The sequence below is a fragment of the Scleropages formosus genome, chromosome 20, assembly GCF_900964775.1.
Source record: "Scleropages formosus chromosome 20, fSclFor1.1, whole genome shotgun sequence".
NCBI lineage: Eukaryota > Metazoa > Chordata > Actinopteri > Osteoglossiformes > Osteoglossidae > Scleropages > Scleropages formosus.
Window position 1 is genome coordinate 21,768,711 of NC_041825.1, and position 271,192 is coordinate 22,039,902.

At 44.8% G+C, this 271,192-nt stretch overlaps 11 protein-coding genes and 1 long non-coding RNA gene across 29 annotated transcripts; 6 read left to right on the top strand and 6 right to left on the bottom strand.

The window, feature by feature from the left end:
- Positions 1-4,468: 4,468 nt before the first annotated feature.
- LOC108940023 (nuclear factor 1 X-type-like) lies at positions 4,469-136,330 on the top strand. 13 transcript variants are annotated; one of them, XM_029246662.1, is made up of 14 exons: positions 4,470-6,590; positions 13,882-13,965; positions 49,086-49,617; positions 106,254-106,316; positions 107,352-107,426; positions 107,902-108,022; positions 108,653-108,688; positions 110,180-110,307; positions 115,936-116,010; positions 122,036-122,164; positions 125,301-125,476; positions 126,835-126,982; positions 128,841-128,932; positions 131,064-136,330. In XM_029246662.1, exons 1-14 carry the CDS (start codon positions 6,588-6,590, stop codon positions 131,076-131,078), a joined length of 1,677 nt encoding a protein of 558 aa, XP_029102495.1. In that variant the 5' UTR covers positions 4,470-6,587; the 3' UTR covers positions 131,079-136,330. The 13 variants fall into 13 exon arrangements, with proteins under 13 accessions (XP_029102502.1, XP_029102495.1, XP_029102498.1 ...); XM_029246669.1 differs by lacking the exon at positions 122,036-122,164 and having other exon boundaries at positions 4,469-6,590; XM_029246665.1 differs by lacking the exon at positions 115,936-116,010.
- Positions 136,331-138,955: 2,625 nt separating this feature from the next.
- On the bottom strand, positions 138,956-142,888 carry rad23aa (RAD23 homolog A, nucleotide excision repair protein a). 2 transcript variants are annotated; one of them, XM_018761423.1, is made up of 9 exons: positions 142,642-142,888; positions 141,964-142,125; positions 141,651-141,820; positions 141,499-141,548; positions 141,233-141,360; positions 141,049-141,127; positions 140,748-140,803; positions 140,455-140,592; positions 138,956-140,244 (listed from the first exon to the last, which is right to left on the bottom strand). In XM_018761423.1, exons 1-9 carry the CDS (start codon positions 142,714-142,716, stop codon positions 140,131-140,133), a joined length of 972 nt encoding a protein of 323 aa, XP_018616939.1. In that variant the 5' UTR covers positions 142,717-142,888; the 3' UTR covers positions 138,956-140,130. The 2 variants fall into 2 exon arrangements, with proteins under 2 accessions (XP_018616939.1, XP_018616938.1); XM_018761422.1 differs by having other exon boundaries at positions 140,673-140,803; positions 142,642-142,887.
- Positions 142,889-145,314: 2,426 nt separating this feature from the next.
- rnf11a (ring finger protein 11a) lies at positions 145,315-148,415 on the top strand. The gene is made up of 3 exons (XM_018762166.2): positions 145,315-145,693; positions 146,897-147,066; positions 147,775-148,415. Exons 1-3 carry the CDS (start codon positions 145,595-145,597, stop codon positions 147,944-147,946), a joined length of 441 nt encoding a protein of 146 aa, XP_018617682.1. The 5' UTR covers positions 145,315-145,594; the 3' UTR covers positions 147,947-148,415.
- A 1,829-nt stretch (positions 148,416-150,244) lies between these two features.
- On the bottom strand, positions 150,245-152,143 carry LOC108940184 (telomerase RNA component interacting RNase-like). 2 transcript variants are annotated; one of them, XM_018762165.2, is made up of 3 exons: positions 151,295-152,135; positions 150,930-151,007; positions 150,245-150,508 (listed from the first exon to the last, which is right to left on the bottom strand). In XM_018762165.2, exons 1-3 carry the CDS (start codon positions 151,583-151,585, stop codon positions 150,401-150,403), a joined length of 477 nt encoding a protein of 158 aa, XP_018617681.1. In that variant the 5' UTR covers positions 151,586-152,135; the 3' UTR covers positions 150,245-150,400. The 2 variants fall into 2 exon arrangements, with proteins under 2 accessions (XP_018617681.1, XP_018617680.1); XM_018762164.2 differs by having other exon boundaries at positions 150,426-151,007; positions 151,295-152,143.
- Positions 152,144-154,410: 2,267 nt separating this feature from the next.
- Positions 154,411-159,935, top strand: get3 (guided entry of tail-anchored proteins factor 3, ATPase). Its single transcript, XM_018762090.1, has 7 exons — positions 154,411-154,595; positions 154,965-155,112; positions 156,183-156,331; positions 156,708-156,858; positions 157,009-157,116; positions 157,363-157,560; positions 157,799-159,935. The coding sequence occupies exons 1-7, from the start codon at positions 154,453-154,455 to the stop codon at positions 157,925-157,927; spliced, it is 1,026 nt and encodes a 341-aa protein (XP_018617606.1). The 5' UTR covers positions 154,411-154,452; the 3' UTR covers positions 157,928-159,935.
- A 1,428-nt stretch (positions 159,936-161,363) lies between these two features.
- On the top strand, positions 161,364-167,924 carry best2 (bestrophin 2). Its single transcript, XM_018762091.1, has 9 exons — positions 161,364-162,756; positions 163,031-163,125; positions 163,277-163,510; positions 164,871-165,025; positions 165,200-165,277; positions 165,644-165,796; positions 165,889-165,969; positions 166,110-166,264; positions 166,464-167,924. Exons 1-9 carry the CDS (start codon positions 162,605-162,607, stop codon positions 167,257-167,259), a joined length of 1,899 nt encoding a protein of 632 aa, XP_018617607.1. The 5' UTR covers positions 161,364-162,604; the 3' UTR covers positions 167,260-167,924.
- A 793-nt stretch (positions 167,925-168,717) lies between these two features.
- Positions 168,718-185,556, bottom strand: LOC108940172 (protein Hook homolog 2-like). Of its 3 annotated transcripts, XM_018762145.1 has the most exons (23): positions 185,394-185,556; positions 184,676-184,758; positions 181,794-181,866; positions 181,084-181,134; positions 179,621-179,753; positions 177,305-177,372; positions 176,944-177,006; positions 176,579-176,659; positions 175,488-175,651; positions 174,441-174,581; positions 174,038-174,239; positions 173,497-173,607; positions 173,298-173,385; positions 173,157-173,208; positions 172,543-172,680; positions 171,969-172,056; positions 171,522-171,527; positions 171,342-171,376; positions 171,146-171,228; positions 170,930-171,033; positions 170,284-170,388; positions 170,103-170,174; positions 168,718-169,936 (listed from the first exon to the last, which is right to left on the bottom strand). In XM_018762145.1, the coding sequence occupies exons 1-23, from the start codon at positions 185,436-185,438 to the stop codon at positions 169,802-169,804; spliced, it is 2,121 nt and encodes a 706-aa protein (XP_018617661.1). In that variant the 5' UTR covers positions 185,439-185,556; the 3' UTR covers positions 168,718-169,801. The 3 variants fall into 3 exon arrangements, with proteins under 3 accessions (XP_018617661.1, XP_018617662.1, XP_018617663.1); XM_018762146.1 differs by lacking the exon at positions 171,522-171,527; XM_018762147.1 differs by lacking the exons at positions 179,621-179,753; positions 181,084-181,134; positions 181,794-181,866; positions 184,676-184,758; positions 185,394-185,556 and adding an exon at positions 178,731-178,809.
- Positions 185,557-217,682: 32,126 nt separating this feature from the next.
- On the bottom strand, positions 217,683-226,112 carry LOC108940070 (uncharacterized). The gene is made up of 3 exons (XR_001966547.2): positions 225,673-226,112; positions 220,759-220,846; positions 217,683-217,788 (listed from the first exon to the last, which is right to left on the bottom strand). It is a non-coding gene; the product is annotated as an uncharacterized LOC108940070 (long non-coding RNA).
- A 2,110-nt stretch (positions 226,113-228,222) lies between these two features.
- On the top strand, positions 228,223-230,213 carry junba (JunB proto-oncogene, AP-1 transcription factor subunit a). The gene has a single exon (XM_018761903.2). It carries the CDS (start codon positions 228,735-228,737, stop codon positions 229,722-229,724), a length of 990 nt encoding a protein of 329 aa, XP_018617419.1. The 5' UTR covers positions 228,223-228,734; the 3' UTR covers positions 229,725-230,213.
- A 4,435-nt stretch (positions 230,214-234,648) lies between these two features.
- LOC108939766 (peroxiredoxin-1-like) lies at positions 234,649-237,759 on the bottom strand. Its single transcript, XM_018761365.2, has 6 exons — positions 237,616-237,759; positions 236,718-236,833; positions 236,431-236,584; positions 235,713-235,835; positions 235,450-235,580; positions 234,649-234,998 (listed from the first exon to the last, which is right to left on the bottom strand). Exons 2-6 carry the CDS (start codon positions 236,818-236,820, stop codon positions 234,913-234,915), a joined length of 597 nt encoding a protein of 198 aa, XP_018616881.1. The 5' UTR covers positions 236,821-236,833; positions 237,616-237,759; the 3' UTR covers positions 234,649-234,912.
- Positions 237,760-237,787: 28 nt separating this feature from the next.
- rnaseh2a (ribonuclease H2, subunit A) lies at positions 237,788-243,848 on the top strand. Of its 2 annotated transcripts, XM_018761683.2 has the most exons (10): positions 237,788-237,852; positions 238,337-238,400; positions 238,964-239,110; positions 239,710-239,781; positions 240,715-240,841; positions 241,268-241,355; positions 241,463-241,600; positions 242,242-242,329; positions 242,473-242,596; positions 243,319-243,848. In XM_018761683.2, the coding sequence occupies exons 3-10, from the start codon at positions 238,984-238,986 to the stop codon at positions 243,470-243,472; spliced, it is 918 nt and encodes a 305-aa protein (XP_018617199.1). In that variant the 5' UTR covers positions 237,788-237,852; positions 238,337-238,400; positions 238,964-238,983; the 3' UTR covers positions 243,473-243,848. The 2 variants fall into 2 exon arrangements, with proteins under 2 accessions (XP_018617199.1, XP_018617200.1); XM_018761684.2 differs by lacking the exons at positions 237,788-237,852; positions 238,337-238,400 and adding an exon at positions 238,415-238,684.
- A 2,445-nt stretch (positions 243,849-246,293) lies between these two features.
- On the bottom strand, positions 246,294-254,021 carry LOC108939963 (riboflavin-binding protein-like). Its single transcript, XM_029246906.1, has 6 exons — positions 253,809-254,021; positions 252,349-252,529; positions 251,990-252,089; positions 250,635-250,763; positions 250,429-250,537; positions 246,294-247,252 (listed from the first exon to the last, which is right to left on the bottom strand). Exons 2-6 carry the CDS (start codon positions 252,518-252,520, stop codon positions 246,911-246,913), a joined length of 852 nt encoding a protein of 283 aa, XP_029102739.1. The 5' UTR covers positions 252,521-252,529; positions 253,809-254,021; the 3' UTR covers positions 246,294-246,910.
- Between the last annotated feature and the right edge of the window lie 17,171 nt (positions 254,022-271,192).

The following is a 271,192-nucleotide window of genomic DNA, read 5'->3' on the forward strand; positions in this document are numbered from 1 at the left end:
TCGCGCGCGTTTCCATTTCCTAACCCCTCGAAACGCCATAACCGCCATTAGCGACAGCGGTCAACTGAGGGCTCCACGGAGGCTCCACGGAGATTCCACGGAGGTGTGTCGCTCTGTGGCACTTGTGGGACGCAACACACAACACGGTAAAGGACTGTACTCAAGTTACCATAACACGTATACGTGTCTTTTATTTCACTAAACAAGCCAAGGAAGGAGGACGGTTAAACTGTTTCTCGAAGGCCTTGCTTTTTTGTGCGGTGACCCGCCTTATATTATAATTTATTAATATTCTTCGTTCCAGCACGACTTTATTTTCACTTCCTCATTTTCATCATTTAATTTATTTACCATGTGCTCTTTTCCCGCTTTATGTTTAAATAAGTGACAGGATAGTAGTTATTGGTTGTCATTTATTTGTCCCCGATGTACACTTGGGCCTTACCTCAAGGTTAAATAAATAAAGAAATAAATGTAGTCTTTCCTCCCTTACACTACATTTTTCATTAAATTTCTAAAGCATTGGACAAATGACAATTATATGTAATGAAATATGTACTTTAAATTCTTTAGTGCAGGTGTATGAATTTCTTAGTCAATACTGTGAATAGAAACAGGTAATTGGGTTTCACTGTGGCCCTGTGTTAACTTCAAACATTTAATTAAACCCATTTTCATCGATATTTTTCATTCTCAAAATATATGTTTAGAACAAGGTGGGGGGGCACATCAGAATCTGAAAAAAGTAGATCTTGTTTTAAACCAGGCCCCTTTTTGTTTCTCATTTTAACTGCAGCGCTAAGATAAAAAGCTACGAAGAAGCTCCTGTAAATAACCAGTTAATAAAGATGACTTTCGGGCCTTTAGAGGGGTTTAACCCTCATGGCGGTGATTATAGTTTTCCATATGGTCACATACTCACCTGCACATTGCTTAATGTATTTAAACTAACAGTAGCAATATGAAACCAATGTCAGACCACACTATATATAGATATATAAATTATGTATAAGATTATATATAGATTATATATAGGTATATAAATGTATACACACACAAACACTAAGGTATATTGTATTTTACAACTGAAATATGCCTTAAACAGAGAAAAGGGAATGCTATTTTTCAGTCACTAACGCAAATTAAATATTGAGTTTTGTTTTGTCATCCTATCATCCTATTTAAGTCAACTTGAGAACTTTCATCACTGGTTTTCATCATATTGTGGCGTTGTTTCTGTCTGAGGTATGCTCCTTTTAAGAATAAAAATATTTATATATTTATTAGAAATAAAGAAATGTATGTTTAATGATGAGAACAATTTTGGATTTAAGACAAACGATTACTTGCAATTTATAAATGAAACATCTCAGAAAATATATTATATTTTTCATAAACATATCTGAAAATGTAAGAATTTTTTTTTTTTCTAGTGAAGACAATTTAGCCTGATTGTTGCATACACAAAAAATTCTTAAAAATTGTATTTCAACTCACTTTCAACTCCAGTATCCAAGATCTCACAATAATACTAAATAAATTGGATCTTTAGTTTTACTTTGCTACTTAACACCACCAAGTTTTGAAAAATACATGCAACTTTACCTTTATTAATTAGGCCCAAATGTTTTTTATTCAGAACTCATTAAGAAAATACACCATGTAGACTTAATAGATTTGATATGTTTATAGTGACTTGTTGCAAATATTTGCTGAACATGTAAATTTAGTGTAATCACAAAGATACAAAATAATTATTTTGACACATCCCCAAATTTCCCTTTAACAATGTTAACAGCACCTCTAGACCTCTGGGCATTCTGTTAGTGTTCTGGAAGTTGTGCAAAATAAAACGGTTAAAGGAGAACAGTAAGAAGTGGTGGAAAACATTATATAAGAATTACTTTATGGAAATAATAACGTTAAAATGCCACAATTGTAACTGGATTAAGTATTTGTTTACATTGACTGCTGTCATTAATTTTGAGGCAACAAATTCCTGCAATTTTCACTTCTTGTTGCTTTTGTTTTCATGCATTCCGTATAATTATACATAAAATTTTATGTGCTTTATTTATTCTTTAGTTAGTTCTTTTGTATTGTACTAGTTTTACAAGGACGTTTTTAAAATACACACATTAGTAAAACGTAAAGTTAAAAAAATAAATTTGATCGTAAGCAAAATGTGATCACATTAATGAACGACTTTTTAAAATTCCTCCCTATATTTATTTTTAAAACATAGTACACATCTTGCAGACTATGAAACAAGAACGTAACCTAGATGGTCGCCTAAAGTTTGCACTTACAGGTCTTAATCTTTCGTTCTATTAAAAAACCAAGGCTATTTAATCACATAAGCAAATTAAATTAATTCCATTTCAGGTTATTCGGAGTTCAAAGAGAGTTTAATCTCAGTCCGACAGATCGGTCACGCACTGAGTGTGTCAGGAGCGTCAGGTATGTCAGATGTTTGCTTCCTCTCATTTTAATTCACACACAGAAATATCTGAAATTTGATATTAAAAATGAGACAAAATTACTTAATTTTCGTGGCCAACACCTTAATAAATAATCAAATTAAGTGAAGAAAAAATCCCTCTCATTTTTATTCACACATTACAAGAAAATAAATAATCCAGGCAATAATAACTGATACTAGTTTCAACTGAAGTGTTAAAGAGCAACAAAAACGAAATACCTGTTGAAGATTTGCATTTCATTTGCGTAATAAGAAAGATGCTCTTCCTTGGGAACACTTAAGAGAGCTAAAAAGGGGTTAGATAATTTCGATTACGCATGTTTATAATACATTTGTTTGCATATAACATAAAATACAAAATTGAAATTACTGAATTACTGAAAGAAAATATGTACATTTGTTAAATATGTACAAATTCATATAGGACACAGTCTCATAAAATAGTAAATTATGCTGAAGACTTTTCCTTTTACAATAATAATAATAATAATAATAATAATAATAAATTGAAGATTAGCTAATGCAATAAATTTAAGAATTATTTTAAAAGCAGGCCAACAGGTCAAAGGGTTAAATGTCCTCATGGTTTAATTATTCATGATGAGAAGAAATAAAATCAAAACACAAATACTCTACTGAGACGGTTTAAGTAATTCAATATATGCATACAGTTTCACGGAATAATACAAGTATATAAAAATTAAAAACAGGACTAAAAATTACAAATTATGTACAAGCCAAGTTGCAACTATAACAATTATATAACTCTTTAAGTTTATTTTTAACATAAATATCTTTTATAAAAGACTAAATTTTGAAAAAGAATATATTAATGTTAATAAATTGTAAATCTCTTCAGTAATCATATCTTAGGCATGTTGTTTTTGTTCTTGAGGTACCTTTATATAGAAAGTTTGAAATTAGTATTTTTTTATTAAAAATGCATAAAAGAAATGAAAATTACATGTATTCATTTAAGTATTCTGCCAGAAGAATAAAAACAATTTCGTGATAAGTTGCCTTCAAACAGGTCGCGCATTCCTCGTGGCGTCTTTGCATTGCGAAGAAAATAATTAAATATGCCATATTTAACAATTATTAAGTTATTATTATTATTATTTGGATCACAAATGATTAGAAAGGGTGTTAAGCACTAATAACCTGATCACATGATTGATTATCTTCACCCTACTCAGCATCTTAATACTTCAGGTCGCATGCAAAAAAGATGGGCTTCTGTCTGTCCCAGTGAGGATGATTACATGTTTTTTACACTCTTTAATGCGTGTGTGTCATGTACTACAGGAGTGGTGTCATATTCTCAAACTGGTGTTGTCCTTTGATTATCTCAACCTGTAAAAAGAGCCTCCTCCAGATGTGTAAAATGACTTACCCTTTACTCAGCTCGGTTCTCTTACTGTACTGTACTGCGCAACACCAGGCGGTACTATTGAAACAGCACACAAATGAATCTCTCATTGACTTTGAGGTACCATCTTTCCTGTAAAGAAACTGATATGATCTACTTTGACAGCACCTCTGCATGCTGTCCAAATCCAAAAGCCTTAAAAAGAAATTATAAGGAACTAAGGAGCAGAAGATATAGCGAGAGGAGCACGGAAAATGCCGAAAAGTGTTTAGAAGAAGTAATCTGGTTCTGTGAACATTATAAAGTCATTGCTATAGATATGGACTCTCAGTTTCTGCTGTTGACGTCAACTGATGCAACGCAATAAGTCATTCAACTGACATAATTCTCAATCTATAAAAGTTCAGCACTTTTGACTGACAGTAAATTTAAACCGACTTTACTGTTTACAACACAAACTTTGCGCAAAGGTCAATTTTGTGTCTGCATCTCGGAATAACTCGGAATTGTTGATTTGATTTATGACGTCTTCTTTAAATGATGCTGTAGACCAAGCAGTAATAGTAATTAATAATAGTAATTTTATTTTTAAAATTCAACCAGGAATTGTGCGCATTTATATGAATAACCGCGTGAGAATGAAAGTGCGGGACATTTTTGGAAACATACCAGGTATTTACTCTCTGGAAATAGTATATATTTTGTGCACTTGGATTTCAGAAACAGTTTTCATGCATCTGTATGTATTTTTAATCGACCGTTTATATGATGACGTAGCCGTGATTTGCAGTTGCATATGAATGACCATCTTTGGCCAATGTGTAGGGGACTGCACGAGCTCACCGGTTGTTCTCCACGCCGACGGCTGATGACTGTTGGACAGGGGTTCGAAGGGGCTTATGAGAAACCACACAAACAAACCTGTCCACTTTAGTGAACATAATATTTTTAAATTAGGTGCTGTGGCTTCAAAATCCAGACATTTTACAGGCGCAGGGGGACATGGGCAAATGTATTAATAAAGCATGTGGCTCGCGCGCGAAACTGACAAACGGCGCACTGCCTCGGTGTGAGAGCACACATGGATGGTACATACGTGTTTACATGTTTATATATACTATAGGTTTACACACGAACACGCTGTGGTGTTTACACTGAGCATTGCGTAATGTACACTCATGCAGGTAGCGGACAGTTTGTGCATTACAGTTCTTTCTCATAGTCGAGGTAAAGAAAATATATGATGTTAAAGGCTTTTTCTAGAAGGGTGTGTATATTCCAGGTGGCTGTAGTGTAGAACGCTGTGGAGAACGAGTGAAAACAGTGTCTGGGAAATAATGTTGTTTACTAGAAGACAGGTGTACTCCGGTGTACCACACACTCGATTTCTGTTACAGAAAATAAGATAATGAAGATTATGACTGGACGCGTTTATTTAACTTTTAAATAGGTTGCCACGTGTCAGTCATCTCTTTACTACATGATTATTGTAATGTATGGCTCTTAGTGAAATGGACAGGAGTGTGGAGCGCTCATCCCACAGAAGGACATCTTCACCCTTCTTCGTTTTCTCTCTCTCTGACAGTGATAAACTTTGACACGGGTCTTATTTTTCCCCATAACTAAACATGTTATATATTAATCTGAGTATGCGTTTGTGTTTGTGTGTGTGCGCGTGTCCCTCCGCGTCCCGCCCTCGCAGTGACACGGTGTAATCCCCGCCGCTCGTGATCCACCCCGAGCCCGTCTAATGCCCCTAAACCCTCCCAGATGCTGCCCTGGACACGGGTTCAGCGCTCTTCTCCATATTCTCCATTTTCATAAGTGCCTGCCCGCTTCTCCCAACGTGCGTGGAGGACATCCATTTACACTCACTGTGCCATAATACAGTAATATAGATTCATATGCATCCGCCCTGCGTGACCTGCTCATAATTTATCGCTCCTCCAGTCCTTTGGTGCAATTAAAAGAGAACCGTTTGGTCTTATCGCAGAGTGTGGAGGAGGTGGTGCGCTGGAATCGGAGGGGATCCCTCTCTACTGACACGGGAGGAGTGGAGGGGGACAGAGGAGAGTGAGAGAGGCGGAGGGGGAGGGAGAGAGAGGGGGTGATGCAGCCTTAAATTCTAAAAAAGAGCAACAGCTGAATTGAAGGCATATATACACATACAGAGCAACTTACTGTCCGTCTATTTCACTCAACCCTCTCCCTCATTTCACACTTTTCTGTTTTTTTGTCCCGCTGTTGCTGCTGTTGAGTGCCGTCGCGAGCGCGCGCGGGGAGACACTCGCTCGGGACTCCCGGTGGAACGCAGAGAGCGCGCGCCGCTTCCACGCCGACTGCGCGAGCGGCGCTCCCGAGGGGGAGGGGGGGCCTCCGACGCCGACGCTCGTCTGACATGGAGGTCCGCCGCGCGCGAAGCCAACAGAAGCGTCCCGAATGAAGCTGAAAAGCAGCGGCCTCGGATAATAACAGTAATCCTTCTCCTCCTGTCTCTTTCTGCCTTCCGCCGACGACAAGACCGCACTTTGAGAAGAAGAGTGCTCGCCGGGCCACGCGCCGTCCCGCTTCGACGCTCTTTTTTCGCTTCCGGTGTCGGTGGAGGAGCGCGGTGGCGCGCGCTCTGCCCCTCGCCCGCTCGCGCTCTCTCTCACTCAGACCTTTTTGGAAGCGCAACTTTTTTTTTCCAAGGAAAAATGGGTCTTTGAGACTGTTGGCAAAATTCCCCGCACCACAATGGTACGTGCTGTGTAAATCAATAATTTGCTCTCTTTTTAATACGTTTGAAAGGCGGTAAACTAGCTATTTTTTTCTGTCTGAATAAGAAAACAAAGCGCAAAGAAAACGTTGCTGGGCAGTGCCTTTTCATACCCAAAGCTTGTAGAACTTTAGCTCTTAAGTTCCACGGTTTCTGGGGGATATAACAGTTTCTACTGGGCACAATACCCCTGCAGTGTAGAACTTAAATATCCTGCAGGGCTTATATTTTCATGACATGCTTACATATGTTCTGTATTCAGGTGCGTGTAGATACATTACGTATAATCATGTATATGAGTATATAATAATACAGTGTGTGTGTGTGCGCGCGCGCGCATGTGTCTGTATGATGGAGAGAACGCTAGTGCCTGCGTGTGTGTTATGCCGCCTTGGGGCTCGCGTCTACCGGACGAACGGATTTTAATTTACTTTCCACAAAATGTCCATTTTTTTTGTTGCGGTTACGGAGGTGTCCCTTTGCAATAGGAGTAGGAAAAGTGCCCCCTGGTCAGTGAGTGTCGCCGGGCGGACGGAGTGTCGCTGCCCCGTCTCTCCCGTCCAGCTCTCCTCTTCTCCACAGACACACAGCGAGTGTTGCCGTCGCTCCTTAGTCCCAATATTTGAACACACGCGTGTGCTGCGGTGCGTGGCGAAAGTCCCCGAAGAGCTAGAAAAACGGAATCGAGATGACGGAATAATAAATATCCACCACCACGCAGAAAATTCAACGTGCTAAACATGACTGGATTTTTTCTCAGTTTTCGCACCTTCATGACAGAAGGAATATTTAACCGTAACCCCTGTAAAATCGTATTATTATTATTATTATTATTATTTCAAATTGTAGTATTGTAATAACACAGTCATCAGTTTGTAATCAGAAGACTGAAGAGGAACTAACTACTAACTAAGCGACCAGCTGTGTAGGCTTTTGAACAAAGATAAATATTGCACACGGTACTTGAGAGTTGATGAGAAAAGAGAGGCGCTACATTTTGGTGAAATACTCCGGGAAACGTGTGGCGTTAAAATGCGCGCCTCCAACGCCTTGTTGTGTCACGGAGACGTTTAGAAACGCGCGTCGGGAAGGTGCAGCTGTCAGATGTGTTGCGCGCGGGATTGAAAGGAGCCCGCTGCTGCACCCCCAAGCCCCAGTGCTCGGGAACCTCACAGAATATGCCATATGCCACATCATGCCACATCATGCCACATCATGCCATTCCACCACAGCGTGCTTCATCATAGTTACATGCAGACGAACATTTTAGCGGGGGCTGCGGGTGTGTATTTCTTGTAGGCGTGTTTGTCCTTACGGTGTTTATGGAAAACGATGCACCTCCATACATGTGTCCATTTGATTTGCTCAATGCCTTTCATTCCCGCACTGGAGCCTCAGCTACACCCGCCTTGTGTCAATGAGCGCTTCCCTGGTCCGCTCCGTGGCAGGGGAAGGAGGATCGAACCTTGTATTTCCACTCAATAAAAAGTTACACAAGTATTTCTTTTCCCCATAGTCCCCTTAACAAGGGAAACGTGCATTTCAGTGATTTGAGTAAATATCACTGCCATAGACACTACTCTCAATACTTCCCTTAATAACGAGGAGGAACACAAAATAAGTAATGACCTTTTTTTTCCTCTTAGTGCATGGTTTTTCAATATTAACCTCAAAAGTCAAGCTATCATTGACAAAAAAATGTTGACCTCAAAAATGGAGCCTGAATGGTATATATTTTAAAAGATAAATAACAAATGCAGGAAAACTACATTTGCTTCCATTGAACTTAGTAGATTGTTTTAGTTCATGTTGGTGTGTGTGTGTGTTTAATATATATTTCTGTTTTTCATTTTTGTCCCATATAGTTTACATTTTGGTGCATTTAGCTGCCATATAGAGACCTTCCAGATCTCTCTCTTACCTGCACACGTGATTGCACCTCAGGTCAAGTGACTCAGCTTGATAGGACTGTGGAACTATCACGAGCCTCACAGGCCTTTCCATATTGACATTTGGGAATGGAACAGTCATTTTCTAACCCATAATTAAATCAAGTGTGCTAGGAATTAAGTGGGCCAATCTGATAGCAGCCGGATCTGGGCCGCATCTGAAACGTCTTTGTGGTTTCACTGAGCCAAATCTATGCGTGCAGAAGATTTTTTTTTTTCAGCAGAATCTGGTGCTTTTAGTTCTTTGTGTGGCGGTGCGGAAAGCCGATTGGTGTACCTTTTCATTCATTCTCTGAAAAAAAAGGGGCTGCGGTCTTGGTGCCAGAGCAGGCCCTCGTTTCGTCCCGCTTTGCATGCTGTCCAGGAAAGCCCTGCTTGTGTTGGGTCTGAGGTTGAAATAATAACTGTAGTTGTGTTTTGGGTGCTGTGTAAATTGTAAATAATTACGTCCCAATGATGAGATGTCGATGCCCGGTGGGCAGAGTGGGAGCGGCTGGCCACAGGATGATGAAAGGCCCGTTCAGAGCCCCTGTGTTGCAGTCTGCGATTTAGCCCTTTATTTTATTTATTTTCTGCTCAACTCTTGTGTAGTCCTAGAGACTCAGCTTATGAGACTCAGCCTATCACCCCTGGATTGCCCACATACAACTCTGGTGTAAACCTGCTGAGATGCAAGAAATCTGGTTTCGTGGTCTGCCAAATTTTTTGGTGTAATGAGTACATAGCATCAATCTTTAAAGTTAGATTCAAAATAAACAAATTACTGCGCGCAGAGGGCTATGCTCTGCAGTTATTTCAAAAGCTGTAGTTCGATTTGATCCTCTCACGTTATTTTAACATCATAATATTCCAGTTATGCTATAATAAAATATTGAAATTGCAATTCTGTTAACTGAAGTGGAAGCCTACTGAAAAAACTTACATAAGAAAGTGTGCATTAACAAGTCTTTTAAACGAGGCATGCAGTTTTTTTTTTTTGAAAATAACCGGTTACAAAGAGACATTACATAATTATTTTAGGGCTGTTCAATATAATATAAATAAACACTTTATGAATCATATTTTTTGACATACATCTCTTGCCTATGTGCATTCATTTGCACTGGTTATTTTACAGTTAGCTCTTACAATTGTTATGTTTTACATTGAAGTCATCATTATCATTCAGAAGATTCATTGTTTCAAATCATCAGCAACTTCCAGTGAAACTGTGCTGTAAATAGGTGTGGTAGTTATCCGCTCTGTTGCCGGGATGTTTCAGGATCAGTGATAGCTAGACAGAATCCATATGGTAGGCTGGCAGCAGGTCCAGCCAAAGGTGCCAGGCTGTGCATCTTTGTGCGCTGCTTTGATGCCCTGTCTGCAGCCCTGAACAATCACGGTCTATATTTTTGTTCTGGTTTTGGGAAAATTTAAATTTTTGGCAAGGAGTTTCTTTATTACTGTGGTTGTGAGTGGTTAAAAAAGCAGATTTGTAACTGCAAGGTTGCAGGTTCAACCCTCCGTGTACATAATGTGCTGTAGTAGCCTTGAGCGAGGTAATCAACCTGAAATCTCTTAATAAAATAAATTCTAAAAAATTAAATCTGTTTAGATAAAAGTGCAACAACAAGAACATCAACAACAACAAAAACAACAACAATAATAATAATAATAATAATAATAATAATAATAATAATCTTTCCTGACATAGAAATAGCTAAGTGTGCTACTGTGGCCACACTTGCTAAATGACAGCATGCACACTACCACACACGGTCATCTGAAATGCAGTGACGGTTTAATTTTGTTGAAATGTTGCAGCAAGTAGTGAAGAGAGCCATAAAGTGTATGCTCTAAGATGGGCATCACCTAATATTCATTTGCACTGAAAATATATCATTAAGTGTAAAGACACAGTTTACACTGTTATGCATCAGAAGAACAATGGCAACATCACTAAACATTAGATATAATTTCATAATTCTCAACAGCATCCTGTTAACTCCTGTCTGTAGCTTCCCTTGGTCTCTGTATTTTCCTCTCTCTGTCATGTCGCTCACCTCTGTGATGCTGTTTTTCCAGAATTTCTCCCTGTCATGGCTTTGGCATTGACTCACACCCTGTTTCTCTTTCATATGCATGCATATTTTCACATTTCAACAAACAAGTCTCCCCTCCACCATTGATGTGGTTGCCATCACACACAGGTTGGTTTATCTGTTTTCTGGCAGTAAATTCCCAGCCACCGAATCATAATGATAAATAAAAACAGTGGCACTAGTATTTATTAAAGAGGCATTAAAACAACAGAATTAAACATGCTATTTGTTGTTCAGCCAGAAAGGCTGTTTTTTTCTAAATGGAAACAAAATCAGGTGTGTATGAGCTGTGTGGCTTTTCATTTGTTTGTAGGTGTATGTATGTGTGTGTGTGTGTGTGTGTGTGTGTGTGTGTGTGTGTGTGTGTGTGTGTGTGTGTCTCAGTTTGCCTGTGCTAATGTATTGACCAATTCAGACCCACAGAACAAGCACCAAATCTCCCCCTTGTCTGAACCATCTGAGAGTCATTTGTACTTGAGGGACTGGAGAGGGCGTAAACAGATTTTGGGGATCACACCGCTAAAATATGCTCCATAACCGCAGAAACTGTTAAGAGCGGTATGGCTGTGTTTTGTAGGATTTTGGATTGTTTTAACAGATATACATGGTGATTAATCTTTGCCAATGGAATGAGAATAAATCCTGGCTTGATCGTGTTTCACCCTAAAGAGAGTTTTTACTTTTCAGATACTAAGAGAAAGGCATACGTTGTTCTTTTTGTATCCTTTTACAGCCAAGTTCTAATGGCTTTTATGCAACAAAAAATTGTACAAGTTCGCATATTAAAACATTTTTTATTCTAAAGAGGTCATAAACTGATTTTCCGGCTTTCAAATAATTGCCTCTTGTCCTTCTAAAATGTTAATTGAGGGTAGCCGTAAGATGTTTTCTCAAGGCTGGCCATATGGATTGAGCATATGCTCTGTATATATAGAAAATTATGTGATATATAATTAATACTGTGCCCTATAAAAGCATATAAGCTATGGGATGGGAAATGGAGGTCATGACAAAATGAGCTGTGGTCAGTTTGCAGCCTTCACATGAAGAAGAGGAGCAACTAACCAACCACAATGCGGTTTTTGATGCTCTTTTATATTTCAGTAGCTAAGTGTGCTAAATTATGAAGCGTGATTTTTTTTGTGTTTTTAGGATGTATTTTAACTTTCAATAAACACCATATTTTTAGTGTATAAAGATAAGGCTAAATCTTGCTGAATTTTACTTTCAGTGATTACCCTTCAGATTTAATCATAAATCCTATTTAAAACAGGGCCACAAAATTCAAGTAGTGCTGCACTGATCATTACAACTCTGGGTGTAAAATGTTTTTTTTGTATATTTGCTGTCTGTCTCCGTATTCAGTCAGTTCTTTTCCCCTATCTTTGATGTCTCCTTCGCTCTCTATTTCATTTTTGTCTCATCTTCTTTAACTTGTTGTGGAAGAGTGGTCAGTGACCTCGCTATGAAAGTCCACAGATAAGAGAAAATGTCCTGAAACAGCCGCTCTGGTGGCAACGCACCGGGACACCGTTTGTAGCCGAACGGCCGCTCACTTAGAGCTATGCCACCGAAAGGGCATTTAAGCAGAACAGGTCCGATTAAGAGTGTTTGTATTCTGCAGGCGGGGGGATAGAGAACCAAAGCATCAAGTCAGGAAAAGTAATGATATTAAAGCGGTTCACCAGATCATCCGCGCACATTGGCTTGTTTTTGCTTATATGCGCTTTATCTGCTCTGAAGAATCCCTGGCCTTTGCCTAATGTTTATGAGAGAGCTTGATAAAGAAACAGTGTACTAATATTAAAACTGGACTTTAAGAGTAAAAGAATTTATATGCGTATAAAGATCATTAGAGAAACCCCAATGAAAAGGCTCTGGAAAGAAAGGGAAAGGCACAAACCCCTCATTGGGAGCGATATGAATAGCCTGTGTTCTTACCACAACTCTGGGCTGTGTGGTTGGCGAGCGTCTGGGACTTATTACGGCTCCGTGTCTCTGTGTGTGTGTGTGAGTTTGTGGTTTGCGTGAGCATGTTTAAATGTTGGAAGATTTGTTTGCACGTGTGTGTCTGTTTGTGTTTGTGTGCGCGCATGTTTCAGCTTAAATTCGTGTGTGTATGCATGAGGGTGTGTGCATGCTTTAATTTTAGTGTGTGCATGGGAAAAGTTCATTCGTATTCACTCCGCATGTGTTTTTACGTGCACACATTTTTCGCATGTGCATGTGTGGGTGTGTATGTGTGCGCGCATATATTTAAATCAGCCGAGACTGCATCAGGTAGTTTTTGGGCTGCTATAATTGGTATGTTTCAGCTGTTGAGTTTGGTCTGCTATAATTGCTGTTTTTCTGCAGCGAAAGTTGAGAAATTAAATAGGATTTCACAGGATTTTGTAGCTCCGGGATTTTGGTTCCTTTTCAGCTAAGCAGTGTGTGTCTGCCTGATCCAATCGACAGGAGAACTGGAATGGTGTTTTTATTCACTGCTCAAGGCCTTACTGGTGTGTTCCTTAGCATACAAATGAACTGTTTTGCATAGAGACGACTCTTAAAAGAGTACTTTTCATCAGTGATAACAGAGGCCGACCTTTGTAACTATATCTTGCTGCTGTTGTCACTGAAATACAGTATGACTCAATCAAAAAAAAATCCAAAATTGATGTGCAAAGTTAATAAAAAACAGGGCGTGCATTTATCAGAGGATTTTTACTCCTAATTGTTTAATTGTTGGCTCGTTTGCACCGTTCAGAATTCACTGTGACAATTGAGATTTGGTACTTGGACTCAAGTGCATAGGGTGCATCTTCTTGTCTCAAGGTCATTTCATTGCAGAATGAATGCCACGGGTACCTGGTCTGTCTTTGTGTGTATGTATGTGTGTATGCGTGTAGGGTATTTGTGAATATGCTTGTCCTTCCTCGTAAAATTTTTAATCAAATCAATTTCATCACATTCTTTTTGTAATTAATTTGTAATTATATCAAATATCCACTCAAGGCACCCAAGTAGGCACAGACACCATATGTAAGCACATCTTGTGACAGTATTTGTGTGTGAGCAGCTGGCAATAGGCAGCAATGATGCAAAAATGACGATTGATATTCTAACGGGAGTTATTTTGGGGTGCTCAGTCATGCCTGCACTCTGTGACTTTTCCTGGCCAGTCTAATAGATGAAGTAACTGAAGGAAATTAGAGGACCAATGAGATGCTTCAGTGAGTGACTGTTATGTTGCATTTCAGGCAACCGAAACTTTTCTGGTGAACGAAGATCCTTCCAGAGGTCCGGGACTCCCAGAATGCTTTGTAGTATCTGATTCGTACAGGGTATGCATAACTTCTTATTACTATTTTACTTATTGCTAATTTTTTACTAGAAACAAATATGCATATTTAATTATGTTATACAGAGCTACAACAACAAGGTCATAACTGGAAGTTTGTCACTGGTACCTGTATTTAAGGACCATCAACTCCCTGTTTTCATACCAAAAAGTACCAGCAGCCTTGAAAAAAACTGGTGTAATACTGTGCAAAATATGTAATGTGAAAGAGTAAATGTTTATTTAGTGTTTTGGATTACATACGTAGAGAGATTAAATATTTGAGAATATCCACTGCTCAGCAGGCAGGCCAGTGTGGGTGAACATGAGGTCCACGGACTACATGTAGACCACTTGGAGGTTCATGTGAAAAGTGCGGTACAGCCCATTTTGTCCACAAGAAGCCATGCCTGTATCCTACCTTTGCTCCATCATTATTCCTCGTGTAGGTATACACATGCAAGGCTGAAATGGCAACTTGTGGCTAAAGTTGGTTGGCCCTAGTTGGACTGCCTATTTGTAACCCACGTGGGTCCAACATGTTAATATTGGCTCAGCTGGGACTCGTCTTATTTGGTGTGTTTCCATTTCTCTTGAAAGCAATGATTCTTTGCACTGATTTGTGAAAGCTTCATGGGCACATAAGGCCAAGAAAAGACCGTTCCTGTTCTGACTTCATCAGTTAATAACTGCGGTCGTCCTCAGAGGGACGAAGCCCTCGTGGTGCCATGGTAGTGGAGGCGAACGCCCTGAAGAGGCACAGCAGCGGAGAAGGTGTCAGACAGCTCAGAGCACTGACATCCTCTGGTTTGCCAGGCAGCTATTTAAAACCTTTTCCTTTTTCCTCACTTGTGTAATGGCTTAATACAGAAATTTCCCCTCTTACTTGATCTGTAGTAGTCTGACCAAAAAAAAAAAAAAAAAAAAAAAAACTCTTAATCCTTTTTCTCAAAATGTAGTCATCCGCAAATCCACAGCCTTGTGAAATCATGGGTGCTTTTCCCCAAGCCGGCTAAATCCCAGTGTTCGGTAATAATTCAGTCTCAGCATAGAAAATTAAAATAAACCCTAAACATCTAATTGTAGTCAGGAAACATGTTTCTCCCATGTTTTTGTATGAGGAGATTTACTGCGGAACCTCGCAAAAACACAAGACTCATTGGTTTCATGTTAGAAGAAGGAAATTTAATTTGTAAAAGTACACTCCGCGGCCAAGATACTGTGTGCTTTCCGGGTTGCTGGAGTCGCACTGAATAAAGAGAGACATGAGAACAATGTCGATACTGCACTGCAGCACTCTCGCTTGTGTTTCTCGCCGGGGTTTGTGTGCTACGGAGTGGTAAGGGCAGGGGAGCTGGGAATGTGATCTGTATGATTTGTGGCACCAGCTCCAACCACCAAACCATACTCGCACACACTGCACTCGGAGAGACACATGTGCGCACACGCGGTCACACACACCATAGCTGCCTTGGCCCTCCTGGCTGGATGTAGCAATTGGGCACAGCGTGCTGAGCGCAGTGTTTCTCCTGCAGTGTCTTGGGTTGCTAACGAACAGGCCTCATAAATCCACGCGACTCCACGGCCAGCCCGCCGAATAACTTGGCTCGGCGGCGCCATGATGACTTCACCCCCCGAAGCACGCTCCGAGACGTTTTAAGTTTTTTCTTCAGTTTAGTTTTCTGAAAGGCCGAAAGGACACAAAGTGCGGCACTTGCCGTGGTCCCTCCATCTTTGAATCATTTGACTTATTAGTCCTTCCAAATGCGTACGGGACTTCTGGGTGCAAAGAATGTTTAATCACGAATGCACTCGCCTTCCTTATGCCTCCTGGTGTTCAGAGGCTAATAGTGGAAAACAGTGTCCTGCTCCAGCATTGGCACTGTGCTCACTTCTCTGTGAGTCTAATGGTAGACCCCCGCACCCCCACCCCCATCCCTCGATTCTTTTTGCAGCCCATAGGTGAACTCTCATCTTACAGGAGAACTTCAGTTCGTCCAGCTGGCTCCAAAACATAATCCAGTGAATAGGGGTATATAGAGTTGTGGTCGGGAGTACATGGGAGGCAGTTCAGTGCGGTGCCAGGCCGAGTAGGAAGCTGGAACACGATTGGCGGCTTGGAGCAGAAAAGACAGGACTGGATACGAAAGTGCATTAAAGCACAAGGGTCCTGCATGATTCAGGGCAGTTATAAGGCCATCAGCACCCCTTTAATCGAGATGTTGCTGTGCAGCAGGCCAAGACACGGGGTGTTTAACTTTTGCTGGACCCTTAACCATAACACCCAGTGTATGAGATACATATAAGACCATTTCTTTGGACATCTTTCTTCGGTCACTATGATTTGCTGCGTCCAAGTCGAAAGCAGTCATTGTTACAAATGTGCATATATTGAATGGCAGATCACAGAGGATACAAGGTGCTTTATTTATGTATGCAGTGTGAGTGTATACACACGTCACAGCTGCATTCTTTGATGAGTCCTCTAAAAGCAGTGAAGGAACACTGTAAAACCCTCCCAATGATCGTGCAATTAAAGGGCCAGAAACGTAGTGGTGGTGATGGCGAAGACGACGGACCTCTGAAAATGCATCGGGAAATCGGGGCTTCATCTTACTTTGACACTGCAGCAAGTTCACGTGCTGAGTGGCGCAGGGGCATGTTATTAAAGGGTAAAAAATTAATATAGCCCGGGGCTTTCACACAGAGCCATCGAGAGAGGGGGGCAAAACGAGAGAGAGAGGAGAATGACGACGGAGAAGCGAGAAAGAGAGAGGATGGGGGGCACAGAGGAGATGGAGAGAGGGGAGAATGAGGAAGAGGAGAGATAGAGACAGAGTAGGGAGAGAGAGAGAGGAGAGAGGACGAGACACGGTTGCAGAAAGGAGGGAGGGAGAGAAAGAGAGCGAGAGAGAGAGAGAGAGAGAGAGAGAGAGAGAGAGAGAGAGAGAGAGGGGGAGGGAGCGGGGACGAAACTTTTTTCCGAAGTTTGCGAGCGCTTTCACTTCGCTCCTCCGAGGCGGGGTTACTCTGCACCATGGAGTGAGTGAGAGGGACGGCGAGCGAATGCAATGCGGCACCGCAGCGATTCGAACTTCCATCCAAGTCAAATAATCTCTCCAGTTTTTATTTCTAAAAAAAAACCATGTACTCCCCGTACTGCCTGACTCAGGTAAAACCACCCTGATCGATTACCGCTTTTGCCTTGCCTTACCTGCCGGACGATCGCTCCTGTTGAATGACTACTTCTGAGCTCCCTTTCAGTGTCCGTCTCCCCCCGCGCGCGCGCGCTCTCTCTCTCTCTCTCTCCTCTCGCGCTCTCCGCTCCGATGGCATCTTTCCAGGCTGCTTTCTCGTGCCTCTCGGTGCACATGGTTCGAGCAGAAAATGGCGCTTCTCCCCGATCTATTTTATATAAAACAGAAGGGGCGAAGAGGTGGGAGAGCAGTGGGCAGCGGGGATTACTTCTGGTCTCGTGCGTCGGGGGCTGCAAGTCTGGGTTCGGGGTTTTTCGAACAAGTCTTGGCGGGATTCGAGCTGAAACGCGCCGATCGCAGAGGGCAGAGTAACTTTTCCGCGCAGTTGTGTTGGCGTAGTTGCGGGTCTTGGGTGGCCTGTCAGTCGAGGTAGCCGCCACCCTGCCCGCGCGCGCATTAAAAAAAAAGAAAGGGTCAGTGCGGAGCCGCGTCGAGCCGCGCTGGAAAAAGGCGTCGTTTTCTGTGCGCTTCCTCCCGCGCTTCGCGCGCTCCGCCGTCTCCGGACAGGGCCGGCGCCCCCGACACCGTACCGCACCACAGCACTCCACTCCACTCCACTCCACTCTCGCTTATTTCGTATTTGCTCGATCGCGCGACTCCACGTGCAAGTCGGTGTGTAACTTTCGGATTTTAGGTTTGCTTCAGGGGATTGCTGGAAAACTAGCCGTGTCACGTTATGAAGGATCTGTTTATTCCTGTCCTTTTCGCACTTGATGATCTTTAGAAGACGCCGGTTTGTGTCTTCCCAAACAACCTACACCGAGTGACTGGCGCAGAAACGACACTATTATTCCGCTGTGTTAAATAGCAACGCAACTTTTCGTATGTATCATGTCTATATTTCTCAGAGAGAGCACTGACTTATCAGTACAGCTCATACATACAAACACACATACATTTAGTTCAATACGAGCGTATGATGTCTTTTATACACAGTGTTCGGGAAACTTCTGCTCGAGCAATATCGGTACTGTCGCCGTGCTCTGCATTTATTTATTGCCTTATTAGCGATGTTCGCTCCATTATTAGCGAGTTTTCCATTATTTGGGAGGAATTTCCCCGCAGTGCCTGCATTGATTGTTCTGCACGTTCGCTTTTTGTGCGGCAGTCAGCGTTTGGCAGTGATATTTTCAGATATTTTCAGTTTTGTTCTATGATTTCAGTTGTAGCTACAGCCCTGGGCCACTTTCTGTGTTTTGGGTAGAAGAAGGGCATGTGTGAGGGGGAAGCTGCTGGGGTTCGGATCCATGGATGTGACACCAGTGTGTGTGTGTGTGTGTGTGTGTCCTCATACACAGTCCCTCCTTGTGTCACACTTGTGTGTGCAGGTGATCACTGCAGCCCTGTTTGTCAAAATGTCAAAATGTGATGGCGATTATCAGTTGGTTTTGGAGCATATTCTGTGCAGAAAAAAAGCACCGAGTGTGTGATTGCCTTGTGGGTGAAAGAAAGATCATTGCTGAGGCCACATCGCTTCAAATGTTCTCCACTGCTCTCTTCTGTAGGGATAAACTGAACAGCCAGCCGTTCCCTTTCCAACATTTCACTCTTCGCTGTGTTTCGCTCGCTTTGGAAATGTTTAACAAGCAGTGATTTTTCTTGCCTCGTTTGCTGTGTTCTTTGTGCAGACCTGGTTTTAGACGATCGTAGGTTTCCGTCACAGGAACTCAAGTTAGAAGTGTACCAAAAGCAAGGCATATTATTCAGGTAACTACAGTACATGCAGTATAATGTGCCTACTGCACCGAAACATGATCAGGTTTTTTTTTTAATGTAGCTTTATTCTGTTTATGATTTTATCATTGCAGTTATCCAGTTATATTTCACATGTTTACTCTCAAACAGGGCCTCGCTCCAATTACGGCATCATTTTTAAATTTGTCCTCCTTAGTTTTTTGTTGTGTATTTGTTAGTGATGTGTTTGTTGCAGCTTGCTTTTGTTTCTCTAGCAATGTATCTGCTAAGAGCAATTCAAGTTTTGTTGTTATCGATATCAAGAAATTTAAGAGGGCCTGCATTTGTTACAGGCCACATAATTTAAGGAAAGGTGGAAGTCTTTTCTTCTGAATTTTTTTTTTTTTTTTACATTTCATATTTTAAGTTTTTCTAATGTGGTTACATGATTCATTCTTAGTTTCAATTTAGTTGGTTTATTATAAAAAGCAATCAATGAAACAAATTCTAGTTTGTCAGAATCATTCTAAAATATTTAAAATGCTTACATGTGAAAACATATATTATATTATATTATATTATATTATATTATATTATATTATATCTGGCTTTTTAATTTTGTTTGAATGTCTGTACTTCAATGTACAGTGATCAAAAATCAGTGAAGGTGTTGCTCAAATTAAATTAAATTGTTAAATTGTTCATGTTTAAATTGTATTATCTGGAAATCTTTTAAAGATGACATGCTGTGTATATACTTCTCCAAATAAGGGAGGAAGAGCTGGATTTGGTGAAAAATTGAAATTGTATTTGTGTCAGCTACGTGCAGGACTTACTGATAATTAAATACGTTACAAATATAACATAATAATGTATATTTTTTACTAAAAGTCAGTGCACGTGTATTTGGAGAATGAGTATAAATTAGAGAACTGATGGACTGGAGCTTTGATGGAATAAAAACTTGTAGAGAGTTCAGTGCTAAAAAAGCCTAAAGCTTCAAAGAGGATTTCACGAAGGAGCAGAAGAAATGTGCAAAGGTTCGCGTTTTCAGCCCTTCTCGGACTCCTCTCCGCACTCCTTTTTTTATTTACAGCCTTCACATTTTTTTGCGCAATATGAAAAACAGATCTGCGACATTCTGGAATTAATAAGTGTGTTGAAAACGGTTGCACAGTAGTCTCAGAACTGCATGAAAGGAGGCGTACATGTAGTGCACAGCTTTCCCCCCATTAATTAAAATGAATTAGCCACAAAAAGATGAGTGTGTTGAGTGTGTGCAACACAATTACGTACTTAGTGGGACGGACGCTAAGAGCACATATTTAACCAACGGTGTATTTTTATGCACCACACGTATATATATAATTAATATATATATATATATATATGCATCATTTTTATTACATTTATTTTTCTGCGTTGTTTTTCCTCACTTCCTTCACACACACTGAGTTCATTAGGTGACTATTAGTTGCATCGAAGGTCATTTTTAATGAAATTTTCGGATTTCTCCTAACTGCCTGCCCGCTCTGACTTGTTTAGTTGTAGGCTGGTAACAGACACTAAATAAAACAGCTTTTTTTTTTTCTTCTTCTTCTTCTCTCTCTCCTGTTATGTTGCAGTATTTTAATTTGGCAGTGTATGCTGTGTTTAAATTACATCATTAAATATACATTATAAATAAGTAAATAGTGGCCCGGCTGTTTTGCATACTGCGCGCGGGATGTGCGCGGCTTTGTGCGCTTTGTGCGCGCGGCGCGCTCTCCATTGGCGCAGCTTCGCGCTCCTGCGTGTGCGCGGGACCCCTGGCGATGTTCAGATTACTGTACTTTTTACTTTTCCCTTCATTTCATTGCGCTTAATAATTTAAATCAGTCGTGGGACCTGTGAGATTCTTACAAATGTAAACAATTGGCCAGGATGAATTATTGATAGCGATAAAAGCTTTGCTGGAATGAAAAGTACAGGTCGGGCGGGAATACGGGGCTGTATGGACGTATGAAAAGGCAAAACGTGTAAAATGTCGTCCTGCGTTCGGGGGCTTCCTTTTAGTGCTAACTCATTTGCATGCACATTTAATGAAGTTTGTGTTTCCTGTTGAAGGCAACATAAGAACTGCACTGTTGCAGTGGAGCTTTGTTTAAATGGTCGACAAGACGCCTGTAGCTTTTTATTATATTGAAGTAAGAGGACCCAGAGACTCTTTAAATGTTTCATTGTTTAAATCATTTGTCATACCCCCCACATAACTAGTTCATACTCAAAATGCCTGGCATTGTGATTGTTTGCACTAGTTGTCCTGTTTTTTTTTTTTTTTTTTTCCTCCCACTTTTATTAATGTCAGTCTTCATTGCAAGAGAACAAGTGGACACTTTGATCACTAGGTTACTAACAGATTCTGAAGAAAAGGCCCAGAGAAAGTCCTTCCAAACTCATCAAGGTCAAAGCTCCAGTTTCTGTTCAAGACTGAAGATCTCTTTTACGACGTTTCACACCTCTGAACAAATGGACAATGATGTTTAATTGTTACCGTGAGATTCCTGGCGCATGAATTTGCGTTTCAGTAAGAGGACTGTGAGTATCCCTCGAGTAAACCATGTGAAAACTGTTTGGGTTACACACTACAGCGGTGCGGCAAGTGGCAGTGACAGAACATCATTTCAAAGCTTGTTATTAGTGTTCAGTATGAAGTCACACAGCATGCAGTTGGGCCAAAAATTAGTACGAAACCCAGTAGTAAAACCATTACTACAGAACCACGTGGTGGAACCCTTAGGACGCAGTCTAGTTGCGGAGTTGTGGCACTCTGTTACTAGATGGTACTGCTGCTGCTTTCTCCACTAATGAGATTTGTACAGAACCCAGCGACAGAACCATTAGTACAGGACAATGAGGCAGAACCATTAGTACGGATCGAGGAGTACAACCACTGGCACTGAACAATTCCATTCAATTCCGTTCACAAAGAACAAACAAACAAAACAAAACAAAGTAGTAAGCAAAGTGAAACCATTGGTTCAGAACCCAGCTGTAGAACCATCAGTTCAGGCCTCGGTACCCTGCAAAACGCTGTTTTGGAGGAAAGAAAAACTGTTTTTAGGAATGGCCTGTCTCACGTTAACCATTGGCAATAACAATAACAGCAGCTCTGTTTACTGAAGCAAACTCTGGTGAAACTTTTAGTTCTTTTCCTTGAAAATGATGCCCGTAGCGGGACATCACAAGAACAAGGAGCGCATGCAGAAGATTCGAAGGCGACCTTCGTATATTTAACCCTTTCACTGACCAACTGTAAAACCGAACAAGTGGGAAAAAAAACCCGATCACATTAAACTATTTGTTATGGAATTATGGATTTGCAATACAGCACACTAACATCCATGCTGCTGCCTACTATCTACTATAGATGCATTAGAAATACGAATTTATCAGTTTTTGTCGTGTGACGTGCAGTGTTATATTGTGCCATGACAATTGCACCATCCTAGCGAACTCCTGGATCACTTCCAGACCACGGGGGACAATGAAGGTGCAAATAAACCAGTTCTTGTGGCTGAGCAGCTGCTGCTCTGGGGAAATACTACCCCCCAAACCTCCCCCATTACTCACTGTGTGTTCAGTCCATTTCATGGGCTGCTTCTGTGGGGAGGAGGCAACCTGTGTGGCCTTTTTGCGTTACACCCCACCTGGGCTTCTCTGTGCTGCCCAGTACCTCTGACAAATGGTCGAGGAGCTGTCAGGGGCTATGGTGTAATGCACAGATGTAACAAGTGGGGGCTAGCGGGGAAGTGCCCCCAGTTATATGTGTACGAGTTCCATTGAGGACTACCTCTAATATGTTTTCCTTCCCTCTAATATTAATTCTTATTTGCCCAGTTGCCTTTGCCCCTGTGGACTTATGATGCTAAATGTACCGTATTAAGCTGTTTACAAAGTATCTGCACATCCGTAAAACAGAGCAACGTTAACACAGGCACACACACTAAGCGCAATTTAGATTCACCAGTTCACCTCAGATACATGTCTTTGGACAGTGGGAGGAAACCCACACGAGCGAGGGAGGAACACGCAAACTACAAAGAGACCGAGCCGGAGTCAAACTCACATTAAAATCAAAGCCGCTATCCACCTCGCCACCTCGCTGCCCAAATTCCTGATAATTTCTTACCCTGCTGCTGTATTGACAGTGTGAATAAACAGGCTCCGTACTACAACTTGTGGGAAGAAAGAGAGGCAAAAAAAAAAACATCAAGAGCAGCGGTCCTCCAGACACCCCTCGGACCTGGTTCCTCTTTAAGCTTTTTGTTAGAGCAGGGCCAGTGTGGGGACGTAGCTGCTTAGCACACTGTGAAATTAGTTACAGTGTTCCCTTTGTCAGTGCCAGGTAAATATTACTGACCTAGGGCTCTATGTCTTCTGCTCCTATTATTATTATTATTATTATTATTATTATTATTATTATTATTAGTTGCTTGGTACATGTTTATATAGCAGAGCTCTAAAGGTTAAAATATTTGCCCACTGTGTATGCAGATACACACACACACACACACACACAGAGTACATTTACGGCTGTGTGTGCAAGCTCTTCCAGTGAATTCTTCGGCACTTTTCCCTTGTGAGCTGATTGCAGTCCATTACAGTCATTAACATAGGCAAACAGATCTTTTTCTCCACTTTAAAGGACTGGGGAGGGTGGTGGGAGAGTGGCCGACGTGCTAGCTGGTTGGACTCCTACACTGGCATCTCATTTCAAGTGGATGAAAGGATGACACTAGGTGGAGATCTGGGAAGGTGATACAGGACAGGTAACATCTAACAATGCCACCGTGTGCAGGTATGCTGAGATCTCATTACTCATACATTACCTTCAGGTACCGTAGCTGGCATTTTCCTCTCCTAGGAGTTGTGGCTTTTCATTTTAGCCTGTGACCTGATGGTTTTCTGTTATCGTTTATTGCTCCCACCCTATCCTTTGGCCCAACGCAGGACATAGGCATCTAGAATCCCTGTAGTAGGGCAGTCATAGCCCAGGCGATCCATATCAGAGTATCTGCTGATATGTCCTCTTGCTGGAGTCTCCTGTGGTGCTCTGTGTCCTTAAACAAGGACTGGAGGTTTTACTTTTTTGTCGTGGCTCAACAAGCCTAAAGACTGCAGAACAATGAGTAATATGGAATTTTTTTGCTCTTTACGAAAAATCATAGCCACATCCTTCCACTTCTGTATCTCTGCACTGTTGTCCATGGAAAAATCTGTCATTGGATGCTCACATCTGAATGGGAATGGGAACTTGCTCAGCTGTGTGTGCGCTCCCCCTGCGTCAGGGCTCTAGTCTCCACCTCCTCCGCAAAACCCACCTTCTCAACTCTCCCTCGGCACAGATTACATTTTGGTGGAGGCCTGGGCTGCGGTGGTGGCCTCATTGTGGTCTCATGGTGGCCAACATGTTGTGCTGTTGCTGTGGCTACGGAACACACACACATGCACACGCATAGATAAACACATGCATGAAAAAACTACACACGCGAACACATTGCAGGAGGGGAGAGGAGGGGGATGCTAATCAAATCAGTGTGTCAAATGGTCCAGACCCTGAGAAAGTAGCTTTGGAAATGACATGCTTTCCCCACCATGAAGAAAAAAAGAAAAAAAAAAAAACATGTTACAAATTTATTCCAGTTTGGGATTTAACTAGGAGGTGGCCCTGAATAACTACTGTATCCCTCCAGGAGATGTGGCTGCTTTTTGATGGTGTTTGTAAAGAGGGGTGGACTGGAGCCCGTTCTCGTTTTCATTAACGGTCTTTTTAAATGGAGCTCTATGTGGAGAGGCAGCCTTTGCTTCACCGGTAAGCCCTCAGAAGTGCTCATCTGATATGGTGTGGGTCCAGTGGTGCTGTGTGAGAGGTGCTGCAGATGATACACATAGGTGGACATTAGGCCCTTGTCACCCTCTTGTCACACTGCATTATTTTTTGAAACAAAACGGTGTTTTTTTTCTCTGATCTTCATTTTTGGCACAAATGGATGATGTCAAATAAAAATACTGAAGTGCGATCTGGTTTCATTCCCCATGCGTACATAGAACATCAACGTTATCAGCACAACCCTCAGCTGGGTGAGCAGGTTGGAAAATGGATGGATGGATACGAAGGTGAGTAAAGTGGAACAGATTAGTTGCTACTTTGCAGATTTTCTGGTTCATGCTTCTTGGGGTTTTCTTTGTGAGGGCTTTGCAAAGTGCGGGATAGACGGCCGACGTGGCGACTCCTGCCGTTCCTCCATTGCTGGAACTGGCTTCCACCCAACAGGCCCACAGCCGAAGCACTTGGGGTTGCAGCCCAGTTTATCAAACTGCAGTGTGACCATGAATTATTGCAGTGTCGCAGGGTGTCGCTTTTCTAGCAGTGACACGGTTAGAAAAGAGCATTTTTATTACTGGAAGATGAGTTTTTCCTTGCAACTTTTTATTTTAGTTCATTGCGGGTTTTGCACTCCAAAGAGTGGGACTGTGCAGTTGGGCATAAAATTTGAAGTTGTACTTGTTTAAAAATCTAAAAATGGATACTTTTATTTGCATATATTTATATATCCCCACAAACAGTGCATGTATCTTTAATTAAGAGAAGTAAGCCTTATGGCTTTCATGATGTGCCAATTAAAAATTTAAGGGAGAATTCCAACCTAATTAAAGCCATATCAGTGGAAAGATAATGTCTAATTTTCTTCAGTCTTTTGGGAAATTATTTTTTTTCTGCAAGTACCACATTAAGATGCATAATCTGTTTGGTCTTCAGTCACTTCCAAAGTACAAATATCACAAAGCACAAATCTGGTGGTCTGCACTCCAGTTGCACAACACAAGTCAGGCTATGGTTCCTCAGGAACAAGTGAAGCTCTGTAGGCCTCAGTACTGCCCAGGGAGCTACATGTACCATGCTTGGACATTCTCTTGGGGTGGTATCAACAGCTGGAGGAGGTCAGCAGACCAGGGGGTCAGGGGTGGGGGGTGAGTGGGGGCACAAAGGGGTACTTGGAGATGTGGAGATACAGACAGCCACCTCCGTCTTGATTTCTTGGCTTGCGGTTAGTGTGATGACACAGTTATAAAAGTAATCATACTTTTGCCAAGCATTTGTTATTCAACAGTTATACATTCAGATCAGCAAAAAAAAAAAAATAGAACCGCGACAAATAACAAGCGAATTCAGCATCAAGTCGGGTTTCCCTAAGATGTGTGTGAACGGTTTCCTCCCGAACACCCACACACGTACACGCAGCGTATATGTATGCGCACACCTGCAGGCACTTAATGCACGTGCGACCCAGGTGCGCTAGCTACCCCCTCCAGTGCTGATGAGCCCTAGACGAGCATTAAACAGCACTAACATGGGGGGTAGGAGTAGGAGTAGGGGGTGGGAGAAGTTGCGACAGAAGCTTGTAGCGCTGCCAATATGCCACATGTGCCAGTTCCATATTTGACTCTTAACCCTGATGGCACTCACAGCACCCTGCCTCCCCTCCGCACACACACACACACACACACACACACACACACACACACACACACACACACACACATATATAGACACATACAGACACACAATTCCACACACACCGCCGTAAGAGCACAGCGCATTAACACATGCCAGTGCACCTGGATGGACAATTACATACATTAGCAGGCCACTGCAAAGGACCTCATTTCTTCATGGACCTTTTGGACGTCCAGGGGGGAGAAGGGGAATATTTTCCATTAGGGGGATTTCAAGGGTTTTACCGTCTGGACAGCTGGAAACAAGCGCTGCACACTGAAGAGCTTGTTCTATGGACCGTCTATTTGAGACAGAAAGAGCGGCACTGACTCTTAGCACAGTTCCAGAGTTTATGTTTTTCGAGAACTCTCATTGAAGCGGTGAGCTAGATTAGATTATGACGTATTAAAATCACCTACTAGCTGTAAAGATAAGCTTTTACGGGTAGCCTTTTCATCACATGTCCTCATTGAGCATCCTTAAAGAGGGAGTTCAGGAATTCAGTGGGTTAAGGGCAGCAGGACATGTTCCTGACTTAGAGGAAAAAGTGAAAAGGAAAATATGCCATATGGTTGTAATGATGGCCGTCACCTGGTTCGAAGATGCTTTAATATGGGGCGAGAGGCTAAAAAAATAAAAGTAAAGGAAGCATGTGTTGGTGGGTATATGTGGTGGCACTGCGGGGTGGTTTGTCTCCATTTTGGAGCAGGAGAGCTCTGCCCAGGGGGCTCGGCTATTACCCCCAGGAACAAAGCGCCGGAGCTGGCTCCTCGCAGGAGGTTGCTGGCCTTCTGCCAGCAGTGGAAAAACCTATACGTCATTGCGTAATATACTGTATCTTTACCTTGTGTGAACCCTGGGTAAGACCTGCAGCTGCGAGCGCACACACACACACACACTGAGAAAGAGACAGAGAGAGGGATTGTGTGTGTGTGTGTGTGTGTGTGTGTGTGTGTGTGTGTGTGTGCGCAGACTAGCTGACAGGCTAAGTCTTGCGTAAGTCCGTGACTGTGGCCGTGCAACTGGACTCAACAGTTCACTGAAGACCTGTGTGGCGGTACAGGTTAAAGTGTGGGTCACAGCACAGTGCGACACAACGCTCCTTCACGGGAAGTGCTGGCGAAGGCCTCATTGGGTTGCACTTTGTCTGAAGGTTAGTTCCGTTAATATGTGTTCGCCTTTGCACAGTTTCCTCTGGGACCTCACGTTTCGCACCATGCGTTTGAAAGATCCCTTCGGGCCCCGATACTCCATACTGTGCGGAGGAGCCGAGATCCGAGCCGCACGCTGGGCGCCGCGCGGTATCCCGTACGCTAGCCATTCTCACGTGCTCGACGAAAAAGAATGGCAGCAATCAGTGCAGCATGCAGGTCCACACCAAAGCTTCGCAGCGTTTTGTCGTCATGGCCGGCAGAAATGCTCCTTGGGAGCCGAAAGCATAAAGGTTTGAGTCGTTTGCTCCGAGGCCTGCGGGTGACGCCTGATCAACAATGTCCCTGCGCGGCACATGGTCTGCTGTGTGCACCGGACCTGTCATCCAGTATTTCTCACAGCACCGGGAGGAGAACTTCCCACTCCCTTACGTGCGCATGCTCGGAACGTATTCCTCCGTTTATTTTGTGGGGGGGGGGAACAACAGAGTTGAAATGCGTCTGTTCACCTGCCAAGGGACGGCCGACAAGCTGTTTTAGACGAATCCGCTGCCGCGCTGCTTCGATGCAGCTGTCGATGAGCTGACTGCTCTCCACACTCTGCCTTGCGACTAAATGAAAGAAGCGAACAAATGCGTGCGAATGAGGAGAAACGTTCAGCAGAGCGCGAGTGTTCCTGACGCGGGGTCATTGGCCGCTGGGTGATGACGACCTTTGGCCAAAACTGACTTGATCTGGATTATAAAATCCACAAACCGCGGTATGCAAACAAGTGCTTCACAAATAAGCCAGAAGCACGGCGAGACGCGCCGGCGTACGCTCTCCGCTGTACCCACCTGACACGGGAAGTTGGTGGAGCCCAAAGAGCAACACGCCAAAGGCATCGCATCACCACACAGATGCTGGACATTTGACTTTCCTCTGCTGTTTCATGTTTTTTTTTTTTTCTTAAAACTCGAATTTAATTAATTTTTGTCATTAATTCCAAAAGAGGGCCGACTCCCCCCGCCTGTTCCTCCCATTCCTTCTCGCTGGGGTCGTAAAAAAACCCCACTCCACCAGCTGGGACTCCAGTGTAGAGGAGCTTCTTTGACTCGTCGCCCGGTGCGTGTCGCGGCTCAGGTGTCCAGACACGCGTCATAGGAGGGCTCTCCGACACGACGGTGTGAGACTTTTAAAAAGCGCACGCGGAGAAGGTTCCCTGCTCTCCCCAGGGCCTTTGCCGTGCGCGATGGAGAGGAAACCGCATGTGAAAGTTCATAATGAGGCTGTTAAAGTGCTGTGCACTTTGCTGTAATTGAGCGCGTTTAATAGCAGCTCTGCAGCTCAAGGCTTTATTTCTCTAATTATGCCTCTCTCTCATGAGGCTGTTTTTTTTTCCAAGACTGTTTTGGGAAAGTCATCTACCATCTCAACGCTTCAGAGTGTTGCTGAGTGAGTGAGTGAGTGAGTGAGTGAGTGAGTGAGTGAGTGAGTGAGTGAGTGAGTGAGTGAGTGTGTGTGTGTGTGTGTGTGTGTGTGTGTGTGTGTGTGTGTCAGCTTTAATCTTTGGCCATTTCTGCAGGTTGTTCTTGTGCTCACCGGTCCCAATCAGTGGGATGTGGATATCCCGGCGGAGTGCCCCCCACCCCACCCCAACCCACCCCAACCCCTCCCCCCTTCACTGCTGAGGACCCCTAAATCCTTTATTAGGGATTGTAGTTATGTTGCGGTCACAGAGGCTTCAAGAGGGTTGAGACCGGGGCAGGGGAGGTGGGTGAACGCTTCGGGGGATGTAGTCAGTGTAAGATGAGGGTCTTGGGGGTTTGTATTTATTGACTCTGAGTCTCCAGCCCTGGCCTGTGACACAGAAGAATGGGTGGCAGTGGTCCAAGCCCTGGGAAATGTGTGTCTTTAAGCGCACATTGGGCTAATTATGCTGATTTAAGCATTCTTGTGGTTCTGCTTTCTCGCTTGCAACGAATTAGTGGGCAGAGGGTGGGCCCAGATAAAGAAATACACCAGAACGACTCAGTCATTAAATGCATACGTTTAGAAACCTAACACCATTAAAACGCTGCAGCGGTAGATGTTCCAGCATATATTTTTCTCACATTTAAATTTTTTCCTCCCTGTTGATAAATAATAATATGACGTAACTCCCGGTTTTCCTGCGAGGCAAGCTTATGTTGTTTGTTTTGGTGTCTGCAAGGAGAAATTTAAGATGAAGATTTAAATGTAAATACAGCCGGTGCTAGACAAATTGGAAGTAACGCGTGACAGTTCGGTTGTGTGGTGGCACGGCGAAAAGGGGACTGTGATCTGTGTGTGTTCGTGGGCGTGCGTGCGTGCGTGTGTGTGTGTGTGTGTGTGTGTGTGTGTGTGTGTGTGTGTGAGAGTGTGTGTGTGCGCACGCACTGCCCTGTGTACACATTCCACTTCCGCTCTCCGGACGCGGTTCACCAGCTGGGCTCTGCCGTCAGGGAGTCTGCCTTAGAGGTTGCTCTCCTGGCTTTTCTGTGTGTGTGTGTGTGTGTGTGTGTGTGTGTGTGTGTGTGTGTGTGTGTGTGTTTGAGTGGATTCTCGTCCATGGATTTATATGCGCTTGCCAGTGCGTGTTTGTGTGCTTATGTGTGTTTTGTGTTCTGGGTGCTGGGGAGGGCACCTATTAGCGTGTTCTAGAGTTGTAGTGACTCTTCCACACAGCCCTGAACAATGTAGTTTTGTTCTTAAATAGCGAAAGAGTGAGACCCGCTTTTGTGGGCGAACGGGGGGAGGAATGGGACACCTGGGGGGGTTTGCTAGGGAGGGTTCGCTTTCATTCCAGTTCCCACCAGTGCATCTCAGGGTAGTTAGCAACAGTGATTTTTTGGGCATTTCTAACACACGTCAGTCACTGCTCACTCAAGTTCTGCAACCTGAAACCCGCGGACTGCCCTCGTCTAGCTGCCGCTCTTTCGGACTACCTGACTCGCTGACCTCCCCGCTTTTCCAAGAACTGGTGCTTGATGGAAGCAGCTGATAGGCGCATATTAAATTTCTTTTGGGGGATGTAAAGGAATTTTAATGCATCATAACCATATTATAGTGCTTAAGAGCCGTGCGCTTTGCCAAGTCCTGTCTCACCGGTCCTGCTGCGTATGGATGCATAGCAGCTAGACTCTGTGTGGACGCAGAAGAGTCCCCACACAAAGAGACAGGTCCTTTTGCAAGACCTGTCTGTGCCTGAGCAGGTTCCTAAAAAGAGCGCTGACATTTAGGTTGTGAAAGTAGTTTGTGGCTGCCTGGTGGCATTCTGGCCTCCTGGAATTCACCGTTGAAACAATAATGCAGTTGTGCTCAACCTGATTCCTCCAGTTTGACAATACAAAATGAAAGCAGCGCACGAAAGCGCTGGTATCTGCGTTGAAATCGGCACTTCGCGTAAACCTTGGGTGCAGATTGTCGAAAAGACAGTTAAAATAGTTCATTGGAACGTTTTTTAGGGAGTTAAAACTCGGGATTCAGCGCTCCCGTTTTGATGGTCACCGCTGGGATTCTTCCGTTTTAGACTCCAAGAATAAATTTGCTGAGACCCATCTGTACCCATCATGGTGAAGCACTCTTTGGATACAGAATAACGGTCATCTTTTTGTGTTTTATTCGGTGGCTTTTTTCAAATGTCACTTTTTGATCCTTTTCAGTTGTGTGCGGGAGCTGGACTCTGTATCTTCAGTGGGAGAAAGACAGAGAGATGAATTTGGGTCTGAGCTCGTGCAAATGTGTGAAATGAGAACGCGCTGGAACTTTTTCGCTTGTTTCATGTGTTCCTGTGAGATCAATTTTTACACACCCCAGTCTTCGAGGGCGATGTTTCGCTGCGCTGCTTGTCCCAGGAAGGACTCGCTGATGTTTTCAGTTGGCTGTTCGGTGCCCAAAAGGACTGCGATCGAGGACATCATGCAGGGTGGCAACTGCCAGTTATGTCCTTCCTAAAGCCTAGTACTTCTAGATTGAATCAATTCCTCAGTCAGAGGGCACTGGCATTGTTGTGAGAAAGTACACCAAGGCAATGGGAAATAGGAAATATTTCTTTTGTTTCTCTTGATTTTTTAAATGGGATAGCCAGCATTGCTGTAGGCAAACAACTCAAGGCATTCTTTTGTGATTCTTGAATTTATTTGCATCTTTTGCGCTGTTGCTGCAACTTTCCTCATTTCTATGACTAGTGCAGACTAAAAGTGTCTGCTTTATGCAAAACCTCTGCATTTCCTGATTATGAGCCAAGAAAGAAACCTTCTGACGTGGCAGTGTCTCGCAACACAGAGGGAAAATCAGTCAAGACAGATTATGCGACTGTAAAATGTAAGTTTATTATATCCGATTTAGATTTTTATTGGCAAGCGTCTTCCGACAAAAAAAAAAAAAATGTCAAAAACACACTTTAGGCAAGCATTGTTAGTTGGCGCTCCTCCCGCAGTAAATCAAGTTAGATCAACAATAAGGCTCAAAGACGAGCGGTAGTAAAACTCTGCGGACCCGCCGTCCCACAATGCTCCTCTCCGGACGGCGTCGGACTGAGACACGGTCCTCGAAATGGCTCTGTGTCCCACGCAGGACACCCACGTGCCCTGCAGCACACACGAAGACACAGTCTTTCATGCAAGGACCTGGAATTAGAGGCTTCTGCTAGTGGTGCTGTGGTAATTGGAAGGTGGTGCTGCGAGTGGAGCAGAGCCCAATTTGCTGCAACATTAAGGAAGAGGAGAAGGTACAATTGGCACATATTCTCATGAGCGTTATGCACACCACCTCTGTTATCATGAGCCTAAAGGATGAGAGAGGAAGTACAGGGTGGGAAATCCTGAGAAGGAAAGTGTTGCTGTGTGTGTGTGTGTGTGTGTGTGTGTGTGTGTGTGTGTGTGTGTGCGCGCGCCAATCCATGCAGAGCAGTAGGTAGCTTACCATATACAAGATACGTGATCTCAACAGGTCCAGTAAAATACTCACGTGTGAAAATGTGGGAAATTTTGGATAAAAGCTTTCTGGCTGAACACAGTAATGGTAATTCCACAAAGACACCCACATGCACACTTAGACTTGCACACTCAGGTGAGCATCCCGTGTGCGTGCCCTGGCTGCGTGACTCGCCGTGTTTCCACCGGGTCTGGAAAGCTGCAGAAGAAGGTGTGCGGGGCGAATAGTGAAGGGGCCCTTCCTCTCTCGGCTCGGCGCCGGGGCAGCGCCGCTCTCTTGCATCCACCCTCCATGCGTACCGTGGTGTGGGGCCCAAAGGCCGGCTCTCCCGGGATGGAGAATCTGGTGATTAGTTTACACCACCGGGCGGTAAACTGCCGTGCGACAAACTTGATTTCATGCAGTTTACCAAGAATTATTCATCAGATCCAAGGTAATCCATGAATTTGAGTGAAACCCTCTATATTGTTAGTTTCATCGATGTCATTATTTTTGTGCGTGGTTCTTAGAAAAAGAACGCACAAAACCTTTGCATACACTGTACGCCTGTTATCGGTGTATTTCTTATTTGTACCAGGGCTTCCTGGGCGTAGGACAAACGAGTGACCGTCAACTTGTTTTAGTGGCGAAATGAAAAACAGCTTGTTAAATACCTTGTGTATGTTGTATGTGTGTGTGTGTGTGTGTGTGTGTGTGTGTGTGTGTGTGTAGTGCTACTCTTCATTATTGGGTACACGGTATCTCCTCTGCTACCTTCTCATTCCCTGTGTTACGAGAAGAAAGAGGTGTTTTAGCAGCACACTTTTGGAGGGGAGTCAGTTTTTGGAAGCTATCCAAAGTCGTGTTGTGCTGGGAGACTCTAGCGGTGGGCAGTGACTGGAAGGTGAAAGGATGGACAATTAGACAACTGCCCGAAGGAGCAGAAACCCCCGATGACGACCGATATTCCGCTTAGCTTCTCTTGTGACCACAATTCCGCCGTGCTGCCAGTCAAATTGTCCGTCATTCTAAGCAAGGTAAAGCAGAGCTTGTCCTTTTCCCAGCTGTTTTTCTTTGCCTTTTCTTAACCAAGCCTTCCCGTACACTTGTGTGTGGCTCAAAAGCCACAGGAAATTCTGTTATCCTGTCCAGTTTTTCCACATGCCGGCCTGTGCATTTCTACAGGAGGAGGAAGTATGGAAAAGATGTGAAAGGAGCAGCAAAAAAGAACAGAAAGTTTTAGCTTTTCCGTAAAGCGGAGAAAGTGATTCTGATAAAAATAAAAAATGAAAAAAAAAAAAAAACAAATGTTAACTGCATTTTGTACTGCCATCAAAGCACTCAAATTATGGAAAAGGCAGCAACACCCAACACCTCCCCCTCCCCCACATCCGACCACCACCAACAAGATATTTCAGAGTGATGCTGGCGCTTTGTGCAATTGGCTGAGATTTTAGGCATTTTGGCTGGGAGAACTGATTTTTTGGTGTGTCTGTGTGTGCGTCCATGTGTGTGACTGCGCCGTGATTTTGTCGTCGCGCGTCAGCCTGTATTGCTGTGCAGATGGCTTCATGTCGGCCTGCGTTGACGCCTGTGTCTGAGCATGTTTTTGCGCACCGTTCCTCGTGGCCCCCGCATGTCTTAAGAGCCCCCCGCGTTCGGCACGTACGTGGATCGCCGGCATACGGTGCCGAGGACAGATGCGCAGGACTTCAGACATCCTGAGCTCCACGTCAGAGCCGAAACTGTTTCCGTAATGGAGTACTGCATTCAAACATGTCAAACAGCAAAGACTAAATTACGGAACAAGCCTTTTTTTTCCTCTTTTCATTTGGAGGGGGTATAGCCAAGTTGCCTGCTGCAGGATTCTCACAATGCATGTAGAAGACCCCCCCCCATCTTCACAGGAGGACAGTCATGGGATTTGCACATACACACACAGACACACAGATAATTGTCTCTACATGCATGTTGTATGGCAACGGGTCCAGAGAGTGAGAGAAAGTTCCCTTTTGCTGCGGTGATTTATGTAAGTCAAAAATAGACACCTAACAGGTGTAGGGAATCTGGAAAAGATGACAGAGAGAGGAGTGAGAAGGGGTGTTTGCTTTTGAGCGTGTATGTGTGTGAAGGCCCATCTACATATGTGTGTGAGAAACAGAAACAGAGACAGCGAGAGAGAGACCTGGATGGGGGGATGTGTGAGTTAGGGCCGGTGGCAACACATTTGCATAAAGGGCAGGGCAACATGCCCGCCCATGGAAAGGGTTGGCATATCGCCTCGCCGACTGGCAGAGGGAAGACCGAGGAGAAAGAAAAGAGGGGGGAAAAACAGCCAATGGAGAGCAGAAAAGGCCTTGGCGGCTGGCAGCAGAGCTGGAAAAATGTATGGTTTGATAATCTGCTAGATTTCTCCTTCATCGTCCATTTAGAGATTAGGGTTGGGGGCTGCGCAGCTGCAGCGTGTCTGCGGCCGCATGTGCTTTCTGACCGCTCCGTTTGTGCACCGCTGTCTGTGCGTTTGCAGTGTGTAGCTACGGGCTGAGCAACATGCGCTGGGGGAAATGACACAGTGTGGTATGAGACAGTGCCTGTTTTTCTGTGTCCCCAACCCCCCCACTCCCCTGCGCATGCGTGGCTTGTGGGTGTGCATGTCTGATTGACCCAGCCTTCTCGACCTCTGTTCGCCAAGGCACTGCAATGTGGGGACCACTGGGGTGGGCAAGGTTGCCCATTCACCCTCTAATTTGTGGGGTGCAGGGGTGGGGGTTAGGCTTGTGAGTCAGTGAGCCCCCCGGCACCCCCATGATATCATCACAAGGCGCATCGCATTTTGCTGATGGGTTGTTTCAGGGTGCCAGCAAAGTCTGCATACATGAACACACCCTGTTACCCATGGATGAGGACTGTTGTCCTCGACGACAGCGCCTGCCATGTGCTACCACCCAGTGGGGTAAGAGTGAGGCTCACACTGTGGTTCCTACCCAGACTATCCACAGAGGCATTTGCTCCTTGATGTCTTGTTTTCCTGCTTTAAAGACAAACGGTAATAAAAATAGTGAAAAGTATTGTGCATTAATTCAGTCATTACAATGGGTTGTTGACTGTGATATCCAGAGCACCACAGTGGGGTAGTGAGTGACATAACTGAGGGTTGCGGATAGTGGTGTCACTGGTCAAGACATGAAACACCTTTGTAAACCGCTGTCTTTTCATCTCTGTGATGCTTCTGGAGGTTCAGAACAACTGGATACAGAAGAGCAACACAGAACAAGAAGTAAAACTAACGTTTGGGAAGTGCCGTAGACAACCAGTGCCAAATTATCGTCTTATAAACGCTGAGCTTTTAACAAAGACTAATTTGATTTTGCTTTACTAAAGCCAAATGGGTGCGAGAGAAGCCCAAACAGCTGTCGGTCGTGCACTGAGTTGTTGGCCTTGAGGGCGAATCGTGAGGGGATGTTTCCGAGAGCGAGCTCCAGCGAGCCCATGCGGCCATGGATGGACACGGAGGAGCCGCATCGTTTGCGCAAGCATCCCGGGTCTGCCAAGTGTAGTGGGGCGCGCAGCCGCTCACGTGGGTACGGATGAAACCCCCAGACAGTCCACCCCCTGGGAGCCTTTCCCAAAAGCCACCCTCAGCCGCGCTTTCTATGCTCTTCGCACCTGCCTGGTACAGGCCAGCGCCAGGCCTGCTTTAGGACCTGAAACCGTACTCTTGTAGAGGTTCAACTTTCCAGTGAGCAAGGAAATAGGGACCATGTAACGAAAGCACCGAACCAGAACTGACCGATTTACTCGTTTACTTCATAAAATAACTAAATATACTTGTCTGTATTTAAATATGTACACCTGAATTTATTATAATTTGTACCTGCTAGTTCTAAAGTGGATAACTTTGCTTATTGTACTATATGTCAACATTAATCCGATGCGGGCGAAGTATAATAATCCGGTGTCGTAATGAAATATATCTTAATATTACTGATGCTGTTTTTAAAAACATGTCATAAACTGCTTTATTAAGTCTGTATAAGATTGGCATTTTATTAGTTTTTTCAAGAATAGATTTATTTTTATGACTATAAAACGCATTGTTATAAACTACACAACAAATTGGCTTAAAGGCTAATCCTCAAACCCTGCGAAAGATGCACAATATTCTCTGTCATCCTGCCTCCAGGCCTTCGGGTTAGGAATCATTTTATACCGCTTAAGACAATTAGTGATATAAGAAAAGCACACTGATAAAATATCAACAGTGTGCAAACAGTATATGCAGTTAGGATTTAAGTTTTGTTTGTCCTTATTTTGTTTTAAAAATAATAATAATAATAGTAAAAATAATAATAATAATAGTGATCACCATCATTTTATTCAACTATGAATAAATAATTTTCCCAAAATGTGATTAAAGCAATGCTTTACTTTTTCTAGTAAATTTTTGTCATTGATTATTGCTGTTATTATTATTATATTTTATTGCAGCTTATTATAGATCCTGTGTTGGTGCTGGTGGCGGACAATATGGGGGGATGAGCGGCGGACCCCAGCGGTGGGGCTGGAGTGTGGAATGCGGAATGTGCGCAGGCCTTGATTGTTCCTCGGTGCTGTTTACATAAAGTGCCGAGCGGCTACCACAAATGGCTTCCAGACTTTCACACATAGTAACGTGTCGGTTTGTAAACCCAGATAATTGCAGACGACGCAGAGGCACGCTTCAGAGACATCTCCGCTTCGCTCACCCGGGCAGGGATGTGGAGAGGGGCCGTTTTCCTTTTGTTTTTTTTGTTTTTTTTTTTTTTGCATTTTTTTAGTGGATTAATGACCATTTAAAAAAAAGGAAGTTTGTGCTGATAGTGAGTTTTGAGATAATGGCAGCACAGCGACCACAAGCTCGTTCTGATTGCTGTCCAGCGAGAGCGCTTTCGAGCGGTTTCGTACTGCCGCGTGAGCACCGGTGGAAGTGAAGCTGCAGATTCCTGGGTTAACTGCATCAGGAAGTTTGTTCAGTTAAATGAACTCCATATGACGGAGACAAGGCACATTTAGACCCCTTGTATGATTTAATCCTGCAGCGCTCTCGCAAATTTTTTGTTTATAATGTCACTTAACAGGAGTGAATAAACAGGACTGAATAAAGCTGGGAAAAGCATACATGTTGACCAAACAAATGGAGAGGGGGAGGGGGGGGGCAGGTAAATAGAAGGGTGTGTGTATCAGCAGTGACACTTCAATTCGGGTGGAAGCAGCTGGCTGTTAGAATTCCGTTCAGCTCCAGCCTTTGAGAAAACACGCAAAACCTGCGGAGGGAAAGTGAGCGATGCGCTGGAGCTCAGAAGACCGTGGAGGTTCAGGAGTGAACCAATCTGAGCGAAGCAGGACTTCTTCCACATTGCCCTCTGTTACTGTCACTCGTTCTGAGTTTGCAGGCATGCTTGCGTGTGTGTGTGTGTTTGTGTGTGTGAGAAAGAGAGAGGGAGACAGAGAGAGACAAAGAGAGAGAAAGAGAGAGAGTTGTAGCCGACTGGCAGCCTCTTGGCGTATTGGCATGCATACGTGCCTGGACTGGTACAGTCGGAGCACAGGTACACAAAGCGACACACACTCACACTCTCTCTCGTTCTGTCTCGCTCTGTCTAGCTGGATGGTGAAGCCGAAGCCAAGTGCCACCCGGGCCTTTGTCTCCGTGACGCGGGGTTGGTGTGGACTCGGGGTGTCCTGGGCGACGTGCAAATGGCAGTGCTGTTGCCCAGACCACGGGGCAATGCAGTTAGGAGCTGGGAATTCTGGACAAGTGGCCTGTAACACCCTCTGCTACTTAAAAATGTAGGCATTACGGAGGCTGTTGGGGCTGGGGACAATAATACTGTCCGGTGTGTGCACCAGTGCTTTAAACAAGGTGTTGATGGGGAAGCGCCCCGCTCTCGCTCGGCATTGCCGACTGGAAGATAGGAAAATACTGAGATAAAATGACAGAATAAAATCATAATTGTAATTATAATCACTGTGACTGTGCATTGGACAAGTAGACTAATGATAATGAATGAATGGAAATATGAATGGTTATAATCCTTGTGATTATGTCATGGCAGTGCCCTTGTTCTAATGCTGCAGGAAGTTCACTGAAACGGTTTTAAACTACCGCTAAATGCAGTTTTGAAGCTGCTATTGTTTGAACTGACCAGTGGTGATAAAAGACAGTAGACTACAGAGCGTAGCTGTTGTCAGACATTTTGAAATACATTCACATATTAAAAATCCGAAATGGCTCCAGAAACGCTTGATTAAATGTTCCTCGGTGCTGCATTTTTTATTTTAAGTAAATATTTCCTTTTTTTTTCAGCACTCAAAAATAATTCATGCAATAACACAACTTTACTAGAGTGTTACTAAAGTAAACACCCTCTGACATTTTGTTTATATGCAGAAGCTTGAAAGTCTCAAACAGAGTTTATGACCGTTGAGCCGCGCATGGTGTTGTGCCGTGACGTGGCGTGGTGTGGTGTGGCGTGGCGTACCTGCAATGGGAAGTGGGTTCCGCACAAGCCCTGCCCTGCTACAGCAGCCAGGCCTCCCAGAAGGCCAAGCGGTGCAGCCTGGCATCTGGCTGCTGCAGCTGTTGAGAGTGGACACCCGTCCAGTCTGCGGCGCTGGGCTCCGCCCACACAGACCCCGGGGCCTGCTTCGGGGGGCGGAGCTACGGAGGAGCTCTGCTTATTGGTCGTGAAGGAGTGGGAGCCCACCAGTCACACTTCGGCCCTGCTGGTCACGCCCCCAGCCATGCAAAAAAGGCACTTGTTGGCAGGTGCTGGAGAGAGCACTCGGAGTGAAAGGTGTGCAAAGGAGAGGGGGCTCTCCCCTTCGCCACACTCCCGCTGACCTCGCGTGTCTGCGGTGAGGTCAAGTGTGTGTGCATCGCTTCTGTCCCTTTTAAAGGCAGCACCTTCTTCTGCGACGCGATTGTCCTTCATTTCTTTTAGACCAGAAGGAGCTCAATGCCGCCACGGGCATTTTAGCGGGACGTTTACACAGTGTGCCACACAGTTTACACAGTATGCCGAATAAGCATCTCCAAAAAAATTAAAACTGCGGCACGGAGAAATACGCAGTCCTGCGTTATTTGTAGTGTAATCATGTATTGTAAAGCATCGTGTAAGAATTGCTGAAAATCAAGACTGTGAACTCCAGGTTTCGTTAATTTTCCACCATCTTTGGCAATACCTCGCCACCTAGGCTGTTTCTAAATCTCGGGAAACGCTGGAAAAATGTAATGTCTCTGTGAACTTCAGTTAGACGATAATCACTGTGATCTCTACCAGTATTAATGACAATGACAAAACCATTTTGATTCCTGGGATTAGTATGGGCTTGTAACATCCGATCCTCAATTTCCTCCATTGTGGAAAATGACTCTTTAAAATTGCACAGTGCCTCGAATTACTGGCAGGCCGTGTGCTGACATCACTGCTCCTGTCAGTCCTTGGCTTTTTTCACCAAGCAGATGTTAATGTCGTACTATGTACCAAAAAAAAACCACTGCAGGGCTCCTGCTCTCGAATCAACAGACGTCTGGTAGCAGGGATAAATGTCCCTGGCCTTCCCTCCAGCGTTTTGTCCGTATTGTTGATTAGCGGGCAGTTTGACTTTCTTGCTTGCTCCGTATGTGCTCCTCGTTACTGGCATTGCTGTTGCAATCCCGAACTATTGCTCTAAAAGTCAATGTACTTTCATCCTCAGAGAAAAGAACACATCAGAAACTGTTACAGCAACTACTTTTACACACTTTCCACTCACCACTAGGTATTGTGAAAGTAAAAGGGGCAACATTTCGCTACGTGGTGCGTGGTTCATCCATTTTTTCCTGTTTTAGTGGACACCTAAAATATTTAGGTATATGAGAAGTCAATTAAAAATATATTTATGCAATATGTCTTGTTTTTTCACATTAGGATAAAACCGCACATGTTCAAGAGAGAGAAGAGTTAGTGATTTGTTGTAGCCCAAAAAGATTCTGTTTTTACACATTTAAATCTAACTCTGAGTATTAAAATACATAAAACCTATTTGAATTAATATGCTGAGACAGCATGTATATTTTTAAAAATTGATTTTGCTGTTGTTCATATTGAAATGTGTCTAAATTAATTTTTCTTTGTTTTTACAAAGGCCCAGGGATTAAAACATTTTCTGCAACAGAGCCTTGAGGGTGAAAATGCAAAGGTCAATAATAAACCTTAATATAAAAGTACAATTTAAAATAACGAAAAATGTTATGTTTTGGGATAAATTGCTTATTTCCATTTAGAACACATTTAATATTTATATGCAGCTTGTACACAGAAAAGTAAGTTTTTTATCATGAGTGCAAAAAGAGCTTTTAATTTCAGTGAACTCTACTTATTTTATGGAAACTTGCTATCTTAATACTATCTGCAATTTTTAAAATAAAAGTTGTGATATGATCCCCTTGGTCAGTACAGACATGATCTGTGTGTGTGTATTTATACATTTCTTTTTTTTATTATTATTGGAATGCACGCATACATTAAAACGTGGGGAAAAATTAAAAGGACAGATAACATGGCGTGCTTGACATTTACAGTGAACATGAGTGCAATTGTGAGCTTTGAGCCTTGTGCGTGTTGTGGCCGTGCAGAGAGTTTATACAAAGGAGCGGGAAAGGCGGTGACTCTTTGGCGACGCGACCCACTGTCTCCCGTCCGACTGAAGGTCCAGCAGGGAAACAGGTGCCGAAGAAACAGGCGCTCATTTCCCTCTAATTCACACAATACATTTCGGCAGAACACTGGTGCTTAACGCCGCTTCTTTTGTTGCAATGCACGTTTCACCTGTCAAGCACTGGGTAAAAGCATTTGTCTCATCTAACACATTTAATTTTATATACATCTTACTGCTATATATATATATATTTTTTTTAATTAAATGCATTATATATTGTAGTAAAAATAATTAAGATGTTAATATTTCAACTGAAAGGGCAACGGCATAATGTTGCCAAAATTAGAATGCGCACAGTAATTAACTTGTATAGTTTAATAATATCTTTTGAAATAAAAATCATATTATACTATGTAAAAAAAAAAAATGATACATTTTCAGTGAGGGTAGACTGTCACATTTAATTTCCTGGCACGTTAAATTAGAAAATAAAAACCAAAAATAAAACGAGCACATAATATTTTATGTATAAGGATATTGAACTTTATTTTGAAATAATAGAATAATTCCGGTGGAAGTTTTAAGGTTATGGATAACTTTAATTATACTTTTAGTTTTACTGCTCCTTGACAATGTTTAAATGTATTTTATGGCTTAATGGAGCAATACAGTTGTGTTACTGGATGAGAGACCCGACGGCAAGTGTTACTAACCCCAGCTGTTATACTACTGTGGTTCTTCTCCAAAGTACCACACTGAGCACGAGTTTATGCTAAAAGTGTCCGAGGAGTCGATCTGGGCGTTTTCGATCACAGCCCTTTATCAGTTTTATAACGATGAATGTCGGCCATAATAAAACGCAGTGATTTACTACACACCCTTTGCCTTCACTCGCTGCGTGAATCAGTAAACGTTATTTTTCGGGCATAAAGGTGCTCACTGCTCTCCAGCACTGTTTTAATTCCTGTTTTGTTTTCCTTTTCCTTTTAAAAACTGAAAAAGAGAAAACAGAAAAAAAAAAAACAATGTAAACATTTTCCAGTGACTTCCTTAAAGTTTCGAGGTGCTTTCTGAACAACCCCTTTCTTTGGACGTGTCGGGAGCTGCCGTGAAGCGCTGCTCGCGTTCAAACCAACAATTTTCCTTCTAAACGTGTGTAAATAATGTGATGGTGCTGATGCCGCGTGTGTCTGCAGTCTGTGCGGCTCTAAATCGCATTGCGAGTCTCACTTATATTTATAGTTCGGCCGGCGAACACAGTCAAATCAAGACGCGGTCGATCAGGGCTCATAAGTGTGTGTCATTTAAATTGTTGCGTTACATATATGTGCTGGAGAGCGTGTAGAAGTACAGTCAGTAATTTCTGCCTAATTTATCTCCGACAGGGAAAAAGTCTTTGTTTCAAGGTGAAAAGAAATGGTTAAATACGTCCTTTTTTTTTTTTTTCCTAAAAGGCAGCACATATTCATTGTTATGATATTATTGAAGCTCTCTTTTTCGCATTAACTGTACCTTAGGCTCTTTTGGAACTCTTCCGAACAGGGCCTTTTTTCTCATTTAAAATAAATGTCGGCTGCGCCGCCTGGGCCGCACAAACGGGCCTTTGTGACCCGACTTTCACCGAGAGACACATCGTGGCACCGTTTTTCTGGATTATTAAAAGTGTGTGTGTGTGTGTGTGTGTGTGTGTGCAGCAAAGGAATGGAGTAATGCTGCTGAAGGAGAAATTATTGAGAAATATCTCTTTCATTGCTGCGCTTTTAATGGTCCTCCTGCCGTGCGCCTTTCTCTTGTTATTTCTCTTCTTTGTGTAGCATTAAAATCTACGTTGTGTAATGAGACGCTCAGAAGTGGAATATTCAATATATCGATCTGTTTGTAAAGGAAATCCTTATACTAAATCATGGCTCGATTGTACAGTAAATAAGCACGTGAAGTGCTGTTCAGTGAAAGCACTGATGCAGGCTGTGTTTTTGTCTGGCAATCTTAAATATTGTATAGAGAGATTAATTTTTTGTGTGTCGGACCCTGGGCATTTTTTTGCCCTCGTTACTTAGCTGGCGGGTTTATAGTCAATAAAATCGCGCGTCCGACGGACACGGAATCTTCTGGAAAAGGTCTCTGCCTGCTGCAGTCACATACCCGCGCGTTGAGCTGCTGGGTAAGTGGAGCACGCAGAGAAAGCGGAGAAAAGTAAACAAGATAAACAAAGCACAGAGAAAGCAGGTAAATTGAATAAGATAAAGAGAGCGAAAGAAAGGAAAGTGTCGAAAGTAGGAAAAGGCCCAGAAAGAGAGTAGCTAGGAGAGAGAAAGGTTAGGTTGTGCTTCCCGGCTTCCTCCCGCGCTCTCTCTTACCTTCCGTCCGCCGCTCCTTCCCGCCTCAGCTCTTTTTTCTTTTTCACATTTCTCTCGTTGCCATGAGGTATTTACTGTACATTATGATTAATTTGCTCTGGAAATTTTTACTTTATGTTTTTGTCTTGTCCCCATAGGCCTTCTCATTGCGCAGGTGTGGAACTTTCTAGTGTGAAATTGTTGCCTTTGTCACGTTTAAAAACCGACGGCTGTTTTCAGTTATTATTATTCTTAATATATATATATATATTTTTTTTTTTTACCCTTCACGTCGACTTATTGTACACATTTGAAGCTTCGAAACCTTAGGTTTTTTGCATTCTACACAAAGTGTAGGCCTGCCTTCTGTGGGGGAAATCTGTGAAAGGGCCTGTCCTGAGGCACTGAGTACAAAACAATATACTCACTGAACTGTACTGAGAGCAGAAATTCTCTGAAATTTAAAAAAAAAAAAACATTAAAGAAAAAACTAACCTCATTTTTAGTGTTTTAATATTTTGAAATGTTACTGATTTGACCTTTTTGAGACAGGTTTTAGGTCTTGCACAGTCATTTTGCATTAAAACGTCGCAAGTAAGACTAAAATGTATGCCTTTCATAATGTAGTTTTTGTATTAAGTTAGTGTGTGTTTTTTACATTGCACCAAATTTGTTTTCAGACTTGTTTCTGTGTCAGATAATGGGTTGGTGCAGATATGTTCCTGTGCGTTTTATTCGGACCACCCAAAAAAGCGGCAGCGAGAGTGTGAAAGTGGTGGCGGTGAAGTGTAGGACCTGAGAAGAGACGTTGGCCGCTTTCTGCACCCCTCTTTTCTCTTTTGGCACTTGTTTTATACACAGCCGCGAGAAGTCAGAGAAAGAGAGGGAGAGAGAGACCGAGTCCTTCTTTCTGTCTCCAAGCCTCTTCTTCTTGTGAAAAAAAAAAATAATAAAATGAAACGAAAGCAAACGAAAGAGGAGTTTCCTCGTGCTCGAACAAAGGTCAATGTTTCAGAGACAGTGTGCTGTGGGGAGATAAGATGAGTTTTCATGTAGAAATGGAGGAAAGGAGAGTGACACCTTTGTAGGAGAAAGAAAGAAGAAGCAGGACACGATTGCAGGAGAAGGGACGAGGCACAAATGTGTAGGAGAAGGAAAAGAAAAAGGGAAGGATACACTCCTATAGGAGAAAGAAAGTGGGAGGGAAGAAGGACACCGCTGTGCAAGACAGAAGGAGGCACAGGGCAGGTCAGGTCTATGAGACAGGGAGGCTTGATGCAGTGAACAGACTTGCTTACCTCTGTCTACACAAGCACAGTTACAGACAGGAGTAAATATTATAATAAACATAATACAAGTGTACTGAGGACAATTAAGGTGGAACAAAAATAACAGCTCGACTTTCTTGCAAAAAATAATAAAATAATAAATTGAAACATATACAGAAATGCCGTTGCTTTAAGACATTATTAATTTACTTTTCGTGGCCAGACTTTGAAAGTCTGCTTCATTTAGGCTAGTGACCGTACAGAAGTGTGGCGGAAAGATCTGTTTAGGAAAAAAGGTTTTTAAATAATTGCCCGTGTTGGTCTGATGTTAATTGGGCCGCTAGCATTATTTGTGTGATGTAGGTTTGGGAACAAAGGATAATGTGGGGATTGAGTTCTGCATTTGAAATCAAGTTCAAAAATAAAACAAGAATCTAAGTGTGTGTACAATAATTGTTTGCAGTCCTATTGTGAGTAAAACCAAAAATATTTAAAAATGACAGTGATAATGGGGATTGTGCAATATTTTTCTGTTTTGTGCAAAGCAATTGCTTAGTTACATTTATGCGTTTAGCAGACGCTTATCTCCAAAGGGTCGTACATCTCAGAGGACAATACAAAAATTGCATTACATCAGGAGAGATTTGGATACAGACATGTGATTCTCGAGTACAGGCAGTTTGTCACATTTCTGCATATGAACCAGTGTACATCACACCAGTATTTGCAAATAAGCTTTTTAAGTTATTGAAACATTTACTTCAGAGGTGCAATTTGGAAATTTACTTAAAATGGATTTTTGTGTAGTGTAACAAGGAAAGGTAGTTCTTATAAAATGTCATGCTGTGGTGGCATAGGCATTAAACAGGGCCAGAAAGATCTTTCTGCATCTTTTGGTATCCAATTCTTAGTTGAATTTAAGATATACTGTATATGTTTTTGGTCGCTTAGTCGCGACTTTCTTTGCTGGTGCTGGTTATGTGTGTGTCCCGTGTATTTGGTTTTTTCCGTGTTTCTGCTTTTTCTCTCATAACTTTTAGATTTACCAGAAACATAAAAGTGTTTGATTTGCTGTCACCTCAGGTGTTAGGGACCTTTGTATTCCTTCAAGGGGGCTCAGAGAGTAGCTGAAAACCAAAAGGAAGAAAAAAAATCAAACAATTTATTTCCGGCAGTTCTGTTCTTTTATTCCTCATTGTTGGCAAACAGATGTGGAGCAGATCTGGCTCGTTTTGTTTTAATAATACTGAAATTATTTATTTGTATTTCAGGCTGGTTGAAGTTTATATTGCCTGAACAGTTTTATTTATTTTGTGTATTTTACTAATTTTGTGTGTAGCTCTTGTGTATAGGTTTGATTCCGACTATGGACATCTTCAGATTACCAGTGTGCATTTTGATCATTATTTTATAGAGACAGTGTCATTACATGTGAGCAGATTAATAAGTGATTCTATTGTTCTTCTGTTGTATTTTCCATATTTAGTTGATTTTCATAAATGAATGGTACCGCTGCAAATAAACCAGTGACCATGGGTTTAATAACCACAGCTGATGGCAGGTGCAACCATTTAGGTGGACAGAACCAAATGTATTTGGAAACCATTTTTGGTGCTGATGGACTAATTCACTGAGAGTATGGTGTGATAAATCAGTAATGAACTGAAACATGGCATGTGCTGACGTTTCTCTGCTGGTTTATATCGAATATTTCTATTATGGAATTTCTACAAGAAAATGGGTTTTATCAGCAGTTTGAACAGACAAATTTTTTTTTTTCAATGATGCTGATGTTTTTGCATTTGCTTTTTGTTCTCTGGGAGAAATCTGCAAGATCGTGAAATTTAAAAAGCTATGAAATAAAGCAGTGAATAATACAAATACGTTACTTACACCAAAAAAGGTTGAAATAAATGTTTTTATTTGTATAAGGGTTTATTGTTGCATTTCAAATAATACAGTATAAATGTCTGTTGTAGATTAAAAAGCATTAATGTTTTTTGCCAGTATTTCTTTGTGTGAAATTGTATTTATAGTATGGTCTTTTATTGCAAGTGTGCTTTTATACTTTGCAGTTATCTAAATAAATTAATCTGTATGTATAATATGTGGATATATAAGGGTATTTTGGAATAACAGCCTCTGAATAGGATGTGTTTTCGGGGTAATATTTCTTCCACCCCCTTTGTTTGTGTGGTAAATCTGGGAGCAGCTGCTGGTTTGAGGGTCTAGTGGGATTCTGGGCCTGTGCTTTCTCATGCCATCCCGTGCCAAGGTGGTGTAACGTGAGCAGAAAGAGAGAAGGGGGAGAGAGGGGTTGGGGGGTGGAACGGGACTGTGTGCTGGTTGGATGTGGTGCTGATTGAGGCAGGGCCTGGGAGGTGGGATTAGGGGGCAGGGTTTGAGATTGATACATGTAAAATTAATATCCTCTGGACTTTGCCTGCATGCTAGATAGGAACTTGTCAATTTGGCAAATTTTGTGCCGTCTGACTAAACTGCACACACTCTTTCTCTCTGTCTCTCTCTCTCTCTCTCTCTCTCTCTCTCTCTTTCTCTCTTGCTCGCTTCATTTCTTGCTCTCTCTGCCACTGAGCCCCCCCTTCCCCCCCACAAACACACGCCTCCCCCCCTTCAGCTCTTGAAGCGAGCGTATTGGCTGGGCCGCGCAGGCGTTTCGTTGCCAAATAGGTGGGCCCTATGCACATTGGCAAAGGCTCAGGCAATGGTTAGGGAAAGAACGTGGAGAGGAAGAGAGAGAGAGAGTTGGAGAGAAAGGGGGAAAAAAGAAGCCACGTTTGGGTTTGCCAGCGGTCCTGCACGCTCTTCCAACATTGATTCGGTCCTCTTGCTTTTTTTTTTTCCATTCGGCACTCTGCGCCCCCCCGTCTGTCTCTCTCCTTGTGAGTCCTACGCAGGGCCCATAGATCTAAGCAAATACCATTTACTGTTTTGCCAACGATTTTTTGTCTTTATTTAGCTTTTTCAAAGCAAAAAGGGAGCTTGTTTATTTAAGTGATTTTATTCCCTCCTTTTTTATTATTCGATGTTTTTCCTTTTTTCCACATGGGCCCTACACACCTTTTCTATTTTTTTACTTTATTTAATTCTCTCGTACAGTCTCTCGCTCTCTCTTAAAAATTTCTCTCTTCCCGCTTCTGTACCATCAGGATTCTTCTGCTGCTTTTGTATCGTGCCCCCTCAGCCAATCTCTTGTTTTTGACTTTTTTGCACTTCCAGTGGACAGTTGCGGCTTTTTCTGCCTTTTGCCACTTTTTGTTTTTTTTTTTTTTCTCTTCTCTGCTCAGTTTTTCCAGTTTGTGGAGCAGCAGCAATAGTGGCAGTGATTGGTCCTAAGTGCGTGAAACAATAAAGAACTGGTGCGGCATACATTTTTTCCTTTATGATCGACGTGCTGAATTTATGATGAGAGTGCAAAATGGTAACTACCGGACTGTCCATGTATCGTTTGATTTTAGTGTACTTTTGTATTGACATTTTCAGTTAACTTTTTAAATGTTTAGAACAACTGAATTATAGATTTGAGTAATTTAAAAATGGCAGGTAGAACTGGCACAGGAGCTGTATTTGCAGAACAAATTGCCCATGTGTTTCGGTGGGGAGTCTGGTGAAGGTCTGTGGCAGGGTTGTCGTGCATTGCAGGTGTGCAGGCTTGCGGGCATGTGAGATCTAGGCATTTGCCACTGATCCCACACAAGTCAGGCTCCGTGAGATTGCTTTGGGGAGTCTGACCTGTTTACTGCTTGGTCTGGGTTTAAATCAGAACCCTATAGTCTTTGATTCTTCATTAAAAATTGTATTATTTACATTTTGCATGTTTGTTTATTTAGTATAATATGAATATCTCAATTTTTTTAATAAATGAAGCTGACGTGTTTTTACCGTGATCATTCTGTTGTTTTTCTTAATGTGGCTGATATTTTCATCTTATGTTTTATAACTTCACACTGTTTACAAATTTGATTATATGATTAAATATGAGTTGTATTGGTGTTATTTGAAGTTAGGTTCACACAGGGTGCTTTTTGCTTTTTGCATCAGCTATGTGTATTTATTTTCTGTGACTCATACTGTCTCACTATGTCCAAATTGTCAAGAATTTAATGAAAAATGCGGACTGCGTCTGAAGGTGATTCTTTTTTTGGTTCCACTGTTGCCTCAGTTCGTTCTTTCATGTGCCCTGCTCAGGAAATTCAGTCGGTCTCCATGCACTGTGGCGTTAACTGTGGTTTTGCTCCTCTCCCCTCTCCCCCTCTCCCCATCTCCCTCCTGGTACCCCAGGATGAATTCCACCCGTTCATCGAGGCCCTGTTGCCCCATGTGCGCGCCTTCTCCTACACCTGGTTCAACCTGCAGGCTCGCAAGCGCAAGTACTTCAAGAAGCATGAGAAGCGCATGTCCAAGGACGAGGAACGTGCCGTCAAGGACGAGCTGCTGGGCGAGAAGCCCGAAATCAAGCAGAAGTGGGCGTCCCGGCTGCTGGCCAAGCTGCGCAAGGACATCCGGCCTGAGTTCCGTGAGGACTTTGTGCTGACCATCACGGGCAAGAAGCCTCCCTGCTGCGTGCTCTCCAACCCAGACCAGAAGGGCAAGATCCGGCGCATCGACTGTCTACGGCAGGCTGACAAGGTGTGGCGTCTGGACCTTGTCATGGTCATCCTGTTCAAGGGCAGCCCACTGGAGAGCACGGACGGCGAGCGGCTGGTCAAGTCGCCCCAGTGCTCCAACCATGGGCTCTGTGTGCAGCCGCACCACATTGGCGTCTCCGTCAAGGAGTTGGACCTCTACCTGGCCTATTTCGTCCACACGCCAGGTGAGTGGCAGCAGAAGCATACACATACATACGCGTGTGTCTCACGTATGCAACCCTCAATCCCACACTGCAGTGTGTCAGCCAAAAGGATTCACCTTTGTCCGATTTTGGCAAAACTGATGTGTGGCAGATGTGTGTGTCGTGTCTGTTTTTGGTTTTTACTCCTCAGAAAAAACAAGCTTAGAGTAAAAACAGAGAGGGGGGGCACAGCTTGCAGGGTGTGTAACAAGACACAAAATGTTGTTACAATAGAAAACGGAAAGAAAGTTGATTTAGCTTCATTTTGATCTACCCTGACCTGCCGGCTGCTCTGAGTGTGCTCAGCCACTCGCTGGGCATCTCTGCGGGCCACGATGTGCTGAGAAAATGCGGTGACAGCTGGCCCAGCACCAGCGCTCTTGCATGAAAGGCGAGCGGCAAGCAGCCCCGTCTCTGCCCCGGGCCGAGAGGCCCTGCCAACCGTTCACATGGGCCGGCACCAGCGCTGCTCCGCTCTGCTCTGCCACACGCTTCGTGGTGCACTCTGCTCCCTGGGCACAGAAAATAAATCAGTAATCCGTGTGTAATCTCTGTTAGCATCGATCTCTCTGTGTTTGACCACCTCATTATGTTTTAAATACGGAAACCATGTTTTTGAGAGATTAGCTGATAACATATTTCATTTTAATCGCGTTTGATTTTAACAATTTAATTTTACTTATAAAATTAAAGATTCAATATACAATTGTTGTTGTTTTATTTTCAGTTTTAATTTGTATTTCCAAATACTTGATTTATTTTTAAAAACTGCATTAAAAAAATACAAATTTCAGGCGTTGTCTCTGTAGCAGTGTTGCAGAGATTGAAAATGGCTGTGAGAATTTAAGATTTTTATAATTATTTTACCACTGGTAATTGTAAAGACTTCTGTGATTTGTAATACATTTAATGTAAAATATTTTGCTATATTCTTTTGAGTAAATGCATCAATATTTTTTGCTGTATTAATTACTACATTTGCTGTTAAAATGAATATTATTATTTAAGTAGTAGGGAAGAGTAACATGGTACTGTGAGAAGGTGTTTTTTTTTTTTTAAATAAATCAGACATTTGTTATTTCATATCAGAATATAGAACCATCCTGGCTAAATTAAATGCCCCTCTTGTAATCCTGCTCCCACAGTATCAGCGGTAGGGATAGGGTAGATATTGTTAGCTGTTTCTCCTTTATGTGACTGGCTATTACTATTACTATTATTATTACCGTTAGCATGATGGTCATCCCCGTTACGGTGGAGCAAGTGGGTAGAACAGACAGCAAGGTTAGGCTGATGATCCTGTTCACTGATTTCAGACTGGATACATAGTGAAGCTCTGCACTACTTTGCAGCCCTCAAGTGGAAAGTGCTGTATCGCCACTGGTTCCAGGAACACACCTTCTGAGGCACAGACTGGGTTCTCGGTGCCACGCAGCCTGCGCTGCAGTGTCGTACTTTACATTGCAGCAGTGCTCCAAGTGGGTTGGGGGTGCTGGGACAGTGCAGCACAGGTGTCCAGTTGCCCGGTGACAGTGGTGTTAACGGGGCGCCCCTTTGCACTAGTTCACGTTACACCACAGCGCTGCTCACCAGAGCGGCACCTCTGTTTTCTAGGCTTTGCTGTGGCTCTTATCTTACCTCGCTAATCCACTGTGTCCTGCTGCTTTCATCCTCCTCCAAATAACCCCGACCCGGAATGGCTCCTGAACTGGAAGTTCATGATATTCTGTTACCCCTGCTTCTGCCTCCTCTATTCTGCTGGCTTCTTCTCCTCGTACCACGGCTCATTCAGGTCACCACACGCTCTTTTTGTGTTTTGTTTCTGGTTTTGTTCCTGCCATCCTAGAGTGAATGGACAAATCCTAGTGTTTTGTTTGGCACTGTTTTGTTTTTAGATGTGGTTTTATGTGGTCTTGCTTTGTGTGGGTTCTGTTTGTTTTGTTTTCTTCCGTTTGGTATGGTTTTGGTTAGGTTTTTGTGCCCATTTCTTCTGTCTCAATATTTAGTTCTCATTTTTAAAGACGGCCTCCTTTGTCATTTTTTAGGAGGGAGCTTCCCTCCATTGCTGGTGTTTACATATGAACAGAAAGGAGGAGAGCAAACAGGCTGAGTTGTAATTGTTCCTGTCGGCCAAACCGCAAGTCCATCGGTGTAGGTAGAGCTCTCAGCCAGTCGTTTACTGAGTGGCTTATGTTTGTCACAGGGCAGCTCTTGGCTGTGCCAGTATGCACCTTTCATTTACTTTTCCTAACTTCCTTCCCTTTACCATGTTAAAAATCAAAGCAAAAAAACAACATAAACAGCAAAATAACATACGCGACTTGAAGTAGAGGACTAACTGGGGGAGAAAGGCACCCAGCGTAGCTTGTGTACCCTCTTCGAAGTATGACACCTGTTTGTAGTCTTAGACTTTGCATTAGGATGTTGGGCTGTTAATAGGCTGCTTGTGTGCCCTTTCTGGCTATCAGCACTGGTGGCTGCTGGGGCTTGATAGTGGACAGTTTTGGGAAAGTGACCTCACTCCTGACACTTTTTAAATGAAACTGTGCTGCTTTCACTTTATTGGTGTACGGGTACCGGTGTTTCCGTCCTGCATCTGCTCCAAGAACAAGTTGTAATTTAGATGTATTTCTGAGTAAGATCTTTAGCGATTGGTGATTGTGTGCAAAGTAGCTTTCACACAAGGTGGGTTGAGAATGATGGTGAAAAATACAAATGTTTTTCATTTATCTGTTTCCTATTTGCTACTCTGATAAATCACCTTCCTTCCAGTGTTAGTCATATTTGGAGTCAGTTTGTCATATGTCTCTTATTGTTAATATTAGTAAAAAAAAATTTTCCAGTATGTTTCCAATCAGTGCTTTTTGTAGGAGTTTAAAAATCATTCTGCGGGAGGGGTACGATTTTTCTCAGCTTCTATGTTGACCAAGGTGCAATCTTTTCAAGTGCCAAAACTCCAAGGGATTTTGGGAGGTTTTTTGTGCTCCCTGTCCAGCAGGCAGAGAAGTATACATCAAAGGCCAGGGCTGAAAATGGTTCAGTGTGATGCATTTTTAAAATCCAAGTCCCCTCTCTTAATTGATGACAGAGTTGTTAATGATTTTTTTTTGTGTAATGAAGTGACTGAGGTATAATGATGACAGAGGTGACCAGGTGCTCCAAAGTGTCTTTGTTGATATTTGTCCCTCAGAAATAAGTTGTACTGAGTCAGTTTTCCCAAATGCCATGAGCTCTGGCGATGCTGCAATGTCAAGTGACTGTGTATCACTAGTAAAGTAAAGTCACTTTTTACTGGGAGTTGATTAAAGCAAAATAAAAAACAGTGTGAGAAAAGAGGGATCTGTCTTATGTCAGTGTGGCTGACGGCCGCTCTGGGGGTTGGCCCACCTCTTCAACGGACAACTGTTCCCAATTCAGATGGCTCTTGACAGGGCTCACGCCCAGTGTACTGTATCTTTATCTTGAGGGTAGGGCTTGGTGTCACCCCTGTACGGGTGTGGAGAGTGCCATAAGGCTGGCAGGTCTTGACTGGGCGCGTCAGAATTTTTGCAAAGAGTGGTACAATTTCAGTATATGAGAATGTCGAAAGCATGGTTAATGTCCATGGGGCATGTTGCTTTTTCAAAGAATGGTTGCTCTTCCCTGGTCTTTCAAGCGGACAGCATAATGCTGGAGTGGGAACAGACCCTCACTCACACTGGGTCTTGGCACGAACTGCTGTTGATGACAGAGAAATACTCCGGAATGAGATAGGAGTCAGATTTATTTTGTGTGAGTAAAAAAATAGACTCTGTTTGAAAATGATAATGATTTAAATTTAATTTTAGCACTGTCGCTGTAATAAGAAGGGCCAGTGAAGTTTGCCCTGGCTCATGGGATAAGGTGCCACCTCTCAAAGTGTTTTTTGGAAGAGGCATGGGTTCTTATTTGGCAGTGGGTGCACGAGTCAGGAGAAGCTTTTCTACACGCTTGAGAGAAAGCATATCTGCTGGCCCTCTCTTTTGTACAGAAACACTGAGTGTGAGGGACCCCGGGTAAACACATTATTCCACGCAAATCGGGGATTCTGAACTTTCACGGATCGCTGTCGACCATTTGTCTTTTCTCTCCAGTCTGCTACAAAAGCTGCTGTATAGCTCCATCTTCCCATGACAGTGCCTTCATGCAGAATGATGGAAACAAAGCCACTTTAAAGGAATAAAAATATTAGAACACACCTTACTTAAAAAACTCCCTTTCAGTCTGCCAGGATCCTCCAGGTCCATTCAGCATTGATAGTAGATGGCTTTTATTTCCTAAAAGCCACAAAGGAAGAGAGGCATTTCATTTTAGTATCTAAAATAAGAACTGCGTATATGTCTTGCATTTATAATTTCATTTACATATATGGATCATTTAAAAACAATATTGCAGCTTTATTTATTCTTGTAATTTAGCAGACAAAATGCTTTTGAGAATTTCACGATGGTGTCCTGTACCGAAGAGGACAAGCTGGTTTTTCTGGTGCACTATGGCTTACCAAATGGTCTGAGCTGAAGCTCAGCCTCACGGTATAAACACCTGGAGTGACAATTGCACAGGGCTAAATTCATCCAAACCAGAGGAATGAAGGCGTGAGGAACTGGATGAAAAAGAGAAGGGCCGTTTCTGTCTCTCTTAAAACAGTGTCTTCTCACTGCTTTCTCCCATCTTTTCTGTCTGAGGGCCTGAAGACAGAGAGATCTTTCCCCACAAACAGCACAGAACAGGAGGATGGAGCGGATAGCTCCTGGCCTGGGTTCTGGAGTAGCGACGCAATGATGGCAGCACCCGAGCGGGCCCAGCCACAGCAGGACGCATTCATATCTGTTTTTGCTGACTTGTTTACTCTTCAAAAAAAATGGGGGGCAAAATTTTTTAAATTATAAATACACATAATTTCAGATATATGTTTTGCACAGTGTCATAGAGTAGATCCAGCATAGTCATTCTGGGGGCAATAACACAAGATAAGTTAAGAGGGAGAATGGTGGCAGCTATGCTGGGGAGAAAGGGGACAGCTCTAATCGTGGGGCTGCTTTCTGGCAGTTTTTGGCAGCTGGCGCCACAGATCTGCGCAGAAGCTGCCAGCATTTCAAACCGACTTGCCATCTCTGCCAACTTCTCTCCATCTCGTCCTTTCTTTCCCTCCCCGTCTTTTTGTTGTTGTGATGCCCAATGTGTTTGTTGTCTTTTATAACACACAGAAGTAGATCTAAAACATATAAAATGTTTTGTAAAAATTTGCTGAATGCTAACCGTATATTATGATTAATTTTTTTTTAATTGTGTCTTTTAACTAGAATATATCCTTAATATTTTTTTGGTATTCATTTATATTTGATATTTGTGACTGCAGTTTTTCAAATTAAAGATATTAATCAGTGTTGCAACGTAATATTTGTTATTGATAATTCTTGATTTTAGAAATTTAAAAGAAAATGGAATACGTAATTTATTGGAATATGTATAATTTTATTTGGTGTTTTTATAGGTGGTTTTCGATAATGCTGCTTCTGCATGAATCAGTGGAGGAAAAGGGCAATTAGAAAATCTTTTTGGTTACACTGAAATATACTTGTTGCAGTTAGCCTCTGTTTGTTCTTTCTCTTTGTTTCGTTATATAAAAGAGCACTTTTATGAAGACATCTTTTTGATGTTCCTCTTTGTCCGACTGTTATAGTGTGAGGAGGAAGGTGGTTAGTGGGGTAAGAGGGGAAGGGGGGTTGACAACCGCAACCAAAAAGCAAAGAATCAATTTTGGCATGTGTTTGTGTAAGTGAGCAAGCCTCAAATCAATTTGGACACAAATCTGGGACAGTGAGCACACTGAGAAAATGCAGGGTGAAATGGGATATGGAACGGCATGGAACACGGGTGGGGGTAGGGGGTTTTCAGGCGGGCGACGTTGCCCAATAATGATCGGAAAAGATAGGCCTGTGAATTACGTAGAGTAAACAAGCTTCTCTTTTTGTCTGAAAGGGGCCTATTCATCAGAGACGAGAAGCGTCTTTTCTCTGAAAAAACAAAACAAAACAGGAAAATCTACCAATGGATTCAAGGGCCCGGCTTTTGTTAAGCAAGATAGCTGTGGGAGCGGGAGTGGGGCTGAAAAGGTGGGAGGGAGATAGGCGTTCGGGGATGTTGTCAGGGGCTCACACTTGGGGGTCTGTTGAGTTGGGGTGTCCGGCTACTGCGAATTGAGGCGGCCCGGCGGCACGCGCTGACAGCCAGGGGACACGGGGTGTAAACTAGGTGCTAATGCGCCCTTTTACACGTTTTGACTGTGCAAACTTTTTTAATTAATTGGAAATGAATGAATGAATAAATAAAGAAATAAATAAATAAAATGGCTCAGTGTCTCAAAACAGCTGGGAAGCGTTGCCCGCAAGAGAAGAGCAAGTGAAAATGGTTTGCTTGTGCTTAGTCCAGTATGTGCTTTTTTGCTGTTTATCCGAATGAAAAAGTAGGTTTATATTGTAATCTTTCTTATTTCCGTAATAATTTTGATGATAATAGTTATTGTATATGATTTATTTTTTGTGTTCATAACTAGTAATATGCATCCCATTATGACAAAGTATGTTTTGCATAGATTTATAAAAAGAAAATCTAGCTCACAGGTACTTATTGGGTGTAAAAGAGGCGCAGGTGGGGAATATGTGTGTGGGCGTGTGTGTGTCTGTGTTCTCAAGCACAGTGAGGGTGCATTGGCCAATTTATTTCCCTTGTAAATGCCACCTGCCAATTTGGGCTCCGTTGCCATAAACCTCTTACTGCGGGTGCACACCGCACACATACCGCACCCCATGGGTCCTTCTTTTTTCTGCAGCCCAGGAAGACTGGCATGACTTCTAAACATGAGCTGGGCCATGGCTGAAGCACCCTCAGATGGACCAGTAGACCAGTTTCAAGTTTTTCTTTTAGATATAAACTTTCTTCTTAAAAAAATTTACCCAAGAATTTGTATATGAAATTAATTGGGAGAATCAAACCTGTAAAATATAGTGGTGATATCAGACAGGTTGAACGTACTGAATTGTGTGTCTGCATCTGTCTTTCCATGTCTTTGCAAAGTGTTTTGTTTTCACTGAGTTGTGTCATGTCTACTGGATTAATAAATCTTAATGTAAATAAATCTGTGTGTAAATATAGGATATTCGTAGTTTAAGGGCAAGGATAAACAATTTGTTTTTGTCTTCATTGTTTTGTAGATGAAAATAACAAACTTAAAAAACAGATTTTGAATAATTTATATTTAAAATCCATTTAACATGACCAATACATTAATTTTGTTTAATTAGAACATTTCCACAAAAAATGCATCTGTCTAGGGTGTATCTGTGACATGGCAGGGCCCATACATTGTGGTCGTCTGGGTCCCCAGAAGCTCCCAGCCTTAATTTGCTTCTTGTTTATAAGTGAATTATTTTCATGAGGATTTACCTGTCCAAACAGCGGTGATGGACCATTCCATTACGCCCTGTAATGTGACTCACATACTGTCTGAGCCGCCACTGCTCCCACTGCTACCAGGTCCGTCCATATCAACCTGTTCCTCCTGGCCTTTGGGGGGCAGTGTGCTGCTGTTTGGATGTGTGTGGGCACACGTGTGTTTTTGTGTCATTATGTATATGCATGCCTCTGTGTGTGTGTGTGTGTATTTGTGTGTGTGTCTGTGTCTGTGTGTGTATACCAGTTCATTTTTGTTCTCTTCTGCTTGGCTCCTCTTGGTATGGAACAAGCACTGCTTGTCCAGGCATCCCCTGGGAGGTGTGGCTTGGAGCCATTCCGCCCGCCGGCTTGTCGACATCACTTCCGCAGACTCTGGTTAAAGAGGCTGTGCTGCCACACTCATGAAACATAAATTACCCAGTGCTCGTGTTGTGTCCCTGTCTGTTTGCCTTTCTTTTTTTTATTTGACAGACTACCATATTTCGCACAAGAGGGATGAGCATATTAAAATGTCTTCCAGCAGTCGTCACATTTACATTTAGCTGTCAGTCGCTTGACATTGTGAGTTATTTTTTGTTTGATTGTGCATGACAAAAAAACCTCAGAAATGGTGTTTTCTCAGAGGAGAGGAAATCATCGCAGAGCCTTCGTACTGCTTTCTTTAATTTGAAAGACACAAGGTCAGATGGAAGCCGGGTCGAAGTCAGGTTTGTTTTTGACAACATGACCCCCAGCCACTTTGTTGAGGACTCTGGGACCCTCAGAAGGGAGGGCAAGAGACCCTGGAGCACTTTGCACAAACAGACTGAACATATTTATTATGGAAAAATTGCATTTCCTTTATGGGAAAGTTGTGTGTTCTGGCCAATGAATACATATACCTTTGCTTTTGAAAATGACCACAGAATGACCACTGGAGTTACCATGGGAGCTGCCCCTGTCCTATCTCTGTCCTTTTCCCCCACAGTTCCCCTTGCCCCCAGCTCATTCTTGTTCATTTATTAGGCCCGGATTGAGCTGCCTCCATGGAAACCAAGTCTTCCAGCATACCTTGCCTGTGTGGTATCTAAGGTGCTTCCAGGCCAGGCCTAGCTGGCATTTGCGCAGTGCTCTGCCATTGCTGTGGCAGTCTGGCACAAAACATGGAGCCAGCAGAGGTAACCTTCGACACAGCCTCTGCATTGTTGTCAGCACTGGCTCTTCTTGTCATTTTACTCAGCGCCCAGTGTGGCCCGCTGTCGGCTACAACGTTATATGACAGCTGTTTAGAGATACATATTATTGGACAACTCCTTATGAGCATTCAGCTGGGTGCATGTGATTTGCTCTTCAGTGACATGTTATACATACATTTCCGCAATGTGGATGAATTGCCAACAGCTTGCATTGGTTTGTTGGCTGATTGTGTGGCAGCCTGCAGCAGAGAGGTGGGGGCAGTGCGAAAAGACTTCCTTTAGCTATTGCAACAGCAGGTGGCGTAACGGTTAAGGTGTCACAGAGCTGTAATCTCAAGGTGATAATTAATGTATTAATTGGAGCTTTGGTGTGGCACCTTTAATCAAGGTACTTAATGCTGCTTTCTCCAGTGAAATATTGTATTTTTTTAATTGGTAAAATTGTAGCATTTGTATGCAACCACTGGTTAAAATGTTTAGCCCTGCTTATTGTCCTTTCATTTGCTTGTACTACTCAGACTCTTACTCAGAGCGTGAAGGAGAAATGGTTCCTGGAACGCAGTGGAGACTGTTTATTCTGCAATGAACAGGCTGAGAGATGCCGTGTGGACGTGGCACCAGGCTGTCAGATGCCACAGAAGTCTATGGAGAGCTGGGCCTGGGGTATTTGTCCCCCTGGGGCGGGGTCTAAGGTTTGACCGTGGCCTCTGAAATGCCTCCTTTGAAAGCTCCTTCGTGTTCACTCACGAAAAATGAGCTGTATTCATTTGGTTGTGTCCCTCCCCAATTCCCCAAATTGCTATCTGCTATCCTGTTCAAAGTGACCGGCCTCCAGTAGACATCTGAGCCCACAGAGAAGGCATCATGTGTGAGAGAGGGAGCGGGAACACGCAACAACAAACAGCATCCTGACTGCAGCATAAGCTCAGCAGACTATCTGCACATGGTTCCCCCTGATCGTGCCATCTGAACCCCAGTTAACATCTGGTGTTCACCATACGTGCACACGCATAGCACATGGACGTGCACAGCGCACACATTCGTGCACGTGGAGGGCCATACATACAGAGACCCATGTACAGGGGTGCAGCTCCTGGTTCAAACACAGAAATGCAAAAAACACACCCACTAAAAAATAAAAACACACCTCCCAACAGCAAAACACACACTCGCGCATACACACACACGCACACATGCACACATAGATAAGTCCACACAAAGAAGGAGTAAGTCTTAGTATGGGCCGAAATCGGGGGGTGCACTGCCTGATTGGCTCCCAGTCTTTCTTTCCAGTACGGGTGAATCCAAACCAGGCAGCCTGTCACCAACGATGACCGTGAATTTAAGCCAGGAGTGTTTTTTACAGGTGCAGCAATAGGAAGTGTCTGCCCACAGAATGGCCCTTTGCAACCTGGGAAGTCAGGTTGGAAATTGTAGTGATGTAACACAAGATGTTACATGGCACCTTACAAGTGTTACTCACTGAGTTCCAGTTCTCCCAGTGTGAGTCAGGGGCTCAGTGCTCATCGCACAACTTCAGCTTCCTTCAGCAGACCAGTACCCTTTTTAATGTTAGGACATCCAAAAATCTCAGTCTACTCTCAACCCTCTTTGGAAGTCTCACTGAAAGGCAGTGCAGCTGAACAATTAGAAATAATTTAAAAAAACAACCCGTCTTCTAGGGTAGCACAAGCCAAAAAAAAATTTGCTTCAAATGGAAAATAGAAGGGATCCCTTTCCTTGTGAATGTTCTTAATTTCTCTAAGGCGATTTGGTATGTAATCCAAGACATGACACTTATTTGAAGAGCAGATTAACAAGAGACCAGTCATCTAAGGGGAGGACGAACAACAATAAGGGAAATATGAATGGAAAGAGGAGGTGGAGAAAAGAGTGCAGGGTTTCATTTTTTAATCCCCCCTCCTTTCCTTGCTTTTTGTGGCCATTTTTTTCGTCGTGGCCTTATATCCTTAATACCGGCATGAAAACCAGTTAAAGAAATCTGGGACTTATTTGTGGTAAATTTGTATTTGTGGTTTTGGACTTGAATGTTTTTACAAAAAAAGTAAGTTGTTGCTTTTGCTTTTCTTATAAATATATTTTAGTGGTTTGTGCTTTTATTTTTAATAATGTATTCCCCCACAGCCAGGTTAAAACATTGCTCTGCCACATTCTTCATACTGGATTGTCTGTACTGGATATATACATGTCACAGCTGAGAAGCCGCACCCCCTCGCTTGTAATACCCGGGCTTTATTAAGGAAACCCTAATCACAGGACCCAAGTCCAGCAGTGATATCTGAGCTCCTCTCCAGCGCTTTTATGCCCGCTTTGGTTCTGCACTGTGGGCACCTGATCCACCCCTGCTGCTGGCCTTCAGTTCTTGCTTTGACGTCTTCCATTGGAAATTTTTTAGGAACAGAAGCCATGAAAAAATCTCATTCAACTTTTCTCTGTTCTGTTTCCACAGATTTTCTTAATTTTGCCATAATGGAAAAGAAACAGCTCCAGATTATGTATTGCACACATTTTTTTAATTTAAAAAATAACATTTAAAATATGGCCCACAGAATTTCTTTCTTCCCGCCTCTCTTTAATACTCAGAGCTCCTACAGCACCCCCCTGTCTCTTTTGCAGTGTTGTAAGGCACCAGACCCAGTGCCAACTAAAATTGCCTCGCACAGAGACGCTTTTGTCATATTTTTTAAAGGTGTTTGTGAAAAAGACCATGATTTCTTTTCCTGCTCTGTATCTGGCATGTGTTTGTGTTTGGTTTGGTCCATAATCATTGGTGTCTCTCACACGTAGTATATTAAACGAAGAAAAACCAATTCTGAACAAAATTACCTTAACTTCTTTCTTTTCTTTCTGGCACTGCTGGATCATTAGACCCCTTCAACCCCCAGCCCCATAATGATTCCTCCACCCTTAGTAACAGGATCCAAATCACATGTGAGGCATGCTGAAAACCACATCGCATTACAGAGAAGGAAGATCTTTATAGCTTCAAAAAACATGTCTAAATTACCTGATGAAAAAGTCTTTGTTGAGCAATCAGTGTGTTTCGATATAATTTTTTTTACAATCAGTGTTACTGAGTCATAAGCAAACTGTCTTAGAGAATGCGTGGGTTTCCCCCAAGTGCTCCAGTTTCTTCCCATGGTCCAAAGATATGCAGTTCTGGTGAATTGGTCATACTAAATGTCTCGTAGCTTGTGTGTTTGTGTTGCTATATTGTAATGAACTGGCATCCAGTCGAGGGTGTGCCCATCAGCTTTGCCCCTGGTGATTCCAGGATAGGCTCTGGACCGATGAGACTGTGACCGGGACAAGTGGTTAGAAAAAGTGAGTGAGTGTGAGTGTTTTCACTGATATCTTTTCTTTTTACTGTTCTGTCCTGTTTTTTTTTTTTTTCTTTTTTTTTGGTGGAAAGGTTAAATGAATGCATTGACACTTAGTGTCATGTATATGTTCAATTCAGTTCAATTTATTTTTATATAGTGCTCTTCTCACGCAGTGACACAGAGCGCTTTAACAATATATGTATGTTTTTACTGTGAACATCTGTTAAGTTTATGGTTTGTAAGAGCTATGAAAAAGCTGAACAAGCGGAAGTAAATAGCCATGCAGTATTACAGAGTAACTGATGAGGGAACTGCCTTTTAATATTGTGTTAACTATTTTATGAATTGTTCCAGTTTTAATTGGATGTGGAGATACAGGTATCCCTTAATTTACAAAACTAATCTGTTTCAGAAGCATTGTGTATATCAAATTTTCAGATTCAGAGAGCCCATTTTCTGTTTTTTTAAGTTGTAAAATAATATGTTCTCAGCCCATATAAAACCCTGAAGCTACTTCTCCAAATTATCACTAAAACACTGCAAAACATCTATATAATACAATAGTTTGCTTTTACCATGCTGTCTGTGCGCTCAGGACAAACAAAAGTAAGAACACAAGTTTTATCTCACTGCAGCAGGGTAAAACAGCATTACTTACTGAGTGCTTACACTCCCAGCCTAAGTGCTCAAACGCACAGAACAACACAAGGCCCAGCAATTCCCCCATAACTCGACTTGACACACAGGGTCAGTACCGCATCATGGGAGAGCAACCCTTCTGCTGCTAAACCCATTATTTCAGCATGATTTAAAACTATAAAACTTTTCCTAATAGCTCTGGTTTCTCCCCAGTCATTCTATTAAAAGGGCAGCTGATGCATTCTTGTCCATCTCACAGAAACCTTCAGCAGCTGCTGATATCGTCTTCATACTTAAAGGGAACTAGTGTAGTTGTTGTAACTGCTGGCTTTGGATCTGAAGGTCCCCATTTGGAATCTCACCTACTGTAGTACCCTTGGGCAAGATATTTTCCCTAAATTGTTCCACTGTAATTATCAAACTGTATAAATGTGTTGATAGCTGTAGGTAGCTTAATACTGTAAGTTGCTTTGCATAAAAGTGTCAGCTAAATGAATAAATCTGCATAAGACACCCAATAAGACTGACAGACACTCCTGCGGAATTTCTCACAGTTCCCGTAATGCAAAACTCTCATATTCCTAACACACCAACAGACAGAAAGATCTGGATGCAGACTTATGAATCACTTCTTGATTATGAAACACTGAAGGAGGTATGTTTTTAGGCACTATGTTTCAGAAGTGAAATGTGTTTTCTATATATCCAGTAGACAGCAACAAACCTAGTGGCAACAACATAACATTTAATGCACTTCCACTTCAGTTGTTTGATGCCTGACTTTTAAATGTGTTTTTGGAAAGGATTTGGATCAGTTTTGTTACACAGATTTTTAATTCCACAAATTCAAGACTGGGTATCGAAAGCTAAGAGCCATTATACCAAAATTTTGGATAAAGAGAGAGTTTGTAAATTGAGGGATGCCTCTATTTTAGCATAATTTAATGACAATGTTTAGGCTTGAGAACACAATTTTTTTTTACCATTGAAACAAACAGTAATTACATCTTGGAGTTATAACAGTTTCACTTTAAGAAGGGTTTTCCAGGAACACATTTCCTTTGTAAGGTGTAGGAAGACTATATTGTGAGCGTGAGCCCAACACAGCATTCTGGGATCATACTTGTTACGTGGGCATGCAGGTTAAGTCAGCCATTCCATGGTAATTTGGTATTCTTGGTGTTCTCACACTGACTTCTGGTCAGGTGGTATCATTATCTGCTTTTATGTGTTAAATTCTTTCCTTTGTTGACTTTGCACTTGTGATCACATGTGGCAGGAACAGATCACAGGGCATTCTGTTTATGTTCTGCTACATGAAATATATTCAGTGTAATTAAAAAGCCTGAGAACAGGGCTGGAGAGAGGAAGAGTATGAATGAATAGTGGTGTTAGTATGAGTTAAATGATAAATTATCCAGCTATATAAAACATGAAACACTGTCAATCACTTTAGATTCAAGTTTCATCATGATACTATTCACCCTTAACTAAGTACTGTCATTTCACTGCACCTCCTTCCACCATTGTGGTCAGCTTTAATTTTCCCTCCTTTTCCTTCCCAGCAATTTTTTTGGGCCCGGGGTTCAAGCACCGCTTGGGGTGCTTTGCGACAGACTGGCGTCCTGTCCGGGGTGTATCCCCTCAGCCTTGTGTCCTATGGTGCCGGCTTGCCACGACCCCGCTTGGGACAAGCGGTTGTTGACGATGGATGGATGATTTTGTATGTGCAATGAAAGAGAAACTCTGTTCCTGTAAAGTGCCTCGACTGCATGAAGACCCACACTCATTTTGCATGAACATGGATCCCACTAGCTAATTAAAGCGCTGAGGGGGGAAACATTGTGCTAATGTAGGAGCCTGGTCTTCCAGTGGCCATGTACCTCTCAGATCCTTCAGGATGCTGATGAAGAGTACGTGGAGAGCATGGTTGCCCAGCTGCAGAACTGAGCTTGACTAGGGTTCATGTGAAGAGATGTTGTGTTGGGGCAGGTAAATCCAGTTTGTGTCAGTCCCTTGGGTGCACTGTGCTCTGGCAGGCTTGGATGGGAGCCGCTCCCCTTCTATTACAGGTGTGAGGCAGACTTTCTCACTGTATTTCATACGCTACTTCACTGATTTGTTTGGCAGGAGGAAAGGAATGAGGTTGTCTCAGGTGAGATCAGGGAGTCTCTGGGAGGGAGGGGTTTAGCACCAAGTTGACTGGAGAAGTTTTTGTGCTCCCTGTCTTAGCATGGCACAGGCTGAGCAATTAGGGATGCCTGCACCTCCATTTCTTTTCACTCCTTGTTCTCCCTGAGCTTTTCTTCTATTCTCAGTGCCCTGTTGCTGCACAGTCAGTACAATCTTGGACGTGCAATGCAATTTCATGCAGCTTAATTTTCCTAAATTGCACCCACAGAGCATATGATAAGGAAAGAAGGTCAGGTTTACTCAGCATCATCTGATCCGCACTTCCTGATTAGGTCCCTTATCAAAAGTGTTTATAAGCACATAGTATAATGTAATATTATGAAGGCTGAATTAAATGTGCTAGTTACACATTAAAATAAAATCAAGGAGGTAAAAATATCCACAGCTGTGTAAAAGTATGGTTTTTGAAAATTATCCTTATTATTCAATGGAGTTTGAAGATGACATTAGTATGGGAGGAGCATTGTGGGAATCTTATAAGTTTGCAAAATGCCATTAGATTCTGCATCATGAGTCATCTTCTCTACAGGTGATAAAGCATGAGATAAGGACAGTATGGCTGTCTGATACCAACCCCACTGATCAGTGTCACCCTGGCTAGAGTTAACAGGGTGAAGTTGGTTAGCCCTTAATTTAATTTCAAGGGAAGTTCATGACTGAATATTGTAATGCTGTAGCACCAGCTGTGCAGGACATTACTGATCTGCTCCTTGTACAGGACAAAGTTCATCAATTATCCGTAACATTTCATAGTAGGATTCTTTTCTTCCACAAAGGGTGGGATAGAATACTGCACTGTAGTTGGATTTTACAGTGGGTAACAGCACTTGGAGAAAGTATATTTAAGGCTGTTTAATTTTCTTATGCAATAGTCATTCTGTAGGGCATCTAATTAAACCTTTTGTTGTTTGATTTACGGGAGACACCTTGTGTCCTGAAAATGCCTGACAGGGACCAAGTTTTATGACAGGGACCCTATGAATCACAGCTTCAGTGTACCACTTTAGAACATAATACTCAACAAATCAATGATGAAATTAGAATCACATGTCTTGTAGAATGGTTAGAAGCATGTGTGTATGTGTTTTCTTCTCTTTGTAAAGTAGGAACAAATTTCAGTGAAGAGGGATTGGTGAGTTTGGCAAAAGCTGTGATGAAGTCAAGCTCAATTCAGCTTTTGATGTAATCAAAACTGAGCTTCAAGCGGCAGTACTTGTAGGAATACTATGTTGTTTTCCTAAAACACTTCCACTTGCAGTCATCTGTTCAGTTATACTGTGTGACAGTGTGTGGTATATTATTTGACTAAAAAGACAGGAATTTGAGATTTGATAGCAAGGTCAACGTTAATGCCTATTTATACATCATTACCTACATCTACTATAATAACCTATATATTTATCAATTGGGGGGGGTGTGGTGGCACAGTGGGTTGGACTGGGTCCTGCTCTCCGCTGGGTCTGGGGTTCAAGTTCCGCTTGGGGTGCCTTGTGACGGACTGGCGTCTCGTCCTGGGTGTGTCCCCCTCCAGCCTTGCACCCTGTGTTGCCGGGTTAGGCTCTGGCTCCCCGCAACCCCGTATGGGACAAGCGGTTCAGACAATGTGTGTGTGTGTGTGTGTGTGTGTGTGTGTGTGTGTGTGTGTGTTTATCATTTATCTGCCTATATATTCATATAAGTATACTACTTCAATCGAGTTTTACACTAGCTGCTAATTGATTGCCAGTCAGCTGCCCACCCCCCTTTTTGTGTTATTTTCTAACGTTATGATGTCAAGTGTACATTTATATGAGTATGAAATACTAATAAAATGAACTTGAACCTTGAACCTTGAGTTGGATGCGAAGATACATTTGCTATTCTGAAAATTACTGTAAAATGGGCTGAACTACACGATGAAGTGAGACACCTAGCTCTGTGTTGACAGTGAGGAGGCAGGGGCTGCGCGTGGCGGTTAATGAGCAGGGCTTAACAGATGAGAGAGGCCTCAGCAGAGCAGTGAGCAAGTAGTCACACTTATATATGGAACCTCAAGGCCATTGCAACTCTCGGAGGAGACTCGTACTGGGAGGAAGTGTGAGGGGTGGGTTTATACAAGAAGGCACCAAGGCAAGGCCTTTCACCACCATGAGCAACCAGCACAGTCTTCTTTAAGGTCTGAGCTGAATCTAGGAGGGGCCGGGTGCGAGTGTTCCTCTGAACTGCGGGTTTCCTGAGGTCACGGCGCTGAATATCGCAAAGACATGTGGAATGCTGAACCATGGCCAACACAAACACGCTGGCCTGGCCACCACAGCCCCCAATGGCTTTCAAGGGCTGCTTTATACACACTCAGGGAGAGGGCTGTCCCGTCGGCTGGACCTGCACCCAGGGGTAACCAAGGGCAGGAGCAGGGGCACAGGCAGGGGCAATTGGACAGGCCCGAAAAGACCCTGACACCCACCTACACTGACCAAATAATGAACAGAGAGGTCGTTACAATGGTGGTATGCCGGGGGGCGGAGGTGAGAGGGATGGAGTACATTTACAACTGGAAAAGTGAAGGAAGTGTAACTAAAGAATATGCCTCAACATCTGACCCCTACCAATACATGCTAGCAACATAGCTGGGTCGATAATGCAATTAGACTCTGTGGGAAAGGAAACAATCATAAAATAATCATGCTGGAGTATGACAACGGATATGTTAATGCTTTTCTTGTGCACTTGTACTGCTCTTGTGGAGGAAGGCAAGTAAGAGGAATAAGGGAGCTGTCATGGTTGGTTAGGTATAGAGACATTTTAAATGACTGGTGAAAACACTTCAAGTGAAGCAGGTTTCATTACTCAATCGAATTTCTAGCGAAAGGCTGAGTCGAGGTCCCAGTGGAATAAAATGGCTCAGATGCATGTGTGTGAGAGAGCGATCTGTATCATGAACATTCCTTGACACATGGGCTTTCCGACAAGAGTAAGCAAACATACCTGCACTGAGCCATAATGTGGACCACATCTCATACAGCTCACTGGTCAAGAAAGCAATATTTTAACAGCCAAGAAAATATTCAATGAATGCTTCATTTTAATTCCAAAATGAAAAGGAAAAACAAAATCACTCCACACATTTGCTGTCAATTTTGGACTCTGAAAGTGATCTGAACTCTAGACAGGAGCAGGAGAGAGCAAATGGTCTCTTTGAAAACAGCAAAGTATCGAAAGAACCTGTTGATTGGCTGAAAAAGTGTGAGTTTTGGAGTGTTGGGTGTGTGAGTGTGTGAGTGTTTGGAAGGGTGGTGCATTTTCTTTAAGAAATTATTGGAAGTGTTACACCCTTTTCCTGTGGCGTAGGATGGAAACATATGCATGTGTGTGCACGTGTGCATGTGTCCATCAGAGACAGAACAAAAGAACAGATCCACCTACTAATTCAGAGAATTGCTTGGAGCTGTGGGTCCCAAGCCCTCAAGAGTATGTATAACTTTGACATTCATCACTTCATTGTGCCTCTGTGGGTGTATGTGGGTGGCAAGTGAGTGGCACGTGGGTGGCATGGTGGTACAGCGTGTAATGCTGCTATCTCACAGCGCCTGGGTGGTACGAGAGGACATGGGTTTGATCCCTGCTCAGTCTGTGTGGAGTTTGCATGTTCTCCCCATGTCTCACTGGGTTTCCTCCTTGCTGTTCAGGTTCACCCATAGTGTGTGAGTGACAGAGAGAGTGTGTTCCATGGATGTATGGATGAGTGACCCAGTGTAAGTAATGTATCTAGCAGTGTAAGTCACCTTGGTGAATAAGGTGTGTGAGCTGATAACACTACATAGAGTTTATTTGAAGCTGCTTTTTCCATTCTGAGGACACGGAGCCTGGGAATTTATGTGTTGGGAGAAGAGCAGCTTTGTATTATGAAGCCCAACCTGTCATAGTCAGGAATGGGACAAGAGGTGGCTGGGGGATGCGGTTGGAATTTCCACCTTCATTCTTTATCATTTACTGGTACCAGTTCTGCTGCGGCCTCACGTCACCATGAGCTTCAGCCTTCTTCTGTACCTGTCACCCGGTATGCTCTCACTCTCCCTCTTTCAGCAAGTAAAACCATGTGCTCGCTTTGTGTGAGGAGACACTTGTGGGTGATATACGGCCCTTACTCCAGCTGGTTGGAACAGCGGGTCATGACCTCCTACTGAAGGGGAGGCGAGGGGCGGGGGCAGCTGCCACGTGCCAGACCACCCTCCCATTGACCCTGGGGTCAGGTGTGACAAGTGAGAAAATTGCAGTGGGGAAAAGGGGAGGAGGCAGGGGTGGGGGATGCATGGCTTCCTGCCTTTGACACTTTATATATATGTATTTCCCCCTGCACTGTGGTGGCCCAAGGGTGGGGGAATACAAAGCCAAGGATTAACAGACTTTATCACATAGAATATATGGTGCCTCATCTCAAAAATCTCACACAAAGATAATTCAAGATTTTTGGATGAAGCCTGAGACAATAAAAACAGTATTAAAAGTTGCAGACCGACCAAAAATAACCCATTGGCTCTTTATTTGCATTTGAGCCCTGTGTTGTGTGAGATCAGCCTCCCACGAACACCTGAGGTTTATTTCTTACCCACAACATTGTAGCCATATGACGCACGTTCACTCTCTGGAGAAAAATGAAGTTACATGCTTGAAAGTTGCAGCTGGGTGAAAGGAGATGATAAACTTGTGGTCACCACTGTGGATTTGTGGCTGGGTTTTTGTCAATATTCTAAAGGTTCTTAAACAATTAGAATAGAGAGTAGAGCAAATACAAAGAGTTACCTCCCCACTAAGACACATGCGCACACACACATACAGAGCAAAAATCCCAGTTCTTAGCTCTTAAAAGAAAGAAAAATGGTTTTTCATATCTTTCTTTGTTTTTTCTTTCTCTCCACAGAGTTATGGGGTTTTGGCGGGCTCAGTTATTCATTTTTGTCCTTTTTGCAACGTGCAGGAATAGCAGCATGTAATGGAAGGAATTATGCTGCTGCCATATCCAGTTTCCCACCAGGGAGCCGTTCCTCTCCTGCTGAAGAGTATCCCCTTTCTGTCCTACTCTGCAGCTCAGTCTCCATTTTGCTTGTAAAGACACCTGCTGTAACCTTTTGGTGTGTTTAATTGTCCTACAGAGATAAAAGACATGAGGGCAGTTGCAGGGAAGGAGAATAAGGTTAGAGAAAGGGTGGCACTAAGGAGGAAGACGCATGGGCAGTGGAGAAGTGCGCAGAGGCTGTGAAGAGTGAGTGAAGTGAAAGAAAACAAGCTGTAGGAAAGGGCAGCACTGGAGGATTGGATAACACTTGTCCCATCCCTGTCAGAGACAATGCAGCACAGGGCTGCTCAGTTGGCTCTAATTTCAGGCCTATGGTTTGGGACACTGAGACATCAGGAGGAAGCGTGGTGATGGGAGGAGGAGTAGAAGTGATGGTTGACTGCCTGCAATCATGAAAGAAGGGCAGCAGGCAAAAGCAACTTTCAGCCCAGGGTGGCTGATGCAGCTGACCCCCATCCCAGCACCAGGGGTGTCATGTGTCAGTTCTGCTTCCAGTCTGCTTCTGATGTGTGTGGCACTCATCTGTAGTTAGGATGCTGGCATCCCCCTGGACACAAGGCTCAAGCTGCGCTATCACTCTGTCCCTCTGTAACCACCCCGTCACACACACACAGCTCTCTTCCAACACTTTTTAGCCTTCCTTGTTCTCCTGCCCCACAGAAAGTGCACCGCAGATATGCACACATACAAGCACGTGTGTACATGCCTGCAGAAACATGGCAACTTTCACACAAACGCTGGAAAACTTGTATGCTAAGTTGCTGGAGGACCTCACAGGCAGCTGTGTGTGTATGAGAGAGAGATTGCGGTAGATGGTGTTGCCTGTGTGACTGGAGCTCTCTGCCAGGGTGTGTTTTGAAGTGTTTTCTTGAGAGTTGCTGGAAGACTCTGAAAGTCAAAGGTTAGGACAACTGTGTCTCACTGCTTCCTTTTGATGTCAAAGCCACAGATCAAGTCCAGATTTCTCTGACACGTCTGAAGAAGAATCTTTATTTTATAGTGCATGTCCTTTTGCTTGAAAGCTGATTTTGTAAAATCTGATTTGCTTATGTTTGTTATAAATGCATTGAAAGTTGTCTAAATGTACATTCTTTGAGGGCATGGAGTGAACTTACATTTCTGTGCTGTGTGTGTTTACAATGTTTCCAAAGTTCTACCAGTCCAATACGAATGCAGCTCACAAGAACTACAGAGCGATCTGGTATTCACCAGTGTCCTGTATGTCAGGAGTTGTCTGATCAAAGGTCATATGATGAGGAACATGGTACCATCTCCCTCCCTTGTGTCATCTGTCACTGAGGTCCCCCACTCCCTGATTCACCATGTTGATTTTGTACAGTGCATTTTCACAGGCAAGTTGTCTTTTCATTATCATTTATTCATTTTATTATTTTCATTATTATTTATTCATTTATCTGATGGTTTTCTTTAGAGCAAATTACAGTGTCAGATTTGTGTACTTGTTTACTCATTTTTATAGTTGGATGGCTTTTACTCTGTCAGTTCAGGGTAAGTACCTTGCTCAACCACTGTATTACCCACTAGCCCCGAGACCTATGTGTAAGAGCTCAGTTTCTTCTTAGTGCTGGTTGATGAGTATGACTTTTGGATACTTTTTGACATCGTATGTTTTTGGGACAGGGGGTGTGGTGGTGCAGTGGGTTGGACCAGGTCCTCCTTTCTGGTGGTTCTGGGGTTCAAGTCCTGCTTGGGGTGCCTTGCAGTGGACTGGTGTCCCATCCTGGGTGTGTCCCCTCCCCCTCCGGCCTTGTGCCCTGAGTTGCCGGGTAGGCTCCAGTTCCCCCCGTATGGGACAAGCAGTTCAGAGAACGTGTGTGTTTTTGGGATATGTGCCGTGATTCCTCTCACACTCTGATTGACTGCCTGCTCCCTCCAGTGAGTAATGTTATTGCTCCGGTCTCTGGGGTACATTGTAGTATGAAAAAATTCCTCGTAACCACCACGTTCATAGATGGAAGTGTCCCTTGGGGTCTTTATCCCCACGTGTGTGCTTGTGTGCAGCTCTTTGGTTTGGATCTCCAGGAACAACCAAGTGGTCCTCGACTGACAACTCTGTGCTGTCGCTGAGAAGCACATGGTCTGGAAAGGTCAGAGATAGTTGCCTGCAGGTGATGGGGAGGGATCCCTCTGGCAGATTACGTGTTCTTATAAATACGTGGTCAGGCAGTCATGCACAGTCTTGCTACTGAAACACTTTCTTTGGGCTGAGGGGCTGCAGCTGCAACTGGAGACAAGCACAAATACGTAGATGCACACCCATGGCATTGCAAACAAAAGCACACAATGTGACACACAACAGGCAATCAGCAACTTTGGTTTGTATCTCTATCCAGAGTGACTTTGTGTCCCCATACAGAGTGAGTTTGCATGATTTCCAGTGAATTTGCCCTGATTGCAGGAGTCACCCAAATGCTGTCAGTGAGACCCTGACTTCCTCCCGAGTCCTCAGTGTGAGGCCATGTCATGTAAGGTCCTATGTGCAGGTCCTTGCTGGGTGGGTTTAAGTTCCTGTTTTTGTATGTTTGTTAATAAGATAATGCATTTGAATATGTTATGGCTTTTGGTCAAGTTTGTTGAGATTCCTAATTGGTTGTGGAAAGCTTTCTAATGAAATACCTTGATACAGAGCTCTGCAGTCAGTACTAGCAGTTCTAGGGCCAGAACTTTGGAAGTGGAATTTATTAGTTGGGCATTAATGCCATGATAATTGCAGACTAATCTACTAATGTCTGCTATCAGTTCAGTTCAGCATCACAAAGCAGCTTATCTTAGTCAGTGCAAAGCTTAACATGGGCCTATCCCATCAACTGAGTGTGTGAATCTGTTTGGTAGAAGGGACTTGGGCTCGGCACCTTCCCACACACCACCTCTGACCCAGAACACACATGATCTGCAGTCCAGTCCGAATGCTGTGTTTTACCTTTGCGTGTGCCACTGATGAATACCTGAGTCATTTACTGCAAAATGCACAGAAGCAGCAAAGATGTAAGCTGTGAGTTACAGGGGCACCTGGTAGTGTAGTGGTAAGAGCTGCTGTCTTTAAACACAAAGGTTGTAGGTTTGAACCCCCTCTCTGTCTCTACTACCCTTGAGCAAGGTACTTATCCTGCACTGTTCCAGTAGAATGATCCAGTTGTATAAATGGGTAACTAATTGTAGGTAGCTTATGATTGTAAGTCACTTTGGGGAAAAGTGTCGTGTGAATGTAAGTGGTATGTTTGGAGGCAAATGTTTACCCCACTTGCAGCATACATGACCCTAAGACCATAAGCACAGGGCAAACTCACAGGAAACAGCTAATCCACTGAAGTGGATCCATGGGGTCAGTGTGTCAGACACAGGTTGATTGGAGAGAAGCACAGAATATTTGCTTGACCCATGAAACTCATTAATGAAAGTACTTAGTGCTTTAGAGGGAGCAAGTGAGCATGGGCAGATGGGTGTCCAATCAGCATCCATTGTATGACATGGGAGCACTGAGGAGGGCTCAGCAACGATTGACCTCCACTTTGCACTTTCTTCACAGTTCTTGTCCTGACAAGACTCCAATAGGATAGCGCCATCTTTCTCCCACATTTGCTGAGCTTTGGCTTTGCAGATCTTCCAGATGTTTCTGGTTAGGCCTGAATGTTTGACAGATCTTTTTTTATTTAAAGTTCTCTGGTATGGAGGGAGTAAAGGGGGCAAAATAAAAACTAGAGTGAGAAGGGTGGACGAGTGAGGAACATATTAAATGCAGTTATTCCATCACAGCTGTATAGAGCAGCAGAGGACTTTATGTTCCCTTCTTTATAAATAACAACACAGAATATGATATTGACTTAAATCACATCTGTTAGGGTGATTTCATCCCTAGTCCCTCGGCGCTTTCTCATTTCTTGGAACCGACCAAGGGTGCTGTCTGCCAAAAATAATTGCTTGTTTGCTGCTATTTACTTAAAATCTGTCAGAGAGGGAGAGAGGCAGGGAGGCAAGCAGCACATGGCCTTCCTTACATTCTGGTTACCTTCATGCCCATTCCTCATGCCCACAGGCTCTTCCACTCTATCTGTCACAAGCTGCAAACTACATGTCTCAGAGATCTGCCATGTCTGTGTGCTCCTGGCTGGTAAGCTGTACAAGTGACGTGCTTTGAGGATTTCAGGTGACCAGCACCATAGAAGACCCCAGCAGTTCAGACAGTAAAGTAGTTCAGCTTCAGGGCTGTTAGCTCTGAACACGCAGATGTTGCTGGTTGCTTGCCGAGAGTACGTTTCTCTGATTTACAGTGTTGGAGCACGAGTTTGGGCTGGGATCCGGGTCTGCTGAGCAGCCGTGCTGTCTTCTCCAGTTCACCCTGCTGTCCCTCCACCAAGATGAATTATAAACAATAAACTCTTTGTTATGGATAGCCTGTGTATAGTCAAGGCAGAGATTCTGTGGGCCTTTCCCTTTGTTCCTGCTCTTTTTGCCTGCCTGGGACACAGATACACCCCTTTGATTTGCAGGCTCACTCCTCCACCTGTTAGTGCCAGTCCTCAGCCACCTACATTTCTCCTTCTCTGTGTTAGCGAGGGGAGTTTGTGTCCTCCTTGCACTCTGTAGTCCTTCACTTGCTTCTCATAGCGTATGGCATGAACTCCCAGTGTCAGCCATAGAAACTCCAGCTCTGTGTTTGTTTGTGTGTGCGTGCCTCTGTGTGTCTCTCTAATCGGATGTCGGAACTGGTCTTTGTACGCGTGTATAAATGTGTGAATGTGCTGTATGTTTAAATGAGTGCGCATGTGAGAATAGAGGTGTATTTTGCGTATTAAGTATTTCATGGCCTCTGTTTACAAGAGGAGTAGAAGAAGAAATAGGGAAAATGAAAATGATGAAGTGTCAGACTCGAGTGTTAGGAGAGGAATTCTGTGGTTTGGCTGCCCGCCTGCGTGAGACGAGAGATTTCATTTTTCACGGCCGTAATGAAAAGCTCTGATGATCAGAATGTGATGGGCAGAGTAGTAAGAGGGCACATGGGGTGAGGAGGAGCCAGGGAGACAGCATCTGCAATCTCCAACCCCCTCTCCACATCTGCCCCCACCCTGTTCCCAGCAGTAGCCAAAGCTGACACACCAACCCTGGAAAGTCAAACACTTGGGCATGAATGGCAGCTGGCCTGGAGCACAAGAAAACTATCTATAGAATTTAGGTAGATCAGTTATTTTCAATTCTACACGCAAACAGTGAAATACCTCATCATTCAAACCACTGACAGCCAGCCGGCCCCACAGCTATCCTCTCTTTCAGAGGGCAGGAGGGAGTGCAATAAGTTGTTTAACCTGGAAGTCTTCACCTGTAATATGGACACATTGTAAATCTCCGCCCGAATGCCAGAATGCTAACTGTGTGTTGCAGTGGTCAACTCCTATATTTTCTTTCACCCCTTGGTTTTATAGCACCGGGAGGCACGGTGGCACAGCGGCACAGCAAGTAGCGCTGCTGTCTCACAGTGCCGGGGTGCTGCAAGAGGACGAGGGTTCGATCACTGCTTAGTCTGTGTAGAGTTTGCATGTTCTCCTTGTCTGCGTGGGTTTCCTCTGGACCTTACGACCGACAGGTTGTTAATGCAGAGAAAGTCGCTGCAGCCTCTGTCCGTGTTTGTCACCACCCCAGAAACAGGTCCTCACTGACAGATCAAGTCCGTTTCAGAGCAGCCATCTAGAGTAGGGTTTCTCTGCTTGGGCTTTAGGAGATTGTTTCCAATAGTGATTCATAATTCAGTCAAATATTAAGTAACAGTCATTTACTGAAGTCATTTTTTGGGGTGGAAATGTAGCAGCACCTTCCTTTTGCCAGTAATACTTAAGTGCTGATTGTAGACTGTTCCAGTGTGCAAGATGTTCAGACAGGAAACAACATGTGAGGTGAAACAGAACAATGATTGTGGTCATTAGAGCGCTGGATACAGTGAAAACCTGAAGACCCCATGACACTTAAAGTTTGCGCCCAGTGCAGGTTATATGTTAATCCTGTGCGTCTCCCCTCATGTGACTATACATATAACTATGAGCTGAATTCAATGTTCAACTGTTAGGTTTTACTGCTTGACAAACTACATTACGAGTCCCTTACCATCACCATCTACTGCTTCTTTTCGCTGACTGCCTTCTTTTTCTTTCTCCACTCTTACCGTGTCCTTCCCTCCACCTTTCCATGTGCATTGCTCAGTACCCCTCTCCCTTGTGGGTTTCCCCCTCACTCCCTCTCCCAGCTCAGCTAACCTTCCTGGGTCTGGACAGTCTCCAGGAGTCAGCTGATGTGCGCCGCCTCTTTCTGGGGCCTAAGGGAGCAGCCTCCCAAGGGTTCACGAGAAAACAGCTCAGCACAGATGCAGTGGTGAGCGCAGGCGTGTACATGCACATGATCACAAGAAAATACAGTGTAATAATAGCACATAGGAAGCAGCTGTGCAGGCACATATGTTAGGTACAAGTGCATACACAGCAAGGTGATATGACCGACCTGCAGTTTTCATGTGCACATGCACGCACACGCGCGCACACACACACACACACACACACACACACACACACACACACAGGCGGTCAGGTCAGCAGGGTACAGTTCCTGCTTCCTCCTGCTTGAACAATGGCCACTCTATTGCAGGCCTCACAGCCCAGACAGAGGCGGCACTTGGAGAGGGAGTGAGGGTGGGAGTGAGACAGCGTTCCCTTCTCTTCTCTCCCAGGAACCAGCTCTCCGTAGTTTCCGCAGTATGCACTGCTGTACTGCTCATACCCAACTTGTCTTGCAGATCTCAGTTACGCCCGTGTATATTGCGTTGTGTGTCCAGTGTTGATTTTATTGTGTTGCAGACTGCTGCAGGCAGTGGGAGACTTCTGTAAAGTTTTGGGATTTTGTCCATAGACATAAGTGCTGCTGTACTGAGACTCTGCACAGTCAAAACAAGGGGTCTCTGTGTGACCAAATGTCCTTCCTTCCTGATGCTTCAGGAGGGGGCTGTTTTCTTTTCCTGCCTGACCCTTTGCACGCTGGAGGATCCTCTCGATGATTCAAGTGCTAATCGATCGGCTCAGACAGTGTCACTCTGATTGGCAGCTGCTTGCAGACCACAAAAGGCCAGGTGTGTCTCCTCATCTTGCCTGCAGCAGACTCACAAACTACATTTTGTTTACATGCATTTGTCAGGAAGCGCTGATGCGTATAAAGAAGCTGCTGTGACCGCCAGGACGCTTTGCTTAATAGTCTTTACTTAATGCTTGCTAAAGCGATTATGGTGTTGGGAGTGAACAGCATGTGTCACTGTGCAGTGGTCCGGGGGGAAGGAGGCATGAGCAAGGCAGCTCATGGACTATTCCCATGACATCCCATCCAGGGCCCACTTGTAACCTTGTTAACCTGGCGCTCTGGTTGCTAATTGAGTTGTATTATGGCGTGTGGGGCCACCTGGTGGCAAGGCTTTGTAACCCCCCCCTCCCCCAAGGGTGTCCTGGGTTGTTTTCTTACCTAACTGGAACACATTTACATTTACGTTTATTACTTGAACTGAGTTACAGTTTTAAGCTACCTGCAATTATTTACCCATTTATACAGCTGATTATTTTTACCAGGCTAGTTCAGGGTGGGTACCTGCTCAAGGGCACTGTAGCAGAAGCTGGCTTTTTGAATCTCCAGGCTCCATGTGGAAAAGGAGGCAGCTCTAACCACTGCACTACCTGCCCCACTTTAATGAGCACTGAACACATGTCTTATGACTGGGCCCTTCATAAGGACAGCTTAGGACTCGGGTTCTGGTGGCCACTTGTGGAGTAACCTCAGAAAAAAGCTTCATAGTGGCCATGTGGTGAGCAATCACTGTAAGAACACAACCTGCTTCCTCAAGCAGAGGCCCATGTGGCAGGCCTAGTTCAGTGACTTCCAGAAAGGCACTTACAAATGCCTTGAGCGCAGCAGAGGAAAAACAAGACAGGCTAATTTTCTGCCATTTCAAAGAATGGCTTCATTTAAGTAATTAGGGCTTGGGGATTGGGTGAAAAACATCTCTCTCCCCCATACGCTGTGTGACTGCTGGGTCTGTGGCTGTGGTTTGTGTACAGTCCATTTTCCAGCTGGCTGTGGCGTCTGCAGAGGCACTACTGAGGCTCCACTGACACGTTCCTGCTGAAATTACCCCCAGATAAAAATCTTTCCCCATCTCCCCCCTGCAGTGCTGGCTTCAGATGGTACTCACATTTTCCAGGCATTTCACTGAAAACTGTGAACTGGGTTCTGCTTGGGTTGCTTGCTTCTTCAGGGAAAAACTGAAATAAGTAAATAAATGATATGGTTGTGAGGTGGGTTGGGTGGGGGGGGGCCCTGTGTACATTATCTCTGTGGTTCTGGTGTTAGGCCCTTGAACTGAAGTGAGTTTCCTGGTGAGGACAATCGCTCAACTTCAAGTCAGATGGCAGGCCCCAGGTCTGGTCGTTTGTTTTCACTCCAGAGGATAGACTTCTCAGCGTGACATGGGTGCAGAAGGGGTTTCGTTACACACAAAGGGAAACAAACAAACTCCACCTCTCCTGCTCTACTTAATTTACATGTGATTTTTTTACACCTTAAATCTGTATCCCCTTGATTTATGTTGTAAGGCGAAAAAATAAAAGCTGTTCTGGATAGATGAATAGAATAAACCTCTGTGCTCCCCCCACTACTCTCTATCTCCTGCTTTCATTTGGTTTTTCTGCATATTTTCAGGCGAGCTTAAAGCACGCTCACAGCTCAACATTCCCTCAATCCGTGGAAGAATATGGACTGATCTGCTCAGCTTTGCGTCCTTTGAGATAACCAACATGTGGGAGGTGACAAAAGTAAGCTGTGAGAAGGCTTATTTAAAGGAGGAAACTAAATGCGTCTCATACAAATGTATGGAGTCGATACCCACAGTTTATCGTCTGCTTCTTAAGTGCGTGACTGAATCTCAAAGTCAGTGTTTGCACTCGTTCTTAGGGAAACTTGCAGGGCTGTGTTTCACTGCACAGCTTTTTGGCCTGTTTTGTTGGCTCTCTTCCACGAATCTTAACTCTCAAAGCGCACTTGCGCATGCGTGCATATGTGTGTCTCTTGTCATGGGTACTTTTCTTTATTTTTGTGAATGTGTATTCCCATCTGTACGTTTCTGACTGTCTGTGTGTGCAAGTGTGTTTTTTATGTGCCTGTCTGTGTTTCACTGTTTGCATGCATCTTTGCATGCTTTTTACATTTATTGCTCTTTATATGTATCCATGTGACCATCTGTGAATGCCATGGAAAAGGAAAGACAGGAATGAGGAGGAGGGACATTTGTGTGATTGCACACACTCTTTCTGGGACTTATGACAGTCAAAAGTTTGACTGTAGGTTGAAAAAGAGCTTTTCCATGCGGAGGACTTGGTAGTTTTCTCTACTGCCACCATCCGGTCCAGTTCAGTTCCAGCTTCCATTCTAGTGTCAGGATTTACTAATGAGAGTTAATCGTCCTTGCCTTCTCTCCATCTTGTCTCTTCAACTTCTTTGGTTTCTCTCACTCTGTTTCCTCCTTCGTTCTTTCAATTCCTTTCACATTCTTTTTTTTCTCATTCCTACTCATTCTTTTCCATCTCTCTTGCTCACCCTCTCCCTCTCTTCACAACTCCTGACTCTTTCAGGCTCTCCTTGTGTTTTCATCTTTCCCAGTCCCTGTGTAGTCCCCCACCTCTGGTCTCCTACCTTTCATTGGTGTTTTAGGGTTATGTCTGCATGGCCATGCTCTGTGATGTGAAAGGGGCAGGAAATGTACAAGCTATGAAGGCATGTGTTTATGCTGGCTGCAGCCCGTTTCTGTTCCCCCCCTTCCCTAACCTCCCCCACCACCGCCGCCACCATCTTCACCCAGAGGAAAAACAGACACATCTCCTCCATGGAGTTCCCAGCAGACCCCAGGCTGTGTGCACCACTTCCTCACTTCTTCCCTGGGGGCACTGCTGACACCACTAACAGTGTCTCACAACCACTGCTGTGTGGTAACACGACTCAATGGAAGGCTGCTCCTGTATGCCAAGCCCAGTCCTTGTGAGCTGGCTTTGCTTTGTGGATTTCTTTGTGTGGTACCAGCAGCATTTGAGGAAGCTAGATTGACTAGTCATTGAACAAGATGGCAACTTGTGGTGAAGGGCTGTGCTGTGAACTTGAGGGTTTATGCCTTTAATTGGGTCAACATTTGGGATTTGCCCCAGAATGAATGAGTGAAGGTGGGAAATGCTATATGTCATTTTTTGGTTTTTCTTGAAGTATTCCCATGTGATAAAATACATTAGTAGTACTGACAGAATAGTGGTTGACTAGTTTGGGTGTAGCCACTGACCAGTGGTCCGACTGGGGAGTATTACCCGACCTCCAGATGTCCCTGCCAAGCAAGTAACAGAGACTGGTCATTGCTCTGTGACAGTCTGGCTGCAGTGACAGTGTTCCTTTAGACAGCAGTGTTTTTTGTGTGTGTGACCTCCTTCTCCCATCTAAGTGATACACTCCTCAGCTCATGGAAATTCTCTGCATGTCTTTCTTCTTCTCATCTCCCTCCAGACCTCTGATGTGTGTTTGTTGTAGTACTCAGGCATCCACAAGACATCCATCACTCCTCCAAATGTGCTCTCTGCAGAAATAGGACCTTTCCATTCAGTACCCAACCATAGTAATGGAACTGGGGGAAGGATGCTTGCTGTTGTTTTGATGTTGTGCATTTCTTGGTTTTTCTTCTAAAAAACATTTAAGGAAGATGGCCTTAAACGTCAGCACATCGAAATTTCTGACTGTAGGTGATTGAGATATTAAGAGTATTACTGTAGTTGGTTTTCATAACTGATCATTTATCATGCAGATATACATCCGCATCAGACAAATAACTTAATCTCCATACTATCTATTTGGCTTTGTAAAACAGGGCATGTCAGGATTTGCTGGACTAAATTAAAAAGCTCTTTAATGATATAATCAGCTGTGAATCCACTGCAGTCATACACAATCAATGATTCTTACTCTACCGCCTACAATGGTAGGAATCAAATGTGATGGTAAGAATTAAAGTAGCGTGAAGTTCAACAGTGTCATATGAGGGGAAATGACTCTAAAAAAATGGTAGGACCCACAGTATGTTCCTTAGAAGATATCAATGGAAACATGCACTGGATGTGTTTGGTTCTTCATTTAGACATAGGACATCCTTATCTGTATAGTGCAGATGATAGTCTTTGGGCTTTGTACACACACACACACACACACACACACACACACACATTCCCTGTGTAAGATTCTTACCCTGACATACACTCTAGAGCAGCCCTCTCAGTCTTTCTGGATCAGTCCCAGTTTACCAATATCGAGTCAATAATCTATCCTAATGCTCCGTCCGTGTCTCTGCCAATGCCAGTAGGTGGGAATTAAGGCTGCTAAGTGCACTGATTGGACCAGACAATCTGTTAAAACCATGGGTTATAGGTGCTCAGCCCACAATCTATTGTGTCCTATAGCATGCTTTAATGCACTGTTGGCTCAGTGACCTCTGGGGGGGATGCACTCCCATGACCCTCATATGTCCTCATTAGTTTTTCCTGTTGGTGTGGATATGTTGTGTAACAATTAATTTCTAGCCCGCTATCCACTCATGGTCTCCATGGCAGGTCTTCAGGTCCTCAGATCTGACATTATGTCACCCACTCCTAATTTCCATTTCATTTTCAGACAGAGGTTAATGTAATGGTGTGGGGTTGGAGGTCACTTTTTTCTCATGGTTCTGTCTCTCAGAATGACAGACAGTGAGGACGTACGTGAGAGGTTGCAGTCCGCTGTCGCTCATCACATCAGTCCTGTACGAGTGAGTTTTATCTCTGCTTAGAATTCCTTTTCTGTCTGGTGACACAATGGAAGCTTCTCTTACGAAGACCTCGAAAAGACGAGCCATTACAGTAGACATGTTGGCATGTGTATGTGTGTATTCACCCACTATATTTCCTTGTATGATGCCAAATGCACTAAGGGGTGAAGAAGGGAGAAGATTGTGCAGAACACCCAAACGCAATGCATTATGGCAATTGAAAAATTAGAAGTACTTTGGTTTTTGAAAAAATATTTCTAACTCTCCCTTCATTTGACTTTATGAGCCCAGTGGGGTGGATATGGAGCTTCTATTTCCTGTAATAATTTCTCCAGCAGAGTGCGCTCATCTTGCCCAGGGAGCTGTGAACTGGTGATAGCTCTTGGACTGGGACAACAAGCACAACTCGGGAGAAACATTAGCCTTGACTCTGGTCAAAATGTTACCAGGCCAGACTTCAGACAATTCAGCTTTCTGTGTCTCGAATTTGGGAAAGGCTGCAATGAGTCCCACTGGTGCAATTGTTCAAACTTTCAGGGTCGATGTAGGAATCAGCTAGGAGTCCTGCAGTTATTTAACCAGCCGCCGCCCAAGTCCTCACGTGTGTACTTCTTTGCATCACGTTGGTTCAGACATTTGCTAACACCAAAATTAGAAACTAATGCTGAACAGGGCTTTTAGCACCCGAACCTTGGTCACTGCTGTTATTTGGATATGCCAACAATATTTCCTTAAGCTATGAGACCAGCTGTGTAGTTAAGGAATCTGTTTAGTCCTTCAAGGCTGCATAGTTTTCCCAGCCTGGTTGTAACAGTGACCAACTATATAAGCATGAGTGTGTCCATATTGTACGGTGTTCCTTTTGTACCCGGAGTAAGTATCACATCCAGAGAGCTAACGTTAAGGAAGGTCAGGTGGCAACGGACACCATGATGCTAATGCATCAAAACCTCTTGCATTGCAGCCGGTGTCTCTGTGGAGCTACTTTAGCCACAGCCAATTTCTAGGAGCCATTGAACAAGAATTCCAGGGTGAAAGTAGCCTGGTATGGAGTGACCTGCCAGGGACAGAGGGCTGCTGCCTTGATGATGGCCGAGCCACTATGAGCTCTATGAGCTACCTGGGGCAGTGGTGACCTCGCATCTAGAGCTGGGTGCTACAGCAGGAGCTCAAGAGACTAATATCGGTACTAGCTGCTCTAGTAGTTATAGACTAAGACCTTTAACTCCAAGGTTTCTTATTTGCATCCCAGGGGGGACATGGGAAGAAGATAGGTCACCTGAAGTGCTCCGCTGTAATATGCCGCTACATAAACAGTAAGTTGCTCAGGATAAAAGCATCGGCCAAGCAATACAAAAACAAGAACAACTGTCCGCAGCTGATGAAGTGGTTAGGGAACTGGACTTCGAGGTTCTTTTCACAGGAGCTGACCTGATTTTGTGCGTTTGAAGCTCCTTCAGTCAGTTCCCAACTCCATAAATAGGCAAACATTTTCAAGTGCATTCCAACTTATCACAAGTGACTGTGAATGAAAGCATTTGCTTGGTAAACAAACCTGGTAGATTAGCTTTTCATTTATCCTGTCATTATGATGACTTTGATGGAGGATGGTTCAGCTCTTCTCTACATTGAGATGGAGTGGGGGTTGTGGCCAGGATCTACATTTTGCTGTTTGTAGAGTCACCCAGGAGTAGCCACGCCCCCTTCATGAACACCCTTCTTGCTAACTCAGGGATATATCTGACTAGCACACAGAGCTCTCCCTGTTTGCCCACCTGTGGGGGGCACTTTGCATCCTTGTTTCTTCTAAGGTAGGAAGCGCTTGCATTTGTGAAGGGCATACTCAGTCTGCTCTCCCCACTTCCGCAGTGTTCACCTGGCATTTCACGAGCAGAGGTGGAATTTTGAGAGGCACCTGTGTGTGTGTTAACTGAACTTTCATCCATGCATACTTTCTCTGAAAGCTCACAGCTGTTAAATAAATACAAGAGAACGATTGTGGAACTATTTGTGATAATTTACATTGTTAGTTGACAGTGATGGCAAGATAATTACAGGAAGCAGGGTCATTATTCTGTGCCTATCACTGACTGCCCAGCCTTCCGACAACACTGGCATGTAAGTGAAATCATGTGGCAATGCCCTGGCGAGACAAGAGAGAGAGGCAGACTGAGATGCGGTGAGAAGGTGACACAAGAGGTAAGGATAGGAGCAGAAGCAGCTCGGGGCTCTGGCAGAGGCACAGTGGCACCTCAGCAGAAATCCTTTCGACTGCATGCTCAGAACGGAGCTGTTTCCAGCGTGTATCAAACCCCGACCACCCCAGGGAGCATGGAATAGAGTGTGCTTTTGTGTTTTCCACATGCAGCTTTTCTGTTCATGTGTGACTGGCCCAGGCTGTAGTGGGGTGGGATTTGGTGGGTTGATAAAGCTGGCATTGAGAACCCCTGTACCAGGAGGTTCCTGCACCCCCCCACCGTCCCGCAATGCCGCTGTGTGTGTCGTATGACTTACTTCCAATGGAATGCTTGTGCATTTGAAATGCATTTGTCTGCCTGCAGCTGGTTTTGTCGTATTGCGAGCATGCGGCTCCTTGGGGGTGCACTCCTTCCCACCAGCACCTCCTCCCTGCTCCTAAAGACCCCCCCCACTGCACTCCTCCCTGCTATTCACTTGCAGCTGCCAGTTTGATTCTGTTTTGATTGCCCTTTAATTGCCCCCTGCTTAGCAAGTCAAAAGGGGGGAAAGAACCCCCTCCTGCAGCCATGAATGGTGGAGGAAGTCAGAGGGGACTGCACTGATTTGAGTTTTGATGAAGAGCGAGATAATTGACTGCATTATGCTAGATTGAGCCGTCCGAGTGAGGAGAGATGAGGGTCCGGTTGCGCCAAGGCCAGCAAGGGGTGAGGAGCAGAGGTGGTGGAGGGCAGCCACCCTGCCAAGGGAACAGCGTCCAGTTGACCTCTGTCCCAGCTTCACGTGACAATTAAAAATCATTTTAATTGCATTGTGCAGCAGCATGACTCAGGTTGATCCTGGAAAGCTTCTCAGACGTTTCCCTGAACCCTTGGGAACTGCTTGAGCAGTCTATTCGATTGGGATGAGTGCTCCTGATATTACAGAGGTCAAAAATCTTTGGTTCTGTTAACAGATTTTTCTAGAACACACATCTGTTTGTCCAGTATTGTAGGCGAGCTCCTTAATTGTTTAGTTCAAACCAAAATAAAATGTAGTTTCACTATAATTAGTTTAAGAAATGTTATCGGGTCAGTTATTTACGGCCGTAGTAGTGTTTTTATTTCGGTCATCGCTGACTATGACAGAGTCACTGTCACAGCTCTGGGTTTAACACCTGTCACTACCAGAAGACTCCATTAAAAAAACCTCAGAGAAACTTTGGTCCCTGTAGCAGGGTGGGGTGCTGCTGTGGTATTAGTGTGGTTTCCACAGGAACAGAACGGTTGCAGGTTCGTAAACTATGCAACGGGAAAGCCCCACTCAGTCACGCCTCCCTTGGTGCCCCCGTGCTCTTCAGCCTGTGTGTAATTGTAACCCTGCAACCCTTGTGGCCTGTGACTCCCACTACTCCCAGTGACTCCTTTTCTCCCAACTCTGGACCAAGACTTGCAGACGTCGACCTCGGCTTCCTCCCGTCCCGGAGCATCAGCCATGTGTCCATGGGGAGAGCACTGAGGAGTTTGTGTGTCCAGGGAGCTTACATTGAGGTGCACATGTGGTTGTTGGCGTGGCTGTGTGTTTCAGCCAGAAGAAGCTCTCAACAGACAGCGTTTGCTATAATTACTGTCAGAAACCAACAGCGCATAGATCAAGGCAACGTGCTATTTTATTTCACTTGGTTCATTTTATGCCTTTGCTGAGCGTGTTTGCGTCTGCATGCCTGTGTGTGTGATACGTTTTGAGAAGGCGGTGTAAAAGGCTGTTTTGAGGGTAAAAAAGTAGGTCATCACATAAACGCTGGGAATAAGGGAGCCAAGGAGGACAGAGATGCAGCAGAGTAGCGACTGACAGCTAGCGAAATGAGAGCACCATGGGCAGTATGGCTGGCTCTCTCTCTCTCTCTCGCTCGACATCTTTCTCCTTCCTTCTACCTACTTCCATGCCATTCCTCCCCCTTGCTCCCACTTTTCAATCTTCCTGTCATGCACATTAAGCCTGTTCTCTTTTTTCTCTTCCTTTCGCAATTACAGTAATATATAACATCAGGCTCAGTCAGATTTAGGGCTTTACCTTACATAACCCAGGGATTTAGCTGCAGGTTTTTTTACATGTTTGAGCCACTGAGCTTGGGGCAATCCGGCCTCCTTTAAAAACGCTTCAAATCCCAAAAGTCCCAAGAGCGTGGGGACGGGACGACTTTTCAAGCCTGACGTGGAGGATTTGGGGGGGATGTAAACCTATATGTGAGGGATGTTCCTTAACTGTTTTCCGTTGACGGTGTGATGACGAGGCTTTTGAGCATCAGGGAATGTGGACAATGGGAACACTGCTCATGTACGGGCTACAGAATTTGCCTCACTTGTGCGCTGACCCAGCTCTGCAGTGCTCACACAGTTGTTTATGGGCTTCCTATGTCAAATGTAATTAAAAGCACTGCTCCTGAGTACTGAACTTCACTCAGGTTATGATTTGTATAATTCATTTCATTTTCTTCCTTGTTGCTCTTGGCACTCAGTCCTACCTTGCAGTTCAAAAGTTACTTGCCTCTCTGTCTCTGTGTGTTATGGTTTGAAGTGTGCGCGCACACACACACACACACACACACACACACACACACACACACACACACACAAAGTCAGTCTTGGCATCAGCATACACTGCAAGCTGAGCTTCTTTCTCTTGAGCTTTAAAGAATTTCTGTGTGCGTCTGTGTGTGTGTGTGTGTGTGTGTGTGTGTGTGTGTGTGTGTGTGTGTGTTCTACAATGTATCTCTTGGAAGTTATACACATTTTTTCTCTTTATTTATTTCATTTCATACTACTCCTATTTTAGGTGGTGTGTTGTGAGGGTATCCTGGCTCTCTCCAGACCATGGAATGGAAGTCCATGTTTCTTGTGTGTTTCCAAATTGGACAGACCATAAATTTAAAATAATGAAAAGCCCCACCAAAGCTTAGAGGCTGAAGGAGCAGGGGTGGTGGGAGACACTGTAGGGGAGACAGATGGAGTGGAAGGGTGTGGCCGGGACCTTGGGAATTGGCCTTTCCAAGGCTGTTCCCTACCACGCACTTCGTTTCCTGTGAACTAAGCTTGATGAGACCCGCTGGAATTTTTTTTTTCTGAAGCAATTTGAAGTCTTTAGCAGTGATGGTTTAAGACGCAAAGCCATGGATTATGTACATAAAAGACGAGCGGGACAGCAGATAAGCAGGCGAGATCAGCCTGTGGAACTGCACCCCCACCTCAGTCACCCATAACCCCACATTGCTCCTAAGACCGTAGAAGATGTGATGCAGATACCAGGGTCACACCACCCAAGAGTGACACCAAGACGGGTGGGATCAAGCCGGGTGGGATCAAGCTGAGTGAGTGTAGCTGAGGGGGCACAGAGAAACAAGAGAACAGATCGTGCCTCCATGTGAGGTGAAGAAATTCTAACAGCAGGCACTTGTAGTTTAAACAACTTGTTCCTGTAACACTCCTTTGAAGGCTGTCCGTTTGAGTGTCCAAGGAGCCCTCGATCACTGCTTCTGCACCACTCCATCACGCTCTGACTCCTGCTTGCTCCATGATTCCACAGATTGCAGCACAAGTACGGTAACTATTCCGCCCAGCTGCAGAAAGACTAGCAGAGAGAGTGGGAGTAAAAGTTGGAGTGGGGACGTGTGGGTGGTGGTGGGAAGGGGCACGTACTGATTCATAAAATGAAAAACACATTTCTACACCAAGGCTGAAAATGTGTGCTCCTCATTTCGAATGTGAACACATGGACCCCCCCCTTCTTCCCGCCCTCGCCCCTTACCTACACGGGGTGAAATGGAGCAGAGGAGCATGCCGGCCTGCGTTGTTTGTTTGTCTCCTACCCCACTCGTCCGCCCTCCTCCCCTTTCCAACATTAGTTCATGTAAACTTTGCTTTTCGTCATGGTTTTTCCAGAGAAAAACCTCTCTGGTTCTGATTAAAACTCGAAAAGTTGGCTCCTTTGCTGAAGAAAAAAACAAAAACAAGAAAAAGAACGGCTTTTCTGTGGGACTTTTCTGTTTTTCTTTTGTATAATTTTTTTTTTGATCGCAGCACCCGAGAACAGTTTGTTTAGTCCACGCGGCCCTGAGACAACTTTCTTCAGTCTTGCTGGGGCTCTGCTGGTGGGAACATCTTGAGCTGATCAGATGCGGTGGGCTTGCTGTGAGCAGGCTGTGTGCTCTGCCCAAGCAGTGTGTGTGTGCGTGTGTGTGCGCGAGTGCGCGCGCAAAGGAAAGAGATGTCATGCAGCAGTGGGGGGCAGTATATATAAATGGTGAATGACTCAGGACCCCTGCAATTGCACCTTTGATCATAGATCTTAAAGTGCGTAACTTAAATATCCGTGTTCATGGATGAAGTATTAACCTGTGAGCTAAGTGTGCGGTGAGCAAGCGCATGTAGTAAACAGCAAAGTAATAGCAGAAATCATTCCAGTCTTAGCAAAAGGTGACCCTGCAGGTCCTGAAATACAGGAAGATGAGCTTTACGTTGCGTTTAGGAGAGTTTTTCTTGAGCTGTTTTGTGTTGGTTACTAAGCCCCCCACTGCTGGAGAATTCTGGAACTTGGGTTTGAGTGCCATGTAACAAATGATGACATGCTGTGTTTGGAATAGGGAAGTTCTCTTGGCTGCTGTGAGACTCTGTTTGGTTTATCCCTTCATGACAACCTGTTGGTCCCCAGTGAGAGTCCTGGATGTGTGACTGCATTAGTGTGCAACCGTGTGTGTGCGTTTGTGCGTGTGTGAGCATGTGGAGGCGTTGTCAATAGGGACTGGTGTTAAGAATCAGCTGAGATGACACCGAGCAAATGAGGTCCATCTGTAGGTGGATTCTCCTCTGCTTTTCTCCTGTCCTCCCTCCATCTCTCTTTCTGTCTGTCTCTCCCTCTCTCCTTCTCCTCCCCCTCCCTTTCTCCCTTTCTCCACATAAAGCTGTTTTTCATAAACTTCTGCCTGGAATAGCAATCCCTGAGGCGCTGTGTGAAACACTAGACTTTTCTGAGCCACTGCCAAACAGATGCTGGCTCTTGGAGTCCCACCAGAAGATCCTTCATGCCTTTCTCCTCTTTCCCTCTTTTCCCCCTTATTTAAAGAAAACACTCAGTGTCCTCTCCTTACCCTCACTTCCACCAAATAAATACCTTGACCGCTCTGACTTCACCAGTGACATTTGCTGGTGTTTCTGGGTGAGTCACAGGTTTACTCTTTGTTGATTAGCTGGGCTGTGAAAGAGTGCGAGAGAAGCCGCACACTGGCAGAGGGAAAAGAAAAGGAGCAAAAGGCTTTTTTTTTTTTTTTTTTTTGCTGTTCTACTATTCTACCTCAGAGAACTTTTAGCTTTTTTTTTGTTACTTTGACGTATTTTGGGCTGCCCCCCACTTCTCTCTCCCTCTTTTGGCTCTCAGAGGATTGGGGCTGGGTAGGTAGTTAGACCGGCTCTGGATCTGCAGAGGAGATCTGCAGAGAAGATCCAGGGAAAGTAAGTGACAGACAGGGTCTGTGGCCAGCATGAGTGCTGTGGCGACAGGTGCATGATGATGTGGGATGTGGGGCGAGGGGCTTACAACCTTGAGGTCAGGCCCCGGCTCCACGGGGATCTGCGGATATTCATTTACGGGCTTTGTGGGATCATACTACAATCCTTCCCCTCGCAACGAATGCCTGAGCCTTTATATAATAAAGATTGCATCATGACATCAATAGCTGGATTAGGGAGAAGGATCAGGGCAGCCCCCTCATACCCCTCATCCTCCTCCACCCACTCCACCTGTTACTGCCCCACCCCATCGCCACACCCATCTTGTCTGCTGACAGCAGCTCCACGCCATCACGTGTTGATATATGTGGAGTATGCGACGTGTGTGTGTTCATGGGGGACACAGGTAGCAGTTAAGTCTTCTTGGTGTAGGTGCCAAATACAGATGTATGGTGCTCAGCTAAATATGTGTGCACACATAATAGTGAAGCAGAAACCCAAAGCTGGGTCCCTGCAGGACAAACAGGACGGAATTAAGGTCTTACCAGGTTTAATAGGTAGGTTGATGGATAGATTGATAGATGAAATAAATCTCTAATTAAGAGCTTACAGCGGCAAGCCTTTGAGTGTTAAAGTAGGCAGTAAGCCTGCTAATGACCTCAGACCTAAAAAAGGCCCTTCTGTGTCCCATCTTTATACACAGGCCTATACACTGCCCTGCGCACACACACACACACACACACACACAGATACGCTCATTACATTGTATGTAGATATTACTCAGATAATTTGTCCAAGAAATACCTTAAAAGGTCATTCAAAACGCAAAATTGGTTTCAGGCTTTACTGTCATGTGTACGGAAGAATTTACAGTGAAATTCTTGTGGTACAGTTCTGTCTTCCAACAGTACAGTATGTTGTGGGTACAGGGGGTGGTGGAGGGTCAGAAAGAACAGGATACAAAACAGTGTAAAGACAAAACAATGTCATACAACAGTCCAAAGACAGGACAGTCCAGTGCAACAGTGCAGTTCACAGTACCAGTGATATATAGAATGGATATTTACATCTTCAAGTATGTGGTATAAGAGTGCAAGGTGGCAGTGTGAAACTGACAGCACAGAGTGACTATGAAAGTGCCAATGGCAGTACAGCTGGCCACGGGTTAAAGTTCAAGGGGTAAGTGGTGTGATGTGAGTATGGGGGGTGGTAGGCTCACGGTGAGTCAGAGCTCTGAGAGCTTGTGGAAAGACATCTCTATAGCAGGAGGTGTGACTGGAGCGTTTGCCAGAGGGTAACACAGGGAAGAGGGCTAGATGGTATATGCCACGCCCACGCTGCTGGTGCAACAAGCTACACCTGGGAACTGATGAAGACGGAAGCATAAAAGGCGGCGGCAGGACCAAGACTGACGCGGAACCTTGTTCGTCTCACGCATCAAGCTTCCCACGGCTTGCCATTCTGGTTACTCTTGCTCCTTGTTCCTCGTTCCTGCTCCCTCGCTCCTCGCCCCATGTTCCTTGCTCCTAGATCCTTGCCCCCTGAAACCTCCTGACCCGGTTGGATTCCTGTCCTCTTTGACCTTTTGCCTGAATATCGACTTCGCCTCCTGGATCTCCCTCAGTACAATGTTTGCACCTCGGTTAACTGCGCCTGTCTGCGACAACGATTATTGGATCTTCCTTAATAAAGATCCTGTTCGCTCTGCACTTGGGTCCGTCCTCTAACTCTGGAAACGGAACATGGCAGTATATACAATGAAATACAGTGAAATACAATGGAATCAATGGACTGGTGTCCTGTCCAGGGTGTAACCCCCCAAACCTTGCACTGAGTTATGCTTGGATAGGCTCTAAACTGCTGTGACCCTCGTGTGGACAAGTGGTTAATGAAAGTGAGTGAGTGAGCGAGTTGTACACATAGAATATATATTGACTGGTAAGTAGTAATGTCTGTAAAAGTTGTAAACATTAAGATGCTGCTTCAAGTCCTGCCGATTTAACCTTGAGGAAAGCATTTAACCTGAATTGCTCTAGTAAAACATACATCTGCATAAATCATAATTTGATTTTTCAGCCAAACAGTGTTCATATAGCTGAAATTGTCAGTTGTCCTGTGCACATGTTCATTATTCTTGGTCAAATTTACATGTAGCCATGTTTTGTATGGCCCCATAAAATATTTACCTTCTAACAGGCCTTTGCTTACTGGCCAAATCCAGGCCTTTTCCTGCTTCATTGTGACCTGGCAACCCAGTCCACTCGTGGGCATTGGTTGTGAGGAAGTGAGAGCGGATGCAAGGAACACCTGCTGGGGGGTTGTAGGACAGCACACCCCTGGTCAGCCTTTCTGACATACATTGTCGATGTGGGAAAAGGCAGGGAAGACAGCTGTTGGTCCAGTTTGACCAGAAAGAACACAAAGTTGATGCAGGTGGAAACAGCGCTGACTGACCCCCAGCGCTAGTGGGCATGCACAGGCCATGTCAGGATACCTCTTTCCTCACCTGCACAGCCATGAGAGCCTCTCTTCTCAGAGTTGTCTGTTTCCTTCCCCAGCTCATGTATTTCCATGCTGTTGTTCAAGCAGCCTTTGTGTATCTGTGTGTGTGTGTGTGTGTGTGTGTGTGTGTGTGTGTGTGTGTGTACACGTACGTGCGCGTGCATGTCTGCGCGTGTGTTGTTTTTTGTTTAGGCTGCATTCCCGGAAAAGGGCCGTTACCAGGGTTGAGGGTTTATGTTTCCTCTGCCCTATTTGAGCTTGCTTTGCGTCTCAGCACTGTGAGGAGTAATCACAGCAGAGTACCCAGTGGTGCAGCACCTACACTGATCCAAGATCAGCTCAAACCTCAGAAATCACATGAGCACAACAGCGGACACTTCCCCCAGTGGTTCGAGGTTGAGGCGGGTGTCCGCACCCATGGCACAGCTCGGCAGAGCTTCCGGGTGGGTCTTGCAGATGTCTCTTTCGGTCCGTTGCATCATCTGTTGGTGCCTCGGGTCACTCCTAGATCCTGCTTTGCGTCACGGATGGTGGTGCTGCAGTGGAAGCTGAGGATGGTGTATCTGTATTGGGCTAATCAACATCATCTGTGGGCTAGTGGGATTTACCCAAAAAAGTGGATTGCATAAACCTCTGCATTTTTTGTACAGAACGGACACTGTAAACGTTTGCTCTGAAGCACATCCGTCTGTCCGGGTTTAAATATTCTGAGGTTAAATGTGGCCGTTGTGTAGGATTCACCTGTGGACACATCTAGTGTGCCTGGGGGGGTCAATGAGTTTGCAACCTGGCTGAGCACTGGACAATCCCATTAGAGTACAGAAACACCAAAGTAGGTCTGCAAGTTGGCACACTGGTGGAGTGCTCACACACACACTCACAGAGCAGGTCGAGCATGCTGTAGGTTGATATAAACCAAACCTGCTGAGGAAAATGGACTTTATTTTTGAAAGTTACTTTAGTTCTGTAACTTGTTTATTTATCAAGTCCTTCAGATAACAAATTGCATCAGTATTCAGCAAGTTGTATGTGACATAATTAACAACTGCAAAGGAGGGGTGGAAACACTGCAATTAATATGGGAAGTATGATACCAATAAAACTGAACATAACAGCTTGTTTATTTGAAGGAAAATGTGTCATTTTCCATAGCTCTATGCATCAAGAAAATACAGATGATCTTCTGTTGTCCAGGCAACCAAAATTTATTTTACCTTTTTTGTGGGGGCGCGGTGGCGCAGTGGGTTGGACCAGGGTCCTGCTCTCTAGTGGGTCTGGGGTTCGAGTCCCACTTCGGGTGCCTTGCGACGGACTGGCGTCCCGTCCTGGGTGTGTCCCCTCCCCCTCCGGCCTTACGCCCTGTGTTGCCGGGTAGGCTCCGGTTCCCCGCGACCCCGTATGGGACAAGCGGTTCTGAAAATGTGTGTGTGTACCTTTTTTGTGCATCTACAGATTTATCTACATTTGTGGGTTCTCAGAATCCCAGTACAGCCATTGTCAGAGTGTTCACTTAAGTGGTCGTAGAGGTGATGACAGTGTGCTGTGACAGAAATTGCTGTGGGGGTGTGCTCTTAGTGGACATGAGTGGCATTCCCCCAGGAGAACAAGAGACATGAACAAAGCCAATTGGTCACAGTCAAATTCCATTGATGTGTCAGGCTGCAGTTACTGCTTTTGACCAGTGATATGACACTTTGATTGTGTGCAGTGAACATTCCAGAGTCTCCTTTGCATGTGTCTGTGTGAAGCCCGACTTTCACTTCTTGGACAGAGACACACTAATGTAACTGACATATTTCTCTAAAGTGACTTACAGAATATTGATCTACCTACAATTACTTATCCATTTATACAGCTGGGTAATTTTTTAGTGGAGCAGTTTAGGATGAGATAAAGCATCTTGCTCAAAGGTCCTACAGGTGGAGGTGAGATTTGAACCTGCGACCTTTGGTTCAAACGTACCTACAATGAGCGGGTGGTAGGGCGCAAGAAGGCAACGGAAATAACAGAATTCATTTTAATTTGTGCTGAGTCGGCTCACTTCCTCTGATGGAGAAAACATGGACACAGCTGGAGAGCTCTGTGGAAGACTTCCAGAACAATTTCTGCATGAATACCATTAATAAACATTGCCTGTTGCTGACGGATTATCTAAACATTGAATAAAAAACATGACTAAACAGTCAACTGCCCTTTCCAGAGATTCTGAGCCTTGAACTCATTGGACGTCATATAACGCAGGTGCTGTTCATACTGTAATCAGGTAATTTGTGATTATACAGATGAGAGAAGAGTGTTGCTTTGTGAAATGTGCATATTTTGCGTTGAGCGGACTTGTAGCTGTCATGAACCCTTTTAATGCTGGGACTGTTTTATTAGAGCTGATGGAAAACAGACCGTTGGGGACTGAGGCCACCGCTCTAAGCAAGATCTCCCAAAACAGGAACTGACTCCTAGTTTGAAGACAATTGAAGTAGATGTGATTTAATGTTAAACACGTTTTACTGAGAAGTGCAGATTTCACAGTTGGTGTGATTTCCAAACAAATCTTCTTCCACATATGATTTTGTTAGTGTTCAGGACCCGTCCGTTGGCTACAGTTGAATTAACAAAGGTGGAGTTCAGGGTCTGACATCATATACTGTATCAGAACGACGGATCTGCTTGTCTGCACTGTTTTAGCTACACCTGTGATCCATCTTACTTCTTTAACTGGAACAGCAGAGCAGCAGGACTCCGATGTTAATCTTTACTCTGCTCAGACCCTTCAAGCATCTGTACCATGACGCTTCACTGGATGAAGTCCTCACATTATTTGCAAATGCATGTGCACGTGCGTGCACACACACACACACACACACACACACACACACACACGCACAAAAAGAGACACAAATAGTATCAGACAAGTTGGAGCTGATCTCTAGCTTTTTTAATCTGGGTCGCACTTCAATCACACACACACACAAACACTCTTTGACCCTCAGCCCTGTACGTTGTTGTTTTTGTTTTGTTTGTTATTTGGATTTTAATTTAATTTGTTAGGTCATCTGTGATTCTGAAAGGGGTTGTTGACCATCCTGTTTGCTAAGCGCTCCCCAAACCAGCTGTTGGATGCTGCAACAGCCGTGCTGTCCATCGTCTCACTATCCCCCATCCCGCGCCTGCTATTAACTGCTAGTAATCTCCGCTTGACCGTCTTATGCTGTTTCTTTACATTACATCTGGCTTTGTGTTTTTTTAATCAGTTTACTTGTTATTTTTATTGAAGTCAAACTCTGGTAGGCCAAGACTTATGGGCTCAAGTTCTATAATTGGGTTTGTGAGACTTGAGCTTGTTATTAAGCCCAGGTTTTTTGGGCCTGGGTTTGTTAGACTCAGGCCTGTAATGTCTGGGCCTGTGACACAATGGAGAATGAGGGCCAGATGTAGGGAATTGTGTCAAGTAGCAGGTCTCATTTGGGCAGAGCTTTCTGTCTTCCAGGCTACCGAGGGCTTCCGTACTGTGGTTATTGCACCTCCCGCTAGGAAGGAACTCTCCCTGGTCCCCATTAGTGAGAGGGCACAAACAAACCCAGTAAAACAAGTAGTCTCTGCTTAGGCTTCATTACGACACATCTGACGGAGGGACTGCCCAGTAAATGCAAAGCATGCATCAGCAAACTCAACAGAGTCTAATCCCCGTGCTCTTTAACCATGTTGTTTTCTGCTTTTTTTCTCGCATATTTGCACTGGATCTGCATCTTGAACCCTTGTCTTTATCTGCAGTATAATGGCTGTATGTGTGTGTGTATGTGTGTGCACACTGAGAGATGGGGGGAACAAAAGAGTGAAGCACAGGCCTTAGTACATCTCTCCAGAGCAACTACCCACTGTTCCCAGTCCATCTCCTCTTACTGTCTGCCATGGCTGTCCCTTGTGAGTCACCGCCATTGGGGCAGCTGGCAGCAAAGCCCTCTAGTTGGCGCCACCACTGGGACCCCGGCAGCATGCTTCCCCAGGATCAGTGTGCTGGCTCTGTGTCTGTGTGTGTTTGTACGTGTGCCAGTCCTGATAAGGCGCCCGTAATGCTGGGCATACAGGGGCTGAAGTTCACAGCCCAACTACTGAGTTCTGTGCTCTCCCACCCTACAGCTCCCCCATTGTCTGCTGTGACCAGTAGTCTGCACCCTGCATAGCCGCATACACATTAACATTAACAGCGCAAAGCAAGCGCTGCTCACCCAGTGTGTGTCTGAGTGGCGGACTACCGTGTGGACAGAACTTGTGCCACATGCTCGCTTCTCATGGCTCGCAGTCATTTTCTCATTTCTGCTGTCTGCAAGCCCTACTGTGATTGTCTATGCCAAGGCAATGCATCCCCCCCCCACCTGTCCCATACCAGCCTGTTCTCTGGTGCTTGTCTGTTTCACTAACCTTGGACCTGAGGTCAAAGTTCACAGGCCACTCCTTCCTGATACCTTCCTGTTCGGCCAGCCCGTGCATTCTTTGATGGTGTAATCCTGATTGTATCAGGAGTTGATGAGCTCTTCGGTATCTGTGTGTGTGTGTGCTATGTGTGCATTCTGTCCTGTCTCCTCCCCTCACCTCCCTGCCAACAAGTCTTTGTTTTCTTCCTTTCTTTTCCCCTCCTTTATACTCACTCCTCTTTCTTGGCAGCGCCCATCGTTCCCACCACCCCCCCCCAACCCATCTCTCTTGCTGTCTCCCTTCTCTCTCCCTCCCTCAGCTCCGTTTTCTCTTGGCACATAGTGGCATAACAGGCCTGGGTCATGTGACCTCTGCATGCGCGCAAACATGCGCGTGCGCACACACACACACACACACACACACATACATTGAAGACAAAGCCGGTGCCCATGAACCAGCTCTCAGTGAACAACGGCGCTACATGCCGCATGGCCCATCATTCCACACACACAGCACTAACTGCTGGTGGTAGCAATTTTTTCCACAAACAAAAGGAACACCTGAGTAGCCCACTTCAGTGCTTGCTCTCAAATATGCCATGAACAAAAAAGTTTGGTGGAACTCTGAGTTGTTGGAGGTGCCTGACTGAGACATCATGTCTCTGTTGTCATTAATTGTGAAAACTGTGTGTGTGTGTGTGTGTGTGTGTGTGTGTGTGAAGGAGACCAACATGGCACTGTGGCTGGCTGATGTTTTTGATTGCCTGATGGAATTGGCTGATGTGCCATCATTGGTATGTGTTGCAGTTGTGTTAGTCGCTGCAAATATATGTATGTTAGATGAATGAAAATATTTGATTGCACACCTTTTCCCTTGTATTGGGTTGTGCTAGAGCCCATCACCGGCATTTTTCATTTCACGTTTGACAGCAGTATGCGCTCACACAAATATAAGTGTACAAAAGAAATGTTATGGCTGCTGCATTTCATTTGAAAATCTGTCCCCTTAAAACGGAATGGTGCTCATAGCTGACTTTGTCCCAGGTCCTGGAGGTCACAATCTCATTCCAGAACAGCTCCCTGGGTAGAAGAGGAATGTAAGATTCCACGTGTTGTTCGGATCATACGTTGTGAAGCACTGCACAGTTTGTGAGCGCATCTTCAGTTGTATGCACAGTGATCTTTTCAAAGTGCTCTGTCCAGTCCAGTGCTCCGGTGTCATGGCATACATAGCATGTTTTTTAAAGTTACCATTTTCACGCATTTTGTATTAACTTCAAGCCTAACCATTTTAAAGGAGTCTCACTGCTGGTTCAAATATTATCTTGAGAATTAGAAGATGTTATATTACATGAGAGGGGGTGTGGGGGCATAATGACGCAACAGCTTTGCACAGGTTCTGTTGTCTGGTGGGTCTGGGGTTCGAGCCCTGCTTGCGGGTGCCTTCTGACAGACTGGCGTCCTGTCCTGGGTGTGTTCCCTCCCCCTCCAGCCTTACGCTCCGGTTTACCGCCACCCCGCTTGGGACAAGTGGTTTCAGACAGTGTGTGTATTACATGATGGGCTTTCCTATGTGTATTGCCTGAGGTGCTAGTGGTATTATTACTGCACTTATTAGCATCCAGTGGACGGACAGAATTACCAGCACTGTTAAGACTTGTTCATGCAGAGTGACTGTGCAATTCTGTTACTGCACCATCGTTATGTACCTTACTAACCTCTCGCTTTCTTATTAAACGCTGAATTTTATCATCCACATCAATGTCAACAAAAAGGCCCAGGCACAAGTTAGTAGCGCCGCTGCGTCGAAATGGTCAAACATGAGTATCTTCCCAGACTGCCCAGGAGATGGACATCAGAGACTGAGCCATTTTAAAACCTTTAAAACCAAAATACACAAATGTGAACCTCAGCATGTGTGTCTCCAGTATTTGAGAATGAAACATTAAAAGTTTTTTTGACCTCCAGAGAAGCAGGGGGCAATAATGTTCCTGCTTCGCTCTCACTCTCTATCTCTGTATCTGTAACCTGTGACGGGTTGAATTGGCAAGTAGCAAGTTGTGGGTTTGTGTTTGCGTGAAGGTGTTAAGAATGTGGCCAAAGGCAGAGTAGGTGTGTTCCCCACCTCCCTGTTACCTTAGATGAACCCGTGGGGTCAGGAAGTGAGTGCAACATGCAGCACAATGGCCTGGTGTGTTGGCCACAGGAAGCGGGGACACCAGGTATGGTATAAATCAGGCCAGGCACCTTGCCTTCCTGTACTGCTGCTCCATTACACCTTCCTCCACTCAGCAGGCACACGCAAGGCAGGGGCAAAAGACACACTGTGTGACTTGTGCGTAGCGTTTGCTGTGTGTGTGCATACACCTCCTCTCCCCTCATCTCTCATCCCCTCCCCTCTTTTAGCCTAGCCTCAGTGAGTGTGTCCGTGTCCTTCTTTGAACTGGGAGCAGGGGGTGGTACAGGGAACATGGGGTCACTCTGAGGGCTACTTCCACTCATTGCCTCGCTCACTTGCTGAAACCCTCCGACGCGCTCTTGAGCACACAAATTCTTGGCACTAGGATACGATGGCAAACGTGTGATTTCATGCAGGGCCATGGCCACAAAGTGCAATAATCTCTGTGCTCTTAACTTGTTTGCCCACCCCCTTTCCCAACCCACCCACTGTCCTGCATCGCTCTTTGTGTCTCACTCAGATCTCTGTACATTTTTTGGGAGTGGCCACCCCAGGGTTCAAACTCGAAGGCACAGGCCCTTTCCCCATGTGAAGGAGTGGAAGGTTTTTATCCGTAGGCACTCTGTGACCCCTGCCAGCAGGTGACACCTGGTGGACAAATGCTGTACTTACATGCAAACTGTGCAGAATGTGTCTGGAATGTCAGGGGGTCGATACTTTTCCCCCCTATCGAGTGTACGTGTTTTGGAAATGAATACCACTTCCCATATGGGATCTCCTTTAGCTGCGAAATCCAAGAGCTGCCTGTTCAAGCTGCACCTCTCACACAGTAATCTCACCTTTCGGGGAGGCCCTTGCTGGCCAGCCTAGCTTTTATTGATTTATGATAATAAATTATTGAAATGTCTTTCTTTATTGCTGGTAGATGCATTGTGCTGACAACAGCTGTTCTGGAGTCAGCGTAATGAGCGTGTGTCTCCTGCACTATGCAGCTGTAACCGCTTTACTGCGAACCTGAAGCTGTAAGCTGCTTTGGAACGGACCAAGGCATCATACAGATAAAGAGATAATAACTCTATGCAAATACATGAAGCAGAGATAGTTAATGGTGTGCGCTCAGCCTGCTGCGCCAGTGTGGAAAGGTGTCAGAAAGGTGTCTCTGGTGGCACTGAGACCGTTGCAGAGGTGTGACTGTGACCTGTGTCCTGTTGGTAGGGCCAGTGACCCAAATCTTTTTTGGAAACAGTTGAAGGCTGGGGGACACTCCTTCACATACTATTTTCACTCGTGCTCAGATGGTAACGGACACGCGTGCACGGATGTGCTCACGCTATTCACATGCGTGTGCGTCACAGGCACTCGCGCTCGCCCACAGGAACAGACGCTCTGTCTCCCACGCGGAGGTGTAGGAATGCAGCATTGTGAACGTTTTCCCACCCGCAGCCTTACGTGTTTGCATACACACGAGGAGACACTCGCGCAATCCCAGTGCACCCCAGTGGCGTGTTCCTGCCGCGGCCCCGTGGGTGTGTGCCCCATCCCTATTCCTGGGCCGTGCTGGCTGTCCACTCCAGCCTATCCCACCAGGCCAAGGTCAAAGCTGCCTGCTTATTTTGATTTCACATTGTGCCTCAGTACTCGACACTTGATCGAGCGCTCGTGTAGCTGTGCGCAGCGCATCCGTTCAGGTGAACTACTGGAGGAGCACACTGCAGCGCGATGGCCCCGCAATTAATTTGCCTCAGTAAAAGGCCATTTTGTGGAACACAGATAAATAGTTCACGCGGTAACAAGAGGAAGTGTTACAAGGAGTGTTTTGCGTTGGCTGCTAGCCATCTCCCCTCACCCTGTGTCTCTCCTGCTTGCGGTCCTCTAAGGACCTGGCCCCCCCAGGCCCCCTGGGCCCTCTGAAGCCCTGCGCTGCGCTGGCAGTGCGTGGGCGCAGCCGGCACACAGACGGGCGCGCAGATGGGCGGCAGGCTGCACAGAGCCACTCCGCACACCTGCTTCCGCACCCCGTCCGCCATTTGGCAACACGGCTCGGGGGCACCGGCCGGCGTGCACACACTCACACTCATAAGCGCATGCGTGCGAGTGCACAGGGATGCACATCCGTGCACACTGGCGCCTTGCACACAGGCACACAGAGGTGGCACACATGGCAAATGAAAGGACTCTGTGTGCTCCTGGGGTCACGTCGCTCTGACCTGAGCAACTCTCCAGTTTCCCCCGGTAGCCATGTGTCCTGCCGTTTCCCAGAAGGCCGCAGCATTTAACCCCTGCGGGGCACAGCACCTCCGAGGGCTGTGCACACCGCAGGCCCCTTTTGACGCAGTAGAACCTGGCCTTGTGTTCCCATCTTGACACTAATAAGGAGATTAGCAGCCCTGCCGTGAGGACCCGCGATGAAGGCCCCCTCTCAGGGGCGTCGGCGGAGATCGCCTGCAGGACCTGAGCGTCTGATGTTCCGTGGCATTAGAAGACGGGAAATAAATAAATAAGCGACAAACCCCGGAAAAATAAAATAAAGTCCAATAAAAGAGCTCAGCGAACATCTGTGTGGGATAGCCTGGGGGATTAAGAGGGTTTGGAACATTTTAAGCGCATTAAGGATTAAAAAAAGGTCAGAATGTTTAGCAACATACCGATAAACCTCTTAAGCGAAACCCAATTGGGAGGCTGTGCTGTGTTATCCAGGACTTGGTGGGGGGGTTGGTTTGTCATTTTTGAGAGAGGAGTCTCACACACACATACATATACACACACAAACACATTTCTTTACACACAAGAGCAAATTCACATACTCATACACACACATGTTCAAACAGCCATGCTTACCGTGCAGTCAGATGGATAGATACTTCTGTATGGTTAGTGTTAGCCCGGTATGAAAGATATTAACACCGAGCCAGAGACACTGACACACTCTCAAACACTGAACTCATGGACTGATGTTCACATTAACATGGCATCAGAGATTTGCTGAACAAACACACCTGGCTGGGCTAAGACGTTAAAAGCACACATGGGCACATGTGTCCAATGCCTTGGTTGTACGCATTCTTTCTAACCCTTTTTTGTAAGGTTTCTCCCAGTTCATTAATGAACACTTAATTTTCTTTGACCATCTTCTCTTTTCCACACCCAAGCACAGTAACACAGTCATTGGGAGCGCCATCTAATGTTAGTGCTCCGATTCCTTTGGTTCTGCCGAAGGTCACTAGGTCTCTGTTGAACCTGTGTCATCATTTATTACTTGAATGTGACACAAAACTGTGTGCAGAGATTCAACCACTGTGCTTCCCTCAGTAACGACAGTAGCCTGTGCTGCTGACTGTAGCTAAGTTTGTGTTAAATGGAGTGGCGAACGGAGCACCTTAATGCACTGCCGCTGTCCTGGAAGAGCGTGGCTGTGGTGGGGGAAATGAGATGAGCCGATACACACGCGCAGGTGTGCACGACTCCTCGGCTTCATGCTCAGCGGATGAGATTGAACTGTGGAGAGCATAGAAACCCGACTGCGTTGTGCGGTTTTTGCTGGGTGCGTTGCTGGGTGCCGGGGTCGAGGCCCCCGAAGGCGAGTTGTCACCAGGCCCATCAAAAACTCACCACGTGCTTTCCATTTGGGTATCTTAGTGTGACCGTGCATGCGTTTTTATGACTGCTCATATGTTAATCCTGTTGATACTCTGAGTGATTTATCTTAAAAACCGTGTTCTGGACTTGAACATTCTTGACATTGTGCCTGCGAGCAAAGTATTTAATACAGACCTAATCAGTAAACAACCTCTAATAAATGGGCATTTTTTGCTCCTTGTGCTGGTCGAGGCTCCTGCTTTATTTTGCTGTCTGGGACACTCTGGACATGAGATGAGTGTCGTGTTTTTGCATCAATGGGCTTGTCATACTTTACAACACCTAACACTTCACACATGCGCACGCACACAGACACGTACAAGTGCAGCCTTGACAAAGAAACATCTGGACAGTCGTGGGGGTGTTCTAACACTGTTCCCTTCTTCAATCTGGCTATAAATATCCTGACCAGCGTGACCGCCTTAATCCACAAGTTTGTTTTTAGCAGGACCCTGACGGATGGTCCGTCTGCCTCTGTGAGCTGCAGGATGGCAGTGGGCTGCTAAGGGCAAGGCATCAGGGCAGTATCTAATCCATTCCCGCTGCTGGGGAGAGGGGGCAGGGCAAGAAAGGGCTCTCGTGTGGCACCCACACACTTTCTCTGCCTGCACTGTGAAGTAAGTGTTGTGTTGCTGTGAAGTCATGTTTCATGGGCTGTTGTGTACCGCAGCTGTAAGAGCCCTCGAAATGGCTCTTGTCTGCATGCAGAAATGATGGATGAGAGTGTGAATCCGGCTTGCCTAACGCCCCGACACACTCCCGCGGACGCAGCGACACATGAGGAGGGAGGACACGTCTGGCCACATGCTTGTGAACAAAAGCAGGCTGTGTCTGTGGAGGAGTCTGTGTGTGTGTGTGTGTGTGTGTGTGTATGTGTGTGTGTGTGTGTGTGTGTGTGTGTGAGAACTTGTTTAGGGCATGTTGTATGGTGAATATGTGTGCAGCACCAGGCAGTTGGAGAGGACAGTGTGTGTGTGTGTGTGTGTGTGTGTGTGTGTGTGTGGGTGTGTGTGTGTGTGTAATGTATGGTCTCCCCTCAGACAAGGGTGCATATGTTCATATCTACAGTATGTTTATCAGCATGTGGGTGTGTGTTCGTGGGTGTGTATGTATATGAGTGCGTAAGTTTATATACGTGTGTTTGTGTGCTTGCGCTCGTGCGTGTGGTGCGCATTATCTCCGGCAACACGTTTGCAGGAGGCCGCGGGGCAACTGTGGCGGGAAGATAAGCGCGGGATCAGTGGGTGCGAGGGCTGCGGATGGCGATGCCGGCTGGCGCGCACGCAGAGCCCCTGCAGCTGGCAGCTGGGCGATAAGAGGCCGCGTCTCGGCGATAAAGAACTGTGGCACTGATTCGGTGCCCGGCCAGCCTCGCATTGTACCAGTAAGAGCACCAGTGATAATAATACAGTAACGCGGGCCGCTCGCCATTGTTTGCCGCTGAACCGCAGGCCCTTTTACGGACACTGATGGCTCTACGTGGCCGTCACCCCTGTTTGCTTGTGTGTGTGGGGTGGGGCCGAGGGGGTCTTTTAAAGGTTTTGTTTGTTTTTAATAGTGAGAGATTTTTATACAGTCACTTCCAGAGCCCAGAAGGAAACCTTGGTAATTTGCTGTGTAATTGGATTGCATATTGACAGAAAGTGGCTCCAAGTCGAATGGAGAAACTGCTCCAGGGTTGTGTGCGTGTGCGTGTGCGTGTGTGTGCGTGCGTGTGTGCGTGTGCAGAATAGCAATGAAGGTTCAACAGTGATGGTTTTCTGGTTATGCCCAGTATCCCGAGGCAGTGGAGAGCATGTTGTCGAGTGTGTGGTTTATCAAAGGGGAGAAGAATTGCGTTTGGACATAAATGATTTTGGGGCCATGCAAGGGTTAAACCCCATGTGATGTGATGACTTTATTCCACTCTCACTCTTCTTACACCAGTGTACCGGCTCGGGCTCTCGGAGGCGAGTACAGATTATACTGCCTCCTGCTGGCTTCCAGTGATACTGACAGTGCCCCACCATGGAGAGCAGGTGCTCTGACCTTCATCCACTGGGCTTCCTTGTGCACAAAACACGTTGAGGTGCAGTTCCTAGGAAACTCCAGTTAAAAAAATGGTGTCCTGCCAAGTACTCTAGGCATTGCAAAGGGCATGTCTTCATTTTCTGCTTCTGGCTGCCTTAAAGGAACCCCATCTCTAATTCTCACTCTTCAGTTTTTATATCTGGGGAATTTTGAATTGTCCAAATTGGACTCATCTGAGGAGATATTCATAGAAGGCAACTATCCTTTACTTCCAACAAGCGTAGTCAGTAGTATAGTGAGTGCTGTTCTACTGTTAAAATATGGAGTTTTTGGTAACATTGCACATTTCTTTGAGGTTCAGAATTCTTTTTTGGACACACAGTTGAAAGGCTGCCGAATGTAGGTACTTAGGGCAGTAGTGTTTGTTTAAGCGACAACTTTGGAGAACACGTTAGAGCCCTTAATGGCTTTGTGTGTATATTGGAGTGCACTCGGATGGGTGTGTCTGCATCCATATATGTTTCTGAATGCATGTACGTGTGTGTGTGTGTGCGCGCTCACGCTGTCAGCAAGCAGGAATGCCTTTGGTACCGCCAGTACTAAGATGGCTGCCAAGCGCTAAGATGGCTGCCAGGACTGCACAATGAGACAGCGCAAGGAAGGGAGAGGGAGAGATAGTACGAGAGGTACAGATACAGGAGAACGAGGGAACCGTAACTCTTGCTGCATTTTCAGTCACTGAGAGGCAGTTTTTTTTTTTTAACTTGCATTTGTTTTCTTTGTTGTGTTTTTCGTCCAATTTTATAATCTCTTCAGAAGTGTGGAGAATCACATTGGCATATTCCACAGTTATGTTAGCACCTACGGTCGCCGCTAAACACCTTCACAGAGCGTGGCTGTGTATGCATTTGTGAGCAGTGCAGATGACACAATGGGATGCTCCCATCTGCCACGGTGGGCTGCAACACGGAATACTGAGACAAGAACCCCACGCAAGCAGTTCTGGGTGCACAGCAACCATTACTTTTCAGATCGCTGAAACTGTTATCTTTGTCTCACACTACTTTAAAAGGGAGCACAACTGCAGCAGTGCTTCTGCACTTGAAGGTGGTGAAGTTCTTCGCTGCCCCATAGTTTCCCACTCATTGGGAACCACATATGGTGGGACTGGAGGAAGGGGCACTCTGCTCCCGTTACCTAGTTCTGACTGCACGGCCTTCTGGAGCACGTTGTTTGTTCCGTTATCCTTAGAAAAGGAAAAAAAATGCTTGAATTATCAGTGAAGCACTCGCCGTGACCTTTTTTCCACGTGTTTCTGACAGCGTTCACCTGAACCGTCTGTGCAAAATATTGGTAGGGAAACTCCCTCTTTGGAGTGTTGACAAGTTCCAGCACAAAACTTTTTCACAATTTAACAAGTGAATGGTTGTCAAATAGATGAAGTGAAACTTTTGAGACTTTAGGTAGGAGGGGTGAAGAACCACACAAGCTTATTAGGAAGAGGCAAAGACATGGCGAACATTGGAGGTGCTGCTCAATGCACGTGTAGCTTCTGCTATGTCAAGGGCAGTGTGTGTAAAGAAAATGGCAATGTGTATCCAGCAGCTGAGGCTCAGCTAAAACAGGCCACAGTGGCTCCCACCGCAGCCCAAAACCAGTGCTATTCTGTTGTTGCTCCACCATGGTAACTGAGCAAGTCCTTTGAGTTGTCTTTGAGGCAGACAGCTAGACTTCCTTCCGTTTGTCCAGAGACCCCCGTATGCTCTGGCTTGTGGTTGCATTTGCTCCACTGGTGTCCAATATCCAGCATTCTTTTCAACTTCAGAGCTCCTCAGCAAATCCCTGTGGCAGTTGGCTATGGAGGCCCTTGTATGAGGGCAGGGGAGCACGGTACACTGTTTACACAGGCTAAATCCTCAGTACTGGAGGAGTATTAAGATGGATTACAGTAAGGGATACGATATAGCTTTTAATTTCTAAATGCTCACATTACACTCTTTAAAAATTATATGCTTTCCAGAAAAGAGGAGCAAAAGACTCATCTCAACACCATTGCCCAAGACAGCTGCAGAGGTGAAAAATACTGCCAGAATTCTGTGGATACACCAAGGAGTTTTTACTGCAGCTACTATACAGCTGGTTCCTCTATATGCCACTGACAGCATTTACAGTTGTTTGTGTATGCATATGAATAATACAGGCTATTGATAATGGCTTGATGGATGGATGAAATGTATGGTTTGTTGTGTCTGGTTAGGATTGCATTCCCCATGGATGGACAGTGGGCTGCACTGGGTCTCAATCACGAGGCTTTCCTCTGAACAGAAAGTGGAGCTCTTACACTACAGAGTTCGATACTGATGATACTAGCAATGCTGAGGATTCTGTGTCTGCCTTCATGTAAACCACTCAGCAGAACCCTGCTATTAAAGATCTCTCTTTCCTTTCTGTCTTCTCCAGAATCAGGACAATCGGACAACTCCAGTCAACAAGGAGACACAGACATTAAGCCCCCTCCCAACGGTGAGTGCAGTACGATGGTGGGAGCACTGTACCACATACACACAGACACAAACACACACATAAATATATATATGTGGGGTGGCACGGTGGCACAGCGAGTAGCACTCCTGTTTTTACGGTCCCTGGGTGGTGCAAGAGGTTGTGGGTTCAGTCCCCACTCAGTCTTTGTGGAGTTTGCATGTTCTCCCTGTGTCTGTGCTGGTTTTCTCCGGGTGTTCTGGTTTTCTCCCACAGTCCAACGACATGCTGTTCAGATTCATCCATAATGTGTGAGTAACAGAGAGTGTGTTCCACTGATGTATGGATGAGTGGCCTAGCGTAAGTGTAAGTCACCTTGGCGAATAAGGTGTGTGGGCTGATAACACTACATATATCTATTGGAAGTCGCTTTGCAGAAAAGCATCTGCTAAATAGATAAATCTGTATGGTCAGGGCATGTTACGCACACGTAGGTATGTGATAACAGTGACAGTAAAATTTACAGAGTGAGTTCACTGCATAGGCTACCTCCACATACCCAAGTTTACAGGTGCTGACAGACACACGTTGCTCATCTGGCTTATGTTACCTTGGCATAGTAGTGCATTTGCATTGGAACTGTGTTAAAAGCATCTCTTGGTCTCCTGAATTTTTGGTGTAATGTCACGTTAGGGTTCTGACACAAGCTCACTGTCCTGCATCCAAAATGGGTGTGAGTAACAACTTAATCGCACTGTTGTGCAGTGAAAATACAGCTCTCGCATGGTGAACCCTGGCCATATCAGATCTGGGAGGTGGTATTTGGTAAGCAGGTCAAACCCTGTCGCCACTGCCATGTTCTCTGTCATTCCCGATGCCACCCCATCCCACATGCCTTCATGACCACAGTTTCCTATGAGGTGCTACATGTATCCCTGTAACATAGTGGCACAGCAGCAATATATGATGCAGTGCATTAACATTCTGTTCAGTGACTCAGTACGTTGTCGAGGTATAGGAAACAGGAAAGGTCTGTTGAAGCTCCTGGTGAAATCTGTTCCCCAACCTCCACTGCAGGGCATTTGAGTTTCCAGGACTGCTTTGTGACTTCAGGAGTGTGGAACGTCGCTGAGCTCGTCCGTGTTTCACAGAGTGAGTTATACTACCTCGTTTTCTGTTACAGTGATGTATGAACTCCATCCCCACCCACCTGATACACTTTCTCTGTTGTTCTCTCTCTCTCATTTGTGTGTAAACTTCACTCACTTTCCATACAGTCTGTCTCTCTCAGACATATGAACTATGATCCCTGTCCTGACACTGCAGATTGCTCGCACACTCATCACCTGCAAGCTGTCTCTTACCGCTTTCCTCTCCCCCCTTTCCCTGCATTTCCCATCAGTCCATTTTTTCTAACAGGTTTTGTTCAGCACACTCTTCCCATTATACAGAGACTTTACTGCCATCCATTTGGGTCAGCGAATGTGGAAAAAGTTGAAGAATTTGAATCTTTAATATCTGGGAATTATGCAGAACTTTGAGCATAAATAACCTAATTAACCTCTGACCAAATAATCTAGTCCTAATCAACCACCACAGTCTTATGGTGCTTTGTCTTCTTCTGCAGCTCCAGTCGCTACGGCTTCTGGCCCAAATTTCTCCCTGGCTGACCTGGAGAGTCCTGGCTACTACAACATCAACCAGGTGGCCCTGAGCCGACGCTCAATTACTTCACCCCCATCCACCAGGTATGTCTCACTCAGGTTCTGCCCTTTTCCAACCCCTACTGCCCCACACAGCAGCACGCTGGAGCAAACTCCACTGAGTGGGAACTCACAGGCAATGTTCTCGTATGTTGGGATATCATATATTACCAGTATGAATATTTAAATAGCTGTAAATCAGAAGGCCATGGTCAGTATACATGTAATTTTGACTCAGGTATACTCAGACACTTTATATCATTTTAGTAATGGAAGTTAGATTTTGTAAATTGTATTTTTCCTGACGTATACCAGATGCATTAAACTGTTAATACAATTTGTGTTCTAATTGGCTTGTTTGAGACTGTTCATTAACATAATTCATAAGTCATGTTCAAACAACAACAATAGCAATGGCAATTAAAAAATTATGTAGTAATTGACTTTTAAATCTTGAAATTTTTCTACAAATGTGCTACCACACCATTTAGTCCAAGTCCATTTTTGAGTGGAGACTTTTGCATGGGGCCTGCTCTCTTACTAACAGTCGATTCTGACCTTTGTGTGCTTGGCACTCACTCTCCTGTGTGAATGTGTGATGAGACCTCTCTGTCTCTCTCTCTTTCTCTCTTTTTTGTTGCTCTTTTCCTCCTTCCTCCTTCCCTACTGCTGCAGGACTGAAGTGGAGCTGTATGCAAGTCTTCCACGGAGGTAGTGATGCAGACCCACACACAAACATTTACACTCATGAACACACACATATTTACTTCAGAGTGACTCTTTAATTAAATGAGAGCATCATAGCCCTAAAATGTGGTCAGATCAGAAGGTCACATTCCTAGATTTTCTGTATTTCGTTTCTGCTCCATTAGTTAGACAGGACACATTTACGTTTACTTCTACGTTTATTCATTTAGCAGTAATCTATTTTCTCAGAAGCAATATACAATGTAAAATATAGAGAAGTGAATTCCATCAATAGACAGAGAGATCCAAATGCAGACATCACACACACACGCTGTCTGAACCGCTTGTCCCATACGGGGTTGCGGGGAGCCGGAGCCTAACCCGGCCACACAGGGCAGAGGGACGCACACCCAGGACGGGACGCCAGTCTGTCACAAGGCACCCCAAGTAGGACTTGAACCCCAGACCCACCAGAGAGCAAGACCCGGTCCAACCCACTGCGACCCCTCCAGTGCAGACATGTGGTTCTCAAAGTGGAATCAATTAGTCGAAAACCGCAGTTTCTGCCAGTGTTCATTACACAAGTTGCTGCTTATAGAGGTTATAGGGAGTACTTTTTTAAAATCAAATAATGTTGTAAAAGTTTTTGGAGCAGAAAGGAGATCAGGAGAGAAGAGTTTCCAAAAGAGATGTGTTTTGAAATCCTTTTTGAATGCTGAGGGATTCAGTGGTTCTGAGTAAGAGAGGCTCATTCTATTACACTGGACTCAGAATCAAGAACCTATAGGCTTTTAATTTTAATCCTCTTGTGCATGGAACCGCCAACGGCAAGAGGTGGAGGAGCTTAGCAGTCTAGCCGGAGTGTAATAAGTCATCAGGTCTGGTAGATGTCGAGGTGCATATCCATTGATGGTCTCGTAGGCCTTGTAGGTATTCTGTTTCAGCTGGAGGGGACAGTTGGTGTCCTCATATATATTTATCTTTCATCTGTAAAAGGGCTCTGAGCTTGTCTTCAGGACAAAGTGCAATATAAGTATAAATTGTATTGTTTTGTATTGCATACTGCTTAGGGTGCTTGAGACTGCATATCTGGAGATCACTCATATTAGTATAAGACGATAGACTGAAAAAGGAACTGCATGAGAAACAGGGACCATATGGTAGCTTCTCCAGTGCGTGCTCTTCAGTGGGCTGAGATAATTTTTAACGAGACTGCAATAGTTTTGTTACTAAATACCATAGACTGTATTCATTTGTTTTCACATTATTTAGCTGCCTCACAAGTATTCTATAGAATGTATTGTAGATAATATATAATTACCTTCAATCACTCTGTATTGCTGATATGTACATACATCTGCTATTACACTAGCTATATGCTGCCAGTCATATTTTTTGTAATTGTGATTTACTGGTGGTGTAGAGTAGGGATGGGTGATCTTACAGGTTGGAGCCGTTAGAGTTCCCTGTATATACGTGTAGAGGGTTACAGCCTTCCCCATGTCTACTATTCAGCTCCAACAAGCGCAAGTCCATTGATGACAGTGAGATGGAGAGTCCGGTGGATGAAGTCTTTTACTCTAGCCGCTCGCCTGCTGCCAGCAGCTCCCAGTCCAGCGGCTGGCCAAACGATGTGGACGCAGGTATGAGACTCCACCCACCCTCTGTGAATCCCCCATACCCTCACCCCCCCACCCTTCCTGCTCTCCTCCACACCCCTTCTCAATGCCAACAGAAGCCCACTGCCACAACTCTCATACTGTTCACAGACACCAAGAAGAAACATATCACCTGTGTTCTACACAGAATTACAAATTTTTGTACGTTAGTGTGTGTGTGTGTTTGTGTGCATGTGTGTATGTAAACATACACACACTTTTTCTCTTTGAAAATATGTTAAAATCCTGGCTCTATCTGTGCCATTAGATTGACTGCAAGCCATATGAACAGAATCCTCTGTAAAACTATTGGCAGGAAATTAAAATATCAGAGCTAATTTAGTAATGAACAATAGCAAATTAAGGCAGTTAAAGACAATGCATGACCAGTGATGTCATTCCAAAATTACAATTTTGCGCTTAAGTATCAGAAATAGACCATACAGTAACATAATTATAGTGCTGTTCAGGATACATCTTGGATACATCATACAATCCATTAATTAGTTCAACACAAGATGTTCAAGGGTCAGCTAAAAAGTTCTTGGCCACAGTCTCTAGTTTCATCATGGTGCAGAGTGTTGATCCCAAACATGGTCTGCACAGGGTCAATGGTATATCTGAGTAAGGAGGGATCACCACCTCATTGTGGTGGGTCACCTCACTGGAGGATCTTTTTGTACCTGTGAATAGGCAGAGCATGTCAGATAGGATCAGCAACTCCGGGGCCTGATCTGGGTGATTTGAGTGGGGTAAGAAAGTACATGTTGTAGCAGAGAGCTCCGGTATTAGAACTCTTTATTGCCAGTGTATAGCCTAGTGGAATTAGTTGTGTTTCGGCACCAAACATGAAACACAATATAACAATATGCAAGAAAGTGAAGGACAAGGAAATAACAATATACCAAAACCATAATAATATACAAAACAGGCACAATATGCTAATAAAGAGCAACAGGATTGCAGGCGTGAGCAGTAGTGCAAATAATACACCATAGTGCAATTGACAGCAGTGTGGAAATGACTGCAGTGTGCAATGAGGAGGGCGATTATGCAGTGTAGTGCAAAGATAGAGAAGACTGAGGACATGACCAGAAGGGGATTTGGTGGGGGGGGGGGGGGGGGATAGGTGATTTTGATCGAGGAAGTATATGGCTTCAGGAAAGAAGCTGCAGAGATGACGTAAAGTCAGAGTGGTGATAGACTCTGAGATGGCAGTTCTGTGAAGAGGTGACTGTTGGGATAGGTGGAATCAGCAGTAATTTTGCCACTTTCACTTGTCTCTTCAATCTGGCAGTGAACAGGTCTTTTATTGGTGGTAGTTGACAGTCAGTGATATTCTCAGTAGAGTGACCACTTGTTGCAGCCTGGTCGTATGGAGGTGTAAGGGAATCTGATGGTGATGGAGGTGGTCAGAACACTCTCAATGATGATTGTGTTGAAGTTCATCAGGATGTCAGGATGTGTTTTGAGATATTTCTCTTCCCAAGCTGGCCAAGGAATAATAGTCTTAGCTGTCCTTTCCTGATGGAGGTGATGTGACAGAGGTGAATTCGCACTTCAAGGTGTTGGTAATGGTGGTGCCCAGAAATTTAAATGACCTGACCACAGATAAAGCCTGGCCATTGATTTCCAAAGAGCGGCAAGCAGGAGGATGTCTGCGGAAGTTGACCAGCATCTCCATTTGATCTTGATGGCATTGAGCTTAAGATTGTGGTGAGCACACCACAATGCAGAATGGTCAACCTCAGCGTGATAGCAGATCTCATTGCTGTTGGAGATGAGGCCTATTATTGTCATTTCAATTTTAAGGTTCAAGTCATGGTTCAACATGACTCCTGCTCCTGACAGCCTGTCGCAGAGCTGAGAATAGCTGCTTCATTTCATACACAGTATTGAGCAAAAGCAAAAAAAAAAGGAGGAGTTGAAGTTATTTAGCAATTGAGTAGTCTTTTAGCAAGTGACTAAATTCTGTCCTAAATAATGTGTTGTTATATTACAGGTTTTTGGATAATTTTTGTAATAATGTCATGTAGCAACAGAGTAGCGAAGATAGTTGTTTAGCTTCGTATATATTTTCAGTACATTCTCCATTATGGTAAGGTTAGTGTTTCTGTCATGCTTTCTGCCTGTGCGCATCTTGTCAGGTCTGACTGCACTGCTCCCCTGACTAGCTATGTACATGACCAAGACTAAATTGTGGTCACTCAGCCTACAGTGGAACACAATTAAGTACATAGTTCCTGTCTGTAGGCTTACATCAGCTCTGTGACAAAATGTCTCAAGTCAAAACTCAGAAGTGGAGCTTCATACCTCCTCTGGGTCTCATTGGATTTAATCAGAAAACGAGTTATAGTACCTCCATTATAGTATATAATAAATGATATGTACATAATAAATAGTACCTCTGTTTTTCTGTTTCACTGACTAGCAATAAATTAGCTAACTGTTTTGTTTAGATCATCTTTTTTGTTTCTTCCAAATAATTAAAGGTACAATACAAGCATTTCTTCAGAGTGAAGATAAATCAGTTGTTTGTCATACCCAATAATATAATTGAACTAATACAGACATTATGACTAATACTGTAAATGCCTCATTGGACAGTTGATATTGCAGAGGTTAGTGCTGTTGCTTTTGGACCTAGAGGTCACAAGTTTGAATCCCACCCCGGGTTGTAGTACCCTTGAGCAACGTACTTACCCTAATATGGCTCCAGTAAAAAAAAAAATTACCCAGCTGTATAACAGCGTAACGTTGTAAGTTAATTGGGGAGAAGTGTCAGGGAAGAGAGTTAAAATGTCATTAATGCATTTTTTCTTTCTGTGATTGTTTTCATATCAAGGTGATGGAAGTCCACTGGCTACAGTGAGTTACAAAGCCTAGTTGAGGCAGGATCCATCTCATTAATGTCTAAAAACAGGGTTACTACACTGTGCAAAATGGTGGAAATGGGGCCACGGTACAGTGCTACATGAAACAAAGGCAGCAATCCTCAAAGTGTACCTTGTTTTACTATATGTAGGTGTAGGATCCTCTATATATCCTCATTTAAAATGTAGCCTTAGACAATGGTTTAAAAAAACATTCTGTGAGGGTCAACATTACTAAATTCTTGCATAGAGTGTACAGTGTGGAGAAAAAGGGTTTGAGATGCAGTGATTGGATCAGGTGAGCATCACTCTCTGAAGGCCCGCTTGTCTCAGTTCCGAAGAGGTATCCTCTTGAGGGACCAAAGTGGGGGACTTGTTAAGGTATTGAGTGAATTTGAGAGCTGCCCGAGGGTATGTGCATATGTGTTTGTTTGTTGGCTGTAGCCAGGAGTACCAGAACATTCTGATATCTAAATCTCTGTGCTCAGAGCAGATGACATGTGACCAGTGGTTCCCTAAGTCTTTTGGTTTGTCACAATTGTTCTGATTTAATAGTTTCCAAGATGCTTAAAGTTTTCATGAAAGGGGCCCTTTCTGTTATCACATATCTTGCTGTCATTGTATACTGTAAATGTCTCTGAATGTAATTTGGTGGCTGTATATACGGTAAATGGCACCAGAGTTTGTCCTGGAATACTGCCAGCTTATGTGCCAAGACATCAGGATATCATATAACCTTGATTTTGCAAGATTTCTGCAGAAAAAAAGTTAATAAAGGAAATTCAGAGCTGCTCATCTCTGCAGTAGCCAACTGTCAGCTGCACTTAATGGGACATTGGCTCGAACCCTGGTGTAGCTTAGAAAACCACTGGTTAGAATGTCTGGACTAGAAAAGGACAGTGAGCCCAACTTTGGCGAGAATGTATCCTAGAGAGGTCCCAAAGGGAGCAGGTGCTGATGACAGCCCAGGTGGCTGGGGAAGATGTGCAATCAAGTTGGTTATTAGGATGGCTGCAGAACTGACACTGCAAGAGCCATTACTGTTGACATGTGAATTCCCATAGTGACTCTGATAAAATCCATATCAGTGTCTAAAAACTCAGTTTGTTCATTCAGCCTGAATTAAAAGTGATCTTTGAGTGTTATGATAAAGTTAACAGGTGGAAATAGCTTAAATTGTTTTCATCTAAGAAGTCTAAGTTTTGTTCACAAAGTAATGTAATGTACAAAATAAAATAAAACGGGCAGGCAGTATGTGGAGAAGGGATGTGTCTCTCTGTACGAAAGAACCATTTGTCTTATGGTTAGATAATTTGGTAGAACATCAAGTCCCCACACCTGTTATAGTACCTCTGAGTAAAGTATTTACTCTGAAATGCACTGGAAAAAAATACTCAGCTTGATAAATAATTATTGATAACAGTAAACAAACCTCATATTGTTAAATAGCCTTGGACAAAGGTGTCAACTCTAAATGTAAAATACTTATGTGAAGGCAACATAGCTGCAGCATCGGTGTGCTATTAGAGGTAGATGCAAATTAAATAATAAAAATGCTTTAATAATGTACGTCAGCTTCAAGCATTGACAATAAGCTATACATGTTTTTATCAGTTGCATTGAGTACTCCCATGTGGCCTAGCTGAACATTTTAGCTTCCATTTTTATTCTGTGACATCTTCATTCTTTTACATATACAGTGACAAGCAGAGTAGATGAATTGTCATAAACCATCACTGTTGTCACTTGTGCGCACACACGTGTGCACACACACACTTAACTATCATGGTTGACCCTTTTCCATGGCAAACTTTCAGTAGAAGGAGCACTCGAGACAAAATGTTACCAGCTCTATAACACCTGAACATTTTTCCCTTGTGAAATACAACACTCGTGGGTATCTCTGTTATTTTCAGACCATAAGTGCTGTCTAAAATCACTGTATTATATGTCAGCTTTTCATATCAAAAATTAAAAATACTCAGATTAGAGTGGATGTTTTTAATGTGTTGATGTTAAATCCAAACTCTTGATAAAATGTGATGCACAGGAAAAGCAAACTATTATGGCCAACTTTGTGAATTAGTGGATAGTTTAAAGTAATAGTAAAATATTTGCATTGTAGTCTGGATCTTTAAATATTTTATTCAGTTCAAACAGTTTACACAAGTGGGCATAGTTATAAGAAAATAAATACATTTTCCCAATCTTATCGGTGTCATTATGTATTAATGCTCACTCATAACAGCCACTTGTTAAAATTTAGCTTGTTAATTCAAACAAGACTAATATTTTGTTATACTGAGCTCTGTTCCAAACATTATACTGCGCTCCATTTCAAACATTTCAAACATTAACTTGTTATGGAGAAAGTCTTGTCATGGAAATTAGTTTTGATATATTGACACCACAGACCTGTTTGCTGCACAGACCATTCACTCCTCAAATCCTTACCACCCCATCTGTCTTATGATGGGGCCTGAAGGGAAGGCTCCAGACACTGAACTATCTTACCACCCTGTCCCCTCCACCTGGCCCCCAACCCAGTCTGTCCATCCTCAGTGTGAAGCCTTTCAATCACCTGTGATCTCTTCCCATCTGCTGAAATATGTCTTCCTCATTGACCATATAAACGTTTTAGACTGCAAGTGATGTTACTACCCCCACATCTCCAGATACCCAGAATGCACCGTGTCTTTCTCTCTTCCCCTCTGTTAACAATGCCCTTCTCCACTTTCAGTGCAACACCATTTGGCGAGTGTGCAGGAGAGGAAGATAAAACATGAGAACGATGGCTCGCAGTTTCCGTACCATGGTTAGAACACATTACACTAATATATCTCAATAATATATCTTTATAATCAGCTTGCACTGTGTGTCTGTTTCCTTCCACTTGCTTATATATTATTTTTGAAATGTGCTCTTTTCATTTGTTTCTTGCTGATTTCCCATCCTTACTGTAGTTCATTGATGAATTTGATTATTGTGACAACTGAGTCGCTCACAATTGTTTGGGCATTTAAGTCAAGTATCATAACCACTGTTTCCAACTGCAGGTCCGCTCAAAACACAGGTGAGACTCAGTTTGGGAGAATAATGAGGTTGTGGTTATAGTCCTATCCAAAAGCCCCTTGGACCCATACTACACTCTTTTACAACTGCAACAACATTATTGAGTCTGAAAAACAGTCAAAAAGTTATGGCTGCTCTTACTTGCATTCTGGAAAGATGTGAATATGATGTCTGTTTTCTTTTATCGGTGAACATTTCTTACCTTTCTGACAATATGCTACAGTACATAGACCTCTGAGGTCCGATCTAGACTATCAGGTGTCAGTCAGTCGGACTCGCACTGTCTGTACACAATCACAGTGGGTTCCCTGCTTACAAATTTAATTGGGACCAAGGTTGGTGCATTACTTGAAAAGTTTGTTTGTCAGATGTAACAAGGCATGGGCCAAGGGCTCATCATCAATTCCATAAATCTATTCTATCCTAATTCTATATGCAGCTTCTCATGTAATGTACACCAGAAAAAGCGGTGACTGTACTTCAACAGTGTAGTGCTTGTATCCGTATCGCTATCTATTGGTAAAATGCACTTATGCTTACTTGAATTTAGCTGTATGTCGCTGTGAGAAAAGCATCTTCTAAATTAATTATGTAAATCTCAGCAACATGACAGCTCCACATTTTGGATGGGAAGAGAGCAGCAGACTCTCTTTCTCTCCCACTGTGCAGTTTGTGGAGACCACACTGGCAGAGAGACTTGTTCATATGCCTGTGTGTTCTGAATCTCCTAGGAACAGTTTGTATGACCTGCTATAAATGAGAAAGCATGGTAAAGAACTCTGGGTGTTGAAAAACTTAAGGCAATGCTTACTGTTTGCAATCACTATTTGTCGGCGAAAGGGGTGAAGCTTTGGTGCGCGACTGAAATTGTATGCTACCTCTATTTATGAGTAGAAAATTACTAAATACTTCTCAAAAAAGTTTTCAATGGCAAAAATTTTGTTTCTCGAAAGTTTGTCAGCAGGGCACCCATTGTATTGTGTTAGTCAGTCAGATTCAAGCTGTCTGGGCTCGGCCAATGAGACCAACATTTTCTGGAGCCAGCCAGTCACACCTCCATGGCTGGGTTAGCCAATCAGATCTACACTTGTCTTGTGCAACCAGTCAGACACAACCCTAATCCGTCATCCAATTAAGATCCAGGATCTCTAGGGTGAGCCACTCAAATCTACATTGGCTGAGACTAGCCAATCAGAGACTTTTCTGAGTATACATTCTATCAACTCTTCCAAGTCACCAGGACAACTCCGCTGGTAGCTGCAAAATCAGAATCACGGCAGAGGGAGAAAGCAACACTCAGCCAAATCTATTTCACAATGTAGGGGCCTCTGCATGCTCACAGGAGCCTGCAGAGAGATCTGACTTGCGGCACTTTTTCTCATTCATGCTTACGTATACACTTTGTAAGTCACGCACACACTTCATGAAAAAAGTTGATAGCTGCATTGCACCGCTTGTTTCCCAGACTATCCCACCAACAGCATTCGTAAGCATCGTGTCTGTTCTCTCAGAAAGAAAAAAACACCTTTATCTCACCCATATATGACCCAGTGTTGAACCCCTTTACCTCGTCTTTTATACTTCCTATCCGAAAGCAAAGGGACACATGTGCAGTACAGGGCATTGTTGCTCAGCAGTTATATACATTCCACAAGTTCCTGTTTATCAGACAGGACACCCTTTAGCCTCAGCAGTCTTAAACTAAACAGAGAAAAGGTTACAAAACTGATTTTTCTCTCACACCCCTTTTCATTTCTGACAACTTAAAGCATGGCACTTTTACACCCTCAGCATTGCATTGAGATTTAATCTATGCCATCACCAGAAAAATAGAATTCGTAGTTAGGTAAACAACAGTTATTCATGGGTATTTCAGGTGGTTCACCTGTTGTTCGGTCTTGAATAATTTCCTCAGTACCTGTTACTTCCCCTGCATTTAAATTACTTAAATTAATGGATCGTAGATCCTTCACAGGAAGCCACCAGACCTTTAAGAATAGAAGTACCTAACCTTTTTCTTGGTTAACTGGGCTGTGCATGTAATCCCTAAACATGGTTTTGTATATGGACTCAGCTTAATGATGCTACTTATATTCTTCACCTGCTTATTATTCTAGCAAATCATATGTAGGATGGCATATGTTTTTGAACCGACATGTTCCAGTTCACACCATTTTCAATTAATCTCAGGACCAATTAAACAAACAAATCTTCACTAGATGCAGATGAGCCCTGTGAAAGTGCCACCCAAATGTTTTCTAGCCCTTGGGAGAAGGAGGAGCACCCCATGACCCAGTTTAGATATGCCGCCAGCGAGCACCACTGACCCAGAAGCTAGAACCAATCCTGAGTCAAAACTTGCTAGGACGCGGCTCCAGAACAAGTGCACATATACGTATAAACAATTTGAAAATGCACATAGGTGTGCTTTGCCTATGTAGGCCTCAGCGCACACACACGCACACACACACACACACACACACACACACACACTCTCACGCATGTGTTCAGTCTGAAGATGAGAGAAGCTCTGGTCCCAGATGGTGCCTCCATGTGTCTGCTACGATGAGGAGCTGCTGGGTTACAGGAGACATCTGTTCAGCAGAGAGGGTGGAGGGGCTTGTTGCAATGAAATATTTGCAAGGGGCCGTTTTTTCCAGAAGATTTGATAATTATTAAGAAACATGGGATTTGGAGGGGCTGCTGGTGCTATAAGGTTGAGTGTACACTGGGTTTGGTACCTGGGCATTTCTCTGCTGTGTCCCTCTAATGCTCTTTACCTGTATTTAAAACATTTGCAGAGACCTATTCACAACAATAGCAGAACATGAGTCAAAGAATTTGTGGCATTACATCCTGTACTGGAATAAACACCTCACTACACATTTTTAAAATTAAATATAAAGCAGAAAGCAAATTGAACTGGATTGTTCCTGCAACTTGATGCTCTCCCTTTAATTAATATAAGTGGATGTGTGTGTGTGTGTGTGTGTGTGTGTGTGTGTGTGTGTGTGTGTGGTGTGTCTGTCTGTCTGTCTGTCTTGTCATCTGTCTGGTTGACCAAAGATTCAAATCCAGCTCAGTTTGTGTGGTTTCCATGTTCTTCCCATGTCCGTGTGGGTTTCCTCCCATTGTCTAAAGACATGCAGTTCAGGTGAATTGGCAAAGCCAAATTGCCCTTAGTTTGCTTGTGTTTGTGTGTGTTCATACATGTGAGAGACAAGGATGCAGTAGTAATGTAGTAGTGATGTAGTAATTGATTTCTCTCCAGTATCATGGTTAGCATGTTGGACAGAATCTGAATGCTTGTGAATCTGTAGCTCCACTCCTCACTGAGACACGGTTATTACATACAAGTAAATGAATGGTTGGTGGGAGATATTTCTGAGTGATTATTGATGTCTGACAGTTTAAAATACATTCATACATTGAAATTATAGCTCCACCCCGATTGTTGAATAGTTGATAAATAACACGTTGAATTTCCCTTGTATACCTCCCTGTCCTTTTAGCCGTATGTCACCCTCTGACCCTTTACCACAGTTCTACTCCAGTCTGCCCATCTTTCACCTGTTATAATGTGCTATTACTTAGTAGGAATACTTAAAGAACTGTCTCAGTAGGTCTCTAAGGCATTACAGTTCAACATTGCAAACACAGAGATGCACACTCCTGACCCCAGGAGAATGCTGGTTTTACTTGAATGTTGGGTAGGAATGAGGGCAGACATGTCTGCGGTTTTTGGGCACTTGTGCTGTGGTCAGCATCTTTTATTTGGACCTGCTACTGTAGCTTTCTGACATTTCTAGGCCTGTCTTCCTCCAGTTCCTCCACTCTCTAGTCTTGTGTTAGCAGTCACAGGAACAGCTGCTGTTCAGAGGGCGACTGCAATGAAATTGATTTAAAGGTTTTCTCAAAAGCCAAAAATCCCCCCTTTCTTATAGAACATTGCAAAACAGGCCTATCAAGCCGCAGGTGCTGTTTTTTTTTAAATGTGCATGTTAAAAAAACTGCTAACACATTTCCCTTATCCACTCCTACTTGCTGAAGATTTTACCCTTGTTTGAACAGTACATTTACACCCACCCACACATTGCTATATTGACGAATGCTCACACATGTCTAACTGCAACTGTGCAATCTGTGGGAATGGCAGACAAATGGGATTTACTGCCATGTGCTGCAGTGCTCAGTGGCAGAATACAGCCGGCTGAACGCTGAACTGAAAAGCAGCGCTCCAAAAGTGACAAAGCCTCGATGGATGTCGTGTTTCAGGGTTTATTTCTAACTTTGTAGACCTCCCAGTTTGAGCCTGTACTCTTGGGCACGTTTGCGTGCGTTTGTGTTAGTGTGACTTTTTCTGTTGGCATTCGTCACTTGTCATGTTTCTGTTTAGGAACCACCTCATAAACTTGAGAATGCTACGTGGACAGTTGGACGAGGTGGCCTTTCCCTGCTCTTATTTAAGACCAGGGTAAAGCTGCAATGTGGCCACCCTTATACCTGGTGTCCCTCCCTCAAATCTTCTCACTGCTCCCACTCTCTTTGCTCTCTTCTTCCTCTTTTCTCCTGGTTGTGGTGACAGGCCATGTACTAGCTGCTTGACCAACCAGCTGTTTTGCCTGCACTGTAACAGCTATTTCTGAATGGAGCTTCAACTTAAGCAGACTGTGGCCACCGCATTCCAGCTTGGGATGCTTCTGCTGTAAAACACGATTGTCTTTTTTTTTTGTAAATCCCAGACGCTTTCGTCTCATGTAGACAAGAAATGGGAGTGAGAGAGAGGCATCGACACGTACTTAACAGATAGTATAAAACATGTTTCACTCGGTAAACCATCTGTTAAGATAATACAGTATTTAATTAGCTTTTGGTTTGGAATTGGGGGTTCTTCGTTTCCTTTGATTTGATTTTCGGCAGACTTGCCGCCCCATGTTCAGTTTAGAGAAACAGAGCTGTCTTACAGTGTATTGGTGTTTATAGGGCACATACACACTCATGCTGGGTGTGAAGACTGTCAACAATGCCACAGGGGATTAGAACCCATTTTATATGCCTTCTCTTTTTGTCTCAAAAAACCATTTTATGAGAAAATACTTTCATCTTCTAGGGATAGTTACCATAACTTTGAAGACCCCTTTTAGAAGTCCTATAGTCTTTATCGACTTGGACTTTGGGGCAGATCTAAGAACTGCCACATAGTGGTAGACCTGCCCTATGACCACTTGGTGTCAGTCAGCCATGCTTGTGTCTTTCTGAAGCCCATTCTGATGGTGGGAGAATAACTGGAATGTAGAAGGACAGGGGAAAGCAGCAGCTGGTGTGTCAGTGAAAAGGAGATGGACCATGTTACTTTTTTCCTATACCATATCCATCCTAAACCATGTCTGCCATATGCAAGACTCCTTCTCCTCAATCCCTGTAATTCAGCATCTATTGTACAAAATGGCACCCGATGTGTGTAGAGCCCAAACTGTCATGGGGTTATTAAGGCCACTAACTGAAAATTTAAATAAGGAGTCATGCTGGTTGAGGAAAGTTTTTGTAAGAAGGACTGCAGTTGAGAAACTTTCGATCATATCGTATAACCTAGCAGGTAGTGGAGACGCTCAGCAAAGCTGTCCATGAAGAGATCAGGTGCTCATAGCAGGATAAGTTAAATTCCATCAGACAGCCAGCAAAGATAGTCTAAATAAAATCAGCTAATCAAAGCCTGTGAATTAAACCCACTTTTTTGTTCTGCCATTTGTTGATCCCATTTTTGCCAGGACTCTCCTCGCCTGGTTCTCTTAAGAAGCCGGGAAAGTTCGATTTCAGCGCCCTGTCGCCCCCGACGAGGTCGCCCCGCATGGCGTTCACCCATCACCCGCTGCCAGTGCTGGCGGGAGTGAGACCAGGTGAGACCCGAGGCACCCCCCAGGCCCAGATGTGGGGAGGGGGGGAGAGAGGTGTGGGTGGGGGAAGAGAGGGGACAAAGGCAAAGGGCTCTCTGGGTGTGATTGAAAATCCGATTATTAAATCCCCTACCCACCCTCCACCCCCACCTCTTTCAAACGCCCAAGTTAATAGATGAAAATAAATCTCACCTGTGATTTACTCCTGGCTGTTTCCTCTAGACCAATTGGTGTAGTTGGGACTTTTAGGCTGATTGCGAGTGATAAACTGCTCCTCCTTGCCTACTTCTACTTCACCTCTCCTCTTCCCACTGCCCTCACACTGGTGTTGTGTGAACTGAACCAGAACCATGGCCTTGTCCAGTGCTCAGTACTCCCTTCTGTCTGCTCTCTAATCTCTCTGCTGCTGGAGTGATTCCACTGATGACTGTTTCCTGTCCCAGTGGAAGGAGTCATTTTGGGGCACTTCCATTGACAAAAAAGTGTCATCTACTACATGGCCAATGCAAAATGCCGCTGGGTGGAGTTTGGAATGTCCTGTGTCGCACCTGCAGACCATGTAGAAACCTGCCGGGGGTCCTGTTTAGCATTGGACATTGCAGCCTACTGTCCTGTTTACTGTCCTGTAAATCAGATTTCAGCCTCAGTCTCCTCCAGATCCTATCCATCTTACTTCCTTTTCGTCTCTTTCACTCCCTTGCCTTTCACCGTCCGCCCTCTTCCAGTGAGCCACCTGTCATATTTGTCCCGTCACAATCAGAATAGCTAGTGCATGGAATCTTCTCGTCCTTGTTTGGAACACCCACATTTTGCATTTGTCTCATGATCCCTGAAAAATGGGACTTGATAAAGATGAGCTGGTAAAGTTTGGCTGTGGTTCTGTGTTATGCCTTCTGTGGATTGGACTTCGGACTGTCTGTGCTGACACCCAAGCCAAGTATATGGGAAACCAGGGAACAGGTTGGGTTAAGCATGTCAAGCACTGTCCAGTAGGTTCTAGTCCTCTTTGTTTCAAGCAAAGCTTGACAAAACAACTGAACAATGTGATTATGTGTGGAAGAAGTGGACTCTTAACTAGCCTGAAGGCCTTATGGATCAGCAGAGTTGATCATGCCTGAAAGTCAAAGTTCTGCCGAGAGCCAGCATTGTACAGTGCATTTACACTCTCTCCAAGTTAAGTGCTTCAAGCTGCTTCTACTAGTGTAAAAAGTGGTAATTGAAACCCAGCCTTAATCTTATTTATTTTGACCATTTGTTCTGCATTGCTTTTGGAACTTGAATTCAGAGTGAGTATTCATTGAGTGGTTGACCAGAACAATAATGCGCTGTACTTCACCATAATTAAGAAGAATATATGGGATATTTTTCGACAATTTTTTGTAGACCTTAATGTTGTGGAGAGTTCACAGCAGCCAGTATCTTGTTCATCTGCTGGTGTTTTGTTGTACGTATGTCTTTTGTGTTTCGAAGGGAGTGTGAGTGTGTTTTGGGGAGTGCGAACGTATTTACTCTAAGCAGCGGTTGGCTGTAATGTAATTGTTTTAGTGTCAAACAGTTATAGTATGTTTTTATGATCATGTTTGTTTCCAGTGGATAAACCTTGGGCATGGCATATTTAATATGACGCTAGAGTAAATATGCTTTTTGCTGGCCTGAAACAGAATCCACCAACCATCACAGCCTGAACACTGAGTGTTTATGTGTTTTTTATTTTAGAAGATGGGGTGATTGTGTATGATTGTTTGTATTTGTGTATATGTGTGTTTGTATGATCGAAGATGTATGTCAGGGGAACAGGGGGCTTCTGTTTGTGTGTGAGACTGATAGAGAGATATTGCGTCGGTGTGCTCTTTGTGTAAGTGGTACAGTGAGAGAGGGTATGTATATAAAGGCAGAAAGAGGGAGGTTCTGTGTTTGCAGGAGAGTGATTTTGTGTGTGTCTCTCTGTGTGTGTGTGTGTGTGTGTGTGTGTGTGTGTGTGTGTGTGTGTGTGAAAGATAGACTGCATGTGTATAAGAGGGGCAGAGCTGTCCTGGCACCCTGGAGAGCTTGGCTCCCACCCAGCCTCTAACAAGATTAAGGCAGAATAAAGGAGGGACCAGAGAGCGAGAGGCAGAGACATAGAGTCGTTCTGGGCAGGGAGTGAGCTACTCTTGTCTGAGCCCTCTCACCATGGCTGGCAGGCCCTTGCTGCCGGCCGGGGGGCAGATCGGCTAGGGCTTGAGGGCCACTTACTTATGGAGACCAGCATTCATACGCAGTCGGAGGAAAGGCGGCACCAGCAATGGTGTGTCGATGAAGTACAGAGTGAACCATGAGGCAACAACAGAGGTTTGACAGCATTTGCTGTAGGATTTTGCTGTAGGTCCGCAGAGACAGAAGTACAGTACTGGAACCCCCAGTTCTGAAACATGCAGTAAACACTCACGTACGCACGACATACACATGCACATACATTCGCACTCCAGCTACCATTTCAGATTGTTCTTTTTGCAAAATCTCATGGCTACGCAGCTTGCCTGTCTAAATGCCAGCATGGCTGGGCTGCCCCAGATTTCCACCCACCAAGCAGCACCCACCGAGCACTTTTTGCATCTCTCATTCCATTTACACTCATACTACATCTTCCTGGTGTACTTAATCATGCAACTTCTGTTATGTAAAACATGTTTCATTTGTGTTATTAATGATGTAATCACACAGTATGACAGAAAACATGAACATCTTCTGAGAGGTGTAAACCCTGATAAACTCTGAAGATAATATTCCTGCAGATAGGTATCTTAAAAAAAAACATAAATGCCCAAACATTTTTGTTTCCATGTTTTATGTTTGCTGGCTAGGAATCTGTTTTTATGTATGCATTTAGTATGAATGTGTGCTTGTTTCTGTATGCTCGTGCTTTGTTGACCAGTTGTAGACACACTTGTTTTGATCTGTGCTCTGTAGACATGCAAGCACCGGAGACAGCAGCGACGCTTTTCAGCTCTCCCGGGTGAATTCGCATCTGCATCTGCAGGGTGCTCACATTGCATTCTGCTGCAGGAGGGTCCACAGGCCCCAGGCAACAGCAGCCCGGCAAAGAGACGTGGGCTTGGTTCATGAACGCTCTGACTTTCTCTTTCCCCCTCTCTCCCAGGGAGCCCCCGGGCCTCAGCCTCTGCCTTGCACTTCCCCTCCCCTTCCATCATCCAGCAGTCCAGCCCTTACTTCACCCACCCCACCATTCGCTACCACCACCACCCAGGACAGGACCCGCTTAAAGAGTTTGTGCAGTTTGTCTGCTCTGACGGCTCGGGCCAGCCCAGTGCGCAGGTGAGTGGGGACAGACATGAGCTGCTCAAACTGGGACTGGGGGAACATGATCACAGATACCAGGAGTCCTGAATCATCCACCTGCCAGTAAGTCCACAAAGTGGGTAATGGTCTATATCTCAGTCAATAAAGGCGAAGATTTTGAAGGGTTTTTAACAGCTTTCCACTGGATTTTGCTGATAGCTTGGATTAGCAGTGAACAGTGAGTCACAGAAGATTCAGATCAAGCTGTTAGATATTTTACACTTTCTAAAAATTTCTCTGTCTGTTGCTCTCTTCCACTGGGTATGTTTGCACTGCTGATGGTGGGATCACCAGGAACAAGAAACACCAGAAAGCAGCTCTCCTCCAAATATAAATAAAATTATCATTAAAATTTAATTCAGAACCAGACTGTAATGATAAACAGATAGACACAAATGCATGGTGTCCTTTGTCTTTCCTCTCCAAAATACCAGTTTTTATGTAGAGCTCACCATTTTAAAACAAACTTGTAACTGACGGTTGATATGCGTTGCATCCATTTCACACAGCCATTTTCTCCCTCAGATATGGCCAGGCGAGTTACATTTCTCAAAAAAATCATTTCAGGATTCATCTGTTCCTACATGGCTAAGGAAGGAATTTATCAGGATGAAAGGGACATATTAAACACTCCTTTTAAATAGGATGAAATAAAAAAGATTTCAGAAAAATGTTTCTAGCACAAACTTTTTTTTTCATAATGCAAAACGAGGGAAAAAAATCAAGTTTATTTTCATTGAAAGAGGAAAGTTTTCACTGAAAATGTCGTTCAGAGCCCATCGTTGCTCGTTGTTATTCATGTTGAACAGATTTAGAGGAGCATTTGCTCATTGTGGTATGTCTGATTGTCCCTTTGAGATTGATGCAGTCATTTCGAACATGATCAACAGCTTCCATACATCTCAGATTTACTCCACATTCTGTTATTGGTTGGGCTCTTGCTGATGTCCGTTAATTTCACCTTTCATACAGTATTTTCTTAGTGTTGACGTGTTGCCATGTTCAAAACAACAACCATCCATCCACTCCTGTCCCTACAGAACCAACAGTTTATTTCTCATTTGCCCACCTCCTCCCACCCCCAGCCTCTTCCCAACAGTCACTATCCGTGATGGTTTTCCTAAAGCGCATCTCTATAGGAAACCACTTCACCCCCTCTGTTGTTGTTTTTCAGTTTCGGTTGAATTTTTTTTTTCAAATTTATCCTCATGGATCTTTTTTTTTTTATTGCCAACGCCCCACTTTTCCCCCCTATCCCCGAAGCCACCTGCCTGCCTCCTCTTGCGGTGCCCAAGCGCTCACTGTCGCCCTGACCCTGTCTGTGTCGTCCGCAGCCAAACGGGAGCGGCCAGAGCAAAATGCCGGGCTCCTTCTTGCTGCCGCCACCTCCCCCCGTGGCCCGCCCAGTGCCCCTCCCCATGCCCGACTCTAAACCCAGCAGCACACCCCCCGACGGCGGACTCACCTTGCCCGCATCTCCGTGTAAGTGACGTCAAAAAAGTTACAAAGAAAAAGCAAGAAGAACCAAAATAAAGAAAAAAAAGCATTAGTGACATAGCCATACCCCGCCCCCCCACCAACCATGCCCTAGTCTGACTTGGACAATGTTTCACTACGTAGACCCTCCCCTGCAGGGGTGTCAGCCATACAGGGCTCAGTCTTATACCGGGGCTGGGTTCCAAGCCCTGGCCGTCTTCTCCCTACTCCACCAATCTCCTGCTACGATCCACATCCATTCCGTTAGATGGCTGCCCACGAGCAACCCCACCCTTCAGCCCTCTTGTCATTTTCTTGGGCTCTCTGGTGTTGGTGGTTACTGGCAGCATGCAAGGCGGCGTAGTTCCATTCCATACCTTTTAACTTTGCCTCGATTCTTAATATGTAATGAACCCCTGCAGAACGTCTAACAGAGACAGAAACCTCAATTGGGAATGATTCTGAGCTAAAGGCAGTAGAATGTATGCCCCCTCTTCGAATTATTATTTTATTTGGGTTTTTTGCTAAATCCTCCTTAATTTAGGGCAGTTTGAGGAGCAAATTTTGGGCAGTTTGGCATGGACTCCAACCCCTCATGGAACCCACTTTAATCACTATTCCCTGCCACTTCCACACAAATCTGACCACAAAAAAAACACAACAAAAAAGGAAAACAAAGGAAAGCGTGGTAAAAGAATACGACATGTATTTGACAAATTGACAGTGTAAATTGCGTGCTATACATGCCGACGTGGTGAGTGATAGCATAGGGAGCGTGTAGCAGTTCTATGGGGTGTGCTTGCCTATGCAATCGGCGAACGGGCCTTTTCCACTGACAGGGTTGAGTCGGGCCGTGGGCCCCACCCACCGGAGGGGCACTGGATGGAGCACGTGTGTTCGTTTTTTCCGTTTTTCTGTCGCTACTCTTGGGACTCCCCCCCCACCCCAACCCCCCGTTTTCCAGTTTGAGGTTGCCCTCTGTTGTTGACTCTTTGTTTCTTGTTGCTTTATTTTGATCCCTTCCCTTATACCAGTTCTTTTTCTTTAATTTTCCCCCCAGTTCTGTAACTGGATTTCAGGTTAATGGAACATGTTTCCATTTACATTTCCAAAAAAGTCTCTGCCTAGCCTCACCCCCACCCCCAACCCGTGTTGCCCAAACGTCCACAAAGTGCCCCACACAGACTTCCACTTGGACCCAGTTCCATAAGCCCTCTCTCCCACAACTAACCTTTCACTTATTCCTGTTACTCTGGGGAAACAGTGTGATAGTGAAGCAAACTTGCCACTGGAGTCCACTGTACACAACTGCCCTAAATTTGACACTCTTGCATAGGGATGAGCACTCCAGCTCCCTAGCCCTCCCTGGTGAAGAGCAGGGACTGGGGCCCATACTCTCATGCTGTGTGTTTGCCCCAGCCACTGATTCCTAGCAGACCCTTTAATCCGTTCCAGGCACAGCCCAGTACAGTGAGTCCATTAGCACGTTAGCATCACGCCTTCACACCTGAGACTGAACAGGCATTAGCCGTGCCAGCCCAACATGGACGTCTCTACTGCCTAAAGGCTGAGGTCTGGCCTGGCTGAGGGCAGAGGGCCCTGTGGTAGGGGGAGTCTAGCCTTCTGCAGGTCCATCATCGCTGTTCTGCTGGAGGAGAGTCATGATACTGTAGGAGTCAGTAAGGGTCACGACAAAACTGCACACGAGAAAAAGTTTTAGATAACAGCAGCACAAGCAGATAACTGCGAGAAACAACAGGAGGCTGTGTCTGGGATCCTGCAGTGGGGTCGGAGGTCACGCTATGGCTGTAGCATGGGGGCAGGGCTGGTGGAGTGACGGCTCTGTGTGCCTCTGTCTCCTCAGCATACTCCGCGCCAGGGTCCACAGCTCCCAACAGGTTTGTCAGCATCGGATCACGGGACAACAACTTTCTGAACATCCCCCAGCAGAGCCAGGTAGGCCCCGCCCCCCTTGCACATTCTGCCATCCTCCCCATGCCCCGCCCTGGCCTCAAGGGAGCGCCACCCCCACACCTGTCGGTGTGCAAATTTCAGTTTGTCCCAGGCAGCAGGAAGCACAGCTAGTGGCCTCGCATCCAATAATCCTGTGCAGGTGCTCCTTCATCCCCATAACAGCCTTTCCTCTTTGTCTCGCTTTCAGTCACGCGCTGTTAGGATATGACTGGGCACGTGCCTTAAGTGTTTCAAAAACACAAACCTTCCATTTCCTTGTACCTCATTTCTTTATTGTTTCTAAACCTTACTTTCCTCCTCTGGCTGGCTTTTCTGCCCTGTTCACCACATGTCATCATCATCCTCCTTTTATTCATTCTCCCATCCTCTTGCTACATCTATTGGGAAGGACACCAGGAACAAGGGCCCGAGCCCCACTGGTGTGTTTGTGTGCGTATGCATTGCGCCCTGTGCTCCACCTCCATTATCTGCAGCACTTTCCTCATTATAAAGCAACCGCATTCGCGTCTGCGCCAGCTCAGCTCCCTGACACATGGAAGAGATCTGCATTCCTAGCCTCCACGTTCCTCTCTTTCCTCCCTCCTTTCAACTCAGTACAGCCGGCCCGCAGATGTGGCCAACTCCCCGAAGGGGCGACGCACACAACTGCGTCAGCTTGCTTACATTTTACCCTTTTCATAAATATTTTGAAAAGCAGGGCTACCCAAATACACGCCAACACACACACACTAGACCTATGTAGTGCCGGCCGCTGAAACCAGCGTACAGTAGCAGTGTAAGTGAAGCAATAGCAGTCCATACACACTTAGGTGCACTTGGCACACACTGCTGTTTTCATTTTGTAGTCCGTGCAGGTGACAGGTGTTTGTAACAAGCAGTGTGCTTTGACAGCGACTCGTGTCTCCATGGAAGACCGACACACACAGCGAGTGTGTGACATTAAATCGCAACGTCTCCTGAATCACGTGCAGTGCTTGGACTGTCCAGCTCGCGGGCTATGAAACCGGTTCCAGACTCGTGACTGCTTCGGCAGAGATGGTGTGACACTGTTGCGGTGTGACACTGAACCGGGAACACAAGGACAAGTTGGACTGAGGAGCTCTCTGGTGGCTCCAAGTGGGTCTTGCAGCCCATACTGAACAAGGGACGGAGAGAGAGCAGGAAAAGGAGAAGTTTTAAGCTCTGCACTCCTCAGAGAAGTCACGTCCTGACTGTCTGGTTGCCCACAGCAACCAGACATGATGTCATAGCCAGTTGAACTTGAACTTGATGGGGAGGGGGGGTAGTAAAGAAAAGAGCATGGTCACTATTGCCAAGGATTACAGTCAGGGCGAGCGCAAGCGAGGAAGTCAACGGAGAAGGAGGAGTTTGGGAGCCTGGAGACTGCTGGGAGAGGGGGAGGGTGCCGCACAAAGTTTTTTGTGACCTACAAGACCTCAGAGTAAACAAAAGCTGCTTCCCCAAATTTGCTGGGGTTTCCAAGAGTTGACTTCCAGAATGCTCTTTTGTGCCAGACCTCCTCGGAGGAAGCACCTCTGTTCAGCTACATTTTCATGCAGCGCAGTAGAAAAGCCGAGTCCAATACAAGGAGAACCCTGGTAATTTGCTCCACGAGGTGCAGAGGGCAAGCAGAGTTACCGCTAAGGCTAGAAGTCCAAGAAGTGTTCCGTGAACGTCTGAGCCTGAGGTCATGATGACAGCAAATTCAAAACATGCAAAGCTTCACATAACAATTTTTGTTTCCAGTTTGGTGTGATAACTGCTGCTGTTAAGTTAGTTCCCAACAGGCTAAATTTGTGCGCTTTTGGAGGGAAGAAAGGGGAAATCTGGCAGGATTATAGAGAGCCCCTGATGCAGGAGGGGCCTCTGTTGGCCAGTGCAGGGAGTGCACAAATGGATGGCTCTGAAGGGATTCTGCCATTTCAATGAACTTGGACCAAATTCTTTAACATAATGATCCAAAAGCTCTAACACAAGGATCCTTCTGAATCCATGTAAATTAATAATGTTGGTTTGAAGTTGTCAGTTAATGGAGATATTTACATTTGTTGATTTGTAAAGGTTTTTTATTCTTTTACATATTTTAATTAATTGTTTTTCTTTTGTTTTCCAGTCTTGGTTCCTCTGACAAGACCTGTTTGAAAAAAGCAATTAAAATTCTGAAATGAAATTGGGATTGAAGAAAAAACAATTTGAAGGAAATTGCCCTCAGACCGTTTTATACCAGATTAAAAATGAAAAATATAAGAATGATTTTAAGAAAAAAATGATGATAAATTCCATGAACAAAAAATAAATCCAAGAGAAAAACACTGTTAAGTTTTGAAAGGCAAGAAATCCAGAGGGGAAGAGGAGGAGAAGAACAATGACAACAAGATGGAAATCCAACCAAGCCCCATTTCTTTTTTAACCCTGGTGCAGAAAGGTGCGAAGTACAAAATACTACATTTTCTAACTGGGTGATTTTTAAAATAAATTCAAAACATTTTGGATTTAACTGAAGAAATATTAAATCACTGCCCTCCAGACACTTTGTCCTGAACACACCCAAAGGTCTGCAGTCTTTTGTCATGATTTATATGGACCCCAGCTATCTCTACTGAATTGCTGATACTCACAGACGCGGCATTGATTGGTTTCTACTGATGTGTTCATCGCTGATTCACTGAAAATGACGTGATCCAACAACACTAAATTTTGTTACCAAGAAAATTTGCCTTAAAAAAGATTCTGTCCTGTATGCACTATTGGAATTAATAAGGGACTGCAGAGCTTTGTAACTCAGAATTTCAAACAATGAGGTATAACAATCCAGTGAACACCGTCTCTCCAGGCAAACATAAAATTTGCAGCCATGTGGACATTCTGCCATTCAGATGAGTTGTACCTGTCCCAACCCAGCCCAGCCCATCACAGCCAAGGCGTGATGCACCACGAAGGACAACAGATGTGAAACAGAGAAAAGGAAGAGAAAGTTACTAAAGCAGAACTCTTTTTTTTTTTTTGGCCTTCCGATCTTTGTGCCAGAACTTTCCCACTGACCCGCAAAGGTCAGAGACTTCTCCCTGCAGAGCCCATGGCCAGTGTTCCCCCCTTGCAAAGCCTCACAGTGCTATTGAGCACACGGGTAGGTCAACACCTCTCAACGTGGGCTCACACAAATACGGAAATGGTCGTGCATCTGGAGTGAGCACAGCTGTACCTGGGCATGGTTCTGACATGGCAGAAGAGAGATCACATCATCACGAAGGACCCGAAAGCTCCAGAACCTCCAAGTGTCAGTATTTCCCTAAAAAGGGTCTCCTTTAAGTTCTTCATTTCTTTGTTCATCTCTCAATGCTGGATGTTTATTTGGGTGGATAGAATGGCTTTTTGTAGAACCATTCTTTGCAATATTTGACTTTTCTTCCAGGAAATCTGTTAATTCAGCTATCTGTTTTTAACCTTCGGTAAACGACACAGATACTCATCTCAGACTTGTTTCACATACATTTAGGTTCATTTGTCATCCCTCTGGGGAGGGGGGTTGTACAGTGGTCAGCAAGAAAGACCATTCTGAGCACCTGTGGTCATTGTCAGGTTGTCTTAGCAAATATGGAGAAGAACCAGAAGGTTCCATTGAACAATAATCCCATGGCACTTCATAGCACACCCTATTAGCGCAATGCCAAGAGGCATACGGGAAGGACTAGCATACGGAACCTCCAAAAGCCCTTTGTTCCTCATGTTTACACAGATGTTTACATCCACAGTCACTGGACTCCCAACAGCTGTAGGTGGCAATGTGGACCAAAAGAGCTGGATCTGTTTTCATGGCATGTTCTTCACAAGGGTTTCCAGCAGTCTTACAGTTGTGCAAATTCGTAGCAAGCTCATTTTGGTCATTTAGGTCCATGAGCTCTGAAGAACTACTAGTGACACTGCCCCTAGCAGAATACTTTTACTTTCACCCTATCTTGGGTCACGCCTTCCCCAGCTCTCCCCACCATCTAGTGGCTCCTCACTGTTGTCCTTTCTCAGAGAGGTGTCCCATCACTCTTCATCCCCCTCCTCTTCCCCTGTCACTTCTCCTCAACAATTCCAATTCCAACAGCAAACACAGTCTGTGACAGACACACCTACCACCAGCAGGACCCTGCATTGTCTCACCAGAGCACACAAATACAGCGACACACCAGTCACTGAAGTCACCCACCAAATGCAGCATGTAACGTGTACACAGCCGTGTGTAGACACACACACACTGACAGGTCACTACAGGAAGGTAATTTACACTCGTGCTAACAGCAGTACCGGCACACTATATTTACATTTACACTTATTCATTTAGTAGACGCTTTTCTCCAAAGCGACGTACATCTCAGAGAAATACAATTTGTGCATTACATTAGGAGAAAGAGAGACATAATTGCAGACACTACAAAGGGAAGCCTTGAGTACTGGCTATCCAAGCCGTTTTCCAAAAGCCTTTTAAGTTGGAGGTCCTTTGAAACCGTTCCGTTTTCTGTTTCGTTGTTTATGAAAGAAGTCAAAGCGCTCACCTCACAAAATAACTGGACTGCCCAGCTATGGTTTTCTTTGCAGGGAAATAGCGCTGGCCCGCAGGGCAGCCTTCTTTTACGTATCATAGAAACTAGTTCCAATAAACAAGGGTTCCCATGACAACGGAGATTCTTTTCTATTACATGGAAGTGCCTCTGTATTCCCTTTATGCAATTTGTTCAAAATGAATTCAGGTTCTTTTTTTTTTTCACATATAAGCTATAGAGAGTGGGGAAAGGGTATACCAGGGGATCATTGGTTTGACCAGGGACAGATCACTTAAAGAAGATTGCAAACATTTATATATATAAAATATATATCAAATATACATATATATTTATGGATATATACTTTTTTGTCTTTTGGGAAATAAGCTTGATGGCAGTCTAGTTATTTTTTGAAGGCCAGCACAGTTAGTCAGTGACAGCTGCTTTTAGGAATCAGCATCAACACACAGGTACACACCTCCACATCCTCCGTGACATCAACATCCCAAATTTCAGAGCTCAAAATATTAACGCAAATTTGGACAAAGAATAAAACAGCCTCCTTTATTTTGTTTTTTTTTTTTTTGGATGGAAAGTATTATTATTGAAAATTATGTATGTCGATTGAGCCACGTGCAATGCATTGGGTAGATAATTGTGTTTGTCTGTTAGAGATTTCTAAGAAAGAGAAAAGTGAAAAAAAAAAACTATTTTTGTTTCAAGTCCACAAGCTCCGGGACTCTAAATATGAGAGCGGAGAAAACTAATCCCAGTCTTTGTAAGTTTGGGGGAATTTATTTTGGTTTTCTTTTTTTTATTTTTTATTTGTAATAATTTGTTTTAAAACGTGGGAGGGCTGAAGGAACAATTTTACAAAACATCAAAAATTATATATTACTAAATAAAACTGGTGCTTTTTACGATATAAAGTACATTCAAACTCTATTATACATAAATAATAAACAAAAGTAAGTGTTATCATAAAGCACATTTTAGGAAAAAAAAAGCATTATTCTTCTTCTATTCCTCTTTTTGTATTTAATAAGGGGGGAGGGGTTCATTTTCTTCTAGGTTGTGACAAAAGGCATTTTTCTTCAACCTTTACCCAACTTAGGAAGTGAGCTTGCAAATTTAGAGCTGAAGAAGCAACAGGTAGAAGAACACAGCAAGGCCTGTTTCATTTAGTGAATTCCTCCGTACCAGAAACCCCTTGTAGGAGAAAGAAGCAAATGGGCAGCTCTTTGAGTTAGCACACCAAGCGGCTCCAGAGCTAGTTAGGACGGAGACGAGCCCGTCTGGGCCAAGGCTGGGGAGCAAAGCCTTTTTTCCGAGCTGCGCTGATAGGCTTTAGGACCTGAACTCTGTTCTACCCAGGAAGCACTGGGTCGGGCATCCTGTCGACTGCACTCGACATACCGAACCCCGCAACAGTCTGAACACCGGCCACCGAAGCCATCGCAATGCGTCATTACCCACCGTTTGCTCTAAACACCGATCGGAAGTGGTCCATAGTCACAGCGACATACAGACAAGATCTTCCCTGATGTGGAAGGTGCACCAAAATATGTAAACCTGTGGAAAAATAAATCTTTCATAATAAACACAGAGGAAGAACAAAAGAGAGATGGCTTGGAGAGATGGGAGATGTGTAACGTGAACTGATTTTTGGTAGATTTTGTAGATTAGTAGACTCCCATCTCAAGACAAGCACAGGAAGCGAGGAATCAAAGGAGAGAGCTGGCAGCTTTTCATATTTGGAAACAAAGAGCACAGAAAAATGTACAAACCGTGTAAAAACGAAAAAGCGAACCCCCGCACCCCTGAACCCGACACCCTCCACCTTCTCTCTCGAGTCCCCAATGTAAATGACTCTTACGTAGTGTTTGGTGATGTAGTGTAGACTCTGAGCATTTAAAAGGTTGTCCCTTAAAAGTGCCTTTTGTTCACAGACTCCATCTTGTAATCCAGAGCGCCCTTCTAAAAAAACAAACAAAAACAAAAAAAAAAAACACAAAAAAGTCCCCTCCTTCTTACTTGTCTTATATGCTCTTCTAGCTTTTCAAAGCCGTATATATAGTACTAAAGGAAATTGGTGTGATTTAGTTCTTTTTATTGTTAAATGATAAAAAAAAGAATTAGAAAAGACAAAAAAAAACTTCCTCTCTTGCTTTCTTTCTTTCCCTTTGTCTCTGTGTCTTTTTTCCTCTTGGACACTGGAGTAGTCTGTAGTCACGTGTCTGTCTCCTTGTCCCCCCTTCTCTGAACGGAGGGGTTTTAAAAAAAAAAATTGCAAAAACTTTGTCTGAGCAGAATGCAGTTAGCTCACGTTATTCTTGTCTGTACGCTTCACAATGTATACCATACCGATCTCTTCAGCTTCTCCATTGAACAGCTAATGTAAATGAACAAGTTACGCCAGTGAGCTCTTGGGGTGGCAAGGCGAGGCAAGGTGAGGCAAGGGCACCTGACGTCAGGTACAGCCTTCATTCTGAGGGAGAGGCCTTTAGGCTGGACGAGAACACGTCAGCTTCTCTTTGGTTCGGGGGAAAAGGGTTGCCGAGGCAGCAGGTGACTTTGTCACTTTTATTTATTTTCTTTTATTTTTTATTGTTTATGTGATTTGGATTTGGATTGAATGCTTTCTCGCTGTTGTCCACAAGATGTTTTACAGAATTTTGGACGAGAAGAAAGAGGCACAAGGCACATTTTTAGTGGTTCTTGAGAGCAGCTATTTAAACTAATTAGTTCATGAGACAATTGAGCACCTTAAATTGGACAGGCAGCATGGACGACAGACGGGAGGAGATGACGGAAAATTGCAAAAAAAAAAAAACTGTTGACAGACCCAGCTTAATAATGCAATCCTGCAAATTCCAATCAGAAAGAAAAAGAAACCTCACTTTTCAAGCTGTCCCATAGCCTTGTTTACTTGTATCTTTGCTCTGTTGGGTCACTTCAGGCATTAATCCACCAGCATTTAAAAAAAATTCAAAAGCCGCATTGGCATTAGATTTGATATTCATGGAAGGTGTTTTCTATTATTCTTTTTAGTGTTGTTTAGCGAAGCCAGCAGCAGTATTAGCCGAGAGAAACGACCACAACAGCCCAAAGCTACAGAGACGAGCCGTAGGCCGAGAGCTGCTGCGGGTGCCGCTCTTGCAGGGCCAGCTGATGCTCAATCGAACCGGGACAGTGACATTTGACTTCCTCCTTCTGTCGCCATGCGTGAGGCAGGTTGTGCACCTTTGTCCCTGCCTCAGTGCCACACCTCACTCTTTCCATTTTATGTGTTTGTTAGTTTGTTCCCAAGTGTAGCAAAGCAGTCCACAGGCTGTATGTAGTGCTTGTTCCATAGACGGTGTCCCAGCTGATACCCCCCATGCGCTTTGAGCACGCCTATGCCCCAGAAAGCACACCCCCAGGGCTCATATGGTGAAATGCATGTGTTAATTACAGTTTCTTTTCCATAATAATAAAAGCAGTTTTAAAAGAGCAGCACCTTTAACTGAATAAAAGGATGTTCTTGACTGTACAGTAATGTGTTCTCTGGTCTTATTTGTGGAACACTGTTATTGCGCTCTAGTGTGATGCATGCTGTGAAAAGACAGGATTTGTTAGTATTTTCATTGTCAGTGCAGTCTAAAGCATTGTGATCTGCTGAAGGGTAAAATGATCCTCCTGAGAGGAGCCTATGGCGACAAGTTGTGTTGCTGTTTGCAGAGTGGCTGCGATGAGCCCTGCTAACTGATTCAGTGGCTGCAAAGTGATGAGGGCCTTGTTGCTCCTTCAGCAACCGGTTTTCTCTGTGCTTTAGTGCTTAGTGAGAGTGGAGTCGCTACACGGTCATGAATCCCAGGAGTACACATCTGCAGCCCCCCATGCAGGCAGTACCAGAGATGAAAATGAAGACACCTTTTCTCGAGCGGTACTGTACAATGCTATGCTTTGGGCTCATTTCATAATGCACAGAAAGAGGTACAATTAAATGCATGAACTAGAGAAATGCATTGATATTTCTGAAGTACATACGTTAACAATGCATACTTAATAAGGCCAGTGTCTCTTACCAAGCAGTTCACCTTTGTTGCGCCAACAAAACATACATCTGGAGGAAGAAGTAAGAACATGTTTATTTTGCAAGCAGCAAAACAATGAGGAGGGCATCACTAGTACTATCACCATAGAGGTGAGAGGAGTCAGACACACGGTCCCAATGTTGGCTTAACTGGAATCACAGACGTATTGAGCAATTAACTCTCTAGAGTATGAGGTAAAAACGAAGTGATGAGGTTCCCTGAGAAGACAGTCCACTAGAAGACGGGGAAGTAGTGCGCATGACTTCCTACTCCGTCTTTTTGAGCCACTGCAAGGTCTTTACCCTGACTAGGAACCTCAAGAACATCTGGGTTTCACTTTAATGGGCTTCTCCCTAGGGAGCATGGTCCTTGTCACCACTGTCCTGAGGACCAGCAGAGCCCAGTAACCAAGGAGCTCAGTACCACCCTTCCACAACTTCTGTCTGGTTCACTTTCTGAATGGAAATTAATGTTCTCTACTTAAGTTTTCCTCATTTTTAGGTCTTCTCACACAGTGCTACAAGAGCAGGTGCAAAAGGAAGAAATTTCTAGCTTGACTGGACATGTTACACAGGTTTTAGAAGTACTTTTGGCCAGAAGCCCTTTTGGAAGAACGGAATCTAATAGCGTCGCTCGTTGGGGAAGAGTCACATCTGGAGAAAAGGTCGGATCCCACATTCCTCCTCCCTCAAGCTCTTGAGTGAGCTGCAGAAATACTGCAGGAGTTCAACTTACTGGATACATAACAGCCCAGTCCTGTCAGTAGTCTGTTTTAATATTCAAGGGTGACGTTAAATGTCAAGGCCACCAAATCGCTATTTTTTTCCCCTGCCCTCAGGCAGCTGTTGGCCTTCTGTTTGGGTATACTTCAAAAAATAAAAAACAGCAGCAATCAAAAGCAAAATAAATTCAGTCTACAGTGTGACAGAACGGAAGGTAATGACCTCTCATGATTAAACTGGATTTGTACATTTACAGTGTAAATGGCAACTTACGACAAGAGAATAAGTGCAAATATAGTTTCCACACTAGTGAAATAAGAAAATTGTACAATTAAACTCAACTGAAGAGCTCATGAGCATGTAACTGCTCCAGGCAGACAATGCAACTGAAGAGCAAAGAAATTAAGTACATTTACTCAAACTATTACCAATGTGACTGATGAAATTTAAGACAAAAACATGCCATTACAAGGTTTAAAACTATTGTACTTTTTGCATGGAACTACATTTCCAGGAACTCATTACACTGGCAATTAAAGTGCAAAAAAAATTTACTTAGATGAGCGAAGAATTGCTGGATATGTTACAACCCTATAAAGGCATTAAGTGAAACATGTTTTTAAACAATCAAAAATCCAAAACACAAAAAAACAAAATAGATTACATTGCAATAAATACTCATGACCAAAGATAAATCTATTTATTGAAGCTTAACAAACCAAGAAAGCATTTATAACAAGAGTTCACACAACTGTAATTGCTGTGGATATAAAAACCTCAAGGAGCAGTTAAATCCCTGCCTGGCAAACATCAAAAAATATAACACATCAAGCCATTGTGTTGAACAAAAATACATAACAATCCACTCCCTGAACATGATGGTCTTACTTTTCTGCTACCTTATGGGTTTCCATATTTTACCCAGCATATTCTTCCATAAATTAACAAGAGGTTTGCAGTCCTCTAACAGCACAGACTGTGAGTCTCCTGTTACAGGTTTGAAATAAGCGAACACAAAGCTGTGCACTTCTTGTGCTTCAGCACTGCAGCCCGAGCTTTTTTCCCCCTCACACAGGATGCCTCAACCTCTGTGGTTCTTCACAAACCGCACATTGACTTGCACCTAACTTCAACCAGATTTCCCAACAAAGAACAAATGTGTATGAAACCACCCGTGGTGTTTACTGACTGCCACTTAACCAGCAAGCTCACAACTGGAATACTGGATGTGTAATACTTCTCAGAGGAACAGAAGATAAATTACTTTTTCAACATCACATCTTCATCTCTAACTCCCCAGCACCCTGGACTCCTACACCTGCTGCTCTAAGCCCGTCGACACATCAGCAGCACCTGCTTGCATCCCCCTGTTCCTTTGTTTGCTCTTTTTATTCCTTCATCCTGCCTGTGTCCCTGGTGCAGGTTCTGCTTCGTATGGACATCAGCCTTCACTACAACTCCAGCACCATTTCTTTACATCACTTTCACCTGTAGAGAAGACCAATGCCCTCCCAACACACCCACACACACACACCCCTGCTCCCCTCTTGTAAACTGTGCCTGGTGGTCCCTATATTCCATACATATGTATGCAAGCACATCATTGACAGTTTGACTTGAACAAAAGTTTGCAGAAATTCCACTGGAATTTATGTGCATGTAAACCCTCATCATAGCCACTCATTGTGATAAAACCCACCTTACACACCTCTCACTCAGCTATTTATTTGGTGTTACTGTTGGTTGTAGTTAGCATTTCTACCCAAACATATTAGACGAAACAAGGATGAACTTTTCTGTGAAACGGGTGCAGTGCTTGAGCTGGGGGAGAGAGGGTGAGCAGCGCCTGGATCTCATTCGTCCTCAAACATCTGGTTCAGTAAGAAGTTTGCTGCCAAGTTCTCATTCTTCTCACAGGCAAAGTATGCCTGAATGACGAGCACCTCAGGAAACCCCAGTGCTTTTAACTGGATGAGGAGAACGAAAGAGAAAAAGCAAAAAGATAGTGATAAGGGAGAACATCAAAAACACAAACTGATGAATGGATGTCATCTCGTCTTCAACTCGTCAACTTTTGACTAAAGACCCAAAATGTCCCAGTTTTCCCCACATTTGCACATTTTGCCCAACAAAGACTGAAAAACAAAGGGAAAGTACCAGCCATTATTTACACATACCCTCTCAATAGCTTCCTTCTCCTGGGCTGTGACCTGGATGTAGTTGGCAGCACCTCCCTCCTCCTCTTCCTCCTCGCCTTCCGGACCTGCTGGCTCATTCAACATCTGGATAAACAGCTCCTGGTGCTGACTGATGTACTGTGAAAGGACAGAGAAAGTGAGCATGACACCATCATGACTGCATGTGTGAGTGCACACATGCAGGGGTGGGGGGTCACCTGCAGGAGCTCAGGATTGTCCCTGCCCAGCTGCTGAAGAAGAGTAGAAAGCAGTGTGGGGTTCTGCTGGATCACCTGTCGCATCCTCTGGAACTGGGGCTGAGAGCGCAGGAACTCCAAGGGACTCGGTCCTAATGGACAGGAAAAACAACGAAGGAAATGTGTACGCACACCGCCAGGAACTCGGGTGTCTCTCAGGTTCTCTGGAAATTCCTCAAGGCAACAAAAACAATCGCAGGCACCCATGCGCATACGCACACAGTGCAAGGCGCAGAGTGACACCGGGAGTGTGGTACAAAAAGTTCTCTCAGGGTTATGAATCTCAAACACAGAGTGAATAATATATATGAGAAAGACGCCGTGCTGTTGCACCAACCTTGAGCGACTGGTGCATTTGTGCCGACAGGTGGCTGTGCTGAGGGGTTGGTCTCCTGAACTGGTGTGGTGGGAATCCCCTGGACACACAGAGTCAACAATCAACATGACACTTTTACCACAGTGGGCTCCTGTATACCCTGGAGTGTCTGTGACAGATGGCACGGTGCCAAAGCAAATCTCACGTAGAGGAGATACTCCACGGCGCGGTGTGGGTTATTGAAGCTGGCTTTGAGAGCGGCAACCACGCACTCCCTGTCGTACCCCATGGACATGATGTCTGTCACCATGGTCTCGTAGCTAGGTCCCGTCACTGTGCGCACAAACACGCTCCACTCAGACAGAAGGAAGGATGCATAACGCAAATGACAGCGCATGCGAAACAGGGCCAACAAAGACACGGCGCAGACCAAGAGGAGCCTTCTTCCACAGAAAGGCACTCTGCACTCACCCAGCAGAGAGGATGGGTCATCATCTTGGACCTCCACATTAGTCTCTGAGCTGCAGGAGGAAGTGGCGGTAAAGTCCATCCATCATCATAATTGCACAGAAGCGCATTATGAGAGTACCGAGCAAGGGAGCGAGAGGAACGAGGCCCTTTACCTGGCGAACGGGCACGCGGCGGGGGGTGCGGCGCGCTCCGGGGGAGCGTCCTTGTCGGACTCGAAGGGGATCGCTGCGTGGGCAGGCACTGGCGCACAGGAACTCGCCTCCTGCATCACTGCCTTGGGCAGCTCTGGGGGCGAGGGGGCCTCGGCGTTCTGGGCCTTCGCCTGCGTCACACAGCACAGCTTGGCTGGAGGTCGCCATTTTCACACACAGTTCACAGCCCACTCACGGGTGCCTCCGGCTATTCCACTCACTTATTCCGCATTCAACTCGTTCACTCCAGAACCACATTCAATTCGCTTTCTACCTTTGACACCATGACCACCACAAAGTCGTTCTCGTCAATTTTGTAATCCTTGAGGGGAACGTCATCCTGCAGGATGTTGCCGGCGTAGATGAGCTTCAGACCAGACACAGGGAAGCTGTCCTTTCCTTTCTCCGCTTCGATCTTCTCCTTCAGGGCCTTTACCTGCACATAGACACGGGGCCAAGAGTCAGGCACGCTTTACAAAAACAAAAAAAAGAAAAAGCACGGTGAAAGCGACACAGCTGCGAGCACCTCCTCTCACTGACTGAGCCTGGGGTGCACTTGACTTGTCAACATGTCAGTCTACTCTCTATATATCTATTCAGTGACATGAGAGTAGGAGCTCAAGTACAGAAACTGCTTTACTACTGCATTTTTAAACGAAACACGCAGGGGGGACAGACGAGTGACACATATTTAACGGACCTTCCTAATGGCTGTTAACGTGCGAAGTGATGTGACCCAACATTCGCTACACTCACAGCCACAGTCGTGTCCCCCACGTTTCCGTTTCAATGAATGAATGAATTCTGAACAGCGAGTTCACTCAGCGAAGCGCCGTCACACTTGCTATATATGATAATTATATATAAAGTTACATATGGTGTCTTTTTACCACTTTCTGCTCGGTTTTCACTCCCTGCCCAGGCTGCCCCCCCCCCCAGTCCCGTCACTCACCGTTAGCTCCGAGTCTATGTCAATCTGGATAGTTTGCTGCTGCAGAGTCTTCAGTGTGATCTGCATTGTTCTCATTTATTTTTGTTCCTATTTTTACGTACGTTCTCACAACCGCTTCCCTTCTGTCAGCAATGCAACCCGAGCGCTCGCACGGCGAGGGAAAAGACACTCCAAGCCACGAGGACCCGCTCAGCCATCCGCCGCCATTTTGGGGGGGAGGGGGGAAAGAATGAGCCGCGACGCGCCTCGAGACTCCTATGTCACGTGACAACTGGGAAGCGTCTTCGCTGGGCGACACGTATTTCTCGCGACAGAACGGCTTTTACCACGTGACGTGTGTTCCCGGCGTCAACGGTTTTGTCACGTGACGAACCTCACACGCTCGAAGTCTTAAATTAATACAACGCAAATCGGTTGTGAGAATAGCAAAACAAAAAAGAGACTAAGACTCAAAAACAAACAGTTGAAATGTGTATGGAAACACTGAATGATTTGTAGAATGCAGTTTTAGTTGCTTTTTCATTAGTAGAGTCTTGAATTGCAATAATCATACTGCTGTGAAACGTCAGGTTTTCTATCATAGAATTTCCAGTGTGAAATTTGGTTAGCAGTAGAAGGACCTCTAAGACAACACTATAAATACGTATAAGTTTAGATAAATAAGTATAACCTAGTATGAGAACTAGTATTATATAACTGACAGTCCCCGAATTATGAACGAGTTCCGTGTCCTCGGTCTGTCTTTAAGTCGGATTTTGACCTAAGTTGGAGCAGTTAGGTATGTCAGTTTGTCAATGTCTTAGTATATCGTATATCGTGTACCTTTCTATGCATAAAAAATATTAAAGAAACAGTTTGGATACACTAAAACATCTTTAATATAACAATACAGTAATAATAATAATACAGACACACTGTCTGAAACCACTTGTCCCAAGCGGGGTTTCGTCGAACCAGAGCCTAACCCAGCAAAACAGGGTGCAGGCTGGAGGGGACACACCCAGGACGGGACGCCAGTCTATCACAAGGCACCCCAAGCAGGACTCGAACCCCAGACCCACCAGAAAGTGGGACCCAGCCAAGCCTGCTGCACCACCACACCACCACACCCCCCTCCTAATAATAACAACACAATGTAATGATGTAATGATAATTAGAACCAGTAATAATAAATGTAACTAGAGAATTTATAATAGAGAGAGACATAGAAAGAGATAATAAATGTTACTACTGTGATGATGAACAAAGGACACGAGGGAAGCTGAACCCAAGTGCAGGATTGTTTATTCAGATCAAAGGACTAGACGTGATCTTATGGTCGGAGACGGGAGAATGGTCGGTTGATTGGCGAACTGAGCAGAGGCGAGGAACTGAAATCGGGGTCAAGGGTCAAGGAGTGCGCTCCTTGTAAAAGAGATGTAGAACGGGGGACGATGAGGGACAGGACTTGGAAGAGCAGAGTGAGGGTGGAGTGAGATTCTGCAACTGGGAAGAAGTGTCTTTTGTAGCTGAGTGCTCTCTGACAGACAGACAGACAGACAGACAGACAGACAGAGAGAGAGAGGGGTACAGTGTTTATGTGCGCGTGCAAAACAAAAACTTCTTTCCATTGTTCGTTGGCATTTCACTTTATTATTTACTCTTTAATTTCAGTCGTGATTGTTTCCTTTTCCTTAGATGCATTGCCATCACTTGCATCATGTTTACACTTTGGTGCCATGGTTAGGAGGGTAAAAACAGAAAAATAAAGCCAAATATAGTAAGACACGAGACACTGTTAACGGGAAAAGAAGGAAGTCTGTCCTATTGGGCTCACGCACCCTGCCCACGAGCTGACAAACCGCTGTAGACGTGCAATGTTTTGATGCGCTTGGCGAAGTAGCGCCCCTTTATTATGAACCGTTGTATATACAGTAACTCGAACTTTTAATGTAATAGGCTTAATTGTGAAGTTTTAATTTGATTATTACTAAAGGGTGACAAAAATAATTTTCTGGTCAGTAAGGGGTGGTTCATAAGTATGGATTGTACGTAAGTTGGACGTTTGTAACTCGGGGACTACCATTATATTATATTATATTAGTTAAGTAAAACTAGGCTTAGCATTTGACTGTCTTTTGTGAGTCATATATACTGAAGACCGTGCACAGATTTATTAAGAAACACATATTTTGATTAATGTTGCTATGCTTATCCGTTCAGTTAATGATTTATTTGACCTCTGTCTGTATTCAGAATATCTTTATTTTATTTTTATTCATCAAAAAGAAAGCTCAGTTGCACGGAATACCTAGTTAAATAAATCTAAATTTCTTATAAATTAAATATAAATAACCGTTGTCCAAGGGGGGCGCAGTGGGTTGGACCGGGTCCTTCAATCGGGTGGGTCTGGGGTTCGAGTCCCACTGGGGTGCCTTGGGATGGACTGGAGTCCCGTCCTGGGTGTGTCCCCTCCCCCTCCAGCTTTACGGTCTGTGTTGCCGGATTAGGCTCCGGTTCCCCGCGACAACGTATGGGACAAGCGGTTTAGACGATGTGTGTGTGTGTGTAACCGTTGTCCAATCAATAATAATAATAGTAAGAAGAAGTTTGTCTTTACATTGGAAAATTAAGTTAATTTCACTACATTTCCCAGAATGCATCGCTGGACGCTGCACTTCCGGTACAGCAGTTTGTAAACAGAGCGTTAGGAGAGATGGAGTCAACGAGAGGACTGACTTAAACGGCCAACGCATAACTAGTGCTCGTAGCGAACAGCTGGAGGTCCTCGTTAGGCACTACAGACATTGTTTTTTTTTTATTTTATTTTTTCTCAACTACTGAAAATACTGCCTGAGCAGTAAGGCGTCGTGCCGCGGTTCTGCGTGTGGCTCAGACGTGTGAACCTCCTCCGAAGCGCTGCCATCATCGAGCCGTCCGCCGCCACCGTTCGCGGGCCTCGCGCTCCGGCTCCATGGGGAACTGCCTGTCGTCCCAGGGCGCCGATGACCTGTCTCTGCTGAACGAGTCGGAGGGAGCGAGCCTACCGGGGGAGCCGCCGCCTCCCTACCAGGTGTGGATCGCAAAACAGTGCGGGATAGCGGGGCAGGGAAAGGGGGAGAGACTCGAGTCGAGGGTTACACTGGAGGCCTCGTGTCCCAGCGCGTTCTAGTAAACTGTGTGTGTGTGTGTGTGTGTGTGTGTGTGTGTGTGTGTGGGGTCCCCGGCTTTGTGTGTTTCCTAGCGTTTCCGAGCTTCCTCTCCGATCCGATCGGCGATGGATGTTATCCACACTGCTACACATCGGATTGGAACGTCCTGTGAACCTTTTTATTTATTGTTACCATGGCAACCCGAGTGTATTTCACTCCGCTTGACACGTCAATAAAATGTGTTCTGGGTAATGTAGCTGTGTTTTTAATTTTAAATCGGTAGCAGTACAAGACATAATTGTGGTAACAATGGTGGAGCACGTGTCACCGCAACGCCCCCCACCCCCCCCCCTTGGGTTGTACTCTTAATATGTATATACTGCAGTTCCACCAGTTCCTGAGTGGTTATGCCACCTACATGACCATCAGCTGTGCTCTTCTAAGAGGAGTTTTGAACAAAACTGAGGTTTAAGGATGCAGGACATGTGCGTGAGCCTCACCAGTATCATGGCTTCTCTAACTGCAGACTGATGAATGGCCAGAGATATTGCTGCATTTCATTTTTCTCCACTACAAGGTCATGTTGGTCTGGAGTCTATTCTGGAGGCATAGGATGTGAGGGAGGGTACAACACAAGTCCAACACAGAGGAATCGCACACGTCCACGCCGGCCACCGACCTGCTATTTCAATACGTGTCCTTGGATTGTGGGAGGAAACACGAGCACCCAGGAAACACACACAGACAGGGGGAGAACACTGAAAAACCACACAGACTGGGCCAGATTTGAACCCGAATCCAAACATACTGCCCAGAAGCTGTAAGACACCATGCTGCTCCCTGTGTCACACTGATACATTTTTAGTAAAATACAACTTTTGCTTTTTTTTCTAAGACATGTTAGCACAAAGGATCGAAAAGTTAGTTACATGTTACAAGTTGCATGTATAATTTAGTTGTGCATAAATATTTGCTATTTTCATCTAAGGCTGAAAAAAATCCGACGCCTCCGTGTGTTGGCGTGTATAAGTTTGCTTACGATGCCTTCGTGTGCCGCGTGCCCGATTATATCTAAAGTTAATGTGGAGCATTCTTTGTGTGTGTTTGTGCGCGCTCCTTGTCAGGAGCGTGCCCAGGTGCCCGTGTACCACCCAACACCCAGTCAGACACGACTCGCCACGCAGCTGACGGAGGAGGAGCAGGTCCGAATCGCCCAGAGGATTGGCCTCATCCAGCACCTTCCTCGCGGCATCTTCGACCCCGGCTCAGAGCCCTCTGATAAGAAAGTCAAAGAGTGAGTGTAGCAGTCACCTTTTTCATTATTGTAAATATCTGTGAATAAAATAGATTCATTTCAGCATATTCATTTATAGTGCTGTCTACAAGGGTGTAAGCATGGCCACACCCTGCTCATTCGCGTACAGGCGAACACTGCAGCGTTCAGGGCAATGACTGTGCTGTGGGTGGAGCAAGGGCTGCTGGATCTGTTGGTCCTGCTGTCTCTCACAACGGGATCTGTCGGCTGAAGTCTTTGCTCGGATGGAAAGCAAAATGATCTGGATGAGAGCGGCATTAACTAGAACGCGGCCCAATCTTGGTTTGCATGCGTTCGTCTGAGTGTTCCGGTTGCCTCCCACAGTCCAAAAACATGTTTCGGCTGAATTGGTTACTCTAAATAATTATAATTGAGCCTTCCCTTCTGGAAGTTATTAGGAAGTGCTACATGGTTATACCTGTGATACATTGTAACATTTTAACCCCGAGCCCTAGCTCAGTGTATGTGGACATACCTACAATTTCTCAGTGTACAATCTCCCTGTATGCTGTTGTGCACCTGTGCCGCTCATAAACCCCATAAACATATAAAAATGATGCTGATGAGTCAGGACACATATCCTGGTGAAATGATGATGCCAGTCACTTGTTTGCTGGGACACAGAAAATCCACAGACATCTGCAGGCCTCCTAGTGCACTGAACTAAAGCCATGTCGCTTGGCCCAGGTGTGTGATCTGCATGATGGACTTCGAGTATGGAGATCCTATCCGGTTTCTGCCCTGCCTGCACATCTACCATGTGGACTGCATCGACGCCTGGCTCATGCGCTCCTTCACCTGCCCGTCCTGCATGGAGCCCGTCGATGCTGCCCTCCTCTCCTCTTACGAAACCAACTGAGGTGAAGCGCCACCCCCACTTTACCAGATGCGCTGATATTAAACCAGTTGGGTTTGCCGGGGGACGTGCAGATGCAGGGGTGGGGGGGCGCAACGGCATTGGTGTGGAGACTGAGAAGGGCAGAGGAAAAGAGGAAGGTGGCCCAACTACAGGGGGGAACTGGCCTGAGGAGACATCCCTGCTTACAGACCAGTACCCTGCCTGACACTTCTTACACGAGCAATCAATGAAGGATTAAGGATACTTAGCTGATATTTAGTAGAACACGTGTAATTGATAATTATTGGAGATAATTGCTCCATTACCATTGATTTTCCTTAATTCCCAGCATAATATCCCAAGAGCAATGGTACAGTATTTTAACAAAGGAATCTTATTTTGTGTGACGTTATCAGTCAAATCAGTTTAATCCCTCCTAACAGCGCTGGCCATCTCGTGTTTGAGAAAAAGAAGTGTGTGTGTGTGTGTGTGTGTGTGCGCGCTACGCTTCAGCGTGGGGAGAAGAACACTGCATGGAGGTCTGAAGGAGCACAGCGGGTGTTGCACAGACAGGGTTCGATACGAAGGGTACGTCAACCCCTCCAAAAAACAAAAGGTTGAAAAAATGGAAAAAAAAAAAAAAGAGCACAGACCGTTTTGTGTCCAAAACAATCCTAAGGACTTACTGTAATAAGATTTCAGCTTAGAGCTCGTTCTTTAATTGAACCTGAGTTTTCCTTATGAGGAGGCAAAGGGGTTTTAGTTTTTCCCTCAGCTGCTGTTAGTTTGGTTTTGCCTTTATATAAATAAGTGTGTGTATGTATGTATACTTTGCCCAAAGGGTTTTGCCTTTGGTCCTCTGCTATGCCATTCAGACTGTTTTTTGGAGCTGTTTTTGTTGGCAGCCTTTACGATGTGCAATTCACAGTAATGTATTTGTATACATTTTTTTTTTTTTTTTCCCTTTGTCATTGCCATCCTGGATCCCGACCTGTGCTGGTGGAGTATTTTCCTCCTGTGATCTTTGCTAATTCACTGTCCCCTACACCATCTGTCTGAAGGGGGCGGAGCAGTATTGTTACACTTTTCAGTCTTTACTCATCCCGAGAAGATTTGCAGGTCCTTCAAATTCAGGTGACAAAGTGTCTTTGTCACATCAGTTACCTACAAAGTTGTCAGCACTAAGAGCCTGAAATTGTAAACCTTTTAGAGCTTTATTTTGTAATCCAATAAGTATAAATATTGGGGCAGTTTCTGATATTCATACCGAACTGTGAATGGCTATAAAGGAGAGAGGATGAAGCATCTTCTTGGGTCATTGGTGTTCTTTACTGTGAAATACAATCACTTCTTACGTTTCAATATTATCATTTTGCGAGACCCAGATCACAACGTGCTAAATGTTTGTGTCCAAGCGAGAGCTGTATAATCAACAGGAAGATGACACTGTGTGTGGCTGCTGTTGCTGTGACAATTACCAAGTTAGTTTCTTTTTTAATTTGAGTGGCAGACACAGATTTTAGAAAATAAACGACGAGTCACAAAGTGAACGCAAAGTACTCCGAGTGCTCTGTTGCACGTCTTCAATGGCCTTCCGTTCTACAATTGCTCCGCACTCGTGATGATTCTTTGTGACCAGAACATGAACATGTTATACTTGACTTAGTCTTGGGTGCCAGGTCTGCATGAAAAGGAAAACTGTTTTCAATTTATTTTAATGGTAAATGTTGCACCTTTTTCAGACGCAGAATCAATTAACACCAGTTTTCAGTTTAAAATTAGAAATAAGTGCTTTAAAATTTCCGTTATTCAAACCATTATTTGAGATGGAAATTTTTTTTTTTTTAAGTTTACCAGCTGTAACCCTTGGGTGTGAGCCATTTTTACAAAGAGAATTTAAAGTTGCATGTATGAAAAGACTCCTGTATCATTGATTAATCATCCGCCTTCCCGTTAAACTGCTGCTGAATTTTTCTGGAGCTCAATACCATATATATTGAAAAGCATCCCTGTTTCGTTATGCTGTTTACTCCAGTACGCAATATCCATATCTTAAGACTAATAGCAACAAAATTATGTATTGTGCACGTTTAATTTGGTAATTTTGGTGTTTCCTTTTAATGACCGGATTGAACTCGTGTTTTAAAGCACTGCATTCAACATACAAGGTAGACATCATTTTACACCAAATTATTGATTTTGTTTTACCTTACAGAAAGTTTCTAGCAATAACAAAGTCTTTCTAGTCAAAAATCACAAAAAAATCCTAAATTACATTACTATGTCCAACACAGTATTTTAAGAAAAGGTAGGGGGGGGGGGGAAAATGTCAGGAATCAGCACACCAGAGAAATATCCAGTTAAGCTACACATTTTTTGCAGTTGTAAAACAAACACACACACACAAAAACTGAAGTCAAGTGGCACAAGTGTCCCTCACTGCAGCACCGAGGGGGCTGAAGCAGCTTATTCCTTCTATTTGACCAGAGGCCTGGTTTTGTCGTCGTCACCACACTGATGTGCTTTGTATTTCATAACTTCAGCCATGTACTTAGCCCAGGCATCTCCTTTGTTGGAATCGCCCTGAGAACCAGAAACCAAAAAGCGTGAACAAAGCAGCGGCGCTAAAATTGCAGCAACACTGAGTACTTACTGTGTGTACGACTAAGGTACATCTTACAGTTGGAACGCGCTAATCTGTTGTACATATTACGGTACTTCATGCTCAACTGCCAGATCCCATGTTTCAGCTACTGAGCTGAGAACTGTCGCGGAGCAGCAGGTGGCGCAGCGGTCGGAGCCATCACGTTACACAGGTCGGAATCCCCCGTTCCTGCCGCGGTACCCTCCGAGGAAGGCGCTTACCCGGCACCACTGCAGTAGTTCACCCGGCAGCGTAAACGGGTAAATCCGCTCTAAGTAGCTGTAAACTGCCTTGGAGAAAGGTGTGAGAGAAACAGTAAGGATGGCTCGCGTGGTAAACAAAAGAAATGTGGCGCGATACCTCGCTGTCCAGCTTCCGCTTCTTGGCCACCACTCCAGTCTTGAGGGCCAGCTTGGCGCCACCTCTCCGCCTGCCCACCTGGGTTAGGGGACACAACACTGGACCATTATACGCGAGCCGCGGGGACGGCGATGGGGGGGGCCGCGAAGGAAACACTGCGCTCGCGGAGCTGGAGGAACCTGCTGTTGAACCATGAACCCTGGACTTGGGCCCGGAACGCAGAACCGCTTTAGTGTGGTCATTTACGTGAATCTAGCGCAACCATTACGTAGCTCCTCCTCTTCAAAGCTATACTCCCTGGAGTCTACTGGGTGTAACTGTGTCCAGAGCCTGTCAGTCAGCGCGGGCGGGGAGGTGATCCTTACAAAGCTCGTCACGCTAAATGTCTTCTTCTGGCCCGAGGACTGCGGCCCCTGCGGGCATCTCGTGTCGCCCCGTCCCTCCTTCATCTTGTTCTTCTCCTCTTGCTGCTGCTGCTGCTCCTTCCTCCTCCTCCTCTCCTCCTCCTCCATCTTCCTCTTGAAGAGCTCCAGGAAGCTGCCGTCGTTGGCGAACGCGTTTCCGCCGCTCGTCTCCGGGCTGTTCGGCCTGCTGTCGCTACTACTGTCACTGTCGTTCTCCACTACTATATCCTTGCTGCCGCGTTTCGACTCCATCTTCTCCGTCTGTTACCGTAAGTGATGCAACTGCTTCAGCTTCACCTCAGCTTCGCTCCCCTGCGTTCGACGTATCCTGCGACGGAAAAACCCGGCTCGCCTTACAGGCTTACTCCTCCTCCGAGTTCGGATAGTCCTTCGCTAACATGCACAATTGACTCCTTTAAACATATCAGGGAAAAAAACGTGTATTTTTTTTTTTTTAGTATCTGACACAGAGTTTCCTAACTACAGCATCTGAGCTCGAGCCGGACCAAACAATGAGTCTAATATCGATACAGTCGTCGACTAAATAAACAACAGAACTGCTTGCATGGCTACGACGAAAGTCAACAAAAAAATAAAAAGTTCAAGGTTGAATTTTTGCCGGTAATGTATTGATTAAAGTCAGGATATATGATTTTGTTGTCGAATTGTTTTCACTTTTCCATGAGGTCCACCATCTTGGTTTCACGGCGGATGTTTGGTAAAATCATTCATGAATCAAGCGGTTACATAACTGGTCGAGGGACAGAGAAGCCGCGTTTTAATTGGTGTTTGCCAGGGCCATACGCGTTTTCATTGGTTACCGCTACGTTTTTTGCTGAGATCACAGACACACCGTAAAGTAAGTCACATTTTCATTGGTCGTTCTGAAAGATATGCATCTATTGTTTTCATTGGCCCCCAGTTTTAACAGGCGACGCGTTCGTCTATCCCCTCCACCCAGAGTAACGGGCGAATGAGGGATTCTGGGAGAATAAACTCGCCGTATATGTGTTCATATTTTCAACGGCTGACAGAAAACAGCGCCCAAGGAGCATATCTTTCCGGCTTAATTATAGCATTATTTTTCCTTTTAATCAACTTCACCTCTTTATTCCCACTCTGTGCGGCATCCCAACTCTTGAAGCCGTGTTCCCTTAACGTTTCGTTTTCTTAGTTTAGCTTATCAAACCCTAAACGTTAAGGTCATAACATGTGTGCTTGTACATCTGAATTAGTGTCCCGTCGTCATTAAATGACCAGGTAATACTGTATCCAAACAATTATTTCACTCAAGCAATTAAGAGTTGAGCAAAAGCCAGAAGGTTCAGTAACCCGCGAAATAGAGTTGGAAATCGACAACGACCTGTTTACAGTTCGGCACCACAAACTGAACTTGTCGGGATACCGATCAGAGACACTTGAGTCAATTTTACACATTTGCTCCTATCGCCGCTGGGGATGTTCTGTACAAGTCATTATTCGACCGCTAGAGGGCGCAGCATCATTGCCCTCGTAGAGAACAGAGGCTCACACGTCGTAACATTGCCAGTGGGATTACTTCAAAAAAGAACGAGACAATCGATCAATAAATCAATTTATTGTTTAATTTATTGCTCAGTGTAATCTACACAGGTGTCCCGTATATGAAAAAGTTTTAAAAAGCATAAAAAATCACTTATTCCAAATCAATCAATTAATAAATAAATGTTATATGCGCTAAGATACCAGGGAAAACCATGGTTCTCACACCGTGTGGGTTGTTTTATTTGCTTTTTTAAATTAGTTTATAAACATCACAGGGTCACAACAGCAGACAAACAGAGTACAATGAGAAAATGCAGATATGTCCACATACACAGAACGAGGGTTCTGGGTGAAAAAGTTACAATGAATCACAGATATGATCATACAACATTTTCTAATAACTTCCAGAAGTGTTTCCAGATCTTGCAGAATTCATTAGAATTGCCATGCACATGAAATGTCAAAATTCTTCCAACTTGAAAAATTAACACTTCAGCAATCCACATGTTTACAGGGGGAACTTCTGATGTAGACCACAACATTAAAATACATTCTTTTGCCAAATATGTAAGGATAGTCTACATACCACAGAACCAGCAAGAAAGGAGTTTGGGTTGCAAGGACTTTATTCTTATATGCTTTTCTTTATCAAATAGGACAAAGAAAGGTTTTGTATTACAAAATTTACACTTGTGTATTTAATATAAACAATAAGGCTGATAATATAGTACATATCTGGTACATATCTGTCATGGTTATAAAATTCAAATGATATCTGTTTAAAAATAAGGGAAAATCAGAATCACACGTCTGCAACTATGTCTCGTTTTCTGTTAATGTAACGAACACATTGTATTTTCTATGAGATGTACGTCGCTTTGGAGAAAAACGTCTGCTAAATGACTACATGTAAATAGGTAATATAAAGGTTTTTACTGAAGTGAGAGGACAAAAGCGTAATTTATCCGTGTGGCCAAAGTAAACAAGTAGCTGTTTCTGGGGAGACTTTTACAGAGTGAGCACTCCACTATTTTTTTTTAAAAAATTTTATTAAACTTTTCAAACACTCACATTACAATGACATTAATCTACAACAATCAATCATCCCAGGGGGAAACAAACAAACAAACAAGCAAAATTAATTGATTAATACACAAAAAATGACAAAACACTCTAATAACCAGAGACATCAACAATTAAAAATATCACAATAACGTCTTAATGGCCCCTCTTAGTATTACACTTAACGACAGTGTTTATGTATTGATTAAATTCTTTAAGAAAAACAGAAATATAGGTTTTTTATTAGCAAATTTGGACCTGTGTATATGTTTGGCTGAAATGATTAATAAATTAATGGTATATGCCTGCTTCTCTACACAAATCGTTGCGCGGTTTATCAAGACTAAATTTAGAGACGTCTCTCCGCTATTGGACTCCTGGCAACGTAGCGGCGTGACGTGGCGGCGCGGCGTGGCGTGGCGTGGCGTAGGGCGAGCTCTGTGACGTCAGAGGCACGCAGCGTTCCCGAGGTGCTTTGCTACTTCCGGTTTCCCTGAAGGCGGCGCAGACCGATTGCGGGACGCGCTCGGAAGATGGCCGCGGCGATGGAGGAGGAGTTCGAAGATGCGCCTGACGTGGAGCCGCTAGAGCCGACATTAAAGAATATAATCGAACAGAAATCCCTCAAATGGATATTCGTAGGCGGGAAAGGCGGCGTTGGCAAAACAACGTGCAGGTAATGTGTGGAAACGAAACAAACCAACGTGCTATGTGTGCGCGCGCCCCGTCATGTTCAGCCACCCGGCCGGCCGGCGTTCGTTACTACACGTATTTATTACGTCGTTATGCTGAGGAGGTGTGGAGTTCGTCCCAGTTCTCCAGCTACACACCAAAACCCGTGCTCCAGCATGGTATTTACGGCGTCACTGATAGAACCAACCAGTTGAGAGTTGAGTTTTTACTCGGGTTACGCGTGAGAGAGAACTACATTATCATGTACATGCTGCTGCTTCTGTGTTTCTTGAGAGCGTCGGAATTTCTACAACGAGTGTCCTCTGAGTCTGACTGACGGATGAACTCATAGCTCTCCTGTGTGTGTGTGTAGCTGCAGCCTGGCAGTGCAGCTGGCCGCAGTGCGGGAGAGTGTTCTCATCATCTCCACAGACCCCGCGCACAACATCTCCGATGCCTTTGACCAGAAGTTCTCCAAAGTGCCAACTAAAGTCAAAGGATACGACAATCTCTTTGCCATGGTCAGTGAACCGTCTTCTGCCTGTGTGTGTGTGTGTGTGTGTGTGTGTGTGAGAGAGAGAGAGAGAGAATCGTTTCAAAATACCACTTACAGTGTAAATCCAAGGTGTGCAGACAAGATGCTGTTAGAAGGAAGGAACGTTTTTAGGCTTCAAAGGAACTGATGATGTTCACGCTGCTTATTCGTTTAAATCCAAGTTAAAATAAGTTAAATCATCATAAAATTTTTGGCAGAGCCTAACGTAAAAAAACATGTGTGGTACTGATTTATATTTTATTGATTTATGATTAAGACTTAGTCGTGTTGATCAGCTGTATAACTACAAGACTGGGATATTCAAGTACTGAAACTTCAATATAATTTTGCATAACTTTAATGTATTAATAGCTCAAGAATAACTGGCAGCCTGAAATTTATTAAATGTGGGCTGTATTAAAGCTTTATATTGCTAAAAATGAAAATGTCTGTACAAACTCCTATTCAGCCGCACTTGTTGACTGCTTCATGTGACGTGCAGGGTTCCTAATCTTGTCACCTCGTTCAGCTTTGTTTATCATCTCCATTGTGGTCTCCATGGTAACAGGGTGCCTCTTCTCACTGGCGCTGCCTTAGAATCATTAACATTGAAAAACCTCAGAATGTAAAAGTTCCGTTCTATTTGGGCGCTTTACTGCCACCCATTGGCTGAATGTGGAAATGCAGGTCGCCTTGAATCCATAGTAGAAACATTAAGAACATTGTAGAAAGTAGATTAACAAGTGATACAGCATGAACTGAATAACCTTGAATCAGTTTGTAACTTATCAGTTCATAATACTAGGGCCCTCTGTATCTAAGGGGGAATCAAAATGAATATTTAATGGCTCCACAGTGGCTGCTTCCAATTTTTTGCACGTATTAATATATTTACATTTTTTTATTTAGCAGATGCTTTTCTCCAAAGCGACTTCCAATGAACATTTAGTTGTAAATGTTGAATATTACCCCATTTAAGTAGACTTAAAGCACCTGTTTTGTAATGACTTATTTTAAACTGTTTGTTTGCATGTGCGCATCTGCCTGCGTGTGCAGGAGATTGATCCTAGCTTGGGTGTCGCAGAACTTCCGGATGAGTTTTTTGAAGAAGACAACATGCTGAGCATGGGCAAGAAGATGATGCAGGAGGCCATGAGCGCTTTCCCCGGCATTGACGAGGCCATGAGCTATGCTGAGGTCATGAGGTCAGATAGCTGGGCACCATTAATCATTTACATTTATTCGTTGTTGTTCTACTGCACCTGCTATTTATCTGTATTTCCAAACATAGCTGTTTTTTTAAAAAGACACAGCAAAAAGCACCCTGCTTCACCTATTTCAGTTGGTAATAAGCTTCAAGTTGTATTCATATTTTGGTGGGAGGCTTTAAGATTATATGAAGCATGCATTTTCCAAGTTCTGTCCATAGTAATGATAATATATTTGAAAGAAATATTACAGGAAATGCTGCTGGACAGGGCTTAATACTGGCTGTAGAGGTGCACTTTGACAAAAGAATGTGATATTTTCTTGGTGATACTTTATGATCCAGAGTCTGCATCATTTTTCTCCTCTTGGCAGGTTAGTCAAAGGTATGAACTTCTCAGTGGTGGTGTTTGACACCGCTCCTACTGGACACACCCTACGTTTGCTCAATTTCCCCACCATTGTGGAGCGTGGACTTGGCAGGCTGATGCAGATAAAGAACCAGATCAGCCCCTTCATCTCTCAGGCAAGTAACACGTGGACACAGCGTGTACAGTGACTTTTACGCACCAGTCTTTATCAGCTATTATCGCCCATTTACTTCATTGTGCTGCTCTGTCACAGAATAGTGATTGTGCTTCCCCCCCCTCCCCCCCTTTACTTATTTATGCTGTAGATGTGCAACATGTTGGGACTGGGAGACATGAATGCAGACCAGCTGGCCTCTAAGCTGGAGGAGACTTTACCGGTCATCCGCTCTGTTAGTGAGCAGTTCAAAGACCCGGTGAGTCAACTGGGAGCACGGGTTCCAAGGCGGCATGCTACTTAGTGTGTAATGCATAACTCGTGTTTCTCTGTGCTGTCCAGTTTACTAATAAAGCACAGGTAGTTCAAGCAGGGCGACTCGCAATAGAGAAAATCAAAGACGTTGCACCCTGATTGTTTCAAATGTATCTGGTTTTGACACACTTGCAGTAAAGCTTTACCAGAATCGACCGTCATATTTTAAACTCCTTCTTTCCTTCCTCAGGAGCAGACGACATTCATCTGCGTGTGCATCGCCGAGTTCCTCTCGCTGTATGAGACCGAAAGGCTGATTCAGGAGCTGGCAAAGTGCCGTATAGACACGCACAACATCGTCGTCAATCAGCTCGTCTTCCCGGATTCGGAGCGGCCCTGCAAGATGTGTGAAGCTCGCCACAAGATTCAGTCCAAGTACCTGGATCAGGTGAGCCCTGCCTGACGAGTCTCTTGTGTAAAACAATGGCCTTCCTTACTCTGGAATGCTCTCCTAGGAGCTGCATGTTCCACTAACCTTTTCGGACAATGGAATCTATTACTTCTCATGAGAACGAAGCATTCTCGAGCAGTGTCAAAAGTCTCATTGTTCTCTTCAGGTGCATGTGCAGAACACTTGTTGAGCTTCCTTAACACTTTTCTCTCATTGCGCCATTCTTATGTCACAGATGGAGGACTTGTATGAGGATTTTCACATCATCAAGTTGCCCCTGCTTCCCCATGAAGTACGTGGTGCCGATAAGGTCAACACGTTCTCCAAGCAGCTCCTGGAACCCTACACCCCCCCCAGCAAGTGACCGTCCCCTGGATCAGAACCCACCACAGGACATCAGTGCATCACTAAACCCATAAAACCAACCACAGGCAGGTTCCATCAAGGAGAGAAGCATTTTGGATGTCGCCTGTAACAAGGGTCTTTCTCTCACATACCTTTTCTGATCTTTTTACTCAGTATCTGTTTCTTGGATAAATGAAATACTAATGTTGAGGTGTCTCCCTGAGAATGTCCCCCCCCTTATTTTGAGCAAATCACTCTAAATTACATGGTGAAAGGCACCTTTTGGGTTCCACTACGAGTTATTTTAGTTTCTTGTATTTATTTGAATCCTGTTATTACAAAGATTTATGTATGAACAATACAAAGCTGGCATCACTAACAGTGGAGTTATGAGGTGAGTGTTTCATTGTGGAGGTCTTCTCTAATTTTGGAAACTTGGTGGTGGACTATACAGGCAATCCCCGAGTTACAAACGTCCGACTTGCGTACAACCTGTACTTACAACCCCCCCCACTTACTGATGGGAAGTTGTCGTCGCCCTTAAGTCACACTCAGATGAAAACTTCATAATTAAGCATATTTAGGTTTGTAATAAAATGGGCCTTACTTTGCAAAGTGCATCAAAACATTGCATGTGTGAGCCTAAGGTAGGACAGACTTCTTTTCCTGGTGTGTCTCACTGTATTTGGCTTTATTTTTCTGTTTTTACCCTCCTAGCCATGGCACTAAAGGGGAAGGTGAAACATTGAAAATTAAGGTGGGGTTGCGCACACATGCTGTACCTCCGTCGCAGAGAGCACTGGGCTAAAAAGACAGTTCTTCCCAGTTGAAATCTCACTCCATCCCTGACCACAAGAACAGATCTAGTCTGTTGGTTCTAAATAAATGATCCTGCACTTGACTCCAGCATGACAGTAATAACTTGTCTATTATACTATGGTTACATCTGTTACATTAAATGTTTTAGTATAGCAAGGTATGCTATATACTAAGACAAAGGGTTGACACAGTGAGGGAATGTAATTCGGGGACTGCCTGTACCTTCAAAATTTTTCCTATGTTTCTTTTTAAAATTGTTTACCTCTTGGAGGAGCCCGTTTTGCTGCGGTGTAATCTAGCAGTTCTCATGACACAGAACAGCACATTTGCATCCTGTTCCACCTGAGTACACTAGTTTTTCAGCTGCCAAGTGACCGCTCACTGCCACCCAACTCCTCCAATGAGCTTCTGCACGGTCCAGCTGGAGAAAAAACCTGGATCTCTTTTTCTGTCTTTCTACTGAAGTGGTTGTATGGTAGAAAACCAGACATGTTACATCAATATTAAAAAAGAACTGAAGTGTAACAGGGACCCTCTGATACCAAGATGTCCTGCTTTCTTACTTCCATAAGTCTACAGTCATTACTCCACACAATGAACATGGTCCTGAGGGGCTGGAGGTACAGCTAGGCAGCCCAACGCAGCAGGCAGTTTCTAGGAGACCTGCGGATTTACAGTGACAAGTCCTGAATTAGCGGCAGCCTTTCATCCCGTTAACAAGTGAAGCAAACAGGCGTTCCCACTGAGCAGCTATGGGGAATTACCGTGAAGAGGCAAGTAAGACTTAGAGCAAATGGCAACGTCTTTACAGGTGGTTTTACGGCAGTCAATCAAACAGTTTTCAGGAAAAAGCTGAGGTGTATAATTTCACCTGTGGACTGCAGTTCCAAACACATCCCAGGCCTTGCACACATTCGCTGCCTTAAGCCTGTCCGTCACTTGTTGTTAAGCGATCCGAGTGGCCCGGGTCCGAAGCAGGGTTAGCAGCAGGAGCCAGCACTAATGAGCACTAAAGTCCTCCCTTTTGGGTCACATCCTGGGGCGTTTGGGCACTGGACTCACATTTGCTTAAATTCGGGAATTACCTAATCTGCGTACAATGTTACAGTCCTCATTTGTAAGGCACTTGCATTCACTCGTTTTACTCCTACCATAGTAACTACTGTCCCACAACAAGTCTCTGTTCACTATTTTTATGGCACACTTCTCAATAAAAACAGGTTTTCTTGATGCGCTAGTGTACATTTCAGCATCAGTTTGGTCTTTAAAAAAATACAACTGGGATATTGCCACATCTTTATGCATAATTATTGCATTTTAATTGTAGAATTACAATAATGAACAGTGTGCAAATTCTGTAGTATATACGCTGTCACAAGACCTACATCATTTTGATGAAAACGTTCTTTAAGATACCACATCATAAAGCATACATGAAAAGCAATAAAGAGCTACGAAGGAGGCTAAAAGCCTAAAAACTCCTATTAGCTGCATTTCCTTCCCTTCAATTCAATGTGTTTAACGTGATAAATTCTGTACACTCGTACTGCCAAAAAAATGAATATTTTGCATTGAATAATAAAAATACACAGCTGAGAACTAAACAGATAAGCAGTGTAACAAAGTGGTCCCTCAACTAGTAACTAAAACTGTCTTTTCTACTAATGAACAAGGCACAAGGTCAGTGATTCAGATATGCCTCTCAAGCTCGCTCGCTCGCTCGCTCTCTCTCTCTCTCTCTCTCTCTCTCTCTCTCTCACACACACACACACACACACACTTTATAGTAAGCGCTCAGATGAATCCACACCTACCTAAAAAAACAATTCTTGCATACTGGACACAGGAATCAGAAACCAAGGAAAACGGTCAAGATTAACAAAAGTGGCTAAGAAAATACCACAACATTGCATCTAGTTATTCCAAAGTGAATGAGCTTCCAATTGCAGCAAAATCAGTGCAATTTTTTGGCTGAGATTTTGAGAAGACCGGGATACTGAATTTTAAGGTAAGAATTAAATTATCACCACAGCATTAACATGCTGCTATAAACTGTGTTTAAATAAAGAATATGACACAGCTCCTCTGCCAAGCACGGGACAGACAATTCACATTTTTAGCGAGATATACTGGGTGAAGTGCTGAGGTAAATTGGATATTTAAAACAAAGCGAAAAGAAGTACCTTTTGTTGGTCCAAAGAGATTCCAGGTCGGTATTATTCTTCAGAGAAACCCATGGCAAGTACTGTATGCGAGAGCTGTAAATTTCCAGGAAAATTTTGGAATTTATATATGTATTCACCGGTCCTCAACTTACCAGCACAACTGTGACCAGAAGCCTGTTCTTAACTCAATTTGTTCGTAAACCAAAAGTCACTTCTACTACTACGTCAAATCAATAAGCGCTTAATTCAGATGTTCCTTGATTTATTCACAGGTTAGGCTCTTAAACACCTCGGATAATACAGTAACAAAAATATTGCTCTACTTATTCTATTTTCATCAGCCTCTTTTCCTTTTTGGTTGCTGTGTTTCAGAGCCTATTACATAGGACATGAGACAAGGAACGCAGCAAATCGGACGCCAGTCCGTCATGACTTTTTTATAAACGTGAAACAACATTAAAATTAAGTACATTTCATAATCACTGAAAATAAGAAAATACGTCATCTCCACATCCTGTTACTCAAAGTATGTGCATTTTTTTCTCAGCGTCCGGCCACATGCAGTCTGACGTAAAATCAGTAAAACCACAATAAGAGACGTCCCCCGAATCACTCACTAAGTTCTATAAAGAACACGGTACCCCCTGGGTAGTTGTGGTCCCTCACAGCTCTCGAACTTCATGTTTGGCTTTCGAATCCAGCTCAGGGCGTGCAGAGTTTGCATGTTCTCAGTCCAGACATGCCGGGTAGAAGGCAATGATAAACTATTTCTATACCCCATGTTAACCAAGAAAACCAAGGCAATTCGGCTCGACTGCACTAACCCTCAGCTTCTGTAGAAGTCTCACATACTCCTATAGTGGGATAATGAACATTCTAGTAACTCTAACCTATAGTAGAAGTACAGCGATTTGAAATGACTGGAAATAAAAATTCAGTCTCCACAAACATTGCTCAATACCAGCTGTAAACTATTTACCGTGAAAAGTAGCCATTGATCACCAACATTCAGGAACACCAGACACAAGCTGTAAACACAGATTCACACACTCCCGTTCTGCTTGGTTGTGCTTGCACATCCAACTGGTTGTTGGCCCTAAAACACATGTGTTCACGCCACAATAAATATTTGGAAAAACACAAGTGAATAAAATAAAAAAAAAATTAAGCGCATACATAGTTCAGGAAGTAATAATACAATTCTATAAAATAGCTCTGAAAAAGCATAACCATAAAATTCCTTACAATAGCAATCACTGCAAATCCTTCTCTGTGAGAAATTAACTCGCAATGAATGTCACGATAGAAAAGGAACAGTCCTAAGGCTGTGAACATACCGGGTTTTACACTCGGAATCACGAATGAGATATTTTGGTGCCGTTTGGTATGCAGTCAGAGGTCAGTAGTCCACAACCCTACACACTCCTCACCAGAGTCAATCACCACTACTGAAGTAATATTTCATCCTCAGCAATTCCAGCGTCTGAAGAAGCAGCAGCAACACACCTAAAAACCCTAAAATCATCTTTTATAAACGCGTGCTTACACCTCTAAAGGGTTTAGGGTTTGGAAGCTGTTTGATATACTGTACGGTGTCTTAGTGCAGCGAACCCACAGGCACTGAAGCTCTCTGACCCCCAACCTCTTGGACCCTTGGCCCCGTTGCCCAAGTGACCGCCTCACTCTCAGCCCCCGTGACCCTCGGCCCAGTCATGACGGTCACTTACACGGCGCGGGTGGCGAACGCGCGCTTCTGCGGCTTCTCCAAGCTGCTGCTTGCCTGGAGGGGCAGCATCTACAAGCTGTTGTACAAGGAGGTCCTCGCCTTTTTCGCCATGTATTCCGCCATCAGCATCACATACAGGTGAGCCGCCCATCGGGACATCCAACTTTCTCGTAAAAATGCTCTTCCAGATATAACGACCACCGAACCGGTGCTAGTAATACATACATAACGCAAAAAAACATCTTGCATGTTGACAACACATATCAAACTTTCACTAATGACGTTTTCATCCTAAAAGCTCTTCTGTTCATTATATACCTCATGTACGTGGGGAAAAAAGTTCACGCACGAGCTTACTTAAAATGACACCGTATTTACACGATTACCGCTTTCGCTCTTCACCTCTACACAGATTCTTCCTCCTGGACCACCAGAAGAGATACTTTGAGAAACTGGCCATCTACTGCAACAACTACGCGAGTCTTATCCCCATGTCCTTTGTGCTGGGTGGGCCACCGAGAACCCGTTCTGTGCTCTTCTGTGCGCGCTCCCCTGCTAGGCCGGGGCACGCCATGCGAAAGGAGCACAAGGCTCCCTTTAGACGGAGTTCCCTAAATACACCTGAGTGACCCCAACAACCTGTGTCCTCGTGCGTCAGGTTTCTACGTGACCCTGGTGGTGAACCGCTGGTGGAATCAGTACACGAGCATCCCGCTGCCGGACCGACTCATGTGCGCGCTGTCGGGAGGGCTGCAGGGCGCCGACGAACGGGGCCGCCTGCTGCGGCGCACCATGATGCGCTACGCCAGTCTCTCGTCACTGCTCATCCTGCGCTCAGTGAGCACCGCCGTCTACAAGCGCTTCCCCACCATGGACCACGTCGTCGAAGCCGGTAACTTGCCTACCTCACGTAGCTCACTGCGACACGCCGCTGACGCCTCAGCGCCCTACAAGGCATCTCGTAGAGGGAACGTGAGGAAAATTGCAAACGATTATTAATGAGTTTATTGCAGAGTTGATATTCAGGGTGACCGTGGACGTCTTGGGCATGGATGAGATCTGAATGACTGCGGCTGTCCATCTGCTGTTGGAGCAGGGAGGGGGAAAAAAAGCAAAAGAAAGATATAAGATTCCCGTCCAACTTTCATTAACTAAATATACCGATTTCTCCTTTCACAGTGAATTTGTTCACTGATAGCGTCAAGTAACGGTAAACTTTTACATTGAGTCAGATTCACCATCTCTGGAGCTACAGTAGGATAAGGCGACTGCTACGTTTACCAGGGATATACGAGTCAGGTCTAGAACGTCTGTGCAAAAATCATTTACAACACACAAATACATTAACGATGGCGAGTTAATAGCACTTTAGGAAAAGCTCCCTTCTGAAAAGATAACGTTGATTTAATTGCTGAAAGCCCAACTATTAAACTCAATTATCCCAACTTTTAGCAGGTAATCTATGTATAACAACCAGGAAAAGTCAGGTTTGACTAGGTGAGTTCCTCACCTTTCCTATCTTGGGTACTTCTGGGACTCTTCTCCATGACGGCAGGTCCGCCACAGGTTAGCGGAGCACCGAGAGCGGTGTGTCCACCCCTTAACGTGGGCAAGCAATGGAGGGGAAGAGGAACTTCGGCAAGGACTGGGAATCTAGCGTCTACAATTTAGCGTCGCTGGTGTTTTCCTGAAACATAATACACGGTGTACACTTTCACAGTGTATTTACAGCCTGATTGTTAACACTCGCACGTCTACAGCTGCTTGTCCCAAACGGAGTCACGGTGAACTGGAGCCTAACCCGGCAACATAGGGTGAAGGGCTGGAGGGGGAGGGGACACACCCAGGACGAGACACCAGTACATTGCAAGGCGCCCCAAGCAGGACTTGGAAAAAAAATCATACTAGACTTGAATGCACACATTATATAATTAATTACCTCATCATACATAGTCTCTTCACCTTACCAACTTGGGGCAGAAAGTCTATAGCAGTTTGATTTTTTTTCCCCCCCATAAATCTCAAGTAACTAAGTCTTTACCACTCAGTCATAGTCAATAAAGGCCTAATAGACATCTTTCAAGTTATCGAAGTTATATGATAATACAGCCTTACAAAGGGGTTTTTCAGGAACGAATTACCTTCGGGGGGGGGTCTGGCATTTGTTTCGCAATTCAGAAGATGTTGAGAAACAGGACTAAAAGTACACATCTGTGTGAAGCGTGCTCTCTGACCTTGTCCATCACACGCAGGGTTCATGACCAGGGAGGAACGGAAGAAGTTTGAGGGTCTCCAGTCACCTTACAACAAATACTGGATTCCGTGCGTGTGGTTCACGAACCTGGCGGCCATGGCGCGCCTCGAGGGTCGGATCAAGGACGACAGCACTCTCAAATTGCTGCTCGAGGTACGAGCGCCGGGAGGAGACGGCCTGAAGAACACCATACTGCTGGGACTACAAGCGAAAAGCCAACGTGCCGCTGAACACGGCACACCATAGGTGCTCTTTAGTATCAGTTTAGGCTCTTGTAGCAGCAGGACTTCGGTTCTTTGCCAGGTCACATTCTGTCCATCTCTGCAGGAGCTCAACACTTTCAGGGGGAACTGCAGCTTGCTGTTCCATTACGACATGATCAGCGTGCCTCTGGTCTACACCCAGGTTGGTACCGCGCTCACCTTGACTGCTGTGTATGAGACCAGGTGGAGGTGTGACGATCTTGTGCTTCGATCCTGGAAGACGAGAGCCTTTTGTGTGTGTGTGTGTAAGAGATACTCCAACTCCCGAACAAAGAGCTGGAGATCCAGTGGAGTTGAAATTGTAATCCTACACGGGACACCAAGTTCCCTTTCCAGTGCAAAATGACATGGCTTCAGTTACAAAATACCTTCGTAGAACTTCAGACTGATAATTCTGATAAAGACTTGTTTCATGCCGAAAACGATAAATAAAACCTAATGTGGGTGAACATGGACTCATAGCGTGTTTGGCGAACACTCACTCATCTCTTGGTCCACCATTCTCCAGGTCGTGACCCTCGCGGTGTACGGGTTTTTCCTAGCGTGTCTCATCGGCCGACAATTTCTGGACCCCGCTCAAGGGTACCCAGGTCACGATCTTGACCTCTATGTTCCCATTTTCACCCTGCTGCAGTTCTTTTTCTATGCTGGGTGGCTGAAGGTAGGAGCCACTTCCTCTTTAACTTAGAATGCGACCCACACAAGTCAAACGTCGCTTCCCTGTCAAAAAATACGGCTCCCGCTGTCTTCTAGGTAGCGGAACAGCTCATTAACCCCTTTGGTGAGGACGACGATGACTTTGAGACCAACTGGTTGATCGATCGAAACTTTCAGGTGCCTGTGCATTTCTTAAGTAGTTGGCATCATCACTGAAATTATGAAGAGTACAAGTAAACCAACAGCTTTATGCTCAGTATTCATGTGTTGTCCTCCAATTTCTGGAAGCAAACAGTCAAAATGATGCCTGTCCTCAGGTGTCCATGATGGCTGTGGATGAGATGTACGGAGATCTGCCCATTCTGGAACGTGATCGCTATTGGAATGATTCGAACCCACGCCCACCCTACACTGCTGCCACGCTCTTCGTCCTCCGCAAGCCCTCTTTCCAGGGCTCCACCTTTGACATGGCGTAAGTTTCTATGAACCTCAGCCAACTCATTTATCTTAGCCACTCAGCTCTAGGGATCAAGTCCAACCCTTTACTAGCAAGAAAAACCTGCATACAAATAAGTTTTTCAGTTCTGTTAAGTGACTAAAAAATATGAGTCTATATGGAAGACAGGCTGACACTTGGAGTATGTTCACACTAACACCCCATCGCCGTTCAGGATCCCCAAAGAGGAAATGCACTTCCAACCACTGGAAGACATTGCAGAAAATCTTGAGGAATCTCAGAGCAGAAACCCCAACCTGGCCCTGCTGAACCACCTGCTGAGCGCCACACCCTCTCCTTCTGGCTTCATGGGCGGCGCCCTCCGTCGTGCCTCTATGCAACTGCAGAGGCTGACTCGCTCCCCTAGTCCAAACCTCTCCCTCTCCACCACTGAGGAGGAAGGCAGTGATCCCGGCATCACTCTGCACTCCAGCCTGGGTCAGGACACACAAAGTACCGTCTGTAGCTGTGGGGGAGCTGCCGAGGAACGTAGGGCAACAGGGGTCGACGAGGGCCAAGTCAAGGGAGAACAGAGCAAACGGGAGGATGAGGAAAACTGGCAAAAGATGGAAAAAGGGAGTCAGACAAAGACCGCAACATCTGAAAAAAGCTCTGCTAATACAGCACCACCTCTGGTCCTGCTCTCTCCACCTCCCACATACATGCCAGAGGCATCCCCTGGATCCCTGGGGCACTTGGTCACACAGCAGGTCTTAAACCTGCCCAGGGGCATCACCTCCAGCCCCATCACACTCAGGATTGAGGAGAGCAGCATAACTCCCCCAGTGAGTGCAGGCTGCTCCATTCAGGACTTCTTCACTTTTCAACCTATTCCTGAGCAGAACAAGGTCCAGTGCAGACTTTCTAAAGAGACCAAGGAGAACAGATCAGGGCAGCCACTTCTTACAGTTCCAGGTATCGCTGGCCCACGTTCCCAGGAAAAGGTGGCATCTCCCCAAATGCATGACTAGTCTTCAGCCAACCATAGCGATTATGCAGTGTTAATCTGAGAACCTGCAATAAAGGTTTCTGGATACATTTCCAAGCTCCCACCCTCAAGTGTGGAATTATTTGAAAGCACACAATGTCCTCTATAAGACAGACACATTAAGGCTTAGCATAACAGCATATACAGTTTGGGAGACATACTGATGTCCTATGGAAGTTTGTTTCGTGTCCAAACAAGTGTTCAAGGGCTAAATAAGTTCTTGTTATGGCTAATATTCATTTGACTGACGAGCTGATGGAGCTCAGGTTAATTCAGCCCTGAGAAGGAGACGGTCAATAGCTGAAAAACACTGGAGGAGAACACACCCATTTGAAATCTGCCACCAGCCTGAGAAACAGGCACCACTGAAGAGTCGAAATATGGAAGATACAGTGGAACAAATCCAGTCAGTGAAAACCTTCCCCAACTTAGGATAAGATCACAAGTCCACAAATAGTAGAAAGATGTCTTCATCAATAGCCAGTCATATTTTTTAATTCAGGAGTCTTGAACCATTCCTGTGATGCAAGACCTAGGATAAGGTTCAAGCTATATTCTGAGTGTCTGCAAATCACTATTTCTGATGTATTCTTCTAAGTACTATTTTTGTAAATATGCACTGTACCAAATCTTTCTAAAATAAAACCAGTTTTAAACACCTTCAGTTTAATAAAGCAAAGTTGTACACACAAGAGAAGGACAAATGTAATGCACTGTCGTACCTAAAGTGTTTTATTTGTAGTGCAAAAGACTAAAGAAAAACAGTTTGTTGAGCTACATTCCCAAAAAGGAAATTTAAAAAGAAAATCAAAACTGGTACACTGTGCCCTTGCTGCATGAAAGTAGCCCACACCAGAGGACAGTCAGTGTGAGGGCGGCAGCCACCAGTTAGCGAGCACATGTTCTTTCTCCCAAAGATGTCTGTCTGAACAGCTTCGGTATGGTAAACACAACATGCTCATCCTTCAGAGCCACGCTGTGTTAGCAGGGTGTACACAAAACAGCCTTGTAAACAAAACAAAAAAAAAAAAAAAACCCAAACATTTCAGTCATCTTGACCAAAAACCAGGTTCCCCACAAATGGACTTCTGAACCAGGGTAGCTTAAACATTCAAGTATTCAACAAGAAGATTAAAACTGATTTTACAAGTTCACTTAAAACCCACTGACATATTAGTGTGAAATAAGGTCGTTCCACTCTTTCTCAATTGCTGTGGGCTGCAAAGAAAAAGAACAGTTTAACTGATGTTCTGGATAGTGGAACAAGACCAGGACGGCCCTTGGACAAATACATTAAATACAGTACTTGAAATTAAAGTGAAATCAAAAATACTTCCAGTGTATCTGCACGAATAATTAAAGTGGTCTCACATGCCTATGCTAGTGAAACAAGCAGCACTGTTTCAGTCCAGTTCAAGAACAAAACACCCAAGGGCTTAGATGGAGTGTCTACTCAATAAAATTGTTTCATTAATGAAAGACAAATGTTAAACTGACGAAGGGGGGGACAACACCAACACAAAAATGCAAAATAAAGGACAACCAAGAAGACTTGCTGTCAAAGTAGAATATTCCAGTTCATGTATCCAAACCCTCAAACTGATGCATCTGCCTGCAAGACTGAATTCAGATTTTTGCAAGAGACTGAAGAAAGTGCATTTCATAAGGCTAATTATAATTCAAGAATGCCTCATCATGATAAACAGTTAATGTTTAGTGTCAACTAACAATTACATTCAGAGGCACTGAAGGAAAAGAATAAAAATTTAAAAGAGAGGCAATATCAATTACTTATGTAGCTATAAGAGTTATTGTTCTTCAGTTCTAAACCTTAAAAATAAATAAAATTGGAGAAAAATGCAGCATTAAACCCAGAACAGACAGAAGGCTGCAAGTGCTGTAACGGGCTGGACTCCAGCTCTTGTGTGAACCAGGAAGCAGATATAATGTACATCTGACCCTGGCAGTGCCACTGCTCATGTGTGGGGATGTGCCTTTACCACGTTCCTGTGTACTGAAGCGATAACAAGGGGAAAACCATACACCCACTCTTCAACTTCTGAAACATCAGCAGGAATTTTCCACGATCCTCAACAGATTGTAATACACACGCTATGTCAGGTAAAAACTCACTCCTTCGTGACAGGATAATTAAAAAGTGTAATGACTTATAAAATGATGCTAGAAACTGAGCAAAGGCAACACTCCCCTTCAATGCCTCCTTACGTGGGAAGTCAGATGTATCTGCTGCCCGCAGTACAGATGGACTGTGAGCAGCACTGTTAAAAAATCATAGCACTCCCACCTGCAGCATGGGCCAGCATTGGCCAGTAGGGGGCATCGGCAGTACATCTCCAAAAAGCTTTCAAAAAATAGACAACACAGACGTTAAGGACGACAAGGTGGGAAGTAAAAAGTCCACGAACTAAAATCTATGCATTCATTGTAGTGTTCTCATGTGTCTCTCTAGTACCCCTGTCTACAAACCCCTCATCTCCACTCATGCTCTTTAGAATGCGTGCCTTTCATCTGAGCTGTAACCTATGCGAGGTGCCACGCCTAGCATTGGTGGCCAGCCTCTGTTGGGCCAGGAAGGACTGCGCCTGGCCAGGAGGCCCTGACCTGTCACTCGCCATCTTCTGATTTAGAGCCAGTCCAACCTGGGGAACAACAAGATACATGAAGAACAACAATAACGAAAGGATAAATGCTTAGTGAACGGATAATGATGATGCACAAATGCTAGATGAATAGAGCCATCTTGAACAAAAAAGGCCACAGGGGCCAATGTGCAGGTGCCTGGGTGCTGCAGGAGGACCAGCTCACCATGTTGTACCAGGCACTGAGGATTAGCTTCTCCTCCTGTTCATGTCTGGATTTGGACTTCTCAAAATCTTGCTACAGAGAAAGGCAAGAAAAGGCACTGAGCACCACCACCTTAGTTTTGGGCTGTATGATGAGCTCACTAGGAGAGTGTGTCAATGAGAAAGAGAAATGGGTCCCACACCTCTAGGTACTGGATCCTCCTCTCTTTCTCAGTCAGCTGGTTCCTGAGCGTCATCACATCTGGAGATATGGAGGGTGTCTTCCTGGGTTCCATTGTCTTAATTACCTACCAACCAGTGAAAAAATTCCACTCTTCAAATGAATTTAACTCACATTTACTGTATAAATGATGTAAACTATGAATTCATGTATTTAAGCCCATCAATTTTCAGTGGTAAATTATGTCATTGTGGAAGTTTTGAAAAACAGGCTGAAACACGGAAGTGCTACCCAGATCTCTCCAGTTCATGTACAGTTTAAATGTTCATGCACCATAACTTCATAAGCATCCCCAGATAAAGCCTTTATTCAGCCACTATTCCGGCATTGTATTTGCTTGTTTGTGTATCTTATAATATTAAAAAAAATAAATAAATTAAAAAAAATTGGTAGAAGGGTATCAAGATTTGTCTATCCTGTGTTTTATGCACCTACTTCAATGATGAACCTCAGTGCAGCAAGTGGTAGGTAACAAACTAGGTTGAGACTTACATGTTTGCAGCTATGTCTCTTTCTCTTAATGTAATGCATAAATTGTACTTTTGCTGAGATGTACGTCGCTTTGGACAAAAGCGTCTGCTAAATGAATAAATGTAACAAGCACTGACCATCCGTGCCTTCTCCACATACTGCTGGTAGCGCTCCTCCATCTGCTTCATGTCCTCGTCCTTCTTTCTCAGGATCTCCTGCAGCTCACTGATTTTCTTTGCCACTGACACACAAAGACATAAAGACAGGAACACGGTGGGAAGGACACATACACGTAACAGCTACTCGCCCAATAAGTGGCAAGAAACAACTGCCTGGAGCAAAATTCTCCCCACTGTTGCTGTCCATGCCAGGCTCCAAGTCATTGATGACCTCCTTCTTCTTCTGTAGGTCTGAGTGTGCTTCGTGCAACTTCTCCCTGGCAGCACGACAGTGGACAGCAAGTGTTTCAAGAGGACTGCTGTGTGACATCAGGCAGTGAGGGCAGTTGGATCTGTTTACTTTGTACTGCAGTGTTGACCAAGTACTCACAGGTGCTCCTCTAGCTTCCTCTTCAGGAGGGAGGACTGCAGAGACCGTGTAGGAGAGACAGATAGAACAGTTAATGCATGAAACAAGAACTTAGCAATGTTAGCATAGCATTGTGATACATACTGATCAAGAGGAAGAAAAAAGGCATAAAAACTGCAGCTGTGTTGGGGTAGTACTTACGATGGCCTGTGAGGTACACAGCAATTGATTGGCAGAGGCGAGGGACAGACGGAGACATCAGGCATTAGTGCCAATTTCCACAGCAAACAGGTTAAGATTTCCACCCCAGACAGGGAAGACAAACCACCAACAGATCAGATAAGATGACAACACTCCACTCCCAGAGGGCCAAGGGACACTATACATTTTAGAAATGCATTTTTCGCATTTTAGAATTATATTTGCCGTAATCTTCAGGTTTCCGATGGGCCTCTAAGTCTGGAGAGACTTATAATAAAATAAAAATAAAAAAAAAAGGGGGGGGGGGGAGATCCCCGCAGATCTTAAAAGTGCACATATCCTGGTCTGGATTTCTGAACAAATTTTTTCATTACAGATGTAAACAGCAATCAGGCCACAGGGACTACAGGCTGATGGACAGCTTGGGGGAAAGGTCCTCACACTCACATCCTCAGTTTTGCTGCCCTGCTCCTGCAATGCCTTCTGCAACTCCTCCACCTGGCAGCGCAGCTCCAAGATCTGCTGCTGGTCCAGCCTATTGGGAGAAAGGCCCAGGAATGAGGGTGGAGGTAACAAAAGCCAGGGGGGTGCTCCAGGATGTCTTGTCAGTCACGCACACAACAACTGTCGTTTGGCATCCCACAGGCAAGTGCGCAAGATCTGATTATCATCAATAGTTTTTTTTTTTTTTTTTTTTATAAAAAAAGGGTGGGGGGGAGATTAATCACGTACTCCACTCCCACATGTGCGCATGCACATGCACACACAAAACATTTACGCACTCTCAGTATCATCTGGCACAGCACTACGCTGTCCAGCCCACGCAATGAACACTCACATTGCCTCTCAAGGATACAAACGTTCACCTACTGGCACATGTCAAACCAACCTACACCCACTCACACACCTACATGGTTCACAAACACACTCTGGGGTCACCCGCTCCTCTATGCCAGCAAACAACTGACAATACTGACATGTTTTATGACACACAGGTGTGCACAGGTGCTTGCAGGCACACCTGTTCTGAGTCTCTAGAGCATTCTGGCTACGCTGTGACTGTTCCAGCTGGCTCTGCACCTTGGCCAACTGCTGCACGTAGCTCTCCTCCTGTGCGCACAGCATCCTGTTTTCGTTCTGGAGTCGCACCACTGTTTCCCTGCAGAGACAGCATGAAATGGACATAAAAAGAAAAAAACAAGTTGAAGTTATCAGCCTTTATGTAGCTAAACCCTCTGTCCAAGGTGACTTAGAGGTACTAATGATTTACCCATTTATACAGCAAGGGATTCTTACTGTATAAATTCAGGGTAAGTAATTGGTCAAAGGCTCTACGGTAGGAGTGGGGCTTCAAACCAACAACCTTCAGATTACAACATGAAAAGCCATAATCATCACTATGTAACTTGCAGCGTTGCTCAAGAACAACTGTTGCAGGTGAACTGGGCCAGCATTGAAATGTTCTTGTCTAGAGCCCCATCCAACACTGCAGTCGCTTAGCAGCTCTAAGTAGACAAACTGCTCAAGCACAGCGGACAGGAAATCTCTGTAGAAAAGTGCTTGCTGATTAGAAGAAGTCCTTGAATGTGTCAAGCAATGGACATCATGTAGGGATGAAATACTTCAAGGACTCACTTGAACTCTGTGGGCATGATTTCAGAGGCCAAGTTGCCAATGGCAGCGGAGCCTGCAGAGGGAAGAAAAGAACAGCTGTACTTCTGAAACCCTTTAGAGCAGCGAGAAAAACAAGCATGAGTTGTATTCTTCTTAGCTGACCTGCTTGACTAAGGAACCTCTGCTGCACCTGTGCACACCGGAGTTCCTCATTGGTCTCCCGCAGAGTATCCCTCTCTGAGATCAGGCGCTGAAGACACGCAGCAAAGTACTCTGACACACTAGCATGCGTAAGATTTCCCCAAGACCATGTCCTCCTACTTGTTACATGTGGTTTTAGACTTGGCACCCAACAACTCACCTCCTTCTCCTTCTGAAGGGCTTCGTATTTGTCAAGCAGGTTCCTGTACTCAAACTGCCACTTTTCTGCCTTCACTGCCTCGCTTGAGTGTTTGGTGCTAAGATCGTGGACCTTCAATGGACAGTTCATAGGAAGGAAAAGTGTTCAAAACACATTACCAGGAAGCACATGTTGATGCCACTGTGTGGGGCCATATGCTGCAGCTCATACCTGAACCGTATGAAATAACTGACACTTTGTGACAATTTCATTGGAAAGCACGGAATATTATTATTATTATTATTATTATTTTTAGAGAGCGCTCTTCTCACATAGTGACACAGAGCGCTTTAACACAGGCATACAGCAAGAAAAATTGACACAAACAAAGAAGACAGTCAACTAATGGCTACCATAATGAAGAACTTCTTATAGAGCTAAATACACTGAGCGGACAGACGTGCAGACAGTAAGGGTATCTTAATTCAACACACCACTTTGCCCTCATCATTACATCCCAGCCCCGTCTGGCACTCGCCCTGTGCTCTGATAATTTGCCTACTTGTCTCTTGTACGTGTCCAGCTGAGTCCGCACGGCATTGGCACGTCGCAGCTCCTCCTCCAGCTCGCAGGTGCGCTGCATGTACACATTGTTGCGCTCTTCCAGCAGACGTACTTGCCGCCGCAGGTCGCCTAGGTCCTCCAGCTTGCGCTTGTAGGTCTCTACCAGTGCCTCTAAGCCTCCCACACGCTCTGATGAGTGCCTGGAGGATGGGTAAGAGGTGGGCAGCAGTGAGTGGCAAGGCAGTTCCGTGGAGGGTGAGAATTGTGAAATCTAAGTCTAATCAGCTTTAACCTATACGATAAAGCAACATTTAACCAGCATGAGTTTGACCTCTCTTTCCTGTAATCCTTGATAAAGCAGCTTTGCCATGAAGCACCCTGTACCCATCCCCCAGCCTTGCCTCAGGATGTCCATCTCATCTTTGAGGGCCTGGGCCTCTTCAGCCAAGCTCGTGAGATCCTCGTTGCGGTGCTGTAGTTCAGACACTTGGCGCTCTAGCTGCTCTACGTGCACCCGCAGGTCATCCCTGATGTTCTCCAGCCTGTTGGATGAAGACAGGAAGCAGCAGTGGATATACCAGTACCATACTGTAGAAACAATGGTGCTTTTGGTGGAAATACTTGGAATTTGGAAACAGGCCACTGACTTCATTTTCAAACTAGATTTTTAGACTGCACCTCTCTTTTGAATAATCTATTCTGTATGTACGTTTGAGAAAAATTCTCTGTAATGGCAAGAAATTCAGGATTCCCCACTTGTAGCTGCTACTGTTTGGGATGGTGTGAAAGTCACATTGCATGGACTGCCATTTCATTTCTCAAGCTTCCTACTGGAGAAAATTATAAGCAGAGATGTGGTATGATGAGAGTAAGCTGGGAAGCTTTTTTCCTCTGCTTTGGTGGTGGTTTACCTGTTGATGTGTGAACTACCATGCAAGCATGCAAACACTCACACATATCGAGATGTAAACCACCTGGGCGGCACAGCGAGTAGTGCTGCTGTCTCACAGTGCCTGGGTGGTGCGAGAGAACATGGGTTCGATCCCCGCTCAGTCTGTGTGGAGTTTGCATGTTCCCCCTGTGTCTGTGTGGGTTTCCTCCCACAGTCCAAAGACATGCTGTTCAGGTTCCCCCATAGTGTGTGAATGACACAGAGTGTGTGTTTTTCACTGATGTGTGGATGAGTGACCCATTGTAAGTAGCATATCTAGCAGTGTAAGTCACCTTGGTGAATAAGGTGTGTGGGCTAGTAAAACTACATAGTATCCATTGTACGTCACTTTTGAGAAAAGTGTCTGCTAAGTGAATAAATGTAAATGTACTACTAAAAACAAATACAGCTTCACTGTCTCCATAGCATCATGCCTACAACTGACCTGCAAGGTAAGAATTTGTCCTAGGAGAAGAGAGAAGCTGCCACATCAGAGATAAGAAGCCCCTGCCCACACCTGAAGTTCTCCTCCTGAAGCTGTTCCATCTGGCTCTGCAGCAGCAGCAGCTTCTTGCTCGTGATGGCAGAGGTAACGTCCGGCGGCTCGCAAACGCTCAGCCTCTCCTTCAGGGAGCGAGTCTCGGTAAGCAGTGCTGTCTTCTCCTCCATGACCACTGACAGCTGAAGATGGAGAGTAACAGAACACAGAAAGTAGGTAAGTTAAGACTGTCAAAGACACAAGCAGGGCAAGGAGATTAAACAAAAGCACACAACAAAAGATGACACATGCAGCCAGGTACCGCATTGCTCTTGGTGCTATTTGCTCCAAAATAGAAATCTTGCAAGCACAGCGCCTTCCAGGAGTTGCAATTTAAGTCAGTGTGTTCAGTTAGTCACAGCTGACATTTACTCCCTCAGTACTGCCATTGTAAAGAGCATGAGCCAGATTGTCTTTCAGGCAGTATAATGCCAGCACAGCTAACAGCTGAGGAAATACTAACAATCCAAGCAATGTTTAAAACATTCTGGGCAGAATTCCGGGACCGACTGGACAGTGTCACTCAAGGTCAGTTTGAAAGAAAGCCCACCCTGTTCAAAGTCATTCCCACAGACTCCTTGAGCCATATGCTTCAGACTATTAAATGTAAAGACAGATACTGTGAATGTGCTGTAGCATAATGGTTTTATTATGTCAAAAAAATGGAAATCAGGCATCTATCCCTGTGAACTAAAAGACCAAAATACAAACAAGATCAGAATGGACATGTCTGCTTGCATGTTGAATAACTGTACAACGATGAACGGCACGCCTCCATCGATTCACATTTCTACACATACAAAGATAAACATTAATCAGTATAATAGGTTGCCATTTCTAACACTGTTGAAAATCCAAATCAATTTTACAGTAGAGATCTGAATGCAAGTAGTTAAGTTAAGGCAATTAGGCTTATACTTTAACCAAGAACAATAACCATCACCTCTAAAATGCTGGTTGTTATGTTACAGGGTCCCATGAAAGACTACACAGAGTACATACCATAACCTGTGATCGCACATTCTTCACACACACTACTCGCCCATACTTCTAATTCAATGGACCCTCACCTGATTCTCTAGGTCCCTGCAGCGCTTGGTCAAGTCTTCTTTCTCCTCCATCTCTTCACTGAGAAAGTAGTATTTTCTTGACTGGACATGAAAATGTAGGGACATTCATTGTGTGTGAGAGTGTGAGCGACAGACACAGAAACCAGAAGAAAATGGAGAGGACAGGGAGTTGTGAATGAGAGCGAGACACCACGGAAACAAACGCGTATGGCACAAGAACAAAAAAAAAAAAAAAAGACATCTTTATGATAAAGACATGGCTATCTATTAAAACCACCTGAAAACTTGTTACCAAATACTTCTGTATTCAGTTCCATATTCAACAAGAGATCAGACTCTCACAGGACAGTGAAGGTGAAACGCACCTGGTAGTCAAAGTCTCCATAAGTCTCCGGGGTTCCTGGTTCCACGGTCTCTTTTGCCAGGAGCTGCAACACACCCAAAAAAGCTCATGGAGCTATCAGCTTAAATAACAGCTACAAACCTGCTTCACTCATTTGAATTCTGATACTGTATTACAAGAAAGTTCACAATTATTTCTTTGCCATTTACACTGCGCCAAGTTCCTTCTTGATTCTTTTAAGAAGAAAGATGATATGGATATGTACTCAGAATAAATGGACGGCAAACAATGCCTATGGCACAAAGCAAAATGTACAGTATCTTCGAACTATGCAAAACTGCCATTCCATTTGCTTGCTGCGGAGATAAGACGAGCGTTTTCACCTCCTGAATAGACGTCATGACCACGTGCTGAACAGACTCCTCCAGGGTCATTATCTGCTCAATGTGCTCTGTGAGGAAACAGCCGCAATATAAACTTACGCTCACACGGCAAGGCCCCGTCTCCCTGCACCCACGTTAAACACAGTCACTGCTAAACTACAAGTCCACATCCCTAGTTCTGCTCCCAAAGACCCTCCGGCTCCAGTCAGCCTGGTTTTGTTTTGGGATGAACAAAGCAGAGGTTGGCTTTCAGTTTACAGAACATTCACTTCACACACAAGTCATTTTCTGCTGATCATTGCAAAGTCAATAATGAACTGTGAAGCCAGGGCTTTGTGGGTAAAAGCCACAGAACAAGTCATGTAACAAAGTTTTAAATCATTAAACAATGTAGTTTCCCCCCCCCACTGTTTATTTTGTTTTACATTTCTTACAAAAAGGGTTTATGTTAGGATGTCCAAATATTGTGCCAAGAAATGAGTATCATCATATTTTTTTTTTTTTTCCCATTTATTGTGTGAATGCCCACTTAAAATTCATTTTTGACCTTAGGACCTCCTAGAATCCTTCAGTGAACAATTGTGGGGGCAGTACTGCCCACATTAAAAACTGTAGTCTAAACAGCTTCTCTTGGTTACAATTTGACAGAGAAAACAAATACTGTGTTCTGAATATATCACAGATGACACAAGGGCATAGAACACAGTGCTGCAGCCTCACAACTCCTGGGCTGTGTAATTGCACATGGGTTGAAAACCAGTTCAGTGTGTGGAAATTGCATTTTCTCCCTTTTCTCATGAGGGTCTCTGCTCAGAGACCAAAGGCATTTGTTGTTCCCATTCACTGCCAAACTGATTGTACTTATTCCCTCCCAACTACCACAAACGTACCTTCCTGTATTGTAGCTTGCTTCTCGGGCATCTCCGCTTTGACAAATGACAATCACAACTCAATAAGAATTTCTGAGACCAAGATCCTCCATGTCCCAGCAGACCCATCTACAAGTCTTTGCTTCTCCCAGCGTAGTGAAGCCATAACCCATCCTGCAGGTACTTTCTGTATAACATCTGCAGGATCTGCCCACATCTCACAACACAATCTACACAGCTCCTGGCTCACGCCACGGTGACATCTCGCCTAGACCACTGCCAACTCCCTCCTGTCTGGTAATTCGGCCGGGTATCTACCCCCAAGCCTCTCCAGCTGATCCACAATACATATCTTCCCTCCTCATCCCTCTCCATCGGCTTCTTGTGGTTACCTGTATTAAGTTCAAGACTAGTTATATCCTACAAGATGTTTAAAGGATCTGCACCCCGAAATCTACAGGACCTGATAACTGAACAAACTCCAGTGAGAGTGTTACACTCCTCTACCCCTGGCTGCCTGCATATAAAACTGAAAATCTTCAGGTTTTAAGCTTTACCTCTAAATGTGGTAGAATGAGCTCCCTCTCTTGCAGAGAACTGCCAAATCCCTCCAGCATTCAAAAGGTGTTACAGAACACATCCTTTTAGACCCTCTTCTTTCCTGATCTCCTAACATCTGCAAAAAATGTATTGCACCATGTCACTATCGCCTCCGTATTTCCCATCATACTCAATTTTATAGGCAGCTGCTTGTGTAACATGCCCCAGCAAAAACGTAGTCAAATACACTGCTTTGACAATCGTGTCTCTATGTAAAGCTCTTTCTTTGTTGTGGAATGATTTTTGTGTACAAGTCGTATGTTGCTCTGGGGCAAAGAGTCTACTAAACTAACAAAAGCCAAATGTTGCAGATGAATTTGTGACTCTAAAATGCCCTTTGTATGTGTAAGTAAATGTGTGTGTGTGATTGCTCTGTGAAAGATTGCTGTTCCGCACAAGGTGGGCCCTGCTTTGTGCCCTGCGCTTCCAGAATAGGCTCCAGACCACCACGACCTTGCAATGGATATGTGGTTTTGATAATGGATGAATGAATATAATGCAGACAACTACTTGCTGTCTTCTTGTTCAGACTATGACAGCTATGCCAATGAAACTCTCGATCATCACTGAAATTACATTCAAACAAATGGTAAAGGTAATGTTTCCAGTGGAGGGGAAAAAAACCCCAGGTGGTCAATCAAATTTTCTTGGGACATGTCTACTGGGGGGGGGGGGAGTTTCCCCCTTTCATTGTATCCCCAAATTTAAAAAAAGGACACACGCTTATAGAAAGAAAAGGTGCAGTCCAAACACCGAATAAAGGACAGTATGTGGTATGCATTTCATAGCAAGTCAGACAAGTGATACATAAGACTTCTAATCACAGTCCACCAGCATCCCAGCTTACCATGCTTCCTCTCACAACTGACTGCACAGCCCAAAACCAGCTGTACCAGCTTGACCAGTTCCGTCAAATCTTCCATCTCCCCAATCAGAGTGACATCTGGCAGGTGCTCATCTGACACCGGATGAGCCAACACCTACATAGGGGAGTCAAGTAATAAGCAAATAACAATGCGAGAAACCAAAGAAAGTCTAGCGCATTCATTTTTCATTTGCATTATATACACACACACATATATATATATATATATATATATATATATATATATATATATATATATATATACACATACACATACACACACACACACACACACACACACAGTACTTTATTAAGTGCATCATACTAATACTGGGTAGGGCCTCCCTTTGCTCTCAAAGCAGCCTCAATTCTTCATGGAATGGATTCCAAAAGATGTTGGAAACATTCCTTCGGTCTGGTCCACATTGACATGATTAGATTACACAATTTCTGCAGATTTGTCAGCTGCACATTCATGCTGCGAATCTCCTGTTCTACCACATCCCAAAGGTGTTCTATTGGATTTAGATCTGGTGACTGGAAAAAACACTGAACTCATTGTCATGTTCATGAAACCAGTTTGAGATGACTTTTGCTTTGTGACATGGTGCATTATCATGCTGGAAGTAGCCATTAAAAGATGGGTAAATTGTGGCCATAAAGGGATGCACATGGTCAGCAACAATAAGATAGGCTGTGGCATTCCAGCGATGAATGATTGGTATTAACAGGCCGAAAGTATGCCAAGACAACATTCCCCACACCATGACACCACCACCAGCCTGGATACACACACAAGGCAGGTTGGATCCATGGATTCATAGTGTTGTGTGCCTCAGCAGACATCGAGATTCATCAGACCAGGCTACGTTCAACTATCCAGTTATGGTGACCCTGTGCCCACTCTGTTCTTGGCTGACAGGAGTGGACCCCAACATGGTCATCTGCTTGACATGTTGTACATTCTGAGATACGTTCCTGCTCACCACAGTCGTAAAGAGTGGTTATATGAGTTACTGTAGCATTTCTGTCAGTTCAAATCAATCTGGCAATTCTTCTCTGACCTCTCTCATCAACAAGGCATTTTTATCCGCAGAACTGCCACTCACTGGATTTCTCTTCTCCGCACCATTCTGAGTAAGCTCTAGGGACTGCCGTGCGTAAAAATCCCAGAAGATCAGCAGTTACAGAAATACTCAGATCAGCTTGTCTGGCACTAACAAACAAGCCACAGTCAAAAATCACTGAGATCACATTTTTCCCCCATGGTGGTGATGGATGTGAACATTAAGTGAAGCTCCTGACTCATATCTGCATGATTTTATGCACTGGCTAATTAGATAATTGCATGAATAAGCACGCATACAGGTATTACTAATAAAGTGCTCGGAGAGTGTATGCGTGTTCCAAGCTAAAGGGGAGGAAGTAACATTGGTCATACTCACATCATGGTAGTACTCCAGCATACTATGAAGGATCTTTTTCAGGTTGCTCACCTGTTGAAAAACCAGTTACAGTTGCAGATTAAGCTTAGGCTCAGTAAGAAATAAAAAGCTGAATCAAAAAAATAAAACATGAAGACACTGCAAGCAATAAAATGATCACACCAGCACATTTTATCCTATTTGTGAAAATTACTGCACAGTACCCCCACTAACAGTGCAGACTGCCCGGTTCAACAAGTACTAAAAAACATGACATGGGACAGTCCCCAACATCATGAAGAGACTTTTGCCAAATGAATCATTTTTCTACCTCATAAAAACAGAAGATATTTGACAAAAGATGTATACAAAGGCTACTGAGTCCATATTTAGTTCCAGCATGAAGCTTTACAAAACACATTAATGAACATGGCTTCTTAAGTCAGAGGCATTGGTGGAAACAATTGTACTGTGGTTTCATTTTCAACACTATACGCACTTTGCAAGTCAAATTTAGTATAAAAATAGCCTGTGTAACAGGCAGAAATCATGCATATTAAGCCAAAGAGTACCCATCTCATATACTGCCACATAAAATTTTAGTTATGCAAACTCCCAGCCTACAGCAAAAAAGTATTAATTCCTATAATAACCTGCAGGGGAAAAAAAAAAAAAGGTATGCTGCTGAACCTAAATCCCTCAAGGAATCAGGGCCCACAACCTCCGAGTACCTTTAGCCGCCAGTTGCTTGCGCTCTCCTCTTTGATTCTTCCCAGCCATGTTTCGTTGAACCAGGAGGAGTCTCTGAAGGTAAGAACAGATCTATCAAGACTACAATATTCCAGGCATTAAGTTTACTTGCAGTTTGGAAATACATGCTTGAGTTAAAAATGAAGACAAGGCATTTATAAAATTGCTTTAAACTTCTGTTTAGCTAATAAGTGCAAGAACACTAATCACTGAGTGACATTAAAAAATCTGTCAAGTTTCAGTATGCAAAGCCCATCCAAGTCAGTGCAGTCACAGTTTTCCTACAAACCGAAAAAACAACAGCTCTTGACATTTTAATGCAATTAACAATGGGCTTGGGGCCAGATCAAAATGTTCCCTGGTGGCATGCTTTAAAATGTACACTCCAGAAACGCATAAATGAATAAACAAGTCACCACTGTCATGGGGAAAATACCAACAAATTCATTCCATCATCATTGCTGGCTTCAAAAATTAAGCTCACAAGCAAACTTGATGATTCAGCCTGCCTTCCAGTCTTGTGTGGCAATCTGTCCTATGCAGCTAAGTTGTAACTCATCCATCAACTACCAGTAACTGTATAAGACAGGGTCCAATAGGGTGTGAGGTAGTGTACATGCTAAAGACGGTCTAAAGTGAAAATCAGATAGAAAAATATTATAGTGGTGTGCTTCTGTAACTAGAACTCAATACCAATATTTTCCAATACAGAACTACCACCTAACTGCTCATAAACAATGTTTTACTTTACTTTTTAAAATTGGTTTGATAAACATCACAGGCTCATGCATACAAAGAGTACAATGAGAAAATGCAGATATGTCCACATACACAGAACGAGGGTTCTGGGTGAAAAAGTTACAATGAATCACAGATATGATCATACAACATTTTCTAATAACTTCCAGAAGTGTTTCCAGATCTTGCAGAATTCATTAGAATTGCCATGCACATGAAATGTCAAAATTTTTCCAACTTGAAAAATTAACACTTCAGTCATCCACATGTTTACAGGGGGAACTTCAGATGTAAACCACAACATTAAAATACATTCCTTTGCCAAATATGTAAGAAGAGTCTACATACCACAGAACCAGCAAGAAAGAAGTTTGGGTTGTGATTCAACAAAAGAATAGTTTGGGAGAAATCAATTGTTTTGTTAAAGGTTTCATGGATAGTTGCGTGTACCCAAGTCCAGTAAGCTTGCGTCTTATCACATTCCCAGAATAGATGCGTCAAAGTGCCTGGAGAGGCTTTACATTTAAAGCACAGCTGATATGTCCCTAGGAACATCCTGTGAAGCTACAGTGGAATAAGTAGATTCTGTGAATTAACTGTAGAAGTTTGAACCTGAAGTTTTGCTGTGTTTTTCATATCTATATATAGTTGGCGGGGGGGGGGTGGGGCATTTACCATGTGGTTTATCTTCCAAAAGGAATCTTGACTGCTATCGGCAGCTGACCACTCTATTATGGCCAGAATACCACTAACAACAACTGCAGAGCATCAAAGGCAGCAGGAACATGAGGTTAACAGCTGATAGTCATTTGACACAGACTGAATGGTGACTGGAGGAGCGACATGCTTCCCAATACACCCTAGTAGTAATCTGCAGGCACCTACCAGGCCTCGTCCTGGTAGGCACAACGAGCGGTCCCTAAAGCTCTAGGAAGCTCTGTGGTATGGAAGTTTGTACCAATTGTCTCTGCTCCACTTCATTTTTCTATGAATTTCACCTTTAGTTGTGAACTAGAATGGTTTTTTGTGTTTTTGACAAGTGTGAATTCATTTCATCATCAGCAATTTACCAACTGCAAAATGAAGTGGAGCACACTTATTTGGTTTAGCATGCTGTCATTCTATGGTACAAACTTCGATATGTGAGGACAGCACTTCCTACAGCTTCAGGGACTACTCACTTGTGCCTACCAGGGAGAGGCCTGGTGCCTGCAGGTTACTGCTAGGGTCCACTGAGAAGCATGTTGCTCCTCCAATCACCATTCAGTCTCTGTGTGTGTGTGTGTGTGTGTGTATATACATGCGACATACATAAAAAGCTTCATATCCTAGTTTAACTCAGGTAGACATAAGTTTAAAAACATCGCCCATGTTTAATTCAGGATCACTTCACTTTGCACAGTCAACATTTACCGTGTCCAGTTAGTGAATCATACTCGCTACTCATACAGTTTACGTAACATGGCAAAAAACAAAAATGTGTTAATGTAACTAGGGAAATAAGTTGAGAAAGCCATGTATGCTGTTTGCAGTCACTCTGCTAGGAATGTTAATTCTGCTTGTTACAATTTATGAGAGCATCCACAGCAGAATGAAACTGGACTAGACTCTGAAAATACCACCCTGACAGATATGTACATGTCTGGCTGCGAGTTTTGGGGGAGAACTTCAAGTGAAGTTCCAACTCAACCGGCCACAGTGTTTATGAAAGCAAGAGCTTACTGAAATACTCAAATGCTTCCCCATAATGAAAGTAGCAAATGAGTAATCAAAGAAGCTACCGAATTACAGAAAGGTCCAAAATTAACTCATTTATAAGCACAGCACATGTGGGATGAGCCCTACAGCGTGGTCCATGATTGCTGCTCCAAAGCCCCCTCTAGATGCCTAATGCGTGTTCACCATACACCCCATCCCTGTGATTCACTGCGTTTTGCAGTCACTCTTGACCTCGGACTGCCCACCTGTCTCTTTGCCATTACAGAAAATGCAATGTGCACGATTGGATGCACGTTTATAGAGAATTAGAAGGACAGGATGTAAATAATACGTTCACAGAGTGTACCCTGAAGCAAAGGCTGTATTTCTTTTTGGATTGCAGATCCTGTGTAAGCTCCATCCTTACATTCTGTGCAGGACATGGGCAATGGCCACTCCACTGGTCAGATCGCGTTTGTTCCCACAGGAGGGGACCTGAAATGTCTGAAGCTGGCAGGAGAGAGAAAGACAACAAGAAGAGAGGTAAATTCCCGCAGCCGGCGCACCCAGCAACACAACTTGCACTGCACTTTAAAAACAAGAGCTGCGGCTGCACGGGCCCCGCTTGGCCGCGCGCGTCCACAGAGGACGTGGCACGCGCTGTTCAGAGTCCGGGGGGGCGCGCGCCGGACCATAACAGCGCAGTATTGCTCGTTTAACTTTTGCGCTCGTGCCTGAGCAGTCCCAAGGCATCAAAACAGTTAGAAAACTTAACCCAGGGCAGATGTAATAATGATTTCAGGCCGACCAACTCAGCAACTGCATAATTAAATATCTTCTTGCGAATACTACTTGTGAAATCTGAAAATGAAAAACACCTGCTGCTACACATACTACTACTACTAGTAGTACTAGCCTGTCGTTATTTGAAACCCGCACTTCGAGTCACACTTGACTTGTCAAAATGAAATGACAAGTTCAAAAAAGACGCGACACACACACAGTCGTAAAAGCGTATGTATGTGTGAATCGTACGTAGACCACCTGTGCATTTACCGAAGACTTAGTTAAGTCACAGCTAACCGGAGGATTTTAATTTAAGTACCCCCACGCTCGCTCGCTCACTCACCAAAAACTAAACTTACCCATCTTAAGAGGGAGTCACAAAGCTCTGCCTTCTCCAGACTCATTGCTGTTTTATTTATAAATGTCGCTAGCAGCTTAGCTAGCTCGACCTCTTCACTTTTACTTTGTTGGCGAGGCGAGCGAGCGAGCGCGCGAGGACGGCCTCCCTCCCCTTTAACTCTCGCGTTCTTCCGCCGGTGAAAGTGCGCGTCGCGTGGTGTCGTGTCGTGTCGCGTCCTGGAACCCGCGTGCGGCCAATCAGGTCCCCATAGCAACGGGATAGCGAGAGGCGACCATTCATTTGCCTGAATAAAATGTAAATTGATGGAATATATGTTCGCTGTTCGATGGAGTTGCATCACTGCTGTAAGTGTGTAAGTGTAAGATTGGTGATGTTTATTAGAGATTACTCACTGGATTTGATATTTGCAGAAATTACCTGAGACCGACAACTGTGTTATGTAAGAGATTGGGTCATTTGTTGTCTGACATGTTAAAACACCGTTTTTATAGCGTGTGAGACTGTAGAATATTCAAAACAGCAACATTACATGCCTTTAGGAAAAAAAAAAACTGCAATGACCAAGTGAATACATATCATATAAATAAAAGAGTAAGTTTTGGATTTGGGTCATCAATATTTTTTTTGTAAAGGTAAATAGGATGCATACTCACTGTATATAGTACATCAAATATAAAGTTCCTATTATTAATTTCTGTTTGTTAAATTTGACTAGAAACTTATCGAAGCCCAACGAAAATAAAAATGAGTGTGAAAGAAGACATGCTTGTATAGTCAAGTCAATCACTCACTTCCCTTAATGAGGGTCACGATGATCCAGAGCCTATCCTGGCTAAGTAGGGTACACCCTGGATAGGACACCATACATGGATACCAAAGGGAATGTTTCCAGTTATTGCTGGATTCGCACATATGAGTAACTCAAAGGTTGGAAAAAGAAAAAGCATCTCCAACACAAAGTGGTGTGGTGGTGCAGCAGGTTTGGTCAGGGCCTGCTGCATGGCAGGTCTGGGGTTTGAACCCTGCCTGGGGTGCCCTGCCGTGGACTGGCGTCCTGCCCGGGATGCATCCGCCCTTCCGGGTGAGGCCTCGACTCACCGGGACAACGGTTGCAGACAGCGTGCGTGTGATCTCCAACGCACACCGTATCTTCTTCAACTTCAGAAAATTAATTGCTTAAGCAGCAAATGTGGTCTTACTTCTGCTTTCAGGCCTATGTGGGACACAGCAATGTTTTATCTGGAATGTGGTTAGTTTTTTTTTTCTTTCTAAATGATTGTTTTCACTCTTTCGAAATGATTGTTTTTGTTCTTTCTAAATGATTAATTGATAAGTAATGTCATGCAATATAAATGTGGCTAAATTCAAAACAGCAAGTATAGTTTGGACAGAATAATCAGTCCTGATATAATATTTGAGGGAATCTGGACAGATTTCCCTCAAGGAGGGATCAATGGTAGTGTAGACCTGAATGGTGTAGGTTTGATTCCCACCACCAGCGAAACTACCCTTGAGCAAGGTACTTACCCTAAAATTATCCAGCCGTGTGAACGAGTAAATAATTTTAAGTCTCTTTGGAGAAAAGTGTCAGATAATAAATGAATACAGTGGTGTAGAGTAGGGCTGCCCAGGTAGGGTCTGTGTAGCCACAGGGTGTGAAGCTTTTTGTTCACGGTAACTTGAGATATTAATAAATTTACTGAGGTAATTATTTAGATTGTTAGTAAGTGAATTGATATTGATTGAAAACTAAATTGGGCATCTGAATGAAAAAAACGTGTAGTGAGATGGAGAAGGAAATAGCCAAAAACGCATGGAAAGCTGTGTCAGAATCACATTAACATTTGCATAACTTGTTCACATAAATCTTGTGACACTTAAAAATTAAACTTTGAGAGGCATTTGAACTTGAAATTCAGGTCTTTACAAGAATAACTACAGATAACATGGATTTTTCCCAGAAAAAAGGACATTAACTAAAAAAAGAGGGCATTAATAAGATCAAGTTTCAGTTAAAGCTGTTTTAGACGTTAGTAGACCTGTATGACTGCTGTCTAAGCCATGGGAGTGACACGATGATTCTGAGAATAATAACGGAAACGATACCTACAATTAAAGCCAAAATGCTCACTGATATTTCCATGGAAAACATTTTTAATAAAGAAAACACCGTAATTACTGAAGTTCCCCACTTCCACAGAAAACCTGCTCCCCTGTAGTCAATAAACAGACCACAACCACATAAACCACTTTTACCAGCATCCTGTGAAAAAAAAGACTGACAACATGCCCACAGAAGCATTAATGAAAACTACGCACGTTCACAGAGAGAAAAGGAGATGGAGGAGCGATAAAGGTGGTAGCAGGGGGAGGGCACTTTCTATTTAACCATAATGTGTGGTGCTGTTAATTCCTGTTAGTGTCTCGCTAAGGATAGCCTGCTTGATGCGAAACTGCCTCCCACATTTGCAAAACCTCTTCTCACAATCTTAAAGCACTTCAAAGAAGTTTAATAGCGAGTATGCCGAGGGCTTTCTCCGAATCCTCTCCTTGGAGCCAAGGTTGCTCATGCCTGCGTTGTCTTACAGCAAAACCTCTTATCCCAGGCAGCGTTCAATATAAACTTTAGGAGTAATGAAATTTTTTTAAAAATCTGATTTTTTTTTACATCATATTTTGAAATGAAATATTAATTCGAATGTTACTCGTCATAAAAGTGTGTGCGAACATTTCTCAGATGACTTATGACATCTCACACCTTCATGTCCCCCCATTTTGTAGGAATAAGAAAAAAAAATCCACAAAGCAACATGGGTGTTTCACACATGAGCAGCCTGTAGGCCAACCTAAAGGTCATCAGGTCAAATCCTTAAGTCTACTTAAAAATTATAATGAGATATTGATCAAAAAATAGAAAAAAGTCCCAAAAAATAAAGAGCTCAATAAGACAGCAAAATCTTTTCTTTCACTGTACTATCCAACCGTCTCCAACTCCAATAGGTACTAATACGGACAGAAACGTTGATACCTTTACGGAGTATATATAAGTAGACATAGTATATGTAAACCTACAAAGTTATAACTATATATAATAATGTAAACCTGTCTGGCTTCTCATCTTGTATAATATATATGAATAGAGTATATAGATATATATACATATATATCTGAACATAAACCTGGTTTGGCTTCTCCTCTTTTTTTTTGCTGGGGCCACGATGTATTTTGTTCGACCAACTATTCAAGATACTTTTCACAAGACACTTTAGAAGGAAGCACAGAAGAAATAAGAAAAGTTGGGCCACGTCATAAATCTTTATCTGAGATTCCTTATCTAAACATTATTGTATTTGATAACTTTGAATCCTTCCAGCTATTTAACCGATTTAATAAGTTGCTGCATGTGGGTATTTTTTTTTAGGATGCTGTACATACATTATGAGTAGAACACAGTAGCTGCAGGAAGCAGCAACAAGCTGTATAGTGTGTACAGTGTTTCGCTGTAGAATACAATATGTACCAATATGGTACTTTCTTCAAAAGCACCTTTTGCAATATAAGAAATGTCCCAGTGCAACACTAGATGGCACATGAAGATAGACAGTTCTAACCTCACGATGTATTTTCTGCTGTTGACCCCCTTCAAAACCCACCGACAGAAAAATGCTTTTTGTACGCTAACCAAACAACAAGAACAGATTTTGTAAAACGCAAATGATATTTTTTAACTGCTCGTACACCTCCGATTTTGCATTTTTAAAGGGCTCCAATCATGCTACCTCTTCTAATCAGTATCAGAATGAGCTCGCTTAGCGATCACGTCAGCCGCAAGGTTTTAAGGTCAAACTTTGTCTTTATTTTTGGGTATGGATCTCAGCGCGGACGGAATGATAGAATGTCTGAATATGGTGCGTCTCTGTATAAGTACAATATGAGCGTTGCTGGAATGCCACTGTTAAAACCTTCCGGAAATAATAAAAGCATAACCTTTAAATAATGCCATATAACTGGTTCAACTGAGCGTCTGCAAGAACAAGGCTGTGTGGACGGATCTGGAGCCCGGCATGTTTCTTTTTCACACGCTCGTATGCCCTCTGCTCTGTGCCAGCATCCTGTCAACCGTGCCCTTCCTGACCTGCGGGCTCTCCTCCCAGCACACCTGCGTGCCCCAGCGTCTCTGTCACTTCCTGTCTCTCCCACTCTGCCGTCACCACCCGGAGATTGATGGTCGTCGGCTGCCTAGAACCGGTCCGTCCGGTTACGGAGCGGTACGCCAACGTGCGTGTGCGCGAGCTCCTCTGTCGACATATTTATTGGAAACACACATACGTGCTTCTGTTTGTGAGGGACTGCCTGCGACTGCCTTCCCGAGCTCCTTCATCTCTATCGTCATCTATACATGTGAGTCACCGAGTCAGCCAGCTACCGCCTGCCAGTCTGAGCCAGATCTGTCCTGGCGTGGAGCTTCCAGGAATGGTGAGGGTTAAACTCACAACCACAGAAAGGGCCCTGCACCTTGAGCAAGGTGCTTCACCCGATTTGCTCCAATACATGTCTCGCTGTATAATAAATGGGTAATATTAAGTCACTTTCTGAACGAACATCTACTGCACCAATATTATAAAGTGGCTGGCTATGTGTGTATTGGCTGATGATAAAATTCACTTTGAGTGGAGATATTGATGTTCCTTTAGCGTCATTATTTGGCCAGACTTTATCCCGAACTCCGAAAATCTGTCCGGGCTCCGCCCCGCTCCCCAGACCCTGGCTTCCGGAAGAAATGAGTGTGTGCGTGCGTGCGTTTGTGTGTGTGTGTATAAGGAGCCAAGTGTTGGAGCCCAAGAGCCAGGAGGAAGTGGGGAGGAGAGTGCCTTAGTCACACACCGAGGGAAGGGTCCACTGACTAACACCGAGTGTGTGTTTATGTATGGTGAGGGGGTGAGGAGGGTGGGGGGTTCGATGGGGGCTGAGGAGGGGGTGATGGAGGTTGTTGACTGGTCTAGAGATGGGGCTATTTTTACAACATCCCTGTCCAGATTCCTCTTTTTCTTTCTTTTATTTTTCCACAGATGTGTTTCCTTCCTGAAAATAAAAGCAGCACTTCTCCTCTTTTTCCCCTCCCTCCACTGACGCACATGTTCTCTGGGGAGCTGGGGAGGGGCACACGATGCTGGCTATACATCTGTTTCTTAAAATCCCGAAAACTGAACGGAAATTAGTTTGAACCTGAGTGTAACTCTGGCACCCTCGCACGGGGAGTAACACTGCTGGAAGCTGCTTTTTCAATTTATACACCTAAATGTAACTATAGTACTATTAACTTTGGTTCAGCGTCCACAAAGTACCCCCAGGACCAAAGCACTGGATGCCCAAAGACGGGACCGTGGCATTAAGGTGATACTGGGCTGTTTGACTTCTCAGTGAGCAAACTTACCAGAGCAGAATGGATTTCCGGTGGAAATGCCACTTCTGCTATTTACCCCAGTGTGTGAAGGCAGCGCCGTTAACAAGAAGAGCGCACTGTGCCTTTAAATGAAGAATGTGAGCGATGCACCACAGTGCCCAGGCGTTGGGTGTTGGAACCTTGGCGCGGAATGTTGGCAACCGCTCTACATCCCGCCGTCCTGTCCCAGGTGTTTGAGCTCCAGGAAAACAAACAACAAAAACTGGACAGAGAGTGAGAAACAGACAGAGGTGGGAAGGGTTAGGGTTATTTAGAAGTAACCTAGACATGAGGTCATCGTAAGGGATAGGGAAAACCTGAAAGGACAAAGGGCAGCAAAAGAAGGAAGGGCAAGATCCTCTACTCTGGTTATCTAACCACTGATTTATTGCTCTGGGTACGGCAAAGGCCTGATTGTCTGTTCGTAACAGTCTACACCGTGTGAGAGAAAAGTTGACCAGTCGTCAGAAAAGAAAAAACCCTTCGGTCCTTCTTGGGGAAGGCGGTTAAGGTTGCTCGTAATTGCCGTCTTACAGTAACAGTGCCTTTCCAGGGCGCAGTCGCTGTGCCACCCTTGTCTGGCACTGTGGTTGACTGTCACCTTAAAGAACTTTTTCATGAGTAAAGCCAAACTGCACTTTCGGAGAGTCAGTTCTTCTCTTCCCAGAACAGTTGAGAGAGGCAGCCGATGGGAGACGCTGACGTGAGGTCCGTCCGCCACTTTGTTTGCAGTATAAGTGCTCGCTCGGCTCTTTCGCTCTTTCACAACGTGCAGCTGAGGAGCAGTCCCACTGGTTGCTCAAGCGTACCCGTCCAACAGGCCCGGAGAGCCAGAGAGCACACCCTCGTCATATGGAAAGGTCTCGATGCCTTACCTCTGTTCTGAGCCTCTTTCCACCATCTAAGTTACCTTCATGGGTCCCATGTCCAGTTTTACATTTACATTTACATTTATTGATTTAGCAGATGCTTTTCTCCAAAGCGACGTACATCTCAGAAAAATACAATCTGAGCATTACATTAGGAGAGAGACATAGCTGCAGACGTGATTCTTAAGTAAACCTAGTTTGTTTCTTTCCACGTTATGCACCGATGTTCATCGCACGAGTAGGTGCGCAAAACTCAGGATAGACGTTTTAGCTTTTCTTCTTGCGCCATGAAACTCCACTAAGGGGCATGAGGTTGCGAGTGGCTAACATTAAAGAGACGCCCAGATTCCCACGGCTTATGTCGTGTTTGAAGTCCGAGACACATTTTCCATCTCTTGTGACTGGGAATTCCAAAGAAGCACAATGGAAGAGCTGACCACAAGTATCGGAGGCTAGCTGCGGCTAGCTGAGGCTGAGATTCAGTGCCACCCAGGGCAACTTCCCTTGAGCTGTGCATCTCGCAGAATGACAAATATCCAAGAAAGAACCTGCTTGTTAAATCAGGACAAAACAAAGAAAAGAATGTCGTTTCGCGTGCGGGTGCTTTACTCTTATTGTTAATGGCTTATGAGCTCATTGTTTAGCTACTGAGGACTGTCATTTCACAGAGAAGCTCTGGTAGCAGCTGGGTTCTTTCAGAAGCTCTGAAGTTCTTTCCACATCTAAAGAGCCGAAGGGTTGAATGACTCCCAGGTGTTAAAAGGGGACGAAAAGAGTGTGAAGGTGGAAAACCCACCAGGGCAGAGGCTGTAAGAAGCCGTGGCGGCAGTGAAACCACAGCTATGGCCCCCGTACTGCCATTAGCAGGAAATGGGGGGCCTTGTTCCGCACAACCACCCCCCCCAGCGCCCTGACACAGAGTTTAGGAGCGCAGAGGGCATGTCTTCGCGTCCCCAGCTGGCTGACGGCAGCTAATGAGAGCTGACAGGAGCGGCTGGCCCCTGTCCCCCTGTGCGCCACCAACTCCCCTTCCCCCAACCCCCAGCAGCCACCTGGAGGCCTCGACAAGGGACACGCAGTGACCTTCCCTTGGGGCAGGACGAGCACACTGAGGCCTGGCAAAAGAGCATTTCAGAAATGTTGCACCGCTTACCATTCACCTCTCTGATCACAGTGGGACCCTGATATTTCATATCTGAACAAATTTTTATACAAAGCACCAGATCATATTCCCTTTCAAACAACTTTTAAACATTTATTTATGCACCGTTATATCTCTGTTACCATGAGCTGTTAATCAGTGGACAATGAAGGTTTAAAAGATATAGATACAGGTATTTAACTCTAGTTATATTCTGTAACGACCCTGCGTTACTGTTTTAGGAGGGAAACCTGTGTAATGTAAATAGTTGCATTGTGGGAAATAATGTTAAATGTGGGTGTGCAACCATTGGGGGCACTTAGGGGGAGGATGATGTGGTGACTGTGCCTGCCAGTAGGTTGAGAGAGAGTCTAGAGGTGTTGAAGGCTAGGAAGACTGGCTGTTGGTGTATGTCCTGAAGGTAATGGGGTCCTTTGACTGAGAGTGCTATTTCCCTGGTGCTGCTGTTCTAATAAATCGTTTGTAACAAATGCCAGCTCTGCATTCCTCTTTGCCCCATCCAAACCCACGGCACTGTGTGCTACAATATATATACAGTAGATGTTGAACGTATCAGACTCAGTAAGTGATGAAAAAGTATTTTACGTCGTGCTATATGACTCCTACAGTAAACATTATTAACAGGTGTTCCCTTAATCTCACTCTTGCATTAATATATTTACCTAAGGCGAATTTCATGATTAGAAATCACTGAAACACAGCGATGAACTTTAACCGCAGCAATAAATACCGCAGAACGAAAAGACAGGGTTTTACAGCCCGTGTGCTGACCCTGGGGTAAAACAAAGTACGCCAGTGATGCGGGAGCAACGGCCATTGGCACCTGCATGTGCGCCTCAGTGAAAGGGAGGTGAAGGGACACCTGTCCCGGTGTTACTGACGCATACCAGAGGCTCTTTGTGTGCAACAAACCTGTTCAAACCAGGTGTTCCCTTCAGGAGAGGGAGCCTTGCCAAAACGGAGGTGCTGACAGCATCCCGATACCCACCCTCTCCAGACAGATGTGGCAGCACTCTCCGCGTGAGTAAAACCTGGATGCCAGGACCGGCCCCTTGCTCTAGCTCATCATCAGAGAGTGTCCCTTTTCCTCGGCAGATGTCCTGATCCAGGATGACTTACACAGCTCCATTTTTAGACTTGTGAGTTATCACAGCTACTCCGGTTGGGGGGGGGGAGGAGGGGAGTTGTCCAAAAAGCTTTATTTACGTTTGCTGAGAACCGACACCATCAGACAACAGCCCACGGGAGAAATCTCTACCTTTCTCCGTCTTGCATATAAGTTTAGACATCACCTTCATTTCCGAACACATTGTTCACGCAGTGCCTTGATATTAGTCACATGCAAGCGAAGCGCTGGGCTTTGTGACCTTCTCCGCAGCACGGATCGTTCGGTAAATCAGAGCCCCCAGATGAGCGCTCGTGAAAATAAGCATCACCGAGTTTCAGCGCTGTCCGCAGTGACGAGCGACGCCACGCTCTACGCGATGGATGAGCTCGGGGGAAGAAGCAACAAGCGATGCAGATGACAGAGACTCAACGTGAATCAGCTCGCTTATTCCCTGTTGCTGCGGTGAGACGACACTGGGGGCACGCAGGCCGACAATGCAGCGGTGTGCTCGTAGTGTCTTCTGTGTGCGAATGTGTCAACTCTGGCATACGTGTTGGCTGCGTACCGGCAAGAGCGTGTGTTTTTGTGCGTATGTGTTTGGCCGCGAGCGTGAGTGTGTGCGCGTGCTTGTGTCTGGGGCTGCGTGTGTGCGTGTTTGTGTGTATGCAGGTGTTTGCCTGCATGTGTCTGTGTCCTGCAGTCAGCTTGACACGCCGTGCCTGGCCTTGCACAACATTTTAGGCTTCCCCCTTGCTTCCCTGGACACGTACGCTCTGGTAATTGGCACCGTCCCCGAAGACCTTAATTACAGGGCGAGGCTGGGTGCCGAGGAGATGGCGCAGGTCGTAAAGGCCAAGCCGTGGTGTGTGTGGGGGGGGGGGCAGTGAGCCTGTGCCAGAGCAATGCCACCTGACTCAGCAGCCGCCTGTTGTTTCCCCCAACCTGTCCGCTGCAGTCGTCGTCACGGCGTCTGCTCTAACTGTCGTCCCATCACCGACGGTGCTATTCGAACCTCATCCATTCCGCCCGGCCATCCCATCGTCATCCCGATAAACACTCGTACCTGCTGCTGTCTGCGTCAGGAGCTCATTTGGCAGGTCTTCTACGTCATACCGCTTTCATTTATAACTGTATTGTTGACGCGTCGGTTCACGGTTGAGCAATTTTATCGAAAATTGCTGTTCTGATGTATCAGACATTGAACATAACATCGAATGGCTTCCAGGACTATGAAATGAGCTTCTGCTCTCATTAAAGCCTTACCAGCATTGGTGCTGAGAGGGGAATCTCAACTAGTTTAATCAGGAAAATAATTTCTTGGGCAGAGTGCTTAAGCACTTTGGTACAATGACAACATTTACACTCCCTGGCCTGGTAGGAGCAGGATTATAGAAAGACATAACAAGTATCTATGGGCCTCTGGAAATGGGTTCATTATTGGAGCTGGTCCGTGCTTTAACGCGGTTGCAGACCTCAGAAGCTGCCCCTTCCCAATCACTGCGGCCCACTCCCTTTTGGTAGAGGGCTAAGGACCCAGGATGTCTTCTCTGAGTCGTGTACCGCTGTCTGCACGCTGCATGCTCACTGAGTGTGTCCAGCCTTCCATTCCTCACTGACCATCTGAGCCCTTTCCAGTGGCCGTCTTGCCCTTCTTCACACTGCCACCTCTCAGCTGCCCTTTATTTAACCTTTCCAGCTTCCCCCAATTCTAACAGCACAGGCCATCTCTGTCTGTCTGCCTCACACTCACACGCTCTCGATTGGCTGCAGCTGTTAAGGCTGCCATCCAGATGTGGCGATAAGGTCTGGCTGGTTCCACACCTGTCACTCTGCGCTCAATCCACCCACATTCCCTGGCACCCACAGTCTACAATTAGATGTCTGAGTCTGGTGGTGCAGGTGGGTTGCGGCCGGGAAACGGTCTGTTGCATGGCCAGTGGGTCAGAGGGAGGGAGGGAGAGGTTCCAGAGAGGGAGAGACCAATGAACCAATGAGCCCTGACAGCTGATGATCCACCAAGACACCTATGCATCCAGAACCCCTGTTGTTCATGCAGGGTCAGCCAGAGCTTGGAAGGACAAACCCGAGCAGCTCTAGCATATCGCACATAAACACATGACACACGCACACAGAGATGTATTATATACAGACGCACAGACACACATTACAAATGACTGCTGTGTAAAGTGATGACCGTGATGTTTTGCTGGGCTGCAGACAGAACCCAAATGTGGCTCCAAATGTGCTGACCATGCTTATCACTATTAAACCACAGCTACGGAGCCCTGTTTACCTTCTAGACTCAGCAATTTCAAAAATTTTCTTCACAGCTAAGTCAAAAAGATCCCAAACGTGTCAACATGTGAAGCAATATAAACGCCTCCTTGAGAGAGCGCACTGGGAGAACCCACAATGGCGGAGCCTGATTTAAACAGTGCAGTAGAGCCAACTGTGCACTTACCAGATAAGAGAAACATTTTGGTAAATTATAGGCAAAGACGTCATAGGAAGAAAACAAAAACACAATAAAGTGTAGAGACGGACTAGACAGTGGCAGGGAGGAAGATGTGTCATACGTGGAAATCCATCATGATGATGACCTCAGCTGGTTCCACAGCGGTTCAGCTCGAATTCTGCTCACCCCCGGGGCACGGAGCTCCAGACAGGGGCGGTTTCCCTTCGCGGCTCTCTCCTACGGTGCTCCAGCTGCCGCACCGCGCCACGCCTCGCCATGCCATGTCGCTCCGCGTCCGCTCTTGCTGTCTGAGAGTCTCGGCGCGGAAGGGTTGCCAGGCAGCCGGAGGGGCCGGTCCGTCCCTCCGGCACACCTGGCAGACCAGGGGCAGACAGCCATGGCTGGGGAAAACACAACAGGATCTCGGGGGCAGCCAACCGCAGCGGCATTCCAGCGTCTGGGTCTCTCCCGAGAACGGCGGGGAAGGTGGACGTGCACACACACATACACACACACCGACGCAGACACACACCTATGTGCACGCGAACGTGCGCGCACAGACGCACACCTGTTTAGACACTTGCAGGAATGAATTAACATAAGCAGCTGAAAATAAACAGCAGATAAAGCGACAGTCCGTGGTTTGGGACAAGATGCCCGCCACGCATCTGCTTTCTGCTTCTGTTTCCGCACCACAGACCATTGTTTATCTGCTATCTCGGTTTTGGGCCAAAGGCTGCCTGAAGCTCAAACGGTCTATTTTAAAGTTTTACAATGTCTCATTGACGGTCCTCTGGGAGCACAAGCTGATCTCATCTGATCATCCTGCCAGCCCCTGTATTTATCTTACTGAAATAGCCGTTTCTGGATGGAAAACCCCCTGCAAAAGACAGACAACAAGGGGAGAGACGAAAAAAAAAACAGTTCTCAAGTTTCCAAAGCTATGGCGACATGCTTCACCCAGTATGTGAGGCCTCTTCTCCAAGAACAGGCTGGAAACAGGCACCTGCAGGTAGGCTTCAGTGAGGGGGGGCAAGGCCAGGGTTCCCTGCTTTGCCGAAGCCAAGAGCGCTCTGCGGCCTACTGCTTCCCCCTTTTCATTTTCTGCAAAAAAGACCAATTTAGACAGACATGTGGGTCAGTTTATACTGTAATCCCCTCCTCTGGATGAAGAACCAGGACATTTTTTATTTTAGTGATCGACACTCCTTTAAGTCCTAAGTGACTCATTTCACTTGAGTGTCTTTCAAGATACTGGTAGTGGACAGCACTGGTGCCTCACAGCTCTTGGACACCTGCGCTTAACTGTTTGACGCTGAACGCTGATCAATCTGCGTACAGTTTGCATGTTCTCCACATGTTTGTGTAGGTCGCCTTCCACAGTCCAGGGATTTGTGTTTCCGGTGAATTCGTGACTCTAAATTGACCTCGCAGCATATGTATTTTCGAGTGAACGAGTGTGTGATTGCACTGTGATTGACCGGCGTCCTGTCCAGGATCTCCAGAACGGTAGGTCTTGTGGGCTGTTCCCGGTATGCAGTGGTTAGTACCTACCAAAAGTGGTCCAGGGAAGGACAACCGGTGAACCGGCGACAGGGTCATGAGTGCCCAAGGCTCATTGCTGCGACTGGGGAGCGAAGGCTAGCCCGTCTGGTCTGATCCCACAGAAGAGCTACTGTAGCACAAATTGCTGAAAACCTTAATGCTGGCCATGATAGACGGTGTCAGAGCACACAGTGCATCGCTGCTTGCTGAGTATGGAGCTGCGTAACTGCCGACCGGTCATAGTGCCCATGTTGACCCCTGTCCATTGCCAAAAGCACCTACAACAGGCACGTGAGAGTCAGAACTGGACCATGGAGCAATGGAAGAAGGTGGTCTGGTCAGATGAATCACGTTTTCTTTTAGATCACGTGGATGGCCGGATGCGTGTGCATCGTTCACCTGAGGAAGAGAAGGCAACAGGATGCACTATGGGAAGAAGGCAAGCCGGGGATGGCAGTGTGATGCTCTGGGCAATGTTCTGCTGGGAAACCTTGGGTCCTGGCCTTCATGTGGATGTTATTTTGACACGTACTACCTACCTAAAGATTGTTGCAGACCACATACACCTCTTCATGGCAATGGCATTCCCTGAAGGCAGTGGCTTCTTCCAGCAGGATAATGCACCCTGCCACACTGCAAAAATTGTTCAGGAATGGTTTGAGGAGTTGGGGTATGGTGGAGTAATGGGTTTGACCAGGTCCTCCCCTCTGGTGGGTCTGGGGTTTGAGCCCTGCTTGGGATGCCCTGTGGTGGACTGGCATCCCGTCCTGGGTGTGTCCCCTCCCCCTCCAGCCTGGCTCCGTGTTGCCGGGTTAGGCCTCGCCGCGATCCTGCTCGGGAGAACCGGTTTCAGACAGTGTGTGTATGGTTTGCAGAACATGACAAAGAGTTCAAGGTGTTGACTGGGCCTCCAAATTGCCCAGATCTCAATCCAATCGAGCATCTGTGGGATGTGCTGGAAAAACAAGTCCGATCCATGGAGGCTCCACCTCGAAACTTAAAGGATCTGCTGCTAATGTCTTGGTGCCAGATACCGCAGGACACCTTCAGAGGTCTTGTGGAGATGGACTCCATGGAGCATGGAGCCTTGACGATTCAGAGCTGTTTTGGCAGCACTAGGGGGACCCACACAATATTAGGCAGGTGGTTTTAATTTTTTGGCTGATCGGTGTATATAGCAGGACATAAGGTATATACAGAATACAAATATCTGTGTCATATTTATTTTTTCACATTGTCATATTTTTCATATTTTATTTTTCCCCTTAAATCCCTGTTTTTTTTATCAGCTCACCCACCCTTTAAGTAGGCTATAGCCGCCTTGTCCCCTTGTTGACCTTTGTAATTGTTTTTAAACCGCTCAGTTGCAAACCTGTCCTCAGCGATGTTCCGCCACAGTTTTTTAAGAGTTAGACATAGGAAGCTGCTATCCATTTAAAAGCACCCATAGCACTTTATTAATCCATCTTGTGGTGCCTTCTCTGTTTGGCGCAATCATCTTGTAGAAGAGTTAAGTAACTGAATCTTGTTTGCAGTGTAGACTGTGCCAGTGCGGTTTGAGAAAAAGAGAATTCAGGAACTGTAAGAACCGCACGAAATTTCAACATTAACGTATTTTGCTTGTTTAGCGGATTCTCTTAAGCAAACAGATTTACACATCTTCAGATTTTACAAGGTATTATTATTATTATTATTATTCATGTAGCTCAAAAGATCAGTTATAATTACCGATCAGACCGAGGGAGTTTGAACCGAGAACCTTCAGATTGCAAGGTAATGGTCCTAACCAAGACATTACTTGATGATCCTGATGCTCTATTTACACTGCAGGACCCTTTATTTTTTACATTTATTCATTTAACTCATTAATTCAATATACATTTATGCATTTGATCAGAAGAAGAAGAGATCTGGATGCAGACACATGATTCTAAGTGCAGTGCAGTTCATTTGTCACGTGCTACCATATGAACGGGTATACATTTTACCAGTAGCTGCATATAGGTTTTTCCATTATTAAACAAATGATTTAAAATGATTTATTATAAACACAAACATGTTTATCAAGCACTAACCAGATAAGATAATAAGTGAATTTGAAAGAGCTGGGTTTTGTGACCTTTGTTAAACGTAGAGATAGACTCAGCAGTTCTGAGTGAGAGGGGGAGGTCATTCCACCACATCAGAGACAGAACTTAAAACCTTTGTGCTTTTGATTTTGGACCTTTCGTTCGTGGAACCACCAAGCGGTCAGAGGTGGAGGAGCGTAGCAGACTGGTTGGGGTGTAGTGAGTGATCAACTCTGGTAGATACAGGAACAATTCCAGATGAGTTCATTATTTAGGAAGAGTGACAGAAGAACTGCTCTGTGAACTGGAACCTACAACTTGGTGGTCACAAGCCCACCCAACATCCAAGGGTCTCCACCACCTGCATTGTATCTGCATATGCTGTACAGACGCACTCCAGACACATCTGCACTCCACCCACACGGTTCAGACACAAACCCTGGGAACAGTCTGTGAGCACAAATATTGGTATGCAGAAGGTTTTCTTTCAAAAAGTTAAACGTAATGCACACAAGTAGGTGTTTGTTCTCTATTGCTAATCACAGTGAACCTCTTTAAATTAAAAAAAAAGGTCAGAGAGATATGATTTGACAGTTCTGTCTTTCAAACAACAGTTGCATTTTCCAAGAACGCGCTACCACCCCCCGGGAGCCGCTGCAGGAGCCAGCTCAGCACTGTTGTGATTGCTAAGAAATCTGTTTTCCTGCTTACTTGCATCTTTCTTCAGACGTGGCTTGACCTGCGAGCAGCATCTCTGTACCACTTCCATCTCCATCTCTATCTTCCAGGCAGCATCAGAGTGAACTGATACCACATGGAAGTGTAGCTTTTGGGATAACTGGTGGTCTTTATCATTGATATTATCTATTTATTCATTTATCTGACACTTTTCTCTAAAGTGACTTAGAATGTTTTGAAGGGTAAATTTTACTTTTATTTTAATCAGTTGCGGCTCTGTACCTTGCTTAAGGCTATTTGGGCAAAGTTGGGGTTCACACTTGGGTCCTTTGAATGGAAGCCAGTTGGCTGAATTTGAAACCCGTCACCGGTTTTACCATTTGCCCAACTGTCACCCTTTTATTTCACTCTCTTTGCATTTGCCATTTATGAGGAAGCGCAAACTGAAATTATTTCAGCTGGTGGAACATGCATTGCTTTTCATAAGCCTTGTTTTAACTAACTATGCTTTAAAAGTTACATAATTTTGCAGAAGTGCGCATTTTTGTGTCTTGTTCAGCCAGTGTGTTAGAATAATTCTAACTCAAATTCGAAAATGTGTGAAAATCCAAACATTTTCAGGGGGAAAACCCTTTGACACCCCTGCATGTAAACCTTTATAAATCTTTTTCTACAACCTTGACTCTTGCGTAACTGTGTGCCGTATACATAAATTGTAAGTCACACCACAGCACACTAAGGCGCACTGATTTCACATTTTTGCTTGTGCGAGGCAATGGGCTTGATGGGGAAATGCTTGGTTTCGATAAAATGCTTTGAGCAGAACTATCAACAGCATGCCTTGGGAAATTTTCCGAAATGTGAACCATCAACCTTCAGCTAACTACGCTGCCTACTAATTTATACGCACTATTGGGTGCGATAAGTTACGAAGATGATTAGCACCCTTAACTCTTCATCCAGAAATCACAATAAAATGACACCGAGGAGAATGGGGCAGCGATGGAGAGCGTTGGCTGCCTCCCCTGTGTGTTACAATGCTTGTGTGTGTCTCCGCTGGTCATAATAAAGGCTGCCCACCCCCGGGAAGATTAAACAGCCACAAAGACAAACATTAACATACCGCCTGACCAAGGGCTTGTCAAAGGCGAGAGAGAAAGAAAAAAGAAAAAGACATAAAAACACATTCCAGTTCCCGTAAAGCGGGAAGAAGGGGGGTTTTGGGAAGCACAGTGACTCACCACTTTTTCTTTTAATGGCACTGCGCTTGTCTCGGTCGGCTGACGAAGTGCATCTCAGCGTGAGTTTTAAATCGCAACGAGCCGCCCTGCAACCTGCCTCCACCCGCTGCCTCGTCTTCCTGCCTCCGTCGGCTGCCTCGGACCTCTGCGGGTCTGACTGCGAGCTCTCTTTCAACGTGCGATAAATCAGTGCACCTGAAAGCAAGACTTGTCTGAAGACACATTCTGCGATTGCGTGATAAAAATGGACATGACGAGTTTTATCCCGATGAGTGATATCTCGCTGGACTGGTTCCAGAGAGCAGCATTCAGTCCTGGGTAAGGAACAGGCAAGAGACGCAGAGCCAGACATTTAAATTGCTACATTTAGCTCAGATTTTCCCTTCCCCGATTGCCTGGACTAGAGGAATGTCATCGGCTTGGAATGACACGGAAGCTATTCCTGATGTGCCTCACTCAGATATTTAGGCCCACCACTAATTTCCAGAGAGCCCATCTTGAAATGTACATTCATTCATTAAGCTCACACCTTTTTCCAAAGCCACTTACCATGTTACCTACAACTACTTCCCCATTGCTACAACTGGGTAATTTTACCAGAGCAATTTAGGGTAGATACTCTGCTCAAGGGTACTACGGCAGAAAGTGAGATTCAAACTGGAAACCTTCGCATCCAAAGGCAGCAGTTTTAACCACTACGCTACCAGCTGCCCCAAAACAAGACAGGTAATAACTTCCAAGTACCACATTACTGGGTATATTAATGTACACTATATTTCATTACTTTGACATATGTACATTTTTTTATTTTATTGCATTCATACACCTAATAAACAAATATATTTTGATGGATTCATAAATGTGGATCTGTATTTCAGTGTGGGATAAATAAACAGACATTTCTTTGCATTGATTTATGTTTCACGGCTCGATACTGAGATGTTAAACACACATATTGACTGAAACTGCATGTCCCAAGTGGGGTCACAGTGAGCCGGAGCCCAACCCAGGGCGTGGGGCTGGAGGGGGAGGGGACACACCCAGGACAGGATGCCAGTCCATCACAGGGCACCCCAAGCGGGACTCGAACCCCAGACCCACCAGAAAACAAGCAGAGGCCAAACCCGCTGCACCACCGCACCCCCGAGATGGTAAACAGTACCCATTAAATCCACGTTTCCGTGTCCAAATGACGTGATTTTGTTGCACCTGTGCCAGGAATGAGCAGCCGTGTTACACGAGGGTCACAGGTTTTGTCCCAGTACCCGGTGAATTAATTAGACTGATGATTCAGACACAAAAGGACAAAAGAAGTAAAACAAAGAGGAGGAAAAAAGCAGGGAAAAAATGAGGGAAAAATGAGGAAAGAAGGAAAGGGGAACCCAATCCCGAGTTCAGTGGAAATGTACTGCTCCTGTGAAAGCAAATGAAGGGTAACAGCATTTTAAAAAAGGAACCCGGGATCCTTGGCTTCCTTCTGTCTGCTGCTCAGTCCACTGAGTAAAACCACGGTGAATGTCCTACAGGAGTCAGTGTCCGTGGCCGCCTCGCCTTGATACAAAGGGACAGTCTCCGGGAAGCAGCGCTTTCTGGCACTGTCTGCCGGCCTGGATTCTAGGGCCTTCCAGTTGCTGTCGGCTGTGGTTTTTCATGTCAGCCGTCACAATCAGACATTGTATTCAAAACAATAGAATTAGCCGTTATTTCCCTCCTCCCAGACTGCTGCTGTTCTCCTCATTCAAACAGACAGGTCCATAAATACATACTCTTCTCCGCATTCTGTGGGCTTTCTCATCAAGACAGACACACACACACACACACACACACACACACACACACACACACACACACACACAGTCTGAAGCTGCTTGTCCCAGGTGGGGTTGCGGTGAGCCGGAGCCTAACAGGGCAGTGCAGGGCACAGGGCTGGAGGGGGAGGGGACACACCCAGGGTGGGACACCAGTCCGTTGCAAGGCACCCCAAGCAGGGCTCAAACCTCGGACTCACAGGGGAGCAGGCCCTGGCAAGGCCTGCTGCCCCCCCCATAGGTGATCATAGTATATGCTATTATGTTGTATTAAAATTAAATAGCATCCATATTTGTTATCTTACATTTTGGCATAAAATATGCTAAAAGAAAAGAGTACTTTCAAAGCATTTTTTCTTGCCTTTTGTTCCGCAAACTCAAAATTTAGTTTTTTGCTTTATCACATTCTGTGGAGGGGGTGCAGTGGCACAGTTGGTTTGACCGGGTCTTGCTCTCCGGTGGATCTGGGGTTCGAGTCCTGCTTGGGGTGCCTTGTGATAGACTGGTGTCCCGTCCTGGGTGTGTCCCCTCCCCCTCCAGCCTTATGCCCCAGCTCCAGCTCCCTGTGACCCTGCATGGGACAAGTGGTTTCAGATGGTGTGTGTGTGCATTCTGTAGACAATAGCAAGTGGCTTGGAGCATGTATGACCTTAGATTTGATGATCTGTAATATGGAAAAGCTCCTTTCCCCAAAAACCCTAGTGCAAAGCCCCCTCTGGGCACAGAGTCCCATTGTGCCAAACAAGTCAGTCCTGTCTGATATGAGGAGCACACCTCAGCATGTTCATATGGCAAAAAAACACAGGAAACACTAACTGTGAGTTATGCAACATTGCCTAATTAAAACAAAACTTTCTCCTCCCCTTAGTTTCCAGGAAAATTAAGCAAATGACACCATCAGAAAACCAGCAATGTTCCCATCCTCTGGGACTAAGGTCTAAACACTCATAGACGCACATGTTTCATGGCTACATCACCACGAAGTGTGTCTGTCCATGAAGTCCCAGGACTGATTTATGACCAACGAAAAGCTGTGACTTTGGGTAACCCTGGGGTACGGTTCTCTGATCCGAAACCTCACGCACTTTCTGAGTCAGCGCAGTTGACCGCTGTGAACATTCACTGACTTATTGGGCAGAGTACTGAAGAAAGTGCATTAAGGGTTAGGGAGGTGTAGGTATCTGGAACCCATTAGAGTACCCAGGGGAATAAAACAAACTGACTGATTCAAAAAGCCAGGCCCACACATGATTGTAATTATCATTTTAGCTTTTATATGCGCTCATCTGAGTTTAAGATGTAGGATTAATAAAATAAGAAAAAAAAATCTGACGCTTGCTATTTTGAGATTTATTGAAAGTGGCAATTTTTTTTCCATATAAACAGCTGGATATTTTAAACCCTTGGCTTGAGGGTAATGCTGTGGGTTATATTCCTGTTCACCTAGAGTTTACACTTCTGTGTCTAAATTCTTTAACTCTACACTGCCTGTTTGCCTGCTCTGTCATTCTGATTCCCATGACTTCTCAAGTTCTTCTCTTTGCCTTCCCTTCTTTCCTCTTACTCAGCTTCCTAGTTTAGACCCCCAGCCATGTCCAGAGTGCTGCCCCCACGTCCCCCCATGAGAAGTGTAAGTTGATGGGCTCTGCATCTGGACCGACGTGGAACATGGAGGGCTAGACGCATTCCCCATCAGTGAGGCAGCGCTCTCACAGGTCTGATCGACTTCCAGAGCCCCCCAGCGCTCATAGCAGACCACGTTGCGCTGCCTCGACGGGGGCTTGCCCATGACTCAGCTGCGACTCACGCGGCTCCGAACCAAATACCCGCATGCAAGGCCTCTATCTCGAAGTACCCATTCCCCTCCCCCGGTGATCAAAGGCTGCGGTGCTTCAAGCAGGACCGTTTTAGTGAAAACATGGAAGGGGGGTTGACGGCATGAACCCCAAGCCGGTGCTGTTTGATATGAGGTTCCACCCGGGAATATCTGAGCTCCTTTCTGACTTCCACTCGCGCCCACGCAGCCGCAGAGTTGCTGGCTGCTTGGGGGATGGGATGCGGGGGTGGCACTGACGGAGGACATAGCCTGGTTCTCGCTCAAAATCCAGGAGCCAGGAAGGTTACCGACGTCTCTTTTTTCTTTTGATAGCAAGAGAAGGAACAGAGACGTCCGTATTAACAGTTGGAGGCAATATATTTGTATATTTTATATGTACATATCTGCTTTTAGTGAAAATGCTTTTGAAACCGAACCTAAAAGCTACGATGGAGACTGTTTTGGTTCCGTCACAAAAGTAGCCTCTCTGTGTACTGTGTTCTCAAAGCACGGACTTTTTTAGTTCCCCCCGCAGAAAACACCTCATCTACGGTGCATACCCAGTTTCATTAGCATCAAATACAGTGACGAACCACTGGCGCTCCCAGTGAAAATGCAATATTAATAACATCTTTTGAAGACACTCATTAGTTATATTACCAACTTTTTGAGTGTGAGAACAGAACTGAGAGAAGATCAGTTTGTTTGGGGTAAGAAACAGAGAATTATGAGTGACCCCATTGTAAGTAGTGTATCTAGCAGTGTAAGTCACCTTGGTGAATAAGGTGTGTGGGCTGATAACACTACAAAGAGTTCGCTGGAAGTCGCTTTGGAGAAAAGCATCTGCTAAATAAATAACTGTATTTGTTTGCAAGGTAGAATCTGATTCTCAAATGATAATAGACTGAAAAAAACAATAGAAAACATTTGCAGTCCACTTCAGCTGGGGACTAAAGGTAAACAGGAAGAAAGAGTGAAAGCTTATAAAACTGAGGATTGTCTCTGGATGCAGAGTGACGCTCCACCAAGTGACTCCGCCACATAAACGCCTCCCTCCTTCTTCAAGTTCCTCTCAGAAATGATCTTGCTGCAGTGGAATTTTTTTTTTGCCCTCCCACTGCGTGCATATGGAAGGGCACTTTATCTTTCAAACCTGGGCCATGAGGTCACAGCTTCCTTGTGGTTTGGGAAGTTGAGAAACACATTGGTTTCATTGACGTACAACTTGAACCTGATGACTCCAGTTTCTTGAAGCCTTGGCTTGTAACGCATAAACTGTGTAACATGTTAACACGTCAAGTTGGTAGCACAACGCATTGACGAACGCCCGCTAAGAAGCTGCAGACTATGTATTCATTACTTGGAACTGGAGGGATCAAGAATTATTGGAAATAAAATCTACGTATGCTGCACGTCCTTCACATATGTTGTTGTTGTCACGTCCACGCCCACAACTCAACCAACAGCACCTGACTAACTGCTCACCCTTTAAAAGACCCTCCTCAGCTCCCATACCTTTGTGGAATCTCATCAGAGACAACCGTCCTCCTTTGTGATGTCCAGTTGACACGCAACCCTTGTTCTCAGTTCTCGTCCTCCAGTTTTCGTCCCTTCGCTTTGTCTCCCGACCACGTCCATGGATCTTCATTTCAACGCCGACCGCCGATCGACCGACTCTTCGCTTCATCTCCTGACCTCGCCCATGGATTCCCGCTGTGACCCTGACCGCCGATCGACCGACCATCCGCCTGTCCCCGGCACCAATAACTTGCCTGATCCCCTGAATCCAGACGAACGACTCCGCACTTGGGTCCTGCCATCACGGTTCTCTCGGCCCCCCATGACAGTTTTGGCCATTTGGCTGTTGAAAAGATTTTAATGGACATACATAAGATTTGTGTCATGGCAACACAGTCAACTGCACTGTTGCCTGACAATGCCAGTGTTTGGGATTAAACAGAAGCCCAGCTCTAAACATCTAGAGTTTACATGTTTTCCCAGTATTTTCATGGCTTTCCTCCAGCTACCCCATTTTCCTTCCACATTCCAAAGACATCTATGTATGCTGCCTAAGGCCCTATGGCTTCTCTGATTCAAACCATAAAACTTCATATATAACCTGTTTACAATGACTTTCCCATTACAGCACACTGGCATTTAAAAGCACTAATTGACAGCACTTTTCCATGTCCTCACTGCTAAAAGAAGAACACAATAGAACAGCTTCTCCTGTAGCATTTGGGAGAAGGCGCAGGATAAGTCAGCATCTTTAACTGTCTTCCCTCCTCAGAGGACTTCTAGACCTGCCGTGCCCCGTGGACCAGGACAGCCTGAGCGTTCCTGGCAAACAGTAAAAATTACTGCCCACAGCATAATCGACTGCATTCTCTTTGAGAGTGTGATAAGTCACCTTGCAGTTGGGATGTGAGATCGCACCTGAGCGCTTCCACTTGTTGGGATCAGAAACTGCTGTCATCAAGGAACGGGGAGAAAACTCAGACTACCTGTCTTCGGCCGGCTGGCACAAAGAAATAGTCAGCATATGAGCTTCCCATAAGCAAACAATGTTTACACAGTTGTATTGTGTTGGTCTGTGTTGTTTCTGGGGGGCGCGGTGGCGCAGCAGGTTTGGCCGGGTCCTGCTCTTTGGTGGGTCTGGGGTTTGAGTCTTGCTTGGGGTGCCTTGTGATGGACTGGCGTCCCGTCCTGGGTGTGTTCCCTCCCCCTCCAGCCTTACGCCAGGTTAGGCTCCAGCTTGCCACGACCCTGCTTGGGACAAGCGGCTTCAGCAACTCTGTGTGTGTGTGTGTGTGTGTGTGTGTGTGTGTGTTGCTTCTCCAATCTGGTCTCATTTTTGAGAATGGATTTAAAAATAAAATGAAAAGCCCAGCTGCTGGGGATATACTGAAGAAAAACCAAAACACAATAACAAAATGTTGATGTAGGTGTGTATTATCCCTGACAGCATCTGTATTTATTTAATGGATTGTGATTGTGACTCACTTTATTAATCACTTGGGAGAACGAGAAGGTTATGGGTGTGAAATACACAAAATAGACATAAATAGACAGGAATATACAAAATGCGTGTATGAAAAGTTAAACTGGCAGATGAGTAATTCAACTACATATGTTTTACATTCGTCCCCTCAACTTCATTACATTTTATGTTGAGCTCTAATACAAAAACTTCACCTTTAAACAGACTGATGAAAATTGACTACATAAGACTATTATTCCTACAGCAGACTACTATATGTGGACTTGGAGAAAGGCGTCTAAGAAATGAATAAATGTAAATGTAACGGGTTGGGGGGGTGGAGAGGCAGATTTTGACCGAAATGAAAAAAAGGATGAGAAAGAGAAAGGAAGCGAACAGAACTGGTGCGAACTGGTGTGACATATAGCGTAAGTCCACAAGACCAGCATTTTGTAAGTTGAGCTGTTGCTCTGCAATTCACAATGTGCACATGTGCAACACTCTCTCTCAGACAACTCCACATTTTGAGACAATCCCAATGAAGACAACAGCTGTAAAAGAGTTGTTTCTTTGGAGTATTGTTTATCCAGATTGCATCACTGTTTGTCCCACACCGCTACGAGTTCTGATTCCTTGCCAGTTTCCTTGGTAACGAATACTTCTGCTTTCCCTAAAAATTCATGAGAAAAATTCTTGAGAGAAATTTTTTAAAAAAACCAAATCTTGATCAAAATAAGCAGGGCAAACAAAATACAAAAACGTGCAGAGCAGTTAACATGTTCTTGCTGAAATCTGAGTAACTTGTGCTCAAGACTGTACAGTTTATTATTACTGCGGGTAACCAGAGCAGATTTGTCACTACCTCCAGAGTCTCGAATCTTCCTTTATTATTTAAAAAATAATGAAGCTGACCCCATATTATTTTCTCGTTTTTTTAATATTGGCATGAAACATGCAACTGTTTTATTCAACTCTCCACCGAGACCCAGTGGGGCTGCCTCTAGGGTTAGGGTTTTTACAACGGATCATGAAGACCAAAGCTCCACGTATTTCCCCCTTCATGGGAAGGGACAGCAAGAACAGTGAACGACGCCTCTGAAACCCCCAGGGATATTTTAGTCAAATAGGGGAAAGGTCCAGCTCCCCAAATGAGGAAGTAGTCAGCTACTGAAATAGCCCCATCCCAGCGAAGGACCGTCTCAGTCTCACTTTAATAACCGAAATTTAAATACATACCATTTTTTAACAAATGGAGGAGCAGTTATGTAAAATATACTTGTACATGCTCTAAAGAATTGTATAAATTGTTAAAAATTCAGCAGTGAAGAAAAAAACATAAAGACGAAAGCTGAAGCACTTAGTGTACCATTGTCCGCAATGAACAATGGAAGGAAATTCTGTTCAGCAAGAGCGCCAGCCACAGTGGACTCTTACGAATGTCACCAGTTGTGCTTTGAAAAACTTTCCAACATGCAGCGAACGCACAAACTGAGAATAGGATATGTGGGGAAAGGGAATCTGACTTTCAATTTCTCGTCCGTGCCTCGTTTTTTTACGCGAAAGCAAAACAAAAAATAAACAAATGAGACAGAGAGAAAGAGAAAGAGGGGAAGAGGAAAACCTCAGAGGCAGTTATTAAGTTCTTTTGGTGCGGCTCTTGAAAGACCACATTGAACGTGTCTCGGAGACAGCAGGCGGCCCAGGGTGGGGGGGTGGCGCGCCACGTGACCTCGCTCAGCCTCGTCATGTCATCGCACCTCATCGCGGCAATACGCGTCTCCTCAGCCACGTGCAAAGTTAAATTATGCTGTAGATTCCAGTGAAGTTTCTTTTTTCTCGTCACATGTGTGCTTGTGTGTGCTTTCCTCTGCTGTTACTCGAACACCCACAGGTCACCACAACCATGTGATTCTGAGAATACGACCAGAGAAGCACTGGCTCCCTACACGCCTCAAATGTTACAATGACTAGATTGTTCATTCCCAACTAAGGCCTCCCACTGGGCTATATTGGCCTTAATGTTGCATGCATGCAAGGTGCTGAGTTGGAGCCAACCCATAGCGACCACTCGCGTGGCCTCCAAGGCAAGTCAAGGGAGGAACAGAGGTGGGTTGCCAGGTCCTTCCTCTGCATGGCGGGGGGGCAAACACAGGGAGAAAGACAGAGCAGCTGAACACCCCAAGCAGGACTCAAACCCCAGACCCGCCACCCCCTGGCTTTAATTTTATTACCCATTTACTGGGAACGCTAAGGGAAGGAAATGCGACTAGAGACTGTGTCTGTCATGTAGAAACTACATCAACAGTACATTGTTTCTGGGATGGTTGGTTCGTGTTCTTCCCATGTTTATGTCATTTTCCAAAGATATGGTAATTTGGAGACTCTAAACCACTGCTTGCGTGTGTATGAGTGAGTGAATGAGTGTGTGCATAATTGCCTTGTGATAGACTGGCGTCCAGTCCTGGGTGTACACTGCATTGCACCCTGTGCCTCTGAGATGGGCTCCAGACCACCGTGAGCCCATGTCGTGACGAGTGCTCATTGATGACACAATGTAGCAAAAATTTCATCTCGTCCATTTCTTATTTAGTTTTGTTTCATTAAGCATAATTTAGACGTTAGTTCGTACTATATGTCAGTTTTTAGAAAAATATTCCACATGAATTTTGGCACCGGTCTCCAAACACTGAATATTCTGGTACTTTTAAGTATCTGGTGCTTTCTAGAAGGTTTTGGTACTTTCTAGAATTTTCTGATGCCTTCTAGAATCTTCCAGTGGCTGTAAAGTAGGAAACTAAAACTGGTACTCTAGTCTCAAAGAACTGGTAGTATTTCTGTAATCTGTAAACTTTAATCATAATCAACATAATTAAGAACTTTGAAAAATGTTATTGCTTTGTGTTATGGATTGATGGATGGAAGGATGCATGGATGAATGCTATTTCTATAAATATTGCTCTTTCAGCGTCACTGTGCCGCTTTGGAAGAAGTAGATTGATCGATTAAAGAAAAAGTGTAACCTTTCTGTCCCTAATATTAAACACACACACACACCCACACAAGCAAACACCTACACATACTAGAGGAAATGAACAACATCCTGTACAAGTCGAGTCTGCCTCTTCCTCTTCACAGGAAGTTCGGTTTGTGGGTCAGTATGTCCTTAGTTTAACAGCGAGAAGCTCGCTGTTCTAGACTACTTCCTCCCCTAAACCACAGGGCACTGAACGAGTTTCAAGTCAATGTGTGTTCACTTCTTTAAAATTAGGCCACAGCAGCTGAGGATGGCGATTGTGGACAGTGATGGACACAAGTCAAGCTGGACTAAGGATCAAACATTTGCATGTTTCATTCCCAAGAGGGAAATTGTTGCTGTACACACTTGGCTTGTCAAGAAACTGTCCCCTAGTCACCCAAACAAATATGGATGAACAATAATGGCTGGATTAATGAAGAAACTGGATCTCTTTTGAAGGGTCACTTGAGCCCAGCTCTCCCACAGACTTTTGACTGCGTGTTGATAACCCTACAAAGCGAAATCAGCAGTGTTATATCAATGCCGAGGGGTGTTTTTTTCAAAACAAGGCAACAAAGCAAATTTTGACTGATTTAAAACAGCTGATTTTACTGTGTGCTCAGTACCAGTTAACGTGAGCGCAGCTGTGTTCGTGAGGCTAAACTCAGTATCCAATTTGTTCCTTCCCTTAGGGTTGGGGGCTCGCCATGCAAGTGGGTGGCTGCGGTGGTGTGCGAGCTTTACATGGGGGCACCTGAAAGCTGGAGGTCTGGGGGGGAGGCATTTTAATGTCTTTTCAGAGCAGGTCTAGGGTTGCATTAAAGTCTCTTTGCAGATCAGCCCTCATGGTGGAGGGTAAAGTCACTCCTGGGTGTATGTTTCCCTTCTGGCTATTAGGGTGATGATAACTGGGCAATTACACAGGTGCTCATTTGGGGTCCATAAGTCTGAACTCTTTGATGTTGCCCAAAGACACAGACAACGGAAGGCTTGGGAGACGGGGGGATGGAGACAAAAGGTAAAATACACGATGAATAGTGAACTTCAACATCAAGAGTCAAACCAACCATTCCTAGTCAAGCAAACTTCCAACAGTCATACACACCATCTGTAAAGGAGTAATGCCCCTAATGTCAATCCCAAAAAAAATGGCAATAATCGTTGAGGGGGTGATTACCTGCACCTGCCTCTTGCATTTTTTTTCTGGACCTTTTTATTACTTTTATGGCCTATTCCCCTTTGTCCCTGTACAGTACATGTAATGGGCTGACATAAACAGAACATGTGGCTCCACCACATTGAACCTTTCTTCCTCTGCGTTGCCAGATCGTAAAAGTGCCCACCAACTGTTCTTCACTAAATAAGTGTCTGTACTTAAACGGGGCTGGAGAATCGTAAACCATTAACGGGAGATGTCTTCAAGGGGATTAGAGAAGTGGTTTTGGTGGGCTCACGAAGGGCATTCCAGGGTGCATAAAAAAACCCCAAGCAGCGTTCGCGCTTCAGAGCTCATTTGGGAGATCATGTGGTGTGAGGTGTTATATTTTGTATGAAATGCTTTGTGTATGAGATGTTGAAATTCTGGCTCGTTCTGGTAATTGAAGGCACAACTCAGAGAGGAAAGGATTTACTGTAACAGTCTCATTCTACTGATTGAGGCTTTTTTGCAAACAGAAGTGTTGGATTAATTGACTTAATGGTTGACTTTCTTTTCCCTTATCTCCCCAAATTTAATTAGAGTGTTATTCTAGATGTTTTGCCCTCCTTATGACTTAACTGTGTAGACCAGCAGTAAAATGAATACACAGACGGGTAGTTTGACAGCAAAGGATTAATCCCAGATCCCAAAGTCACTGGATCAACACCCCAGGTGTAAAAATATGGGGCTCTTGTTTCTCATAAACTAAAGGTACTTCTTGTAACAGTAAAATACCTAACCGTATAAATAGCTAATGCTATTTATGACATTTTGTTGTTAAGCTTTGGAAAAACAACAAAGAAATAACAAGCAGCGTATGAATGTGTGAATTCATGTAAATATATTCATGTTGCATGGGCTAAAAAAAAAAACTGTTGACTGAAATCTGAAATCGTTGAATGAAAGGAGTTATGGTAATGCAAGCAGTCACTTGTGAATAGTCCAAAGTTGCAGAGCAGAGCCAGTAGACATATTTAGGTTCACAGACTGCTTAGGAACAGTCAGTGCCAATAAGTTCATTGTAATAAATACAATAAATATGAGGACGTTTAAAATGTGAATTTCTATCCACTCTGAGCTATTGCACAAAAAGTGTTTTATATATATGAAGCAAATCTTATGAGAATCAACCACATGAGTTCTGGCTGCACATGAAGAAAGGAAGGAAGAGGAACCGGGAAAAAAATTAACCGCACTGCTGTGCAAATCGCGGGCGGTCTCTGAAGTGCACTTCCAAACCAATGGCACCGTTTCCGCACCAAGCAAAATCGTTGGTGCTGGTGGCCAGCGGGGATGGCACCCTGAACCGGGCGAAACATTCAGCAGTTTCGCAGCTGAGTGAAACTGTATATCTGCACACGGGGAGTGGTGGGCAACAGGAGCGCCATCAGAGCGACGACTGCGGTGATGGGAGACCTGACTGTTTTGGGCGGTGACTGAAATGAACATTTTAACCGTTTGAGTGCCGGACAGATCTGAGTAGACTGTGGTCTTCTTTGTGAAAGTTTTTCTTTTCTCTCTCTCGCCGTGTGAGGGGTTTCAGAAGTGCTTCTTTACACTCGAGGCGTTTCCGCTTGAAGCCCCACAAAGCCGTTTGTTTAGTAAGAGTCTGCCTTTGCCGGAGCGAGCCACACAAGGGCAAAATGGGCCGTCAGTGAATGCCAAACAGGTGAAGGGGCAAAGAAATACAACTGACGGTAGTGTAGTATCAATGAATGAACTTGACAAGATTTAATCAAAATGACACATGTGCAAATTAATCATGCATGGTCATTTTACAAATGATGTAAGATACGTACTTAAACATCACACATATAAACGCTCTAATTTTTAACATGCTGCTCTTTTCAGAGTTTGGAATAATAACAACACACTTCCTCTTGAAAAGATATTTTAAGTGAAGAGTGAACTTCCTTTTTTGACAACCGGTACTGTGTAGATCGAAAAGGAAGCAGTTAGCCCACTTTTGACGGCAGAAGGTCTAACAGATAAACTTTTGGAAGGTTATGTTTTTATTCTCATTTGCAGCTTGCAATAACAGACTTATAGACAAATGCAAGGCAAGAGAGAAAATGTGCACCTTGCAGGGCGAGAGAGTACAACCCGCAGAGGCATGAGGGTGATATTCGGCGATCATGAGGTTGTTCTACATCTGCTGAGTAAATGGCAGGTGATTTGTGTGACTGTGCAATGGCGTCATGGGGCTCATGAATCAAAGGTGCTTCTGCAGGTGTGTATAATGACTAAAAAAAAAAAGGATAAGCAGGAGATATAAACAGAAAAGTGATGCAGACTTAACCGGAGAGGAGAGGAGAGAAATATGTGTGTGTGTGTGTGTGTGTGTGTGTGTGTAAGCGTTGGGGGCTGAGGAGGCACCAGTTGTGGTGAGATAAGTGCAGTGCTTCTAGGCAGCTGGATGTACATCTGCATGATGCGGTGGCACGAGAACATGTGGACCACCTACACACCTGCGATGCAAAACGTGCCGAGAATCCCAAAAAGCTGGAAAAGGTCTTTCAGGGCTGCTTCAAAGAAGACGCAAGGGTGCTCTAGTGCACATGTGTGTTTTTCTCCCCCTCTAGATATTGTTGAGCTCTTTTGTTCTCAGAGTTCACACGAAAGGTCTACAAAAAAATCTCTTCAAAAGCTGCGTGAAACAAACCTTGAAAAAAAAAAAACACACACACACACACACAAGCAAAAAACATGAAACGCCAAACGCTGCCTGAGGACTTCTCCCACCGTAAAACTTGGTTGAACTTTTCCCACAATCTAACTGGCACCCGAACGGCCCACTGCATCTCGATCCATTTCTTCAACAAAACCAAACATTTTTCTCCTCGAGTTTCTGATCTACTTCTGCAGCTTAAATCGAGTTACCAGCTTTGTGTGATATATAAAAAATTCGAGTTGAACAAAGTTCCCAGTTCCACGTTACCTATTTAGGTTGTTTTGCATTTCCTGCTGGGACTCACAGCTCACGACAGTTTTCACTTTTGCACCCTTCAGGGCTCCGAACCTCCAGCGTTTCAGTCTAAAGCACATTCCACACCATCTGCCGCTTTCTCATATGATCACCAGGAGTCAGCTCGACCTGTTCGGTGAGGCTTTAGCCATTGAACCATTCCATACTTGAATTCATTGAGCACTTTTGTGAGCTCTCTGTCACGCAAAAGCTGGTGTAGCTGTAAATGGGCAGATGTGCACATCGCCCACCCGAGTCTCTCAGCATCCAAGGGGCAAGTGACATCATGAGAAATGAAAATAAAATCTATCTAGTTATATATAATAGCTGACGCAGTTAGTTTCAGGAGCACTTTGAAGATGCGCATGAAACAATAGCTGTGAGAAATCAAGCTTTTACAATACCAACAGGGCTCAGAGGAAAGTATATTGAACAGGGTCAACCCTATCTGCTACGGATAGAAGGATTTCAAGGCAAAAAGCACTTTAGACGCAGCGGTTTAAATACCACTGTCACCTCAAAGTGATTGCTCTAATTACGACTAAGCAAACACATGGCAGCCGTGGAGTAAGTCATCCCCAGCAGGCGCATATACTGAGCAATTTGACGGTTGTGCTAGGGAGCGAACGGAGGGCGCTCTCCAATTTGTGGTGGTGAAACAACCGAGACAGATGAATCGGAGCGGAACTGGGGGCCAAGGCTTTTGTTGTGGGGAACGCTACATGCAGATCCCTTTTATTGCTTGGTGATTTCTTTGGCCTGTTTTGCAACGTATGGTAACCGTATTTGATCGAGGCGTGTATGCGAGCGTGTGACTTTATGCTTTGTGGTTCGGTGGGCGGAGGGACCGAGGCAGAGTGAACTGCCAGGGTTTTACTCAGGCACAGTGCGTATGAATTGGCTGCGGCTGGAGAGACTGATCGAAAGGTGGGGCCATCTGAGCCGGGGTGGTGGTGACAGTGGTGGGGTGGGGGGCTGTACGCTATTTCACTGGAAGTCTTCTGCCTTATATGGTCTCATGAGACATTTCCTCTGCTCGCAGACACAATTTGCCAGATGGAAATCTGACCTCTCTCCTGCTCCAAAGTTTAAACTTCTCGTGCAAAGGCGCTCCCCCCCTTCACTTTCACACTGTCACATGTTTATTGAAAGTCCATAGACTGCAGCCTGGGTCACCGAACAGTAGCGTCTTGTTTGATTATACACAAATTGACTTTAAACAACCCACTTACAAACCCCAGTGCAGCTTGTCCTACATCCAACCACAAATATTCGATCGCTCTCACGCTTGTGCCGATGCTGACTTGATTCAGAATTTTCTGTCTGACTCGGCTGTGGAGAAAACATTGTTTTAAGAAAAGTAGGCAGAAGGCGATAAGCTTCGTCTCTTCCAAAAATTTTTCCAGCAAAAAGGTGGCAATAATAATAATAATAATAATAATAATAATAATAATAAATTGTTGGTTCACTGATTGAAAGTGTAGAAATTTTTGCTGGATAAAACTATTTGGAAACTGATAAACAAAATCTCATGGTGAGTTACCCATCATATTGCGCAGTGCTGATGAATGACTCAGGAAGTTCATTTTCCACTTAGAGCTGGGTATTCCTATGGCTCTGCTCTTGCTGTCAATCTGTTCATTACACTGTTATAGAATTGTTCCGGCGAAACCCACTGAAGTACTTTGGCTGCATACGTCTGAGGGGTGAAACCGTGACTGATCACCGTTGACCCACAACATGGACCAAACCACTGGGACTCCCCCCACTGTCTCAACGACAGCCAAGTTGCATGGGCTCGAACTCAAGCTCCGCAGTGCTGCAATTTCTCCAGCAGTCTGAGGTTCAAGAGCTCTTTCCTGGAAGACTGTAATCGCAGCAGAAGCTTTGAGAGTAATTTATTGTCAGTCTGTGTTTACCTGAATCACTGGCAGCCCACTCAGTTTCACACAATGACACAGGCCGGCTGTTCTCAGCTGCGTTCTCACAGGCTCCTGCCTTCTCCAGGGTGCTCGGGCTCCGGGATGGCACGTTCCGCACCTAGAGGGACATAGTTCTTCGAGCCTCACTTCTTAGTTCACCTTTGATCTTGAGTTGAAAAGCAGTAATACCTCTCGAACCCAAGGGCTGGAGACCACAGCCATGCACATCTCTGTCACAGTCTCTCTCGTGCTCCCTCTCTCGCTTCCTTTCTTTGCATACTCGGGCTTACTTATTGCACTACTCATTACAATCTTTGTTTCTGCGTATTTCACGCTGGCATGCTGTCACTTCGCCCTCATCGCTTTGTTAAAAAACCAGAGCTGCACACCGACTCACACACAGTTCACGGCAGACAGCATGCACACGGCCATGTATGCAGCCAAGGCAATTCTTTCGAAGAGGCTTGAAGGAAAGGGGTGGTGCAGCTAAGGCTGCAAAGGCCTCATGACCTCATCTGGGGCTTTACTGGAAACAACCAAGTACATTTTCTGTCCAGTAAAAAGAGCCTTGTCACGCAGGGTAAAAATAGCCCAAAGATGGGAAAACAAAGTATATCGAAGAGGTAAAAGGTTGCAGTCACTTTTATTCTAGTTACAAATCCATGTCTGAGACAGGGTACGCTTACTAGGAAATGTGGCTCATTGACAACTTATTAGAAAAGAAGGCAATGAGTTCAACTTATTAGAAAAGAAGGCATGAAGAAATCATCTCTATCTCTTGTAATCGCATTGTTTCATCTATCAAGAAAACAATTAGTCATTATGAATGATGCTGCTGCTGCTGCAGATGAGTCTAATCATTTTCAGTGCTGACCCGCTGACAGGCTGCAGAGGCACTTCGAGATCTACGCATCCGAGCATGTAGAGCAGGCATACATGTGTGCACGAGCTTCACTTCATTTCATCAAGAAAAGGCATATTCGTTTGTACCCAACATGGCATATCCTCATCGGGAACAATGCGCACCCTCAAATGAGGATCACAGGTAGTGCCAGCATGTAGAAGGTACGCATCCATGAGTCAGAAATGTAAAGAATTAAAAATGCAATATGGCAACTGCAAATGCAGATCATGAGCACACTTTGGACAACAAACGTAGCTTCACCGCAGGCGGACGGCCAGGTGCACAAACACTAATTTGAAGCTCAGCGTGATCTAGGAGGCCAACATGTCCAGTCAAGATCGGGTGTTTTTTAAAAATGTTTTTACTTCTCATTCTGCATCATGATTTTGAGCAATCTCTGGCAGCAAGCCATCAGTCGTGCAACATTTTGGTGGCATTGGGGCTTTGAATGCCGGCACTGGGTATTTTGTGATATCAGAAAAAGAACTTGATACGGCTGTCAATTGGCCCACCCTTACACATGCACCAGGAAAGAAAAACAGAAATAAATAAGATGCATTTTGATTTTGTAAGCAAACACAGTAGAGCATCCCTCCTAAATCCAGATTATAGGAAGGGCCTCAAAAATTGTAGTGCATTGGTGGAAAGGCCATACTCTTGTACCTTTGAGCAGGCACTTGAGGACCACTGTCAGGTAATAAAATACAACTATATGAATGAACAAAACTGAATGATACTTGAGAATGAGAAAAAATACATAAAGATAAAAAAATTTGCCAGCTACATAAATGGGTGAATAATTGTATCTTAACATTGTAAGTCGCTTTGGAGAAAAGCATCAGCTAAATGAATAAATGTAATGCAAATGTAAAGATATTTTGGAATAAACACGGTCGTTGACGGCAGACAGAACACAATATAGAAAAAAACAGAAGTAAACAGACAAAACTAATGGGTCCATGGGTGTTTTGTCTCTTTTCCTCTGCAATTTTACACATAGTCATTTACGTGATCTCGCTGCATGGCCGAGGATGAATAATTGCAGATTCATAACGTGACCAAGTGCCTGTTTGTGACAACGTAGTTCAATGAAAAAGGGTTGTGGGGGAACATTTGGTTCAGAGCTCCCGAAATAAACAAATTGCAGTGAACCTGAGATAATTACCCAACTCGAGACAGGCCACAGGCTTTTCATTGAGGTACACATGGTACATTCCTACCACCTCCGCCCTACGGGCTGGTCTGTTGTTTACTGTAAAGCACGGTGTAATAAGAGGCAGCTTAGAAGCATTACCTTGGCAAAACCACCATGTAACCACACAGGGGAATTGTAGAGAATAATTAACCCAACTTAAAAATAACTGCTGCCCATGTCATGTTACATGGTATGTAAGCCATGGCATGTTCCCATTATTACAGATCAGTACACCACCCTAAAGCGCCCAGTATACAGTGCATGTAATAGCACGGGAGGAGCACGTGGACCAGCTCTAACCAATTTAAGAAAGTCTCCTTATCCTTCAGGTCTGCACTTGTCCTGGAAGAACTACTTGTTTCCCAGCCCAAGGAAACACACTACGACTTACAACATTGGCCACTGTTCACCTCCTATAAGTGCTGCACACTGACACAAAGGCGTGCTTGTGCTTGTTGCTGTGATCATTTGTATCTTGCTGCTTAAATACCAGAGATGGGGAAAAAAACCAACGAACAACGTTTTTGGCTAAGAAGAAAGAAAAAAGCAGAACTACAGTTCCAGTATTTTGATATACAAGACATGAATAGCAAAAAAAAGGTCAATAATAAGATGATCTATATGCTGAGCATGCCTTTCCCCAACATTTAAGTCATCCCTTTTGTATTATCATGTAACGTTTGAATTGCCATGATAACCTTGCCAAAACATGAAAATAGTGACATCTTCGGAACAGCAGAAGTTAACAATCCATTTAGGGAAAAAATATATTGCTGTCATGTTAATGAACAGAACGATAGTGGTATTAGGGGGGGTATTTTTCAAACACCAGGTTGCAAACAGAAACCCCTCCTCACTTACCATCTATTAGTCACAACTTGGGCTTTATCCAGTCAAGAATAGTCACAACTTATAGCATTTTAGTGAAAAAAATAAATAAATAAATAAAATTCAAAAACAGCTGTGTAAAATTTTTCAGCGACAGGTACCTTTTATTATGTGGGTGAGCCATGGAGAAGTGACCGAGCTGTTCTGGAGCAGGGTGAAAATCCATGGCCTTCAGTCTGGCTCACACACCTAAAATGAAGAGGTATTGTAGCTGTACCAGTAATTTGTCATTTAGCCGACACGCTCATCTAAAGCAACATACAGTCATTCACTATTGCATACAACAGGGTATTAGTACTGGAGCTTTCAGAGAAGAGATCTTGCTCAAGCATACTGCAACAGGAGGGAGATGTCCCGAACCCATGGAGCAGCTTGTTGTACATATTATGTAATAGATTATCACATATAATGGGCTGTTATGTTTGTTTGCCAAAAGACAAAATCAAAGTGTGCATGAACTTGGCATTCAAGCTAAGAAAACACAATCATAAGTTACTTCTCTTCTCCTGCACAAATCCTGAAGGTGGGCATTACAGCAAATTCCAAGACAGTGAGTAAAGTTTTTTGAACTGTGCATTTGCATGTTTGTACTAATTATCTTTCTTTTAGTTATAAGATCATACAAAAACAAGCTGATTAACCATAAAAGAGAAAAAAAAAATCATTTCTGTTTTAAACATATAGATTATTGAAACGTTCAGAGTTAAGAGTGCATACTTAAGATGTAAGTATTGCTGATGGTTCAGAACATCTAAAAGCATATTTTGAATCAAAGTAACTTGATACTTGAGTGGTTCTTTGACCTAATACATTCTTAATTTTACACAGACTGAATTTTGGAGGACTACGTCTACTTCAGAAATTATTTGCAAAGCAATAGATCTAGTACAGGTGGACCCGATTTACGATGGGGTTACGTTCCGCGAAACCCATCGCCATCGTAAGTTGAAAATGTGAAAAAAAAAGAGTATCGCACCGCATATTGCTTGCCCTGGGAGAAAAAAATCAAAATTCACAATTGGAAGTACGGTTTCTACTGAATGTCTATCGCCAGCTCACCATCGCAAAGTCGAAAAAATCGAAAGTCGTACCATCGTAAATCGGGGACCACCTGTACTTGACTATTGTTGATTTCTTTCGCCTGACGTGTTTTTCCAAGGTGACTTGCAGTACGAGGTTTGTATAGCACACAAAACTGGCTCTGCATACTTCCACAGAAATGAATGCCTCTTCTAATGATGATTTTTTCCGTTTCAAAAATGCGCACACACCTTCAATCACGAATGGGTCTTTTCACCAGGAATGCCACCCTTAGCAATTATTGGAAAAAAAGAAATCTCACATGACATAATGGTAAGAAAGCGGTGAATGCGATACAAACGAGAAATTCAGGTCAGAGCAGCACTGGGGGAAATGCGGGTTGAACGCTTCCTTCTCTTGCCTTTCTTGGCTTTTTCAAAGTTGGCAGCAAGAGAGCATTTAGCTATACGCCACATAAACATTCTGTCTCCCAGGGGCGAGGAGGTGGGGGCAATTTGTGCCACACTCATTTGCCCCAGAAGTCTCCTCTGTCGTGGTAAAGGTCTCGGAGTGCTACAAGGCTCCTTCGCACTTAACTTGCAGCCATGTTCGAGGAGGCTCATTAGCACAACATTCATTAAAGCGATTACATGCAACGTTCCCCTTTCCCACAGGCTGCACAATAACGAAGGGAGGACGGGGCAGGATGCTGGGGGTTGGACTGAGAAAAAACGGGGGCATTCAACGAAAAATCCCATCTGTTTGCGTTAAATTCATTGCCCTGTGCCCATGTCCGGCTAAAGAAGCTTCTTTGTCTTAATTTGTTACACAAGGAACTGTGTTTACCGAGGGGCGATGTGGCCTTTCGCCGGACACCCCTGTGTGACTCAGTGCACCTACAGGCTACTCTGGGCTCACTGGGCTGAGAACATGTAAAACACTGAGCTATGAGTGACAGTGGGCAACCCTGGCTGTTCTTGAGCGAAGGACCGGGCGCGTCTGTCCAGATCAAGGAAACCGGAACTTTGATGGCTGCAGTTTCACCGTCCGTGCATCTTTAAACTTCGTTATTTTGTCCCACTTCAAAACAGAATCGATCGCAGGCATGGCTGAGCTGACTGCAGAGGATGACTTTGCAAACAGCCTCTTGCTGAATCACGTTGTAATGCTCGGTGTACCTGACCGAAGGCCGTGAGCCCGACGGTGAACTCAGCGTGCGAGAGAACAGCGGTACCACGTTAAATCAGCTGGACAAGGTCATGGCACTGCCGCCTCGCAAAAAATTTCTGAAAGCAGCAGCCCGTGGATCCCGAGCATCAGCTGCGACAACGTCGGGCCATTTGGGTTCTCATCGGTTGCAAATGCGAGACACGTCAGCATATGGTTATGTGAACGAAAACAAATTTTCCCGCGCGTTGTCCGTGAATACGACTGTTGAATGAATATATGAAATAATCAGTGCCTTGAAATTTTCACATGCGGAACTGTAGCTCTACGAAGTCCAGGGCGAGCAAATTTACGATAGCGAAGATGTTTTTCATCCTCTCAGTTTAAAGTAGTGTTCCTCTGATAAAATCTATCAGGTGTCCGGGTTGGAGTCTATCTCCTTGTCACTAGTTCCTTCCATCTGCTCTGTGTGGTGAAGGAACACCAAAGTACCCCTTACTCTTAATCCGTGTCTGTCTGTCTTTCTTTTTCTCTTGCCTACTCACCTCACTGATTCGCTCTGTTGCTGCTCAGCTGCCCATCTGACCCCACTGCTCCAGGCTGAACTCCCCAGGCCGGCCTTAGATTGCGTGCAGTGATGTGCTAATGGGCGCCATACTGGTTTAAGTGCCCTTCCAAGGCCATGGGCCTTTTATTCACCACCATGTCTAATTGTACCCTGGGGATTTTGCTCCTGTTTTCTTCACCCTTTCCCGTCTTTGTCCTTTTCCTGCTTTTTACTGTAATTTTTTCTTTTTACATTGCTCGCATATTCTCGGCAATGTGGTTTGTGACTGTGAAGAGGGAAGACTTGCTGCCTGCCTTCTCAGTGGTGCTAGATCTAAACATGCCCCTATAGGATCAGCGCAGTTTGATGGGTTAAGCATGGACAAGGTACTTCCATGACCAGCGTCTGGTGTGAACATCACTAGAACATAACTGAAAATTACTTTTACGGTGTTCACCTTTTACATCCATATCAACAATTTAAATATAATGATTTTAATAGTGCATGAAAGACCTCATTTCTTTAACGTCTAGTATTTTTAAGTGCAAAAAAGTGGTTTTGCTTATGACACAACGACTTGACTGCATTAGTATCCCAACTCGTTCATCACATTAAGTCTGTAACTAGGGCCAGCAAGCTTGCTTGGGAGCCAGCCTGATGTTTCGGGAGCTTCAGCGTAGACTGAGCCCAGCTGGATTGCTGGACCTAATTTACCACAAATGGAAAAGTACAATTGAAAAGGTGCAGTCCATAGGCCTACCACTACCAAATACTTCAGAATAGAATGGTATGACAATATAGGTGGAAAATCTATATATTTATAAATAGCCATGATTCTTTGACAGCTGGTCTACATTGACAAGTAACGAAGTGTCAAGATCAATAATAGGTGAACAGCATTGCCTGTCCAACAACCGTACTTGCTTTTCGAGCTGTATAAATACGGGTGCACCGCTACTGCGCAACAGCTACAGTTGAAAAGATTTGCTTTAAATGACTCACTATGTCAGCCCCCTCTAAGCAAGGAAATAACTAATTTAATTATTATTTTTTGAGAAAGTGAAAACTGGCACACGCCCACACGCTAAAGTGGACCTTCCTCTCTGTCGCTCTGATCACCTGTGCGAGAGGAGTGGCACCTCCACCAAGGCTGCGCACTGGCTTCCTCTGCTGCAGGAAGGTTCGATCTGTGGTGGCACTGCACGAGTTGCATGCTCATACTTTCGCAATGAGTAAGACAACTGTCTCATTCAGCATGGCAGGCAGCAGTGCAGTTGGCCTGGCAACTGTTATAAACTTACACATGGTGTACGCTACTTCAGGTTTCAATAACAAAAGGCTTATAAAAAACAGTATATTTCATTATTTCCAGGGCTCCGAAATTGTCTACTTTCAGCTTATACAAGTGATTTTTCTGACTATATGTAGGTTAATTTCTTCTCTCGTGCAGGTGATGTGTAGATGTTTTCATTCCGTCGTATATGTCATTGCTCTCTTCCTCATTTCCATTCTTTTTATAACATTCAGAGCAGAAGCGTTTTAATAACACCCTGCAGTTTTTCAGTTTACAGTGTGGACATTGTACACTTGTACAATGGAAACAACATGAGGAGTGATTTCAGTGAACAATTTGATTAATTACCACTTGCTGGTATCCTTACTAAAGGCATTCCCTTTTGCCAATCTCGTGATTGCAAATACTGCACTTAAACAATCCAGTACTACTCAATATATTCAGCGTTTAAAAAGACAGAATGATCTTAGATGGCAAAGCATTTCAATACTTTCCAAAAATATTGTACATTGCCTTGTAAATCATAGTATTTATGGTATATGACATGGATTGAGTTCTTCCACACATAAACACGTTATAGACACCAACACAGTAACATAAATATCATCATGTTACGAGCACCATCATAATAAGAAACCACCTCTTGTGATTGGTAAAAAGTGAACCGCAAAAGTCTGACAACCACATAAGGAAATATTTCTATACAAGTTCCATTTTACAACTAAACCAATCCTCCAAAATAGCTGTGAGTCATCAATACAAACCTGTGGCAATTAATACCTTGATGTAATTCAATATCTATAACATAAACCGACTTTTTTAAAATAACCAAACCATCTGTATTACTGATAAAATTACCTATTTTAAGCAGCCTATTAGAGTACAGAGAGGAATCAAATTTAAATGAAAAAAATAAACCTCTCCTAAGCCCAGTGTCACCACCCCCAGGAAGTGAATTTTGTAACAAATTCAATTTAATAGACTTACATTGTCTGGTCTGGCAGCCTGGCGTCTTAGTCTTGGGACCCTGGAGTCTGGGGCCTGTTGTGAGGATTTACAGGATGTTGTGTCACTGTCCAGGGGGACAGGGATTCTCATCACAGGATCTGAGGACTTTCCAAAGGAAGCTGTAGTTGTTTTACTTGTGGATATGCGCTGAAAAGCCATCCCATCTGAGGGGTACCCTCCTACCGATGTAAACTGTCTCGAGTCACATCTTTGCTGTTTGTATGGGTGTATATATGAATGATTCACAGCACGTATGTGGCTACAAGAGCCATGGAAGCCTCTTTCATAAAGACCATCCAAAAGCATTGTTCTGTTTCACTCACCAGTACCTAGATGTTGAATTTTCAGTACATGAATTAACCTTCACTTACCCAGGTGAATATTTTTTACACCAATATTAGACTTACAATGGAATTTTACAGTACTTTAGTCATTTATATAACAATAGATTCTAGCGAGGGGGGTGCAGTGGCGCAGCGGGTTTGGTTGGGTCCTGCTCTCCAGTGGGTCTGGGGTTCAAGTCCCACCTGGGGTGACGGACTGGCGTCCTGTCTTGGGTGTGTCCCCTCCCCCTCCAGCCTTGCACCTTGGATTAGGCTCCAGTTTGCCAGTTTCAGACTGTGTGTGTGTATATCCTACTGGATCAGTCCAAGGTAAGAGCTGTACCTTGCTCAAGGGCTTTGCACAGGAACCTTCAGATTACCAGGTGATGGCCCTAAACCCTACACCACCTGCACATATTAATATGTCACAAATTTATGGGGCCTGGCATCCGGCTTCACACACATTTCACCTGCCAGCTATTGTGATTCACACTGCACAGGTATTATTGCCAAAGGAGGAGGAGGAGGAGGAGAAGAAGATATCTCCTGCCAGCACAGGAGACTATGAAGGGGTTGAGGCAGCAGTTCTATTTCACATGCCTACACAGGACAGGTACCATGAAGGCCGACGCCTGAGGCACACAGCATGCTCCCGCCGACACTGGCGTCCACAGTTCAGCCCTCCCCCTCCTGCCTCCCTCCTCCCAAACCACCCACTTCCAGGCGAAGGCGCGATCTGGAAGCACGCCGACATGGGAACGGCTTCCCGGTCTTTCTCGGACCGCGGAAGTGACGCGTCAGCATGCCCAAATTAGGAGTGCACGTCCATACCTGCGGTGGCTCGAGCCGGTTTCCTTGAATCAATACACAGCTCTTAGATCAAGAAGGCTTGGTGGAATGCGCGTTGTTATAGCTGGTGCTTTATTTTCGTTTAAATCCTAATTACTTCAGACTTTAAACAGAAACATTTCAAAACACATCAATAGCGGTAGTTTAGTTACAAAATAGGCCATTATTAACCGGTCCAAGTTATTCAGTCAGTGTCGGCAAGCGATTGATTTGGCGAATCCAAGATGTGAGGCGCAGGTTTACATAATTCATATATTAAAACGCAAGGAAATGTACCCGCTGTAAGCCAGGGAAACAGAACCATAAGTACAGCAATGCCGTGGCGCAGTGCTGTGTTGGCACGCGACAGATGCGCTGAGCACGTGCATCACGGACTCAAGTCAGCGCGGGTGCCCGACTAAGGAATAAGGAATAATCCACATCCCCTTTTCACTCTGGGTGTGTCTTGTCTAACTAGTTATTTTTTGCTGGGAGTGTTAACTGACAGTCGCTAAGGAACTTTAAAAGCAGTAGTTAAACTAAAAAAAAAACAGTGCTGTGTGCCTTATTTATTATTCCGACTCCCGAGGAAAATTAGGTTTGCATTTGCCGTGAAAATTAGAGGAAATGACTGAATCCCGGTTTTTACAATTGCTGATTTTAATAAACACTTATTTTTAAATGTGACACTTTGGTGACATCAGATCTGTATAATGAAGCCCAGTATTATGTTTGGCTATAGCTACTGTACGGCTAAAAAGCCTAATGAAGGTCAATCAATTCAATGTATATAATAATGCAATGTATTGCTAGTTACTTTATTCAATAAATCGTATTCAGTAAATCATATATTTTTAAAAAGAAACTGGAAACATGATTACGCAGAATTGAGGTCTGTAGCCATGGCATGAGCCGAACAAACTAAAAACTATAGTAAACTAGTATTTTACAGTTACCTATATGAATTAATTAGTCAGATTCATCATGGTTTCCAGTTCTTTACTTTAGTACGTCATCGTCATCCTACATTAACTTAGTTGACATAAACTACATCATCACAACTGCACCACATTACATTACCATTATCATGATCATTATCATCACAACTCCATCTCACGCCTCTCTACACGGTGGCGCTCACGTATCAAACCGCGCGCGTTACAGGCACATCCCTGCGACCCTTCGCCCGCTTCTCAAAGTCCGCGCTCGACGCTGCCTCCTCACGCCTCGGGCTTGTTTACGGTCCCGGCAGTTCCTGGCATTGACGTCACCATCCTCGTCCCCTCCTCCGACTGTGGGCGTGGTCTGGAGAAAGCTCCGCAACCAATCAGGGACCTCATAGAGCCACGTTTTTGAATATATATAAGAGGCGCACGGCGTACCGAGCTTACAGTTGGGACCACGCGCGCGGTGGAACGGGACTAAGAGTACAAGGCTTTCTTCTTTCGGCACGCACGTAGATATGCGGCGCAAAAACCTGTAGCAATAAAGAAGACATACAGAGAGGACGTCACTTTGACACAGCTGTCAAGAGCAAAAACGGCGTCTGTTCACTTGGTACAGTAGCGTTCAACTACTTTGGAAGTTGTGTTCTGTTCTTTGATCATAAGACTCTTGACTTGACTTTGAAATTGACAGTTGCGGGACTTTTCATTTCTGAACACACGTTCAGGAAGATTGGCTCTTGCATTTTTTTTTTTTTTTTTTTCTCCAGCCAGCGCGGTGCTCAATAATCGGCACCGGTACTGTTTCTGGACGCTTTATTCAGATCTGTGCTCTGTCCTGCTTATAGCCGGCATAGAAGTCGCCTTTATAAGTGCATTACGGTTTTTTTTCCCCTTCCCTCTCACCACAGAACGTCCGGTGCTTTTATTTTGTGCTTTGAGTCATATGTCTACAAAAATGGAACAGCCGTTTTATCATGACGACTCGTTTCTCTCTGCTTATGGTCACTCAGACGCAGCTCTGCACGACTACAAGCTCCTTAAGCAGAATATGAACTTGAACTTGACCGAGCCTTATCGGAACCTGAAGTCCCAGCTGCGAGCCGACACAGATTTCTACCAGGCCACCAGTTCCGACGTGGGCTCGCTGAAGCTCGCGTCTCCCGAGCTGGAGAGACTGATCATCCAGAACAGCAACGGTGTCATCACCACCACGCCCACCCCCGGCCAGTACTTCTACAGCCGCGGGATCACCGAGGAGCAGGAGGGCTTCGCGGACGGCTTCGTCAAAGCTCTGGACGAGCTGCACAAGATGAACCAGCTGCCTCCGCCCAACGTGTCAATCGGAGCCGGTGGGGTGACGACGTGCACGGCGGCTTCCAACGTCTATGGCTCCTCCCTGCATCACGAGCCCCCTGTTTACACAACACTGAACACCTGCTCTCCCAACACTAACCTCGCCTCGGGATCCAACTACCCTACGGCCACCATCAGCTACCTGCCCCATCACCACCAGTATCAGCATCATCCGAGCACGACGCACCCCTCGCATCAGTACCAGCACTCGCTGCCCGGAGCCGGGCTGCATCCGCCGCGGCTCGTGGCCCTGAAAGAGGAACCTCAGACCGTCCCTGATCTGCAGAGCAGCGACGGCTCTCCCCCCATGTCCCCGATCGACATGGAGAGCCAGGAGCGGATCAAAGCGGAGCGCAAGAGGCTCAGGAACCGGCTGGCGGCGACCAAGTGCAGGCGGCGCAAACTGGAGCGCATCTCCCGCCTGGAGGAGAAGGTGAAAAGCCTGAAATCGGACAATGCGGGCCTGTCGAGCACCGCCTCCGTGCTGCGGGAACAAGTGGCGCAGCTGAAACAGAAAGTGATGACACACGTGAGCAGCGGCTGTCAGCTCATGTTGACGACCAAGATGAAGTCCTTCTGAAGCATGAGGATGACATGCTGGACACTGGTATGAGAAATGAAACACTGGAAGACTTGTTCACAAATGTTTTCTTTGTAAAACGAACTTTTGCAGCACTGGAATCTTGATTTCATTGATGTTGAACCGTTTGTATGTTTTCATTTTGAAAAATTACTTGTTATTGTCTTGTTCGCAATACCTGAAATACAGACAAGGATTCTGTTTTGTTTTTATTTCGTTTGGTGTCTTTAGAAAGGTACTTTCTAACGCAATACACGGGCGTGGTTTTAAAGCACCATGTCGGTGAAACGCTCAGTCGAGACGCCCGGGCCTATTCCGCGTTTATTTGTTTTGGAATGGGACTGAGTGTCTTAAAGTCAAATACATGTGATTTTTATCATTTTGGTGCATTTTTAGTAAGTTATTATGTATTGTCAGGTTGATCTTGACGATGTTATGTTTACGTTGTTTATTTTCATACAATATTTAAGTAAAAACAGATAAATCAGCTTCTTCGTGTATTGTCATTTTGGACAGTTGGTGTTTTTCCAGACTGACCACACATGTCCTGTCCAAGCGGGAGATGATCATACACCTCATCTGTTCATTACATAAAATCAAACTTTATCTGAACAGAACATCAAAAGAAGTCGAACGCGTTTTTTTTTTTCTAGTATTATAAAGCACTGTAAATTGTTCCAAAACATTAAAACGCCACAGAGCCACATTTTACATCATGTTTCCTGTGCGGAGTATTAAACTACACAGCAAATCCGCGTTTGGCGCTGGCGCGGAAATACGTACGCACACACGTACAGTACGCTGACGTCCATGACGTAAGCTCGTTGGGGTCTTTTCCTCTTGACGCACGGTAGTATATCCATATATGGTCAGTGTTACGGTGCAACGTCACAGCGAGGCAAGGTTTCCGGGAACCCCCGCCTACGCTACCAGTCAGAAAAGAGGTGGTGTGTTTTTTTTTTAATTCTTTTCCTTTTGCTTTGAAGTGTGGCCGTGCCAGCGAGTGTGTCAATGGGAGACCGAAGACGACGGGGGAGTTTCCCCACACTAACAGTGGTTCTTGCTGTCAAGTTCCCAAAACAACCGCCGCGAAAAATAGAGCGGAGATAAAAATATAACGGCAGTAGATTTTCCAGCTACTTAGCAGAAACCGAAGTGTTCAGAAGAGTTTCAAAACACGAGATAAGATTGGCCGCCATGTCAGAAGTTTTGTTGGGTTTCTCAATCAAAAACACTTTTAAAACGAACTCCTAATCTAATTACTTAGTGAATAATATCTAATACTGCTCTATATTATGCGTGCACGAGCTTCTCCTTAGGAACTTTCACGAGCGCGTGTCCGACACTGTCCTCTTTAGAGAACAGATAACTGAATATATAATAATATAGTTTAAAATATGGATTCACTCTTTCACCTCAGTACGCAGTTCTTTGACGTGAGACCGAGCACTGTGATTCATGTGTGTTCCCTCCCTGTGCTCCAACTGTGCTCCATCTTTGTTCCCTCTCTGTGCTCCAGCTGTGCTCCATCTTGTTTCCTCCCTGTGGTCCAGCTGTGCCCCATTTTTGTTTCATCCTGTGCTCCAGCTGTGCTCCATTTTGTTTCCTCCCTGTGCTCCAGCTGTGGTTCATATGTGCTCCTTCCCTGTGCTCCAACTGTGCTGCAACTGTGTTCCATCTCTGTTTCCTCTCTGTGCTCCAGCTGTGCTCCATCTTGTTTCCTCCTTGTGCTCCAGCTGTGGTCCATGTGTGTTCTCTCCCTGTGCTCCAGCTGTGCTCCATCTTGTTTCCTCCCTGTGCTCCAGCTGTGGTTCATATGTGCTCCTTCCCTGTGCTCCAACTGTGCTCCATCTTTGTTTCCTCCCAGTGCTCCAGCTGTGCTCCATGTGTGTTCCCTCCGTGTGCTCCAGCTGTGCTCCATCTTTGTTTCCTTCCTGTGCTCCAACTGTGCTCCATCTTGTTTCCTCCTGTGCTCCTTGTGTGTTTCCTCCCTGTGCTCCAGCTGTGGTTCATATGTGCTCCCTCCGTGTGCTCCAGCTGTGCTCCATCTTTGTTTCCTTCCTGTGCTCCAACTGTGCTCCATCTTATTTCCTCCCTGTGCTCCAGCTGTGCTCCATCTTTGTTTCCTCCCTGTGCTCCAGCTGTGGTTCATATGTGCTCCCTCCCTGTGCTCCAGCTGTGCTCCATCTTTGTTTCCTCCCAGTGCTCCAGCTGTGGTCCGTGTCTATTCCCTCTCTGTGCTCCATCTGTACTCCATCTGTGCTCCTTTTCTCTGCTCCAGCTTGTCATGTCACACATGGACTGCTGATCTCAGAAGCCATTGAAAAAAACTGTCTAGGTGAGTGTGACTCAAAGTCTGGCATTGAGTCGCTCTCATATTCACATTTCTGGTACGTGTGTATGTGTGCATTTGACATACGATTCAGAGAAGAAGCCACTTCAAAAGAGCGGTGACATCTGGTTTGACTGCAATTTCTGCATCTTCTGTAATCTTCACTGGTGTTTCACTAAAACTGTATTTTTTTAATTCAGTAATTCAGCATCTTAAAAAAAATTGATAAATTCTAAAATTGTTTCTGGGTAGGATTTTGGTTTGATGTATAGAAATGAGGGGGGCGCGGTGGTGCAGTGGGTTGGACAGGGTCCACCTCTCTGGTGGGTCTGGGGTTCGAGTCCTGCTTGGGGAGCCTTGCGGCGGACTGGTGTCCTGTCCTGGGTGTGTCCCCTCCCCCTCCGGCCTTATGCCCTGAGTTGCCGGGTAGGCTCCGGTTCCCCGTGACCCCGTATGGAACGAGCGGTTCAGAAAATGTGTGTGTGTGTTTAGATGCATAACGGTTAAAGGTCACAATGAAAAAAATGCACGTTTTATTCTTGCTCTTTTTACTCTTATTGTTTTGCTGATGCCTCTTTTTTTCAGGCACGTTCAATACTAAGTTTCACATGCTACAGCAAGCTGTTTACAGTATTTTACAGATTTCTACAGTTAAACACGCTGCTGTATCCGTTCAAGGTAAGCGCTTTTATCAAGAGCCCTACAGCAGGAGCAGGGATTTGAACCAACTGACTCTAAATCCCCGTTCTCACCACACACACAGTACCGCATTATAATGTTGTCAAAACTATGTTACGCTTAAGTGTTAACGTAAAGACAGGAGACAATCTGTACATGTGCGCCTGATCCTGCTTTTAGTGGCCCACACTGTGCACTTAGAGACATCACCGCCGTGTGTTTTTACTGCAGCAGCTGCCATTGTGTGGGATGTGCGTCCACTCCAGAGAGTGACGGAATCAGCGGCCTTCCTGACATCACACCCAAGGGCCCAAGGACCGAAGGAACACGACTGCAGTGCGGACACCACCCTACACACATTCGCACACGCACATACACACGCTTCTCTGCCCACCACCCACACGGACAAGAGTGTGCGATGGCAATGACGCTCAAGGATGGAGGCGGCAGTATTTTCCAAACTTCTTTGCAGCCCTCTACCAATCTGGCTTTCAGTTCAATTGTTATTCCGCCCACAACCATTTGTACGTTGTCACTGCCAGCCTGCACTGCACCAGGCAGCCCTCCCTCTCCGCGCCTGTGTAACTCTGTGATTACCGATCCTGCCTCGCTGAAATGTAGTTAGCACATACGCTCTGTGTTCAGATGTAGGGGTCAGATCAGTCTGAACTGTCAGACCTTAAAAGCACCTATTCTTGCTTCCCACAGGGGTCAGGCTGAGAAAATCAAGAACGTCGTGTCACTCCATAAAGATGCAAAAATTTGGTGGTAATTACCCTTAAATTAATTAGTTGAGAGGGCCAGCGCAATTTTTCTTTAGTACTATAACACTTGCCGATTTAGTTTATACATTTGAAAAAAAGGGTGGTGGAAAAATACAAATGGAAATAAATTGCACAAATGTCACAAGATGATTTGCATTTTATGTAATGTCAGCTCCTAAACATGGGGGCGCTGATTATGAAAAGGGATGCTTTCAGAACAGAGAAATTCAAAAGCCAGTCTACGCAAGGTAAGTGGGAGCGACACCTGTGCAGACAGCTAAAAAAATGAAGAGGATCCGGTGTCCTCATGACATATTCCGTACATATATCATTGCAGCAAACACCAAGTTAAATCTTTCAATATGTACATATAAAATATAGAAATTAATACTTTCATGGGGTAAGAATATCATACATTGGTCTTGTTCTAACCAGTTTTAAACTGTTTCTTGCGTTTTAGAATTCTGTGCTATGAAGCTGAAAATACAAAATTTGACATTTGCACTCCATCTAGTGGGTAAATCACAGTCCAAGTGAAGGCTGCTGCCCCAGGGATCCTCTCAAAGACTACATAACCAGTGCAGTCAGTACTAACTTTTCATTCTGAGTAACCATCAGAGGTCACTCATGACACAGCTACACTTTACTATCAAGATAAGACTCAACAGCATAGTCCCTTGAAAGGAATCTGTAATTATGCAAGAACATTGTGACACTTCCCCCCCCGTGAATCTCTTACTTGTGGGAGCTGGAGGGGGGGGGAAAAAAAAAAAAAAAAAAAAAAAAAAAAAAAACCGTTAAGTGGTTTCATGAAAAGAAATGCTGCACACTGCAAATTATGAGGTAACAGAAGGTACCTGGCTTTGGGTAGTACCGATGTGACATAACTGGCATTATGGCTCCCTCTAGGGGAGAGGCCTCAACACAGAGCATATGAAACTTGCACAACTGAAAGCAAGACAAGCTCTAGGAACAAGACTTGGACACCCCTTCCCAAAAGCTAACTACAGCAGGAAAAGGCCAAGTTACAGTTCTGCCTGTTGGCCCTTACATCAACCAGAAATTTAGTGGGAATTCTAGTCCTTGAATACATATTTCATGAATGTGGGAATGAGATCCAATATTTGACAAAACAAGCATTACAAACCAAAAGTCTTAAATTCCATTTATTTGATTACTGCAGACATGATTAGTTTTTTGCAACACTGGCTCTTTAGTCATTTCCAGATACAAGAACCTCTAACAATTCAGGCAGAAATTTCAGTGCTCTTGACTCAAGACTAACTTATTTAGAACAGGGACATGATTCAGTGCTTTTGATGTGCAGCAAGATAGGTGTGGATTGAAGGTCTTTTGAATTCAGTACTGAGTTGTAGGTGGTCTTCCCAACATGTTTACATATAGGAAGGGGGATTCAATTCTGCTTCGAGAAGAACTCCTTGCTCTTCTGGACATCTGGAATAATTGTGTCCTTTCCTGGTTTCCAGCCAGCTGGACACACTGCACAAAAACAGAAGCATAGTTCAGTCATGTATTATTCAGTTTTGCCCATTAGTACTTCATACTGTGCCCCTTAATTCAAAATCTGAGTGTGTAGAGAATCCAAAGAATGACCTAGGTTTTTTTTTTTTTTTTTTTAAATCTCTGGTTAGCAGTCCCAGTTTGAGTTGCCAACCTCTTAAACCCAACAGGGGCAGGGAATCTAGCAAGACTAACTGGACCATTGGTAAATTGGTAGAAGTAACAGCCCAGCAGAATCAAAGTTAGACAAGTGTAGAAACACTCCCCCCCCCCACATACGGTCATTTGTAAAAATGAACGTGAAGGATATTTTGAACCAAAGAACCTCCCTTGTGTCCACTTACCAGTTTCCCTGTGTATAAGGTACTGCAAGAACACAAATACAATTAGCAACCAAGTTACTGACAGCTGACTTCAAAGGGTTCCCCACCTTCTCCATATTTGTCAGTGTGCTGGAAGGCTTGCACCAAGCGCAATGTCTCATCCACAGAGCGACCCACAGGCAGGTCATTGATTGTAATCTGCCTCAGAATGCCCTTGTCATCAATCACAAACAAGCCCCTGAAATGGAGGAATGGACAAGAGATGAATACAGTGCTCCACAAGAGCTATAGCACTGCAGGTTGGAACTACCTGTACTATACTTCAAGACACGCATACATTGATTTCTTGCAAAAAAGGAACAGTACCCACCGGTATGCAATGCCCTCATCCTCCTTTAGCACCCCATAGTCATGGGAAAGGGACTTGGTCAGGTCAGCTACCAGTGGGATCTTCATAGGGCCCAGGCCCCCTTGTTTTCTTGGGGTGTTGATCCTGTCAGGGCAGAAGTCATATTAACACCCTATTCATACAAACTTAAATCTGACCAGGTTGTAAAAACAGCAATTTTACACAGCAACATTAATGGTGTGAGATTGAGGGAAATGAAAACCCAACCTGCTAAAGGTTCAGTTGGCACTCTGCAAAGTGACCGTTACTGGTCAGTATCTTCCATTCCTTGTTAACCCTCTCAAACCTATCAAGTTTGATCACATGCTAATAAGTCAGTGTGAGAAGAGAGATAAAGGGTGAGGCTGGGTAAAGACACCACCCAACTGACAGAAGTGTACCAGGAAAGAAATGTAAGGAAAAGTTCCCCTGCTTTCAAGAACTTCATGATGACCTTTATCCATCTTTTACTACAAGTAAACAGATTAAATACCTTAAAGGACACTTCAGATTACAAGTATACTACATTTCTGGCTCTCCTTGTTTTAACTCTGATTTGGGCCATGTTCTCACAAAAAAAAAAAAAAAAAAAAAAAAAAAAAAAGACTTTCCCCTCACAACCAGAGTCATGTAGGCTGGACAGCTGGGGACTGCAGAAGGTAAGAGAAAAGCAGGATCTGAGTATTAAAGAAAGTCTTACCAGGCCAGGTGACTGAAATGAGAGTCAATGGAGGCACCAATTATCTCACACCCAATGTTGCGAAAGTCCTCTGCCCGGTCACTGAAGGCCACGATCTCCGTGGGGCATACAAAGGTGAAGTCCAGGGGGTAGAAGAACAGCACCACATACTTCCCTGAAGGTTAATAAGAGCAAAGAAAAAGAAAAAAAAAGGGAAGGGAATGTCATCTGCATGCAGCATTAATAGATCACATTTAGCCTCCATGACAATGGAGGGACCAAAGTTATGCAGACACACATACTCTTACCTCTGTAATCAGAGAGGGAAATCTCCTTAAAGGCACCATCCACCACAGCCGTAGCCTTGAAGTAAGGAGCCGGATGGCCGATCTTAGCGTTCCCAGAAGACATGGTGAGGATGAGGCTATTTAAAGAAGCACAGGTCAAGGTGTGCCCAATTCAGCATCTCCAAGCAGAGAGCTACTAAACTGGGAAAGGGGTGTACAGCCCCAACTTGGAAACTACTAGCACCATCACATTGCTGCAAAGTCTACCATAAAAGAATGGGGTGTTGGGAAGAAGAACATTACAGAACACATTAAAAAGCACTTTGTTTACAAGCATTGTTGTGACTTCCCAAGCCAACATTCCACATGTGTTTACAGATTAGGAGAAGCCAGGAAGTTGACTTGGTTTCACTTATGACAAACATCTGCTTTACACATTAACGTAGCTGCTGGGCTGTAGTGTTTCGATTATGAAACCATCGTCCAATCAGTCAGTGTAGGCTTAAATGAAAACGTTTCTTTGCAGAATCTTAACGCCTGAAGCCACAAGTTGACAAGGTCACCATCGTCATAGTCAGTTCATTCAACTTCAAGAAATATGACACCAAGTTGTGCTAAACTCTGCTGTGTCATTAAACATGAAGGACCGAATCCAATGTCGAAAAAATGCTGCCAAAGAAAGCCAAATTCGGTCACTTTCTCGTTTTCAAGGTTATATTCTGCGAATTAAAAGTTGAGAACTTCGGCAGATTACGTAAACCACCACACTGGAACGTTCAATTTCACTCAGTAGAAGAAAGAACAGGAAAAGCTAAATTAGGAAACTTTATTTAAACTGCTGCAATTTGCAAAGCCGTAAAAGTTACGTCAAATCGCAGATAACACCAACTCAGACTTTTAAACTTACTCTACGTCTCACCTGTATGTAGGGTGAAGTCTGCTATTGTCACGATGTGAAACCTGTTCGCGCGCCGACTACTATGTCTCGCGACCACCTAAGATCTTTCTCGAGGAATCCGCGGGAAGCCTCACGGTGAGGTTCACCCACCTTTAAATACGGCCTTTATCAAGTATCGCGAGATTCTGTTAGGGACGTTCTCGTCGGAGTGCTGGTGTTGTGGAACGCATGCGCAGATGCAGTTGATGTCCGTTTGCTGTGGGTGAATTATTAGTATTTTTTTCTGATATATGTTTCGTGTTTATGGTTGACTGGTACAGCGCGCGGAAATATTCACGTTACCGTCCTGTTGTATGCCGTTCTGTGAAAGTGACAGAGGTTGTGGAAGTTCTCTGCAAAAAAACTACACTGTCACTGGTTCATCACTTCACCACTTCTGAACTTCTCCATAATTAATCTAGACTAATGATATCTTTGTGCAAGAATTATGTCTGATAAAATAATACCTTCTTAGTACAGAATTCCATTTTGTTCTGATAACTACAAACAAAACGTGTGAACGGAATTGCTTATTAATTTTTGATTAGAAACTGTTTCCCAGCACTAGTGCAGATGCTCTAACACATCCTTGAATTTCTGGCAAATGCATTTTGTATAGTATTTTTTTAAACTGATAACTTACTTTTAGAAGGAAACTATATATATGTGAAGTAATAAAATGTAATATATTTTGCCAACAAAGGGTTCCGAGTGAAGCGCGCCAAATCGAACTCCGCGTGACGTCAGAGCCCAGTCTCGAGACCTGTGTGGGTATGTGGAAGCCTCATGCTTTTTTTTTATTCATGTTTAAAAAGAATTCAAAAGTAACCCTGTAGAAACAGTGTCAGTTGCATTTTTTTTTAAAGCGCAACAGTGTTTTTACCGCGGTAGTAATTATGTTTTAAAACGAGAGCTGGACTGCGCGCGCCAAGCTAGCCTAGAGCAATAGAACTAAGTCACAAGTGTGTAGAAAGCTCCAGAAACTAGTGGAAAATTGAAGAAAAGCCGGCCTGTGTATCACTGCACTTTACAGAAAGTCCTATAGAGCCAGGTACATCCACTGTACAGTGTAGTACGAGTGCATTGAACTATCCAGACATTAGACTAGCTAAGTAGTTGGTGGTCTGTTGGACGTGGTTGCAGTGAAACTGTAAAATGCGAGAGCATGTCAGACATCTTCCTTCCTCCTACACTAGAGAGAGTGCACCAAGTAGTTCTCCCTGGCTTTGTGAAGTCCCTCTGGCATGTCCTGTGTAAATGAATACAGTGTGCAGGAGTTCAGCTCTGCAAGCCTTGTGATGCTCATGCTGACGTGCAGTGTGTGTTTCAGCCTTACGGGACACACACGCTATGGACCTCAGCGAGTTCGAGGCGGATAACTCGGTCAGCTGCCGCCTGGCCTCCGCCGTGCCAGACGTCTGCAGGAGTGAGGACTGCTGCCTAGGCATCGACGAGGCGGGCAGGGGGCCTGTGCTGGGTGGGTACCGTTACTGTAATCATCCACTGAGAGAGCTGGATCATTGTGCTTTACTAGGTACACAGGCAGGGACTCAGGCTTCAAACAGCAATGTCACTCAAACATAAATAGGTGTTAAACAAGTCAATGGCGTAGTTGTTAGTGCCATTACCTTGCAATCAGTAGGTCCTGGGTTCAAATGCCCGCTCCTGATGCAGTGCCCTTGGTCACAGTACTTACCATGAACTGCTGCAGTAGCGATAGCTTGCTGTACAAATTGTTAAATGATTGCAAAATGAGTAATTGTAATGTTCAGAGTTGCCTTAGGCAAAAGAGCCTTCTAAATAAATGACTGTAAATAGAATAGACTGTCCATTACCCAGATGTTTAGTAAGATTGCACACATTTCTATTCAGAGCAGTTTGTAGTTTTCTCTTTTATCAGTTTATGGAGTTGGAACAGGCTCAATTAGTGTGGGTAATGTACACGTATATATCATACATTGCACTGGGATGCACTGTGTGTATTTCACAGTAAGTTTTGGCTATAAAAAAGCAGTGTTCTTTTCTTTGTACTCCTGGCTGAGCACAGAGATTTATGTTTTTCTTCTTTGGCACCAGGACCGATGGTTTATGGTATATGTTTCTGCCCTGTTAGCAAGAAGGATGATCTCAAGGACTTCAAAGTGGCAGGTGGGCAAAACAGTGTTTTCACAATGAAACCGTTTTGAGTCCGTCTCTCCAGATAAGATAAGATACTTTACTCATCCCCAGGGGGAAGTTCAGTTGCATACAGAAGCCGATACAGAGACATATAGACACAACGCAAACACATAGAACAAAGATTCGTGACAAGTGAACAGCCAATGCAAATACTTGCAATATTAGTTAAGTGTAAATCTCAGCACGTTCGTAGACCGGTTCTGTGTGTCGCTGATAAAGTATTAAACGATTATAGTATTATTGAATCCTTACAAACACAACTGGAACGCTGTCTGTTCATAGCTCAACTTGGTTATAAATTCAGTGTCACTTAGGCACGGTCAATTAAATTGTAATAATACAGCTGTCCGGTGATTTATTTATTAGCTTTTGTTAAAATCTCAGCTAAAGCTATAATTAATCAAAAATATTGCCTTTTATTTAATTGATTTTATTTTTTCCAGTAAGTTAAAATTAATTTCAAATTAATGAAAAGAAAAAATTATTCATCTCCACAGTCTCCTTTTGAAATTGATGATCCGTTCATTTCGTTATCATGTCCAGTTTTTCTCTGCTTCTGACCACTTTCAGCTTTGTTTACTGTCTGCAAAACAATAAGAGCTTAATAATACATATGTCCCTTAATTTGTTTAAGGGCTAGATTCTGTAAAAGTCTTGTTGTTTGGCCTGTTGTCTTTGCTCACAGACACTTTGTGTACCTTTGGTCAAATAAGTCAGAAAGTTAAGATTTAGGTGGCACCTGTGGTAAAATAAACATTTTTGGAACTGCTTAAGGTATGGATTTAGCACATTTGTATTTTGAACTGTGCTTCAAATTGCATACAGTATTTGTCTTGTTTTCATATGATTTATGGCAGGAGTAAGGGTTTTGATGAAGATGGGTTCATTTTTTTTTCTTCCCAGATTCAAAGACATTGACAGAGGATGAGCGGGAAACTTTGTTCCTCAAGCTGGATGAGGCAAAGGACTTTGTGGGCTGGGCACTGCAGATCCTCTCCCCAAACACTATTTCCACCAGCATGCTGCGAAGGTGAACATCCTGAAGACCTTAGTGCAGACCTATCAGAAAATTAGAATTGAAGTTGGTTAACTGCTGTCTGGAAAAAACATCAGAAAAAGCATGTCTATCTTGAACCAAAGGAAAAGCCAAAAAAATTGTTCCACTATCATAAATGTACTGCCAAAACTGGAATTTCATGGGGTAGCTGACTTGTTTGTATTGGTAACACTGGGGTGCACTTAAGGCAAATAATCTTGCATCTCTCTTGCTTGGCTGTAAAACATGTTTTATGACATTAATATTTTTTTTCTTCCCTCTAATTTGTGCTACAAAAAGGCATGTTCAGAAATTGTTAAGAGCTGTTGTGTAAATGTTGACTCTTGGCAACCACATATATAGACTGTCTCCAGAAAGCAGAAAACCTCTAAAACTAAATAGTATTTTATCTCCTCCCAGGGCAAAGTACAACCTGAATGCCCTTTCCCATGATGCAGCTATTGGTTTGGTGCAGTATGCTTTGGACTCTGGGGTGCAGCTCAAAGAGGTACAAAAAGAAAGGGAAAATGCCATTGATAATGTCACTTTTCTCACATTTTGAGTTTCCTAATTCTGTCTTGTCTGTTTTCCCCCTGCCAATGTGTGGTGGCCCAGGTGTTTGTGGATACTGTGGGACCAGCAGAGAAGTACCAGGAGAAGCTGTCCCAGCGGTTCCCTGGAGTGGAAGTGACTGTGCGACCCAAGGCTGACTCTCTCTTCCCAATCGTCAGCGCTGCCAGTATTTGTGCCAAGGTCAGAGCCACCAGGATACAGAGAGAGCAGAGAAACCTCAAACTCATCCACACATTATACAAACTTGTAGATGTCACCATAAGTGGAATCTAGTGAACAGCAATTTTAGAGTTTTGGAGATTTTATCGCTCGGTCCCTTCTCCTTTAAAGTAAGCATATACAGTATGCATGTTTTCATTCCAAAGATAATGCTGAAGCAGGTAGATACAAGTTAGAGCAGTTGTCTTGCAGTCAAATATCTAAGGTTAGAATCTCTTCTTCTGCTTCCTTGAACAAGATTGCTACCCTGATTTGCTCCTGTGAAATTACACATCTGTATAAATAAGTAAAGCGTTGTAGGTAGCTTAGTGTACAAACCTAACATTGCAAGCTGCTTTGGAGAAAAGTGGGAGGTAAACGGATACTAATAGTAGTGGTGGTAGTAATGGTGATTTTGACATGAAGGGTGGAGGAGCAATTCTTGGGACTGGCCAAATGGTGGCAGTGTTGTCATTTATACGTTTAGTAAGCTATCGTTGTTTGGATTAAAAAAAAAAAAAAAAAAAACATGAGTATTCCAGCAGTACCTGTATTTCTTGTTACCCGTGAAGTGTGTTTGCTGCTGCAGCACTGATAGAAGCCCCATTTGTTGTGTCTCTTAGGTGGCCAGGGACCATGCAGTGAAGTCCTGGAAGTTCAGAGAAAACCTGGGAGATGTAGACACTGATTACGGCTCAGGATACCCAAATGGTTGGTAATATCTACATAAAAATTATGTTTCGTGAAGTTTTTCTGGTGATTTGGATGAATATGTCCCTTTCAATTCTGAATGGTCAGTTAACTTTTGACTGGAAGGTGACGTTTTCCAGGCTACCCTTATTGTTCTCTTTCAGACCCAAAGACAAAGAGCTGGCTGCTGAAGTATCTGGATCCTGTGTTTGGGTACCCACAGTTTGTGCGATTCAGCTGGAGCACGGCGCAGACCCTCCTGGAGAGCAAGAGTATGACCGTGCACTGGTAAGGGGGGATGTGCAGGAATGTAGAACCATAAAGGGGTATAATGGTGACATGAACCCCAGACACATGGGAAGAATAGCGAGAGTTGGTGAAGGAACTCTGTTGACAAGGGGAGTACTGTACAAAGTGTCCCGTTCTCTTTGTTTCCCTGGTACTGCTGATGGGAACTTGGCCCTATGGCATTAATTATCCTGATCTCAGGTAGTTACTCCATTCTTTATTGAGGTGAGGAACCATACAGAGAAGGGGAGCAGTAAAAATGGGGTGGTGGCATATGAGCATTTGTGGAAATGTAGGTTATTTTTCAGTACTTCATAGGGTGTGCTCTCTTACGGTATCTCACCCTGAGTGTTGAGTGATATGTGTTGTGTACTTCACTATACCCAATTAACATGAGTGTAGTAGTAATGTGTTACTTTACTTTACTTTGTCTGAATTTGTTCATCCTTCCAAAATAGATAAGTCCTGTGAAAATTTCAGTAATGGATGCAGATTTCCTGTTACATTTGCTAACTTGTGAGATCATGCAGACCAGACCCTTGACATGGTTCTTGCTGCTCGTTTCACTGTGGGTTGGTAGGACATGTCTACATTTTAAGAAATAGTGAGATACCCCTCTGCATGCATAGCTGAGTAGTAATGTGGCAAAAGTTCTGCTGGTATGTAGTGGATGCTGAGTTTCTTCTGTTTGTGCGTGCTTGTGTGATTGGGTGTGTGCCCAGGGATGATGACAAGGAAGATGGAGAAAAGGCAGCCTCACGGCAGAAGTGCGCTTCTGTGCTCTCTTACTTTGGCCGTAGCAAGCCCCAGGGCACAGCCAGGGAGCCTCATCGCTACTTCTCCGAGAGAAAGTTACAGACCCTGGACATGCTCTGAGCCAGGGTATAGGGGCTGCGCCTGGCTGTCTCTCACCTCCCTAATCAAGCAGAAAAACACACAGATGGTACACACCGCTCCTCATGCTCCTCCAACTGACATGTGGGAACTATCACAGAAGTCAGCACTTACAGAGACACAAATACTGGAGGAGATTCTTGTGAAGCCTGCAATACAGATGTCCTGTAATTGATGATCTGGCCCCCTTGAGACTTTGGTTGTCATTCAGGAGGTGGAGCCAGGGTGACCTTGTGAGATGCATCTAAGAAGCTGCGGGGTGACTAGACCCCACCCCATCCACCAAACCTTAGAGACTTGTCGGCGACAGTGCAAGTTGAGGAGGAAGCCTTCAGGTGGCAATTTATCATCATTAACCCCTTCGTTTAACTTAATAAAAATTGGATTTCACATCAGCTTTTTGTTTCTTGAACTTTTCAGAAGATACCTTTTATTGATTGTCTATTTATAAAGAAAAGGTAATGCCTTTGACATTTGAAATGTCTCCAACCCTTTGCATAGAGCTTTCTTTCTGCATGCTCTCTGGATCCAATTTCATTTGTGGAGGTGCTTTCTGGCCTCCACAGTGAAACCTTATCGGCTGAAAAAGCCTCTGTGTCATTCTCCGCAGTTTGTGTCAGCGTGATCGCTCCAAATGTCACCAAAGGTTGTAACTGTCGGCCTGGTGTAGGTGTTTGTGTTGGTGGCTTAGCCGGACACTCTGGAGAGGGGGTTATTAATGAGCAAGCGCAAGGGCTAACCTTGTCGAGCTGATCAGTGCTATGAGTAGTACTCTTTTTCGGTCACTGTCAAGAACTTTTGTAACAGCAGCTTGAGTGTTGGCCTGTTCTCGTGCTTCTCGTGTTTTGTGCAGCCTTATTTTTCAGTCCATCTTTGGATAAATAACTACAAGCAGAGGGCTTTTATTCAGTCTGTCAGAGATAGAAGAGAGTCCCCTTGGACTTAATGGTTTTTCAGTTTCTGAAAGTATGTGTATTGTCAGAATACAGAAAGTGTAAGAGGCTGGGTCCTTTGTTATTCAGTTAATTGACACTTCTCCAGGGCAACAATGTTAAGTTGTACATTGAACTACTTAAAATGATTTACCCATTTATACAGCTGGGCGGTGGGTCTGGGGTTTGAGTCCTGCTTGGGGTGCCTTGCATTAGACTGGCATCCTGTTCTTGGTGTGTCCCCTCTCCTTTCAGCCTTGCGCCCTGTGTTGCCGGGTTAGGCTCCAGCTCACCGCGACCCTGCTCAGGACAAGCAGTTATAGACATTGTGTGTGTGTGTACATACAGCTGGGCAGCTTTTACTGCATCAGTTTAGGGTAAGTACCTCAAGTAGGGTAATACCTCAAGAGTATTACAGCAGGAGTAGGGATTTAAACTTGTGTCTTTCGATTGCAAAATGGCTCTAATCACTCTGCCACTTGCAATCATTATGATTGATCTACCATGCTTTATCCTGGCAGGCAGCTGTGTTGTGTTGCAATTTTTTTGTAGTATTGTCAGCAGCTTGTTAATGGATGGCAAAAAACAAACATCTTAGAAAATTTTGGGAAACTCTTTAAACGCTGAGAGATGTAAATTGAGCACACTGGACCTCTTTCATGCCTACAAAAGAGTAATTGTCACATGAAATAATTGACTATTGGTGAATTTTTCTGAATGCCTACATGAAACCTATGAAACAGTTTTTACCAGACAACAACAACAACAACTGGGGAAATGTATTTAGAAATCAAGTATTTATTGAGTAACTTACAGAGGGGGTGGGGGCTGGTTGGAAAAAACACACTGGAATCCATATTGAGAACCTAAGAGTTGTTGTACTGCAATTCAGATGTACACATGACAGCAATCGTGTTTTTTTTTTTTTTTTTTTTTTCCCCCCTTGATGTACAGAAAACTGGGCCAACACAGAAATGTTTGTTTCCAAAGGAGGTCCTATGAAGAAGTTTGTCAGTTTGTTCTGATTTGCAGGCTCCCATCAGTTTTCCTTGACAGCGTTAGTTGTAAAATTTAATGAGCCAGAGATGTCTTCACGTCAGTCTCCAGAGGGGACAAAAATTTGGTGCCCAAAGACATCCTGGCAATCAAGTAACTGTTTATTTAAGGTTTTGGCATCGTGTTCCCAGAGGCAGGTTCTTCCCATGAATTCGGCTCATCCTTGATATTCCCATATTTCTCAGTGAGAGTCCTCAATATAATGATGGGTTAGTGTTTTAGTCTTCAGGGAATATCCATATGCAGTGTTGCATTTCCTATGTAGCATCCTCTTCCAGGGTAACTATAACTTTCAGAATGAAATTCATTGTTATAATACAAAATATAGATTACTCATGCAACGTTATGGTACAGAGAGCAGCAAAGATTCGTCTTCATGAGATAAGATTTAGAGTTTACAGGGGAGAAGTTTTGTGGTTCTTCTGACGTCTGCTCCCACCTCCATGTGGGTTGTATATGTATTTTACATATATTATGACATGAAGCAAGCTGAACAAAAGTTAATGAGTTGCCTATTTAGATATACACACACTCCTCTACTTACCTAAATCTGGATTTACGTAAAAAATTCCTGGCATATACATTATTTATGGATAGTGTTTATGTAGAACATCTGAAATACATTAAGTGCAAGCTGGCATAGCCAGACAAGGCAGGAAGCTGTATTTTCCCAGTTCCCGCATGTTTTGAGCTGTGAATGCATCTCTTCTTGTTTTTCACGTATTTTTTACCCATTTCATTATTCGCAATACCTGATGCTAAACGTGCACTTGAAGGAAAAACGAGAACTGTCTCGCAAGCGTACAGTTGTCGATTTGGAGATAAAATTGAAAATAATAAGGACGTATGAAGGTGGGCAAAGATTATCGTCTATAGCACAGGAGCCAGGTTTAGCTGTATTGACTATAAATATGATGGTGAAGAATGCTGCACGTATAATAGAGCACACAATGATGTTGAATGGTGGGGGAGGAAGGGGAATCTGACATACGTAACTTTTTACTTACGCAAGGGGTTTAAGAATGGTCTACTTGTAAGTTGAGGAGTGTGTGTATTATTTTTAGGTTGGTTGTTCTAATTAAATGAGAGATATTGTCAGACATGTTGCTTCCATATTTTCTTTGAGATAGATCTGAGATCTAGTAGTTGAAAAGGACACTGCTGTATGTATGAACAAATAGTAAAGGTTAGGAGTTATGTTGCTTCTCTGAGTACACAATATTGAATACATGCAAGGCAAGCTCAGGTTTAGTAATTGTTAAAGCTGAGGCTATCCATGTTACATTGATAGACTCATTACTACAAGGTGTCGTTAATGCCTCATTTTTCCTGACCTTAACTCTGCTGATGCTAGGCATTGGAAAGAATATGGCAGAGGAGTAGTGTCTACAGATTCTAGAATGTCCTTAACACTCCCAGAAGGTTAAATGTACTAGAACCCACTACCACTGCCTTCTACGTCTTCCACGAAGATGGAACGTTTGCGCATGACCACGTTCTCATTGTTCTTTTGAGCCTGTTGGGCTGATGTAGTGCCTTGGTCCAGGTGCTGGGGACGGCAGGGTGCACGATACTGTGGCAGGCCAGTCTTGGTGGTGTCCAGCTCATCAGGATCCTCTTCCTGGGCTCGCAGAGCAGCGATCACCTCCCGGTCTGAGGGGCTTAAGGTGAGGCATCCACAGGACCCTGCTTCGGTGCCATCCCCATCATCCTCCACGGACATAAAGGCGTCCCCCCATACGCTCTCGCACAGATTGCGGCCGTTCTCGTACATCTGCCGCCCACACAGAAAAAGGGAAAACATTCAGATGAGGAGACATCACATAGACAGCCATTTGTACAGTATTAATCTAGTTCAAATTTAGCATTTCAACCAAAATTGATTAGCCAAAGTTGGACCCATCCATTATCAATATCTGCTAGTCCAGTGCAGGGCTGTAGTGTTCCAGAGCCTATCCTGGAAACATAAGGCACGAGGAAGGATACAACCTGGACACGGTGCCAGTCAAATGCAAGGTAAGACAGTGGCATTTATTTTACATATTTTACATACTTACTGTATATGTGGCTCAGCTGTGATTCACTTTCTGCCTGTTATTACTGATGACTCAGATGTCTGAGGTGGTTATGCAAAGGTCTCATTTCTTTGTCAGATACAGCATCAGTTTCAGCACACTTCCTGGAAATGCTTTTTTCATAACTGACAATGTTTTACATCCACATCACAAGTTGTCCCTCACTCTCCATCTTGGCCATTTTTGAGGTAGGTTTCACTTTGGTATCCTGCTGAAAAATAATATATTACCCATAATTCTGATGGAATGGCATGCATTTGAAGTAGCCATGCTGACTTAGATTGCCATGAACTTGGTAAGAATCACCAGCTCTGTGACCAGTAAAGCTTCCCCAGACCATGACACTGCCACCACCACACTGGATAGTGGGAAATGCACAGGCACCACTCATGTGCTCAGCTTCTGTCTGTCTGTCTTACAAATACTTGATTGTTGGACCCAGAGCCCCTTCTGTCAGAAACTCTTACATCAGAGCTTGCACCTCAGCTGTGTTTTTCCCAGTTGAGAACGTTGCGACCTGCGTGAGTCAGCACCGATTTGTAGGAAGTGCTACCTGTTGGGCCCCCTCTGTCGGAGGGAGTGCAATGAGTCACTCGGCACCGCCTGTGAACCTACAACAGCGAGTGGGAAAGTAGGACGAAGCACCAGAGCTGCTGCCCAGTTTTACATATTAACCGAGAGGCTGACAGCACTGTGACAAACCTGGAGGAGGCAGCAACAAAGGTCTGGCAAACACATACACTGTCTTCGTGTATATTTTTTTTCTGTGCATATATTGGCATATACATAAATGCACAGCGTGTTTATTTTAAATTGGCCGTTTATTTGTGGCTACATGAAAGGATATATCTGTTGCATACATGTTAAGGAGAAAATGAAAGGGATTATTAACACTTTGTCTTCTTGGTTGATTAATCTACACCAGACAGTGGATTAGGTCAATAGCCACTATGTGATCAAGGAACTTTTTCCTAGAAAAGGACAGTGCTGCTACTATCTTGACCTCGTAATGAAGCGGTTTTCTTCGGTAGAACCACCCAGATGGATAAAAAAAAAATATCTTATTACACCATCTACTATGTGAATAAAATGTGATTTACCGTATGGAGCTGTCCAGTTCCCCCAGGGCTGCACAACAGAACCCATGTTTGAGCGCATGTTTTTTTACATGTGCAGGCAGAAGGGGTGGTGTCAGCTTGATTTGGGATGCTGGGTGAGGAAAACCCTGCAGAAAGAACCGAGGCGTGTGCGGCTCCCACGCCAACATGCACCGTCTCGCTGAGGGTGGGGGCTTTTATGCACACATTTCATTTTGTCCTCACCACCCTTGTTCAGACTGAGAAAGTTTCTCTTCTCTTCCAGTTTTGTGTGGATTTCTAATTTCAAACGTACACGCAGAGAGTCCGAAACTGCTTGTCCTGACGAACAGGAGCCTAACCCGGCAACACAGGGTGCAAGACTGGAGGGGGAGGGGACACACCCAGGACGGGACGCCAGTCTATCACAAGGCACCCCAAGTGGGACTGAAACCCCAGGCCCACCACAGAGCAGGATCCGGCCAAACCCGCCACGCCACCGCGCCCCCCGTTCCAAAAGTATTCCTCGATTAATCCTTGTTCTGCCACATCACTGGCAATACACAGATTTGCAACTACACATTAATCTATCTAGTTAATTAGGAAGACATTTCACCTCCAAAGTCAAAGTATTTTTGTTTGTGGGAGGGTGCAGAAACTGGATTAAACACTAATGCTGCGACTTTGGATTTGACGCATCTAAAGCGGTACTGCAAAACGTGAGAAACGAGCTACGGAAACAGACAACGGGAGGTACGCAGGTGCCTACAGGTTGCACAGCAGGGGGTTTTATATCCCAGATATGATAAGCGATGCACTTGTCTAAAGCATTGGTTTCTCTCTCTCCATCTCTTTCGTGATGGTTCTACTTTCTGTCACCTTCAGGACAGCATGAAATACGAAAAAACATAACGATGAAAACTTGGAGGATATCACTCATATTTTGCCAATGGGTTTTTTTTCTGATTGATTTAGACACAAGACTAAAATACAGCACAAACAGATTTGCATAAATGCCCTAATCCTCATTTCGATACAGCTTTTTGGAGCAGCGTGTTCATATTTACATTCAAATTATTTCGTGGAGGACTGAGTGGGGGTGTAGCTGCCACCTTCACACACACACGCAGTGGTCCATGTACAGGGTGAAGAGCATGATGTGAACTGACAGTTCCTGTTTGTGGCTTGGCAGCGGCTCACAGGCAGACCCAGCTGCAATCCAGCCCTCGGTCGCTCTGCGGGCAGCCGGGCACTTTAAAAATAACTCGGTCCAGCGAAGCTGCAGAGCACAGCTCGGCTCCCCAGCGGATGCTCTCTGTGCCCTTACTGGTTCCATTCTGTCAAATGGGCTGCAGGAGGACATTTGCACTCCTTCAGAATGGCCACAAAGCACAAGCACAAGGTCTTATGGTGGAGATGCAGAAGTGGTGGACAGCAAGGAGCTTGGTTGGCAAGGAACGAGGATCCTAGAGGGACCTTGCTTAAGGACGGTAGAGTTGAATTGCTTTAGCAGATATCCAGCGAGAGGATAACGGTGGATTACAATGAAGCTGTTAATATAAAACGAACTGCCTACTCTACAGCTAACGCTAATATGGACAGCGAAGTAACAAGTTCTGTGAATAAGTGTGTGTGTGTGTGTGTGTGTGTGTCACTGCTTTGCAATGGACTGAGCTCTTATCTACCTTGCCAATTCAGGAAGAAGAACAAGAAGAAGCTGCGATTCAAACGTGCCCTTTGAGTGCAACGCGGTGGCTCCAACCACTTTGCCACCTGAAGCTCCCCAAGAGATTCCTTACCTGCTGGTAGGTCACACAGTTCCCAGTGCAGTTGATCGGATGGCGGTGCCATTCTCCATCGCCCACAGAGTTACGTGTGCACGTCAGGTCTGTTTTGCAAGTCTCGAACCTGCAAAAGTGAAAGGCATCATCACGCAGAGTGTCCTCCGCAAGGTCGCCTCCAAGCACGGTCATGGCCCACGGTTGGTCAAGCAAGTCAATCTCACCAGTCTCTGCAGAAGCTGTGGCAAAGCGGCACAGCCTGGTAGGAAGCAGGGTGCTGGGGGTGAGGCCATCGGGCAGCATCGGGAGAACACAGGTGGAAGCAGGCAATGCGCCTCAGGAAGTCTGTGCAGCTGGAGGGTGGAGGTGGGAGGGGGCAAAGACAATAAAGGTGAGACATCAAGGTGAGAGACACAGCAGGATGTTCTCAGGTGTCAAAAATGAATCTCATTAATTCACAAGCAGGCAAAGATCAGAAGAGAACACACGGCGATGCCTTTCGGCCAAGGTACTACAGCAGTAAAAATTAAATGAAGCCGAAGAATGTACTACATCGCTTCTAAATGAGTTAGTGCTATAAATTGAATGTGAGCAGCCAGCAGCTACCGTGGGAAGGCCGTTTCATAAGGTAGGATCTCGACGTGATTACTGATGGCTCAGGTGTATGGGGTGTTTTGTCAGCAGGTTTTTCAGCTGCTCAGGCACGTTTTACTCAGCTCCTCATCCTAGTGCTGTCGGCCAACATTTAACGCATTGAGGACTTCACCAAATAGAGCTCAAAGTTTTCTTCTTCAGTTAAAATAACCAACAATAAATTAAAGTCAGGAAATGCAATAACCAGCAACAATTAAATGTCATCCGGATGAACTTGTTCTCTAAGAGCAGAGCTACACACCTAAAGTAATGTAATCTGTCAGATCATACAGAGGTTTACAATGTAAAATAATGAAGGGATCTTTAATTGGATTCAGTATTGTTACAGCTGGTATTTAGAAAACTCCTAGGTATGAAAATGTGACACTACTACGGTTCTACCAGCACAACTCCACTCCAGCTGTTGTACCCTTGAGCAAGGTACTTACCCAAAACTGATTCAGTACAAATTACCCATCTATAAATAGCTAAACAGACAAACCTCACATTACAAGCCACACTGGACAAGGCTTTAATGACACTTAATAATTTCAGGGAATAAAACTGAGTATGCTTTTATTTTATTTTATGATTTTATTTTTATGCTTTTATTAAAATATTTGATTATTTGCTTGGGCTGTGGCTTTGTACATACTAGCTAGAGGAAAATTTATGACAGCATCTTTTTTTCTTTTTAATGAAGCATTTACAGGATATCGAAAGACTGCATTCATATGTTGTCTCCTTTGCATGAAGTTGCCTTGCTAATCGTGTATGCGCAGACACATTCTGAACGAACACTCGGATCTTTGCAGTTACTTTTCCCAGCCGCACAGGGAAAAGTAAGTCAGAACAGAGCTTTTTACCCCCCAATCGTTACGTAACTTAACATTAATGCCGGGAGAAGTCAAATAAAAGAGAACGGAAATGAAGAATGGTGGCCTACCCAGGGCTGAGAGGTCCACATGTGTCCCAGAAAATCTCCTCCACTTTCAGGCCTGGAGATGCTGCGAGTTCCGGGATGTCATTCTGCGAGCAACATGCATCTGACAAGAGATGAAAAACAGAAGAGAAAATAAAACCATGCACCGGCGACCAAAGGTCCCATGTAAAGTCACGCAGAACTGCTTCAGCCTCCGGGTCTTTAACAATTTTGTGGATCAGCAAGGTCTCAACAGACTTTACAGAAGAAGTCTGAGGTGCTTCCATATATCTAATGTAGAGATATTGTTTGGATCTCAAAGTGCTTCCAACCCAAGGTCACAAGGTCACTTTGTTGTGGCCATAGAGACTCGTTCCACTCACTCTCTGCATAGAGCGCGCATTGGTTCAAGAAGGGCTCCGGACTGGGCGTGGCCTTGTGCTTCCCGTCTTGGAGACACGCCCCCTCCTGGCACCGCGACCAGCCAATCAGAAGAGAGAAGCAATATGCGGCAGCCAATATAATCTGCTCTGGCCGAGCGGCGGTGATCTCCATGTCGTCACTCTGCAAGAAGGGAAGGTATGTTGGGTGTGAGGTCAGAATCTTGGACAGCAGCGTATCTCTCTTGAACAATTTAAAAACGTGAAAAAGACAAAGTTCTTTAAAAACCATCTAGAGATGTATGTGGAAAAAGCAATAAAAAAAATGTTACCGTAGACGTCAAAATTGTCTTTTCGTTTGCTATGCTCCTCCCGGCTGGCGGTGATTCAACTTTTCACTATGAATATTAGTATTCAAATAATTTTGATACTGTGTTGTTGCTCTTTGAAATAAGTGAAGAAAATAAACGCGTGGAATAACTTGTCTATTATGGAAATCCGTGACTTCGTTGCTTTTCTCAACGTTTTGTTCCCTGCGTGGGATCCGGCAGGCCTATAACACCTAAAACTTTTTCCACTGTCTATTAGAAAATTAATTTAATAAATGTATTTATTAATTTCCTCATTTCCGACAACTGGATCGTTGTGTGAAACACAATCCAAATACGTATGTTCTGCTGGAAGAAGATGTATACACAATTTTCCCCATGGTATGCATAAATATTACATTGTAACTCTTGCTGGGGACCTACATTTAATATGAACGTATATATTTTTAAATGTTAATTGATTTACCTGCAATTCAAATCCGCCCGTCATTGGTACAATTTGATAATAACAAACCTTATTATTCTGATGATGATTGTAAAAATACAGTTAAAACATATTTATGTAGCCTTTTCCAAATACACATATTTGCTACACGTACAGAACCGTTTCTTTTACTTGGGATTTTTTTCCAGTGAAATGGGGCTGGAGGCCTGAATGCGAACGAGAATAAAAAGGAGCGACGGGAGGGTTAGGAAGTGAAGCGCGAGGAAACCGGAGTAACGAGGACTTCGATCGAGTCGCAAAAAATGGAATAGGAGGAAAATCGAGAACGGAAAAAAAAAGAGGAGAAAAAGCAATGAGATACCAAGGCTGCCGCATCTCCTCCGTGGACCCACGACCGGGTGAGTATTCACGGTAAAATGAGGTACGGGAGCGCGTGGACTGTCCACGGCTCGAGCCCGCAGGTGTTACCCGCTTCATCATTTCGGAAAAGAACAAGTAACCCTGAGAGCCCAAGGAGAGCAAGATTTGTTCAGAGCCACACGCAGGAACACGGCCACATCACATGTGCAGCCCTGCTGTCCAGCGCTTCGTGTCTCTCTCTCACACACACACACACACACACACACACACACACACACGTGGGTGATGAGCGTCGCTAGGAGCCCCCCCCCCCCTCCACGTGTCCTTACCTGTGTGCGGGACTCCGATCTCTGCTTCCACGGGGCTCCTGCTCGGCTGTTTTTTCCCAGGGATCCCCGTCCTGCGGCTCGTGGGCTGTGAGATCGTCCTCCTGCAGCCGCGCGCTAATCTGTCTCTCATTTATTGAAGGGCATCTTGATCACCCACATCGCTCTCTCACGCCTTCCCTCCCTCTTCATGTCTCCCTCCAGCTTATCCTCCTCCCTGTTTCCTTCTCTCTCTCTCTCTCTCTCTCTCTCTCTCTCCCCCCCCCACTGTTGCTCCCTCTCTCTCTGATTTATACATTAGGCATTTCACGTGGGCATGTTGCTGATCGCTTCCACCCTTCGATGAGCTTTGTCATCCTGGTGACCATCTAGTGATCAACAAACCTATACCGAAAATTGCAAACAATCTGCCAAACCCCCCTTATACGAGTCATTCAATGGTTTGACACTGATTTCCTTCTTAAAGCTTTAGGAGAAGTATAACAGGCCGCTGAATTTATGCCACCCTTTAAACGTATTTCCTTCACACATGTTTCGGTCACTTTCATCCCTCATCCCTTCATGGCTCGAGGTCGTTGCGCTCCAGACGAACGGAACCGCACGCTTTTATCTTCAGTGGATGGTAGCTTTACTTATCCACGAAGTCAGCGCTGGTCGGTGCCCAGGGATGTGCATCAGCTCTGTCGAGCAAGTGGGTGGAGAAGCTGCAGAAGAGCCGTGACCCTCCCCTTCCCGTTTCTGTCTCATGGCCTTTTGTTTACTGCCCTGGCTGACAACGGCTCCCCCGTCCCTTCATAGCATTACAACACGGGCCTCCCCCCTTTAGACAGCACATCCCAGCTCTCCGCATACATTAAATAATTCATTTTTTCATTCATTGTACAGACTACTGTTGTTCGCATTGGCGTGCTGTGTCACTAAACTAGAAGGAGATCTCTTACGAGATCTGATCATCTTCACAGGGTACGCCGTGCCAGTGTAGGAGACGTAGTCTCCCTGCAAACATACAGCCAGATAACCGATGGCGCGTCATCATCGGTCGCTTTCATACACCCGAGGATGGGGCCTGGTGACTCCGGCACAAAGGCATTCCTGAAATGCTCTGTAATCTTGTTTATAACGAATCGAGCGATGCCAGGACATTGTGCCATCGCGCCTTTCTCTCGGCGGCCTCGCTCAAGCAGATGAAGCGTGGTGCCCTACATATTCAACTTGGAACCCGTCGCCGAGCACCTTCTTACACCCGGTGAGATGTGTAAATTGAGCAGGCTTTTTATACCGCCTCGCTTCATTCCTACAATCTCCACTTTTGCGTGGGAGTTTTTCCATTTGCTTTTTAAAATGCCACCGATACCGTGGAGCAACTGGTAAACTGCAAAATGCGCCGAAGGGGTTTGAACGTCTTAGCCGTCAGTTAATGGAATCGCTGCGTGAAAATGCGTTAATTTGAACTGCAGTGTCAGATGGTTCAAGCTCCAGGAGTGTCTTAGGCAGAGGGCTTGGTCACTGAGCAGGACTGAGTTGCTTGTTTAGAGAAGGAGACCGAACTGAAGCTCGATTTTCATTAAGCCGTGCTGGAGATGATGTAAACCTAGGGTTTACGTGTGCTCGGCCTTTTCACGGTAACTCTGAGGTTTCTCGTTCGCCTCCTCACCAGCAGGCGGCCCGGCGGTTAGCAGTCCGGTCCCGCAAGAGGCCCTACGTCCGTACCCTTGAGGGGGCTGAGCTGCAGCGTTCGCCTGCGGTGTGTCAGCGGAATAATAAATGAGCTGAGTGTGAGATCACGTAAGACGAGAGGGACTCTGATATCCAAGCGGCAACAGCAGCGAGGATCTGCTTTCGAGCGGCGCGGGTTCAAGTTTGGCACTGCTGCGTGGGGAGAGGAGAGAACATGGGAGGATGGAGGCATGGCTCCATGGGAGCACAGCGCTGAGGGCGGGTGGCGGAGTACTTTTCCTGTGAAGCTACCAGCACAACGTGTCGCATGTGTCCACGCACTCATGGCGTCCTGCATCTGCCAAGCACACTCGCCCGGGGAGGCCATTCATTGCGTCATTCGGGGAGTAAATCGGAAAGCGGCGCCCGAAAGACACCTTACGGAACAACGTCGGAAGTGGGCGATAGCCCCGATGACACTTCATTGTTCAGGTGTAAAAATCTGTTGAAACTTTGCACGGTGAGGAATTGCTGTTGTTCTGGAACGTTATGCTTGAAAGACACATTTTTCACATTTATTTTCAATTAAAGCGAAGCTCAAGAGAAGGTCTCGGTGGGACAGGTTGACAAATTGCTCTGGCTCAATGCACCCAGACGCAGAGGCTGAAATAGCGGCACCGCTCGGAGGGCAGGTCCAACCCCCTTCCCGACGGATCGATCGCAACAGACTAGTTGGTGTCCCTTGTCCTGGCTGCCGCCCACGTGACTCCCCGGCGAGCCGGGCCGTTCTGCGACTCCCGCTGGTGATCCAGGGGCCCAGAACGGCCGCTTCGCTGTATTGCTTGAGTCCTTGAATCCTGCTGAGGAGCGGGGTCCTGTTGGGGTTGGGGGGGGTTGGTACAGAGCAGAAAAACCAATTGCACTGAGAATTTAAGGGGGAATAATGATCTGCTTTGTGGCGAACGTTTTCGGGGACAGACGAGGAGAAAGGAATTAAAAAAAAAGAAAGAAAGAGCCGCGAGCTGTGTTGTTGAAAGTAACACCAGGGCGGCTGAATTCCAGCAGGCGCTCTTGTTGGCCTCTCCGCCTCCGGCCCGATTGTTCCTCCCTTGGCAGCCGCTCCCAGTGGCCCTCGTTGCTGCTAATTGCAAGACATTCATGCCCCCCCCCCCCAGTTTGGAAATATTTTCCCTCCGTTTCAGGACTCTTCCTTTGTTCTTCTTCTTCCAGGCTGCTGCTGCTCTTTTTGTTTGTGCTGTGTTGCACATCCAGGATCCTGAGCCGTTTCTGAGAATCCTCCGCCACCGCCTTCGAGACGTGTTCCCTTGGGTTCGAGCGCATAATGGCGATGAGGAGCCTGGCTCACCGCTCCCTCCCGCTGAAGCAGCTCTTTCTGTGTGCAGCTGACGGGGACCTTCTCGCTCGCACAGTCGTTGGATCGGGTGTGTGTGTGTGTGTGTGTGTGTGTGTGTGTGTGTGTGTGTGTGTGTGTGTGTGTGTGTGTGTGTGTGTGTGGAGGCGGGGGGGGGGGGGGGGGATCTCAGCTGGTGCTGATAGAAAGGCTGAGAGAAAATGCGAGACCTCTGCTCGACTGGGACGCCGTGAATCGCCAGCTCCTGTTTACCAGTTAGCGGCCAGGCATGACTGTGAGAAAGACGCAAAGGTCAGCCGCTCTTCTCTCCGCAGGAATTCACCCGCGTTGTTCCGCACTCGGGCTCCTCTCACCAGCAACGTGGCGCAGCAGAGCATGTGCGCCAGTGACTTATGTGAAGTGACACGACAAACAATCGGCGGAAAATACGGTGTCGCTCGGCCGCCGCTGCTCGGGCATTAGGAGTGTGACGGCGGGGCCGCACCTGACTCCTTTCGCCGCGCTGACATTTTGAACGAGGGATCTTTACGATGCCGTCCCGAGGGAAAAGGTCGGGGGATGGGGGTGCTGAAATGCCGCCAGATTGATGAAGTTATAGGAAGAGGGGCAGGCCAGGGGAAGACGGCGCCCCAGGCGGTCCGGTGAGCTCCTGTGTTCCCAAGCGCAGCAGAACAGCACACATGCGGTTGCTCGTGGCGGTTAGTGGCGTTTGAACAGACACTCTGTAGAAATGAGAGCTTCTTCCAGAATAAATCTGTGCTGAGAGGGGGAAAAAAAAGGGAAGCGACAGCAGGGCCTGCATTTTTAGGGCTCTGGCTCAGCTGAAAGACAGCTGCTACTGATCTCTGCGACCGCGATCCAGAGTGCCCTGCGTCCAAACAAAGCGTGCCGGTCTTCGACAAACACCGCCTTCGGCCGGCGGTCCGTCCCGCGGAGCCGCCGGCCGCGATGACCGGATACAAGCATGCGGTCGCAATCTCGTGTGTCATTTCTTTAGGGAAACATTTAGACTTACGTAGGATTGGCTTCACCCAGTGACTTTCTGCATTACTGTTTCCGTGTGTTGTTAAATGACGGTTGGCGCGTGACTCTGTTTGCACGGCTTTTTCATAACCCCGATATAGGTCAGCGGTTCGTGTCGGCGAGAGGCAAACCGAAAAACGGGCTTGTTCCTTTGCAGAAAGGACACTTTTGATACACTAGGAAACGGCAGACGGGCGCTTCGCTCAGCCTGATTTATTCTGCGTCGGCACGCGGTTAAATTGCACAGATTATTCAACGCTGTCTGCTGTCTTCACTTGGGCCGTGTATTTGCAAGGAATTCATTCTCTTTAAGTAGCGAAAATAAATAACAACAGCAGTCAGGAGTAATCTCCCATAACTGCACTGATACTCCTTCAGGGATTAAACTTGTTTGGAGCAAAGGAGTAATAGAATTATGGTGTGTGATTTATACTTCATCTGAATGTTATTCTAATGTATTTTTCATCCCCAGTACAGCAGTGGAGCTCTTGCCAGATTATATTAGAGGTAAAAGGCTTGACTGCCCCCTTGTGGCCAACGTGCGAAGTACAGCGCTCGAAAAGCCCCCTGCCTCCAGTTGCGCTCTGCCTGGAAGTGCCCCTTTATACTGCTCCAGGACAGCAGACAAAGTGCTTCTTTCTTGCAGTAGCCCAGAGCAGCATTGTTTGTTTCTGAGCACCACTGCTCTGCTGGCTTGCAGCGATACGAAGAAGCGCTTTGACGCAATAGTATGAATTTACACCTCTCTATCCCATTTTTGCAGCATTACACCCCATGGATCCAGCACAATGCATAAAACAGTTCCATATAGGCCATCCACAGCTGTTGCTCTCCCAGTACCGGCGCGATGAGCGAAACAGTACAGTTGCGAAGGCATCAGGAGCGATAGGGAGTATTAACAGGTGCACGCAACGGTACGAGTGCAATCGGATTGTGGGCTCAGTGCCACCGAAAAGGGAATTTAGTTTCATCGTGGATCATACATTTCTCTGTGTTTATTTCTAGTGGAAACATACAGCAATGTACTTGCCTACATATTTTACAATAAAGATAAATTACATAATTTTGAGGAAATGAAGCAGAGCCCCAGTGGTAACGGGTGACCATGGCAACAGGGGACAATACCTCACACTTTTAAAATAAGCAAAGCTCAACATCTACTGTTATTTGGTCTCTCGCTAACAAATGAGCTCCTTTGCATAAAGACCCCCGGACGCCTGAGATTCCGTGTTAAGACATTAAATATTTGGTGGGAACTTTGATCAGCCGGTCTTACCAGACTAATAGATGCAGTTCATTGCCAGGGTGGTCTTTTAAAAATAATGTCTTACATATTAATTTTACATATGCATGTTTTTGCACCCGTGCCCGTTGCCATGGTCACACACCACAGCTGCAATCCCTATATGAAGATCGGCTCATCCCATGTGCAATAGATTGTCACGGAGTCCGTCGCCGTGCTCCCGCTCACGTTTGCATCTGTCTAAACCGGCTCTTCCTGCACTTCTCCACAGCGCAACTTCTGATTCTTGAGACATATGGAAAGGTGACCGATATGGACAACATTTGGTGTTGTGTCCATCAAGTGTTCATCACCCCAGTCTGGATATACGGAGTGCTGTAGTGCGACCGTTTGTCCTCTGCCGTTGACATAGCAGAAAAGATCATTTCAGGCGGCGACGTTTTGCTTCCCGTGGCTTTGGAAGTCCTTGTCCCGAGACGCTGTGGTATTTTGAGGTGCTACACACGGCTTTCCGTGTGAACCGGCAGTCTGGTCGGTTTCCATTTCTCCCGTGACTCTTTGTCGGGCTCTGTTTGCGGAACTCCAGGTCCGTACATCTTTGTCATCTCGGGGAGGCTGAAGGTACGAGAAAGTGGGGTCTCGAAGGAAGCTGCAGCTTCAAGGTGTCGCTGTCACCTTAGCTGGAGTTGGGCTTCATCTTTTGCTCCTGGAGCTTCTTGCCGCAGTTCATTGCCAGTGTGGTCACGGCATACGATGACAAGATTATGATGGTGGACCCGACAAAATGAGAAGACGCCCCTCTGGGAGCAACCTTGAAGGTCCTTTTGGGGAAACTGGGCTCCATGTTGCTGGCGGGCTGAGCGATGGGCTCCATGATGATTCCGCAAAGAGTCTCCAAGCGGTCCGTAGCTCCAAGGGTACGACAATGGTCTGGTGGGCAGGTTCCTCCTCGTTCTCCCACAGGTTGTCCTGCTTGCCGAGGACGATCCACAAATTGGACTCGCGCTTGCCGTCCTCCCTCTGTCCCCAATCGGTCCCTCGGAAGCAGCCTTCCCCCCGTTCCACTTTTATACGCGTCCCGCAACGTTCCTGCCTCTAATCCCCCAGCTGGCCGAACCTCCTCAGATGCGTCAGTGGGATTGTGAATGAATATAGCACGATGGCGGGAAGTGGTAAGCTGCAGGCTGGAAGTTGGAAGGAGCCAGGCGTTAATTCCATTAGGACAGCCTGCCCTGCCTGGGTGAGGACATGAGACAGAGCGGTGGGGTGTCTGAGCAGCAGGGATGCCCTATTGTGGGTAGTGGGCATTGCTCTGTGTGTGTGTGTCTGCGTGTGTAAGAGTTCTTTTCCATTGGAAGTACACTGTAATAACCCGGGTGCAGTGCTGGTACGGGACAGCTGGTAGAGTAGCGGTTGCAGGTTCAAATCCCACCTCCAGCTGTAGTACCCTCGAACAAGGTACTTACCATAAACTGCTCCAGTAAAATTACCCAGCTCTATAAATGAGTTGGGGAGGGCGCAGCAGGTTTGGCCTGCGCCTGCTCGCTGGTGGGTCTGGGGTTCGAGTCCCACTGGGGTGCCTTGTGACGGACCGGCGTCCCGTCCTGGGTGTGTCCCCTCCCCCTCCGGTCTTGCGCCCCGTATTGCCGGGTTAGGCTCTGGCTCGCCGCGACCCCACTCAAGACAAGTGGTTTCAGTCAACGTGTGTGTGTATAAATAGGTGAATGGTTGTAAGCAGACTAACACTGTAAGTCGCGTTGGGGAAAAATATCGGCAAAATTAATAAACGTGAATGTTAGCTGGACTTGTTCCCACCACGACCGGGGCTGGGGCACCAGGAGTACCCCGGTGGGGTCAAACACTAACGGCTCGGTGGGCTTAATCTCCGCTCCGACCCGCCTCTCCCCTGCGCAGAGTGGCGGCCCTGTTTTCCTCCGGCCGTCTTGCTGGATTTAACGGGATTGACTTGTACCTTCCTGCGGCGCTCAGAGCGGATGCGCGTCGTGTTCGGTGACCTCAGCGCACTTTCGGGGCCCTTTCCGAGTTACATCACAGAGCACAACTGGGTCCAAAGCGCAAGATCAATGCACTTCAGCACAAAAATACACATGAATCGTAAAATCCTACAAAGTTTGCGCCCTCACCATTTCGTTTTTAACATCATGACCGAATGTACTCATACGCTTACGTTTTATGACTTTTTGCCACTTGTGCCTGGTGTCTCACTGCGTCGGAGCTGCGGGTTCGAGTTCAGCTCGGGTTGCGCGGCTTCTGCACGTCCACCCCGTGTCCCCAGCCCAAAGACATCTAAGGAAGAGATGATGGTAAAACCACTTCCATACCCCCCCTTACCATGAAAACCACGTTCCCAGGAGGTCACGCGGGAGGTCATGTGACACAGACTCTCTGCGATGACGATGAACGTTTTCAGCGCTCTGCACCACCGAAGCGTTCAGGCTTTGAACCCTCTGCCCCCCAGAGAGGGTCAGCGGCCTCTTTGTTGGTGGTTTTCGCACGAGTCCTCAAATTTAAAACAGCTTTACTCAGTGCCGTCTTACGTGAGATGGTATGGCTCAAAAAAAAAAAAAAAAAAAAAAAAAAAAAAAATTAAATTTCCAAAGCGTAAAGAACTGAAGTCCTGTTCATAAGTGGTTCAAGTGCACTGCGGTCAGTGAGACACGGAGTCGGTACCCGATAAGTTCATTAGGAAGGCAGAGTCTCCTGCTAATGTGGTTTGCAGCTACTATACAGATGAAATTTGGTTCGGCTTCCCTTTATTTAGAAACTGATCGACGGCCCTATTTAATACAGATGGAGAGCAACGTTCGTTTTGTATTTTTAAACTCAATTACTGTTGCAACTGATCTAAAACGCTTTTGCGAAAAACAAAATGACGTTTCCTCACAATTATCCCATCATTTCTGAGGATGATGCAGACCGTTTTGGACGCATGGACGTACCCAGCGTAGTACCTGCGTTGCCAAGGTCAGTGCAATTTTATATATAGAGCCTGTGTCCCCAAAGCAGATTAGTGGCGCCGGGCGGCTGAGTTCACCGCGCCGTTGGTAACTTCACATGTCCCCAGTGGATAAAAAATAAAATTAGTAGGGAGGCGATCGGGAGCCGTCGACATTCTGAGTTTTATGCAGCTACTTGTGTGATGAACGTCGGTTCATACGGCGGAAAAAAAAAAGAAAAGAACTGCATTTAACAATCATGCGTGCATTTCTGCTAATGCAATGCACAGATTGTATTTTCTATGAGATGTACTTCGCTTAGGAGAAAAGCATCTGCTAAATGAATAAAAGTAAATGTAAAGTGGAGGGGAACCGGTGGCTGTAAATTTCCCATAGAAGTGTGTGTGTAATTGCCCTGTGAGGGAGGGGGGTCTCATTCAGGGTGAACCCTGCCCTTTGCTGGGGTACATTCCCGATCCTCCTACCCCCCGTAGGAAAAGCAGTTATTAATAAAGGACGGATGAGTGGATATAAAAGGGTAAGTGACCCCATGAGTCATTCATGCACAAAAAAAACAGGTAATTGAACAGAATATTTTTCAATTATGGATTAAAAAAAGAGTTTTGTGTCGGACGAGACCGTGAAACTGCGGCGGAACCCATGTCCAGTTGCTCCCAATGGTTCTGTTCGCCACCCCCTGCAGAGTCACTGATGCTGCTGGTGGGCAAACAAACTCCGCCATCGAACGTCCAGTCATCTACACTTTGTCCACATCTAATGGGGGGGGGGGGGGGGCTCTCATTCCTCCTGTTTTTTTCAACAGTGCTCTTGTTCGCTGTGTATGAAAGACGGTAGATAGATCCAAAAGCGTTCCGTCCTTCCTTCCCGAGGGCAGCGCTGGTGAGGATAGAAGCTGAAGTGTTTGGCACGGAGACGTGAACGTGGGTTTCGGTGTGAAAGAGTAAATGTTAAAGATCCTTCGGGAGCCGTGCTGGGTGCGTGTTTACATCTAATTAAACGCTCTTCCGTCTCCATGAGATGCCACCTGATGCTGTTTTTCATGTCTGGACCGCTCCAGTCACCCTTCTGCTTTGCAACGAAATGGGTTTGGCCTGTGCTCGCCGACCACATGTCGATCCTCTTACCACGACTCGGACAGCGAGGAGGCGGCACGCCACACCTCCACCCGTCGCCCTGCTGCCCACGCGCACATACCTCCGTGACACCTGTTCCTGCCGCCACGGACCCTGCGATTGCGGATTAAGCTTCTCCCGCTGGCAAGAGCCTCGCAGCGACAGCACCGACGTCTCAAGGCTGGGGAGAACGAGGCCCCGCCCATCCAGCAGGTCTTCCTTCACGCTTCCAGGCCCGTGCGTCTCGCTCGGCCAGCTTCGGCTCGTCGGAGTCCCGCCAGCGCCGTGTCACGCCGATGTCATCTGCGTCGCAGATGTCTGTGGCCGACGCTCTAATGGCAAGCAGTGGGAGGTCATTAGCGGCAGAGGACAATTAATGGTTTAACAGGATTCGCAGACAAACGGAGATCAGCATCAGCCCTGAGTGGAGCCCTGTTCACCGTAGTACTTGTAATGATTTACATGCTCATGTTTTTCCCCAAAGCAGGTTATAATTATCCATCCATCCATCCATCCATCATCAACAAATGCTTGTCCCAAGGGGGATCGCAGGGAGCCGGAGCCTAACCCGGCAACATGGCGCAAGGCCAAAGGGAGAGGGGACACACCCAGGATGGGACACCAGTCCATCATAAGGCATCCCAAGCAGGGCTCGAACCCCAGACCCTCCACGCAACGGGCACCGGCTGAATCCACCGTGCCGCAACACCCCCACCTGTTTACAATTATTTACTTATATACACAGCAGGATAAGAGATAACCAGAGTAATTTAGGGTAAGTTCCTTTCCCAAGGCTATTACAGCTGGAGGTGGGGTTTGAACCAACAACCCTTGAGATCAAAAGGCAGCAGCGCGAAGCACGACATTACCAACAGATCACAGAAAGAGCGGTGCCTCGGTGTCACTGCGTTTGTGTCTCTCTTGGTACGGTGCTGCATTTTCATATGTTGTGACGCTGGTCGGTCGGAGGTCCGTTTCCAGAAGGTGCTCCAGGTTGCTGCAGTTCTGCTCAACCCCACAAGGTGTCCTGCTGCCTTCGGCTGAAAGGCGGATGTGTAAATACAAAAGAATTCCAGCTGTTCTGAAAATTGCGCTCACTCTAGTTTTTAATCCATGTTCAGGGAAGGTGAAATTCCACCCTATTGTCATTTTATTTTTTTCTCACAGTTCCGTCTGGATCGGCTCATTATTCCCTGTATCATTGACACCGCATTCAGTAACCCTTCCAGGCTGTGCGTCTGTGCTTCCCGGTGAGGCCGTGTGGCAAATAAATAAATAACACGTAAAAATACTGTGATTTTGCATCTACAGGGAGTATTCCACAGAGAGAAAAGCAGGAGACACACAGGGGAAGGAGAAGAATTTCTGTCGGATACAGAATCCCGTATTTTTTACGGTGTCATTTTCTCCAAGCCTTTGATTTGCTGTTTAAACCCACACATACACTCATTATCTGAACTGCTTCTCCCATGCGGGGGTCACGGGGAGCCGGAGCCTAATCCGGCAACACAGGGCGCAAGGCCGGAGGGGGAGGGGACACACCCAGGACAGGATGCCAGTCCATCGCAAGACATCCCAAGCGGGACTCAAACCCCAGACCCACCAGGGAGCAGGACCCGGTCAAGCCCACTGTGCCACCGTGCTCCCCCTCACTGGCCAATAGAGCGCAGAAGTGATGTCCTGCACTTGTGCCTCTCTTCTTAGAAGGTACGCACCCTGGAGAGGTGCCGTCCGCCGGGCCTTTGAGCTGCACAGCGTTCCACTCCACCAGGAGGCACAATCTGGCAAGTTTTCAGGGCTTCCTGTGCGCAGGGAGCAATGTGGCAAGTGTCTGGTGCCTGGCGTTGTCCACGAGGGCTCTCATCAGAGCTACGGGATCAAAGGTGCTCGGCGGTGGCCGGTCCGGTGTCCAGGCCTGTGCAACACAGGGGCTCCGTTCCTGAAATCGGGTCCTCGGCCTCATCAGCAGGGCTTTTAAGCAATTTTTTATGCCATTTCTCGAGACTGACTATGAACTAATGAAGCTGCACGAGGAGCCATGTTTTATTGATCCATTATTAATCATCCCCCTCTCCCCCACTCATCTCCAGGAGATTACAGTAACTACCCCAGCGAGCTCTCCACTGTCAGTGATCAGAGATGTGACATGTGCCGTCCTGCAGGATGCGTACGTGCCTCTGAAACGCTGCACTGCCTTTCTCCTGTGGCTTCCAGCAGCACTTTCCCAGTAGACCGTGAAGCCATTAAAGGTTCCCTTTCCGACATGCCAAAACATTGAGCACACCTCCCCGTTGGGGCATCGCAGGACTTTTAATGATGGAAAAACCTTGGATGCTCTCAGTCAGCTCCTAGGGAAAAGGAAGACTGACAGCCCCCGTTCCGCCTGGTGCTTTATGACGTAATGTTGAAAACAAAAGGATATATGTGCTCTTGGGGGAGGAGCTTGCCGGGGGTTTGTAAGAATTTTTTCTAAAAAAAAAAAAAAAACATCTTAGTTCTCTTTCCCATGGCTCTCCAGTTCTATAAAAACAGCATGACATCAGATCATGTGCTGGCCTGAGGGATGATGCAGAGTTTTTTTTGTTTGACTCCGCCCACCAATTAGCCCCTCCCAGTTTTCGCAAACGGTCGAAACACCACAATGACGACTCTCTTCCCTCCTCCCTTGCACTTGCTGAAGAATCACGCAAAGATGCCGGGAGATACTGAAGCCTTGAAAGGCTCCCCGAATCTCTTGTTGGGGAAAAATGCAAAATTCATGGTTCGGTATTTATTATTGAAGGAGAACAGTGTTAGCTACATGTGCTGGAGGAATTGTGCACACAGTTCACCTGGTCCTTTGGAAACTCCTTGCATTTCTTTCTTCTTCCTTACTTTTGTCACTTTCTGCCTCTTGTTTTTTTCCTCTGTGGTGTCATTTTTTTTCTCTGCGTTAGAGCTGAATTAGCTTTTAAAAGAGCAAGGTAAGGAAAGGTTGATTTTTTTTTTTTCAGCCTGGCATTCAAAAGTTTCATTCATTGGTGATACAGAGTAAATAACAGTAAAATCTTGCCTTGTGGGTGAGGACAGTATAGGTTTCAGCACCGTCCCCCGATGCACTTGAGCACCACGATGGGGCATCACTCTTCCATTTTCATTGTCACAATCTGTATAAGAATTGGGGGGTGCGGTGGCGCAGTGGGTTGGACCGCAGTCCTACTCTCCGGTGGGTCTGGGGTTCAAGTCCCGCTTGGGGTGCCTTGTGACGGACTGGCGTCCCGTCCTGGGTGTGTCCCCTTCCCTCTCCGGCCTTACGCCCTGTGTTGCCGGGTAGGCTCCGGTTCCCCGTGACCCCGTATGGGACAAGCGGTTCTGAAAATGTGTGTGTGTGTGTGTATAAGAATTATAGTGTTAAACGTTATGGTGTGGATCAGTGCGTTCAGTGACTCCACACTACATACAAACAGTTCAGGCCAGACCAGCTACTGTGTATCACTGAGGCTTGAGCTCAAACTATTGCCCTGCCATGTAGCTCCTTAAGGCAGTGGGGTAACAAGCAAACAAAGCCATTGTGTTTGTGCACCTTTCCGTACAAACAATGCCACTTTGATGGGGAGGATGTTGACGAGTGAAGAAATTATAAAAAGGATCGGTCTCAGGCATGACACTGACATGCATACCCTTACATCGCGGCTCTCTAAGTCTCTCCTAGTCTGTCCTGGACATGGGTAGGTGACAAAATACCATAGAAATCAAGTGCTTTTTGAGGGACACTCACTTTCACTGAGCACAATTGTTTTATTTCATATCATTGTCTTTTAGAACACGGAAAGGGATGTTTGATTTGATCCTCCGAAACGAGTCAATAATTGGATGAATTAATGCATTATGCCCCACACAGTCTGTAGAATGAAATCCATTCCATTGTTAAGGTAAGGAATGCTGCACTCATGCAATCTGAGAAAGAAAGCCCTCAAGGTTTGGAACCACATACACAGTCTGAAACCGCTTATCCCAAGCGGGATGGTGGCGAGCCGGAGCCTAAGGCAGCGACACAGGGCCCAAAGCTGGATGGGGAGGGGATACACCCAGGACGGGATGCCAGTCCATCACAAGGTACCCCAAGCAGGACTCGAACCCCAAACACATGGGAGAGCAGGACCCGGCCAAACCCGCTGCACCACCACGGCCCCCAGCTTGGAACCAGAATTTGGCTAAAAAGTTGCATAGAGTTAAGTCTCTGTTTAAGACCACAATTGCATAAAATCCCACATTATACCTCAAAATGACAGGTATAACCTGTAGAGTCAAGAGCAATTTTGAATTTGGCTGTGGGACACTGCAATTATGAAAAATCATGACAGAACTCTCACCACTTGGTTCCAGCGAGTGGAACGCATAAAACGTTTCGCCTAACGTAAAGCTCAAATCTGCTCCAAAGCCAACATTTATTACTTCACATCGAAGGTTACAATTTGTACAATAAAATCCATTTTGTTGATTAGCAGATGAATGTTGCATTCATGAAATTTTAAAGAGAAAGCCCTCATGGTTAAGGTCCTGAAGTTGGCTACAGAGTTCCAAAGAATTCAGCCTTGGTTTCATAACTGCATAAAATCCCACAATGTACCTCAAAATGACAGGTATAACCTGTAGAGACAAAAGCAATTTTGACTTCAGCTGTGGGACACAGCATTTATATAAGATCATGTCATGGTTCCAGCAAGTGGTACACTTAGAACGATTTGCCCTATTTTAAGCCCAAAACTGCCTATAAGCCTATATTTAATACTTGAAATTGAAAGTTACAATCCGTAGAATGAATTCCATTTCACTGATAAGCTGATGCATGCTGCATTCATGAAATTTTAGAGAAAAAGCACTCATAGTTAGGGGCCAAGAGTTGGTTCCTGAGTATAAAAAAAAATTAAACCCTTTTCTAACCCTGAAACTGCTTGAAATCCCATGTTATAACTCAAAATGATGGGTAAAACATGTAGTCTTTAGCTGCGGAATGCTGAATTTATGTCAAAACCCTCGTCTTCTTTCTCCGCACTCTCGCTCTCTGGTCCCGGGTTGTCGGTACCTTTACTGTTAGGGAGAGAGGTTAGAAATAGGTGAGTGTCGGTCCTTCTTCTTCAAATCCCCTTCCTCCGGCAGCCAGGGGTGCCACACTCCTCCACCGCTGGTGACAAGCCTCCCATGCTCTAGACCACAGTCTGACGTATCCGTCTACAGGGGAAACGGACAGACAAGTCAGGACAAGCCAACACCGCCCCTCCAAAAAGCATTTCTTTAATAACCCATAACCCAAAAGCATTTCTTTAATAACCCAGAAGGCAGTTTGGCTGCAGCCAATAGATGGGATCTGAGGCCCCGACAGGGGAGCCGAGAGAGCGGAGAACTCAGGAATGGAATGGCGGTTATAATTCGCCAACCCCAAGAAGGACCGCACCTGTTTTTTCATCTTGTGGTTTGGACAGGCTGCGATGGCAGCAGTCTTGTCAGTCAGGGGCTGAATTCATTTACATTTACATATTTACATTCACCCATTCTCAAAGAAGAACCCCAGATACCATACCTCGCTCCTCCCAATGCCACACTGCGCTGGGTTTGGACTCAGGCCCGCTCGCTGGAGGGACTGCAGGACTGCTTGATGGTGGGCCAAGTGCCGCGGCCAGTCAGGGTTGTTCGTGATGAGATCGTCCAGATAGGCATCCAGATCATACCTGTCGTGGTGCTTGAGGACCTTGACCAAGAGTCATGGATGTGGCTGGGTCCCTATGTAAACCAAACGGAAGTTTAGTAAATTACAACAGCGTAGCCATCAACCCCTGATGTTGCTCATACAATTGCTGCAGGAGACGCTCCAGCTGCTGACCATCCATGGTGGCAAAGAGAGTCCTGAGTTTTGGCTCCACTGTGGTAATAATAATGCAAAAGGCTTGGGGTGAGTGACAGCAGGTGACACTTATTATTTGTGTGCTCGGTGCTTGGGGTGAGGAAGGGTCAGTGATGGGGTGTTCAGTCTTATTCTCAGGTCGGGGTTGCAGGTCTTGTCTTCTTTCTCCTCCCTCTTACTCTGTGGTCCCGAGTTTTAGGTCCCTTTACTGTTAGGCAGAGGGGTTAAATAGGGTAAGTGATTAGGAACAGGTGGGCGCAGGTCCTTCCTCTTCAATCCATTTACATTTATTCATTTAGCAGACGCTTTTGTCCAAAGCGACGTACATCTCAGCAAAAGTACAATTTATGCATTACATTAAGAGAAGGAGACATAGCTGCAGACATGAAAGTCTCAAGCAAACCTAATTTGTTCCCTACCACTTGCTGCACCGAGGTTCATCGTTCTAGTAGGTGCATAAGACACAGAATAGACAAACCCCGATACCCTCTCACCATTACAAGTACAGTACAATACCAGAGTAATGGCTGAATAAAGGTTGTATCTGGGGATGCTTCTGGAGTTATGATGTGTGGACAGTTACACCATAGATGAGCTGGAGAGATCTTGGGCGAAGTGGATCTGGAAAAGGTGGGTTTTCAGACCCTTCTTGAAAATAAACAGAGTTTCCGCAGTTCTGAGTGACAGGGGAAGGTCATTCCACCACAACGGACCCAGAACCGAGAACCTCCGAGCTTTGCCTTTCGTGCGCGGGACCACCAAGCGAGCAGAAGTAGATGAGCGAAGGGGCCTGGCTGGGATGTAGCTGTTGATTAAGTCTTGTAATTAGCTGGGAGCAGTTCTATTGATGCATTTGTACACAGTAACCAGGGTTTTGAATTTGATACGGGTCACTATAGGAAGCCAGTGCAGAGAGATGAGTAGAGGAGATACATGGGAGTGCTTTGGCAAATCAAACACAACTCGTGCAGCAGCATTTTGTAGAGGTTAGATGGCATTAGCAGGAAGGCCACACAGAAGAGAGACACCATGGCCTGGACAAGTAGTTGGGCGGAGTCCGTAGTGAGGTAAGGACGGATCCTACGAATAATATGCAGGATGTATCTACAGGACCGGGTTGTGGCTTCGATATGTTGAGAGAATGACAGACTCCCATCAATCGTTACTCCCAGACTCTTAGGAAAGGAGCTAGGCAAAATGAATGAGTTGTCCAGTTTGATCGAGAGGTCGTGACAGGAGGACAGGCCAGCCGGGAGGTAAAGAATCTCTGTTTTGGAGAGGTTGAGTTGGAGGTGGTGATCATACATCCATAAAAAATGTCCTACAGGCAGGCAGCAATGCGTGCGGAGATGTCTGACGCACCAGGTGGAAAGGAGAGGAAGAGCTGGGTATCATCAGCATAGCAGTGGTATTTGAATCCATGGGAGGCTATGACCGGATCGAGGGAGGAGGTGTAGATGGAGAAAAGAAGAGGACCCAATACCGAGCCCTGCAGAACACCGGTTGAGAGAGGCAGAGGAGAAGAATGAGAGCTCTGCCAGACCACTTGATAGGATCTGTCAGAGAGGTAGGACTCAAACCATCTTAGTGCCGCACCTTTGATCCCAAGCTGGTTAAGAGAGGAGAGTAGAATCTGGTGACTGACAGCGTTGAATGCTGCAGACAGATCAAGGAGAGGGAGGCAGCTCTAGCAGCTTGGAGAGCATGTTACATAGATGTAGAACGTTTTACCTTATTTTAAGCTCAAAACTTCTTGAAACCCTACTTTTAATACTTCAAATGAAAAGTTACATTTATTCATTTAGCTGACACTTTTCTCCAAAGCAGCTTACAATGTTAAGGTTACAATTATTTGCCCATCTATACAACTGGGTAATTCTTACTGGAGCAATTCAGGGGTAAGTACCTGGGTACTACAGCAGAAGGTGAGGCTCAAACCTGTGGGTCCAAAGGCAGTTGCTCTAACCACTACACTACCAGCCATTCCTTACAGAGTGTAGAATCAAGTTAATTTCATTGATAAGATGAGAAGTATTGCATTTATAAACTTTCACAGAGGAAAAGTCCTCGTGGTTTGGGTGCAACAGTCGGCCACAGAATTTAAAGGAATGAAGCTTCTGTT

Coding starts and splice junctions, on each gene's coding strand:
- junba (XM_018761903.2), top strand. CDS start 228,735: ATGTCTACAAAAATGGAACAGCCGTTTTATCATGACGACTCGTTTCTC.
- rnaseh2a (XM_018761683.2), top strand. CDS start 238,984: ATGGACCTCAGCGAGTTCGAGGCGGATAACTCGGTCAGCTGCCGCCTG. Junction 239,111..239,709: donor GGGCAGGGGGCCTGTGCTGG/GTGGGTACCGTT, acceptor CTTTGGCACCAG/GACCGATGGTTTATGGTATA. Junction 241,601..242,241: donor CTGCCAGTATTTGTGCCAAG/GTCAGAGCCACC, acceptor TGTGTCTCTTAG/GTGGCCAGGGACCATGCAGT.
- LOC108939963 (XM_029246906.1), bottom strand. CDS start 252,520: ATGGAGATCACCGCCGCTCGGCCAGAGCAGATTATATTGGCTGCCGCA. Junction 250,764..251,989: donor TGTGGACCTCTCAGCCCTGG/GTAGGCCACCAT, acceptor TCCACCCTCCAG/CTGCACAGACTTCCTGAGGC. Junction 247,253..250,428: donor ACTGTGTGACCTACCAGCAG/GTAAGGAATCTC, acceptor TGTGGGCGGCAG/ATGTACGAGAACGGCCGCAA.
- LOC108940172 (XM_018762145.1), bottom strand. CDS start 185,438: ATGAGTCTGGAGAAGGCAGAGCTTTGTGACTCCCTCTTAAGATGG. Junction 177,007..177,304: donor TCATGACGTCTATTCAGGAG/GTGAAAACGCTC, acceptor GGTGTGTTGCAG/CTCCTGGCAAAAGAGACCGT. Junction 173,386..173,496: donor CCCTTCAGAAGGAGAAGGAG/GTGAGTTGTTGG, acceptor GCGTGTCTTCAG/CGCCTGATCTCAGAGAGGGA.
- LOC108939766 (XM_018761365.2), bottom strand. CDS start 236,820: ATGTCTTCTGGGAACGCTAAGATCGGCCATCCGGCTCCTTACTTCAAG. Junction 235,836..236,430: donor CATTTCAGTCACCTGGCCTG/GTAAGACTTTCT, acceptor CTGCCCTGACAG/GATCAACACCCCAAGAAAAC. Junction 235,581..235,712: donor GATGAGGGCATTGCATACCG/GTGGGTACTGTT, acceptor CCTCCATTTCAG/GGGCTTGTTTGTGATTGATG.
- LOC108940023 (XM_029246662.1), top strand. Junction 108,689..110,179: donor TATGCAAGTCTTCCACGGAG/GTAGTGATGCAG, acceptor TCTACTATTCAG/CTCCAACAAGCGCAAGTCCA. Junction 122,165..125,300: donor GCTGGCGGGAGTGAGACCAG/GTGAGACCCGAG, acceptor CCTCTCTCCCAG/GGAGCCCCCGGGCCTCAGCC.
- best2 (XM_018762091.1), top strand. CDS start 162,605: ATGACGGTCACTTACACGGCGCGGGTGGCGAACGCGCGCTTCTGCGGC. Junction 165,278..165,643: donor TGCCTCTGGTCTACACCCAG/GTTGGTACCGCG, acceptor ACCATTCTCCAG/GTCGTGACCCTCGCGGTGTA. Junction 165,970..166,109: donor TGATCGATCGAAACTTTCAG/GTGCCTGTGCAT, acceptor GCCTGTCCTCAG/GTGTCCATGATGGCTGTGGA.
- get3 (XM_018762090.1), top strand. CDS start 154,453: ATGGCCGCGGCGATGGAGGAGGAGTTCGAAGATGCGCCTGACGTGGAG. Junction 156,332..156,707: donor AGCTATGCTGAGGTCATGAG/GTCAGATAGCTG, acceptor TCCTCTTGGCAG/GTTAGTCAAAGGTATGAACT. Junction 157,561..157,798: donor AGTCCAAGTACCTGGATCAG/GTGAGCCCTGCC, acceptor CTTATGTCACAG/ATGGAGGACTTGTATGAGGA.
- rad23aa (XM_018761422.1), bottom strand. CDS start 142,716: ATGAGAACAATGCAGATCACACTGAAGACTCTGCAGCAGCAAACTATC. Junction 142,126..142,641: donor ACATAGACTCGGAGCTAACG/GTGAGTGACGGG, acceptor GTCTATGTGCAG/GTAAAGGCCCTGAAGGAGAA. Junction 141,361..141,498: donor TGACCCATCCTCTCTGCTGG/GTGAGTGCAGAG, acceptor TTGTGCGCACAG/TGACGGGACCTAGCTACGAG.
- rnf11a (XM_018762166.2), top strand. CDS start 145,595: ATGGGGAACTGCCTGTCGTCCCAGGGCGCCGATGACCTGTCTCTGCTG. Junction 145,694..146,896: donor AGCCGCCGCCTCCCTACCAG/GTGTGGATCGCA, acceptor GCTCCTTGTCAG/GAGCGTGCCCAGGTGCCCGT. Junction 147,067..147,774: donor TCTGATAAGAAAGTCAAAGA/GTGAGTGTAGCA, acceptor CGCTTGGCCCAG/GTGTGTGATCTGCATGATGG.
- LOC108940184 (XM_018762164.2), bottom strand. CDS start 151,585: ATGGAGTCGAAACGCGGCAGCAAGGATATAGTAGTGGAGAACGACAGT. Junction 151,008..151,294: donor CATTTAGCGTGACGAGCTTT/GTAAGGATCACC, acceptor CCCCTAACCCAG/GTGGGCAGGCGGAGAGGTGG.